General features: G+C 39.6%; 3 protein-coding genes across 3 annotated transcripts; 1 reads left to right on the top strand and 2 right to left on the bottom strand.

Moving 5' to 3' along the window:
- Window positions 1-59,458: 59,458 nt before the first annotated feature.
- MAP3K21 (mitogen-activated protein kinase kinase kinase 21) lies at window positions 59,459-101,693 on the bottom strand. The gene is made up of 10 exons (XM_069852328.1): window positions 100,874-101,693; window positions 82,597-82,777; window positions 77,813-77,961; window positions 76,924-77,099; window positions 72,200-72,440; window positions 70,240-70,362; window positions 66,423-66,573; window positions 65,527-65,621; window positions 63,503-64,288; window positions 59,459-62,459 (listed from the first exon to the last, which is right to left on the bottom strand). The coding sequence occupies exons 1-10, from the start codon at window positions 101,613-101,615 to the stop codon at window positions 62,035-62,037; spliced, it is 3,069 nt and encodes a 1,022-aa protein (XP_069708429.1). The 5' UTR covers window positions 101,616-101,693; the 3' UTR covers window positions 59,459-62,034.
- A 3,942-nt stretch (window positions 101,694-105,635) lies between these two features.
- PCNX2 (pecanex 2) lies at window positions 105,636-260,865 on the top strand. Its single transcript, XM_069852327.1, has 34 exons — window positions 105,636-105,821; window positions 112,917-113,122; window positions 113,601-113,718; window positions 116,578-116,614; window positions 117,474-118,763; window positions 126,830-126,977; window positions 127,146-127,291; window positions 128,635-128,728; window positions 143,354-143,489; window positions 146,594-146,736; window positions 148,062-148,215; window positions 148,313-148,345; window positions 153,960-154,131; window positions 160,004-160,114; window positions 161,075-161,166; window positions 171,243-171,352; window positions 173,527-173,623; window positions 180,044-180,136; window positions 180,579-180,729; window positions 184,784-184,925; window positions 189,625-189,802; window positions 200,518-200,628; window positions 205,330-205,457; window positions 219,764-219,822; window positions 222,203-222,418; window positions 233,429-233,682; window positions 239,026-239,259; window positions 242,134-242,237; window positions 249,160-249,304; window positions 250,493-250,723; window positions 251,074-251,348; window positions 252,372-252,556; window positions 256,960-257,405; window positions 259,485-260,865. The coding sequence occupies exons 1-34, from the start codon at window positions 105,669-105,671 to the stop codon at window positions 259,656-259,658; spliced, it is 6,366 nt and encodes a 2,121-aa protein (XP_069708428.1). The 5' UTR covers window positions 105,636-105,668; the 3' UTR covers window positions 259,659-260,865.
- Window positions 260,866-266,116: 5,251 nt separating this feature from the next.
- Window positions 266,117-279,306, bottom strand: NTPCR (nucleoside-triphosphatase, cancer-related). Its single transcript, XM_069852326.1, has 5 exons — window positions 279,236-279,306; window positions 276,055-276,217; window positions 275,073-275,169; window positions 272,160-272,369; window positions 266,117-267,444 (listed from the first exon to the last, which is right to left on the bottom strand). The coding sequence occupies exons 1-5, from the start codon at window positions 279,267-279,269 to the stop codon at window positions 267,376-267,378; spliced, it is 573 nt and encodes a 190-aa protein (XP_069708427.1). The 5' UTR covers window positions 279,270-279,306; the 3' UTR covers window positions 266,117-267,375.
- Between the last annotated feature and the right edge of the window lie 9,052 nt (window positions 279,307-288,358).

The raw sequence follows: 288,358 nt of genomic DNA, 5'->3' as shown, positions 1-288,358 counted from the left end.
TCTGGAATCATCACTATCGTGACACATCTCTGGAATTTTCTCTATTGTGATAATTCTGTATTGTGACGCATCTCTCTTCTGAAGCGTCTCTGGAATAGCGTCTATTATGATGAATCCCTATTGTGACGTTTCCCTAGGATAATCTTTGTTGTGATACATTTCTGTTGTGATACATTTCTGTTGTGATACATTTCTGTTGTGACGCGTCTCTGGAACAGGCTATTGTGATAAGTCTTTTTTTTATTAATGTCTCTAGAATCGTCTCTATTGTGATGCCCTGGCCACATCAGCACAATTTAGTGCTTTCTGGCCAAGCACTTTGAAAACTTACTTCAGTTAACACCAGGAGTTTTTTGATAACTTGTAAGCTTATCAAGACCTTGAAAAAACAGGAGGCATAAAAAGAAAGGAGAGAAACAAAGGAAAAGAAGACTTTTCATAAGCAAAATTTTTTACTGGGGCCATGGACACATTTCAAATTGTAACTCTAATTCTCAGTGCTCACGTTTTAGAAAAGAAGTTCCTTACATGAGCACATGCTGTATTCTACAGTACCATTTCTTTACAACTGCAGATAAACACATAGAAACTTCTGGCACTTTTGGGCAAAGCATGTAGCCCAGTGGTGCTTATGCAGCCTAAAATAGTAGTCCCTTTGCCAATACAGGAACATCGTATTTACATTTATGAGGGTAGCTTCATCAGTAACTGCCACACATTAGTTGGAGTCCTCTTGAGGACTGTGACTGATGACTTCATTCTTACAGCAGAAAAGTTGGTAGGGCCAAATGATTGGAATGATTGATAATGCTTGGGTTTGGGGTAAATTATTAAATACCCCAAGTCTGGAGGAAGAAATAACAGAAAATCACAGAATCACAGAATAACCAGGTTGGAAGAGACCCACCAGATCATTGAGTCCAACCATTCCTATCAACCACTAAACCATGCCCCTTAGCACCTTGTCCACCCGTGCCTTAAACACCTCCAGGGAAGGTGACTCAACCACCTCCCTGAGAGGTGTTAAAAATGTTAATTATGTACACTTAAGTTGGTAGAAATAACTCAAAAAACATACCATACAACTTGAGAAACAGCATTTAATGGAGGGTGATTTCCATTGATATTCAAAGATATTTTCTTAGTCAATGCTAAGTATTATAATCTAATCTTTCCCACTATTTGTAGCACTTTATAATATTTTGCCATTTTTGCCTTCAGATTAAACCAAAAGTAGATCTGATATGTTCTGTACAGTAGAGCTTACAGCAACTTCAACATCTGCTTTCACTTCTATTTTTTATACAGAAATAATCAAATCCATTGAAAGATAAAAACAATTCAGGTATGTCAGAGAACTAGAGAAAATGTGTTATTCACACCCCTTCTTGTTTCAGAAAACATCAGACTGAATCTAGAACAATTATCAGTCAGCATAAAATAATGTGTAATTCTATACCTAACTGTTATAAACTATAATTTTGATAGGCTATGAAATTGCTTCAATTACCATTGCCCACATGGGACTAATTCAAAAAAATTACAGTAGATGATGTAAAAAACATGGCCAAGAAATTCACACTAACCAGCTTGTGTATTTTCATAGCTGTAGTGTTACATCTGATACAACAGGTGGGAAAACATGCTATGCATCTGAGTTGGAGTATTCATGATGCAGAGATACCACTTAAAGGAAAAATATGATGTAGAAATGTTACTCTTTTTACTCTTTTTCCATTAAGGAACTTCGCATGATCAATATTGAAACTCTGATCCATGATAATACCACATTTGCTATTCAAGGCTTAGGCATGTTTCAAGATTTCAAAGAACAGATCAGTGTAGAAAGTGCTTCTCTTCCTCCTCCCCTGAAAAATTTGGCATAGAGTTAGATTAAAATTATAATATTTGAAACATTAATGAAGGAGGAAAGAAAGGAAACACGGTTGTGTTACATTAAACCTCAGACATTCCAGTGTGGTACCATTAGCTTCAATGAGTTCATCACTCTGAAAAGATAGTTCAAAACCAGTTTCAGATGCTGAAAGGAAGCCTCCCACAACATAATAGAATGTAATAAAAATGACAGATGATGACAGCAGTGGAAGTAAAATATAAATGGTCAAAAGAACAGCTGTTTAATTTTTAAATATAACCAGACAATTTAAGTCTCCAAATAATTGTAAAAATAAAGAGGCTGATCCATGTTTTATAAAGGACAGCTAAAAATAGGACTAGTTAAACTAAACTAAAAATAGAGCAAGGAATAAGAAAGATTTTATTAAACAAACAAGACAGGAACCAAGGAGATCTCCAAATGAACAGGAACAAGAAAACATTTCTAATTTCTTGAAGAGGTACAAAAATGTTGTAACAAAAGCTAAGGGAAATAATTTATCTACAGTCTGCTTTGAAGAATGTTTGCAAAGATAACTTTTCACATTTCCAAAAGTGCAGCTCTCACAATATGCAGTGAAATGGTGGAACACTTCTAAGGAGAAGTTTAATGATAGCATGAACAGAACAGAACAAGCTGTGATGACTACCAAAATTCTCTCCCGCTCGCTTGTGATAAAGGAGAATATTGGCTGCTTCTGTGATCTGAACTGCAGGGTTCTGTTCTTAATGCTGACCAGGGAAATTTACCACTGACTTTGTAAAAAGATTAAACCATTGCAAAACAAACACTGAAAAGATACTGCAAAATTAGTTTCTGAATTTCAAATGCTGGTCACCAGCAGTGGGAATCTTTCTTGGGAGAACAGAAGGTCCTCTGGTATGTTGATAGAAATGAAAAATACTGCCAGGTTCTATAAAGTCCCTGCTTTTTATGGGATAATAAATCTTAGCCATACAGCAACCCAGATTTAAGAGGCAAAATACAGTTATCTGCAAGGATGTTTGAATGCAGAGCACAACTGCAAGCAAGCTGAGGTCTGTCATGGAGCTACCATCATTTTGGAGTCCCTTCTCTGCATTGAAAATGTGATTCCACAGTCATCTCTGTATCTCATTCTGTCACATACAACAGAAGCAAGCGTTGACATCAGGAAGGATTGCCTTGTTCCTGCCATCAAGCTTCCTGTTAATATTTTCCATGCTAAACGTCTGGTTCAACCTGAATTATTTGTACATGGCAGCTCTTAGTATTTTCTTAAGCTAGGAATAGCTGCACCATACACTGAACAGTTTGTAGCTTAGGGGTGAGTCCTCAGACTCTGTCTAGAGGTGTAAGTATTATGGAGTTCAGCCTAGAAATTACTAAATTTTGGATCTGGAAGTGGATCCACCCTTGCCAGTGACACTTGTCATTGGCAAAAAAATGACATGGAAGATTTCATACATCCATAAGCTCTAAGATTGTCAGACTGGTGCCTTTCATCAGCACAATGTGTATTTTTTAGGGGTTTGAGGGGGGAAGTGTTGGGAAGTGTTTTGCAGCATTGAAGCAATTTGCAATAGTTTTAGACCCAAGTAAGATTGAAATCAGTCCCTAAGACTGGTCTTGATACTTAGCGCTAAGTCTTCCACTCTTTTATGGTGATGATGCAATTTTCATGTCACAAGTGTGAAATTAGATCCGGAAAAAGGTGAGACATTTTTATAGCTAAATAATGATTAAAACAGAAACGAGCCTCAGCAGACAGAAACAAAATTAAATGAAGAGAAAATGAGAAAAGTGCCAGAAGTCTCTGTTAGTGACACTGATTTGGGAACTTGCTCATCCTGGACTGAAATAGGACAGAAGAGCTGGCTCAAAGAACTCTCCAGCTTTACGATCTTTGATGGCAACCTGGGGCAAGAACGTGCCCCAGTCACTCCAGAATTTCTTAACAAATTCCCAGTGGGCAACAGGATTAAGAGTTTTTTAAGTGCAAAGCTTATGCCACACAGACTTAAGAAGAAATGGTGTGCGGGAGGAAGAAATACCTGTGCTTTCTTCATACTTCAAAAAGTTCTCTGAATGTGGAGTAGCTATTAGAAGCATCCTGAGACACAGAGACTGTGCATGCTTTCAGGCTCACCCAAGTCAATTCTTCTCTTTAGAAACATGAAAGGCTGCCTCTCATTTACACTAGCATGGCAAAAAAGAAATAAAAGTCATCTTCTATTGTCCATGCCTTGATTTATACAACCTTGTTATTTCTGAAATAATATAAAATTAGAGCACACTGAGAATCCCAGGTCATTGGTGATTTGACAATGTGACAGTGGTTTTTAAATTACTCATATGACAGTGAAAGGAGTGTGACTGAGACAGGAAGATGACCATAAATGTGTTGGGATGGAATAAGCATTGTCAAAGCAGTAATGGGACCTGGAATGGGAAAAGAAGATTGAGTTAGTTGTGTTATTGAGGATAAATAGGCTCATTTCTCCCCAAAATTTCAGGGAGCAGTTTTTGTTAGGTTAGTAAGAACCTGCTTGTTGTCCTGTCTGTTGAAGATCTCCCTTATGCTTTGTATATTGCACTGTCCTCCCTGAGTTGGGAAGCAAGGAGCACGGTTTCTTCTGCTTAAAGGACCTTCTATAAAGATCTCTAGGGACCTGTAAATATAGTTATTTTAAATAAGGGAAGACAGATATATCTGATTTTATTTCTCTCTCAGAAAATACAAATGCTATGTTTAAGTTCCTAAGCACTTAATTGGTCAGAACAAATGCTCCTATTCAGCATCAAAGAACTTTGAGAAAGTAATAAGCATTTTCTATAGCCTGAGAGTTTTGAGCTACAGGTATTTTATTTGATTATAGAGATTAGCACGAACTAATCAAATTTATACAGAAAAGAAATTACTAATACTCTGAACGTTAGAAGACACAGATATAAGTCAATAAAATTAAGATGGTTAGCTAAATAAATAAGCGCCTGGTGAATATTATCTAAATGTTTTTCCCCTTAGGAATGTTGCGAGGCTTGATTCGATTTACTAATTTAGTTTAGTAGATGGGATTTCAATTATGAAAAGATAGTAATACTATGAAGAAAGCAAGAAAGGTCTTTTTCTAGATGATGACTCACTCATTTTGTTAGATATTATGTTTACAAAAATGTGTTGCCATGCCTGTCTATGCAGGAAACATAATTCAGCGTACTGGACTTTCTACCACCACTATGCCAGGGACTTGACCAAATCACCTTAACAGGATTATTTCCATTGGTTTCAAGTACTGAAACATATTCTTTAGTGCATTTTATACCTTATTCAGAACACATTGAACACATTAAAACCTAATTAGTCAGCAGTGTAAGATCAAGAAATACAAGAAAATCTGTTGCAGGCTTGACACAGTAGTTTTCAACAATACTGCATCACTATCCTTGATTTAAGGCTAATATAGAGACCTTCTCTGTATGTTTTCCTCTTAGCTCTGCACATTTCCTTCTGTTCTCTGTGCCTGAATATCCATGCAACATTTCAAAATTCCTGGGTGAAAGATACTCAGCAAAGGCAGGGACCGTATCTCACATTGCCCAGTAAAACAGTCAGTGACCCACAGCAATTCAATTCCTTCTCCACAAATTCAAAATTAACACAGTTGTCATTATAACCTTGCCAATTTTCTGAATTATCCAGTTTTCTCCTTCCGTAAATACTGCTTAAAAACTTCAGCAGCCTGCCCTTCTAACAAGTGTGCTGAGGCACATTTTAAAGATTTCATTAGAATTCTCTACAGGCTGGAATAGATTAAAATAAGATTACTGTCACTAGCAGAGGGAAAACTGCAAAGGTAGATAAGAAATACTAAAGCTTGCTGGAGGTATAAGGGATGCTAGAAAAATAGGATTCATTCAAAATAAACAAACTAATCAAATCCCCTGAGGGAACTGTTAGCAGTAAAGTTAGCAGTTAAGTTGCAGAAATGGTCGAAGAACTGTGTGGTAGAAACCTTTCATGTGCTCTAGAAATGCCAGTGGAAAAGAACTTGCAGATCTACATGAATTTGTAAAGAAAGACTTTGAGGTTAATCACTTAAAGCAAGCTTCTTCTAACTCTCAGAAGAAAACTATAATAGTCTCCAAACATTCATAACACCATGATTTACTTTTAAAAAACATCTGGCTAGCATGCTGTCTAGAGCTGATGACTTCATCCTGTAGGTTGATCCAAAATTATTCCCAGGCAAAGGAGCAGAGGTGCTGGATAGCATGAACTAAGAGACTGCGAGAAAAGGCTAAAAGGGAGCATCATTTCTAGCTCAGTTACACACAGATTTATTGATTAACAGTGCCAAAAAAATGCTGATTTCCACACCAGGTCAACTCATAACATCATCATGCCCTTGAAGCATTTTCAGGGAGCCACATTCTGAAAGCCCCTTGTTTGCACCTCTGTGCTTGGAGGGAACAAATTCAAAACTCAGGCAACATCAATTGATTGCCACCTTGAAATCCCTTCTTTGCTATTTTTCTAGTTTAACAGCAGCAACTAAGAAATTTAACAGCAATTAAGATGAAGGTCTGCTGGGAATTGCTGGCTGTCACAGCAGCCAATTACTGTTCCATTTTAGCTCCTCATCTGACTGTATCCACATTCTGTCTTTTGTCTGCCTTTATGAGTGAGAGGCAAATAGGAATCACTTTTTCTGTCTTTCCCCTTCTAGAATGTGGTGAAAACTCTGCCTGAGTTGCCACCACACCACAACAACAGCAAAGCATTTCCAAGAGCTGAGATTATGTAAAAATAGAAGATCAGGAAAACTTTGTTCCATCTATCCTTCCCCTTTGAGATGGGAGGCTCTTCAGGAGCACAATCCCCCTTTACGCTCTTTTTGCTGATGAGGCAACAATATCAGGTTGTGATTTTAGTTCCAACATGCAGTTTATTATAAATAATGTTTTTATTCAAGATTTCTATCCCCCGAAAATGAGTTCACCCCTCTCTCATCCCTCCCCATCTCCCCTTTCCATAAATGAGTGAAATTTGTCAAATCTAACAAAATAAGGAGCTCTCTACTCAAGGGAAGGCCTTACCCTGAGTGGTAAAGAGAAGTGGCAAAGACCAGGCAAAACAACAGAAACGTGTTTAGTGTAGTCTCTCTTGCAGGGTACCACTGTAAAGTTCATTTCCATAACAAAACATCCTCTCTTGTTAAGAGTTATAAATATTATAAACGTTACAATTAGCAGTTCCCTTCCTTGTATTTTTCAAATATGAGAATTACAGCACATCCTGTATATTTATAGTACTTTCCAGTGATTGTATTCCTGGGACCAAAAGTATGGCAAAGTCAGAAGTGTGATCCTGCAGCATCCAGTCTCGGTAGTTGCAATGAATTTCCTAACATTTAGTGATATTCTAGCATATCTCCACTGTAAGCATTTTAATAAAAAATAAACCCTATCAAGAAAACAGTGCATACAATTCTGACCTACCTTCACAATACCTTCTCCCTGTTCATCACCACAACACGGCTTTAGTGCAAAACTAACCAATATGAAAATCATTAAGAAAATCCTGCTTCTGGATACATAAGTTCTGTATCAAGACTAACATATTTCATCCATTCAAACACTCATTAACACCCCTCTAATCTTAACAAATATGACTCAAGCACATTTCAAATCTGATGAAACAGAATGCACGCCTTATATTTCTTTCTAATATAAAAGGAAATTCTTTGTCTTATTCCCTTGTTTTAACTGCAGCCCAAATATATTGACCTCCCAAAATCATGTATTATTTCCTAGAAATATGGTAATGTAAAAAAGTCTGAGTTATGCTGCTATGTCAATACTTAGACCTATAGATGACTTTTTGATTTTTAAGTGAAGGTGTAGGACAGAAACATTGCTGAACAATGCACAGGTTTTGTCATAAATGTCTCTCTACTGTAATGCCATCTTTTTCTTTTGTGCAGGGTACAAATTTCACTTTTATATTTATCAAAGTGCTTTTCAATCTTTATTCATCCAGTGAATGTACTGAAGCAAACTTTTGTACCTGTGGTGAATGTCAACAGTTTCAAGAACATACTTCATTAATTACAGGATTAGGACTTTGGACTACAATTTGCACTTCTCCTTTCCTCCAGAATCATTGTTGATAACTTGCATAACATTACAGTTGCAGTAGATTCATTTTAATCACAATGTTAGTTTAAGAAAAAGAGTTGTTAGGGGCATGAGCATTTAGGTAGACCTTGTGGGAAGCTACAGCGCAATTACAAATTCTCTTCATCCAATTTCTGCAGAATACCATATGCTGGAATCTCTGGTAACAAAAGAGTGCAGCTGCATCAGATGCATCCATAAGTAAATTGCAGCATGTAATTCAGTCTACATGGCCATTCAGTCGATGGTCTCTCTCTTTGGACTGCCAAAGGAACTAATTACTGCCAGGGTTATTTAGCGATCTGTGTGCTTGTTCAGTAGGAATGCATATAACATCATTGCCTATATTCACAGAGACAAAAAAAAAAAAAAAAAAAGACTAACTCTTTCTAAAGGCAGGATTTGATGCAGTAATTTGAATAATGATGTTCCATATTGCTTTACCAGTCTTTTCACTCAGTCACTAATATGCAGAGCCAGGATATTTCATCATTCATTGAAGACTATTAGCTTTATAAATAAGATCAAAGACACAATACTTTTCAAAGCAATAATATGGTGATGGTCACAGTTTTCTAACCCTCAAAAATTATGTTTCATCAGTGACTAGACCCTTCTTCAAAGGAGCTTCATTACAAAACATTTTTTTTGGTGTATCAACCACTGCTAAATATGCAAATGAAGCTTTCTCCACTCTTAAAACAGTCAACTTGACAAACATTATCAGGCCTACAGGGCTTGGTTTACAAGTACTCAACTTACGTATTTACATCTATAGTGCTGGACTGGCCTGCTGATTCCTGATGGTTGAGTCATGGCTCTCAAGAAGACCTTATAAGAGATTCAATGTTCTTGTTTTTCCATTACAGACTCAGGGGAAATAGAGCCAAAAGGCGAAATCACTTTGTCTATCACCTTACTGCAAGGTCAGATCAGCTGTGCATAGACGTTCCTGACAGATTGGCATTTAATTTGAAATTTCCAGTGATGGAGAGCCCCCACTGAAACTGAAGTTCAGTTTCACAGTCTTTACTATTAGAAACCTTCTCCCCGGTGATCAACACACTCCTCTCATGCTTGCCTGCTATGCCCATAGTGAACCTACAGAAAACTCTGTTCCTCTCTGCAGCTGTTTGACAACCATTTCCATGCACCTCATGTACCTCTTACTGATGCAAGACACGTTCTGACTGCTGCGCTGTTGCAGGATAGAGAAAGAGATTTCTATCCCCATCTCTCTCTTTAGCACATCAATCATAATTTGGTCCTGTCCTTATCTTAGTGCTTTCAATTATCTAACTCCTTTTTGTTTGTCTGTTTGTTTTTTCCGCTCATCCTCCTGAGCTTTGTGTTTAATGAACTGAATCATTGTAGGGACAATGGGATCTCCATCCTTGGAGATAGTCCGAATTTGACTGGAGAAGACCCTGAGCAACCTGTTCTTAGGACAAAGCCCTGCTTTGAGCAGGCAGTTGGACCAGATGACCTCCAGATATGCCTTTCAGACTAAGTTGTTCCATGATTAATATTTGTTACATATAGAATGGCTGTCCAGATTAGCCTTTACAAAAATGTTAGCTGCTCCACGCTAATTGCCAAACAGTAGATATGTGTAACATCCTTTTCCTCTCCCTATGAGAGATGAATCATTACCTCATTCTGAGAGAAAGTTATGACACTTCACAAAATCCAAAGCAGTGTCACTGTTTTTGAGTAAGTATGTCCCAAGGTTTTACTGGGGGACAGAACTACACCTCCTTTTTTATCATTTGGACCTGGTCACAAAATCTCTGCTTCTGATTACCTATTGTGATTAATTGCCACTGGGTTTTTCCATTTCAGATTTAAAATAGATTTTCTTTCACAGAATCACAAGGTTGGAAAAGACACACAGGATCATCAAGTCCAGCTATTCCTGTCAATCACTAAACCATGCCCCTCAGCACCACATCCACCTGTCTTTTAAACACCTCCAGGGATGGTGACCCAACCAACTCCCTGGGTAGCCTCTGCCAGTGCCAAACGCCCCTTTCTGTGAAAATTTTTTTTCTGATGTCCAGCCTGAACCTCCCCTGGGGCAGCTTGAGGCCATTCCCTCTTGTCCTGTCCCCTGTCACTTGGAAGAAGAGGCCAGCACCCTCCTCTCCACAACCTCCTTTCAGGTAGTTGTAGAGAGCAATAAAGTCTCCCTTCAGCCTCCTGTTCTCTAGCCTAAACAACTCCAGCTCTCTCAGCTGTTCCTCATAAGATTTGTTGTCCAGCCCCCTCACCAACTTCATTGCTCTTCTCTGGACTTGCTCCAGAGCCTCAACATCCTTCTTGTGGTGAGGGGCCCAGAACTGAACACAGTATTCAAGGAGTGGTCTCTCCAGTGCTAAGTACAGAGGGAGAATAACCTCCCTGGACCTGCTGGTCACGCTGTTTCTGGTACAAGCCAAGATGCCACTGGCCTTCTTGGCCACCTGGGCACACTGCTGGCTCATGTTCAGATGGCTGTCAATCAAACACCCCAGTTCCTTCTCCTCCACGGAGCTTTCTAGCTACTCTTCCGACACTCTTCATCCACATAGAGGCTGCACTGCACACAAATATTCATATATTTAAGCATTATCTTCCACGGTGCTGAACTGGCCTCAACATTAGCCAGCATGAGTTTCCTCCTCTCAGCTTTGTGCTTTCCAGAGGCTGAAAACACAGCAGGAATGATGGTTCTCACTCTCCTGGGTGACTGAGTCATTGGTTCAACTAAATGAAACTCCATTAATTATGAAAGAGTCAGCAATGAATAAATAACTTTCATCTGTGAAGATTTGCTTTATTCAGGTTTAACTGCAACCAATTACTTCTTCAATAACTGTTTGAATAAATGAACAAAATTTTATGCTGCAACAACTGTACTGGAATGCCCTGTTAAGAAACAGCTTTTTATTGCTGATTACATTTTAGTGGGTGAATATACATATAAGAAGACTCCTTCCTATCTAAGACCTTATATCCCTTGCTCCCCAAATAATGTTATTTTAGTTAAAACTCTTCCTTTTTTTCCCCAGTAAAGAACATCACTCAGGATTTTAATGCACAATCTTCTATCTTCTCTCACATCATGGGCATTATAAAGCAACAGAGGTGAGTGTTCTGCCAAAAAAAATCTGCATTACTTTTCCATATTCACCCATCTGGGGCCAACCACTAGTCAGAAAATTAGATTGGGAGTCTTAAAGAATATGCTTCACATTTCCAAATAACGAGAACAGGAATTGCATGAGTACAGGGACAAATGCATCAAGACAGCATCTTTCTGCCAGTCTTGCCTCTACAAAAGTCACTTTTCCTAAATGGATGGCTCAGCCACCTTATGGATGGCTGGGGAAAAAAGTACAGGTCCAAGGTATTTTCTATAGTATGGATTGGCATGAATTATTTAGTGCACCAAGGGAAAGTAACAATGACAGCAATATTGTGAAAGTTATGTACTAGATATTCCTTACACTTTTAAGCCAATAACCTCATCATGTAGGCATTTTATTGCTGAAGGAAGCACTTCAATCATAGGACAAACATGAAGTACCTCTCCCTTCTTTGCTCTATAGCAAAGCTATAAAGCTGAGCTTAGCAAAGGACTGTCCTTGACTGCTAGCTTTCTGTGATTCCTGTATGCTATTCACTAATCTTTAGTTATAAGAGCTAATTAATCATAAAGAACCACAACTCCTGCTGCTAAATCAGGATTAAAAAAACATTAAACATCTCAACAGACAATTATCCTGTTCACTGTCCTGCTCTCCCTGTATATATCAGCAGATCAAAATATTTAAATCTTCTTGTTAGTGATTTCTTTTAGGCAAGAAATACTTTTAAGTCATCAATTTTCCATTGTAGTGAAGTCCCAAGAGTGAGACGATGAAAATAATCCTATACTGCTAAGTAGAAGATAGAGTTATTTTGAAAATATCTGCACTAGAAATTCACTTATACCCACATTTTCACTCTGCACCCTGTTGGGGCATTTATGCAACCACAAAATATTTGAAAACATTTCCAGCAAAAAAATCTCCCAAACCGTCGTTTTTTAAGCTAATAAGGGTTTGGAAATATTTGAACAATCAGCCACTTAGCAGACTGAAACTGAAAAATGGCAAAGTTGTCAACACTTTTTAAACTTATGCATCATCCAGCCATATATCTTCCTTTTTTTTCCTTGGTGGGCAGAGACTGTCAAGAATAAGCTATGACTTAGAGAGGAGGGAAGGAAAGTGCTGAAAGATGCTAGTCAAATCCCCAGTATTGTTTGATTATTTTTGGAGAGGCAGATGAGGAATACAGCTTTCTGGGGCACAGGGAAGATTGTTTTCCTCACCTGTCTTGCACATTGGCTACCTGACTGTAGAATCTGCATTTTCTGCTTTAGCCGCTAGGGAGGATATGCACAGGGATGGAAAATGGTGACTGGTTCTTGTCATGGAAGGATTTGCTTGTGAATGGGTGGTGGTTCTGGAGCACAGCACAGAACTTCAACACTCTCAAACTCAGCAGCAGTAGCCCATCACCAGCCCTAGTATTCACATGAGAATAAAATCCTGGTCTTAAGCCTGAATTGGAATAATTAACATTTGTTATTAAAATGGTAATTCTTAGAGCTGCTAGGTGCATCCTACAGCAGGAACCTCTGAGAAGGTCATTTATTAGTGATGTATTTTTGCTAGAACAACTGTCCATGAGGAAATTGATCATGGGGGCTAATAATCAGAATATGATATAGTTTAATTAATAATTGTATAAGCACCAGCTAGCCGTTTGAAAAAAGATAATTTCCCTGGCCTTTAAAGAACATCTAATCCATTTAGAAACTACCTATGTTAGAAACTGGATAAAGGAAAAACAAGTTCCGGGGCTCAGAAAACTTTTAATGAGAACCCATTTGGATACAAACTAAAAAATCATTGCAGAATCATTATATGCAATCCATCATTATTTCTGTGTTCAGCCACAGTCTGTGAAACAGTAAGATCTCAACCTCTGCACACAATGAATATGTATTGGCAAATGGGAAAATTACCTGTGTGGCCTTTGTTTACGAAGTTCTCTGTTCTGTTGCCTGTCTTATTTTGGGGCTTTAAATAAACTGTTTGCCTGTTCCCCTGAATGGGCAAAAGAATAAGTACATGTCACACCGATACTGAGTCAAGCAAAAGAGCAAAACCAGGATAAAAGGACAATGCCAATAATAATATTAAAAAAGACCTGCTGGTCTCAACTTAAAAGGACCTCACTGGAACAAGCATGGCTCAGAGATGATCTCATACATTTATCAATTGTGTAGTTAGCTGGTGAGAAGAGTTAATTGAGTGATGTTTCCTTTAAGCATAACAGTAAAAAATTGAAGAATGGAAAATGAAAATGTTTCAAATATACGTAGAAAAGTGAGGCAACATGTCAAGGACAATGAGGAAGAGCAGGAGAAACCAGAGATGATATCTCTGAAGAATGTCGAATTTTAAGGTCCAGTAGAATAAAAAGCAACACAAGGATACAGCAATGGAGTAAAGGAAATGTTACTTCACAGAAGCAGCAGAAATACTGTAATCCAAAAATAATTGCAGGCAATGATAAACAATCGAGAGAGAACAAATACCACCCCACCAACATCACATGGAACAACATAAGAACACAATGGATTTATCTGTAGGTGTCTGCTCTAAATTATAATGGTCCATTATGTAGCCTTGGTTTATTATCTGTCATACTTTCCCAACTACCTTTTTTCCATATTCATGTTGTACTTTGAGTTCCAATAGCATATTTTGAGAGTCAGCTGGAAAGACTACACCAGGAGAACCAGCAGAGTCTACCTGAGAACGTAACACCACTTCCACACTGTCACTGCTGAGACTGCCCCATGGGCAGCTCTAGAATGAACTTCGTATCTGAGAGTGGCTGAACCTCCTCATTTCTTCTCCCTGCAAGGCACCTTTACCCGATTGCTATAAGCAGCTTCCCCTCACCCACCCACCAGAACCAAACCTATGGCTTGATCCTACGGTGAAAGGAGACCTAGAGCCAGAACAAAACCAAAGGGGAACACTGGAAGGAAAAGATGCTGGTTGCTTCCCTATATGGCATCATGACAACTGTCTTTTGCAGTCCATGTGGAGCCATCAGATCATGCACATCTGCCCTGGCAGAGCCTACGGAGCTTGGGACAGCTCCTTGGCATCTCTTCCCCTCAGGCTCAAAGATGCAAGTTGACATCCCTTCCACGCTGCCACCCAAAGCAGCTGCCTAGGCAAAGAGACAGGTTTCTTATAAAGTGGACCTTAAAAGCACTAGATTGTAGGTTCCTTTCACATCACTGCACTTCATACACTTGAAAGCAACTATAAAGAGAGGTGGCGAGAACGTGCACATCATGGGAGAATTATTTTGATATCCTGCTTCCCCACTCCACCTGAAAAGAGCGTCCCTGTTTGTAGGTAATGAAGACCAGATGTAGGGCTGGATGCCTCTTCCTGTGAGCATAAGTCCTATAAATCTCAGCAGGAAGAGAGAGCAAGAAAGAAGTCATCTTACAATTCAGATCAGTAAAAAGAGAAAATGCTAAAGAAATTACTACAGGCTGTAGGTAACATAGCAAAACACAAGTAGAAAAGTAGAAATCACAGTAGAGGGTCCTCCAAACACAACCTCCTCCTTCAGTCTGCTATGGGAAAATATTTCATTTATTTAAGTTTATTACAAAGAGAGAAAAAGAAAAGGAAATGAATGAGGCACCTACCCTGACAGGTCTTGCCTTTAATCACAGATTTGAAGCATATCTGCTGCTTCCTGCTCTCAGTTTTCTAGACAGCAGCTCTCCCTTTGTTTTTCACCAATGCCTTCCACTGAAGCGTCAACCAGCACTGCCTTACACCTCATATGATCTTTAATTGCACTCCCTGTCTGCAATATCATACTTGTCCTTGTGGCTTTGTTTCTTCAGCAAAAAAAGCAAAATGTGAAGGGCTCTGCTGTGGTGAGCTTAACTCTCTTGAAAAAGCAAGATTTTGACCTCTTTTCCTATCCATTCTTTAAAGAATTGCATCAAGGTAAGATTTCTATTGCCTACAGGTACAGTGCTGAAAACCTGGACTGCTCACAATCCTGCCCCTGTGCAACTCAGTTCTGGCAAGAGGACAAAAATAAAAAATAAAGCCACATGGAGACATCACAACCACTGTTCTATCTTTCTGTCTCTTAATATCACCTATTTGACTGGGAGAAAGGAGAGTTGTGCAGAGAAGACCCAGAGCAGGAAGCCTTGGGGAAACATTTGCAAGCTGACTCCAGTTCTGACAACTCAAGGATGTTCTGACTGGAGCAGATGGTGCTGTGCTTGCCTTTGGTATATTTTAGCCCATCCTCAGAGGGTAATCACCCTTCAAAATTATTTCCACAATATGGTCTGGACAGATATTTTCTCCCATTTTCCAGCCAAGAGGCCCTGAGAGGCTAATGAAGAAGGAAAACTAACTTCTTACAAGGTTTTTTTTTAATCACATACTTAGGGCAAAATGAGCTAGGAGTGCGAAAAAGAGGGATCTAAATGAGCGCAACAGTGACACCCAGAGGGCAGAGACAAGCAAGCAGGACTTCGCCAAATAGCAACCAGAAAATGAGACGAAAAACACACTTGAGGAGGGTTTCAAGCCCACTTGATGACAGGCTTCTGACCTCCCACAGGTGTCTGGCTCCCCAGAGAAAGCAAGACACCTGGGACACTTCTTAGGTGCAAAGGACTAACACGGTGGTCCTTTTGTAGGGCAAATGGAGGTGCGTCTTTCAACAACAAACAGAGCAGGAACACACACAAAACACAGCACTACACAAACCAGGTTTTCTGGAGTAGTCTTATCTTTCTGAGACAAGTCAAGAGAGCTGGAGCAGACTTGCAGACTTGCTGCCACTGCCCTAGGTGAACACACCCTGCCCTTTTGTCTGTAGTGCTGCATGTACTGTGAGATGTTTCTGCAGCTTTGGCTGCTTGAAATGGCTTTTTGGGTTCTTCCCATTGCACAACTGTCCTCTCTTCTGAATCTGTAATTCTACATACTTAAAAAAAAAATAAAACTTGAAGTTGTAAAGAAGCAGGTTGCTGTTTTCTGGAGTTTTCACCTGGAGTAACTGAACTTGTCTGTGCCAAGGGAACCTCAAGAACTCAGGATCCCTATTATCATGCATATAACATGTTGTGTTCCTGCTACTCTAGTAGCAGGAGTAGGGAATTCAGACTCCTCCTACCTAAGAGCCAGACGGTACCTGGTACGTGTGCTGTGTAGATTTGACACATACAGATCAAACTGGGATGGTATTAGATTGGGTTAGAGGGACCTGGACAAGCTGGAGAAATGAACCCATGTGAATCTCATGAGGTTTAACAAGGCCAAGTACAAGGTCCTACATCTGGGTTGGGGAACAGGCTGCCCAGGGAGGTGGTTGATTCACCTTCCCTGGAGGTGTTTAAGGCATGGGTGGACGAGGTGCTAAGGGGCATGGTTTAGTGTTTGATAGGAATGGTTGGACTCGATGAAACAGTGGGTCTCTTCCAACCTGGTGATTCTATGATTCTATGATAACCACCGTTTCAATACAGGATAGGGGACAACATGATTGAGAGTAGCCCTGCGGAGAAGGACTTGGGGTGCCGATTGATGAGAAACTTGGCGTGAGCTGCCAATGCATGCTTGCAGCCCAGAAGGCCAACCATATCCTGGGCTGCATCAAAAGAAGTGTGGCCAGCAGGTTCAGGGAGCTGATTCTGCCCTTCTATTCCTCTCTTGTGAGACCTCATCTGGAGTATTGTGTTCAGTTCTGGAATCCTCAACATAACAAGGATATGGAACTGTTGGAATGGGCCCAGAAGAGGGCTACAAAGATGATCAGAGGGCTTGAGCACCTTCCGTACGAGGACAGGCTGAGAAAGTTGGGGTTGTTCAGCCTGGAGAAGAAAAGACTCCGAGGAGACTATATAGCAACTTTCCAATGCCTGAAGGGGGCCTACAAGAAAGCTGAGGAGGGACTTTTTACAAGGGCATGTAGTGAAAGAATGAGGCACAATGGCTACAAGTTGGAGAGGGGAAGATTTAGACTAGACATTATGAGGAAATTCTTCATAATGAGGGTGGTGAGGCACTGGCACAGGTTGCCCAGGGAAGCTGTGGCTGCCCCATCCCTGGAAGTATTCGAGGCCATGTTGGATGGGGCCTTGGGCAGCCTGATCTAGTGGGACGTGTCCCTGCCCGTGGCAGGGGGATTGGAACTAGATGATCTTTAAGGTCCCTTCCAACTCAAACCATTCTATTATTCTATGATTCTACTGTACATGGCAACATGTGAATAGGTTTGGATACAGCCCTCCTGCAGGGCAGGCTTGAGCAGGCTGGGTTTCACTTGTCTGCAGGCTTAGCAGGGCTTCTATTTGCTCAGGCAAGAGCAGAAATCCCAGATGGGGAGACCATTATCCTATTTACTGAGTCACTATATTTCACTTAGTATTCAGCTTCCATCAGATAGAGCAGCTCCTGGAGTTTAAACTAAATCGGTTTCCATCCCGCTGTGATTTCAGTTTCTCTTTAGCTTATCCAACTTGCAAGAAACTTGCAGTTTATGAGGTAAGAAAACAAGTCTGGATGTTTATTTACTGTAGATTCATTTGGAGATACCTACAGATACATTTGAGAAAGCTAGTTTTAAGTGTACTGCACAAGAAGGCGAGGGGGAGGGTGGGAAAAGCACACTGTGGGGTTAAAATCTGTAAGAACTACTTGTCTTCCCTAGAAAAGAGCCCTCACATCTCAACCTCCCATGAAAAAAACTTCAATGAAAGATATCTTGAAAATGCCCTTTTTAAGAAACACATCTGACCTATAGGTCATACCAAGTTATAGGCAGGGATCTTCCTGACAAGGGGAACAAGCAGACAATTGTAACCTGGAGTTAGTAAAGGGCAGAGTTACAGTTACATCACGGGTGCCAGAGGAAGCGGAGATGCATAGCAGCTGCCACCCTGACCAAGTCTGTGACAGTGATTGAACAGCTGGGAGAAAAGACTGTGAAGATTGACACTGAAGTGACAGAGTCAAATCTCCCTCTGACTGACCTGGATCAAGAAATCGTGCCAAGAACAGGCTCCTGCTTTGTCCATATCCCACTGTTAGAAAGAAAACCCCAAACCGTAGTGTGGCCAGGATCAGATAGAGCCTGCAGTAGAACCACGGCTCTTTCCTTCCACCCTGTAGGTAGGTCACCTCATCCTCCAGAAATTTTCAGTGAGCATCTCCCTGCTGCTCAGCATCTCAGATGGACACAGGCATATTCAGAGCACATTAATTGCAAGAATTTAGGAGGACCTCTACCTTCAGCTACATACCAAAGCCTCCTCCCCCTTCTGAGGTCAATGAAAATTCCCATAGGTTTCAATGAGATTTGGATTTCAATCTGTAAATCCATCTCTCCCCAGTTCAACTCAGAAAGCATGATGTGCTGGTTTGAGCTAAAGCAGAAACAATTTTCTAACTTTTCAGCTAATCCTCATCTAAGTAACTTCATTTTCTGAAAGTTAGCTAGATGTTTTCAGACAGTGTGCCTTCAGAAGTGCTAATGCTTAAAATTTACAGTTATCACCAAACTAACAGGGCTGTAGTATACAGAAAGGACATTGTTTATATTTGCTTCCATGGAAGCAAAGGTCATCCTCAAGTTGGTGGAGTGCCTGTAAGTCAAAGCAGTGAAAAGGGATCTCACCAGCAGGGAGGGGCAGCCAGGACAGGTGACCTAAAAGTGACCAGAGTATTTAATTCCAGATATTACATAATCAGTACAAAAATGAGTGATTATGAGGGTCAAGCCCTCTTCTTCAAAGGCTGATATCTAATACAGACAATATCTTCCCTTTTGCCGCTTGTCCCCGATCCATGTATTCCCGAGTCCAACTCCTGTCTACCCCTGAGTCCAGTCCTGGGCCTTTTCATGTGTGCTTGCTCTGCAGCATCAGTGATGACATGTAGTCATGGGGGAGATCGATTTCATATATAGGTATACACATATTATTATTTTTTTATTAATGGTACTTTCCTTATTACTATTATTATCGTTTCATTAAAGCTGTTTTAATTTTATTTTCCAAAACCCAAATATCTCTCTCTTTTCCTTTTAGCTGGGTAGGGGAAGTGGGATTGGGATCACAACTGCTTGCATTTAGCTGCCAGTCAAACCAAGGGGCTAAACCATGGTACTTGGTATGAGCTTGAAGACAAACGATGAATCATGATTTCTGCTGTGCAAGAAAGGCATAGCAGTTTAAAAGGATTAAAATGCCACATTCCTTGATATAGATAGCATTGTCCCACTTTGATATATACTTTCAGTTTCTCCTTGCTGTCTCTGAAGAAAGAGGTTTCCCAGGAGTCCTTTAAAGAGTATCAAACATCGCAAGCCACAAGACTATGTTTTCTGAAAATACTCTGTAGTGAGTAGAAGAATTAATTCCAGGAGGAGGCAGGTTAGCACTGATAACATATTTCCAAAACACATTTTGACAGCTCAAGTGGCTTGATCTATTTTTCATGGCAAAGCAGCAGCTTTAAAATGTGGCTTTGACCTCTGCTTGTACAGCTGGTGCTTCAATCCTCCTCAAAGGCTATGGATCCTGTGGGTTCCTGTATTTCAGACCTGGGACAGACTCACTAGCAGGGATTCAATATGTCTGGGTCCCAGCATGGAAACATCATATTTGTGAATATTTCAGGAGCAGTACAAGTGTAACAGCTCCCAGGCTTCATGAGGAAGAGTTAGAACCAGAAAAGTCATAAGGTTATCAACAGATTCAGCTGTCAGCCCTTCCACACTGGGTCCAGCTCCAGCCTGGTGAAGCACAGAAGATCTGAAGTCTTTTCTGATGCTTTCAAGCATCCCTTTGTGATTGATGAGAGACAGAAGCCATACACCTCAATGAACCTGGCATTTTCTTGTGCTGCCATATCTGTCCATTCTAAAGGGCTCTTGTCTGCAGGAAGCACCTGGCGTGAATTGAGAGGGTTTTTTGGCTTGTGGCATACCAGAACAGATTCATTTCTTCAGTCAGCTTTAGACCCATATATTCCTCCTTCTAGTGTTTACCATTTTGTTTTGTTTAATTCAGAAAAGAATATTTAGGTAATGTAACATCACTGGGTTTTGCTAAAGTGGGAGAGATGTTGGCATCTGTTCCTATGGCAAGATTTCCTGTAAATGGCTACTACCATGGCTAGTAAGTGGAAGGAGGAAGCAGAGAGAGAAGGTTGTTTAACAGTTTGCAGACTTACAAGTCCTTTCCAAACCTCAGAATCTGTCTGGTGCAAGTGTCAGCAAGTGCCCTGAATGACAACCCTTCCTGATTTGACTGTGACAAGTAGGAAAGATCTGTGGCACACAGGACTGGAAGAGCCACTTAAGTGAAAGAAATGCCAAACTTGCAAACTTCAGAGGCTGGTTATTCTGCTCTTATTGATCCCCAGGACAGCCAACAAGACAACTTAACTGATAAAGAGGGAAGTATGACACTGCACTCCATATAACTACATAAGGAACTCTTTAAGTGAGATTTTAAAAGTTAAACAGAATTAAGTAGAAATATATAATAAAGGACATATTAATGGCAGCTCTAAAACATTCACGTAGACACAAGTATGAGGGAGCAAATCATTAAGAGTAAGTCACAAGAGGAGCTGACACTATTTGGGAGCAAAAGACAGCTGAAATAAAACTCAAAAACATTGTAAGTTTGAGAAAGAGAGGAATTAATGCCCAGAAAAGACTGAATTTATTATACCCTCATTGCTACAGTCTTTAGAAGAAAGCAGAATAGTGGCCAAATACCCATGTATTGTTTAACATCTTTCACCATCTGGCCTGCATTCCCTCCTCTGATTACCTGGAGTGCTGGATGGCACCCAGGAGTTACCATGAAGAAAGCTAGTAAGCACTGTGAACTACCTTGAAATCTGGAGGATGGGAGAGGTCCCACAGCAATGGCTGCTCTCACCATGAAGTTATAGTAAATAAATCCAAAACAAGAAGGTCCTGTAAAATTATGCATAAGTCACCTTAACTGTGACAGGAGAAAGGCAAATTCCAGATCTATTAAAACTACTAATATGCACTGACTTGAGTGATGGAGTAGTAAATAAGCATCCAAAGAGCACAGACCAAAGCTTAATCCTGCTTAAGGGCAGGATTAAAATTCAGAGTGCTTCTCCTAGTTACCAAGCTCTATCTCAAGTCAACAAACTGGAACTGATTTTGAGAAGTGCAGCGTATCACACCACAGAGGGGAGGAAAGGGGATGAACTGTAGACAAATAGAAGGGGAGGGCTCCTCCGGGCTTCAGTGTCACAGTGAGTGGGCACGGGAGCTATACCAGATCAAACTGATCAATAGGCATCAACAAAAATGACATTGGAAGAAAAGGATAGATTCCATTTTAGGTATATGTGATAAAAAAAATAATTTAGAAGATAAGGGAGGTGATTATTCCTCTACTTAGGACTGGGTGGACATAGACAATAATGTGTCCAGTCCTGGGCAAAGCGCACACAATAAGGTGTGGGGAGAATCAGAAGAGTCTGTAGTGGAGTCACAGAAAAGATCAGAGGTTTGGAAAGATGATTTGTAAGGAAAGGATGAAAGAGCTGGATTTGTTAATTGTCCAGAGGAAAATCAAGAGGGTGACAGAACAGTCTCCAAACATTAAAAGGAATTTTATCAAGAGAGACAGCAATCAATAAATTATAGTCTCTGTCCATCTGGGAAAGGAAAGCATTTAGTTTAATTTGTTCTTAAAAACCATTAATACTGCTGTAAAAGTGATGGACATCTATCAGGGATGATACAGGTGAAGCTAATGGCATCTCAAAGAAGGGCAGCAGGCCTTTTGATATCTCTTTTGGAGACTAATTTCTGTGATTTCAGTAATTTTGATTACATCATTTTATCCGCCCTTAAAAAGTTACTACTAAGTGCCTGCATGACAACTGCTAATAACAAAAGCAGACCTCACTTCCCTTTGGAACAGCTTTTCTCCATTGTATTTCTGTGCATAACGACCATACCATTAATTGTCAGCAGGACTAAAGTTTTTCTGTATATTAGTTCCCAAGCATTGGAGCAATCAAGTTACAGTTGATAAATGAAGCACAGTTGGTGCTTCTGCTAATGACAGGGAAGAAAAAGGTCAGCATCAATAAAGGGAAAATGCTCCATATGAACCATAAGGATAAAAACAAATGTTAAAGGCAGAAATGTAGATAACCAAAGTTCCTTAGCAACCCAGAGTGACAACCACTACAGAGACATACAGTAGCTCACCAGGAAAGATGTTTCTGTTTCACTGAAATTCATGGCACTGTCTATCCAGGCTTAACAGTTATTTTGGCTTCTTCACATATTATACACATTCACATTCTCTTTTGATTCTTATATTAAGGTATCTATGGACCCATGTTAAAATTCTTAAAACTATTTAATCTGATGAAGAAATTATGGTGAATATAACACAGAGCAGTCCATCACTGTTTCGTACAGCACAGAGAATCTTGTGCAATTTTTGCTTTCATGCTTCTCAAACTTCTCTTAACTTCCTCTACTTTCTCTCAGTAACTGAGTACGCTCTAAACACAACATTTTTCCCTCAGATCTGAAAATTTTTGAGTTCTCTCCGTTGAAAGGAAGATGGGAAGTATTCAGCTCTGGAGGACTATTTGAACAACATTTTCTCCTCAAAACATGACTACTGCATGAAAACTAGTACAGACTGTCTTTCCTCTCAGGAAACAGTTCAGTAAGATGTAAGAAAAGAAGGGTTATCTGGGATGCTCCATTCCAGGGAACACCTCATGAGAGCAAAAGGCTGCAAAGCAACCCATGAAAGTCTCCAGTTCTGGTCTTTCAAGGGGTCCATGGAACAACTAAGAGACAGATCTCCTTTCTGAGCTAAATCTACCCACACCCACCATTGGATTGTTAAGTCCTAGGTATTTGTTTAAGGGGCATGACACATATTTCTGAGAGGCAGCAGAACAAGTAATTACTGAGCTTCAGCAATCAATAAAAGAACAAATCAGCCCCTACTGTCTCAGCTTCCTACCCTCAAGGGAGGACCTAGGGTAATGCTCTAACCTTGCTCAGCAAAGGGAGAGCTGGGCAAGGCTCTTATCTTTTCCCAAGGTGAAGGCTCTTCCTAACGCCCATAAGGCAAGTGATTAGGAAAAGTCAGGAGAGAGGCATATAGGCCTATTTTCTGCATGGTTTGTGTCCCATCTAAATGCTTCCCAAAAGAAAATTTTCTGCTTCTCCAAAAGAATATTCCCCTCTCAGTTTGTCCCTGCACAAAGTTTCAGTTGGGCTCACTCGTTACTCAAGAGCTGAAAACAACTTTGGGCTGGTTTCAACCATATCCTTTCCTGTAGCTCCAACACCCTATTCACAAGGGGTAAGCATGACCTCTGGTCTCTGTCTTTGTCCTTTTTTAGCCTCTCACACTCTATCTCTTTCCTCCAAGGTCATCAGCCCTTCAACCAAAAGGCTATTTTGTCTCAGTACGTAAGGAACAAGTAGGAGCACAAACTATATAAAGTATGACCAGTACCTAAAACATAAATGATGATATGGGAGGAAACAACTTCTGGTAGGATGCCACACAGCCAAATAGACCCTAATGGTGATCCAAATGTTCTTAAACCAATGTTTGTTAATTGATAGAAGTTTAGCAGAAATCTATACTGGAGCTTACTAGTTTCTTTCATGAACCACAAGCTCTTTCATGAAGCACTAGCTCTTTGGCACTCGAGAGCTTTGCATGATCACAGAGTCTGATTTCCTGTGATCAGAGAATTGAATTTGGGTTTGTAGAGCATGTCATCTTCCACAGTTATGTACCAGTGATACAGCATCTTATGCACAAGGAAAGACAGGCAGAGAAGAACCCAAAGGAGGCATTTCTCATGTGCTTGGGAATGAAGAGGGAATTGCCAAAACTGGGTCTGTTCCAAGCTTCAGAGCAGAGGCAGCAGGAACAGAACATCAAATAAGCAAGCTCTGAGAAAGAACAAGCTCAGTAATATTTTCACGTTGAAGCAATAAAAGATTCAGGATATTGTTGGGCCCCAAATGAGTTGCAGAAGGTTCTGAAAGAACTCATGTAAGAAGAGTTTCTGAAAAGAGAAAGCTAGATTGGAAAGAGGAAGGGAGCTGCTAGGAGGATGCCGAGCCAAATAAGGACAGCATAGGTCAGCAGGACTGAGTGACTCTCTGCCGTATATACGGGTATCAGAGAGCAAAGGCATTACAGATGGGTTGCAGGCTGTTTCAGTTCATTCCCCTACAAGCGTTCTGCTTTTCCTGATGTACAGAGTGAGATTAGTGTTGGAAAGAGAGCTGGCTTTGCCCCTCACTGACCTCCTCAGACACCTCCCATTAAGGGTAAATAACAGTGGGGTTACTATGAAGCCTGCATGGACAGACAGTCCAGATTTGTTCTGCCAGCTGTAGGCTACAGAGAAATAAGCACTGACCTTTAGTCTGATCACAATGTCATCCCAAATCTGACCCAGATGATTAAAGCCAAGAGACACAATTATTTGTGAGCTGAAGGTCAGAATACAAAGGCATTCTGTCAGAGGCCAGAAATCACTGCTCTAACAAGCATCTTGTGATGCTGTTCTCTTTCAAGAGTTCCCAATATAGCCCTGCACTGCCTGCTGATACTGTCCACTACCAGGGGAATTTCAACATCCTTGACTTTGGAGGCAGATGTGACTTCTTGGAGCATGAAAAAGAGCACTGTCATCTCTCAGTTGAGATTGCATCTTCCCCTTGGAATCTCATAAGTGATTACAATGCAGAACAGTGGCTTAAAGTGCACCATGTGGATTTGGCAGGTTACCAAATCCCAGGACTGTAGAATTAATAGGTGTTTTTTCAGCTTGGTGCTGAAATAGATAGAGTGATTGACCTAACCCAAACACCTCTTTTCATATTTGTCTCATGTGCCTCTTCTGCAAGGCAGGTAAGGGTGAATTGGAGGTGGGGAAACTAGCAAGAGCTGCTCTGAAATGTTGAATGTCAAACATCCAAACTTACACATGCCAAATCCTGCAATGGACCATTCATAATTTTGGCTTCTACATTTACTTTAGAACTTTTTTTCACCTCTTGCAATTATTTTGTCATAGAATACTCCAAAACACCATGTTGGGAGCAGTGGAGGGTCATGGAATTTGTATAAAGGGAAACAGTAAGAGACAGCTATTTTTCATTTCTCTACATTAAAGGAAAACATCCTACCATCAAATATGATTAAGTAAAAAGAGTATTCCTCCACCCTGATTCAAAATGTTATTTGATAGAGCAGGTGTAAAAATCAATAAAGCTGACTAGAAGGGGATAGTTTTGTTTGGGATTCTAATGATCCAGTGGAACTAAATTCATCTCTGGCCCTTGAGCCAAACCTTCCTATGGCAAGAGCAGCCCAGCCAACTCCCCATTCCCAGCCTACCACGTTTAGGGCGGCCAGCTCTCACACTGCTTTTGTCCTTTGTACAGCCAACACTTCCCAGGCTTTTCCTGACGTACAGAGTGAGATTAGTGTTGGAAAGAGAGCTGGCTTTGCCCCTCACTGACCTCCTCAGACACCTCCCATTAAGGGTAAATAACAGTGGGGTTACTATGAAGCCTGCATGGACAGACAGTCCAGATTTGTTCTGCCAGCTGTAGGCTACAGAGAAATAAGCACTGACCTTTAGTCTGATCACAATGTCATCCCAAATCTGACCCAGATGATTAAAGCCAAGAGATACAATTATTTGTGAGCTGAAGGTCAGAATACAAAGGCATTCTCACACTGCTTTTGTCCTTTGTACAGCCAACACTTCCCAGGCCACAGGGGATTTCAGCATCTTTTCAGAAACATCTACAGTAAAAGTTGTCATGTTCCATAATAAAACTGCACCAAGCAACACTTCTCTTTGAACAGGGACATGTTAAAGAACCTTGAAGGTGTCCTACATGATGGTCAAGGAGAATTCAGAAGTGCAAATAGTTCTAGAACCAGTGCCCTTTTTAATCAAATGTAATGCAAACTGGTTACAGTAAACAAAGAGGAGTTGTGTGTGGTGACCTGCCTGTGTAGTTGTCTTCTGCTAGAAGATGGTCAGTTCCACTTGTGCTATTTCTAACAATGAAATTATACCATGCAGCAAAGCACTGAATTGTCATCTGGTTGTGTTCCTGAAAACTTTACGTTCTGAATCTACTATATTGTTTCAGGAGGAGACAGCATTTTCAATGTTACCCCGTCATTCACGGGGAACTATTCAGACAGTAAGACTGAAAACAAATTCACAGCTACAACAACAGAATATTTATAAACAAATGGGGGGGGGGAAGTGTAGTTGTTTTTCAGATAAAAAGGTAGCAAAAGGCACATTTAGATTCCTGCCTCCTCAACTGAGTCATGAGCAGAGGAGATAAACCTCATCCTTGAAACATTACCTTCACCACAGAAAAAAAAAAAAAAAAAAAAAAGGGAGACAGAAGAGAGACAAACATCACCCATACACCTTCCTGGTAGGAATAAAGCTATCAAGCTGCAGATCAAAGACGTACAATAAGGAGGACTAGAGGGGACATTAAATGGAAAGCTCAGCCACCACAACTAGATAAGAAAGAGTAGCAGGAGACTGCCACATGAGGTTACCTCCTCCCAGAAGAAAGAGGCCAGTTGTTCTTGTGAACACCAGAAGACAGAGGTCTCAGAAGAACATGGAAGGGAGTGTGCCAGAGCAAAAGCTCAGTTATTGCTCAGCAAGGTGCCCTGAGGTGGCACAAGTAAACAAACATTAAATACGTGCCATTTCTGCTGGCTTGGTAAAACTTAAACACAGGAGCCAGGGTTAGAGTGTGTCACCCATCCTCTCCCACCATTGGCCACTAAAGACAATGTCCTTCATGACTTGTCATGTACCACTCCAGGTCCACTACCTGATGCCTCCAAAATCCCCACCTGACAAGACACGCACTCTCCCCACAATTTCTTATCTTACTGCCAAAGAGCAATCTCATTGCTATATTAGACACTTTTGAAGATGGACAAAAACTTCAAGGCAGCTAGATAGGCACTAGGCCTACAGTCTAACCAAGACAAGACAAAAATGGGCACTTATTACTCTTCCATATTTCAACAGATGTGCTAGTCAAGTCATGGCTTGCAATCAGTGCCTATAATAGGCAAAAAAGGTTGTTTTCAAGAGCAAAGTATCTGGTTGTACAAGCAGGAGTAAGGCTTTTTTTGGTTTTTTTTCATTCAAAAGCAGTAACATAATTCTTCTAGGGTAGACTTCCCTTTCACTGAAAAAAAGGTCTTGAACTTCAGAAAATGGAAACTAACAGGTATATACCTACACTATATACTTCGATATACCTTGCCTATGTGTCTAAAACCTTGTAACGCCAGGACAAAAAGTTTTCAAAATCATCAGTAAGGCTGGATTAGGCCAGCATCCATAATTTAAGTTCTCATCTAATAATGTGCCTCTAGAGTTAAAAACTCCAAATGCCTAACCTAATCCCTGAGCTAAAATCATAGAATCACCAGGTTGGAAAAGACCCACTGGATCATCATGTCCAAACATTCCTATCAATCACTAAACCATGCCCCTCAGCACCTCGTCTACCTGTTAAAGGATGAGGAAGGCCACAGAACAGAAGGATACTCCAGGAAAGCAGAGAACCTCAGTTCCTCAGTTGCTTGGGACAGAGTATCTGGACTGAGGATATCCCCCAGAACACAGAGTAAATCGCAAGATACCCACTGGTTGGCAAAAACGGGAAAAAAGTTTTCAGGATCTCGTTGGACTGGAGGTCTATCATCGAAGGTCAGTCAAGGGGGCAGATCTGCTTCTGGTGACAAATTGCCCAAGTCAGCAGAGCTTGAGTGTGTGCAATGCACAACACCTACCAAGAAAGCTGCTTCACCTTTGCTTCAGCTGTTGTCTTTTGTATACCCCTAAACAGACACTTGCACACATTGGTTAAAACAAGAAGTTATCCCACAAAGCACATAAACACACCAATATTGGTTCAAAGCATCCAGGTTTGTGTCACAGGAACATTAACAACTCTCAATGAGCCAATGATATAAGGCTTTGAATGAAGATCAGGTTGCAGGATCCAAGTTTATATTATCTTAAGCCCAGATGGAAGTGACTGACCAAATACCAAGAAAGAAAAAAAAGAAGGATCAGTCTGGGAAAAGGTGCTTTCAACGTGTTCTTTAATGTCTTACGGGCCCACTAGGACAGGCTAAGGAACTCCTGTTCTGGAGCTTCCTTCTTAGCCTGTCTGCTTGCTGTGAAAGTATCTTGTTAGGGTTTTGCATATCACTCCACCAAGAATCAAGGAAAAGCTTTCCAAAGGAAATAACAAACGTATGAAACATAAGTATCTTACACCAGTACATGGATCTGCAAGTGTCATGAGAATTTGTACTTTCCCAACTTCTTGCTGTGTGCTATCATGAGACGATGTTGTCTGTTATGCGATGCTTGGTCCTGTATCTCAGACTCCGCTCCTCCTTCTTCATGCCAGCAATAGCTACAAAGAAAACAATACTAACCTTGTAGCTCAGGAATCAAGAATGGGAGGGGAGAGACACAGAGGTGATTATAGAACATGTTCTAACTTGTCACAATGAGACGTGACTCAGTGCAATCACTTCACTCAGTATGAGTGGACACATGTTCAAATACTGGCATTTTCTTATCCTCAGTCAGAAAATGCCAGGTGTGTGCCAGCTTGCAACACTTTGTCTGTGAAGTATTTTTTAGCTAATAACAGCATCACTGTGCTTGAGCAACCACCACTCTCACCAGCCCGGGCTCCCTGCCATGTCTGCCTTTTCCCATCAACCAGTCTGGTGCTCACAGGAACACATTTTTTCTCAGTAGAAGATGTGAAAGCAAAACCAATGGAAATCCTCAACAGCCTTTCAGAAAGTGATCTGCAAAATTGCTTTGAACATTGGTAACATTATCTGCAGCTGTGCATCAACTAAGAAAGGAGCTATTTTGAAGTGATCGTAGTTGATTTTCTTAATTTGTTAAATAAAAAGAGTTACAGGCACATTCTCCTTTTTTTTGTGTCAGACCTCTTATAACCAGTACTAGGGGAGCCAAATGCCGTACAAAAGTGATTTCTGTTTTTTACATGAGCATCTTGATAAGGAAAAGAATTAATCTGGTTAAAACAACACTTGGAGAGCTTTATGTCTTTCCATTGTGTTCTTAGTTGATATACAAAAGGTCGCATTTGTCTGTAATGCCTGATAAACAAAATAATTGCAGCATAGTAATATCAAAACTAAGCTTCTAACAATAATATGACACTAGCAGAAACTTAACTCTTCTTTATAGAAGTTCATACTAGAAGCCAATCTTTTTCATAAATCCAGAATGCTCTCTGTCAGAATGCCAGATACTGACATCCTTGCAGCACATAATAGCATTTAGGAGATAGCTACATATGTGCGTACCTATTAGACAGAACGTTGCTTGTAAGTGGACTAAAAAGCAATTTACATATTATTTAAGACAAAAAGATGCCATGCCCACATTTCTGGCAGCCGCATGCTCACAATCCAAGTGAGACAATGAACTTTACTGACAAGGTGTTTTACAAATGCAAGCACACCAACTTGCCTTTGTGCATGCAACCATAGCAATTTGAATACAATAACTGTCAAGCTTTGCAATGACAAATACTGATATCCATAATAAAAATTGATCTCTATCGTGTACTGCACTTGAAGTTAATTATAAAAACTAGTGGCTGCAATTACTCAGTCATAGCTTTCAAAACTTGGTAGCAACTTTTGTCACAGGTAAAAGCAAATTGTTAGTCTGAAAGCTGGTATTAATTGCAAATCTGAGGAAATCTGCATCCCTGGGATCTGAAAATCAGAGGATCTTTTCTGATGGAAACTCACAGGACATTTGCCATCAGAAACCAGCGGCTGCAGATCTTTGGAGGTCTGTAACCAAACATGGCCCAGGGTGGGTGCCCCATGAAGATGCAGCAGTATCACCTCCTTGCTACAGGCATTGAGAAGGTACTTATATCTGGTTCTGAGGGAAAATAACTCTGACTGAGTATGGCGATAATGCCTTTTATGAAGCCACATCTTCCATCAATCACTTATGTTGTTTGGCTGTCTCCTGCCCCACCTCATCTCTTGCAGCTTCTAGGAAATAGATTTTGATGTGATGCGTAGGCAGACAGGAATTCACTATCCACTGACAGAATTATCTCCAAATATTTGAATTCCGTTACATCAAATGTTATAAGTTTTCCCCTACTGCTTTTCGAGAATGAAATTACATGCAAACACAGAATCCTATGGTACAGCTTAAAAACAGCAGTGTCTGACTTTTATAGCACTGGATCCCTGTCAGGCCTGTCTTTTCAAGACAGGTTTACGTACTGCAGTTGATTATGTTTAATCATATGTGCTGGCTGCTCTGCTATATGCTGTAGCACAAGAATTTAATGAGTTGATATATTTTGAATGGCATTGCACCTTCCCCATTTCACAGTGAGAGGAGATATCTGTGTGGGGTCAGCACAAGTATTGGAGAGTAGGTTAAGAGCCTAAAGACCACACCTGTATTCTGCAAGCAGCTCCTGCTCACAAACACAGGAAAGAAGGGAAAACAGGGTGTCCTTAAGGAGATCTCTACAATGCCTGGAAAAAACTAGGAAGAAAAATGTCATATGTAAAATATTACCAACTCTGTGTGACATTTCTGGTGAATCTCACAGGCAAACAGGAAATAATACTGCTACCCAAAACATAATTTTTAAATTGAAGTTTCCAGTTATCGCAGCATTTATCTGGGCCCCACCTATAGCCCTCAAAAGACTGTTTGCACCAGCTCCTTGACATTATCAACTTGTGTTATTTGTTGCCTCCTGAAATGTCAGATGCCTAACCTTTCCAGGCTGTTCTTACACACAGTCTGCTTTTCCAAAACTCATTAAGTACAGCAAAGACCTGCAGTCCTGTGTAAATCTTGCACTCAAGCCAAGCTGCAAAAGGAATACTAAGAGGTTTGAACCACCTCAGACCTTGTGTACTTCCAGTTCCTTGCTGCAAAGGTCCATCCTCATCAATGAGCAGTGAGAAAAGGATTTTTTTTTGTTAACTAGCCAATTTTTTACAAGGCTATTGCAATCATAAATACACTCTGGCTACACAGGGAGACAATCCACAGCAAAAGTAAGCTCAAGGCTTATGACTTGGGTTTCCCCAATTCCCTCTAAGCTGTGTCTATTGTTTAGATTGATCTCCAGTACAGACTGTCTGACACAAGTCACTGGGCACTCCGCAACTGTCTCAGAAGTTGCAAGACTACTGCTACATTATCAAACAGGTTGACATAAACAGCAGATGCTAAATTCCAGATACTATGGAGTATTAAATTTCTGAAAGGAAAATACCACAATTAAATAAGATCCATCCAGTCCAATATGACGTTTGATTACATATAAACATCCTTCTTATTATTATTCTTATTCTGGACAAGGTGCTAAGGGGCATGGTTTAGTGTTTGATAGGAATGGTTGGACTCGATGATCCGGTGGGTCTCTTCCAACCTGGTGATTCTATGATTCTATAAACAGAACTCCAACAGAAAATATAACTACCAGCCAGTGAGTTTATTTGCAAAACACTCCTATGTACTATAATTGGGGATTATTCCATCATAACCCATCCAATAAACCTCCCAAGAGAAGCTGGGGGTCTGGCTGACCATCTTGTGTTTTCATTTTCTCTGGAAGCACCAGTGTGATGATTTGGGGGCTGTTGAGGGGGTGGTTTTAAAACCCCATCTGAGGTCTTGAGAGACTGCTTATGCTAAGACTGCTGATAACCACAGTGTAGGTGGTCTGTCAGTGCTCAGCAGCAGCAGATTATGTGGCAGGTGGGTAGCTGATTGATGGAGAACAAATGCTCAATAAGGCAGTTAAAACATCTCAGAGGAGCTTTGCTTATGTTTAACCTAACCCAGCTGATTTTGCATGATGGAGGTTCACATTATCAGCCATTCCAAGAGAGCAAAGGGGACGGTAACCCCCAGCAATAGATTAGAGGCAGAGACATGGAGAGTCGTCAGCATTCAGAGTAAGGTACAGATATAGGTAACTCCAGAGGACACCTCTCCACAGCCTCAGTCCAGACCTGCTAGATCTTTGACAATCTCAAACTGGAGTCATTAGAGAGATTGCTTGAGCATTTTCACCAGCAGAGCTGGCCTGTGGTGAACTGGGATACTGTCATCAACAAAGCAAAGAAATTTGTTTCTCAGACATCTTCAGGCCAAATCTCAATAGGTCTTTTAGCCCACAGACCTTCAGAAGAGGTGAAAGTCAGTACCCATATTGAGCTGAGGGTCTGCATACTCAGCACAACAGCACTGTGGTTTTACCTCCCATTCACAGAATCACAAGGTTGGAAAAGACACACAGGATCATCGAGTCCAACCATTCCCATCAATCACTAAACCATGCCTCTCAGCACCTCATCCACCGGTCTTTTAGACACCTCCAGGGAGGTTGACTCAACCACCTCCCTGGGCAGCCCGTTCTAGTGCCCAATGACCCTTTCTGTGAAAAATTTTTTCCTGATGTCAAGCCTGAACCTCCCCTGGCGGAGCTTGAGGCCATTCCCTCTCGTCCTGTCCCCTGTCACTTAAAAGAAGAGGCCAGCTCCCTCCTCTCCACAACCTCCTTTCAAGTAGCTGTAGCGAGCAATGAGGTCTCCCCTCAGCCTCCTCTTCTCCAGGCTAAACAACCTCAGCTCTCTCAGCTGCTCCTGATAAGACTCCCTCTCAGAGGGAATAGGCTGTAGCTTAATGAGAATTTCTCAGTAGCTGATAAGGTCTATTAGAAAGTTATTTTTCAGTATGGCTGCCCCCCATGTAACTTGTCCATGTTTGACTGAGTCAGTCCTGAAGGAGTTTGCTCCATAAGAAAGGTTTATTCTGCATGAAAAAGCAGGCTTAAATCTGTTCCCTTAATGCACACTATACACAACAAAGACATTATACACAACATTAAACCAGCTCAATGTTAGAATTGCATAGATACCAAGGCTGCACTTCAGCTCTTCCCAGTAAGCTGGGATAACTGGAAACACATACATCACTCTTTATGAAATAATAATAAAAATTAATTAGAAGAATCACTTTCACCTTCAGGTTTCAATTCTATTCAAATCACATCTAGAGGATTTAAAAATCCACCTTGAATAAAAACAATTTCCACACACAAGCTGTGAATCTTACAACCTTTGCCTTCCTTCTTGAGGCCAAGAGAAAGCTTATTTTAAGACCCCATGCAGCTGTGGCTAGCTTTTTAAATGTCACAGCTTATACCTGCCATTTTTCTAGTATTTACTCTACAGGAAAACCATGAGGTTAGTAAGCTCTGGGTCACCTCATGGTGTTTAGATCCATAGGAGGAAAGATTCATGTTAAGGTTTCAAACAAGACAAAACAATGAAAAAAGTGAACTTGAACAGATTTTATACCTGCAGTACTCAGTGATGTTATCCAAGCTAGCTGCCCTACATCTAAGCCCAAAAACTTATAATCTGTACTGAATATACCCTTCCTGCAAGAAGGCATTTCAGAGTGCCTTCCAATTGCTGGAATTGTGATCCTGGGGAGAAATTTAGCAATTTTGCAGCCTGCAATCATTCAAAGATTTTTATAAGGAATAAGTATTCTAATTAAAAGAGTTAAGAGGGTGCAAAAGTGCTTGCAGAAGAATGTGGCCCAAGATACAACGGATCCCCTCAGACAGCCTAAGCAAATTTATTAGATTTCTAAATGCTGCAGAAAGCTCAAAGACCTGCAGTAAGGCAAGTGTGCTGACCATACATGGCATCTCTAGAGCCGGAGTGAGGAGGACGTGTTAAGAGATGAAGAGGTCCAGCCTGTTCCTGGTCTTGTACAAGAAGCAAGGGCTAGACTTGCCACCACATTCCTTGCTGACACTTACAGCCACACATGATATCACTCCCTTACCAGGACTGAGACCTTTGTTAGAGACAAGCAAATGCTGTAAGGATTGCAGCGTGATCACAGAGCCATAGCAAATAAGCAAGTTACTTATTTCTTCCTTTAGTTTCTTTTATTTTGTAGGACTTATGAATTACTTTTATTTGATTTTAGGGTCCACTGTAACGCAGCCAAAGGCTCTGCCAAGGTGAGGAAAGCAAACTTGTATTTTATTTCCTAAGGCTGATCAGCACAGCACAGATGGTTGGGTAAGAATTACTATGCCAGCTAAAAGGGATTAGGCAGTGGTCAACAGAAAAAATAACCACAGAGACGTGCCCAACTCTTTGTTGCAATTTATACTGGCAGCCAGAAGATCATATTCAGACTAAAGTTCAGCAACAACACTTTAAAGATAACACCAGCCACCTCACAAACCACAGGAAAAAGATATTTTTCTCTGCTAATAAAAATTTCAAAAGCATCACTAGAAGTAACCAACATATGGATCATGCCAGAAAATATTAGCATTTCAATATAATTACAATTTATGTTTTGAAACATAATTTTCAGGAATGCACTTTAACCATTATTATTTCTGAAGAAAAATATCTTTGGAGAAAAGGAAGACCCTCGTAGAACATAAGGTAGCTCAAACTCAACACAGGCACAGTTCAAAAAAAAGCCATAAGGAAAAGCATGATGTGTCTAGGATACTCTTGAAGCAGCAGCGTTTAAGTATTTTTTTTTCCTCTCTCACTATTTATTTTTAAAAGAGAAGACAAAAATCTGTTTGTTACATTAGATCGCAGATGCTGTAAGCTAAGGCTTATTAGGGAAATATTGTTGTGCCAGAAAAGCAATGTAGGCTACCCAGTGCAACAACAACATGTGTGCAACAACAACATGTGTGCAACAACAATGGCACACATGTCTTCTTTTCCTCATCTGCACACAAGTTTGTTGCGTGACCAGAAGTAACTTCTTTGTTTCTTGTGTCATTTTGACAGAATTACAGAAAAATATATGCTGATCCTTTGGACTTCTTTTATTTCACTCTCCTATTCAAAGCAAGTATGTCTTCAAAGTCAGACCATGTCGGGCAGAGCTTGGTTTAGTTGAGTTTTGAAAGTTCCCGGGGACTGAGGGCCCTCAAAGCACTTATGAAGCTTGTCACAACGGAAGTGGCTACCTCCAATCAGAATTTTCCCTTCTGCAGTTTACGACTATTTCTTCTTGTTCTTTTGCTCTGCACCCCTGAAGAAGAGCTGGGCTGCATCTCTTCTGCAATACTGAATCAGGTAGCAGAAGATGGCATTTAGCCTCTTCCTTAACTTCTCTTCTCCAGGCCAAACCAGTCCCTGTCCCTCAGCCTGTCCCAGTACATCCCATGCTATTGCCCCCTGACCATTTCAACCACACTCTGCTTGGCTTTTGACAGTTTGTTTGTCTCCCCCTTGAGCTGGCATGGGGGAAATGGTATAAAACTGCACTTGGCGATCGATCGGTTCTACTGGGCTATGGAAGAGAATTTTAATTAGATAAACCTAGCAAAGGCCCAGAAATTCTGAAGTCCTTGTAGGCAAAGTGCTCATTAAACAAGCTCAATCGCAACATTCATTTGCCCTAAGTAACATCCTCTAACGCTCACGTAATTTAGCGAGTGTGATGAAAATCAGTCCGTTCTCCAAACCTGAAGCTAGAGGGACACATTGTTTGCTGGTCAGCTCAGTAATAGATCTGAACCTGCACTGGAAATGGCAGTCTTATACATGATGCATTGAATTCAGAACCTGTTTAACAGCGTCTGTTTATGATACAATGGGTACACTTGTCTCTGTGGCCACATCAACTATTTTTTTGTCCTTGAATAATTTATTCAAGAGACCCTTCACCAACAGAAGGCAAGCACTGTGTTTGGAAATTTTCTTTAATATCACTGCTAACAAGCCCAGCTAAAGAACAGATGTAGTTATACTATTTTTGAACAGCAAACTTGTTTAGAGCTAATAAAATGGCAGTGGTTGATACAGGGCTGAAACAGATTTCTATCACTTGCATAATTAGCCACACTCTGGAGTTCATGCAAAATGCAGATATTTAAGCAGTAGTTTCTATGACTACCATCATTCTGCTCATTATCTCTGAAACGTTAGCTCCAGGATTCTCTATAACAGGTGCTAAGAAAGGAAAGTCGTGATGGCACACTACTACTTGGGATAAGATGGGTGTTAGAAGTATAATGAATCATTTTTCAAGAGCACTACTTTCAAGACCTTCTGTGTGTTGGCCAAGTATGTTTGTGCATTTGGCTCACAGCCTATCATTTAAGAACCTGCAAAGAGCTTTCCACAGCTGCAGCCTAAAAATGGTTCAGTACGTGTGTGTTCCTTGACCTGCGCCAGCCCTGTGCTCCAGCCAGAGCACAGAGAGGAGAGATCAGCAAACCGAAGACTTAATATCATTAAGACACAGTCACAAAGAGCTTTATTTTTGATAAGTTTTGGGAAGTGGCTGGAGGGGATAGAGATTTTAAGAGTAAGAGAACCATGAAATGAAGAATTTATCTCTACCAGTTTTGCTTTTAATGTGTCCATCCTCTTTCAAGAGGATCATTCTCTGCAGAGCCAATTGAAAAAGATTCTCCTCTCCCGCCTGAGGAAAACCCTGAACTTCAAAGTGTGGTTTCATTCCAAAAACAGACTGAAAAGGAAATACCTTGGAAACTTTCACAAAAAGAAGGAACAAGTTTGTTCTAATGTTACTAAAAAGACTATTTAAGCACTTATATAGTTTTGGTATGGAATTTTAGGAACCAGAGCATTGTCCAAACATCCTGGGAAATTCAACAAATTTACATGAGAACCCTCCTAAGTGCAGTTTTTTCTTGAGTCCTGGGTTTGTGGCCAAAAGAGCAGACAGACCTCGAAAGTACGTATGACCCTGAATTTTGGGTCAAAACCTGTGCAAATCTTCAGTTCTCTGCATAGCTGAACTTGAGACCTCAGAAGCCTTTCTCTCTTGCACCAAGGAGAGAATCTTGGCAAATGAATAGTAAGTACCAAATGCAACATAGTTCAGTACCTTCCTAGATGCTGCTTACCATATACTCAAACTGAGGCTTATGTGACTTTTACTACCAGCATTGTACAACTGCTGGTAGAACGCCCATAGGCTTTTAAACAGCTCCTGAATGAAAGAGAAACTAATGGCATTGCAAAGTGCTCATAAGAAATGCTGAATTCCTTCTTTTCTGTAATATGAGTAGACACTCACAAGAGACTAGCTCCCATTAAACTAGCTGCAGCCATTCTATAGCTGGTTAAGAAAAAACACCTAAACAAACCCAAACAAACAAAAAATCACAAACAATAAAAATCACCAATCAAAAAAACACCATACCACACAACTCAGAAATCCCAGAATAATAGTTCTTTGAAGTTCTAAGAACAGTTGTGTATTTTGGCGAGTTTAGAAGCCCTGCAGGAGCTTCATATAATGGCTGGAAGTGTTTAGTTATACCTTACATATTGGGCATTAAATACATCTTTGTAGCAGCTACTTTAGTACAGTCACAGTGGTACCGTACTCTAATGACATTTAAATCCCATCAGAATGCAGCCCTATTGTGCTGAAAAATGTTTTCCCTTGTTCTGTGTAAGTCAAATAAGCAAATAACTTTTAGGAAAAGTCTCTTTCTCTCAGGCCCTTACCAAGCAGAGAATGATGGAATTTTCATGTGTGAGGGAACACACTCTCCACGGACCCCAAACACTGAAAGATACCAGTTTCCCAAAAGAATATGCAAAACAAAGACCTGGTCTCAAATCTTTAGTAGCCTAGATATGTATGTTAGTTGAAAGTTAAGTAATCTTTTATATTTCTCTGTACTTAGATATGAAATTGATGGCAACAAGAATTAGCTCTGGAGGCCAAGAGGTAGTCCTTGCTGCTGCGTACCTCAGATATAGCACATGTAGTCTTCCTGGAAACCACAGGCAGGAGAGCAGCAACACAGCAGCCGCAGCTGCAAGAACATGTAATCGATGGAAAAGTGACTGCAAACACACGTACCTAGCTTAAACTTCAGTCTTATACTTCTTCATTTATACATGGAGATAGTTGCCTTCATGCCTAATTCCCAGTGGCAGCTCCTGTTATTATTTTTCCTTTTATCTAAATATTCCTTTAAGAAACTTTGCTCAATATAGGGCCTCCAGTGTGGGCAACAGAACATAAAACAACCCCTCAAACAAATTTAAGACAATTGAGGGATAGCAGATGAACACAGAGGCAAAAGAACCCATTATCCTGGGATTCTTTTGTGTCACTGTTAAATAGATTTGAAGAGGCATTGCATTCCTCTGGTGGCAGGCTGCATCTCTAACAGGATAAACTTCAGCATGCTAATTGGCACAGAGTACAAATTAGCTGCTGGTGCATGCCTGGAGGTCCTGGACTATAAACTGAATAAAGCAAATTTCTGAGTAATTCCCCAAGAAGATTTGGACTGAAATCTTTAATCACAGTTTTAACAACAGAACTAGAATTCTGCTTTCTACCCTTATCAGTTCACTAGCTCTATGCTGGTTTTTACCCACAAGTATTTTACCCACAAGTATTACTCACTTTTGGTTTGATTTCTGTGGTGCAGGCCATACTTACATTTGAATGGGCCTTGTCATTATGGGGGTGGGGGGGATGAAGGTGGAGAAGTCAGAAACACAGAGAAGAGCAGGAAACTCCACAGTGCTTTTGTGATAATTCAGAAAAACATTCTTTCCAGTGGAATTGGCAGGAGGAAAGTCACAGGACAAGCAGGGGCAAATCTTTCAGTCTCCTGCTTCCAGGGAGCAAGAGATACATACAGGCTCTGCCAAATTCCGAAGCAGAAGTGTCCTTTCAGTGCCTGAGTGGATGGATGATTGCAGCTAAAGGACAACGAGGCACTTTTGGCTAAATTACCTTAGTACTCTGTCCCTACCTGCTGTGTCTGCATGCTCAGCAGATGGATGGACACTAGCTACCTGTTAAAGGGTTTCAGCTGGATGCTGTAGAAAGGGATGTTTTAGGAAGAGAAACTTCTTCATTAAAGTCTACATTTGTCTTTCCAAAGACAAATAGATTTAAAAAATTATTTTTTTAAAGTTCCTCCTACCCTGGAGAGGAGGATTGATTGTCATTTCTTGATTTCTCTGCTTTTTAAAAATTTACATTTCAAAGAATAAGCCAGAAAGAGCAGTCCACAGTAGCATCAGCTTGACTGAAACAATTGTTGAATATTCATTTTCCCTTTTCTCTCCACAGAAAGACTGGAACTGCTATAGTGGTTGCGTGATGTGCATGCTGAAGACAGGAGCTCTGTTGCGTTCTGATTTCAAGTGAAAGAGCATCTATTGCATTTTTGTGCTTGTTAGCATAATTATAATTCAATATTTGCATTGCAATAACGCCTAAGCAATTCCACTGAGATTCATTCCCCTACACAACACAAAAACATGTTGACATGACCCCAAAAAGTGTTGCCAGTACCACCTTGTAGAAGCACACATGATTTAAAGGCTTAGCCTACAACAACATTTTTGTCAAGACTTGTACATCTGTCACTAGCCCAAGGTCCTGAACTAGGAAAGGCGAAATGAACAGAAACAAAAGCTTTAATGTTTTTTTCTACTGTGCTCATACACAGGCTCTGCAATTAAGTCCTTGCAGCAATCAGCTGAAGCCAGCATGGTTCAATATAGAGCACATGTGGATCCAGGCATCAGCCTGAAGCCCACTTAAGCAGGTACAAGCACTATCATTTCAACCTAAGTACTCCATCTTCCTCTACTCTTACAAGCAAGCCAGCAATTGCTACTGCTTCTGTCACTCTTATATCCTCTATCCTACCTTCCTCTCTCTCTAGGGATCTTTTCTTAAAGTTTGAGTTTATAGCATTTCTAAAGAGACAAAACACCAAACCATAAACATTAACTTTTTCTGTCACAGGAAATAATTTACTCTTAGGAAGAGGAGAAAAATTAAATAAGTTATCTTATCCTTTGACAAGATGCCTGGCTCAGAAGATATTACTTGATACTTTACAGACAAATGTAGCATTCTTCATTCATTACAGTGTTGTAGCAGATGACCTTTCAGAACCTGAGAGATTAAGAAAGCTGTGGCACAATGTGTATTTACATATACTGAGACACAGCTTCATGTGTATAAAAACACAGCTGTGTGTATGTAAAAAAAACCTACATATCCTCTTGAGGACTTTTATAACCATAGGATTGAATTCAGGTTTTGAGAGCCTAAAACTAGCTAGAGAAAAACGAAGTCACAAGAAAACTTAGCACGGGAACAATGGTAGAGTTGCCCAGCTGCCCTCATACCTTCCCTTAGGATATGTGGGAGACTGAAACTCCTCAGTAAACCTCACTACCTTCAGTGAAGCACAGAAAACTCCGAGACACCTCAATGTCCGCAGTTCCAAGAACTTAGAGGGCTCTCAAGACAAGCACGCCAAAGCCATAACTTGTCAAGTCAGGCAAGCATAACTTATCTTGTCTCTCAAGCTGAACAAAGCATACACTGAACAACATAATCATCAGCTGTGTCAACTCTACCCATTATCAAAAGATTCACAGGACATTAAGCCCAACTTCATTTCAATTAGACTAATTGATTGCTACTTTGCAGCACCTCCCCCTCAGGTGGACCCTGCTGTTGCTAGATTACTTCACACTGACTAGAAAGAAACTTTGACTAGAAAAAATCTGCTTGAAAGCGATAGTAAAACAAAAAAAAATTACCTTTCCAGCAGCTGAAGAATTGCACAGTGTTATACAAGAGGACTCTCTCACAGTTGGCTCAGCTGGAAACACAGGAAAAAAGCACCAGTCCATTTTAGAGACCACAAACTTACTCCTCAGTTAATGCTCATATTAGTTCCTATATTCAGCAAGGTGTGTCAAGCGTTAGCCAGTGATGAAACCCATGTCCTGCAAAACTCACCTTTATTAGCTGTGTGGCAATGGAGACAGTGGTTTTGCAAGCCACGGGCTGTCTTTGGCATAAAGTGGATGAGATGGCTCTCAAGTCTGCACAGGGCCAAGACTGCTGTGGCCATCCCAGGGCTCCCTGGCTGGTTTTGTCATGCAAGAAGTAATGCGGACAGGCAGGAGTTCAGAGCTCACCACTCAGCAGGAGGCATCTGGACATCCAAGCACCCAAACCTCTTCTCCCTTCTCTGCAAACTGCCAGGGAGAAGTTAGGGGCAGCTGGGAGCAGTTGAGCTCCCTACTCACTATCTGAAATGACAACCGCGTGGTCAGTCCCACTTTCCATTTCCCTGTCCCTTGGTCTATCTATGATGGGTTCAGCACAGAGGTCAGTTTGGCAGAAAGGCCATAGGTGGCTGCAGACACAGTGTGACATAAACCTATGAGTCCAGAAGTTTGTTTTATCCAAAGGCTGAAGGAGAGGAAGAAGTCAGACTCTTCTCCTCAAGATTGACTGTGACACTTCTAATAATACCTCTCACCTCTGGCTAATTAAGCATCTTAGAATCACTTTTCTTAAAACAAATGTGTGTCCTTTAAGGCTTTTCTGCTTCATCACATTGAAATAAAAATGTGCCCAAATTTGGGGGTGGGAGGTTTGCAATAGGAAAATACCCACAGGTGAAACTACATTGGCCTTTCTCATGGAAGCCAGTCATTGGCCTTTGTCATGGAAGCCAGTGAAATATTTAATGCTTCTTAGCACCCTTTTTAGGATCAGAATTTCACCTTGAGCAGGGAAAATTCTAATTTTGTTTCTTGACCTCATTTCAATCAACTTTGATTGCTGAAGGCACATGTTATATCATTAGGCAACGAGATTCCCATTTGAACAAAATAAAGCCATCAACATGTTAAAGCACAAATATTTGCATCAGTTGGTCAGCCTGTTCCATTTAATAACATTCCTCTTTTCCCTACAGAGTACTAGCTTGTCTCTAGCAGAGAGAAGGAACTTTTCTCAGTTTGTTTAGTGCGAGGCCTTTTATCATAGGGACAGTATAGGGGTCTGCTCTGGACTGCTGGCCTAAGGTGGCTTGGGAATCTTTACCTTTAAAATGGTGATTCTTTAAGCTGTTGGGCAGTCAGTCAAAAAGCATGATGTCTGGAATCATGCTACAGGAAAAGGAGAGTGTTTTAGAAGGGAGCGATAAATACATTGTAAAATCAGGCGGAAGAGAATCCAAATCTCATTTAAATGATTCCCCTCATGCTGACAGCCAAAGAGATAAAGGGAGGCAGAAAAAGGTGCTACAGGTCTCTATAATGTTCCTGTCAGCTGTGGGGTTTAACTTGTTCTTTTTATTTATTTGCATCTGAAGAAAATCCAATTCTATATTTTTCCCCCTCCTCTGAGATGAATAAGTTGCATTTTTCCCAAAGAGATGACAAACAAATGCCAATCACAGTGACAGTTGCCTGCCCTAGCAGTCCCTAAACAAATTAAATCCATTAATATCTAATGATTCACTGTTGTGAAAATGCACCACCACAATTCAGATTCTGACACAAGACACAGGTTTCTGAAGCAGTAATGAATACTATTGCAAAGCAGCAAGTAGGAGTACCAGTTTCATCTAAAGAAAGGTTCTTGTTAAAAACAAACTTAATAAAAACCCCACAGTGCTGCTTTTGTTCACTTTGTCAAGCAAATGGCATTTCTCACGTTTCAGCACTTTGTTATTGTTCCTCCTTCATGTCATTTTTTTTCTCCTGTGACATCTGTGAAGACAACTGTTTCTTCCACATCTCATGTTAGGTGTCAGCAGACCTCCAAAGGTTCCTGTTAAAAGCACTTCAGCCTCGTGCTGCTCATTGACTGGTCACACTACATTTTTCCCCAGTGTTATGTCCTTCTGCAACAGATGCAGGAGAAGACAGCTGTGCAGCTGCTGCATGGTGTGGGCATCTCCCCTGCAGATCCTACCACAGGGCTACTCCTGCCACACTGCCCACTGCTGGAAGCCAGAGGCAGCTTTTTCAGCTTTCAGTGGCCACCAGAAAGAGCTGTGCTTTTTCTGTTATCCAGCTACATTTGACTCTGCACCCTCTAGACTCTGCAGCATGGTTTTACCTGATATAAAACTCTTCATTTTGGAAAATGAGTGGTGGAGGTGGACTGTGAAGCTGTCTGAACTTCTTAATGGCCAGGAAAAGCGAGGAAGGACAGCTTTGTTATAACCAGCATACAAAATTACAGAAAACCTAGTGATAGTATCAGTCTTCAGGTTTAAGACTAACAGAAAGGGATACACATTTATATAACTTAAGATTCAATTTTAAATCTATCTCTGCTGGGATATTGTAGAGATCAAAAACACGGCTGGGCTCAGAAAAAGAGACTGGCAAGTAGATACAAGTCTAGCCGCTGGTGATTTTAAACATCATGGTTGAGAAGTAGTGTCGGCTACAAAAAGGGCAGTTCCCCTTCTAGAAGTTATCTTGCCCATCCTGTTGTTCTTGTTAACTGTATAACTCCATATCTTCCACATACAAGCCTGCTCTCCTTGGGAAATATTTTATCAGGAACAGAGAGAGCCAGACAATTCTGCAAATCCCCAGAAAGTGCTCCATCAAACCTTCAACTTTGCTGCAGCTAATTATCTCACTCCAGCACTGACTTCTTATCAGGGGCTGTGGATTCCTTTGCTATTCCTCTGCATGTCTTCAACATCTACCAGCTCTTTGCAACTTGCTGTATTCACAGAGGATCTCAGTAGCGTTTGTAGTAGAGACGGTAATTCTGCCATTTAGGAAAACCACTATCTCCTTCGTGAGATATTGGTGTTACACCACCAGGGGCTTTATGGCAGAAGGGAGGTAAAAGATAACACCCCATCATTTAGCACTGGCCAAAGGCATCTGTGAGGACTGGGGCAATTCCAGCCTTGGGCATCTCTGTTGTGTCCCACCCAGCAGCCTGCACAGGCACAGCTGCTGCCATTTATTTGTTACCACTTCTTACAGCCATTCTTATGCATTCTGGGAAGAAAGATGTCCTCTGAGACTATCAGGCTAAAGATGAACCTATTCTTGCATTCTGTATCCATTCTTCTGTAAGGATATTTTGTCAAGAAATCATGAATTTGCTGCATACTTAGGTTGCATGTGTTAAATCAAATGCTGAATACATGCATATATTAAGAGAAGCGGGAGAAGGTAGCATGGGACAGCAAATAGAAGAAGAAAAATAGATGAAATACAAACCACTTAATTTTCAGCAGGTCTGAAACCTTGTTAGAAGCTTTTCAACAGTTCAAGTAAAAAACAGAAGAGATACATCACCACAAGCATGTAAGAGTTACACAAAAAATATTTTCTATTTAATAACTGTGGAAAGGTGCATTTTAATATCTCCTAAGACTCTGCTGTGGTGCCATCCAAACCTATTACAGGGTTATCAGGAAAACTAGACCGCAGATTTCCAACATTTGCAAAAAAAGAAGTCTTTTCCTTAAAATAATGTGATTTTCATCTTCCAGCACATCTTCAATAATCCTAGCACTCAAACATATCCCAAAAAAGTATTGCTACAGATAAATTTTTAATTAGCTCTCTAAAAAGACTTCTCTCTTGCAACACAGAAAGTGCTGCAACTTACAAAGAAGCTTTGTAGGCAAGCTGTATTTCTTTTTGTGGTCTTCATCTTAAGCAGTTAATCACATGCTGTTCAATTCTTCTCCTCATTGTACAGCTCTGTAACCTATTAAGCCATTTTCCTCTGGTGCACACATGCTGCACTCAACTATTTTGTACACTACTGCCCTTAACTAAACAATACAAGAATTGTGTTTACACTCATCAGTGAACCACTTCACAAATCTAGTAATTCTCGGGTCAGATAAGGTTGACAACACCTGCACACTGCAAGAGCGGAGAGGCCATGGGTAATTTCTAACTTTACTTCGCACAACAGTACCTGCAGTCCCTAAGCGAGCTGAAGGTCTTGGGGGCTGCAGGGAGGGGGGACAGGGTGGACTTGCCTTGTCAGCAGCAGCGACTGCTCACCAGCCGAGCAGCAGGAGGAGCAGGATTCACAGAGGAGATGGAGTGACTCATTCCCATTACAGGCTCAGTCACCAGCCAGCTTAGGGAGTCAGTGTCAGGAGCACAATGACACTGGCATAAGCAAGTTTTAGAAACAGCGTCTTCCAAAAGAAAGGAAACTGTTGGAATTTTAGTTACTGAAAAGCCCTTTTAATATTTTACAGCAATGTATTTGTGACTAAATTAATTCAGATGTGACAGACTCCTTAATCATGTATCAGAGATTCACAGTGAGACCAGATGGCTAAAGGTAGAGGCTTTTCCACGGGAAAGGCTGTCAAGCTGTTGGATCCTTCAGCAGAGAATGAAAAACACCTATGAGAAAGGAAACTGAAAAACAGAGTTAACACAGAGCAAACAGCTTGAGAATACTCACAAAGCCAGGTGCTAGGAACTGACATAGGTAAAATTGCACGGAAAACCTGGGAGCGTGAATATCTCCAGCATTTGGAAAACACTGGAAAATAAATAATAATTTTTCACATTTGGAACTGTGTGTGGTAAGCTCCCCTTGGCAAATGCTGTCTAGCAGGAGGCAGCACAGGTAGGAGGGCAGACTTCTATGTGGGAAACTGTCTGCAGGAGCTGAAATGCCCAGATTAACTATTTCATGAGAAGTGAATGACATCCGGATGAACCCAGAGTTTAGAGAAAGTAGAATTTAGAGGAAAAAAAAGTAGAAAACCTGAGTGTGGACATGAAGGACCCAAATCCTACTATAGGAATGATTTGATTTTGTATTGAAAAACTCAACATCAAAGCTCAAAGAAGAGTCTGCTGCATTGGCAAAACAAAGAGCTAATGTCAGATCAATGTGTTTATTTTTGGAAGTGTGCTTAGTTCTGGGTTTGATTTAAAGAATGCATGCAATAAAGGAATGAGAAAAAATGTACACAAAATGAATTCTTAGGTATCTTTAAAGGGACAGGTAGGCTGGGCATGGAAAATTAAATTTTTGGCACTCCACTGCCCAGTAATTCAGGCTACCACAAATATCCTTTCTCATTAACTCTATAAATGTTTTGGTTTTTTTTAAAGTTTACTAACTGCATTTAATAACTAACTGAATCTATCAGTCATAGCAGAGAGAAATAGTAAGTTACTGAAGTAAGAATTTAGGGCTTGAAATGTTTGACAAATACAATTGCATCCGAATAGCAGGACATTATTATTGTTATGATTGTAGTTCAATATTGTTAAACATTTTTGACGGTTCTGGCACATTCCCCTAGGTAAGGAGAATCTGATATGCCATATGTGAGCAAATACTGTTACAGACTACTCTGTGGCTTAAAATCTGTTCCTGGTACATTTTTCCCCCTAGAAGAAACTATCACATCTTTCTGGAGGAACACAGGGCAAGGTGTCTATTGCCAGGGTTCTAAAAGGACAAGAACAGAATTAAAGGCTGCCTAAAGCATTTGACAGGGCTCAAGAAGCAGAACTGAAATTTGAGAGATAACTTCACGGTCATAGAAATAATATTGCTAGGAGAAAGACTGAAGATAAGATACAACCAATGCAGAGGCACGCAGGCATAGGGAATTCTGGAGGAACGTTCATATCAATCTTGTCAGCCCGTGCTCATCTTCATGTCCTTGTACAGAGAAAAGAGGCTGGAATGTCCTCCCAAGAAGGGACTTCTCTGCTTTAAAAGGCTTAAAATGAAGCTATCATCCTTGCATGATTTTACATCAAAAGACAGAGCAAGTTTTCTACAACTGCTTGAAAAGGTGACATAAGGCACAGTATATGTGCAAAAATATGATGAACTTAGGGTGTGAGTGACATATGTCTCAAGAACACTTACTGAAATAGATTCTTACTTCACACAAGCAATGGAGACCAGTTCTGGCAAGAGTTGGCAATGATGATACTGCATACATAGAGAAAACTGGCCTTTTCCAACTGTTTTTGTATGGCTCGTAAGCACTGTATAAACTACAACATCGGCTGTTGATGGCCCATGCATGCCTAAAAGCACCTGATAAATCTGTTTGAGAGCCATATGAAAATTGATACAAGGCATGCAATTTTCATATATAAGAATTAACTGATCACAGAAACAATGTAAAATACATTTACAGAAGTGAAAGTAAAAGATAAGATAGTTGCAGAAAGTCATTAAATCTTGCTCTTTTGCGTGGCTGTGGAGTTATGTGCCAAGCCTATATTACCTATTCAAATTACCATGGCTTTCTGTAGTTACTGGCTTGCTATTTACTGGTGAGAGAAAAGTGCTGCCAGAGGCACTACAGCCTGACCTGCTTCTAAGGAGACATGAGGGACACAGTGGTATAAAAAAATACAAAAGAAAAATGATGTGGTCTACTGTATGGTAGTGGCCAGTACTCAGTTTTCTCTGTCAATCCCCATGAAACTTCAGCATAGGAAAAAATATAAGACAAGCTAGAATCATGGTGTAGCAGAAGTACTTGCATCTTCTTTCATCTAGAAATAAGGATATGGAAGAAGAATCCTTTTTCTTTGATATCTCCCCAAAACACAGCAAATCTGAAAGCCTTGCAGGAACCCTAAAAGGAGCGTAAAGCAACAACAGGCAAGAGACTAAAAAATGCCTCTTTGAGTAAAGCCAGGATAAACAGTGTACTTGCAAGGCATAACAAGCACTAATAAGCAGCCTCAATAGTTGAGTAAGTTTTTCAACACAGTAGTAACACTAGATAGTTTTCTGTTGGTAGAATGGAAAAGATGTAAAGAATAGCTGGGTTGCTTCAAGAGAACCCAAAAATGAGAAGGCAAACCTGATCTGAACTAGTTAGACCACAAGATGAAGGCATTGAGAGAAAAAAATTGCTCTGAGCACTCAGTTTCCTCAAACAGACCCTTGCTAAGTTTCTTTACTCCTATTAACAGTATTTAAGGTGTCCTCCCTGAGCTTCGCTCCCAAAATAATACAAAAGAAGTTGAAGTAAACCCACGTCTCCTGTGTTCCAGACAAGGGCTTCAGCAAGATCGCATCTTTCTCTTTCACTAAAGAAAAAGCAAGAGAAATTCTTCACCAGAAGAGACTTATCTTAAAGAGGGCAATTCTGCTATCCTCTTTTGTTTTGGTCCTTCAAGTAAAAATACTCATGATTTAATATTCCCGTCCACAAAAAAAAAATCCCTTTACTAACCTTAAGACTAATCCTGGTTCTATTTAAATCTAAAGGAAACTAATTAGAAAACTGAGATAATTATATCTCACAGCATTTCCTCAAGCCATTCTTAATCTCTGGAGGATGCAGTCAAAGCTAAAGGAACTTGCCCAAGACTAGAGCTTTGCTTTTTAGAGACCCAGTCTGTACTGCATACTTCTCTGCTTAACCTTCAAAGCTTGTTCTTTGTCATTCCCCAGGGGTCGGTGTTTGGTCCAGTTCTGTTCAATATCTTTATCAATGACCTGGATGAGGGGATCAAATGCACCCTTAGCAAGTTTGTGGATGACACTAAATTGGGAGGAAATGTCAATCTGCTGGAGGGTGGGGAGGGTGTACAGAGGGATCTGAACAGGCTGCATTGATGGGCTCAGGTTTAACAGGGCCAAGTGAAGTCCCTGCACTTAGGACACAACAAGCCCGTGCAGTGCTACAGACTAGAGGAAGAGTGGCTAGAAAGCTGCCCAGCAGAGAAGAACCTGGGAGTGTTGGTCAACAGCCTGAACATGAGCCAGCAGTGTGCCCAGGTGACCAAGAGGGCCAATAGCATCTTGGCTTGTATAAGAAACGGCGTGGCCAGCAGGACCAGAGAGGTGATTCTGTTCCTGCACTTGGCATTGTTGAGGCTGCACCTCGAATACTGCGTTCAGTTTTGGGCCCCTCACTATAAGAAAAACATTGAGGTCCTGGAGCATTTCCAGAGAAGAGCGACGAAGCTGGTGAAGGGGCTAGAGAACAAGTCTTACGAGGAGCGGCTGAGGGAGCTGGGGTTGTTTAGCCTGGAGAAAAGGAGGCTGAGGGGAGACCTTATTGCTCTCTACAGCTACTTGAAAGGAGGTTGTAGAGAGGTGGGTGTTGGTCTCTTCACCCAAGTGACAGGTCATAGGACGAGACGGAATGTCCTCAAGCTGCACCAGGTGAAGTTTAGATTGGACATTAGGAAAAAATTTTTCACAGAAAGGGTCATTGGGCACTGGCAGAGGCTGCCCAGGGAGGTGGTTGAGTCACCATCCTTGGAGGTGTTTAAAAGGTGGTTAGATGAGGTGCCTGGGGACATGATTTAGTAGTGGACAGGTACAGTTGCAGTCGGTGATCTCTAAGGCCTTTTCCAAGCTAATGATTCTTTGATTCTATCAGTCAACCCCAGCCTTTTAATGAAGAAGTTCTTTTAGTTGAACAGCATACATTGGTGACACCTAGTGGACATAAGAAACTCAACAACAGTCAACCAGCTTGAATAATTCAGCAGGTGAAAAAAATTTTTGACCTACACCATACCTATAAAATTTTGCCTTCAGTCTCTTGAAATGAATTTCTGCATTAGGTGAGATCATATATCACAAATTTGAACCCAGCCAATTTTACTGGAATACAGTTCCACTCTGTACCATACCAGGAAAGAGACCCTGAACTAATGCTGCAGAATTTTTCTTTCACAGTCATCCTATAGCCTTCCCTCAAACCACAAATGCACTGCTTCAGCCAGCTGTGATTGCAGTGAATGAAGCATTAAGGTAGCTCAGATAAAATTATTCCTAGGTAAGCTTATGGTACCATACTGCAGGAGGAGGAATACATCCCTGCAAGCCCTGGATAACAAATGAAAAAAACATTTTTGAGTCAATTGGTTCTACTATGTAATGCAAACCTAGTTCTCTTAATTATCTCACTTGCAAAGTTGGGTTAATTAATAATCCTTCTGCATTGTTGCATATACTTCATCATGCTGTGTAAAGGAACTCCGGTTTTCTTTATCTGCTTTTGGTTTTGCTACATCAATGTATACAATCCTTAATAGACTACTTTCTTGTCAGGATTCTTACCTTACAGCTAAATGCTTAAATAATTAATTACCCAGAGGATAAGGCTCAAAGTTCTACACTGAAGCTAATCTGAAAGATGATCCTTACTTTTCAAGATAAAAGACTACCTGTTTCCTCAGCTGATGTTGCTGCTTTCAACTTCATCACTGTGAGCAGCAGAGGAATTTGGCATTGTGTACTTTCCCATGATGACTGGAGAAATAAAAAGTGTAACTAGGTTAGGTAATTGAGTGCGTTAAAGCTCAATTTTCACCCTAATCAACAAGGACAAGCAGGTGTTTAATATTTATCTCTGAACAGAAAACAGCTGTACTCTGTTGCTATACCCACTATCAGTATGGGGTAGGGGAAGAGGAGCCAGTGTTTACCTCCATCTGCTGCATTGGGTACCAGGAGATGAGTGTTTCAAATAGCCATGTAAAAAGCTGTTGAAGGTTTAGTGTTTGATAGAAATGGTTGGACTCGATGATCCAGCTGGTCTTTTCCAACCTGGTGATTCTATGATTCAACTCTCAGTTAAGGAAAGCAGATGCGTATATTAACTTTGCAGGAGCAGTGCACATACACTTCTTACAGCTTTAAGTTGTTCAAAAGACCTATTGCTTGCAATTAGTCTTATTCAATGGGTACGGCTGGTTAGCACAGTAAAAATGTGATTAAGACTTCTGAGACACTGATTTTGGCCCCTGTTCTAACAGAGGTTCCAGTGGTGCTGGGCAAGTTACATCTTCCAGTTTTCCCCACAGGGAGTTTGTAAGCACACTTAGGCTGTTTGGCGATATTTCTCCTGTGCACTCTGCAGTCAATGTTATACTTGTTAGCAAGTTACTTACTTCAGATAGAGTGTGTCTGCCCTCGTTCATTATTCTCCATTGAAATGCAGACACCTTCTGTTCAACTTTGTGTATAGGTCTACAAGATAAAAAGTATACTGAAGGGAGAGTGGGGGAGGGTGAGTTTTGCCTACAGCAAAACTCCAGCATTTCCACATCCCAGCAACTGCAGTTGTCATAATTTGGACAGTCTCCAAGGTTCACCAAGGAGAGCAGACTAATTTTAATTTCCTCTTTAGTCTCCTAGTAAGCTCACCTACTGCATAAAGTGCTACTGGGTCAACTTCATCTCTGGTAGCCAGTTTTAAGTCCATTAGTTTATCAGATATCACTTTTCATTCACCATTTCTGATCCAGCTATCACAGGATGATTCAAATTACATCTGAAAGTTGATTACAGAAGGTCTTCTGAAAACTATCACACTTGTCTGTCAAAATCAGCACATCTAGCACACCAAGGAATGACCAACTGAAGCATCATTAAATCCAGAAAATGCTACGTTCCCATGACACATTCCAAAATACATTTATAACATTGTTTAAAATCCTAAGACAAATGTACAAGGCTGAGGGCACAGAGGAACAACAAAAATCATTGCTGAAATACAATGAGGTGCACCTAGCAATATAATGGTTCAGCTATCACCTCTCTACAGTAGTTCAGGGAATTAAAAGTATGCTGAAATCTGCCCATTATTTGAGTGCTACATTTCTACCCTTAAATAAAAGAGGTTAAGAAATTGAGTTTTTCAGCATCTTATCCAAAATACATTCTCTTGAAGTAGAAGATTGCTCTTATGAATTATTCTGCCTTGTATGAAAAGGCTCAGGGTTTTTAACATCTATCCATTTCAAGATCTTTTGTGATGAACTTTACTTGAAAGTATCCTATTAATAGGAAAATAACTTGCAATGTAAGACAACAAAGGGGATACACAAAGCTCAATTAAGTATAAGGTGTTCCTTTAGAATACCTCTAGCTTAAAAAATAGACTTATAAACTAAAAGAAAACTTTGAGAATCCAGAGGTAAAACAAGGATAGACCTGTTATCAAAAACACGCAAAAAGTTTTAGTTTTGACAGTTTTGCTTTTCTTTTGCAACAAAAAGGTATTACTGAAAAGTCCCAATCAGCTCTGCTTCTCAAAGTAACTAAAAGCAATATACCATTGTAACAAAAGGGACAGGCTGTGGTTTCCTACAGAGCCCAGGTTGCCTACACACATCCCACTGTTTATGTATAAACACAGCAGGCATGTTACAGCCACAGTAATACTGAAGGCTACATGCTCAAATGTAAAGATCACAAAAAGGTGACTATTAATCAGCAAAGACTTAGTAGAAAATATCTCCTCAAGTTGTCTAGGTGGTTAGCTTTAAAAGCAGAGAACTGCATTTTGGCTTGTTTAAAGAACTGACTCTTGGCATCATGTGGTGCTCCTGCGCAGTTCTTCCATAAATTCTTCCCTTGAAATTTGAAGCTGGAGGCTTTAAACCACACATTCTTTCAACTTTATTTACTTCTCATATCTCATATTCATGCCCTTAAAGAATGTAGATATTGTGGTGGTGAATGCTGGAAGTAATGAACCATTTCTCCCACTAGCTCTGCAATGCACTGCTGCACAATTTATATTACACAGAGATATGATTTACACTATAGCTTTAGGCATTTGATTCCTGTAGCTAAGTTGAGCCAAGGCTTTCTATACCACCAACTGAAAAGCCAGAGACCCATTCAGAGGTCGTTCTTCTTCCAATTCACAGCAAGTACTTACTTCCGTATAGTCAGATGCCTGAACGTAGATGATGGGAGTAACTTCTCTCTCATCCTTATGTTTACGATAAATGTATTAAATCTTATCCCTGCGGTAAAGATGAAGCAGTACCAAGAGCGAATGCTATTGTGAAGAATAATATGAGGAACTTATCCTGACATTTGGGCCAATAATCTGTAACATCATTCTTCTTTTAGGAATATTTAAATATTCACTGTCTCCTTATATATAGGGAACAATCAGGTAATGCAGCTTTACGAAAGTAGTATTAAGCAGTGGTCCTTGTCTTCAGACAAAAGAAAATACCTAGTATGCTGACCAGTTTAGGGTAGGCGAGAAAACGTAGTAGCATTTACTGTATGAAACAGGAAATCAATGCTAAGTTTTAATAACTTTGAACAATCATTAGAATCTTTAAAACATAACCCACTGAACTCTGTGTAATGTGGCAATTACTGGTTAAATCATTGCAGCCAGTTGTTGTTGGAATTATTCCCTACCAAAGTTAAAGTTTAACTTGCAAGGAACCAGTGCTTTGAAACAAAAGTATGTATAGCTGCCATGTATTCCTTTCTCAGGCTAAGAATTAGAGCTCCTCTTTGTGTGTGAAGTTAACGCATTAACTCTGCTCTAGCTGTTGTTTACCACTGAAATACAGCTTTGATCACAGCTCTCTAAGTGCTTTATAGAAAAGAAAGAAATTGTGCTCATCTTTTAGACCAGAGCTAGAGTGTAAGCTACAAATAAGTGACTCGCCCAAGATCTAATACCAAGGTTGTCCTGGAACTAATGTCTTATCTCCAGTCTGTACTGCATGTACTTGCATCTTCACTGCTGAACTCATTGTGCTGAAACTGCAGAAAAGTAAAGCTATTTTAGAAGATGCTGTTCAATGTTACATTTCCAAGACAAAATATGAAACAAAGTAAAAAGACAGTATTTATTTTAATCAAGATTCTGAAAAGTTTTACATACTGACCTTCTAAAAAATCTGTAGAGCTCCTAAAGTATGTGAATTTTATAACCCCAAATGTGAACTAAATTGGCTGAATCGATCCAATGCAATTACATAGGCACATTTTTTAAATCTTCCTTGTAACAACACTGTTAATCATTGTTGAAAGTGGCATGGGAGAGGTCACTGAACTGATAACATTTAGGTACAGTGTTTTTAACTCTTTGATATCGGATACCTGTGGGGACAAGTCTACGTAGACAAGGTATTAGACAAGGACTCCAGCTAGCATGTTAATTCCTTAACCTAGTGAGGAAGATTTTAAATAATGGGGCAGTTCACAAAGGTACATGGGAAAATATTAATAAGGGAACCTGGACATGGACCTAAAAATAAGAGACACATTTACTTATAAATAATGGTCACAGTAAAGCATGGAGACAGAAGAGTGAATTAAACTAGCCTTAGATAGCTATATAACACCACAGTAAGGATAGGGAAAAGCTTAAAGTCTTACTCCTATGAACCAGATTGAGTCAATCAGCATGAAAGGTATCATGAACATAAAAAAAATCATAAAAGATAAAGCTAATTAAAAAAGGGAAAACAGATGGAAATGTTGTTTTACTTATCAAAGATTCATATGCTTGCTCAGTAGGGCAAAATACAGCAAAAATTGGAGAAAAAAACGGTCCACAGAGAAAAAAAAAATCTCTGTGGGCTTAAGTCAAAAGGGGGTACCATTCAGTACCTCTCTCTCTAACTGACAAAATTAGATTTGAGTAGCTAATAGATCTCATTATAGGCTGAAAAGTAAGGAGAAATTAATTTTGAAACTTTGGATCAAGGGCATGGCACCAAACTACCTCAGTGTGAGAGAAATTAAATTATAGAAGACCACTAACTTGAGTAAATCGCGAATTCTTTACTAATATTGAATACAACGCAAAAGCCTATAGAAAAAAGGGTATTTTAAAATGGCAGGAGTACATTCAAGGTGAAATTGGAAGGAAGAAAACCTCAAGCAATTTTATACAAATACTAAACACAAACAAAAACTTACAAAAAAGTGGTGATACACTTCCTAGCTGTCAGGCAAAGCCATCACATCATTACTTGATGCCAAGAAACTGTACTATCTCATTTGCATCAATGTTTTGCTACAGGGTCCAATGTTAAGAATTCACTAGCACAATTAAGACCAACAAGTATAGGTAAGACTTTAACCATACCAGGTAGAAAGCAGGCTAGAGAAAGCTTAGAAAGTGGAAAAAAAAAATAAAAAAAAGCCATTACTAATTAGCTGGGTTTGATGAACTTTGTTGAACATCAGAAGAAATCTGCAGGGCATCTTTTGACATTGTCCTCAACATGAAATCAAGGTTCAACCCTATTGTAACTGCAAATGGAAAAGGGCAATGGATAACTGTTCTCTAAACTATAAGACAATTGGTTTCCTGTATACCTATTGTTGTCTGTTACACCAATACTTTCCAGTTTTGATCCTCTGAGTTCCTTTCAAGGGAAAAGTGCCAACTGGCTTGCATCACAAGATTTAGAAATTGATAGATTTCCACATAGAGTACATAGATCTCATTAATCTCATTGCTTCTCATGCTCAATCCTGACCTGCTCTTTTTGCTATATTTTATTTAACAATAAAGGCTTTAGTGGACCACGGGATCTCTTGGCTTTTTCACTGTTAGTAGCAGAATAAAGTTAAATTGGACAGCATGAAAAATGAGAAAGTGGAGACAAAATTTCCCAGCTTAGGCTTTTTTCAACTGTAACCAAGCCTCATCTTATACTGACTTCCACATGTATTTAAAAAAATTCATCAGGTATCAAAAGAAAATTCAAAACAAGTACTACAATCATTGAAAACATTTTTTTTAAAAGCATTAAATTATATCTATTCATACTATATAGACATTTACACAGGGCTTTTTATCAGAGAACTACCTTCAGCAATACCTGTTGGGCCACGTATAAGCCTCTATTTGTCTCACATGCAGCTAGAAGACGGGAACATTGCCCATTCCTCTTCCTTCAAAATCCCTGACTTTCTGTAAGGGATTTAGCGTCCCCATTTTAAAAAAAAAAAAAAGTGGTCCTTGGGCACACTTTTCTTCTAAATATGCTGGGCACGTGCAATGCTTAGTACAGGTCCAAGAGAATGTGGAATGTGTTCTGCAGAATTCCCCAAACTTGCTAAGGTGATCATAGGTGATGACCCCATTCTACAACACTCCTAATACGCCTTACATAGCTACCCAGTATGATGCCACCACAGACAATAACTGTTCTTTACTTCTTCTAGCTATAGATAATCATAGTAAAGATGTTGTTCTTAGCAGTCTGGTTCTATAAACCTGCTTAACCAGAGATGAGTGACCATGGTAAAAAACCCCAACCCAAGGAAGTACCTGAAAGATATTCTGTTAGTGGGTCTAAACTGGCTAATATGCAATAAAAAATAGGGCTATTCCCTTGCCCGCAAACATCTGTCTAACAAATATTTCCTGTGAGTGAACTGGGGTGTTTCTATTCTAGCCCCTAAACCAGCCATTAAGTAGCTGCATCACAAAGAAGGAATCAGGGCCTTGGCGATGAAAATTTCAGCTATCAAGAGCAGAGCCAGCAACGTGAATAATTTCAGAGGTTCCACAACAAAGGTATTTTGATGAGAACTACAGTGGCTGATAAAATAGCCATTACTACTTCTTCCTTAAACATTTCAGGTGGCACATGCATTGAATGAGATGTATATAATTTCCCTAGCAAAAGAGTCAAGAAGGCATCTGAAAACATTCAGGCCACTCCAGAAGTGGATTCCCTTTGGGTGAATACCCTGCCACCGGAAATAGCCTGTAAGAAACTATACAGCAGTCTCAGGAATCATGCACTCGAAATAGCTTAAATCACTGGACAATTTTTATCTAATATAAATCTGTGACTTACCTAGACTACTGGCAGATACACCTGATATTTGATCTATCTGCTAGCACAACTGCCTCTTTTCCATCAGGCATGGAAAGAAATTCTTGCATCTCTTCAACGGTTGATAACATTTATCAGGCAGAATAAGTGGCATCTAAAACAAGGAACAAACATCACTTTCACTCTGGCAAGTAGTAGAGTAAGAAGCCTTTGTAAAATATTATTGCCTATTCCTGTCCGCCATAAAAACAGAGTTCAGAAGTTCAAGTCATTTGCAAAACAGTGAGAGGAATGAATTGCCTTTTTCTTTCTGCTTTGTCCTGGGCCCCAAATATGCAGACTATCACCTGCTTTCGTAACAATTGCAAGCCTCCACGTAACTAGACTATTCATAGTGACTACATCAAAGATCTTAGCTAGGTATATCTAAACTGTTGGCAGAGCTTATATAAATTCTCTGGTATGCAAAGAACTCATCCACTACAGTTGGAATGGTGTTGGGCACCTTTCTTTGGAGAAACATTAACAGTTTTCTGCCAAGGAGTTCATTATGCCCTCTCCATCACCCCTTTGGAAACCAGAGTGTTCACAAATTTCTTCAGCAGCCACAAGAGACTCAAGTTGTCAGACCCTGTAAGTGCACACTTGGATGTGGTGGAAGGGAAGACTTAAGTTTGCATATAATGCAAATGGTTTTTTTGAAGTCTATTTGGTAGTGTTGCAGAGATTAACTATTACTAAAGGAGTGACACCAATTTTGACATTTGACTGCAGTTTGACTAGTTCACTTGCCCAGGCTGAACTGGTAACACTGCTTTTAAAGCACACTGTAAAGATTTTGAACAGATAATTGCTTCTTAATGTAACAGCTTGTAACTTGGCCATTCTGATGCCAGATCTTAACTCGTGGAATCCCCCACTAAAGCCTTTAATTTTGAAATGGGAAAAAAAAAAAGTGCCTCTGAAAGCAATTGAAGAATAGCAATTACCTAAATCACTCAGGAAAAGTATTTAATATCACATGAATAAAATATGATCTGGTTATTAACTACAACTTGCTTAAATATCACCAAGTCACCACTGGAGCACCCCAGGGGTGGATAGTAGGGCCAATACTGTTTAACATCTTCATTAAAAACCTGGACAGGATATAACCTCAGCAAGTTTGCAGATGATATAAAAACTGTGAAGAGTGACTGATGCACCAGATAGCTGTGCTACCAATTCAGAGAGACCCGTTATTGTCATTTAAACCAAAACAACAACTAGGACCAGGCAGCTGCTTTCTCACAGCCCACCCGCCCTAGTCCTTGGATGGGTAGGATAATCAGGAAAAAAAGGAAAACTTGGGGGTCAAGAGAAAGACAGTTTAATAGGACAGCAAAAAGAAAAGAGAATAACGATAACAAAACATACAAAATAAGTAATGCACAACACTATTGCTTACCAACCTCAGAGAACAATATCCAGCATATTCCTGAGCAGCAATCCCTGTCCCCAGCCAACTTCCCATTTATATACTGAGCATGATGCTATATGGTATCAAACACCTCTTTGGTCAGCTTGGGTAAGCTGTTCTGGCTATGCTCCCCTCCCAGTTTCTTATACACCTGCTCATCAGGAAAGCATGTGAAACTTCAGTCCTTGATCTTCTTAGCAACAACTAACAACATCAGTGTACTATCAACATTTTTCTCATACTAACTCTAAAACACAGCAACTACCGGGAAGAAAATTAACTCAATCCCAGCCATAAGGGGGATAGCTGGACAAGCTGGTAAATTGGGCTTAGAGGGATCTCATGAAGTGGAAATCCACCATACACACTGGGTGCCAACTATCTGGGAAGCAGCTTTGCAGAAAAAGACCTGAGGATTCCTGGTGGACAAAAAGTTGAATATGAGGCAGCAATGTGTCCTTACAGCAAAGGTGGCCCATGGTGTTTTCTGTACTAAGAGTGTTACCAGCAGGTAGTCTTTCTCAACTACTCAGCACTGATGAGGCCACACCTGGAGTGCTGTACCCAGTTTTGTGCTCCCCAGTACAATAACGATAGACATATGTTGTAGTTTGAGCTGTATTAGAGTCAGTTTTCTGTCTCTGTTTTCCTTTTCCTGGGGATGAGAAGGAAGAGATTTGGGAGCCCACTGCTCTACCTCCTCTAAGATACCCAGCCAACATTGTAAAAGTATCAAAAGACATATTATGGTTACACAAAAGAAAGAACAAGCTTATACCTTATGTTTCTGCCCACGTCAATTCCAAGTAATTAGAGGAACATTCATATTACTGTAATGGATAATTAATCTTAAAGTAACAATTACATTCTAATGTTCCAAGAACAGGTTGGTCATAGTCTATAGTTCCTGGTTATTCACCAGAAAACTCCTTTGTATGTGGTAAGGAAGAATTAAAATATATTTTTCAAGAAAATTCAGGTCACTTTGCAATACAGTAGCTACAAAACATTTATTTTTTAAATAAAAACATTTAAATCATCAGGTTTCATAAAACAGCATGTCAAGTGTTTATCTTAATTTTTGTAGTGTAAGCACCTTCAGTTTTAGGCTAAAACAATCAAGATAATTTATTATTTGGTCAGGTTATTAACCTATATTGAAATAAATATACTTTTAACTAAGACAGATCACTTGATGCACACAAGTTCACTCTACCTTTATGGAAGATTTCTCTAGTGAGAAAAGTGAAATGCAGACTGTGAAACCATGACTGCAATAACTTTTTTCTTTTTCTCTTTTTAATTTCAGTGAAGACTGGCCTATAATTTTAAACTATAAAAAACAATTATAAAGCACTACAGACTATAGCTTAAAAAAAACCCAAAACTGTGTCACATAACAGAAATGCTTGGGATGGCTTACCTAAACTGTCTCAGAATAAGTGTGATACAAACTTCTAAATTAGTTACAATACAGTGGGCTGGTGATATCGTAAGTCCCAAATATGGGAAATTATGCACTGAACAGGAATAGAAATCTTTGTTTAATTACAAGAGAGATAAGTGAAAACAACATAGCTCACAAAGGGCTTTTTTTGCTGATACTACTGATTACAAAACATAGGGTGCAAAATTCAACACGCAAAATTATATAAACCTTAAAAGTACAGAACAGAACAAGTTTACAAGTCAAAATACTTCAGCACCTGAGATTTTCCTGTAGAAAGCCAGAGATACTTTCTTCAGAAACACAAAATACAATCAACTCATTTTCTCTCAGTAATACACAGGAATAATAGATCAAGAAAGAACTGAAATATACATACTGGTCCAAAATTCTAATAAAGGCTTGGAGACAAACCTGATATCAAGCAATACTTAAAATGTGATTCATGTGTATTACTCTACTGATTTTTATTTTATGAAAACATTTTATACTAAAACTGGAATAGACATCTATTAAAGCGTTCTGATTAAATTGAAGTTTGAAGACAAAGAACAGCATGCAACTTGAATCATCTTGACAAAGAACTAAGAATACTGAAACAGAAACAGGTTTGAACAAAATGTAATAACTTAATCTGCTATGCAGGCATTTAGTTTTACAGACAACTAGTGGTTATGCCTTTATTTTTGGTAAACTAATACTTTAAGGAAATCCTTTTCTATTTTCACTTTGAGAACTGGGAAGTTTAATTTTCTGAGTTCTTCTCTGTGTGATGAATACTTCATGATTTTATATGTCTAATCATCTGTCACCCTCAAGGTAGCCACTGTATTGCATACCAGTCTCAGAACAGAAACTTTCTTTGATAATCTCTTGGTTTTGAAGCTTTAAGCAATTGTGTATTCTACTTAACAAGTGAACTCCCAGATCCCAGAGCAAAGGAGAAGAAAGCATTTAAAATAGAGGCCTCAACAAAATAGTGTTCTAATAAGAACATAGTAGTTTTATTCTAACATTATGTAATTTTATTTATGAAGACTATTTAAATGTCATATGATATGCAAAATTAAGACTTCAAATACTAGAATATGAGGGGTGTTCCTTTAATTCTAGAAACACTTTCATAGGGCAAGCATATTGTACATTTGGTTTTATTTAATCTTAGTGATACTGTAAAAAATTAAACTATCAGTGTTATCAAGGTTAAATGTTCCTCCCCCCACAATGAACTGCTTGGAATTATCTGGAACCTTTCTATCACCTGTCAAGCATATCTGTTTCTGCTCTGTAATTCCTAAATATGAATAACTGGGCACTCAGTAGTAACTTCAGGAAGAAAAACTTCTGAGATTATATTGAAAGATGTAATATTAAATTATCGCAGTTTTAAAATTCGAGGGCAGTAAAACACACCGTTGGTTCACTTAACACCAAAAGCGATAATCCTTAAAACCCATCATCTTTCCTCGATACAAGGTGCAGCAGAGTTTAAAAAGCAAGAAGGGGCACAAACCCCTCTGCCACAAACAAAAAAATCCCAAACGAAAAGTACTGTTCTCAGTGCAAACACTGTAGTCTTCAAAAGATGAAGATTACAAATATTTACTTTCCAGTGTATCCTTACCTCCAAGGAATGTTTCTTCACATTAGAAAGTATGTCAAATACTTTTAATCCAATCACAATACTAAAGTTTACCCACTCAAATTGATACGGTGGCTGAAACCTAAGTGTTTATATAAGCAGTGTAACTTTCTGGAGGAACTAATGCACATAGTTGAAAATTCTCACAAAACCCAAGGGCAAAGACTGCAAATTCAGCTGCTGGTCCTTAAACAATTCCAGTACCAAAAGCCAAAAGAGTAACCAGCTCTGTAATGAGGAAGGGATAGAGCCGCCTGCACCAGCACCTCAAATACCCTCCCTCCCTCCCTAATTCTACAGGCCACTACAAGCTGCAGACAACCGCTTCTTAGGTGAAACTTGATGGAATATAACCTTACTGTATGTAATTAATTTTTCCCATGTAAAAGTTAAATTCCTAGGCAAACTCCTCAAATCTAAAGCAAACTTCTGTGACACTGCAGAGGGAGGCCAGCATGTTATTTTAGTCATCCAAAATACACTTATAAAGGCTACCTGGAATACTACTCTGCAGCATTGTCCTTTTAGAGTTACTAGCTGGGATTCCAAGGAACATTTGAAAAAGGCACCTAACCACACTTTGTTAATTAGCTGCCCATTTTAATAATTTTGGTACTTTTTGTCACAGTACATCAGAAAACAGCAGCACAAAGCATTAAATGGACAAAAATTTTCTATTTGTTCCCCTTTATAAAGCAAACATTTTAAAAACGAAAGGCACTCATGACAAAAACTCTCTCTCCAGTTCATATATAGATGGCCGACAAGTTTTGCTCTTCATTCTACATAAAGGCACAGTACAGTCTCTGTTTTGACCTTCTGCATCGATATCAAGTAAGGAGGGCATGTGGCAGTTAGTTCTTTCCTCTGTACCTGGAAAGAGGGTAACACCTGGATCTGTATTGCCCTCCAAATATTCAGAGTCTTTAGAGTTTGGTTTAACAATACGAGGAATAATCTGCCAGGAATCAATTTTACTTCTTACAGAAGAAGGTCGAGGCCTTGATATAACATTGACAGCACTTTGCTTTTCAGTTGAAACACCACTGTGATTGTGTCTTTGTTGAACAGATGGTGAGCGCAGAGTTCCAGTAACTGACAGAACAGGTAACGTGGAGACCCCATTGGCTGAAGCAAATCCATTAGCTAGGGGAAAGGAAAAGCCAGACAAAAAAAGAAGACAATTTAAGCTATGTGACTTCTTGATTTCTTTGCCATTTGTAAACCCACAAATTTACTAGGGCTCCCCTCAAAAAAACTAAGAGGGTTGTACATTTGTGGAGAATCTCCTAAGAAAGGAGCAGCAGTGCCCAAAAATCAACTTTTGCATGTATACGCTCTGCTAGAGGCCATAAGATTTTTTTTTTATTATTGCTAAAATATAAATATAGAGAGGAAGCATTAACCATCCAGTAACTGGATGAACATTACTACTGGAATAAAGCCCCACAAAACTGTCCACTTCAGTTATTTTAAATAATTACATATGCACAGAGAGCTATAAAGAATATAACATTTAAGTCACCATAGAACACCAGTATTCCAATCTAGAACTTCTTTTTGAAAACTCATTAATCATGAAATTATCCATTCACATGGAAATCAGCTTAAATGTTTAGCAACAGCTTAACTTAAGGATTTGTGGAACATGTAACATAACTTTTAGGTCAAACAAGCAAACCAAAACATAACCACACTTGCTTTTCTTGAAGTTAATGTGTAATACTAAAATGATGCTTAGTCACTCCTATGCGGACTGTGAAACTATAGTAAACAAGTGTACTCTCAGTCTCAGGAAGTCCACACTTACATAATACATGCACCTGACACTGCCTCAGTTTATTTCAGCCATAATGCTAATACTGTACATTTCACAAAAAGCAGGTTTTCACTGACATGAAAAGACAGAGGAAACCTATTTTTGTAATATCTGCAATAGATGACACCTTAAAGTGAACATCTCTTCCTCTTAAATCTCCATACCCACACTCCAAACAGTATATTATTCCAAGTGCAGGTAGTTTATTCAGGGTTTAGACACAGAAGACTTACCCATGTACAACTATGGTGGTTCAGCTAACACAACAGTGTAACACAAATCCTAGGAACTCATTAGTGAATGGTTAGTTCCCCTGCATTTTCTGTTTCTATACTTTAAAATCCCCTGCATTTTTAAGTTAATTACCCACCTGTGGTTTGAAAATTGTTCCCATCTGATAAGGTTCGCCTGTGACCCAACACACTCAGCTTTGACAAGGAATCATTTGGCACATTCCAAGATTCTTGTTTCAGACAAAGATTAAAAGGTTGACTTTTTAATCTTGCAGAAACTGCATTAGGAGCCAGCTGTGTCCTCTGTTCTCTCTTACTTTCACAAGTTTCAGATGAGAAGTCATCAGTGGAACTACAGGGACCCCAATCACCAAACACAGTGCTTACAAATGCATCTTCACCGTCAGGCTGAAGTAGGCATTTTGTGGAAACGGAGGGCATAGAAAGAAGATTCACAGTATTTGCAGCTGGATTTAGAGGTGGAATACTTGTTTCCTCTTTCCTGGATTGCAGTCTTGTAGGGCTGGCACTCCTGCGAAATTTGGAAGCACGCTGAAATATTCCATCACGCTTCTTCTTTTCATCTTTAGGCAAGAGTTCGTCTGGACCCTGTGATTTGTTCAGCTCTCTGATATCCAAGCCCAGGGCAACAGACGCAAGGAGGACAGCACACCCATATAGCACTGAATCAGTCTTCTTTTTCTGCAGCGTCCTGCTCAGACTGTTTGTGGGTGTCATTTGAGGAGTACTATTTGTAGAACTAGCAGAGGTTCCTTCTTCAAAGCTCTCATTTTCTACTGCATTCTCTCCCTGATCATCTTTCCAAAGAGGTAGATTAATATAGGCCTGATTTGGCAGCTTAATTGGCTTTGGTCTTTTACTATCCAAACCTTCAGGGAGATGTTTCTTATCAGTACTGACACCTATAAAACATTACAGTATACTTTAAGATCACAATTCAGCTACTTCGCTATTGCACGACTGCGTAGGTACACCAGTTCCAAAATCCAGTGAATTACAAGACATTTTTCCAATTAATTAATTAGGTCACAGGGGTCTAGAGTGACAAGGAAATTTCACTAAAAAAAGAAAGTAATTTTCACTAAAATAGTAAATTTCACTAAAAAAATAATGACAAATAAAAAGGAAGGTATAATTTGACTTACATGTGTTATTCTACTATAAATTACTGAATGCTACAGAATAAACACAGAAATATTTGAAATTCAAATATGTAAACTTGTATAATCTTTCTGTATAGAGAGTAAGTAGTAAGCTAATAAATCTATAAAATTACTACTCGTGAAACCTTGACTTATACCCCTATCAGTATATAAGAGAATGAAAATGCCTTCTTCCTGGGAAACAGAAAAAAAAGCAGTATCCAAAGAACTTACCATTTCCTCTTCCAGCTAGCATAAATCTAGCCACTAAGATACATCCCAGTTTTTCCCTGATACTGGTAACTATTTTCTCAGATCCTTAGTGCATATTTGAAAATTATTACGAATGTATAGCCACAGCATATTAATGGACATAATTCACAACACACAGCTATTATGTTCCTGATCCTGAGAGGATTAAGTATGTTTTTCCTTGCAATTTCTCTGTAACTCTTAAATGATGGAAAAACAACTTTAAGATTTGAAATCTACATTTTTTTCTTCTGGAAAACTTAGAAAGATAGTCTCATTTAAATAACAGGGAACTAATATCTGAGAACACATAAGGGCTTACAGGTTTTTAAAGAACTATGCGTTTTTTTAAAAACAATTATGCAAGGCCCACTAACAATAAGTCATTAATGACACTTAAATGTCAAGATAATTACTTATTTAGGTATTTCTTTTTAAAAGAAGCTAAAACATGGTGACTACACAACTCTCAGACTAACTTGCAGCTCAAAAATGTTGAAAAAAAAATCTGTGGTATTGCCAACACCATGTGTATTTCTTAGCTGGTAATGCTGGAAACATGAAGAAATTAACATTGCATTTTTTTATCAATACATTTTTTCACAGAAAAACTATTTGTCACATGACTGGTCTTCTAAGAATCTGAATAATCCTTGAGGAATTCAAGCAATACAATTTATAACAGTAGAGGTATATTTAATGCCATTATATGGCAAATTTCACATTTTAAGAATATCAGCTCTTACCTTGGTCCACAAATAGTGACGCTAAGGGAACACCCTTCTGATTTTTCATTAGAAGGGTCGACCAAGGGTTGCTGCCATCTGAAAGGGGTCTTACTCTGAAATAAGAATAGTTATTTTGATATTACGGGGGATACCATATACATTTCCACAGAAAATTACTAAAATATATTTCTTTTGAAACTATTAACATGCAGTATGAAAATTGAAAACAAAAAAAGCTTTCCAAAGGCAAGAAAATGGAATATAACAGCACAGCATATGATTAAAAATTGACACATGCCTTATATATCAGATATTCCCTATAAGATGAAAATTTCAGGCCTTAAAAGAAAGTGTGTTATAAATAATTTTCTATACTAGAAAAGGCAAGGAAAAGGATCTCTCACTTTAGAAAAACTGCTGATCGCCAGTTTTAATTAATCAAAACATAATCTGAAAGTGAAGGTGTCCAAGGGGCTTGCCAGTATAAATGACGTTAGTTCTGCGAATTGTTCTTCACATATGCAAAGTCAGTCAGCCTTATTTAATTGTACTGCAAGTGCCCACTGGGAGCCATGGCTTGCAATTACTCAAGTCAATCGGACGAAGAGCAAGAAATACAGACAGGTCATAAATGCCTGGTATGCATTAGTAACTCAGCATCCCAGTATGTTCCAAGTCTCAAAAACCAGAGATAAAGAGCAATAGATAAGAGACACTAAAGCCTCAAGATAAGTAAGTTCAATACTGAAGTCTATGTTGGGGAGCTGCTCATTATTAATGTAATTACTAAATCAGTTAAAAGGCAGGACTAATTTATAGCTGTAACTGCAGAACCTCTTATTCATTCGCTATGTTAGTGATTCAGTTACCAAGAACACTTGTATTATCAAACAAACAGAATATAGTAGACATACTTGTCCTTACAATCTGCACGATCCTTTGTTTGAACTGAACTTGGTCCCCATGTACACCCTCTCTTTTTAAAACATCTCTTCACATCTTCAAACTCTTCCTGGTGGTAAGTTGTACTCCTTCCCCAAGTTCTGTTGCTTTCATCTGATGTTACTATAGATTGGATTTAAAAACACAAACAAAAAACCCAGTTGTAAATAGTATATCTAAACCCAAGATATTTTGAACAGAGCATTTTGAAACAGTAATACAAGAAGTAGACAAAATTTGATAATCTTTTTTCCTTTTCCAAAAACCACCATGCAAGCTGCACTGATCCAAAAAGATGAGCAAGCAAGAAAAATAATTCATTAGCTGACAAGAGACACAAATTGAAGATTAAGTGGCAAATGAATCATATTTTCCATGCTTCCTTTAACTGAGAACATTATATCTAGGTAATTCAGACAAGTGAGTTAGACTGAGCACTTAAATTCCAATGAAGAAAATATAGGCTGTGGAACTATTGATATAAAATGAAACAGAATATTCCAATTGTGACAATGATTAACATTTTCTTTCTCACTACACCAAAACAAATTGTACTTTTAAAGTCTCTAACCTTCATTAAATGCTTAGTCTGTCACTGTCTCAACTGTTGAATTAAGCAGAACCAACACCTTTCAAACATAATGAAATCTTGCCTTTTTTCACAACCCCACTGGGAAGTTCACATTCACTTGTGATATCTACATCTTGCTGGTATACATATACACTGTTTCTTCGGCCATTAGTTGTGTGTGTATCTGTTTTGGGAATCACTGAGAAAAAATTAAGAGAATGTAGTAGGCATCTTAGTCAAGTTGATTTCAGAAATAAAACTGTTTCCTTTATTTTTATCTTTGGGTCATGAAACCCATATCTATGAAGAATTGATCATATTTTGATAAAGGGGTTTTACTGCAGAGTTTAGAGATCCTCTTTCCAGGGCCAGACCCAGGCAAGTGGATTTTCATATATGACTGAATAACTGGAAAAGTAACTTGCTCTCAGTGGGGCAGGCTTACAGCCGTGACAAAAAGACTTAAGAGAAAAACAAGTTAGCCAGTTCTAACAGCATCATAAATTAGGTGGCATTTACATGCCCATGGTTCTGCCACTCCTGCACCACACAGCACTCCATCTGCCTCACCATACACCTTACTGCCAGCATAACCTCCTTTGTAGTACTCTTTATACTCTCTTTTTCAATCACATTTCCAGGACCTATGGAACATATATCTTACTGGTTCTCCTCCTACCCCATTTAAAACACCTTTCAGAATCAGCTGTATTTGTTTAAATAACAAGATTAACAATTAACTAGAGTTTTATTTTAACTTAAAAATTTTTGGATTTGGAAGCTAGTCTTGCTCAGGACCAAGTGAAGCAATCAAGTAACCAATTGTTAGATACGCCTGTTCAAATCACCTGTATTTGAACAAGTCTCCTTGAAACAAAGACACTTTGAAGTTAAATCAAGATAAAACATTATTATGGGAAAGGGCATTTATTTTGCACAGGTGCGGATGGGTGTGGAAGCTAAATTGTTTTCAGTTAGATACTCATGAGAGATCTGATAAGCTTTTAGGTAAAGCCTGCTGATCCAAACCCAGAAACGTAAGTATACTTCTTCTAAAGGAGAGCCTTTATGTTGTCCTATATGTCCTACAAATACAAATGTCTGCTCAAACATAGAAAATGAAAAAAAAAGAAAAAAGAAAAATCCCCAGTGGCACTTAGCATATATGCAAAGAGTGGCTCTCCTATGGCTTACATAAGGCTATGTATTTAAAAAAAGACACTCCACTTCTCAGAAACATGACAACACCCAATACTTGCCTCATTTCCATGCATTTCCATACAGAGCAAGAAGAATCAAAGAAAATGAGACAGTCTTGTTTATACGAAATTATGACATTCTACTAAGAAAAAACTTTCTTAACTTTCTGCAGCTAAAAGACAACCAAAAAACCCATCAAATGTTTGATGCTGGGATACCATTATCTACATAGATACCATGTCAGCTAACTTCTGAAAAAGACTACATAGCTTTCCTTCTATCTCAAGTTCTTATTAAAAGAAAAGCAATACAGAGTTTTTGCCCACCTCTACTCTATCCACAATGTATGGGTAGTAATGGTCTACACCCAGGGAACTGTATCAGTTATCAGTTGCAGTTCAAACAAATAACAGATACTGCTGCAAAAGACAGCGTTTCGCCTTTAGACATTAATAATTAAAAGGATTTTGTAAGGCAGAGGTATTAGAAAAGGAGAGGAGATCTAGTTTCTATACAAACTTTAAACAAAGTTTCAAGCTGTTGGGTTTTTTTTTAAAAAAAATTCTTCAAGCTAGCTACCTGTATTTTGATTTTCCCTCCTCTGTATTTACACCTGACAAAGCCAGATTCTGAAGTAATTTTTCTCAGAGATGACTACCCTTGCAAGAGAAGATAGTCACCATCCATAAGTAATCCCATGGAACAGGTTCCGCTCATTTCATAGAGAGAAATTTAAGACATTCCAGGCTGAACATGGATAATCATAGAATCATAGAATAACCAGGTTGGACGAGACCCACCGGATCATTGAGTCCAACTATTCCTATCAAACACTAAACCATGCCCCTCAGCACCTCGTCCATCCGTGCCTTAAACACCTCCAGGGAAGGTGACTCAACCACGTCCCTGGGCAGCCTGTTCCAGTGCCCAATCACCCTTTCTGTGAAAAATTCTTTCCTAATGTCCAGCCTAAATCTCCCCTGGTGGAGCTTGAGGCCATTCCCTCTTGTCCTGTCCCCTGTCACTTGGGAGAAGAGGCCATCACCCTCCTCTCCACAACCTCCTTTCAGGTAGTTGTAGAGAGCAATGAGGTCTCCCCTCAGCCTCCTCTTCTCCAGGCTAAACAACCCCAGCTCTCTCAGCCGTTCCTCATAAGACCTGTTCTCCAGCCCCATCACCAGCTTCGTTGCTCATCAGACAATCTGTTTTGCACAACAAATAAGACAGAACAGGAATTGTTTTCTATCACTACATATGCCACTCCCAAATATAAAGGTGGGTTTCACTGTAATAATATGATGAGTTTTCTTCCATATTCATCGTTCCTCCACTACATGACCATGAGCACACATTCCCTTCTGTCATGAGCATACATGAAATAAAGTAGACGTACAAGTATATCCATGTACCCACAATTTTATTTTTGTTTCTTTCTCTTGTTTTCAAAAAACTAAAGCAAGCTTTATTTTTTATTTTCTTCTGGGTCTGCATTTGCTTAAAGCTTGCTTCTCTTTTGACATAAGCAAGCTGGGTTGCTGGCTAACTCTTTGGCCTTTCCAACTTACAAGACTTCCTTATTCTCTGGATCTTTCTTTTTTTTCTCCCCCTTTTACTTTCAGCAGTCCATAATTGATTTCCTTTACCAACTCCCATACCTAATAAAAACTTGTTTTCCACCTTACATGTGTTCTAAACGTGACACTTTGCCTTTATAAATTTTGATTTTTCATTGTTTTATCCAAGACAGTTCACAAAAGCGTTCCTGAAGTTAAGGTAAGGTATGATATACAGTATTCACAATAATTTTGAATTACTTAAAATCAATTAGCATTTTAGCAAGATTATCCCTCCCATCAAAGAACAAGTTGAAAATGTTAAGGGAAGAGGAAGTCAGACAGAAATCTGTCTGGAATCTGATACTACTAACAATGTTTCAGTGACTATATGGTCACTGAAATACAAAACAAAAATATATTCTCTATTAACCAAATGAACAAACAGAAATGGTGGAAACTTACATTGTATAGCTCGAAGACGAGGAATTATTGTAGGGCTACTTGATGGACTTGAGCTGTTACTGTTTAAACTCCTCCTCTTATCTAGATTAGGGGATGCCTGCACTGTTATTTTATGCTGGAAATCTGTGAGGGAGCAAAACACATCAGTTTTAACGTTCTAAAAAAAAAAAAAAAAGCTTCAGCAGATTATACTGCTGTACTTCTTAAAACACTTAAACCTATATAATGAATTAGACTTCATACTGTAATAGATGTTCATATTAAAAGCACTGACAAACTAACACTCAATTTAAAATTTCAATATTGCATCAAACTGGCTTTGCAGCTTCACAGACACTGTATGATAGCTTTGCGGTAACGTCAACAAAAGCAGGTAGGTCCAAAGTGGACCAAAACTGAGAAGCATTCAAATTACAAACTGTTGTTGGTTTGCACAAAGGGAAAGAAAACCATCAATATTTCATCTCAAATCAACCAATATTCCTGACAATCAGATTTGCCTTATTTCTTTTAAAATGTAATTCATAGACAACATAAAAAGTAGCATTAACAAAGATGTCACATCTGCTAGTGTGTCAGAAAAACAAGACACCAGACTACAGAATTACAAATATTTATAGCAATGTAGTAATAAAAGAACAAAAACAAAAGGCAAGAAGGAAAAGTTTTACAAAATAAAGTTTTACCATATGCCCGTCTCTAATCCCTATCATCAGTGCTATTAGATTGTGTGTTATTCTTAACAACAGACTTGTATCAAAGATAAGCTTATTTGGATGATTCCTGACAACAAAGAGCTAAGTGATATTCTGAATAAAACCGTTTCTTCTTATCACTTTTTGAAGTTAAATATGAGCAGAACTGGAAACAAAGGACCAAATATTTAGTTTAAGCCTGTGATCCACCATGAATCAATCTAACATGCTTGTCTGGGAGGCTAGAGCATGATTTTTATTTTATTTACTGCTATTATTATTTTTAAGACAAGGAAAAATAAACTTATTTCACTAGGGCTGAAACAGTACTTTAAATATCACTGCCCTCTTTGTCTCTTTCAGCTACCAGACAACTATGATATGGTCAGACCTGTGTTAGTATGACAGTAAGTTCTTACTGCATTAGTAATAAACTGACAGACTTGACCCGGTAGCCACTAAAAGGAAACCCATCAACACCAGGATGCTGGTAGCACTTTTGAAGGCTTTCCAATCTTTGGCGTTACCATGAGTCTCCATAGTGACACCTCGTGGCAACATTAAAAAGCTACCACTGAACCAGTCCCTAACACTGAAAGAATCCAACTCTCTACAAACACATCTCTTTAGCAAAGGGGGGCATTTTAACGCATTCATGGGGGGAATTAAATGCTCTATCGTTCATTTGTATTCTGAAATTATATCTTCAGCTGCTGTTACAGTGTTTTCTTGCAATCAGCAAGGCACTGAAGACTAACTGCTGCTTTATTTGCAACTGCAAGAAGCATGCCAATTTGGACCTACCACACCTGTACCTCCCACCTTTAGGAAGAGCTGCTTTTCTACTACGTATTCGCAAGTTTAGGGCAAACAGCACTAAAATTTGATTATGTTAGAAAGTTGTGGGATGTGATAAAAATGTACCTTCTATCTGCATAAAAAGAATTACAGCAAAAATCTGAACTTCAAACCATTCTTAAATCATTTGGTTCCCATGCTATTAATATTTCCCTCCAAACTTCTAGCTGAATCAGCCACCACATTCTTCCAGTTGAAATGAAGACTACTCCACAAGAATGTGTGATAGCTGTTTTATCTAGGACAGGGGATGAATGAAAGGGCTACACAATTCTTACCATATCCTTTTGCACTATTAGGGTAGAAGGACCTGGCAATGAATTAAAAGAGTAGTCAGTACTGAAAATATTAACCATGGAACTGAAGCCTGTATATTTAGTTGTAACATATATTCTGAAATTGCAAACCTGAAGGCAAACTAATCCTGTGCCCATCTTTCAGTTTTAATCGGCTTCTTTTAAATTTGCCTTTCCTCTTCTTTACATTGGGCTTCTCTTGATTTAACTGGAATATCATGATATTCAGCTCACGCTCTAGTACATCGATTTCACGTTCCGCTAACTGTTGCTCACGGCGTTTAAGTAACTCTTCTTGAGATTTTTGCTGAAGAGCTGCTCTTGTCAACTCCTCTTCTCGTGATCGAAGTTCCTGAAGGTAAGATTCACACAACTAAGTAATAATCTGAAAGTTGTATTAAAGGATACATAAAGTGCACAGTATTCCTTTTCTGTCTTCATAATGCACTACATACATGTAGCATGCATGTACGACCTACTGAGAGGACTCCCTCCTGCATAAACCAATATTCTGAATCCAGACACAATAAAGCATTTAACAGATTTCCTTTTAATTTGAGTCACTTTACTTAGGTAGGTTAGCACTGGCAATGGGGATAACACATCCAATCAAAGACTGTCAGCTTACAGCCTAGCAGAAAATGCGCTCGAAGTACTTCATATCAGAGACATTCGCAGCATGAGGGCTGCTCTTAGATAGCTCCCATGCGCTAACAAAGCCAGTGATCTGACAAATATGCTAATGAATGCTTTCATCTTAAATTTTCTAGCCTCTCCTGTTTTTCAGCCATGTATTAAGTAGCAGTTTTCTATCTAGAAAAGCAATCAGTATTACACTGAATGAGGGTTAGTGTAATAGGATAAATCAAGTCATAAGACAGAAGACAGCTGTTTCTTAATTAAAATCCAGCAGCTATCTGTGTAACATCAAACAGATACTAACCACTGAATTACACCACATAGACTCACCATCCATCAATCTCACAGAATAGTTGTTCATTTCCCTTTATTCTTTTCTATTTCGGAGAAGGAAAAGCATTATTGAGGAAGCTAGTTAATTTTTCAGGGTAAATGAATTCCTAAGGCTAAACAGCTGTAAATCTACTGTCTTAAAACTGTCTGGGTCTTGAGCTTCCAAAATCTGTTAAAATGTAGCTGAAATTTAAATATACTTCCCTACGCAGTATGGGGCATATTATAGATGAGACAGGCTTCCCCTAACCTGTTGCAATCAGCACTGCTAATGAAAGAGACTACAGGAAAAGGAGAAGCTAAGATGACTGATATAGTATGTTTCTCATTATGTAATCTTTTTCATTTTTACACATCACTATGTAACTACTACCTGGATACAAACTGAAATTAAATTCAAAATAGACAACGAGAATTTGAAATAAAGTATGCAAAAAGTTCTGGATATGTAAGAATCTTATTCCTATTTAAAATTCCTTCATTTTGTCACTGTGGACTCTTATAATTGTGGTGTCATTTGTTTTGGTCTTTTTCAAAGCATACTGCCTACTTTTGCACATCAGTATCCACTAATGTTTTACGTCAGCACAATTCCTTATTGCATACAGTGGAAGCAAACAACCCACATTTTCTGCTCTTTATAACTCCTGCTTTCTCTTGAATGAAATAGTTCTTGAACTATATTACTTTGGTGTTTTCAAATGAGGGGAAAAAAACCTCTCTCTGTTCTTGCCAAAACGACTATGGATATCAAAAGACAGGTTAGCACTGAATCTAGTTCAGTGACAAGTACCTGTTTCTCGGAAAGGTATTTGCTTATCCTTTACAACTACAGCGTATACACACTGCTTATCTTATTTTCAAATTTAATTGAAACTATTGACAAAATTCATATGGTTTGCTAAGTGTAAGTGAACTTGTTTCAACACTATTTTAAGAAAAATTATTTTTTTCTAAAATCCACTCTGCTTAACATGCATAGTTTCACAAAAAGCAATTCTGCCTCCTGAGAATTCAAAGGAGTGTCTTCATTACAGCAAGTAAGGTTTTGGGGTTGTTTTTGTTTTATTTTGTTTTGTAAAGGTATTTAATCACTTAATTTAGAGATTGCTGCCAATTCTAATTTTCCTCCTCCTCCTGTCCAGTCAAAACTGGACAACCTAAAACGAGGGCTGCAAGCAGAAGCTGCATGAATTCAAATTTAGAATAAAGATACTTTAGAGGTTAAATACAAAAGATACTTGTTACTGTATTGATACAGTTGATTATCAATCAATACTGTTGATTATCTGTATCTTGTCCTCAAATCCAGGTTCCATAAAACTCAGTAAACTAGACAAAAATTGAGGGTGCATATTGAAAAGGCAGTCTAGAAAATATAATACTCTCTCAGTGAGGAAACAAGTATTTACTCTTTTCCAAATAAACTAATTAAAACCAGACTTAACGCAATTAGTTATGCAATGTTTCTACACCAGTCTACAATTAAAACACCCACTATAAGGAAGCTAGGAAAGAATTCTATATATAAGTTGCTCAAGAATGTTTGTCAAAAGATTGTGATCTTCCCTTGGAGTGGGCGTCACCATCGCCCATTTACAGCAAGCCCTTGAGGAAATTCCTCCAGCTATAAAAGTTCTTTTACAGGGCATGAGGCTCCATGAAGGGTGTTTTGTTGGGTTTTTTTTCTTTATTCTTAATATTATTATGTAAGTACTTCATAGATTTTATTTCTCCCTAGTACCTGTCAGAAATATTGGTAATTTGCCAAATTAAATAAGCCTGCACATATGAAAACATTCTTAAACAAGTTTAGCTAATTAGGGCAGATGCCTTCAGAGATGCATTTATTTTGGCATATGAGAAGTAAATTTAATTTTATCTTTTCCCCCCTCCCTAATTAAGCTTAATTCACTTTTACACCAAAACCATGACTCTTCTCCCAAAGCTTTGCTCTGACTTATTTAATTGTAACTTGATTTAGTAGGAAATCTTATACTGGACTAATGCCTCCAGAAAAAAAAAAAATAAACAAAAAGCTGAATGGAGGTGCTTTCAGAGTGAAAAAGGGAAAATGGTTGGTTGAAAAGTTGCTGGAGGGGCAGAAAAGAGTCATGCCCTATGGCAGGTTGTGGCAAGTAAAAAAAAAGGCTGGTGACCCCATGGCAAGTCAAAAGGGAAGCGTCTATTCTCTGTAGAGTCTATGATACATCTAGAAAGGAAAAGATCTGACAGCTACAGAGTCATACAGCCCAGCTCTTGCAAATTGTATGACCACTGCAGACAGGGCAGAGACTACCCTGGCAACACTTAGTGGAAGAGGGAAAAGTAGAGGGTGGAGAAAAAGACAGATAAGAAGTATGTAAAATTATTACTGATGGTACTACAGTCCTATTGGTGATCAATAAATTCTGATACAACATATGTTGATATCACAGTAGATCTGTACTTTCACACCCATCACAAGCCAATAGCCCACAAACAGCCATTTGTGATACTTGATGAGAAATAGCAAGGGACAACAGCTACTGACAGTGACTTGCAAGTCAAAAGTTTAAGTTTCTGCTTTTGTAAAAGCTAAGTGACTACGTCTTATATAAAGACTTCATCACAAGTCACTGCATCTCAATTTTCTTCCTCCTCATATATTACCACTTAAGCAACAAATATATACAGGGCAACAATTATACTGCAAGAAAGACTGGCAAAGAGGGAACCTGTTTCTACTAGAAGCACTTCTAGCAGAGACTCGAGGACATCTGGCCTACTCCAACTGCTATCTTTATTAAGTCGTCTAAAGGAACATCTAACCCCTCAGAGTGATCAAAAACTAGTTGAACTAACTAAAAGAGAGGGCAGAGAACTAACACTGAGTGCTCATCTAGCACAAATGTGTCATTATATAAGAATATGGAAGGAAGATCAGTGACAGGAATCTGGATAATAAACAGGAGAAACAGATTCATGAGTATAAATTTGACCCAATCAATCTTATTAATATTTGTCAAGATAACTTCCTAAACTGCAGCACTGAAAGAGATTGGTATTATCAGTCTTTTCATGAAGAAGAGGGATGAAAACACTATCCCATTTTTGGAAAAGAAGGCACAAGATACAGCCACATAACAGGATGAAAAGCTTTCCCTTGCCACAACTGAGGAGAATGTTCAGTAGCAGGTGAAAATTTGCAATGGTTATAAAGATTATCTAAGCGGTAAATAAACTCTGGCTTGTTTGTTGTGATGCATTCAAATATTCAAAAAAAAAAAAATGACACATTTTAAGAGACTACATGGTAAATTTACAGATCTACAATCAGTTTTCCTTGGGGACACCAGTGTGGATATGATTCTTTTTCAACTGCTTTTATTTCTTCAAGGATCCATTCACATGATAACCCTCACTTACTACAAAAACATTCATATCAAACTTAACATTTCACTTCCACTGTAGTAACTCAGGTTATAGTTTCAGCACACAGAACTGTTTATTGTTTTTGTTAAGAAAGAAAGTGAAAAAGCAACATCGTCTAAAATTTGAGAAAAAAAGAGTATTTAAGCCCTTTCTGTCAAGTAAGCTTGTTGCTAGATAGTTTGAGTTATCTTAAACTTACTGCCCAGAAACACGCTAATGGAAATTAAGAATAGCACATCCCCAAGTATAGGCAACTTAATTTAACAATATCATAATGAGAGAATAAGTCCTCCCTTCCAAGTAGTTTATCCTCTCAAGTACATCTCCACTACCAAATCAGGTTTCTAGTATTACATTGTCAAGTTACAATTCAAAAGTTCTGAACTGCTGCATCACATAAACGCCCACACATACCCGTCCTTCAATGCCATGCAAAAAAATCAACTTACTTTTTCCTTGGTCCTCAGTTCATTGAATATCTGCTGAATTTCCAATTTCCAATCATCTTGCATGGAATGGAAAGATTCTTGAGGCATTTCAGTCATTACTGCCCCTTCAATGGCAGTAAGCTGTTCAAGAATTAAGGCAAACGATGGTCGGATATGAGGGTCCTGCTCCCAGCATTCTAGAATTTATCAAAATCCCATCAGTTACTAATAATACACAGAATTTATTGAAAAATACTGTACTTCAATTTCTAAGGTATTCCCTTTACCCACAAGGCTTCCCTAGTTCCTTTTCTATTTACAGAAGTGATATCTACCTACTTGTATGCGTAGGACTGTTTTGTACTAATAGTCTTAATTTTTTTCATCTCTATCTTTATGATTTGAAGTAGCAAACCTAGCATACTGCACAGAAGGGATACATAGTAGAGGTAAAGAAATTCAATAAACAAGGAAATGGCCATTAGCAAGCAATGTTTATTTCTCTCCAAGGTACTTACAAAACATTTTTGATGTGTGGGAAGAAGCAAAGAGGAAAAAAATGACATTTGTCATTCTTCCTCTAAGGATTTTAATCTTGATCTTGTACTGATTTTGTACATCCAGTAGTTTATGAAAATTAATGCAGTCTGAATTTAAAAAAAAATCAGTAAAACCTGATGTACTGTGTCACCACTGAAAAACTTGTGGTAAACCGTAATACCACAGGACTTCTTCAGAAACACACTCAACTGTCTGTACCAGATTGCTGTGTAAAGAAAAATAAAATACTTCGTACACAGCACGTCATGAAATGAGATGCTTATTTTGCCACCCCATGACTATTACAGGCAGGGATATGCACCTCCAAAATATAACTATTTAAATATATAGGAAGAAATAACATAGATACCTTTCATTAGTTTTGCAAATGGTTCAGGGCAGGTGGATGGAATGGGCAAAGTCAGCTTATTGACAGCAACTCCATAAGCCACAGCAAGGCCATCAATGCCACGGTAAGGAACTTCTCCTGTAAGCAGTTCCCACAGCAATACTCCATAACTACAAAAGGTAAATTTTTTAAAGTTATTTTCTGAATATTGACACGTTGTTTACACAAGAACAAGTTTCTGTTCAACTATGCACTGAAAATTCACAAGGATTTCCAATGTCAAGGGTGAATGTCTTTAAGAGTCAGCTCTACTTCAGTTATCCTGCACCTTTCCACTAATAGTGAGTAACAAAACCAGATGCCACTGTAAGACTGGCTCACACCCCAATTCAAAATGTAGCATGAAGTAACTTTAATAGAAATATCAGCATCATGTTAATCTCACAATCAGAAATTTGAGGGACAGGAAATCAACTTTCTCTCCACCAAAACCCAGACAAACAAAATGAAGAAAAAAAGATTTCCCAATAAGTTACCTAGATGTACATACCAGTTTTTTAAAAACATAATAGTAATAAAAACCATGAGAAAAGCCCCAGCTTTGTTTGGACTTTTGCATTTCTAATCTCTTGTGTGTTACATAAAGGCCTGTTAATTTTTAATTTCCCACAGAAGATGCAACAAACTTGAAAAACTATTACACACACACACAACTAATTTCTCCAAACTAGAAAAAACAAACCCCAAACAAAACAACCAGTTTTGCCTCCAATTAAAGGTGGTGACATGAAGAGATCTCTTCTCAGCATCAGGTGCAGAAATCAAGAATCATGGGAATTCCTATGGCAGCAACATGAATCATAAGAATTTCTGCTATGCTCTCCATTCTAGATGAGCTGAGCGTTGCTGTTACCTTCTTTGGGTCTGTATTCCCAACACCTAGATCGCTCAAATGATCCAAGCACGTACAGAAAGGGCTGGGACAACACACACTGCTGTTGCTTTAGAGCTCCTATTACACCCACCAATGAAATGGATAGCTTTCACAGTCATTTCTGTGGACCCAGGAATTACTCCTTTTAGATTCTACGCCTAAGTATACTTTATGACTGGGTTCAGTCCTGTTCCTCCCCTTCACTTCTGGATAGAGAACCCCTATCTGTAGAACAAGGATACAAAGGATAACATATTGCTGCTTTTGAATAGCGAAGTGAACAGTCAAAAGAAAAAAAAGCAGATCACAAAGCATTGCTCTGTGCCGTTCTCTCCAAGTGTGTGAAGAAACTACATGCAAGTCTTGCAGGACTAAATTGAACTCATCTACTTGAAGAGAAACACATTCAGTATTGGGGAGGTAAGGGCTATGTAACCCCTAGTACTAGAAATACCACTTCAACTACAGCAGTGACAAGAAAAGAACCACACTAGTTAAGTATTCTTATTAAGGAGAGGGTGAGAAAAAGTCATTCAGCATTATACAAGACCTTAGAACATCACTTTAAAAAATATTAAAACAGCAAACCATGCAATATCAACACAAATATAAGCAGTGTTTTGTTCATGTACATTCCGTTTACCTGCAAAGTTCTACCTACCATAAAACCCTAGAAAACTAATGAATTAGTGTTAAAAGTTAATCAAAAGCTGAGGAATGCAGTCAATTTCTAAAAACAGAGAAAAAAAAAAAAGTCTGGCTTTTTAATAATTTCATCCAAATTCTTCCCATCTAAAGTCTGCATTTGCTTGTATACTCAAATGAGAATAAAATAATGAACTCTGATTTTGTTTAAACTCGGTGGTACTTTTGACAATGAGTACAAGTCTTGCTATACATTCTGTGCATGATGGAGGACTATCTATCTATCTCATCTGTGTGCTTTGAGAAAGCATAAAAATAATGTCATGCTCTCTCAGCAAGCATAGATTGTTCTTAATTCTATGAACTCCCTTGTTCAGTTCACTTTAGCACGAACTCTGAAGTTAAGCAGAAAAATAAATTTAACTAAAAATAATCTTTTATTATTAGCTTTAGTTATATTTACAATTCAAGCCTTTAAACCTAAGTTTTCAACAGTGCCAAGAGGATGGCTATAAAACTTTAAACAGACCAACACAACAACAACCTGAAAATGTCTCTTTTAATGAAACCAGTCTTAATATCAAGTACCAAGAGCCAGCGCTGAGGACAGAAAACTGTGAGGAGGAACCTTAAAGACATTTTAGTCCTGCCACGCTGGCGGTTTTGGGATGTACTAATCTATCATTATCTAGAAAAACTAATCAACTCCCTCAACTACAGCAGTATCACCAGCCCATGTACAGTTGTCCTATGTATAGAGTCAGAGCTTTTAAGAAACAGCATTTTTCACAAGAGCAAGAGACATCGCCTTTCCCGTCTTCAGGAAAAGGCCAAAATTGCAAGCATAATATGCTTGAATTATACAAAAACTAATACGCTTTCAAAAATATTCTCCAGCTGCCAAATGTGGTTTAAGACGTTATATATCTCACTCCAGCAATAACTTCCTTTTTACATATTTTAAAAGCTGATCAAAATGAAGGTAATTAAAGTTCTCAAAGTTTGTTTTACTCTACAATCCATCTTATAAAGCAAAGGTTATTAAGAGCTGCTACATCAGTAATTTCAGAATTATCTGAATGTGTCAGGCAAAAGTAGCTGATAATTCTGCTGTACAGTAAGTGCTTCTTAGATTTGCTAAGAGTTTGTGCAACGGAGCTACATGTTACAGTGAAGACCACTGCTGAATCCCACCAATCAACACTTGGAAATCTGCAGCCATATTTGCACTTTCAGGCTCCAGGCACAAATATAAGACTGACCTACCACTAAGAAACGTGTGATGATTGATGGAAGGGTAGGGCTGAAACAGTAGAATTCTTGTTTTGAGAATTTGGAAGCATATGTCAAAGACAAATACATGTGATAGTTATAATACTGCTTTGGGAAATAACAGGACACACATGCAGGGCCTGGAAAGCACCAGTTCTGCTATCTAGGATGACACCCGAGAACCCGCAGCCTGGATGCCACTGCACAAAAATACTCCCATGTTTCCGTACACAGTTTACAACTTTACTGACCTGCTGTGTTGTAGTCTTAGAGACTCATAAATTTGTAACCTGAATGCTATTTAAAACAAAAAAACCCACTCCTATAACCAGGGTATTCTTTATTTGCTTTTCTTTTAAAGAAAGAGTAAAGATAAGCAACAGAAGAGATCCAAGTGCAGTAAGCAGAAAATCTTTAGAAGCCAAGAAGTTCTAAACTATACTGTACAACACAGCCTTTCTATAAAAACCTCTCCTGTTAGATGTCCATCATTGAGCTAAATACTTACATTTTTACAAGAGAGGCGTGCAGGAGAGAAGGCGAAGAAGAGAAATACTGTAGGTTCCAAAAATGTAAACTAATGTTGCAGCAGAATATAAAATAATTGCATCAAAGCATAACCCCTCAGATACCTAAAATCACAGCAACAAGACTGGACAGGACCTGTAATTAAGCATGGAATACAGCTGATTAGGGAAACGCCTACACCCAACCTCCACCCCGCAAAAGAAAAAAATTTATAGAATAAAGGAAGAAAGAATGGAAAAAAAGAATGAAGCCAAAGATGTTTCTCAGTTGGGCATCAACTCAGACTGATGTAAACAAAACGCTGAAAATCAGTTCCAGACACAAGATAAATGAGTGTCACAAAACAGTAATGCAGATACAAAATCATTCTGAGAACACCAAAAGTATTACTTCATGCTATAGAATATCAAGCATCTAAGCAAAATAGGACCATATTTAACAATCATACAACACAAAACATGCATAAGACGGCATGAAAGAACAGATTAAAGTCCTTCCCTCCTTCCCCAAATAGCTACCTTGGATCCTTCGGAAAGAAAACTTTTAAAAAGAAAGGAAAAGTAGACTTTTCAGGGTGAGGCACAGCAGCTTTTAGAGCCTATTGTGCAATCACTGCTTTTCCTCACTCCCAAAGCAGAACTAAATTAAAACTAGAGTTTAAATTACCTTTCTACAATACATGTATCCTGCGCTATACCACTCAAAAATATCATCAGTGTTAAGAGTCATATTATTTATATGATGCAATATGTCTTTAACAAGAAATTCACAAATTTAACATAGGGAGTTCCTCGTTTTTAAAATTAGAGAGAAAGTTAAAACAATGCTGTGCTGAACAAACTCTCCTCAGTCCAGCTACTGGACGTGAAATCTCTATAAATATAAAAGCTTAAACCCAATGTTCACTTCTACAAGTGATGACATTCTAGATTCCTAAAAAACAGCACTGATTTAACATTTGACAAACTTCTGATTTGCAGCTTACTTTTATCTATCAGATATAAAACGTAATAACTGTCTGATTCCATTTCTTTATGCAGAATATGACTTTTTAGATACCTGATATAAAGTAAACATACCAACAAAAGATCAATCATACATCAATATAATCAAGAACATACGGCTATTTATGTTTAGGCTCCAGATATTTTAAAGGCTTCTCTTAATGAGATCTCATTTTCTTAAAAAAAAATAAATAATAATTTGTTATTGTCCTTCTCCCTCACCCAATTTGAACATCATAAATAACTAAATGTAGATCAAATGAACTAGATGCTGAGAAATAAATATGTTTCTTAGAACAGCTACACTTGCCATATGCTGAGACAATAACCTAAGAAACAACAACAAAAAAACAAATAAAATTTCATTCCAAAACCTCAACATGGTTCTACTGAATGCAGCCTTCAGCAGACAAACTTCTTACCTCCAAATATCACTTCCTTTAGAAAACATGGAGGACTTGATAACTTCTGGAGCCATCCACGCGTAAGTCCCTGCTGCACTCATTTTGGTTGTTCTGTGCCACTCTCTAGCCAGACCAAAGTCAGTAATCTTCAGAGTTTTATTACAAATGTCATCATGTTCCATCTTCTCTAGCAATAAAACTGCAAAAGATTGATTGAGTTTGTAATTTAATGAAATGAGAATAAAACCAAAATATCCAGTCCTGTTATTAATATCACATACAACTTGTACTGCATAGATACCTGAATATTTTAAATGTTGTGAAAGTATTATTACTATTTTTATAAACATGAAAAAGCGTTTTGATCATTCTAAGCTGTTCTAAGCAATAAAAATGAGAAATACCTACAGTGTCAATAGTTCTTTATGTAACTATGTGAGCAAATATTAAACTAGCACAAGAAATCCACTGTAGAGAGATGTAAAGTAAAGCACCTAAACTTAAGTAAGCCCAGAATCCTAATATCCCACAGATTATTACAGGCTGTGGAAAAGGTAGTCCCTTAGGAATGAGATTCTGAAGTAATAAGAATAGTAGTAAAACAAACCCGAATGTTAAGAATTCTTACAGAAAACTTAGAAAACGAACTGGGACGTGTTATATCGCTGTTGAAAATCCATCCTTAATACTTCACCCAATTCTGGCTCCTACTTATCTCCAAGTATATGACAGAACTGAAAGAGGCATGAAGAAAGAAACCAAGAGGGTGCTCAAAACGGCATATCCTCAACTACAAGGGAAGGTTAATAGACAAGCAGTCTTCCCTCAGGCAAAGAAATATCTGAGAACAAAACCTACACCACCACCTATGGAATGAAGAAAGCTACAGGTAACAACTGTTCGCTGTTTCTTAACATAGGAAACGGACATCATTGATCAAAATTAGCAGATAAGAATCAAACACGTGCCAGTCATTCACAAAACACACAGGTAGCGTAACTTTGGCATTCTCAGCATACGATGTGAATACTACTATTTTACATAGATTTAAAATCACCTATACCAATTCACAGAAACAAATCATAAAGAGGATATAGAAAAAAGTGGGTTTAACTTCGAGAAATCCCTGGGCCGCAAAATCAGTACAAGCAGGGAGACTAAATACCAGGGAAGTTACCTTGCCTGGGAAGTCCCCAGCTGGCAATATAACTCTGGACTTGGATCAAATCCATGTCACATTATATCCCCTGCACCTTCATGGATATTTAAGAGTAAATTATCTTTTACTACTGTTGCATTCAACAGTGTATATTTACCGTCTGGCTTGCTGCTTACCCAGCAGAACTTGCAGAATTGTAATGCACCTTCACAAAATAGTGTTAAAAGAAAAGAGAACTGGGCTATCGTGTTAGAGATCACAAGGAGAAAGATAACAGATGCAAAGGAATCATTATTAACATATCATAATTTTAATTCCATATTCAGTTCCTCTGACACTTGTAGTAACTTAACTTTAACTTTCTGTTCAAATGACCTCCTGGGAGAAAGATCAAAGGTTAAATGACAAACTACATGTTTCAAACACACTACAGGGAACCCATTAATAAAAAAAAAAACAAAACAGATGAAGAATTACCTTCCCTTACAGATGAAAAACTGATGACCATGCATTTGCAATTGTAAGAAATAATTTTTACTGGAACAGTTTAATTACTCTTACAAATACTACAAAAATGACATCAAACTCAGATGAAAAAAAGAGAACTCACATTCTATTTTCAGTAAGCTTCTTGACACAGAGGAGAAGAAATGAAGGCCAAAACAGTACAAACAAACCAAGAGCTCAGTCAGCACCACCAGAACATGTTAAATTCATGCAAGTGTTTTCTACTTGAATCAAAGACCTATTGTTTGCTCTTCCATTTCAAACATGTTCAGTAGAATTCCTGACATTCCTTGTCAGTCAATGTGACCGAAACCAAAAACAGTCAGTCTTGCAAAAGGTAATAACTGGCATATGGCCAAGTTTCATCCTGCAAAGGGACAATGTTTCTCAGCAGTTCAAACTTCCCTTTCCAGTCAGTAGGCAGGAAAACAGCAATACTATACACAGATTACTTAGCAGCTGGGTAGTAAAAATGCTCGGCATAGCTGAGTACTGTTCCGTAAGTGCTTCCCTTGCAGTAGCCTAGCAACCTTCACTACAGCATCCTTCTGCCACTTCCACAGCTTCCCCGCCTTGGCTGCCTACTAACCTGTGAGAAGTCACTTGTACAATCTTGTGCTTACTTTGTTCATTCAGCCCTAACTCGTTTCTTTTTCAAACCCTTTAATTTGCCTTTTCAGACTCCAACACACCTACAATACTAAATTGGGTAAGAGCCAGTTTAGCCCTTTCTGGTTTACTTAAACATTTTTCAGACTTTTTATTTTCCACGCTTCATTTTCCACAAAGAATAAAAGTTCATACTTACATTAACACTATTGTTCTGACAAACACAGCCCAAAATATTTAAAAGTACAAAGCCCATTTGAAAATAAATTCAAACTTACCATAAAAATAAAAAAAAAGAATTAGATTGGGAATGCAGAAGTTCAGAAAAACGATATGTCCATCTCATTTATTTTGACATAAGCAAAACCAGAGACCATAACTATTTCTGAAAGATTCAAAACCTAAAAGAAGGAGACTAAGTTGGATGCAAGAAGACTTTGTGCAATTATAATAAAATTTCATCTCGGAACTGTTATCTAGCATTCCACATGCTACAGCCAGAAATAAACATTTCACTAAATTCTTTAGGGCTGCATATTTCCTACTGGTTATGCCATTTTCAACTCAATTCTGAGTTTAATACACCTCCCTTTGTGACTCTACCTTTCTGCAATGAGATGAAGTGAAAATATAAACTTATTAACATCACAGCAACAGAGGCTACAGTGCCATACACCAGATAATTTCAATATAAGAGACAGCACATGACCAGAACTATTTATGGCTGAGGAACAAAGAGCAGTTATTGCATGTTATTTTCAATAATCCACTGAAATATAAATCAACAGGTTGAAGATAAAAGCCAAAAAATCCTTAAGTCAGAGAGAAAAATGGAAAAATACAGAAGCTATGTGGTAAAATGGCATTGAAATTAATGGACGTGATTTTGCATATGCCGTAAAAATTAAAGAAACTTTTGACAATACAGCAAGCACATCTGAGGATTCTATCAGCATTCCTAACAAAGATACTGCTATTTAACCAAACAGATTAAAGAAATCTTACGCTCAAGTTATTTAGTGTAACTGAGAAAGAACGTGGAAATGCAAGTATTACTCAGCCTAACTCACTGAAGGAAGTAGCTCATAGAATTATGATGTAATTTTGGTTGGAACAGGCCTAAAGGTTGGGTGACAACTCCCCCACTTATAGCAGGACTAACGTTGTAAAAAGTGCAAATCTACTATCAAACATTTTTATGAACCTGTAAAGTTATGGCACTATGACAGAATAAAAGTAAACATCTCTATTCAAAACAACTATTGTTTTCACTCAGCTACAAAGATTAATTTAACTTAAATGTAATCTAGGGACATCAAGACATACAAAAAGTAGTAAAATTACGGCAGAATTCCAGTAATCCCATTTTTTCCTGATGGATGGTTTCTAAGAAAAGGGATAAGGTAGCACAATTGAGTAGACATAAGTATCTTTTAGGAAGTTTAATCACACACACAGAATAAAGATTAATCAGAGTTCAGCACAGCATTTGTATGAGGGAAAATCTTAAGAGACAAGGATAAAAAGGAATCATCAATAAGAGGCATGTTTGCTTCACATAAAGATTTGCAATCAGAGTAAAAATACAAGGTGCATTTCAAGAACTGACAGTGAAGTCAGAACATACTGCCCACTCTGAAGATCAGATCATCATACTAGAAATCATGCAAAGTTAGAAGGACTCAATCATAAAACATACAGCTATAAAATAGTGGTGAAGGAAAAACGATGGCTATTCTCGCTAGTAGAAGGAAAACCAGACCAGCAGCTACACACAGTTGTGCAACTAGCTCATGCAATTCTAAAAGGCACTAAAAAAGTTCATCTAATAGAAAGATGGAAGTATTAATAGAATTGTGCAAAGAATAAGACCTCATACAAAATACTGGATGACTAGAACTGCACATGTATTCAACCACAGGAACTTGAACTGGAGCAGATACAGAAAATAAAGGAATAGTTAGGAAACTAATGCTTGTCCTTTTTGCTGGCTAAACAAATTCAACACTTATGAGAAGTTAGCCATATATAGAACAGGATGCAGACCTACAGCACTGGTGCTCTTATTGATAAAATATTTTCCAAAGTGCCCTTCCTGATCTATCTTACTGGCATGTTCGTAATGAAACTTGGGTCTAGATCTGGAGCTACCATATCAGATTTCAAGATACTGCCTCTTTTCTCCCACCCTCTCCTTGGCCCTCTGCTGCAGTGTAAAAGCACAGTTTACCCCTCAAAAAAAGTCACAAGATCCAACCTACATTCCTGTTAAACCTAATGGTTCCTAAAATAGCAATGCCACTAATCTTTCCTGCTTTCCTTCTATATTATCATAGCTACAGCTTTTTCTACTAATCTTATGGCCTACCGCAAGTATTTTATGGTATAACAGTATGCAGATAAGATGTTCTGCATACTTTTAAAAACTAAAATCTACGACATAGTTGCCCAAGACTGCAACAGAACTGGACCTGCTGAGTCAGCTGGTACTTCACAAGTCCGTGTTCCTCTAATTAAAACAGAACAAGGAACATCTCTCTGCTGAACCACACAAGCTGTTCTCAGTCAGGACAGGCACAGAACTTAGGCTTGAAAAAGAGGCCAAAGTCCTAGTAAAATCCCCTTCAAACACTCCCAAATTCCCTGTCCTTTTCCTATGCCATTCCCTTTCCAACACTCCATCTGCAGACTCTTCCCTCTGCAGTAACACTTGCTTTGAGCTGCTGAGACCAGAAGGTAAGATATCAAGTGCACCAGCTCAGGTCTGAGAGGCGCAAATTTCATAAAGTCCAGATCTGGCCAGATTTGGAGAAGAGCTGCCTTCTCTGATCCTTTCTCTCTTCTTGTGGGCTTGGGATGAAATTTTACTGGGGCAAACAAAAAAAAAATAGTTAATTGAGAGGCAGGAAATGGGCAGACAGGCTCTAACTGTTCAAGAAACAACACAAAGGAGCACATTTGGGCAAATCAGATTCCTGGGGTGCATGCCTCTACCAAATTCAGACAAGTTCAGAACTATACTTGCAGTATAGTTTCAGGACTATCTGAAAGTCTAGAGAGGAACTGAGAGAACTCATTTAAATTGCAAACAATTTGTTTAAAGTATATTTTTAAATAAAAGGCTCATGTTCTTGCCTTAGCTTCTCTCCCTTCGTAAAATTCATGTAGCTTAAGAAACATTATTTATAGCAAGCCTGAGTGAAGCCTGGACAGACTTTGCAGTTGGCTGCTTACCCAGGAAACCTCCAGCTAGTACTGAGCTCTTCAATGCCTTGCTTTTAACACAGGTTTTTCCCTACAGCCTTACTTTTTTTTTTTTTGTTACTAAAAATTATGGCTTGTCTTCTCCAACCTTACTTATCTCAAAGTCTCCATTTAATACTATATTTCATTTGACAAGTTTCTTGAAATCCAAAGACTTTATGTGGTTAAAATCAGTTTTACTTCATAATCATAGAATCATAGAATAACCAGGTTGGAAGAGACCCACCGGATCATCAAGTCCAACCATAATGCATTCTAACAATTTCAGGTGACCATTTTCAATTGTTTGCCGTTCAAACCAATTAAGTAAACAGGGCATTCTAAGAGAAACCAAGTCAAAAGACTGACTTGGATACCTTTTTAGCAGTTTAAATGTACTGAATTCAAACAATGTTTCAATGCTTTTTTTTTCTTTTAAGAAATATCCTGAAATACTCAAATCCTTTTGAACCCTCCTATCCTCTTTATACCTTCTACTGTATTTTCTTTATATTTCCTACTTCCCTGCTATTAAAATGTTAAGCAATTCTATTTTCCTAAATTATTTATTTGCCACCAACTGCTTCTTGCTACCTTATCTAGTTTGCTAAATAGCTGACTCTCATGGTTTTCACAAAAACAAGCTGTTTAATAGCACAGCTATTTAAGTTACTATGATTATACGTAAGACTACCCCTGCACTCACTACATTTACCACCACTGATAAAGTCATTCTTACAGAATACCAGAAAGAAAAGAAAGATACTATATACCTCTACTTGCAAACAGATACTGTCCAGACAATGCTGCTACTGTGGTCTCTGCCGCACCCAGCCAGTTCTCTCTTCAACTGCTTGCAAGTGAATCTGGTTCCTGTTAATTCCCGAAATCAGCACCCAGCAAAACCAGCAGGGCAACCTTGTATCTTTACTTAGGAACTAGAAGGCAGAAAAAACCCTTATATGCTGCATATTCAAGTTTATGAAACACAACACTTTGTCAATATTAAGAGACCTAACTCCATTATTTGGAGCTGTTGCATGGTTCCAATTGTAATTAGAAATTAAAATTTCAACACTGCTTTTAGAAGCCATGCCCAGTTTGCAGACCAAAAATTAGCTATCACAGTGACAACATTAACTGACCAGGACATCTTCAATACACAGAGAAGATAACACATTGGCCTACAGAACACTGCTTCTTAAACACCTTGATCTTCTCCTAAGGGTTCTCAGAATAACAACTGTTATCCTTACCCCTGTAGCTTGTATCTGTGAGACTGCAATTATTTCACTAGATCAAGTTTAGAACCCACCATCGGAAGAGAATTTCATCCTTTAAATACTGATTACACACACAGGAAGCACTTCTCTACTTGTTACCGTAGGAGTACTGTGCTCCTCTACCATCTACATCTCTTTACAGAAGGCAGAAAACCACTTCTTAATATTCACACTAAATTGAAAGCAACTCAACAACAGTTTGTTCCAGAAAGAAAGACAGAAAGACAGAAAGACAGAAAGACAGAAAGACAGAAAGACAGAAAGACAGAAAGACAGAAAGACAGAAAGACAGAAAGACAGACAATAAATCTTTACTCATAGGAGCCAACATACATTAAAAAAATCCTGAACAGAATGTTTCTAACTGAAGAGCCAAAACAAGACAAGACTTGACACAAAAAGTCCTTGACAGCATAAATTGACAAATGCACACCAACACCTTAAGGAAAAGGGAAAAAAACCCAACCTACCACAGTGAGACACATGACAAGAAAAACACTGTAGCATTAGAATGACAAGGAGTCACCTGGCTACCTGGAGGAAATGAAGTGAAAAGAAGAGAGAGAAAGAGGGATGAGAGATTTCAACACCTTCAACACAGCTTGCATCACCATATTTTGCTTCTCCTTCAATTCTTTAATAACCATTATTAAGGCAACTTTGGGCAAATGGAAACTTGAGAGAAAACAGCAGTTTTAACGAGTCATTGGCACAGGCTGCAGACGCCGTGAGTTACTTTACTGCCTGCTACTTGTGCTTCACTTGCTGTTCAGATAGTTCTGTAATGAAAAACAAATTCCTGTTGTGCCATAAAGTAAAGTACTGGGGTAACACACATTTATAATGAGACATTTTAATAATCACCACTTAAAAAGTAAATTCTGAAAAAGAAGGATTTCATTATTGCATCAGCAAAATAATCAAAAGCAGAACATACACTAAATGTCCTCATGTTCTTTGTTTAATAAAATATTAAGCTTAGTTCTCCTATCTAAATGCTACATTTAAGGATAATTACCTCATTACGGCAATTCCTCCGTAATTTTACAATTATATGGATAACAGTCAACACTGAAACTTAACTGAATGCTTTGAGTTTTAAAGCATATGGCACTTACCAGGAAATTCCATACTTATTTGAAATATCAATTACCTTGTTTAAAGCTCTTTCTTCTTTGTTTACTGTTATTTTTTAAAAGGCAGCTGTGCAATAAAAACAGTGACCAAAATGCCATTAGATTAGAAAGAAATACTAAGAACAATTAGTAATAATACCTAGGTGGTAAATAAGTAATTTCTGACTAAGATATTCTCTCGTTTCAAAATCTACAGAACAGAGTGGTTGTGTATCCATTACTTAAAATAACACCACCTTTGTTATAAAATAGTTAGTTTGGTTTTTTTAAGGACCTGCTTACTATTCCTAAAAGAAACCCCAACAAATTGCAGGGCAAAATAAAGCTATTGTATTCAAACTGCAAAAAGAGTCTTAGCCAATGTACATCAGGCACAGTTTCCTCCAGGAGAAACTTTGGAAAACAAATGCTTCCCTTAACTGAACTTCCCTGGCTGCTGCCTTCAAAACAAAGGAAACCAATACATGTCATGCAACATACAGAATTCACGAGGGAAATGCAGTTTATAATCTCAAAAGTGGCATCCAGCAAGATCTGGCAGAACTAAAAGTTTTTTTCAGAACTAACAAGTTAACTTACCTATCACCAATCAAATCCCTTTTTCAAGTTTTAATTGAAAAATACCCAAGAATATTTCATTCAAATTTATTTTGGATCTTTATATATATAAGTAAACAGAACAATACTTGATGCAATTTGATATTTTAAGCTAATCAGGAGAATACAAAGCTTCTAAGTACATGCAAGCTACTTAGATTACTGGTATTCTTTTCCCAATTGTAACATATTACACTCAGCAATTACATACTTCCTTGTTGCTTTATTTTTTGTGATCTACACCAAGGTGCCTCTGATGTGTTGAAATTAGAATATTTAATACACAAAAATATCACTTCAAAATTAAAGAAAGTTTAGAAAAATGTAATATAGATACATAAAATCAAAAACACATTCTACCTTTAAAGGTGACTTACTAACTAAATTAAGTGTAAGGATATAAGCTGATGTCACAACCAATTCCATAAAAGCTTTGCTGTCACTAAAACACTTCTAAGCTCCTTGCCAGTTATAGCCCCTCATCCTCACAGATTTTTCCCTACACTTAGCCTAGCAACTGGGTAGTCCTGGGAGATGCAACTAGCCAGATAGCTGAGCAGAAAATTAAGACTGGAAATGAAACAGAACAGTTTTCTGCTGGATTCCTCGGCTGATTTAAACCAGACCTACTGACCATATAGACAGAGATGCGCAGATTCCACTCACACATGGGAGCAAGGAGAACCTGTGCCTGGAGATGGGTGGGGAAGCCTCCTTATGCAGCTAGCTGCTAAATGAAGCCACGCATCATCTGCTGTAGTTAGTGAGAACTCAAGCAACACTGCAGAATATATCTAACCATCAGAGATGTAAAGATAGAATCCAGCTTTGCTAGTTTTTTCCCTTATAAAACCATCTTTAATGAAATTTACTACTGAAAAGAACCCATTGAATAAACTGAAGACAAAAAAATATTCTCTGTCCATTTGAAGATTCCTACTGCTACGAGTCCAAACAAAGTCTGGTTGTAGAGGCTTAGTCAAGTTTAGTCATTGAGTTCCCTTAGAACCTCATCAGTTAACATGAAATTCCTTCATTATCACTTCTGTGAGGAATTTTAATAGGTTACACTCTGTAAAGAATTCCAACTTAATAGGTTACACTCTGTAAAGAATTCCATCTTCTTCTGGCAGTTTCTTTTATACAAAATATTTCAGAGTCTTATTGTGTTAAAACAATTTTTGCCAAACATACTGTTTCAAAAAAAAAGCAGAAAAAAAGACAGTTTCCACAGTAGCTGAGGAATAGCCCGTAAGGACTGTATGTTTTCAAGAACTCTGATCTTCTTTAGTAGCAAAGGCAAACCACTTATTTTGAAGCAAGAACTCTACAAACTCAGCAGTGTCCTCTTTCTCTTGGGAGGAGAAAATGGAAAGGTGGAAGGGAAAAACTGCTCTTTTTCCTCAGGAATTAGCATAACATTCAGTAATGAGTTAAAAAGAACATTTTTTTCCATCCATTTTTCATAGTATATGAGGAAATAAAGATAATTTGTTTCAGGCAGAACAGTGGCATATAATCCTAATCAAAAAGAAAACCACAAACCTGCCCAAACTTTTAGAACTAAAATATAAACAGTTCCATGGGTCAATTTCTCCCATAATAAGCCACAGCAATGAAGTAGTTACTCCTGCATTTTTGAGAGGGAAGGCAGGCTTATCAGCTCCAAGGTTAATAGCACACCTGCCACAACACAGATTTGAGTCACTATGAAGAGAACAAAGCATGATTATATAGTCAGCACTGGCATATCTTGGACTGATTTAATGGGAGGTATGCCCCCCCCCCCCCCCCCCCCCCCCAAAAGGTTAAACTTGGCAGGAAGTTCCAAGAAGGAAGAATACTTCTGTGGTGACATTATACAAACAAAAAACTTTTCCATCCTACCATATATAATCCATGACTTTAAAATACAGTAAGTGGATCAAAATTCAAACATCCACTTCCAGTTATTGATCTGAGGCAAATTCTCAATAACTTGGTTAAGCAAGGTAAAAAAGGTGAAATTAGTTTTAAACTGTCAATCAAGAAATGTACGTTTATGACATCAGTTGTTATTTTGGTATTGCTACTACAGACAGATAAGTAATTTAATATTTAATATACTTTATCTATTCTTATCTATATAGATTATCTGTGGTTTTTTTACTTCAATGCTATAATTTTACCTCTAACATAAAAAATGCCCAAACCTCAAAAATAAAAAAAAATAACAGCACTTTTTAAAAGCATTCTTACTGAAGGTCATTGAGATTAATTTTAATTCTTTAAATTTTAAGAAATCATAAGAAGCAAAAATTGAAGAACAGAAATCACCCATGCTGCAAACATTCCTGGCAGAGGAATTCATTATACAAGGCCATCATGTTTCCTAACTTGAAACATTGAAGCATGTTTAGAGAAGTTTATACTTAGTGATAGGAAAACTTACAGACTGCAAGCAAAACGCCATTCTCTTAAGCCACAAAACAACATTCAACATCCGAATACAGTTCAATGATGTGTTACTACTTTATTCTTTTGAGGTTGCAGAACATAGCTTTGTAATCAAATTTAATATTTTCTAAGAGGGTCCAAAGGCACACACTGCACTTGCAGTCCCAAGGCAAGGGGGAGTAATCTAACTGAAAACTCAGTTACACCTCAAAATTTTTTTAATGCTAGGCTAACACTATCAATGCCCAAACCCCAACCCCATTTCACATTCTGTTTATTCAAGTTCAGTACCTCATTTCACTAGTGTTATAGTCAGCAGTTAAACCTATTTGTCACTGTAAACAGTGAATGAATAAAATAATATTTCAACACCTAATAGGAAGTGTTTAGCTGCCAGTTTTTCCACTGACTTCTATGGAAAGAGGTTCTCGCTCAGTGCAATTTTCAGAGGCTGGTAGGTATGTGACCATATCCTTAGGGTGCCAACTTTCGGGAAAATAAACAAATAAACAAACAAACCACCTAAAAACCCCAACTGAGCCAAGTAATGCTTGAAGTCTTCTTTAATACACAAATACGACAAACACTGTAATCCAAAGTTCTACATTTCAAGTTATAATGCTACCCCAAAACAGAACTTTTCTTCAGAAAAGACAGCGAATGTGACATACAGACTAGAATGTGACTCCCCATGCTGGACATGAAGAGGTCACCAGAAACCAGAGGCCAATGAGCCTCTTGCAGACACTTGTTAGGAAAGTGCCTAACACAGAGCAGGGAAAAAGAAAAAAAGACTTCCAACAACTGTAAGCCAGATCACTTGGTGTCTTACCATGAGAGTACAAAGACAGGGAGAGGAGAAAGACATGAAGAACTAAGATCCAAAAAAAAGATCAAAGTAACTTTATTCTTGAATTATTAATCCTACTTGTTAAAGATGCAAAGAGTCTCAACATCAAATACAGAACAACTCCACAGTTGTCAGATGGACATAATTGGGGAAACATTAAAATGAAAGTGTATTAAAAATAAGTTATAAACAGGGCATTAAAAGTTCATGTGTTTTTAATTAATTATATTACATTTAGCTAGTTTTTCAGCCTAGAACATTGTTTTCTGTGTTAACGACTATATGTAATTATACTTAAGCTGTGTTAAATTTAAGGGAACTTGTTCTAAATTAAAGAGGTTTTTTTTTTCACCTTTTAATGTCCATCCAGACTTGAGACACAGAAAAACATCAAACAGTAGCAAATTTAGAAGACAGCAGATCAGGGTCAAATAAATGGCTATTGCAGTTAAATCTTCATCTACATATAAAATAACGGCTGGATGTTACTACTCTTCTGGAAGCTTTCAGACTGTATAAACAAATATTGTGCTACAGAGAAGTAGTTTACAAAATTTCACTTGACAAATATTGTATAAAAACCACTAAGTTCCTGAATATTAATTTTAAATGCTGAAACACATCGTTCAGCTGGAAATTAGCCTTTACAACATTTCAGCACTAGTTATTTCTACTGAAGATCAAGATAACTGTAACAATATGTTACTCCAAATTGTTCCCCAATTCCAGCATCCCTTTCTGAACACAAAATATACAACATCTTTCTATGCAGCAAGCAAATATACCAAGTGAATATAAAACAGGCATAAAAGAAAACCTTTCCTTTGATGAACCTGAAAAAGATACGCTGTAGCTCAAGGCTGCTAAGCATTTGCTGCTCCCACAGAATCCAACAGGCCTTCAAGGCCTCTAAAAAAATAAACTCACTATCTGCATAGTCTGGGCACACATCAAATACTGAAACAAATTACTGGGAGCAATGTTTTATGAAACAAAGTAGAACATGTTCAAGTGACATAACTCAATTCAAACAAAGAACTTACAACAAGAATGGCATTGAATTTATCTAACTTTTAATAGACCATAACGCTCACAAGAGATGCTCTTTCCTAAACTGGCAAAATTCTGCAATCCTACTACAGTTTGAATGAGTGGTTTGCTTTTGGTTTTTGGTGTTTAGTTGTTTTGGTTCTTTTAAGAACACTAAGTGAACAAGGTTATTAAAACTAGAGGTCCTTCCTGCTACATATTTCCAGATGCTTCAGGATGTGTAACCAGTTTTTATGTTGTAATGCTGCAGCATTATCTTTACAGCAAAGCACAAGGTAGGGCTACTGCGACTCAGAGATGGGATAGGAACTGGTGTACCTGGAACTGTTTCTAACATTATGCAATTTAAGTAATTAAGAATAGTGCAAAGCATTTAAGTGTCATGACTTCCTATAAGAACACTACATGGAAAACTACAGCATAAGAATCTTAAGCTGACAAATAACTTCTAGCCTAACTATTTTATCTGACTAACATTAGTCAAAGCCATACCATATTCTCAGATATGGTTCCTATGGGTTTCATGAAGGTCAGCTGCCTCATGGAAGAGAAACTTCTGCTAATTCTGCCAGAAAAAGTGTTCATTCCTCTCCAGACCTCAGAGAGCACAGCCAGCAGGTGCTTAGCAGCCAGCCAGGCAACACAAGCAGCTTCAAACCCGTTAGAGCATATGCAGCCTGCTGTAAGAGGTGGCAGAAGTGCCCCAGTACCAGAGGTGGGCACTCTGGAACAGAGAGGCTTAGCTCAGCAGGGACACTGGGGATGTGGAAGGGAACGGAAGATCAGAAGTTCCATAAATGACAGTGCAACGAGAAGAGGGAGATGTAGAATACACAGGGGTAGAAAATCAGGTTATTTTAGTTTTGTTACAATGTGACAGGTGAATAGTAACTGGCACAGTGCTACTGACAGGAAGAACTCCAAGTTACACTACCATTAGAGGATGTCTTGGAACTTTATTTCCAGACAAAGAAAGTTAAGTTGAAGCTCAAATCTGCTGAAAAGCCAACACTCCTTTCTCTCAAAATTATCAAAGACAATAATAATATAATTTCATTTTTACTTTTCTTGGTTACTGTACATTAGAAGATACTAAATCTTCAAGAATTTAGTAGCAGCTAGGCAATCCTTACAGGCCTACTTGTGATGTGAGCAAATGTTCTGTCTTCAAAACAGAGCCAAGAGACAAATTATGCACCCCAGTGATTACAGAATAAATCAAATCAGTTTAGACGGCAGCAGATAGGTTCAAATCTAGTTTTTCTCTTACTCTCCCTGAACAGCTATCCTAAAGTTGCTAGGTGAAGTTAAAAAGAAAGGTTTTCGCGAACTCCTAAAACCTACTATCCATCTTATTGTAAAGGCATTTAACAGCATAACTTGAGCAACTCTGCTGCAAATAACCTGTATGAGGAAAGAACCAGAGATAATTTTTTCTTGCTTTTCTCAAACTCCAGGATACCTTCCCTCATCAAAAGCAACTGATCCAACAGTTCCGTCAAACCACATCAGACTTCCTTCTAAGGCTTTAAAACAACATTATTTCTATTTTCGGACTGTTTTTCATGACAGTACTTTAAAGAATTTCACAATGAAGTAGACTGTCCAATTGGGAGTTTTGCTGTTTTCTTGTATGTTTGATTCCTTTGGATTTCAAGTATCACTGTCCTTGACAATTTCAAAAAGTAATATAAACTCAACACACTTCAGAGAGCTGAAGGCTGCAGAGGATCCTGGGATATCAGAGGAGCTGGTGAAAGCCATAGCAAACTGAAATCTACTTGCATATCCATCTACAACAAATGAGCACAAAGTACTTTATCAGTACTGTTAGTACACATAATCTGCACATAACCAACTTCATGCTCTACTTCGCATTCGTGGATGGGTCTATGCTGTAAGCAAGATATTCAGAACTTTTTGCAATGTTTCCTACAACTACATAGAGCTGCTGCACTAGAGATAAAGGCAGAAGTACCACACAGTCTGAAAAGAATCCCAGAAAACAAACTTCTGCTTTCTCTACGCTAGACTTCAGAAAGCAAAACCCTTGCATACCCTAACCGAACATATTACTAACTTTCTTCAGAATACTAAAAAAAGAAACAGGAAAGGCTGCACCAGGCCCCAAAACAATCACAGGTCTCATAACTAATGGGGTGTCCTCGTCCAGAAGGAAGCCATTTAATTCCCCCAGAGAAAAAAAGTTGCTCTCTCAAAAGAGCCAGCAAAGCAGTTGAAATGTGCTAAAAAAGACACATGACTATTACTGTCCAGACTTGTAGGTGAATTTGTGTTTTTTTAAATTTTCAGTAAAACTTAACTTTTTCATAATCAGCTGGCATGATTAACCAAGTTGTACCTAGAAGATACAGTTAAGAATGTTCAAGTATTTTCACAATTTTTATATCTGCTTTTCAGTCAAGGTATCACTTAATATACCATATAAAAGTTTGAAAAATGTCAAATTTTCTTTCAATTTTTTCTCCAGATATTAGATAAAGTTCGCCTCTTAACTCTGGATTTTAGATTATCTCCTTAATCTATAAAGTATATCCAAGAACAAAAGAACTGCTTATGAGGAAGACTTTCTCAAAACAGACTATGCGGGTTTTTTTCAGAGAAATTTCTCACCATGTTACTAGCACAAGGTTTTACAAAGCATGCATGATTTGCAAGGCCATGGTTACCAGGTTTAATTTTATCACACATACCTGAGGCTAAAACTGCTCTTTCCATCTTTGTCTATTTCTGAATAACAATTGAGTTCATTTTACATGGAGTCCAGAAACTCTGCCACCAACAAAACTTGAGTTACCCCTCACTTCCTTGTTCTGCCCTCAAAATCAAGTTATTCTTCCCAATATCAAGTTTTTCTTCCCAATACAGAAAACATTTGGATACCTATTTATTTCCCCTCTTCTGACTTCAGAAGAAGTAGGAACCTTTTCCCACCTCCCAGAAGGAGCCTAAGGAAACTTGTGCACACAGACTTAGATAATAAAAACCCCACTGTTCTCATGGCTCATCTGTTTGTGGCACCTTCTCTTCAGCCATGTCAGTTTTGCACCAGCAAAACCCCACCGCATGTGCTGTCTTATAGACCCCAACTCCATAGAATTGCTTGGAAAGAAATAACACGTTTGCCTGTGAGATGCTTGCTTAGCTTATCACCTGCCAGCCACAAGCCCAGACACACATGGTTTCTTGATCAAATATACTAGTAGAAGGGTCTCCCTTCCACTGGCTGGAAAAATTAGTTCCTGCCTGTTTGCTAGGCATAGTTTGGTGAGCATTCCCTACCACACTATGTTCAGGGCAGTTATTTTTCCAATTTGTTGTCCAAGGAAGTAAAATTCCTTCCTAATAAAAACAACAAAGCTAGCACAAAACTCCAACACTGCTATACTACCTAGAGCTGCTCAGTGGAGAGCACTGAACCACCACTGCTAGCAGCCCATGGAAGGCAGCAATGAGCAGCTGAGGAATGGGTGCTGGCTAGATCCCTGCCTGCAGCTATAGCCACTGCTTGACTATTGCTATCCATCAGTCAACCCTGACAGCTTTCCACTCCCACTGTGTAAGAGCGGAGAAAAAATACAGTAAAATAACTAAGTAAAATCTTTGACAAACAGATGAGTTAACAGAAATGTGGATACTGTCACGATTTGCAGTCATTGTAAATTCATGTTGCATAGCTTAATTACTACAGTATATTGTACCACTGGCACACCACTATCATCCAGTTTAGTTGGATGATCAAGAAACATAAATTTATTTAGCATACTCAATACTGTCTTCAAGGTTCACTAAGAAACACAAGTGAGAAAACTACGCAGCTCAAGTTAGGCGCATGTACAACAGGAGTTAGTATAACAAAAGCACAGAATAGGCACATATGCTAAGATTATTAAAAAAAAGCATATTTTTAAAATGCTCCACCATTATTCACATACACAGAGAAGAATGACAACGGTAATCAGTTCACCACAGCCATCAATTCAGCTCTAGGTGCCACACTAAACCACAGGGTTATGAATTAATTTCAGATATGGACTTTACCACTATTACCTTAGGATACTAGCACCAAGCAAGCCACTTTGTCTAAGGAAAGCCGCTAAACACCTAAAATACAGCAGCTCACTGAGCAGAGCGGCAAACTAGAAGGGGTACAAGCCGCCTACAGACAGCTTTCTAGAAATTAAGGTGCTAGCCATAACCCTAAAGGTACGTTCCAAGGGTTCATTGGCTTGTGTTACTAACAGAACCCCTAATGTAGCAGAGCTAGGTCCTTTCTTTATCAAACAAATAGTGAAAGTACTCTCAGGAACAGTCCCATGACTGAGCCTTGTCTTAACAACTCATGCATGATGGCCTTCAAGACACACTGCAAAGGCCTTTCAAACAAATTGCTTCAAACTTGAATGAAGCTTTTTAACTTCTACTGGACTACTTAAGGACCTGGAAAAAAAAGTGGGACAGTATTGCTGCACGTTTGGTACACGCAGAACAAAAAGGAAAGAGTCGAGAAGGCTTCAGACATTTACATAAACATACAGATTCATACTTTAATGTCACCTATTCAAAACACGGCAAGTTATAAACACCTCTATTCTAGTACGGCAGCGTTCCAACACCACAACTGCCAAAATCTTAAGATGCTACAGATGACCGAGGATCTATTAAGCACGAATTGAGCAACTCCCTCACAATTTCAGGTGCTTTTGTCCATGCCAACGTCTGAAAGCAAAGCTGGCAACTGCACAAGAGTTTCTACTGGTTTTAAGCTACTGTCTTTTGTGTTTCAAATGTTTGCTAAGTCGCTGAGTTTTAGTAAGGCTAAATGCACGCAACAAAACCCAGAAACACATCTGACTGTATGGCAGCGAAACAGAAGTGATATCCTCGTTAAACTTTCCTTCACAAGGCACTTGGTTTTCTGTGACTTTTAAAGCCAGGACTTCCCAACGCATCAGAATAAAAGAAGTCTGGTGGATTCTCAGTTGCGTTCGTGCCCCGGATTTTATCCCCGCTTCGCTTTTCAGCGAGTTCCCGCCCGAGAGGCCAGGACTTCGCTCTGTATGCGTTGCAGGTAAACCTCCTTCCTCCCTACCTTTACCCTTCTACGAGTCCGTGACCAGCTCACGGCCACAGCAACCGGCTGGCCGCCAGCCCAGGCTCCTGGCAGAGGGTGCCCATCTCCCGGTGAAACAGGACTCCCGGGCCTCGGCTGCAGTTTCCCCGAGCCGGTACCGGCACGACGAACACCTCTTCGCTTCTGGGACAGAAGCTCACACCCAGCGTCCTCCCGTAGACACGAAGTTTGCAACTGGCTACCACGGCGCTGCTGTTCCAGCCTAACGACGGCAATTCACCGCCACCCCCCCCCATCCGCCACCTCCTCCCATCCCCCGCCGGGACTCACTGTTGCTCGACTTGAGGTCCCGGTGCAGGATGGGGACGATGGCCTGGTCGTGCAGGTAGAGCATGCCGCGGGCGATCTGCACCGCCCAGTTCACCAGGATGTGCGGGGGGATGCGGCGGCCCCCGCGGGCGGCCCCGGGGGCGGCGGCGGCGGCGGCCAGGGCCCTGTTGAGGGAGCCGCCGCGGGCGAACTCCATGACGAGGCAGAGGTTGGGCTCCCGCAGGCAGACCCCGTGCAGGGCGATGATGTTGGGGTGCCTCAGCATGGAGAACAGCTTGGCCTCCTGCCGCACGCTCTCCGCCGTCGCCGTGATGTCCTCGTCCGGGTCCTGCCGCGCCGCCTTCACGGCCACCTCGCGGCCCCGCCAGGTCGCCCGGTACACCTTCCCGAAGCCCCCGACGCCGATGATCTCCTGCAGCTCCAGGTGCTGGAAGTCGATCTCCGTCAGGCTCCCCGCGGGGTCTCCTCGCCCGCCGCCGCCGCCGCCCGCCGCCGCCGCCGCCCCGCCGCGGGGCTGCCGGGTCACGTAGTTGGCGGGGAAGATGCCGAGGCGGTGGCGGATCTTCCCCGCCCACCAGCCGTCGTCGCCGGACACGGCGGCGTCCTGCGACAGCACCTCCACCACGTCCCCCCGCCGCAGGCTCAGCTCGTCCTCGCCGCTCGCCTCGTAGTCGTACAGCGCCGTCCACAGCGGGCACGAGCCCCCGCCGGCGCCCGCCGCCCCGGCGCCCGGCTCCGCCATCGCGGCGACCTCAGCCCCCGCGGCCGCCGGCGCGGGGGCGCCCGCCCAGCCACATCCTCACCTGCCGCCGCCGAGCGGGAGCGGGAGGGGCGGGGCGAGAGCGGGCAGGTTTGGGGGCGGGGCTTGTCCTGTGGGGGCGTGGCCTGCGGGGCCCGGCCGCCAACGCCGCCGAGCGCGAGGGGCGGGGCTCGGTAAGGGGGCGGGGCCCGGCGAAGGGGAGGGGCCTGCATAGCCTGGTTGTAGACGCGGCCGAGCGGAGGGGCGGGGAGAAGTAGGCGGGGTTTGGCGAAGGGGGCGTGGCTCGATGAAGGGGGCGGGGCCGGCGGGGCCCGGTCGCCAACGCAACCGATCGGGAGGCGCGCGGGGCGAGGGGGAGGAGCTTGGACAGGGGGCGGGGCCTGTCCGGCGCGGTCGCCGACGCCGCCGAGCGGGATCCGCGGACGGAGATAAGGGGGCGGGGTTTGCGGAGGGGCGGGGGCCCTTGCAACGGCCTCGTCGCCGGCGCCGCCGAGCGGCAGTGGGCGGGGCCAACGCAACGGCGCGCGCGGGGAGGCGCGGGGCGGGAGTGACGGTTCCCCGCGCGCGCGCTCCGGTCACGTGGGGGGCGGCGGGAGGAGCGGGCGTGTGGGCAGGTGGGTCCCTCCGGTCGTCGTCCCTCCCTCCCACGCGCACAGGCCGGCAGGTTCCCGGTCCGGCCGGCAGGGCCGCCCTCAAGCCCCGGACCCGGCCTGCGGGGCAGGTCGAGGGTTCGTGCCTTCCCTCTCCGTCGTTGTGCGGCCTTGAGGTTTGACCGGAGTGAAAACATAAAAGAGTTTCTCAAGAAACCAAGCTCCCTCGGTTCGTGAATTCCTCGGCCGGGCTCCCTGCCCTGCCCGCCTTCGTTAGCTCGGTGCCTCGAAATGGCAAACGCTGGGCACGTGCTGTTTCTGGAGAAGGGTTTTCCTGGGTTATAGGTGGAAAACCGCATCGCTTGTGGCTCTGGATGCAGCCGCTGCCGGCAGGAGCGCTGAGGGGGATAGAGGAAAGGTGTCAAACCGCACATCGCAGGCATGATGAATGCCTCTCCGCTTCTCCTACAGAAACCCACAACCAGTGCGCTGTACGTGCCTCCGTGAACACAGAATTTGCAACTGACTGTTGCAAGAGTGATGTTCCAACACAAAGACAGCAATTAGCAGTATCCGAAAGTCATAAATTCTTGTTTATCCCACTGTCTAAACTGTGTTATTGTTGTAAACACAGAAGGCAAAAATCAAATTATGCAGAAAATGACTTGCTGAACCACGTTAACCAAAAAGGAAGAACGCAGAACCAGCATGTCTGTTGAGTCTTTTCCCATTTCTTTAATACAAGAGAATGCCTTGCAGCCATTCAGAGAGACAATTACAAGCCTTTTCCTTATCTGCATATTTGCCTTATTATAAGAGCCATAAAGTATGTTGTAATACAAGCATTCTACCACACAAATTCCACCTTGAACTTCATCTGTTATCTAAAAGAATCTGCAGGAACTAATTAAGTGTGGAATGTTTTCGGTCAGACAAGGTATTTGTTGCAGTACACTGAGGCATTTAAATATTTATTTGTAGCTATTATTCCAAAATTTGCCCTCTGAAGTACCATTATCCACTGGCAGTTGCTACATGCGGGTTATTCTTGGTTCAGTGTTTCTGCAGCACCTAGCACTCTAGTGTCTTGGTAAATAGTTGTTCCTAGGAGTCCTAATAATGGAAATAATTTTGTGGAGAACACTACAAAGTGCCTGTGACTTTTCTGATGGCACCACCTGGTGGAGTTACCGCTGAGAAGAGCAGTATACAGGAGGCAATGCTTTCAGCTCAGTCTGTCATCAGCATCTCTCGAAAGAGAAGCGGTCACATTTTTTACCTTTGGCACTCATGCAACCGTAGATATAGTCCTGGGCATGTATGTTGTGTGTGGTATACATATCCTGAGCTGGACCTTACAGGAACCCTTCATTCCTTCGAGTACCAGAAAGTGTTATACCAAAAAATTATACCAAAAAATGTTTAGTGTTGACGTTATCCAAAGATGCAAAAGAGTTGAAAGATTTCAGTGATGAGCAGACAAGTCACTTTAATAAGACCCAATGTTGTATCAACTCCGATGAAGCCTTCACTTCCCGAGGGCTTCCAAATAATGACCTACCTGAGTAGGTCTCAAAAAACAGAAGAGAGGAGGTTTTGAAGTAGCTTTCCATTTCTACCTTTGTTTAATCATCTTCCTATTTTTGAGATTTGCATGTAAATGTTCTTATTTGCAGATATGCATATGGAAAACAATTTCAGCAGCTCCTGAAAAATTAGAATTTTTATTTAGCACACATCAAAAATATTATTAGTAGCTGACTATTGCACTTAATTCAATCATTATGTTTGTGTTAACAAGCTTTGCCATCTTCGAAAACAATCTGCAAAGGGTAAAAATAAATTTCTACTCAACAGGGGTAGGATTTTACCATCTAGGCAAGATGGATACACAGGATTAGCAGATGAGGCGTTGCTGGGACTATGCCTCCTTCATACAGATCAAGAGATTTCAGTACTTCCCAAGGGCACACCAAGCAGATATTCAAGCTCTGTGGCTATAGATCCACAGTTGTCTCAAGGTGCTGACGCTGCTGAAGGCAGCAGTGTCATTCCTAATCTGCTCCTAGTGGCTTGTTCAGACTGCTGTATCATCCATCCAGTCAACACAAACATCCAGCGTGGCCACATTGCCTGCAACATTAGGAAGTGAGCTGAGATGTGGTGCATTAGCTCATAAATGCAGTTGCTTAATAGTGATATTGGTCTCTTACCATTGTCTAAAAAATCCATACAAACCACACTGGAGCAGTGTTTTTGTCCGTGAAACTGTAGCCACAGTTTGGAACAAGGCAAGTAGGGTAAAGATGGTCAAGAAATGTGCAAGCTTCTTGGTGTTCAAAAACACGTAGATGTGGTGCTTCATGACGTGGTTTAGAAGGCACAGTGATGCTGGGCTGGTGGTTGGACTGGGTGATCATGCAGGCCTTTTCCAACCTTAATGATTCGACCTCAATGAGAGTTGGGATTGTTCAGCCTGGAGAAGTCTCCAAGAGGATCTTATAGTGACCTTCCAGTACCTGAAGGGGGCCTACTAGAAAGCTGGGGAGGGAGAGTTTACAAAGGCTTGTAGTGATAGGACTAGGGGCAATGGGTATAAACTGGAGAGGCAAATTTAGACTAGACATAAGGAGGAATTTCTTCACTATGAGAGTGGTGAGGCACTAGCACATGTTGCCCAGGGAAACTGTGGATGCACCATCCCTGAAGGTGTTCAAGGCCATGTTGGATGGGGCTTTGGGCAGCCTGGGCTGGTGGGAGGTGTCCCTGCCCATGGCAGGGGGCTGGAACTAGATGATCTTTAAGGTCCCTTCCAACCCTAACTATTCTAGGATTCTGTGACTCTATGAAGTTTTTTGTGCAGGGCAGGCTATGTTTTACCCTAAACTCGCTCTTGAATGAAACCGAATGTTTTTTTTTCATGGATTTCCCCCACCTGCCTGCCCAAAATACAGCTCAAAACAACACTTAAAGGTCAGCACCAAGGCTGGGCAGAGCTCAAAGCTCAGAAACTCGCGATGCATCAGGCAAAACGAATATCGAGGCGGAGGGGAGGTGTGCCCGACGAGGGGAGCAGCCCTTTGCAGCTCATTCTTCGTACCTGCGAATCAACCTGGCGGCCGCCCGAGGCGCGACGCCGCGGTGACGGACGCCGCCGCGGTGACGGACGCCTCCGCGCCGCGGTTCGGCTCGGCTCGGCCCGGCCCCTCTCCGCCCGGCGCTTTCCGTCGCGCTGCCGCTCGCTCGGCGGCGGGGGCAGAGCTTTCCCCCACCCCTCCCCCCCCGCATCGCCCCGCACGGCCGGGCAGGACGCGGTGCCCGGGGTGGGGCGGTCGGGATGCTCGGCGTCGCGGGGCATCATGGGAGAATCCGCGGGCGCCCGGCATGGCGGCGGCGGCGGGCGGCTGAGGGGCGGCGGCGGTGGCGGCGGGGGCGGGGGGTGGCCATGGTGTCGCCGGCGGCGCGGCTGGTGGGTCAGGGCGTGTGGGCGGCGCTGACCGGGGGTTGGTACCACGACCCGGAGCAGGGAGCCTTCACCAACAGCTGCCACCTCTATCTGTGGCTGTTCCTGCTGATGCTGCCCATGGCCCTGCACCTGGTGAGACCCGCGGCGCGGGGGGGAGGGGGCGTGGGATGCAGCGCATCCCAGCCTGGAGGCGGTGGGAGATGAAGTGACCTCTGGAGGGGGTGAAAAAGACAGCTGTGTTGGGTTTTACGTGAAGGTTTTGTGCCTAAAGGGTTAGGGGTTGGGTGCGTCGGGCGCCTGAGTCTGGAGCTTGTGAGAAACACTGATTCACTGGTAAAATGTTGAAAAGAACAAAGTCTTCCAAGCGAAGGCAATAATTTTTTTTTTATTTTACAATTCAGCGCTGAATTGGATGCCCTTCTATAAAAGGCATCCCATCTTACAACAGCAGTAGGGATATATACGAGTTTTAGACAAAGAACCATGTAAGTCCCCAAAGAATGTTTATTCTTTAGGTTATCCAACCATGTCTGGAGGCTTCCTTCAGATTATCTCCTGACCTAAGGCAACTGCATCTTACAAGACAATTAAGCATATTGATAAATTCTTGTAAGGCTAAGAGAGTGTTTATCCTTTCAGGTTATTTATCCACATCTGGAGATTGTCTGCATATTATTTCTTGATACAAGACAGATTTATATTACAAGATAATTAATCATACAAACCAGCTGAAGTAAAACCTATCAATTAATTCTCACAAGCTGGACCTCCTATTCCTGCTGGAGATGTTGGGATGCAGCTTGGGAAGGGGTGCAGAGTTGGCCTCTGCAAATACCAGATGGCCCTGGGGACGTTTGTTCAAAAAAGCCTACTTTTCTAGACCTTTCTTTTCTTTTTTAATTTCCAATTCTGTTCTAGCTATACCTGCTGAGAAGGGTAAATAGATGGAAAAATCCAACTATCACATAATTAATATGTCTCTCTGAGGCATTAATATGTCACTGGTGAGTCACATGGCTTTTTGTGACATGCCGCTTCCTTTGCACTGGAGTTTAAACCTGGCACATAAATAATTTTAATAACTAGAATAGGTTTGCCAGACTTTAGATAGTTTTCCTTGAGAACCTGAAACTTTTTCTCTATTTTTGTGCATATACCTACTTTGTGAGAAAAACTTAAAAGTATAGTTTGCTGGATCTTTGCATTTGCTCATTGGTGTGTTCTTCAGTGATTGTAGCTTCGTATTGATTCCACTGGAAACAATTTCTATCCCTTTGGTTCTCACAGTGACTCAACTAAATTTTTAAAGAAGTCCCATATGATATTTTTTTGTCGTTGTTACTTCTAAATAGGTCTCTTCATCCTACACAGTGAGATATTAGCCTGATTTTCAGGAGCAAAGAGCATTCAGGAATCCCTCTGCAATCCCAGTGAAAAGCAAATGTTGTATTTTTAAAAAACAGTGGGTATACTGTATTTTGTGGCATGTATTGCAGTGAATTCCTGTAAGCATAGCTCACGGACTTAATGAACCAAGATAACAATACACTTTCTTCTGACTGATAGGGTCTATTTCTTACACAGAGCAGCAGGAGTCCTGCAATGTAGGGTTGATTGTCAAAGTGGTATGTGTGATTCAAACGAAAAAAAAAACTAAGTAAAGGTTAACCTTTTTCCAGTGGATGTAAGTATGTGTCTGAAAGAAGGTGTATTTCCTTGTGGGAAACTTTTGAACTAGTAGCATGGAAGAAAACATGGATAGTTGTACAAAAGAACACTGCATACAAAGACCATGGATCAGAGTTAATGTGATAAAAGGACATTATTTAAAGGGAAGGGGAGAAAACCTAACTTATCTCTCAGGCTTCATCTTTCCCTGTCTAGATGGACTTGCTTTTCCTGCAGACTGTCTGACTTTCTGATGAATCATCTGGTTAAATGCAGGACTTGTGTTCTTGAGATAATATATTGCTGTGGGAATTCTTTATACTTGATAAGAATAATGCATTTATTATGCTGGTTGCTTGAGTGTAATGATGTCCTCAAGTATTTGTTTTCTTGCTTTTCAGTGTTTGAACTTTGTAAACTTTGTGCAGGACACGTAATCTTGCCACTTAGAAACCAGAACCTGCTTTTTAACTGAAGATTTTGTTTGGATAATTTTATTTATAATATTATATTCAGTAATGTTTGAGATGATATTTATGTTACACGCTTAACATGAATAGTTTTGGATTCAGCCAAAACAGTCACTGACATTTCTGGAAACGGCAAAGTCAAAATGAATCACACCACTAATTTTGAAAATCTTTGTTTGCTTGGGATAGTCTTAATCACATTTTTTGTCAGAGTCAGAAAGTCTATCTGAAACAGTTTGATTTCAATGAAATGGCAAACCTCATCCAGCTGTTTTTAGATTTTTTCACACTGGCTCAGCAGAGATGTGCTGACAGTAGTGTTGGGAAGCTTATAGTATCAAGTTGTTTCTGTTGTGCGGATTGAGAATTTCACCCTTTAGCTTTGTCAGCATAGCTTGCTTTGATACTAACGCGTCCACTGTTAGTTTCCCTACCTCTGAAAATGCAGACTTGTGTTTCCAATTCTTCTTCTTCTTTCTCCTTTATCCTTTGTGGTAGTAAGTATACAATTAAAGATGTATATTAGATATTATTTGGAGCATCATTGCTGTTAAAATCAACTTTCAAGATTGTAATGAGATGTCTCCAACTTTGCCATGTCAGTTCTCATAATAGATAAAGAACTAAAATTATCTTATTTGGCCAAATAATCCCAGCTTGTATCAGAAACGGCGTGACCAGCAGGTCCAGGGAGGTTATTCTGCCTCTGTACTCGGCACTGGTGAGACCACTCCTTGAATCCTGTGTTCAGTTCTGGGCCCCTCACCACAAGAATGATGTTGAGGCCGTGGAGAGAGTCCAGAGAAAAGCAACGAAGCTGGTGAAGGGGCTGGAGAACAGGCCTTATGAGGAACGGCTGAGAGAGCTGGGGTTGTTTAGCCTGGAGAAGAGGAGGCTGAGGGGAGACCTCATTGCTTATAACTACCTGAAAGGAGGTTGTGGAGAGGAGGGTGATGGCCTCTTCTCCCAAGTGACAGGGGACAGGACAAGAGGGAATGGCCTAAAGCTGTGCCAGGGGAGATTTAGGCTGGACATTAGGAAAAAAATTTTCACAGAAAGGGTGATTGGGCACTGGCAGAGGCTGCCCAGGGAGGTGGTTGGTTCACCTTCCCTGGAGGTGTTTAAGGGGTGGGGGGACGAGGTGCTGAGGGGCATGGTTTAGTGTTTGATAGGAATGGTTGGACTCTGATCTGGTGGGTCTCTTCCAACCTGGTTATTCTATGATTCTATGATTCTACGTGTGTGAAAATAGTGGTAGTTCTCATACAAAATCACTGGGCAGGGTTCAACTCCAGTGAAACACCAATGACATGGAGATGCAGCATTGGAGTGCTTGTACTACAGCTTATTTTAAAAGCCATAAGAGAATGAGCATCCACATTTCAGTGAGACCCAAGAATGGCTGAGTGTTTCTTCTGCCTTGTGTTGGACAGGAAGCCCTTGAACTTACAGGGTTGTTACTTCTTACATATTGGCTCTTCAAATTGTGCTGTGATAGAAGTACAACATGGCAGTATAAGGGTGTGGGCACATAAATTAGTCAGAAGTAAACTGTAATAAAATTTGCAGTGTGTCAACTGCTTGCAGTCCCATTTGGCCACACTTTGCCCCACTGTATCTCTCTGTAAAAGTAAAGATACATATACCATCACAAAAGAGATATAAGCTACAATGTACTTATTGTATTTGTTGCGTGATAGAATGCACACTTGCATCTGAGTGTACACCCCTGGAATTTTATTTGCTATCTGTTTTCCCATGTTTTATACTGTGTGATGGACATATCTTAATTATTAATTCACATAACTGAACATAAAAATATTTATCTTTGACTCCAATATTGTATCTCCCACCCATACCTCTGCAAGGCTGATGGCCGACTGCACATTTATGTGGTAGTTCCCTCATTGGGTTATGTAGCACACCAAGACAATGAGACTCAGGTACAGCACCGTCTTGCTCTACATGCCTCAGGTGCTCAAGGATCAACTGGGATACATCTAGGTCTAGTGAAGAGTAATCATTCAGTCTGATTTACGAGGTGTGGTGTTTTGTTCAAAGGTTATGTACTTTTGTATCATATTATCTACCTTAGTCACCTCTGCCTTTTTGCCACTAAAATAACACTAGTAGACATTGAGAAGAATTTGACCATTCCTCTAAGAGCAATCTCTGCATGGGCAGAAGCCCAAAGCAAAGGCCCTCCCTGCGTGGGCTGGTCAGCTTTGCTGTGTTTGCAGTAGTAACTCAGGCAACATTTGGAACGGGCCAGCCTGTGACCCCATGCTGTTCTGGTGTGGGGTATAACAACAGAAGTTACTAGGAAACAAAAAAGTACATTATGGTAGAGTTCTTAATTGGGCAAGAGCAAAGGAAGCGAGAGTTACAGCTTCCACAGAAACGGTGGGATTCATGAAGCCTGCTTTCTAATGAATTTGTATTTGTGGATGGGTTTTTCTGTAGCTTCTAATAAGCTGTCAGCTCAATTGAGGCTTTTCCTCTCACTGAGGCAGCATTCAAAAGGCCAGAGAGCTGTGTGGGTTCCTGTCATTAACGCAGGAGGTGTGCTGCTGTGACCTTGTCCCAGCAGGATGCATTCTCTCAAATTTAGTTGAAAGTAGTCAAGGAATTAAAAAGTTATTCAGCAGAGGGGAAGGAAAAGGGATGATGAATGCAGACACATGGTGTGATTATAAAACCTTGTTTCTGTAAGAAGCCTGGCTAATTTTAACTACGCATCAAAAGTGAACCTATCGTATAATTCTTCAATAAGTTAAGTCCTCCTTGGGTCAAGCAGATTTGATAGCTTTCACCTCTCTGTACCTGGGAGCACTAGCTGCAGTCATATGACACTTGGACCCTTATCCAAGAAGCCTGATTCAGAAAATCGAGGCCTTTTAATTCTCAGCTTCATCTTTCCCCAAATTCCTTACGGGGACAGGGAGTAAGCTGCCACCTTGTACTACTTAGCTTGCTCCAAGGTCCAGAATATTAAGGATGCACTGGCTTTATTATGCATAGGCAGGCCTGGGGCTGGGACCATGCATGGCACATATGTGGGGAAGTGCTGTATGTCTTTGTCAGATGGGCAGGGAGACCACAGGCAAGCCCAGGGCACATCTCCAGTAGTTCTGGTCACAAGGCAGGGATGAGGTTGTGCAGCATTCAGTGTTTGCTATAACTGGTCCCCCTTTTCACTTATAAATCTAGGAGCTTCCTCTGATTCTCTCTTGTAGGGTGCTTTATCATAGAATCATAGAATCATAGAATAACCAGGTTGGAAGAGACCCACCGGATCATCAAGTCCAACCATTCCTATCTATGTATCCATAGACTGCATTGTTGGAAGTCTGTTTTTGTTGTGTCCTTTTGACATTATTCATGTGATATTTATTAAGGTTTATGAACATCACCTATAGAGCATTTCCTTTCTAGTGGCACATTCTGAGCTGTTACTTAATGATGAGCTACTGGCCTGTTTTTTCTAGTGTATAGTTGAAAGTGAATCTCTGTTTTTAAACAAATTATCACAGATACTTGGCTATCATTCTTTGTGAAACCAACCAATGTTAAATGAGTATTTTGCGAATACATTAATTATAAAACACAAACCTTATACTCTGAGAGTATGGCCTTGCAAAGGTATCCTCTTTCTGGCCCAGATTCACTAACTAACTGAAGGGCATGCTTAGTTTTGGTATATACAAAGTAACATGAAGTACTTTTAACTGTACTTTTAACAGACTAAGCCTCAACTTGTAGAGATTAATGTCTTTCTCATTAGGGATTATTAGTAGTACCTACATGCTACCAATACGTCTCCGCTTTTGTGCAGTAGTTTCTTTGTATAAGAGTCAGAATAGTCATAAGAAAGGATTTGCCTGAACATTTTCATGTGTACGTCTTGAAGGTGTGTAGTCTCACTAAGTCAAAAGTAGCAGCAGGCTTGGAATAACACAGAAATGATTCAATGTATTCATTTCAACATCAAGATAAATGCAGTGACTTGTTTTAGAGATGAAGTAAGCATTCCTTTCCCTTCTTAACCTATGTGGTCAATGTGGTTTATTTATGAATCTGAAAAGACTTCTGATCTTCTACATCCAGATGCTCCTTGACCTGAAAAGCTGATGCTTAAAATGATAGATTTAGGTCTCAAAGTAAAAACTGCTCTTAAAAACTAACTTCAGTAGGCTTTTAGCAAGTCACGAGCATTTGAAATCTTCCTTTGTCTATTCTCTGCTACAAATTGTGCAGGGATATAGTGATGCTTTGTTTAAATACCTGAGAATAGGTTAAAATCAATGAGAGACTGCAACTGTGTGACAACAATACATAAAGGTGTTCCATGACTATCCTGATAAAGGCTTTGGCCCTTCCATTGTAATGACAAGTGTCCATTGCTATGACTTGCCCTTTACTGTTAAGTAGTGTTTACATATGAAAATATTGTTAGTATGTCATGTCTGCGAAAGAACTTTACAGGCTATATTTGAATTTTAATTAATTTTAATGATGAAGAAATATGGTGCTTATCACAGATCAGAAAACAGATCAGAGGCAGCTGCAAATTAACTATTACAAACCTTAGAAAAAGAATCCAAAGAGACTGCCTCTCCAAATACATTTTATTCATTTGTTTTGACTAGTTTTGATTAATTATTTAAAATTCTTCAGCGGTAAAGATATGTGGAAGCATGTTGTGAATTGTTAGAAAAAGGAGACCGAACTATGGTGTTTTACTGTATTTTTATAAGTTAATAGCTTAGGAAGGGCTGCAGCTGCATTATCCTAAGAGGTTCTACAATGTTTGTTGACTGTGAAATTTTACTGATTTTGTTAATAAATCAATATTAATCACAGCTAATGAAAAGAATAATAAATCTTGTAAAATGGTTTGAAATTTGAGAACATGCTTAGACCTTTGTTGTGTGCAGAACTCAAACATACTGTTTGAAGATGGACTTCTTGTGCATCTTGTTACAACACTCAGCAGAGGTACAAAGAGTATGGAAATTACTTAAAATTTTTAGCAGCATCTTCTCAAGATAAACTGTTATGATTATGTCTTTATTATTTCTTTCTGTAGGCTTTTCCAGCGAATTCAGTCACAGTTTTTGTGTACTGCAGCTCGGTGACAGTTTTCTTCACAGTAATAAAGGTGATCAGTTACCGTCTGCACCTTATGTTTGATAAAGGTGAAGTAATTCAACAAAAGATCGCAAGAAAAAATGGAAGGGAGTGTAAGGATACAGAGGTCCCAAAAGGAAACACAGTTCAGCCCTCAAATTGTAGGTAAGGTTTTCATTGCAAATTGCTGGTACATTCTGAAGAACTAGGTGAGTTTGCACCATAGTCCTGCATAGCAAACCCACCTGTTGACTGTAAGTAAACTCCTTACAGTTGCATGAGGAATGGCACTTTAAAATCTGCTTATTGCTTTTGTTTATATACAGTTGTAGTGTTTTAAAAATAAGTGCTCTGAGGAAAAAAGCAGCCTCACAAAGAAAAAAGCCCAAACCCACACTTTTTGACATTTCACTGTAGGGTTGATTTTTTATTTTTTCCAACTCAATTTTTGTAGTATTACACCCAAGAAAGAGAACATGTGTTAGTTCTCATTAGTAAGCCTTGTCTGAAAATACATACTGTCACTTTGTTGTGCTGTGCTACTTCATCTGTTCTGTTGTTATTCCTCAACTTGTTCCCAAAACTCACTGTAAACCTTTGTGGTAAGAAGCATTGCTTTATCTTCCATTTCTTTCCTTTTCAGCAATAACACTGAGGATAATGATGCCATTGGTGAGACCAACCAAAATGACTCTACCCAAACAATTCATGACAGTTCAAGGGTAGAGGCTTTACACTCGCGGAACTCACCTGGAGTAATGGTTAGTATGTGATTTTCTATAGTACTGCCTTCACTTCATGCGGTCCACAGCTTACCACACAGAGTTTTGCACTGCCAGGTACTGATCACTTGAATTGTAAGGCCTGTCCTGAGAAGGAAGGGTTGTTCTGTGGATCTGCTAAGTATCCCTTGCTGCCTGTCAGCCTTGTCCAAAAGCTGATATACATAATTTTGGACATCTTAGGAGAGGTCTGTATGCTCTGTAGGTCCCAAATGGCCTTTTAAGTGTTTCCAAGAGCAGCTAGTACTCATGAGTACTTTGAGAGAAGGGAGGGGTTACTGTCATTGCCTCAGAAGGGATCTGCTCCTGGAGCATTAATAATTTGGTTTTGTATAATTAGGCTTATGTTTATAAAATGAACTGAACACATCTCTTGAGTATTTAAACAAAGCATAAAAACCATTTAAATCTAGAAAATGTCTACATGAGGTTAAAAATACATGTATGTGTATTCCATGCCATTGGCCACACTTTCTAAATCAATAGTATATGAATTAATGAAGGGAATGTGTGTAGATGTTATTTAATAAAAAATAGGAAACACCAATGAGAAGGCTGAAGAGTTAAGTATCCAAAAATTAAGAAACAAATGCACACTGTCTGTGTAATCTTAAGCTACTCCCCATGTATACCATGATACAATCTTTAATTGTGTGATCCCGTGCTATTTTTTCTACAGGACTCCTTCATCAGTCAGTGCAGAGGATGGTTAGTGATCTCTGAATAAGTAGCTATTTGATACTTCATTCTGTCTTCATATCTCTCCAACCCCACCCCATGTCCCTATTTACTGCAAACTATTCAAATCCTGATTTGAAACAGAACTGTTTCCTGGAATGTTTTTACCTTTTTGTAGCATCTGTATGATTCACAGACATTAGTAGTTTTCTTTTATGAGGTAAAATATTTTTACCTTGAAAATATTTTATTTTGTTTCTGTCCTAGTCCCCAGAATTCTGGTATTTGTCCATTCTGCCAACCTATTTCTTTGGATCTTGTCCAAGTCTCCCACTTTCAAATATGTAGGTTGAGTCTTGTCAGACCTAGTCTCCCATTCTTGCTGCCAAGATGCCACCATGAAATTTTAGGAGATAATACTTATTTCCTCTTGGCTTTGGTGCCTGTCAGCCAGAAGAATGCCACATTAATTTTTCCCAATAATTTTTTTTCTACTTATGCACTTAGGCTGTTGAATTAAGCTGCTTGGAGTATTGTGTTTAGTTTTGACCTCCCTAGTGAGTTCCCACTGACATTGACCTGCTGATGAGAATTCAGCAGAGGCCCCCAAGGGGGTTAAGGAATGAGGTACATGATGTGTGAAGACAGGCAGGTGGGGTGTTTTAGCCTTTGCAAAGCTAAAATGTTTTGTAAGACTAGAAGAGCTTAATGCTGTCTCTAGCTTTCTAGGTTGGAACAGGTTGCACAGGGAAGCTGTGGCTGCCCCATCCGTGGAGGTGTTCAAGGCCAGGCTGGATGGGACCTTGGGCAGCCTGGTCTGGTGGGAGGTTGTAGAGGATTGGTTAAGAAGGAAAGGGCATCAGGGCGCTGGCTCTTTAAGGCTTGACATTGTGGCAGCGCCTCAACCCCGGAACAACCTTGACATTTAGAGGAGGTTGGCTTGTAGCAAGGCGAAGTGGGTAATGTAGTAAGCAGCACAGCTAACCACAAGGCAGGAACAACAACAGAGCAAGCTTAGCAACTGCTAGCCAATTAGCAAGTGAATAGTGGACATAGACCAGTAGGCACCTAGCCTGTAGTAACTGATAACCAATTAGTGCGTGAATACTGGACACAGACCAATAGGCACCTTACACGTGGACTGTAACACAGTGTATAAAAGTGGTCAAGTAGATGCAATAAACGAGCAAGATTCTGCAACTCATATTGGGTGTGGTCTTGACTCCAGCCGCTTCTCTCGCTACAGGAGGTGTCCCTGCCCATGACAGGGGGGTTGGAACTAGGTGATCTTTAAGGTCCCTTCTAACCCAAAACATTCTATGGTTCCTATGGAAAACTATAGAGAAAATTAAGCATGCTCTTCTTGAAGATGCCCCTTGGTAGGATAAGAGACAAAAACAGTGCTTGTAACTTGCAGCCATGGAAAACTACAATTAGAGCAATTAGATTTAAAGTTCTTCTGTGTGGTTGTTTTTTTTTTGTTTTATTTTGGTTTTTTTTTTGGTGTTTCCCCACTCCACCCTCCCCAAGAGGGTGGTCAAATACTGGAAGAGGTTGTCTGAAGAGGCTGTGAAATCTCCGTCTTTGGAGATATTCAAAGCTCTGCTAGAGATGTCCCTGAGCAAGATGCTCTAATTGTACCTGCTTTGAGTGTGTGTGTATGGTGGGGACCTCCAAAGTATCCTTCAAATCTAAATGAGTCTATGATAACTTAATGGCTTTGTCCTCTAGTTTTCCACTGAGAAATTTTTACCAAGTATTGGAGTCCAAACTTTTAAGTTTTGTACTTTGGAAATGCATAATGCTGGAAAAGTGGAACATTTAAACACATTTTGTTCATAATGATTAAAAAAAACCCCACAACTGGGTTAAACACTGCAAGATGTTCTTTTTAAAAAGAAAACAGATTTTTTTTTTCCTTCCCAAACACCACACACAATTGCAATGAGGTAATTTGGAGCATGACTGTTCTATAACCATCTCCCTCACCCACCCCCTGCATTTTGTACAAGGTACATGTCCAAATTTCAGTGACGTTAAACAACTTACCAATGCTGTAATTAATGTTTAATTAGATAGCTATTGCATTGATAGGTATTTTCTTCCAACGGAATTTAATAAATGCCTGTGCTATTTCTGTGTCTTCATTTTTATTTTCAGGAGCTGTCAACACGGGAGACAATTGAAGATCTCAGAGGTATCTTAAAGGCTTTATAAATCTCTTTAAATCTTTGCTTAATCATTGTTTGCCACAAAAAAAAAAATGGCACAGAGGACCGCATAGCAGGTACTTGTGCCTCATGTCATGAGCTGAATAGAAAAGGTCTCAAGAACAAAATTTCAAGGGAATTCAAACAGACTAAGTTTTCTCATCTGACAGCTAAGCTGTTTGGAATGCAGCCTGTTGGTGAGGATGCAAGCAGCGCTCCCCATTCGTACTCTACATTCTTGGGAGGCTCTGTGCCCCTTAAAAGCATTAACCAGGAAGCCAATGCTTAGATTGCATCTTAAGCCCCTTAAACATCTTCTGACTGTAGACTCTTGTTGCGATTGTTGACCTGCAGATTGATAATGTGTACTCCAGCACTCCTTGCTTTGCCTACAATTCCAGTGCTGTAAATGTCTCAGTACATTTCAGTTTATCTCCTTTTTGTTGATTCTCATATCCTATGGCACCATTTAAGAATTACACAAAGTGGTGTAACAAACTTGTACTGCATTGGCTTGTTCTTTCTTTCATCTTTCCCTAAGTGGCGATAATTCTGTAAAACATTTTAGTTTTGATATTAGGTATCTCTTGAACTATTTTGATTATTTAAATTAAATAGACTTGCTGCTACAGTTGTCTTGATGTGGAAGGATTCCAGGTTGCTTTTATAGTATTTCTCATATAACTAACAAAAAAGATCCATGCTTAGGAAGTATTTTAGTCAGCTATGTCGTCTGTGCTTCCTTTGTTCTGCTCTGAATCACATTTTACTTGCTAAAATTCATACTTCAGTAATGCACAGTGTTCATATTTGTGAGACTTAACTCCCATGTGATTATTTCATTAGGTGTTATGGTGTTAGAAGACCAGGCTGCACCACCAGTTTCATCTACCTCACCCCGTATCAAAGCAGATATATTACCTGTTTCTACAGCCTGTGCTTCAGGTGCCACCACATCAGCAATAGTGACAAAACCAGCTGCTATGGAAACACTTTCTGGTAATGGAATAAATGAAAAAGGAGGGAACACACAGCCATATGGACAGCATTGGTCCCAAGATATTCTTGTGGACAGAGATGTAGCTAAGAACTTCTCCAATATTTCTTCATCACAAGGTGATATTTTAAAGACTGGAGTTTCTTCAGAGCCATGGGACAGTGAAAATTCAGTTATTTCGGACCATTTGAGTAATCCTAAAAGCTGCAAAAGAGAGAAATTTCCAGATGGATCACCGCAGACGGGCTTTAGCAGTAACTGCCCACAGTGCAATGCCATTGCAACCAAAGAGCCTGAGTACATGGAAAGTTCTTGCAATGCTGGTAGTACTTATGAGGACCTTGACTGTTCAGACAGTGAGACTGCTGTTGCAGTTGTGGACAATTCTCTTCCTGGAGACCAGCTACATGAGCCCATTAAAATTGTCATCACAATGAGTACTACACCAAACACCACGCTCAGTGACCTAGCGGGTTCTGTCCAACTAAAGGCTCTGGGAACTGAGAGAATGAGCTCAACCCTTGAGTCTGGTATAGTTACATCAGGTTGGCCTAGTCAGCAGACTCATGAACAGCTCAGAATCCCCGTTATCACTTTTGACTTGTCTGATGACAGTAAAGGTAAGGCTTGCCCAGAAATTAGTGAAGGTGAAAGAACTCCAGACATGTTAAAGGCAGAGCTGTCATCCAACCAGTGCTCTGGCTATGAATCAGGTGATGCAGTAAAGGAGCTCAGCAACCCAGCAAATACTCCTTTAGAAACTAACACTTGTTCAGATCCAAATCAGGAGAATGCTTCTGAAAACGTCCAGACTGTGGATTTAACTTCTAAGGAAGACCTGCAGAACCTAGACCCACAGTCCTGTAGAACTGCTCATGAAAAGAGGCACATGCGGGTGCTAAGCGTAGACAGTGGGACAGATGTGCTTTTAAGTAAGAATTTCATGGAGGTATCTGACAAAGAAAAGACCTTACCAACTTCTAAATCGGATCTAGAAGCTAAAGAAGGACAGGTGCCCAATGAGTCTAACTTTCTAGAATTTGTCTCCCTCCTGGAATCCATTAATACCTCAAAGATGAAGGCATCTAATCAATCCATTGTGAAAATGGAGACGACAAAGGAAAATGGGCTTGTTGGAGGTATGACACATGGTTTACAACTCCTTTGGAAAAGAAGTTGTGACTAGTTACATTATTTATAGCAGCTAAGCCTGAGATCTGCAGAAGGGCAAATTCCCAGAGAACTGGTTTTTCTAATAGAGCCAGGGAAGGGCTGGGTGTGGTGGGACAAGGTCATTTAGTGGAAGTGTCAGCTGCTGTTCTTTGAATATTTCTATTTTATTAAACACCTTCCTTTGGAAAACCTGATGTTAACCTATGTATCCAGTATTCTGTACTAGAATAGCCTGCATGTGGCAGGCCTGGATTGTTGGAATAGCAGAAATATCTTAGAAAAATGTGTATAGCTAAACCATTACACCTGCCCTTGCCCAGCTTACCAGGTGCTTGTTGAAGAGTTGCCTGTGTGTACCTGTAAGTATCTAGAAAGCTGGAATTGTCACTGTTGATGGTTCAATTTTAGTTAACCCATGCCTGTGCACACACATTCCTAAACTTCCTGCGCAGTTGTGTTTTGGTTAGTATTTTTTTTAAAAATGAAAAGTCATATATTTGTTCTCAATAGATAAGAGTTTTGATTTTTTAGTTGCTTAAAACTAAAGAATTTTGCTTTTAAGGAGGAAAGTTTGGTGGTTGTTTTCAGTGAAAGCCCCTAGTATTTTAATTAAAAATGGTGACTTCCTATTTGAGTAAGGGCTTTTATTCAAAACAAAAATACAAAAAATATCTATCAGCTAATTTTAAAACGTATATGTAATCCAATTTATAGCTCTTGAATAGGAATATCTGGTTTTAAGCAGCACTCATTATTGACACCTAACTCTGTGACCCTTTCTGTTAGGAAGAATGTTGTTCATAGTGGTTTTAGTACCTCTATAGCCAAAACTAGCAGGACTGTTTTGTGAGGATGAGAGGTACAGTGAAGTGAAGTCAGGTGCAGTCTTGGGGTACTTGCCAAGTGATCAGAGTGGTCGGCTTAGAAGACCTGGGCCAAAGTAAAATAAGAGGACCTGTATCTTCCTTTTCTCCCAAAATGTTTGGTTTACCTTAGATTCTATAATAAGCTGTTCTAGAACAACCTAAGAGAATGCAATCTCAATACCTATTTTGTATGAAAGGAATTTAATGGTGCTCAATAGAACAACTTGGTCCTCCTTTGTTTTCAATGGTATCCCTGTCCATATGCAAGCTCTAAGGAGTCTCAGCTCCCCCTAGCTCGTTCCTGCAAGAACCTTCTATTATGTGAAAAATGCACAGCTAATTTCAAAGTTTCTCAGCTTTTTTTTAAAAGCAAATGTGAAATCCAAGATTTAATTTTTTTTAAAAAAAAATCAAGTAGTTTTATTTTCTCAATGTGTTGTCTACCTGTAGATTCTGTTTTCCTTTCACTCTGCTTTTCCTAACTTGCTTTCTGTTATCTTGCCCTGTCAATTACACTCCAGTCATATCTCATTCCATCTTTCACTTGTGACTTCTTTAACTCCTGCTTTACATTTCTAATTCTGTGCCTTCTCTTCCCCGTTCATCCCTTCTCTGTTTAGCCAATCTACATCCCTCCTGTATGATCTGTGCATTTAGCTTCCTCTTAATACTGCTTCTCACCTTGTCTTTCCCTCTGTTCTTCCTAGCAGTCCACACTGTTGCTGTTCTAGCCTTTCCCACTCTTGTGAGCCCTCCTGAAGCTGTTGCCTCCCCACAGCTTGCATTCGCTTCTTCTGAACTTACCCTTCTTCCTGTTCCCCAGTCAAATATTGCTCCTCCTAGGCCTGATGCCTCTCTTCTCGTTTATCTTACCCATCTCTCCTGCCTTCTCAGTTTGTTCTGCAGAGCAGTTTCTGCTCTGTCAAGTTTATCAGCCTGCTTGTCTGGTTCTAGTCCATACTCCTTGGTTTCCCAAGACTTGTGCTGAGCAAGTCCTGCTTTTCTCTGGCACCTTTGCAGCTGATGCCTTGTTGAGCCAGAGAAGCCCCCTCGTACCCGGAGTTCAGGGGATTTGCTACATGGTCACCTCCCAGCACAGCATCACACAACAAAGCGAGGGGTCACATCAAGCAGATTGCAGTCTTTCCTACTCCTCAACCATCAAAAGGAGTATTTGCACCACAATTTAGCTTTTGTGTGATATTATTTAGCTGGAAAAGAGAAATGATAAAAATTTCCAAGGTAAGTTTAAATTAAAAAAAAAAAAATCTATAAAGAGCTTTCAGACAAGTGCCCTCAGATATGGAGAAGACTGCTTGCATAAAGGTAAGCAATGTGTGATTCCACAGTGACAAAGAAACGAAGTGGCCCTGCTTGTTGCTAGTGTGGGCCCAGCAAGTGTCACTCTAGGGAAGGAGAGGTGTGCCCTGTGGAAGCAGGGTTAGTGGCTGTGGTTCCTGTCACTGCCAGGTGTCTCCTTCACCTTGGACTGGCTCTGTGGGAAAAAGGAGATTCAATCTGAACTCTTTAAGCTAGGGAGAGGTAGTTCAAAGGCAGTTATTTTTAAGAGCAAGTAGGCTTTGTTTTGTAGCCTAGTCAGAATGTACTGTTTGCTAAAATAAATCACTGTCATTACTGGCAGCTTCCCCAAAGTAAGACTGGATTCTAGGAATGAGAAAACCTCTAATTTGTTTACAGCCTTGCAATTACAAATATGCTTTAACAAAATAGCATCTTAGAACAGATCTGAGTAAACATTATTCCCACATTAAAGTGGTTGTTCAAAAAAAAATCAAATGTGTATGTGTATGGAATACAGAGCAAGTCAAGCGATGCACCAGTTGTTTTGAGGGAGGAGGTTGGTTGTGTTTGGTTTTTTGTTCTTCTAACCTTGCAAACCGTCTAATTGGCAAAAGTAATAATAGATACCTAGCCCAAATGAGCATGAAACACACCTCACAAAGATGTTTATTAGGCTATGTGAGAAACTTCACGGGTTCCTGGAAAGCTGGATAGTCAGAGCTGGGTGTAAGAAAGCTAATTTTTTGCTTAATTTGGAGAAGGCAGGGAAATGTGCTCATCAGAACAGTCTTGCAAGTGAGTGAATGTCATGGATCAGTCTTTGTTACTGGTGCTTCCTGACAGAACCTGCGAGTTCTGTGGAAACAGAATGAAGACGTAAGCCTTTGCCAGCAGACACCTCAGTAAAACACAGTATGAGAAAATTAAAGCCTTGCTTTACTCTACCATGGATGCCAGATTTATGTGTTAAAATACAGGACTTTAAAAAAGCTATCTTAAGAGCTGTTCTGTTGCCACCCCACCTCTTCTAGATTGTGAGAAAGTACCACTGACATTGTTGCTAAAAATGACTTTCAGCCCAGTGTCCTTTTGGTTTCGAATCAAACTTGCACCACCCACGTAATGAAAGTCTCTTGAAGGGCAACTGCAAATTTTCTTCAGTCTTTGAGCAGCATAAGGAAAGCTGAGTTTATTGGCTGCTTTGGGTCCCCCTGACCTATCTGGAGCTGAGTTAAGAGCAGGTATGCATCAGACTTCTGCAGGGCAAAAACTCATGTGTGTGCCCTCTGGCACAACTGGCTTGTAGTCAAGGACAGGCAATGTTATCACCCAGGGAGTAAAGCCTGCCATGGGAGTGGTGGGGACTGGCGTTTGAGAACCTAAACCAGGACTGCATGGCTTGAATTAGATGTTTTGCAGGCTCTTTTTAGACAAGGTACTCATCATTCTGGGCAGTGCACAAACCACAACCTCGAGTGAGTTCTTCTGGATCCAAAGCAATTACCCTTCTCCTATAAAAAGCTAAAACATACTCAGTCTTGTGGATATTTTTAAACCCCTCGACTTTTTTTCTCCCTGCATGTGAGAAAGAGGGCGATCGCCTGGCAAACAATCATGGAGGAGAAGGATCTTGTGCATTGAGTCAGCAGCCCAAATAAATCCTTGGATGAATTGAAATTTAAAATTTCAGTCTTTAAATTGAAGAGGTGGTGGCATGTTTGATGACAAGGCTGATGCCTGTAAAGGAACTATGAGGTTATTTCAGAGGTCTGTATTCTGACATAATCGCTAGTGATTAGGCTTTTTACTTGAGACCTCCAAAACCTTGATGTTATTCCCAGCACTGTTGCTGGCCTAGGAGATGGGTTTGAGCAAGTAATTTCTGTGCTTAAGTCTCCCTGTCCTGTAAGTGGTACAGTATCACTTCAGGAGTAATGTGGTAATCCTAATTCATGGACACTTCCTTGTGCTGCTTCAGTGCCCAGATTGAACTTTTGTACCTGGATTGTATCAGGATCCTTGGGTGCTTGTGGTTGGTGAGTGGCCAGTTTTGATGCCCGATTTTTGTTTTAATGTATTTGTGGCATAATAGGCAAATTTGGGTCAACAATAGTGTACATAAATTACATGTTTCTGTTAATGCAGTCAGTGAAGAAAAAGCAAGGAATGTCAATTAAAATGCTCTGTCAGATCCTTAAAATATGTTCTCCAGAGATACGAATAGGACAGTTCATAACTCATAAGCTTTTGTTTTGTGCCAGGTACTAACAAGAGTATAGAGTGATATGAAATTAGTTATCTCTGTGGCTGAATGGGCAAGAAATAAATTTGCAAGTAAAACTTTTTATTTTGGAGCAAAGTGTTATGGAAAGAGGCAGATTCTGCAACAGAGCAATTAATTTCCAGGAGAAACTCAGGTTTAATTAGCTTAGTTCTGCTTGACCAGATTTCAAACCAGATGGCATTTGAAATTATGACAATAATGACATTTTAACTTACAGGAATGAGTTACAGAGATTGGGCTAGGGATATGGAAGTAAAAGACAGGGAAAGACATCTGGGAGACTCTGGAGAGTCTCAAAATAGTAAAAATATTATTGAGAAAAGTTACAGAGCAATAAAATTGCATTCTAATTACCTAACAATAAGGCAACTTTAATGTTGAGATAACCAATTCTTAGTGTCTGATATTTACTATATGTACAAAAGCTGCTCCATTTCTTCTTTAAAATTATTTTCACATCTACCCAGTGTGGACCAAAGGCTTGTCTACAAAGATGATTTGAGGTGCCTAAAATCTGTTCCGCAAATGGAAAAGTTACATGGCAGAGGAAACTTTTAATAGTATAACTGCATTTAAATTAGGAGCTTATTTGTCAGCGTTGGTGTGCTTTATTCTTTAGTACTGTTGCTATGCTTTTACAACTCTTTAGTGCAGATAGAACTTAAAAATGTTTGCAGGAAGTGTCTTATTTGTATATGGGACATATGTGATATATTTACCTTGGTAAGGATTTCACCAGGATAATTAAGGGATATATCTTATGCTCAACTGAGATATGAATATGTTGTACAGACTGAAACTTGGTGGTTTGTACAGAACTCTTCCGAACCACCCTTCCCCAAGCCTGACTTTGCCGTGAATCTTGATAGCTACGCCTCACATGTTTGAGTCATATAGTGTATAATTTCCAGATAAATTGTGAAGTTACTTGCAAAGCCTGGGTCTGGGCTTAGGGCTTCTGCGAGCCAAGCCATGTGTACACTAGAGATGTGTGGAGCAGCGGCTCAGGGTACATGGTGCTGGTGGGAGGCCACAGGGAAGGTGCAGGTACACTACTGTGTTGCTCTTACTCTTGAGAGGGTTTTTCCTAGTAACTTGAGCTTTGCAAGCAGTTTCCATGCAAGGAGCATTTGATGACATAAAGCCAATTACATACCATGGCAGAACACTCCTAGTCTAGACACCTCTATCTCCGTTTAAGTACTGAAGGTGTAAGTCACTCTGAAGAAAATAAGTAATAATAATGAAAACAAGTCACAAACCCATCATAGCCCAACTTTGCAGTGCTGGAAGTGCTCATTACTATGGTGTTGTCTGATTGGCATATAAAGCCTGTAAGAAACAAAACTGTTTATGTTTTTATTATTATGACTCTGCCACTGCAGGGAAAAGAAGTCTGAAAGAATTGTGGTTTGGAATGGAAGGGAATAAGGCATTTTCTAAAACCACTAGATAATAAAATATAAAAAATATTTCTTAATTGTTCCAGCCTTACAGCCAGTTTTGGACAGCATGGGACCAATTAGATTATTTATCTCACAATTTCTGATCTCTATCATCTGTTCTTACAACTTGAACAGAATAAGCATTTAGGAAGGTGATTTCAGTTAGGGGTCTATAGCTTTGTCACCTCCCTTAGATACAGATATGTTCTAAAGGGTGTGCTTCAGCAATGCCACAGTTAAATAAGGCACAGTTTCTGCTTAAGATGGAGTTTAAATATTTAATTAGGAAAGGAAATGAGTGTTGTCTTCTCCACTCCCCCGCTTCCCCCCCCTTTTTTTTTCCTAAAGAGAAGGAAGTGTGTCGGGAAGACCTATTTAATTTTATCCCCATGCACGAATACAAAAGATTTACCTAAGTCAAACTTAGTCTTATTGCACAAGAAGTAAGAGCCCTTGGTCTCTGAGTGCTACAGAAAGAGAGCAGGAGGCTGGTAACATTGTCAGTGCTGTAGTGAGATCCTGGAATTTCAAGCAAGAGTCTTTACTGCCCATTCCCTTTTGCTTCTGTTAAATGGGCTGGTGTGTGTCTGGGGCCCCAGTGAAATTCTTCAGTCCTCGTGCTGTTTGTTATGCTTCACTTTAGGGGCTGAGACCTGCTGGGACAAGATGGGGTGATACAATTAAAGTTATTCTTATGCCTCTGGGTTCCCCCCTCCACCAAAACTTAAGTGTGCAGTGTCTGCAGTGAAAAGTGGTTATGTGCAGGTGTCTGAGGCTTTAGGACATTAAAGGGGTGTGTCCTGTGAATTGAAACTGGTGTAGAGATGTCTTAACTCCTGGAGGTAGATATATTTGTAGAAGTGATGTGTTATTAGATCAGCTGTTATGGCTGGAGGAGAACAAAACAGATGATCTGAAAGGTCTACGTTTTCAAAAGCTTGTCTGCTTATTCCAATCATATCAGTTGGCCTAACAGAAGTTATTACATCTCTCTGCAAGCTTTGAATCTTTTATAGTTAGACTATCTTAGCTCTGACACCATTGTTTCTTGACTGGTGACTCCTGTGACTTAGGATGTTAATTGTATTGGCAGGAAATGTAGAATGTGGGGGCAATTCCTGTGGTTTTTTTCTTGATGATTACATTTCTAAGGTGCTTAAACAGCAGGTATTGCAAGAAGTCTGGGTAAGTACTTTTCAATACTCCTTGTTTAGTGTAAGAAGCTCCAGGATTTGCTGCAGTATTTCCAACAATCACAACAAACACCTTTTTTTTCTTTTTTTCTTTTTTTCTTTTTTTTTAATTTAAAGCATTTAATTGCAACTGCATGGTGGCAGTGATGAAGTCACTGTCTGGATTTCACTTTAAATCCTAACAGATAATTTTTTGAGTTTACAATCAAAGCACAGTTGCAGAATATTTCACTATATGACATGAATGTTAACTGAAAGAGACTGTCATGTGAAAATTGTACACATATGTAAGTAAATGATATACATGTGTAGAGAGGTAATATAAATATAATTGTTATTCAAAAGAGTAGAAACTGGACAAGTCTATTATGTATATTTTAAGATCTATAGTTCTGTGTTTTCCAAGCATAGGAAAGTCTACTGTGGAATTGTTTAGTCAGTTTGTCCCTTGTCCTGCAGCAGGTGTGTGGCAAATGGGAAGGATGAATTAGGCAGCGACTGCTTTCCCCGTCCAAGAGCTTTGTTTCCTTTGATGGTGCTGCTTTCCTAGTGCATCTGCTTTTCTGCTGCAAGTACACACAGATTTGGAACAAATTACAGCCCCCAGGGAAGGAGCCTCTTACCATTCTAGGTTAGGGACTCATGGCTTCTCTCTGAAACAATAGGAGAAGCAAAGCAGAAATTCTCTCTCATTTGTCCTTTGCTTCACACAGCCTGTTCTTGAAACAACCCATTCATGCAGCCTGCTCAAGTAAGAGTACCTCCTCATCCAGATTTCTGTAATTGTATTGTTTGAAGTAATTTTAATGTTTTCCATAAAATTAGTAACTGCTGCAGTGTTTTAGCTTTTCTCTTTTAGATGCTCCTATTCAGTAGTTAATGAACAAAACTCTTGACAGTCATCTGCGGAAAGCGGCTCCACTTCACTGCCCTGTTTTCCAGATAGCCAGACGATGGAGAGAAAAGAAGAAGTGGTGGGAACAGAAAAGCACTGTGAGCAACTTCCTAAACAGGAAAGATCAGATGTACAAAGCCAAGATCGTGCTAGTACTAGTCCGGTGCTACCAGAGTCTGCCAAATTTGCAGCACTGTAAGGCCAGTTTACTTTACAATTTTGTACTTCAAAGATATGATGTAAGCTGTTTTGTTTCACTAACTAGAAATGACATAAACTTTTAATTAACCTCTCTTTCTTTTTGTTTTATTGAGAACAAGAAAAAAGTTCCTCATAGTAGTTTTGAAACATTTTTGTGTCAAGTTACCAGGGCAACAGGCAAAGGCAGATAATCTACCGGGTAACTTCTCAGCAAGACAGTTCTGTCTTGCAAGTAATAAGTGGACCTGAGGCGTCTGTGCAAGATGAGCTATCTGTGGATGCAATGCATGTGTTCATAGATGAAAATGGTAAGTTTCTGTAGCTGCAATAATTACAATGTGTGAGGAAATTTCTAAAGAAACTGTAGATGCCCTGAAAGTATATTTCCCTTGTCTGCCACCAATTGCATGTGTTTCTGTGTGCAAGAAAGAAAAGGGCTTAGTAATTTAAAGTCAGATCAGCAGTAGCTAGAGTTGTCAAGTCCAGCAGTGACCTTCACAGACCTGAGGCTTACATAGTGCGTGAAGTTTACCTTCCAAACATCACCCTCAAAAAATACTGACTAGGACAGAAGACTGCTTCTGTCTTTGCAGAATGCCTGATGCTTTCTGCCTGATGAAGAGACCAGACACTGGTCTGGCTAGGAAAAATATTCCTCCATTTTATTGTTTTGCTCTTCAGCTGGCTCATGCTGGACTCCCTCTTATAACATGGTTGTTGCTTGTGTTAAGAGTTGTGGTCTGGTACCCCTTTCAAAAGAATTAATGAGTAACCTAGTCTTACCCCATGCCTGTGCTTGGTACGCTGCTGCTCTGCAGCTATGCCTGTAATATACTGGATGGTGGTTTGTTTGAACTCCTTATAATGCCCTGTTAGGTACTGGCTCACACCTCTGAGTGGCAGTTGTCCCCCAGAGCCATGTATCTCTTTTAAGCTGCTTTCAAAACCTGTGTGGAATGAGCACTGGTTGTAGCTGTGTTCATGATGCTGGAGGTGTGTTGTTGTTCTGCCAATTCCTTCTGGCCCTCCTTGCAGCCCCTGGTGTGCTGTGGGGCTAAGAGCAACTGCTAGTCAGACAGATGGCACAATCTCTGGGTCAGTGATCAGCAACCTTTTACTTTACACATGAAAAATGGAAAGGGGATGGGGGGAGTAGCAATGGCTACGCTTTTAGCAGAATTTCTGATTGCTTTGAATTTCCTGACCTCACCTTTGTGAACTGAAAGAAAATAATTGATAATTTCACATTTTACAGTGAAGTTATATTGATAGATGGGCTTAGTGTTTACTTTACATACCTTTAAATGTCTGTGTAGCACATAAGCGTCTACCTTGTCTGTCTCTTTGGAACCTGCTTTGATTTAGGTTATCTTTTTTAGTTCTCGTAGATTCTCATGGTTTATGCCGGAGAAGGGGATCAAATTTTCACTGTGATTGCTGTGTTTTGATTTGTCTCAGGTTTTCAGTTCTTCAGATGTTAATTTGCTTTCTAAAGTCTAAAATAAGCATAGTGCTTAAGCACTAAAATAAGCCTAGTACTCAAAGCTACATTTAAAAATGTGCCTGATCTAAAATGTATTTTTTATAAGTGCTGTGTGTAAAACAAATGACCGTATCACCAAACTGATTTTTTTCCTCTGTATTTCTGAAGGGGAAATTAGATCCTGTTATGTAAAGGCTGGCTGTCAGAAGGAAGGAAATTTTCGACATCAGCTATCGAACTGTGATTGTATTTCAAATGCTCAGTAAGTAAGCCCTTATTTTTAGACATGTTAAAACTTTTCATTGTTAGAAGCTATGAAACTGATGGTAGCTGTAAAAGGTGCATGTAAAGAGGAGCACTGGAAAATAAATCATAGAATCATAGAGTTGTTTGGGTTAGAAAGGACTACTTATCCTATTACAACAGGCCTTGCAAAAAAGTTCTTTTCCCGTCTTTCTTATAAGCTCCTTTAAGTCTCATCAGAGTCTTCTCCAAGCTGAACAACCCCAACTCTCTCTCAGACTCTCTTCATGGGGTAGATGTTTCAGGCCTTTGACCATTATTGTGGTTCTCCTCTGGACCCACTCCAACAGGTCCACGTCTTTCCTCTGCTGGGAGCTCCAGAGCTGGATGCAGTACTCCAGGTGTCATTTCACCAGAGCACAAGAGAGGGGAAGAATCACTCTAGACTTCTGAAAAGCTTGGGAACATGTTAAGAACAGTGTTAGCATTTTCGATAGAATGCTATTAAATGACACATGAGAATAATGCTTTTAATAATTAGTGAATGAAGGTTTTTTTAAAAAAATAATTTGAGTACATCCACAATAGAAATGTTTTGTCTTTCTCTAGCAAAATAAAAACCCAGCCCCCAAAACCAAACAAACAAAACCCCAAAACAAAACAAAAAAGCCCAACAAAAACCAAACCGGCCTGGTAGAGTTCAGTTTTGATCTGAAATCAAACCTTTCACTTTGGGGCTATTTAACTCTTGCAACTCTTTCTGTTTCATCTTGCACGGAATATTCTCCTCCTCCTTCATCATATAACAATGAAACAATGACCTGAATTCAGAAATAGTCTTATGTCCCCTGACATTTGTGAGTTAATTTGGTTTGGATTTTTTTTAGGAAGATAAGAACAACCTTCATTCTCATATCAGAAGTCCTTCTGAATCTGTCTTTGGCAGATGCTTGTGTGACCTTGTGCTGGTTTTGGCTGGAATAGAGAGATTCTTCATAGCAGCTACTATGGAGCTATGTTTTGGATTTGTGCTGAAAACAGTGTTGATAAAACAGGGATGTTTTAGTTATTGTTCAGCAGTGCTTACTCAGATTCAAGGCCCTTTCTACTCATTATGCTGACCTACCAGTGAGCAGGCTGGGAGTACACAAGAAGTTGGGAGGGGACACAGCTGGGACAACTGACCAAACAGATTTTCTGTACCATAGGGTGGCATGCTCAGCAAAACAAAAAACAAATGGAGGGGTGGTGGAGGATCTGTTGCTCAGGGACTGGCTGTGTATTGGTCAGTTGGTTGTGAACAATTGTTTACATTTGCACCACTTGTCATTCCTGAGTTTTATTTCTCTTTTGTTTTCCTTTTCGTTACAATTTTTATTATTATATTTCAATTATAAAACTGTTCTTATCTCAACACATGAGTTTCTCACTTTTACCCTTCCAATTCTCTTCCATCCTGCTGGAGGAGAGTGAGTGAGCAGCTATGTAGTGGTTAGTTGCTGATTGAGGTTAAATCATGACAGACATCTCCATCTTCCCGTATTATGTTAAATGCTGGTTTTTAGGTTTTGGTTTGTAGACCTCTAGGGGTGTAAATTATTTTTAAGGAGTGTTTTAAATGTTGTTGACAAAAGCAAGTTCAAATATTCTCTGCAGCCATTTACATGTATTTAATTTCTAAAGATCAATACCTTTGCTGGAAAACTCAGAGTACAGTGGCCGTTCAGACTGTGGAACAGAAGAAGGCAGCAAAGATGAGAGGGTTACCAGGACTGTTTCTGTGTGAGAGTCAATGGGAAGACAGAACACAAGAGCTTTTCCAAGAAAAAAGCAGTGTGAAGGAAAATACAAAGCAGAAGTTCACATGATAAAAAAGAAAGAGGACAAGGAAGTCCAAGCGTGCCCATTTGGTTTTTGCAAGGGCATATGGTAATATGATTAGGCCAGAGAGATGAGTGAGAACTATTTGTTCAATGGACAGTTCCATTGTGTAGATTGAAGGATGGCACAGGAAGGAAAGGAACACTTCTTCGGGTGTTCACCATGAAATGATTTTGTATTTAGACAATATGGAATATTTACAGCCTTTTAAAAAAAAGAGAAATACCTTTAAAGACAGTTCAGGAATGAGGCATCTTTCCTCCCCGCTTTCCCCTATCCCCACCTGCATGCATGCACCTCACTTTTATGTCAGGTGAGTTTCTTATCCATGGTTAAATATAAGATAAATAATCACAGTTTTTAACAAATGATCTTTTTATTGTTGAAGAAAAAGGCAAATACAATAAAATAAAGCACAATGCATAATCAATGATTGCTTCACTTACAATCGCTTCTGTGTGTCTGTCTGCAGTGAGCTCTTGAATGCAAATTATTCCCTTGAGGGCAGGTCCTCCTCTGATGGAGGTGCTCGTTGTGTGAGTAGACCATACCAACAGGAGATGCTGCTGTTATGAAAGGATATTAGAAGAGAGACATGAGTTCAAAGGAAGTGGGAGAAAATGAGTGACTGGGTTTATGAGGTGGCATACCCTTGAATAGGAGGGATAGGGTTTTGATCTCTGGAGCCCAGATTTCAGAATCTGGAATAAGCTTAAGGAGAACGATAGACATGTCTGCAAGTAGATGTATGTAAGCTCTTAAAACACTTACCAATCATAGTTGCTTTACAGTATTAAGGTTAAGCTTCTACTAAATGGAAAATATCAGACTGAGTTGAGCCAGTGGAGTAAGTATGTGGATGTGCATGGTCTGTGCCCTGATGTGCTCCTCTATGAGAAGGAGAATTGGCCCAGGCCAGGTGATGGCAAGAGATGTCCTCCTTTGAGGGTGGTGTTGTGAGAAGCAGCAGATCAGAGGCGCTGGTGTGCTTGGAGCTGTGGCACTTCTGGGTAACGGTGCAACTTGTGAATGGGGAAGGAATTTTGTCTGGAGAGGGTATTAACACCGGCTAATTTCTCAAGAATAATGTAATTGCCTTATGAATTGGCCATAGGTAAATACATTTTAACTAAGTTATGCAAAACTGGAGACAGTATTTAAATATTACTCAAAAGAAGCCATTAAAGAAGGACTTGAGGCACACTAATTAATGTTTAATGATCTTAAATTCAAATTGTAACTTGTTATTCCTATCTGTTGAGTCCTACTATTGTCTGCTCCAGTAGTAAAAACTTAAACAGTCTGGCATTTCACAATGGATTATTAGGAATTGAAATTAAAGGCGTATTTCTATGGCCTGAAAAACAATTTATCTTACCTTCTTGGTATAGGTTCTGAAATCCATTTCTCACAAATCATGCAAAGTCTTGCCGCTCTGTCACAGAAGTGATGCTGTGGCACGGGTATGGATTACAGCGTGACAGAGAAAGCAGATGTCCAAATTGGAAGGAGTTAGTATATTCTTCCTTAAGAGGCTCCTTAACATTGGAAGCAGTATTGTTTGAGGGAATTGACTGGCTTAAAATATCAGCAGTCATCACCTCTTTTTGGCTCTGCAGTGTCATGGGATGATCATTGGAATATTCTTCAGTTTATCAATGTTAATTTGATATTGTACTGCACAAGATTCTAATTTTTCTCCTTTTTTTGTTCTATTGCTTGTAATTTCTAAAATTATCCCTTAACTCTGCCAAAGGCTACTGAGAATTAAAATTGTTTCAAATTGTCTCCATATTTGTGTTTCACCAAATTGTCTTTCTCTGGTCCAGCAGTCCAGCTCTCAAAATAATTAAAAACTGATGTTAGCCAAAGTAAATTTAAAAGAGCGTTTTTTTTGTTGCAATGATCACCAAAAAGATAGTTTCTTTCCCATCTTAACCCTCACTTTGGCAGGTGATACTTGTTACTGAGTTTGGTAAGTTATTTAGACATTGGCAGGTAGCTAATCAGTTCCCCAATTATTTTTCGTGTAATTACCCTCACCCCACTTCTGTCTGTTATCTTGCCAGCAACACCTCTTGCCAGCAGTCCCTGTGGAATGGGTTCCCTGCTGAGCTAATTGCCTCTAAATTTGATGCTCTCATTACCTTGCCAAGTTCACCTCTAGTCATAAATTGCTTGGTGACAGGCTTTGACAAGACAAAGTATAAACTGTATTCTTAACTCATTCATTACATTAGAAACTAGTTACAGAAAGACCACTTGAGTCTGTTTTGGTGTGAAAAATTCGAAATAGCTTTCTCATTTTGGAAACCATTCTTCTGCCCCATTGCATTAGCCTCTTTACCAGCCTTTGTCTCTTACAGTGCATCCTTAATGTTTCTATGCTGTGTGTTTTGACTATGTGCTCGGCATCTGGCAAGGCAGATAAGGATGAGAAAGTTAACATTTATGTTAAAAGGCCACTTAACATAAGCATGAAATGCCTTTTTGCATGGTTAGTTTGACTTTTCACCAAATGGCCACTAGGTGTATATCTTACCTGTATGTAATAGTTACAACCTTAAGTTAAAAATCTTCCCATTAGATTAGTGCTACAAAGTGAACTCCACAATAATTAACAGTAACACATTATTAAAAATTTGAGGTAAAAGAATGTACAAATTAAAGCATCATTAGAGGTATATATCTGTTTTCTGGGGTAAAGAGAAACAAGTTTAAACTAATAAATGTTGTACAGATAAGGAGGTGTCACTCTCACACACCTGTCTGCCACTCTGTGACAGAAAGCAGACCTTTCCTAGGTGTTTCTTTAATTATCTTGACTGTCCCTTGTAATTAAGTAACTGAGTTTTGATAAGCAGTCAAAAAGATAAATGTGAGCTGTTGGATTATCTAGGCATTACATGTAAAGTGGCTCATAAATATAATTGAAAATGTAGAACCTTACAGTAATTGTAGTAACAGCATTAATCATTTTTGTGTGATTTGCATGATCTATCCCAAATAGAGAGGCTAATAGGGCTGTAAGGCACCAATGCCAATATATAAATTTAACAGCAATCACATATTCTGTGCATACTTGCTGTACCAAGCTAAAGTGTATTTAAACATGTTTAACTGCTGTTCTAAATGCACTTTCTTTGCGTAGTGGCGTTATTGTTTAGAAGGTGAAGCAACCTCTCTCTCTGTGTGTGTACATGCATACTGAAGAAAAATATGTCAGTATTTGATACTTATCAGTAATGTAGCTTTAACCAATGTGTATTTGAAATACTGTCCTGTCTTTCTAGATTCCTTGAATATAAGAGACTGATATGTAGGTATATTATTCCTGGTTTCACATCTATAAAAAATATTCTTCAACTAATGTGAACTGTTGTAGTTTCTTTTCCGAAGTATCAAGTACTAAAATAATATACTGCCTGAATGTATAGCCTACAAAATTTGATCATTCTTTTCAATGATGAATAAGTGAAATGGTCATTTTATAATTCAGTGATGGATCTCAGAACCCTCTCCATATCAGTTTCTTTCACTTACGTTGCATTATTGGCTTTCTCTTGAGAAAGGAAGAGACCTATTAGATAGAAAGATGAAACAGAGACTTTTTTCTTCAATAAAATAATTGTATTGAGGCTACATGAGGCATTTCTTTTAAGAAAGAAATTCTAGAAGAATAGTTTCACAGTTTCATGAAAATCTCACAGTTGTAAGTGAAAGCACCTTCTTTGCTTAAAATCTAGAATAGCTGCAGATTGCTAGTATTTATGGCCCTGGGCAAAAGAGAGAACTTCAAATCAATGAGTTAACGTATTTGACTTACATTTACACCCCTGAATAAGCTGCTTGAGTGCATTATACTATATGAAAGTATCTATCTGAATGCCTTAGCAATACTGTACATCTCCTGTGTAAATCCCTTAATACTTTACTATGTTCACCACTGGAAAATTCCCTGAACCTAGGAGGTTTATTCCTTATTGAAGAAAGTAGACTTATAAGCAGATTTTTAAAAAAATTATAATTATTTTTAATGTTTCAAAATGCCATTTTAGAATGACAAAATACTGTATCACCAAAGTATCTTTATATTTCTCAGCAAAGTGGCAAAAATGACAAAGATCACCCACTGCTCTAGTAATAGGCTGCTGACTCTTCAAGATTTCTTAAAGCTGCTTGATAGTTCGTGAAATTTTGCAGCTGAGCACACTTTGCAGTGGATGTGACAAATATCATATATTTCCTTTTGGGAATCAGTGATTTCAGATGAGCTGGTTGCCTGAGCGGAGTGCTGCTTGAACACATAAATGAGCTTGGTGTGTGTGTGCATGTGCATGCTGAAAATGGTAATGTTTAAATTATAATAAAGCCATTGACTTTTCTGAAAAGTGCTCTACAAAACTCAGTAGCAGTTTTCTGCTGGTTTGCTAAGAATAGGAGAGAGCGCTTTGTTAGCTTGGCCAATTAAAATCCTTTCCTGTATTTGTAGTTTTTAGTTCCCATTTTACTCAGTGAACAAAGAGCAGGGAAGTCCGTGTTGCAGGAGAATGAGACTCAAGAGATTAGAGTGGGGCATCCTGCCACACGATGGCAGCACAATCCTGCTCAGGAGCAAGGATTAGTCTTTGGCTTTTGGGCCTGGCTCCTCTTCCCTACCCCCACCCTTTCACAAGGAGAGCTAAAATGAATGTTTCAAAAGACGCTGGAGATAATGGAACTGTGGGTGCTGTTATTGCATTAATTCCAGTAAGGCTTCATCTTCTCAAAATGCATCCTCTAGTTTATTAGCTAGTAAATGCTGTTTGTTTTTAATGTTGTTAGTATGTTTATCTTTGCTCTGAAATATAATAAGCTTATAAGTTCTGGACTTTTATGCTTGCTATCAAAATAAAAACAAATCCCAAATACAGAGAAATAAAGGTACACTGAGTGCATTCTGTTCTTACACCACCTAAGTAAGAAGGTGTGTATAACTTTATGCCTTCAACACCACTGATAAACATGCTCAGCAAGGGTTTTCTGTCCATATGTAGTATCTAGATTAATGGTTTTAATAGGTACTAGTGCTTATTTTGTAATCTATTTCAAAACATTAACAGTGATCTTGTATCCTTTTCTGTCTGTAGCGTCAGTTACTCACTGCATGCTGCTTTTCTGTTCTGTAAACTATACTGTTCTACCTTATTATTGATAGGGGTGCTGTTATTGTTAGCTAAAACACATGCCAAATATCCTCCCCAAATCCTGTTACACAAGTACAAAATCTGAACAAGATTTAGGAGAGATTTCATCTTTACCTTGAGCTTCTCTCAGCAATAACCGCTAAGGAAAGTTAAAATATGTATTCTGAATTAATAATTTTTAAAAATTATAATTGATTTTCTACCACAAAAAGTGAGGATTGCCTCCTCTTCTTCACAGATTTTACATGTTTGCTATGATAGGGTTTGTCACATCATTGTCCAATCTTAACAGTGCTCGCACTTTTGCATATTTCATTTTTTTATATGCTTTAAATTGCTTTTTAGTTTTTAAGTCTTGTTATTTATTGGTACAATTGTGAACTGTAAATCATCTGCTGCTTAAAAAGGAAAGATCCGCAACTAGTGGATTTAATCTTGGTCTGGATTTGTGCAATAGTGCGGTCAAATTAATGCTGGCAGCTTTGCAGTGGAGACCTGATGAGCAATGGGTACAGATGTAGCAAGAGGCCTTTGTGGTGAGGTGACATGAAACAGCATAGGGGCCATTTTAGGTGAGAAGGAGCAAAGCTGCTGAAGTGGTGGTAGGAAGACATCGGCATTGAGTAACAGAGGCACCCTTCAGTAAGCTGAGGGCTGCTGTTGATCAAATACTTCCAATGCCAGTTCAAACTCCTACATTTGTACCACAGCCTGTTTTGAAAGGACACAGAAGTAAGGGCATTTGGAGTTCCTGCTCTGTCATTAGCTCTAGCTGGCTCTGGTACAACCAGATTGCTCAGGTCTCAGTTCGGCAAACTCAAATCAGTAACTCAGCAGTGATAACTCACTGGATGTGCAGAAGAGGAGATTCCCGACTGTGAACATCACTCTGGCTCTTCTTGAAATACCACAGCAATAGCTGCTTTGACTTGAGTGGTGTTTTAGTGAGTATTACAAATAGCTTTCAGCTATATTATCATCGCTGTGGATATTTATGTTACAAACTGTTAAGCTTTCTAGTGACCCAGGCACCTGCCTGAAGCAATCTAGTAGGATCTTTCTGGTTTTAGGCACATGAGGACCAAGAGGAAGGTGCTTTGTTAGTGTGACTGTTGTGAAGTTGGTTACAAGGTTCCTCGTCTTTTTTCTCTGATGTGCAAGTTAAAATGAAATTTAATCATGCCCTGCAACACTACACTTCATTGACTGGGAATTCTTACTAATTGTGTGGCATGCCTGTATAGTGAGCTTGCCTTGAGAGATGTTCAGACTCAAGGCTAGCTAATCCTTAACAACAGGGATGACTTAGGCTGGGATGTAATTGAATGACTTGGGCCAAATTGTCAGCGGTATAAGCAACTGTCACAAAATTTTCAGAGAGGGAGAAAGAAATTTTTTTTCCAGTGCTGTATGGTTATACTAAAACATGACTGGTGTTGGATGATTGCTCAACTAGCTTGTGTTTACTCAGCGTTCTTACAAAGCTGAATTGTGAGCCAGAAAAGTTCCTGATTTTATAATGAGTTATCGCTAGAGGGAGCTGTGTACCTTTTGCATTTGATGTGCACAGGTTGTATATTTATCAAAGATATTTTTAGTTGATAATTTATTATTCAAAATTTAGTTCAATTATACCTTTGCTTACATTAGCAGTGCAGTTTACTGTAGTAGATCTTGATAACATTAATTTGATTCTGCAAATGAACAGATTTTCTGTTTAGCAAGATTCCATGTTATACTGTGATCAGCTCTGTTATAATGATTTTATGATTAGACTGTTTGCTACTATTTATATATGGTAACAAATTTATGGAACCTAGTTTATTGGCTTACAAAAACACAAACACCACCATCGCATTTCTTACTGATATTTGCTGTCAGTGTGGTAACAATGTGATCAGACAAGATGTACAGCTTCTAAGTGGCTGTGCAAGCGATTCAGCTTTGGGGGTAGGAAGTGAATGCCAGAAGGAGATTGTGTGGAAAATAGGGAAAAGGAGTAGGAAAAATAGTAAATGTGGTCTGGGGGGAATAGAAGATGAGAAAAGAATAAGAAGAGATACAGACAGATGAGTCTGAATAAAAGGCAGAGGAGGCAGATGAAGGTCAGATAACAGCTTCTGATTTTGGAATTTGTTGCTTTGCTACCTCTGCCTTCCCAGTCTCTCAGCCCTAATTGCCTTTTCAGGCCTATGAACTTTTAGAATTTCCCACTGTCAGTTGCTGATAGGTGGAGCTATGATTTTTTTTCTGTAAACATAAAACAGATTATGAGCTTCTTGGCTTTTCAGTTATCTTCAAATCTGGTGGGAGATGTTTTGATCTCTAAAGTTTATTCTTGGAAGAAGTTTTATGCGTAAAAGAATTTTGATTTCTGAGAACTGATAGAGCAGAGTACCAGGGGGATATATTGGCCTATCAATCTGTCCTTCTGCCATTTCCATTCTTGGTAAGTATGGGATAAAACATATGGTCCAGTCTAGCAATATTCTTGACTCTACTTGGCTTTTGTAGAAGGACAGCTAAAGGTGCAGAAAGATTTTGGAGATCAACTGTTCATTTAGGAGGGCATGAGCAGCCACTGTTCTATTCCCCTGCTGTTTTGCTGAGTTGCCTTTTGGGCAGGAATTCCCAGAGCAATGTTCCTTCATAGCCTGGGCTTTTTCCTGCTGTGAACATGGAATCCCAGGATTGCACCCACAATAACAAGTAACAGGACAACTCATCCTGAGGAAACAAAATGAAACAAAAAATCCATTGCCTCCCTTCAAGCTGGACAAGGTCTTTTTCTCCTGGGAGGCATGCCTTCAGCCTTCCTCTCTTTCTGCCTGCCTAAATTTGTTGATTGAATCATAGAATCATAGAATCATAGAATAACCAGGTTGGAAGAGACCCACCAGATCATCGAGTCCAGCCATTCCTATCAAACACTAAACCATGCCCCTTAGCACCTTGTCCACCCGTGCCTTAAACACCTCCAGGGAAGGGGACTCAACCATCTCCCTGGGTAGCCTGTTCCAGTGCCCAATCACCCTTTCTGTGAAAGATTTTTTCCTAATGTCCAGCCTAAATCTCCCCTGGCGGAGCTTGAGGCCATTCCCTCTTGTCCTGTCCCCTGTCACTTGGGAGAAGAGGCCAGCTCCCTCCTCTCCACAACCTCCTTTCAGGGAGTTATAAAGAGCAATGAGGCCTCCCCTCAGCCTCCTCTTCTCCAGGCTAAACAACCCCAGCTCTCTCAGCCGCTCCTCATAAGACCTGCTCTCCAGCCCCCTCACCAGCTTCGTTGCCCTTCTCTGGACTCGCTCCAGAGCCTCAACATCCTTCTTGTGGTGAGGGGCCCAGAACTGAACACAGGATTCAAGGAGCGGTCTCACCAGTGCCGAGTACAGAGGGAGAATAACCTCCCTGAACCTGCTGGTCACACTGTTTCTGATCCAAGCCAAGATGCCATTGGCCTTCTTGGCCACCTGGGCACACTGCTGGCTCATATTCAGTCTGTTGTCAACCAACACCCCCAGGTCCCTCTCCTCCAGGCAGCTTTCTAGACAGACTTCTCTGAGTCTGTAGCACTGCATAGGGTTGTTGTGCCCCAAGTGCAGGACCCGGCATTTGGCCTTGTTAAACCTCATGCTGTTGGACTCAGCCCAGCGGTCCATCCTGTTCAGATCCCTTTGCAGAGCCTCCCTACCCTCCAGCAGATCGACACTTCCACCCAGCTTAGTGTCGTCCGCAAACTTGGTAAGGGTGCACTCAATGCCTTCATCCAGGTCATTGATAAAGACATTGAATAGGGCTGGACCCAGCACTGAGCCCTGGGGAACCCCACTTGTCACTGGCCTCCAGCTGGATTTCACACCATTTCCCACCACTCTCTGGGCCCGGCCAGCCAACCAGTTTTCCACCCAGGAGAGTGTGCGCCTGTCCAGGCCAGAGGCTGACAGTTTCTCAAGCAGAATGCTGTGAGAAACTGTGTCAAAGGCTTTACTGAAGTCCAGGAAGACCACATCCACAGCCTTTCCCTCATCCAGCAGCCGAGTTACTTTGTCATAGAAGGCGATCAGGTTAGTTTGGCAAGACCTGCCTTTTGTGAACCCGTGTTGACTGGGCCTGATCACCCGGTTCTCTTGCATGTGCTTCATGACAGCACTCAAGATCACCTGCTCCATGACTCTCCCTGGCACTGAGGTCAGACTGACAGGCCTGTAGTTCCCTGGATCCTCCCTGCGACCCTTCTTGTAGATGGGCACAACATCAGCCAGCCTCCAGTCCAGTGGGACTTTCCCAGTCTTCCAGGACTGTTGGAAGGTGATGGAAAGGGGTTTGGCCAGCACATCCGCCAGCTCCTTCAATACCCTAGGGTGAATCCCGTCCGGTCCCATAGACCTGTGGGTGTTGAGTCGGGCTAGCAAGGCTCTGACCACCTCCTCTTGGATCACGGGAGCCTCATTATGCTCCTCTAGCTCCTGGGTTTGTACACAGATGGAACAACTTTCTTTACAATTAAAGACTGAAGCAAAGAAGGCATTAAGTACCTCAGCCTTTTCCTCATCCCCTGTCACTGTTGTTCCTTCTGCGTCCAATAGGGACTGTATGGTCTCCCTAGTCCTCCTTTTATTATTTATATATTTATAGAAGGATTTTTTTGTTATCTTTCACAGACTTTGCCAATCTGATTTCTAGCTGAGCCTTAGCCCTTCTGATTTTTTCTCTACACAATCTCACTTCCCTCCTGTAGTCCACCCAAGAGGCCTGTCCCCTCTTCCAGAGCCCATAACGTTTCTCTTCTTCTTGATATCACTCAAGATCTCTCTGTTCAACCAAGCTGGTTTTCTCCCCTGCTGTCTTTTTTTCCGGAACACGGAGATGGCTTTCTCCTGAGCTTCTAGGATTTCCTTTTTGAAGAGCTCCCAGCCCTCATGGGCTCCCTTGCCCTTGAGTACTGTCTCCCATGAGACTTTGCCAACCAGCCTTCTGAAGAGTTCAAAGTCTGCCCTCTGGAAATTTAATGCTACCATCCTACTAACCACCCTCTTCACTTCACCTAGAACAGAAAACCCTATCATCTCATGGTCACTTAGTCCTAGGCGTCCACCTACTGCCACATCCCCTACAAGGCCTTCTCTGTTCACAAACAGCAGGTCCAGGAGGGCACCTTCCCTTGTTGGTTCATTCACCAGCTGTGCAAGGAAGTTGTCTTCCATGCACTCCAGGAACCTCCTAGACTGCTTCCTTTCTGCTGTGTTGTACTCCCAGCAGATATCAGGCAGATTGAAGTCTCCCACAAGAACGAGAGGCATTGATCTAGAGATTAACCCCAGCTGTTTATAGAAGAGCTCATCAGCTGCTTCTCCTTGGCTGGGTGGTCTGTAACAGACTCCCATCACAAAATCTACCTTCTGGTGGGCTCCTCTGATTTTAACCCACAGGCACTCAATCTCCTCACCACCACAATCCATCTCAACGGTGTCCAAGTCCTCCCTTACAAAGAGGGCTACCCTGCCTCCTCTCCTACCCTTCCTATCTCGCCTGAAGAGTTTGTACCCCACCATAGCTGTACTCCAGTTATATGAGTCATCCCACCACGTTTCCATGATGGCAATGACATCATAGGCTCCTTGCCCTACAACAGTTTCCAGCTCTTCCTTCTTATTCCCCATGCTGCGTGCATTGGTGTAAATGCACTTCAGCTGAGCTGCCGAGCCTTCCCTCTTAGAGGGAACAGAGTTCATTCCCAATTGCCTGATAACTGCAGTAGCTAGCACCAGAGTGCCCGTATCTCCCTTAGCACCCCCAGGTGTGTTGTCCCCCACTTTTTGTGTGGTGATGTACTGGTGGTCCTCACCAGCACACTCTCTCCGAATCCCCATTGCCCCAGGAGACTGATTGATCCAGGATCTTGGATTTTTCCCCATCCCTTCTGTATTCTTTTGTTATTGACTGCTGTCAAGGTGCTAAACAAGACTCACAAAAAAAGAGACATTCTTAAGGAGCGCTGCCTTGCGGCTGGGACATAAGTGGTTTGGACCAAGTCCTCAATTCCTAGTACTGTCCAAAGGGAACTTGACAGCTGTCCTCACTCTGTGGAGCAGATCATACTTCTGCTTGTACCATGAGGAGTGGGGAGTAAAGGGGAGACCATTAGGGTCAGGAACATGGGGTGCTCTCATTTCTACTCAGCTGATACCTCTGCTGGAGTGGCAGATGGTTGATATCAGATGTGGGATCCAAGCCTGATAGCCATCAAGGCCTTGAAAAAAACTAAACTACCTGGCTTGGAGACCAGAGGCAGGATGGCTCCTCTGGTGACATCCTGGGGCTGCTGGTGTTCCTTTTGGTCCAGACAGAGCTATCAGGTCCTGGAGGGGAGAAGGAAAAGGAGAGTGTATGTTTCAAGCTGTTGGTATCACTCTTCAGCCCTGCTAGAACCTTATACCAGCACAGCACTAGACGCTGCACCTTATGTTAACAGAGTGTTTTTGTGCAGGACAGGTACAAGGCTGTAACAAGGGGTACATGACAGGTTTTGGGAATTGGTGCCCAAAAGCATGGAAGGTTGAGTTCAATAAAATTAATAGGATGGCCTGGGGGCAAGCATAGGGTGTGGAATATGAAAGCTTTGTTCTCTGCTCTACCGCAGGCTTCCTGCCTGACTATAGGCAGATTGCTCTAGTTTCTTCATGCTTGTCTTTCCTTTATGAAAAATAGGAACAATAGGTATTGACTACCTTGCATGAGCACTGAGGTGCTTTTACCTCATGCAGATATGAAAGTAATAAGAGCTCAGTGCAGGCATCCAGAAGCAGGGGAGTAATGAGCTTAAAGCAGGGCACCTGAAGTAAAGACTCTATTTGGAAGAGAATAAACAAAAAATATTCAAAATATATCTTTTCCCCAGGTAACAGTTATTTCATTTCAATGAAATGACTGCTGAGACTCAGTCAGTTGTGTTATGGTAACACATGAACAGGTGTTGCTGCTGTAAGTGCAGAATGTTACTTCAAGTAAACTGTTTAAGTGCTTTATCTATAACATAAACAGGAAAAAAACCTAGTATCTTGCTCAAGGCAGGTTCGGGGTGAGTTTATGCTCAGTACAGAACTTACGTGAATTAGCTCATGTAACGTTGTCACCTTGCTAGGGCAGAAGGATGTTCTTGTCGTCTCAGTGGGGGAAATCAGTACTCACCACATTCAGTGCAGGTGAGGCCAGACTAGCTTGCTACTCAGTGAGCTGCTTGAAAGCTAATCCAGGATCTTTGCAGTAGCTACGCTGCTGACCTGAATTATAGTCAGTGGGCAGAGGGTGACACTTCTGAAGTGCGATTCATTGTAGGCGTTCATCCCAGGATGAGAGAAATGATGATACAGAAGTACCTGTTTCTCTGCAGTGAATATAGCAGACCATGCATGTTAACTGCTTTGTGATCCTGGGCTAGATTTCAGGTACAGGAGTGGAAGGCTTTGTGTGCAGTGAGCCAACCAACAACATAATTACAGGCTTCCTCCTGTAGTGTTTCAGAAATACTAGGAAAATCCTGCTTAAAACAGTGTCTCTCCTTTGTTCCCCTCTGTGCTCAGTGAAATACAGTTCAGCTCCTCCAGTACCACTACTTCAGAGAGCCAAGAACCGTCTTCCGGGGATCAAGCAGCAAGTGCTCTTCAGCAGCAGCTCCTACTAATGGTGGCACGAAGGACCCTTTCAGAAAGCCCACGGGTACATTGTAATATCTCACTTTCTAGCATTTTGATAAATTGCTTTATAAACAAATGCTGCAGGCTTGTTCCTGAGACAGTTTTGTTGATTTTCTATACTACTTTGCCTGGTATTGCTCGTGTGGGAGAAAATATATTTTATGTTGATGGACCTAATTCAGCTGCTTTCTGCTTGACACTGAGTAGTGTCCTAGGGGAGTACTTAAAGACTCCATCACCTAAAAAGTTCATCTTCTGTCTTTGGTTTTATTTCATTTGAAATGAAGAGGACACAGCTGTTAGGATTTTAGACACGCTACCAGATTTTAATAGTATGACGATTCGTTATTATCCTAAAATTTGTGTCTGGCTTCACTTTTCTGAATTAGGCAATCAGACTTCTGGATGTCTGTTGTGGAATGTCAGAACCACCTCCTCAATGCAGCTGGTAAATGAAAAAGGCCCTCAGAATTCAATTTGTGTAGTAATATGTGGACATACTTGAACTTTACAGTGCTTGGGATCTGTGACCAATGGCTTAAGGCTGTAATCTGTTTTTACAATTCCTTTCATAATAGCTTTAACCTTCTCTTTTCTTCCATGGAAGATTCTAGTTTATGAATAACCTTAAAATGCTAGCTAATTATCTTTCATTGTGGATTTTGCACAAGAACTTGAAGCTAGAAGCAACTTGTACAAAGGAACTATTTTAAATTAGAAATCAGAATATTGTCCTATGTATTTTAGGCTTGGACAGAGACTTCTACCAGATGTTTTCCAGATATTTATAATCTTTAAACTGCCTGTAAATTAGAGAACAGTTATCATGCCTATTTTTTTCTTAACTCTTCCAGGAAAACTGCACTATCAAGAAGTAAGGCTATCACTCAAGATCACATAGCAAGTTTGTAACAAGGCCGGGCAGTAATTTCAGAACTTCCTAGTTTCTAATTTTTTTTTTTTATTGAACATGAAATTCTGAGTCTGTATAACTCGGGAAAAGTTGTGTCACTGATTTCAACAAAGCTAGGGTTTCAGGCTGTCTCTGCCACCATATAAATTTATGAAGTGTATTTTTATAAGCACTTTTTTGATAGGAGATGCAATTAGATTTAGTGACTTGCTCGGGGCTTGTTAGAGACTTTCCAAACGCAGCTCCAAAATCTGACTCTGTCCCAAGTACTGCAAGCTTCATTTAATGGACTTCATCCAAACATTACAGTTTCTGAAGAGCCAAAATGTTAACTTATGCATTCAGTTAAATACGTTAAGCTGTTCTGAGGACAAAACAATCAGATCCTCAGGTGTTTTTAATGGACTCTGCCACCATTTTGATTGTTTTATTTAGTTATAGTAAGCAATACATATGTTATATGAAGCTAATTATTACAATTGATTGAGTTTCACATTACTTTTTGTTGGGAAGTAGGACCCAATAGAAACAATATTAGCAACTGTAATATTTTAAAATATATTTTTTCTTTAAAAATGCCCCAACTCTGCAATTTAGTGACTTTTAAAAGCGGTAGTAGGAATACTACGATTTTAAGTACATAACTAATTTTAGATTTTAAAAGCAGCATGGTAGAAGGATTGCCATCAGTTTCACAGCTTTTAACTTACTTGAAATTGTTAATAAATGAAAGAATGCCGAACAGCTTGGCATCCCCTTGCATGTCTGAATGCTCAGAAACTTGAGTGACCTACTGTCCTGTGCTGGTAGAAGCTGAGCTACCTGGTAATGCACATTTGTACACTTCTAGTCAACTGGAAGCATGAGATATGAGCATAAACGTGAACTTATTTCTCCTAATCTTAAGCTAGCCTGCTTTACCTCACATTTGCCAGCAGCCTAAGGATATCTATGAGTTGGTTCCCAGTTAACACGCAGCAATACATTAAGTCATGTGTAAATTATGTGTAAAATTCCTTTTCCTGGAAAGTTAAGATTAGAAATTATTCCAGTAATCAGAGAGAAAATTTAACAAGTTCTTCGTGCAAATGGACAGGTTGTTTAAAAATCCATGTTTTTCTGACTGTTACAATTCAAGGTGGTGATCAACTGTTTCACACAGAAATCCCCTTCTCTGCCTAGGAAAGTTAATCTAACACAAATAATTCTAATGTAAACATTGCCTTGAGTTTCATATTATATATATTTATTATCTAATGTTCATTAATTGTCTTGAACAATAGGGAGTCTGAAGGAGGTTGAAAACCACTAGGCTTTAACACTGATTATAAATCTCAGACAAATTGTTCTTGAAAGAAAATTAAGTGGGGTTTTTTGTCTTTTTTTTTTTTTCCTGAAGTCAATTATTGGTGTACTTTGTGAAGAAATTCCTACTTTGCAGAGGTTTTTTTTCTGTCATCTAGCTTTTCAGACTTGGCTGATGGTCTGTAGATAAGCCTCCCTCCCACAAGTGTGGTTGAAGGAGTGCAGATGTAAAGGTGAGGGAAATCTGAAATGCTGTTGTTCAAACACAGGCAAGAAGAAATGGCCTTAGAATATGATAAAATCAATATTCAAAGGGAAAGATTTATGATTGTGATGGTAAGATTAGAGACTCTTAAACTAATGATGGTTATGTTGTTTGTGCTTGTTTGCAATTTTTGTTCCTCCTATTGCTGTTCTTGAGGATGCACACCTGATGTGGTATTCAAAGCATCTCAGCATAGATAAACAAAGCTGTGTTCTGGAAGGAGAGTTAAGTTGCACCTCTAGGCCTGAAAGCGTACTTGATGTTTTGATTAAAGACAAGGATTTATCCTATTACATGTGGTTTAGTGTTGTGCTGAAATTACCCTGATGTAAGGAAAAAATTCTTATAAAAGAACTCTAGACAAACATTGGATTGTGACTAAAAAGTGAATGTTAGTGTTTATGTTTAAAGCATACTATCACTATTGAGCTCCACAATTGATAAAGCTTCTGTCCATCTGCAGTTGTTAAGCTGGTATGATATTTTTGTTTCTCACTTAAAATGAAGAAAATAAATATGCTGTCACCATCCTTTTAGAAAAAAAAATATGAAACGCCATGTAGGTTTGGCCTTTTAAACACGTGTTTTGGTATGTCAGTGTTAAAATGTGTTTTGTGTGTTTCTGATTTGTTTGTTTTTAAAGCAACCCAGCCAGGACCCTGAGGATTCTTCATGTTCTTCAGCACAGCGGAAACTGAACAGGCAGTTTTACAAGTTTATTATATTTCCTGGCAAATGGATTAAAGTCTGGTACGATCGTCTTACCTTGTTGGCATTGTTGGACAGGTAAGCTTTTTTTTTCGTTTTCATGCAACTCTGTGTAGTTTTACAGTGGATGGATCCACATGTCCATAGAGCAATGCAGACCACTAGAGGAGGATAAGTTCAGTATTGTCTTAGTCTTATATTCAAGTTGAGTAGATAGATGCTTGTTTGCTTTAAGTTGAAGAAAATGTTTTTCTTCAGAGTTGATTTTTGTGATTCTTGCTACCCTTCTTCTTCAAGCAGATTCATGTGAGCACCAGGCCTGTAGAATAGCATTTAATTTGACTCCCAGCTGTTGGGTCCCACAGTTCTGAGCTTTCTGATGAGAAAATTGGGGTTTTGTGCAAAAATACAGAAGTGGAATGGTCCCAGAGTATTGTAAGTCAAATGCTCAAATATTGTTTTTTTTTAAAATAAAATAATAGAGTGATATTCCAGAGGAGATCTTTCAGCTGCTGCCTCTGTTCCAGTTCAGGTATATCTGTTTAGAGAAAAAAATCTTAGCATCTCTCCTTTTCCTAGTGCCTCAGCTTCATTTGGCATCAACACTTTCGGCAGTGCCCTTTGCTATTAGACCTCAGGTGGTAATCTGCCAGACTACTAGGAGCTTCAAACGTGGTAGCCTACGTACCTAATGGCTACTGGCTCTTCTGTCTCTGCTTTTGGATGGGTGCTGTGCTGTGTATGTTAATAAGGGCTCTACAGCAGAAATTTCAGATGAGCATTTTACATGCTGTGGAAAGCAGGCTATATAGTCAGGGAGCTTAGGTCCAGAGCAGTTACTTACTTAGCTGTGTTGTCTTATCTCTGTGTTCCAACTGCATGGAAATCATCTGCTGATAAACTCTTTTGTTATAGCTTGAATATGAACATCGTTTTAAACTCAGTTTCCATGTTCTATTAGAACAGATAAAACAAATAAACCATCAGATGACAAATTCTGCCTTTCATCTAATTCTTTGTGGTCAGATATGTATTTTTTATTAAGTGAATGACTTATTTCCTCATTTTAAAGTGTTTGTTTGGGTTTTTTTAATAAACATATACTTGCCTACATTCAAATCAGCTCCATTGTGGTGTTCTATTTGGGAAAAGAATCTGGAGAGTGCTAGACTTGTATACAAAAACCAGATATGTGTTTATTTTAGCTATCACAGTGGTTAGGTCTCTGTCATGGGACTGAAGTACTTGTTGAACATGGAAATGTACTCTCAGGAGCAAAACCTCAGATCATGTAATTTCTGATAGCTCCAACACTCTTAATTTATGCCAGCTGCAAATGGACCTGCTTTGTTCTAGTGAACATACAAATATTTGTGTTTCTTTTTACACTTTTCTTCACATAGGACAGAAGACATAAAGGAGAATGTATTTGCTGTCCTTCTAGTAGTTCTTGTTTCCCTTCTTGGATTCCTGACTCTGAATCAAGGCTTCTGTAAAGATATTTGGGTTTTGTTGTTCTGTCTTGTGATGGCCAGCTGCCAGTATTCTCTCCTAAAGGTAGGACACAAGTTCATATCCAGTTGCTGAATTCTCTTCTAGCTTCTGTGAAGGCAAAATACTGTAAGTAAACTTTATTTTTCTGTTTTGTTTTTAGAGTGTTCAGCCTGATCCTGCTTCACCAATACATGTAAGTCTCTTCTGATAGAACAAGTCTTTCTCCTTTATTATCACTTATGTACTGTGAAACAGTTGGCTGTTCAGTGAAACACAAGTGTAAGTAGCTTGCTGTTCTAGGTGATATGTGAAAGTGAGCAAGATGCCCGATTTTGAGACTTTGTACTACATTTAATACATTTTAATTTAACTTGAATTTATCACTACTATTAGAAAATTGCTTTTTCTTTAAGCTAAAATATGCAGTAAACCCAAATTCATCTGGGCTAGTTTTTTTTAATTCAATCCTTTGGCATCAGACAAGCTTTCTATTTGCTTTCCTTTAGAAACAGTGACTCAAAACCATGGAAGTTTCAGATCAGCAGCTCAGTCACTGGTCAGTTGGGGTTTAAATTCTTTTCTTTTTTTTGAGATGGAGGACTTTTTTTTTAATCTGGTAATGCAGATATAAATCTCAATAGTATTATTAGCTCATCAAATACACAGGTGTTTTCCTTCGTTATAATATGGTCACAGTTTCTGTGCTTGTATCCTGAAGAAATGGCCAAATCTGTGGGTGAATGCAGGCTGTAAGGGTCTTTGCTGGTGGCTATTTGTCAATTGAGTGTATCTGAGAAACTGAACAGTGACAATGACAACAGTCTTGCTTGGAACCAGTACCTTACCCAAGTCTGTCCTCATTATAGAACTGATGTAGGAATATCATCCTGCAGCTGCAATCTGACCCCTCTATCTGTCACAATGTCCCAGCAGTTTTGATTTGTGGATCTTGGAAGACATTTCAGTAGTCATAAGGCCTCTTGCTTTCTTTTGCACTGGCTGCTTAGTTGGTCACATTTCTTATTTAGCTCTTTGAATGCTTTTGAGGACCCCTTTTCTTCCCTCAGGATTCAAAACCAGCATGTTGAAAACTACAGGCCTGCTGGATTATTTCCCTTTGGCAAGGAACAATTATTTCACTGAGATGGATTTCAAAAGATTCTTAGGTTTTATTCCCATGCCAGTTATGGGGTGAACTTATGGTGTTGTTGGTTATAATGCATTCACAGGAAATAGCTGACTGCATGAAAAGTATAGAAGGCTCAGAAACAACAGCTTACACATCAATAGGGTAATATTTTCAATACATTAAAGGAATATTTCAACCTCAGTAAAAAGTTTGGGTTTGGAGGGACTAAAATAAGATTGTTTGTCCATTCAACTAGCATGCATCTAGACTCAGTAATGTGAACTGTAATCAAATAGTTTGCACTTATTCAGACATTAGCAATATGTACATTTGTTTTAAGTGGCAAACATCTTAATCAGAGCTTCCTTATAAACTCATCGAGCCCACATTTTTTCATAGTATTGGAGACAAAGTATCAGATTAAATTTAAACGGAACATCTTTTATGTGGAAGCAAGGTTTGCATTTCAGATTCCCACAATGCTGTTACAAGTATTATTCAGCATATTGTATTGTGTGTCACACGATAGGTGTATTCCCATCTTCCATATACTTTCCTGAAACTTTGTTTATTAGGGACATTTTCTTGCAAACATTTTGGTGCACCATACGAGCTCCAATGGAAATAAAATTTAGAGGATTTTTCCACAGAGGGTTTTAAAGGTGGGAGGCATTACAGAACAAGTTAGACTAGTTTAGCTCTTTCTATAGTACACCTTTTTAACACAACTGGTATTTGTAAGGTTTGTTTGAGCCAGTAAGCACCACGAAAAATAAGGCAAAAAGAAGGTGAGAGAAGACACTCAGTGTGCTAGTTTGTAATTCATGTGACTACATTAAAATCAAAGAGAATAACATCTCTTGATGCTAATGTAAGGATGCAGAAGAGCAGAAGGATTAAAGAATGATCAGTGCCATATCCGTGAGTGAAAATGCAGATGAGATTTTTCAGTGTGAAACAAACCATTGCAAGCCACATATTTGTACACTGAATTAATTTCTGTTCTTGGATCCATGAGTACCCGCTAATGCCTTATGTTATCAACATCTGCCAAGGAGGTTCTAGACATCTTCCCTATGCCTGAGATACAGACTATGTTACTGTTTGAAGTAACTTTGTCATCTCTAGCCTACAGCATTTTGAACGACTCTGCTTTAAACTACCATCCAGTGAATTCAGAAAGTAGAGTGCCCAAGGATGTAAAGCTTTTGCTCCGAACTCCTTCCGAGTGCCAATGTATTCATTTCCTGGTGTTGATGAAGAGCTGGCTGATAGTCTGGTGCAGTTTTCTTGGAGATAAGATTATTTCTTGCCCCATACCATGCTGTGAGAGCTAGAGACCCTGATTTGGATACTATGTGTTGTCTGTATACTGTCACTGTATACAATGATGAGTTTCAGTAGACAGAGAACATATCTAACTCAGCTAATGTTTTGAATTTTATGTTAAATTTATACTCAATTTGTAGAACATGGTAATAGTTCTGTTTTGGTCAGCCTTGGTGTTTTAAGTTGGAACTTCCCAGCTTCTATAGCTAGTGCTGGCTGCTGGCATTCATCGTAGCTGCAGGTTTAGTTCTGTTGCCTGATAAAAGATGAGAGCCTAATTTTCTTGTCAGTCTGTGCTTTAAACTTTCCAGTTCTGTTCTGTTTGGAGCTAGTGGCCTTTAGTTGCTGTTCATGTGAGGGTACATGCTTCTGGAATGTTAAAATTTGGGAGCAGCCTTTCACTGGAGTGGTGGAGAGAAGAAAACGAAGTCCACCCCAAGTGCAAGATGTATCAGTTTATTAACAGCAGAATATAGGGGAGGTGCCAATGACTACAGGGTATTACATTCAGAGATCCAAGAGATCCTCACTGCATGCTTTTCAAGGTTTCAGACAAGTGGCTTTGACTGCAGTTTCTTGATTTTGGTTAGAGGCAGTAGCAGATTGGACAATAAGGGCTGTGACTGTAATACATGGCTATATAGAACAATCATATGAGCGTGTCTCTAAGTCCGTCATAAGGCATCTGTATAGCTCAGGATCTTGCTCAGATTTACAAAGGCATTCGAGCTCTGAAAGACTGCAGTCTTGCTCTTAATAAGATTCATAGAATCACTTACGTTCATTGCCTTGGTCCCATTAGCTGCAAAAGCAGATAGCTAACTGTTCGGTAGCTACCATAGGCAGTTTCATAAATCCCATAAGGCACTTAAAAAGTAATTTTAATTTGTCCCTGTTAGCTTTTCTGTAGAATTGAGCACACACACTTTTTCTTTTATATAAAGCCTCTGTCTTTTTCCTCTTGCATGTGTGCACACGTAAGAAAAGTCATCTTCTGAAGAAGGATGCAGAGCAGAGTAGTTTTGCCAAGATGGAATTGGGTTTGGTTTTTTAATGTCAAAATGTGATGGGTTTGTCTGGCAGAACAAAATGAGTCTTTAACACCTCAAATGTCTTGCTGATCAGTTGCACTGCCACATGCCCATTTTGGTGAAAGACTGCCCAGCTTGGCTTGTCAGTGGCAGGCACAAGAGGTTTTCTCACTTTTCTTGTTTCTGAAACCTTGAAAACAGGAAATGCAATGTGCATCCCCCAGTTGTGGTTTTCAGGAGGTCATGCACCTTCTCAGGGATCTTGTCTTCTAGAAGGTGTCCGCTCTTGGCCTCAAACCAGTTCTGTCCCAAATAAGCCCCCTCACACAAAGGACGTAAATTACAGTGAAATACAGCAGCAACACTCGCAGCAGTTCCTCCTTCTTCTGTTGCCCATTCCCCAGATAGATGGGGACTGGAGTCTCTGGGAAGTTGTGCTCTGGGAAGCTCATTCAGCTCAAACACATCCCAAGCACTGCAACAGCTGTGCAGCCAGTGTCTTCCCAAGTGCATCGCTACTCTTGCTTTGCTTTTGTTAATCTGATAGTAGGCAAGACAGATTCCTTTTCATGAATTTGTCTCATTCCATACCACCACCTGAAAGATAGGGAAGGTAGGATTTCCTCGCATATTACAGGCTGTTCAGTCAGCCTTTGAAAGCTGCTTCCTCAATCCTAACTATCATTATTGTTATTAACATGGTAAGAGTGATTTATTTTAGAAGTAAGACTTAAAAATACACTGTAAACCCTAACTGAGTATGTCAGTGGTCTGCTTGGAACCAAGAGGTGTATGCAGCCAAACCTCTGGACTTCCGGTCAACAACTTTGTCTTGTACAACTGCCTTCAAATAATTTCCATGCGAGGATCAAACCTGGATTCCATAATTCAAGAGATAAAATAACAATGTAACATCATAATAAAATAGACTTTGGACTGCAGTGCACATGAGGATATAAATCATTAAGCTATTATTTAGATGCAATATTTACTGGTTTCTTTTCCTAAGGCACAGCTCGTATTTAAGGTAAATAAAATGAAGTTTAAAAACAGCCACAAAGTTGTATTTTAAGTCAGATTTTTATCTTTCTAACTCTCCTTTGATTTTTTAAATGGACGTGTGTATTATTAAAATTGAAATTCTGATTAAAACACCAGCTAGGATTTGTCAGCCTGAGTTGATTCATATTCCATGAATGTGAGGTGTAGTATAAGCCCACTAGTTCCCTGCAATCTGCTACCTTGTTAACTGATTGATCCCCAAAGAGAGTACAGATCAGTTAATAGCGATGCTAACATATGAGCTTGGCTGGCAGCCAAACAAATGCGGCTGCTGTTCCAAATCAGTAAGAAGACTCAAAAAAAGAAATTATCTCTTGATATACTCACTTAAATTACATTTTACAAATAAGAACAGTTTCACAGAGCTTAATGAAGGCAAACTTAATTCCTTGTCACTTTGCTTCTGGCTCTTCACACTCAAGGAATCTTTTGACTCACCAGCATGCCTTATTTACCCTTAAGCTTGCTTCCAGGAGAGCTATTTAGATTTTTCTTGAGCATGTGTTGTTCTCTCTGGCCCACAGCCCCACAGCAGTGTTTTGTAGGTTTAGGGCAAATCAATCATGTGAGAGATGTGTATGAAAAATGTAAGATAAAGATCCTTCCACATATTAATTCCTTTGGAACATCATGTCAAAGTGCTGGATGAAAGAGGGAGACCAGAAACTGCTGACGAGTGTCATCCCCTCCAGGAGGGATGCTGCTTTACTGTTGAGTGGTTCAAATCAACAAAAAATTGGAAATGTCTCGGTGCAAAAAATTAATCTCCGTGCCTCACACTGCACTGAGGAGGTGCTCTACCATTTTTTTACTTCCCAGGATGCAGTTAAAAATTAATTATATATTTCATAAACTAAAAATAAATGAGATAAGCTACCTGAGCACAGATTCGTTAAAATAAAATAATATAGAGAAAATTCTCTTTCTATAGAAAAGAAATGTTCAGACAGATTTACTTATTTTTTCTCCACAGAAAATGACAACTTCTGCAATTACCGTATTTGGAAAGGTCCAGAAGGTTAGATTTTCAAAAGCATAAATGATTGCTCAAGTTAGTCTTAACTGCTTTTTGTGCCTTTTGAAGGTCTCCTCTGGAGAAGATAAAATACCTTGTAACATTTTGATTATTAATTAGTATGTACAAGTCAGTAAAATATTTTGTCTGACTCTGACCCTCTCTCCAGCTTAACGCAATGCGCACGATAGGAGAGTGAATACAAAATCAAAACACTGAAACATGTTTGTTATTTTTTCAGGGGCACAATAAAATCATAACCTACAGCAGACCTGTATATTTTTGTATATTGTGTGGCCTTATTTTGCTGCTAGATGCTGGATCTAAAGACACAAATCCTCCAGTTTATACAATGTATGGCTTGAAGCTCTTTTCGCCTAGATCTCTTCAGTCAGCCAGAGACCATGTAATAGGTGAGTCAATATTTTTCCTAGGACTGTAAAAATGAATTAAGCATTAGCCAGGGAAGCCTGTGTTTTCCCTTGTTGGCAATCAAATGCATGTTATGGAGGCACAACTCTTAAGTCAAATTGATGGGAACATTTGGAATGACTTAAGACGGATGCAGGGGGAGGGGAGGCAGCTGGCAACCTTCCTTCACATAGAAGGAGTTCTTAATGAAATGAAGCTCACAGAAAAGTCTCTATAGAAAAGTAACAGTCACTGATGTTATTAGCAAAAGACATCATCTGTGAAATGCAGTTAATCTTTGTAAGGTCTTGTCTGTGTAGAGCAGTTACTGCAGAATAAGCTGAGTTTTAAATGTAATGCCTGGAAGCGAATCCATGCCAGGTCCTCAGGTGGGCATTCTTCTGTTCATGAAGAACACTTTCTTGCATTAGTTTAATCTTGCTGTCCGTGTGATGAGTTATCATGGAATAGCCACTCTGCAATAGCTCTTCCAACTTGTTCCCTTCTGGAATCGAGTCCTGAGGTGGCTGAAGACAGACATTCAGGTATTGCCCCAAAATAGGACTGGTGATCCTTTGGCACTAATTTGGAATGGCCGCTGCTGGAAACACCCCGTTCTATCAGGACATTTCTTCCTGTTTACACACTTGCAGTCTGTCACTGTGGTGCTGTCCTACTTGTGTCACAGATACAAATGCTGAACTGGGCTCAGGTCAAGTACTGCAACACTGTCAGGTATGAAGTAGAAAAGTTAAAATTTACTTTAGTTGTAAAGTTGTAAAAACTTCCCAAGAGCTGTGTTGTGACATACCAAAGATGACCCATGGTTTGTGAATTCAGAGCCAAGAAAACCTAGAACAGTAGAGGGAAAAAACTTCATTATGTAGAGCATATGACCTTTGAGATCTTTGTTCACCTGTAACTGTTATACTTGCTTTTTGCTGTACTCAAGTCAGGCTATTACTGCCTGAAAAGCATACTATTTTTAGGAAAGCATTCTGGTCCTTTATATAGGTTCATTGACTCCCAATCCTTCTCACTAGAAACAGGGGAATAATGAAGACCTGCATCTCACTTATTTTCATTAGCTTCTTTCATTACTTTCCTATGGTCTCATTAAAGTTTATTCTTACATCTTATTTTCTTTGCCTGTCAAAGGTGAACAGTAAAAATGCTGATAAATAATTCAACAAGAATCTTAAATGACTCTTGGGATAGAGATAAATGAAAAACTATAGCAACCAGTATAAGAAAAAGAAGTGTGGTTATAAATGTGCTAATTTTGGCTGGCCTCAAAAGAGATGGTGGAACAGGCTCTTGAAACAGCCTGGAGGGGATGGGGGAGGAAGGAAATACAGGCTTATCTCTGCAGCTGGCATCTGTTTAATGAGAGAGAGAGAAGAAACCTTTTCCCTTCACTTGTCCCCTGTTCTTATTTTACCAGCTATGGGAGCTGGCACATCTGTGGGTGTATTTGCTCAAGTGAGTTTTGGTACTGTGCTCTGGTAATTCCTTATTTAACCTTTACAGGAGTCCCAGCTTCTGGCCACCAACCCTAACAAATGTTCACAGTGCAGCTGCTCCTTAAGCCATGGTAGTTGGGATCCTCCAACATCTTGCTGCACTTTGAGTACAGATTCCCTTAGGCATGGAAGATACAGAGTTTTTTTGGGGCAGTATTTGTTTTGGGAGTGAAGTTGGTCTCACCGAATACCACTGAAGTGTTGCTATTGTTTTCTGGGTTTTGCCCATTTGTTAGGTATTTTTGATAACTTTTTATTGGTTTGTCATCACGTGGTGACTTTTTAATTATCATTTACTCATAATTTACCACAGTATTCAGCGGTGAAATGTTGGGAAATCAAGGGATTTTTGACTATACGCAACAAATACCTAGGAAAGGAAAAGTTTTCTATTTCAGGTGTTTACTATGGTAAGAAGCTAAAGTGATGGAAATCATAGAAAGGACATGCCGAGGAACTAGTGTGATGCTGCATAACATACTACGATAAAAGTCTTGAAACAAAGTTATAAATGAAAATCAGTGGAAATTTGTTAGATGTGTAACATAAGAAATGTGGCTTTTCACACATCCATTTATTTGCAAGAAATCCATTTAGTATCTGATTCTGTTTTATTTTAAATTGATGGTGAGTATACTATTTATTTATATTAGTTGAGGAATCATGGCTTAAATTCATTCTAACTATGGGTTTCATCTTGAATTCTTTATTTCAGTTGACCTTTTTGCTAGATTAACATAGCACAAGTAAACGCACACAGCCAGCCTTAGTCACTAGCTGCTATCAGTGCAGCGAGTTGATGGAAGTAGTTACGCACTTCATGTATGGTTAGTTTTTGTGATGAAGCATTTAAGCATTAGACAAGTGAGTGAAATTATTTAGCAGACATCTCCGAAGAGTAAGTATCAAGTGGCAGCAAAATTTTGTGATAGCAAGTCCTCTGCTTGTCACTTTCAGCAATTATTGAACTTCTGTCAGAGGAAGAAAGCCTCTGTGAATGATCCTCTGCTATATTCAAGATGGGGAGAACAAAAAGACTATTACTCACTGAAATAATGTATACATTTTTTATGCCCTTTGAAAAAGTATCTATTATTACACAGCAAATGGACTAGTACTCAGATATATCATTTAAAAAAAAAAATTTCTGAACTTCTGAAATGTTTGCAGTGACATTGCTACTGGGTTACCATTCTTCATTTCTAAAAAGACCCAGAGTTTTCAAAGTAAAAATTTTTGTTTCCCTTCTACACTTATCTGGTAGCTACTCATTTAGAAGAAGCCTTCACACTGCAGTGTTACATGCCAACAGCTCACATAAGCATGTCTTGGTCATCCGGCTCATAAAGGAGGTGTTTTGTATGGAAATGTGTGATCATAGAATCGTAGAATGGTTTGGGTTGGAAAGGACCCTAAAAATCATCTAGTTCCAAACCCCTGCCATGGGCAGGGATACCTTCCAGTAGATCAGGTTGCTCAAAGCCTCATCCAACCTGGCCTTGAACACCTCCAGGGATGGGGCAGCCACAACTTCCCTGGGCAACCTGTGCCAGTGCGCCACCACCCTCACAGTAAAAAATTTCTTCCTAATTTCTAATCATAATCTCCTTTCTTTCAGCTTAAAACCATTACCCCTTGTCCCATCTCTTCACTTCCCAATAAAGAGCCCTTTCCCAGTTTTCCTGTAGCCGCCTTTAAATCCTGGAAGGTTGCTGTAAGATCTCCCCGGAGTCTTCCTTCTCTAGACTAAAGAACCCCAACTCTCTCAGCCTGTCCTTGCATGTGAGTTGCTTCAGCCCTCTGATCAAATTTGTGGCCCTCCTCTGGACTTGCTCTAACAGATCCATGTCCTTCCTGTGCTGTGGACTCCAGAACTGAACTCAGAACTCTAAGTGAGGTGTCATGAGAGCAGAGTAGAGAGGGAGAATCACCTGCCTTGAACTGCTGCTCACACTTCTTCAGATGCAGCCCAGGATATGGTTGGCTTTCCAGGCAACAAGAACGTGCTGCCAGGTCATGTTAAGCTTCTCATCCACCAACATCAAGTCCTTCTGTTCAGGTCTCCTTCCAATGCATTCTCTGCCCAAGCCTGTATTTATGCTTCAGATTGCCCTGACCCAGGTGCAGGGCGTTACACTTGGCCTTGTTGAACTTCATGAGGTCGCACAAGCCCACTGTGTGTTCCAAATTTTCTCTGGAATTCATAATTCAATTCCAACTGATGAATCAGTTACTCTCATTGTCTGCCTGCCACAAGGGAAACTACTGCTCCTAAATTCAATCCCTTTGTAAGTGACTACTGTTTGTTTTCCTCTCTAGTATACTCCTTTCATAGAATCATAGAATCATAGAATAACCAGGTTGGAAGAGACCCACCGGATCATTGAGTCCAACCATGTGCAGGATAAGATAAACAAAGCTACCTTAGCTAAAGAAGTTGTTACAATTATTCAAGGTATTAATAGAGAGAGGGTGAAGTAGGACATTGCCATAGTCAACTAACTTTTCCTTTCCTGTTTACGTTCAGCCCTATATATTTTGGTATACTGACAGTATAATGTCTCTGGTCTTTTCCTTCTTTTCCCTGCTCTTATTCAGATTTTTCTGAGGTTGCTACAGCAAAGACAGTCATTTGGACTGTAAGTCAATAGTCTGAGTTCTGGCAGTTCTGCAAGTCCTTTGCCAGAGGAACAAGATCTCCTGTGAATTTCGGCAGTGAATTTTTGGGATAGTTGGTCCCAGGGGGAGACCATATGGCCTGCTGGGCAGTTTGCTGTCATACCCTTGTCAATCTTTGAGCGGTCCTTGCTTGGCCTGGTATGGCTTAATGGAATATCTAAATGAAAAGCAGAGTAGTGAAGGAAAAGGAGATTGATAATGGCATTTGCCCGTAAAAGACTGAGAAGACAGGGTTTCCTCATGTTCTTACATATGTGTAATGTGTCCCAAAGGAAGGAAGTCGTGTGACGAAGGGTGTATTGTGACTGCACGTATACTAAAGTGAGCCCTGTCTGTTTAACACTTGAGCATGTAATTTTTTCTCCTGTGCTTGACTTCCTCAGCAAGATTTACAATCTTAGATAGCAGTAGTGTATAATACAATGAAGATAAAAGCTGTCAGATCAAACTCAATATATTGTTCTATTTTAGCACAAAAATGCATTAGTAAGAGGAGCTGGAAGTAAAATGTGAAATTAGCATTCAACAAAGAACACAAATGCTATTGTTACCTTCTTAGAATTTGACTGGGGTGGGAAAAGGAATAAGTTGTACTAGCGAATTGTTTAATTTGGTTTTTATATAAACGAATAGGAGGAAACTGCACTCTTCCTAGCATGTAAACAAAAAACTACATACTTGTTTATGAGCAATAGTGACTGACACACATCTGTGTCCTTCACCGTGCAGAATATTCTGGTACTGCTACAATTAAGCAGTAAGAGTATGATTAAACCTGTGCATGTATCTTCAGAAGTTGACGTTATTGGAGATTTGGATCAAGTATGTTTTTAAATGCTTTGCTAGACCACCATGCTTAGCATTTTCTGGGATAGAGCTTAAGAGTGTATGACTGGGAAGGAGGAGCTGCTGGAAATGGACAGAACGTAAGACTAAAAGCAGCACAATTACCTGAATTATGATCTCTGCTTTCACTTGACTGTAAGACAGCCATTTAAATTAGCATTTCTGTATAGAAAGAGACTATATGAAGATGTCAGACTAGTTTTTTCCCCCAAGTTTCTTTACTGTTTTTAATGTTCTTTCACTACTGCAAAAGCAAGGTCCATCCTACTGGAAGGTGGCGTAATATTCTGAGGCAGTTTCACTATAGGGTTGTCTCATTTTTATGTGCTGCTTTAAGTATCTTCTGTTGATTGCTGGCACAGGCAGGATACTGTGATAGCAAAGGTACTTAGGATCCTAGCCATGAAAATATTTTTGTTTGTATTGAATTGTTGCTGCTATGCTTGAACCCTCTTAGATTCAAGGAGAAGTTCTGAAGTCTGTAAATTAAAATTTCTCTACTTTGAATAGAATATACACAACTTCAAAAATATTTGAGAAGCAGTAAGGAGGCTACATAATGCAATTTTGTCTGCCTCTGCTTTAATCCAAAATAAAGCTTAAGTTAATCTCTGAGCTTTAGTTTCTTATATGTAAAATAGCACAATTTATTATGAATATATGAGAAGGAAAGTGTAATTGTTGCTGCTAAGGTAAAGGTATGCTCATTTGAATAATCTTCAGTATTTATTGCAACAATTTCTTACTCTCATATGATGCATGTTTCTCTGTTTTCCATATGTTGTGATGTATGACTGTGTTCTAACATACTTTTTTTTTTCTTTAGTGTTTTTATATTGCTTTCCAGCAATTTCTCTTCTTGGCCTTTTTCCTCAAATCAACACCTTCTGTATATATCTTTTGGAGCAGATAGACATGTTGCTTTTTGGCGGTTCTGGTAAGTAGCAGTTGCAGCCTGAGCTATCCCTTTCTGGGTTTATAACCTTAGACTATATTACTGCATGTGTTAAAGCTGAAACAGCGAATAGTATTCATATAACAGTGGGGTGAATACTAGTAAGACCCCCTTGATTAGATTTCTTTTTCTTTTAAAAAGTTGCATTCAAGTTGTACTAAAGGACAAAGAAAATGGTTGATAACAAAGAGCTTTCCTTCTTAAAACTAGTACAGGTATGATATGGGTGTTCTATGCTTTTTGTCTCATAAATACTGTAGCAGACTTGGAGGAAATAATGTGTTGGGTGAAGTCCTCATCCTATCAATAATGGTGATTCCAGTGTACCTTGAAACCTAATTAAGGCATGGTTTTGCAGCCCCTGAGTCTCCATTCTGTCTGACAACTTTTCTTACCTTGCTTCTGAGAGGTCTCAGAGGAGGTTAAAGCAAGAGATCAGCTGGCATCCTTTTATGTCCCTTAAAATTCATTCATGTATCTTAATATGGTGCAAATCATGGCTGAACGAGCAAGTTGGGATGCTTTTGGATGATACCAGAGCCTGTGTCTCAGCAGCATAGGGAAGGAGGAAAATTCTACATGGAGTTTGACTATAAAATTGAGTTTGGTAGATCACTTCATTCCTCCATGGTAGCAACGTGAAGAGGCATACTGATATTTTGGCAAAACACTGTTCAGTATAAAAAGCAGTGGTGCGGGTCCTCAGGTCAATTGGAAATACATTGATTACAGTGGCAGTGGGCTTTCAGTCTTAGCTGTAAACAGTTTTGTGAACTTATTTGAGGCATTGAAAGTGTTCTTTGAACAACCAGCTTTGTGATACCTGATTTTAATCTCTGAATCTTTTGTGATGTTTCATCTTGCGATGTTTTCATTTTTTTCTTTTGATTGAATATTCTTATTTAGAAAGAAATTAACTAACATGCAATGTCTGTATTTCAGCTGCTGCTGGGTTTGTATCTGCACTATACAGCATTTCCCGAAGCTTTGTGGTTCTGATTGTCCTATACGCTTTCTGCTTCAGTGCAGTGAAGGTAAGTCAGAAAAACAACAGTGAAAAAATTCAACATTTCAGGCTCAGAATTCATATAATACAGGGAGACCAGCATTGATTGGTGCTATGTTGTCATTGTTTATCACGAAAAGCTTTATAAGCTGTGCTTCAGGTTCTGCCTATTAGCTGCATTCCAATGGATTGAAACTGTAGTAGTAATACTGGAGTGAATGTGTGTCTGGTACCTGTGACTGTTTGCCTCTTACATATATTGGTCTGAAGTGATCCGTTCAATTTCCCCTTCAAAGACTAACAGCAGGAAAAGCTTAAAAAGCTACAACTCCTGTTGACCTGTCTAAGCCACACTGAATTTGGTCAAAATTCCTAGTAAGGTCCATATTTCCAAAGAAAAAAAAATAAAGAATTTTTTTTGTTGCTTCGTAACAATATGCCTTCGATGTCCAGCTTGGGCAGACTAGCGGACCATTTAACCCAGTAATGTGTCTGCATCCACAGGGAAATGCAGTTTAGGAATTTAATACAAGCCAGATGAATGCTTGCCACTCTTTCCCCTAATATTCCACCAATATCCACAGTTGTTGGCTTAGGGATGTTAGATAGTACGTCCCTGCTGTGGACTTGTCTATGAATTTGCTGAGTCCATTCCTGAATGTGCTGATTCTGTCTGTCTCTAAAACTTTGTGCCAATAAATTCCAGAAGTTCCCTGTTCTCTGTGCAAAACAGTGCTGTGCTTCATTGTTTTTAAACTGATCTGCTAATTTCACCAAGTTCTTCCTATGCCTAGTATTGCAGGATTTGTGGGAAAACTGTTCTGCATTCACCATAACCCCTGCCTTCACAGTTTTGTAGGTGTCAGTCATATCCCCCACCCGAGTCATCTTTTCTTTAAACTGAAGAGTCCCAGCATTTCTTGTGTTTCCTCATAAATGCTGCTCTCTCAGGACCAGCTAAGTTAGTCATTCTATTCTGTGCTGCCTTTTACTCTGTTGTGACCTTCAGATGTGGAAAGTAAGCGCATGGTGCTCGGGATGTGGGTATGCCACAGCTCTATATGCTGGCAAAATGACTGGCTTGTTATCAATACCCCTCCCAGTGTTACCCAATGTTTGGGGTTTTGGCAGATGCTGCATTTTGAGCCATATTCAATCTAATTTTTTTTTTTTTTTTGCAGTTAATATACGTCCTCTGCATTTTTTGTTTTATTTAAAAAATAGCCATGAAATTTTGGCTGCCTTCAAGTCTGCTGTAAAATTCCCAATGACCACAGCAAGACCAAAATTTCATCTTAGACTCGTGCTCAAATTTATCCTTTAAGGGACAGTTTTTTTGGCAGTGATTCATCACAGGCTAGATGCTGTCAGTGCCTATGCAGGGGTGCACCAGGATGTGCAGTGATTTAGAATCTGCTCTTGACATCTTGTGGGCATATGTGACAGGATGCTTTGTGGTGCTACACATGCACAGCACACACTGAGATCCCAATAGGAGGTTCTACAACAGCCAAGGATATATCATGTCAACGCCCAGTCTGGTGGTTTACACAGATGAGAGGGTCGACTGGATGTTTCTTTAAGGGAATTCTTTAAGGAGCATAATCATTTCTGTAATGGCTTTTAACAATTTTCCACTTAAAATTTTTAATAAGAGCCTTAAATAAAAAAATGTCAATTATAATATCTTAATGATCTCGTGCAGATCATCAGAGTTGGCTGTGCATGTGTTTTTAACCACTCCCAACAGTAAGGTAAAATGTGTTATCTTGCCCGTGGGTAGCTTGAGTCCATACACAATAAATGATGGCATCTTAGCCACTGAGCAATGCTGTGTTAAGACACTTTTAAATTAAATGTCTTAGAACACGTGGTGGACTCCCAGGGGATCTCCTGTCGCCAGGCTCACCCAGTGTATCACTTATACTAGTTTGGCCTGCCCCAGCTATGTGATGCTACAATGCTTATAGTGCTGCTTATGCAGTTTCCAAAAGCATTCCTGCTACCGTTTTCCATCTATTTCCAGCCATGTTTGTGATTCAGAAACTGGCAGCTGAGTTGGAGAAGGTGGCTCTCTAGAAGGATGAACACAGTGAGAAAAATCTGTAATGAGAGGGTGGGGGAGAGAAACAATGAGAAAATGAGCTATATGGAATGACAAAAAGAGCTGTATGGAAGGAAGGGATCAAGTTAAACCACTGTTCAACAGGCCAATACCTGGTAAATGATCATTTTTTCCCCTAAAGTTAGTGGAGGGTGATTCACCATTTGAGGGTAGGGATGTTGTGAGATGGATACTTTAAAAAACAGATTTGTAACTAGTGTTAAAGAAAAGCCTCTTAAAATACTCTACATACTTCTTTCTCAGCATAGTACTTCAAATTACAGTATGCAGGTGTCTGTAGATATGCAATCTCCTCATGGATTAGACTTCAAACTACTTAGAAATATGCTTTTAATGCTACCCTGAAGTTGTAGAGTGCTGTGAAAGATTTACAAGATATCTGTTGTAAATTACCAATATTAAGTGCAGACTTTCTGTTCTCACAGAAATTACAGTTAATTTGAATTTTTATGGCACTGTTCTTGTGAAGGCACTTCTGAGGAGATCAATTCAAAGCATGTAAAGATGATTCCACTTGCTTCAGCTCATAATCTCAGTCTACCGAGGTGCTGGAAATGTCATACATTTTTTCTTTTATAAGTTACGAAATAAACACTTATGTTAATCGCCTTGTCTTTCAGTCAGGTCCAGCAAATTTTTTTTTTTTGGTCTGTTGTCTGTAACACTGCAAGAGAGTGATTCTTTGGCCAGCAGAGTAGGAGTAGGAATTGCCTTAAATGCAAGAGAAGAATCTGATCCTGAACAGGAACCATTGTGAAAGATGGTCTAATATCCCTGTAAAAAACTAGGGCTGTTGAGGACAATTTCTGATGCTAATCAAATGAAGGTTTGTATTTTTAGTGCACTAGAAATTGCAGTGTTCAGCTCCAAACTGAACAAATACTATAGTCTGTTTCATTGAGGTGTTTACACAATGGTGGTAAGTATATGGTTTTCTTTAAGGTAGAAATGACATCTTTTCCACACTTTAGGTTTACAGCTATTCTTTATTTTTTATTCTTACTTTGCTCTTTTCACTTCCAATAAGTTTGGCAAAACCAACAGAGTAACATTTTCAGTATTTATGGGGGTCAAAAATCATCACAATGAAAAAGATTCAGGATGGGTAAACATGATAAACTCTCTCTGGTGCAGGATTTCTTTGGTTGCAAAGCTTATTTCTGGGCTGAATTGTAGCATCCTCAAATGTAAACTCTGTTTATTGGTAGAACATTTTATAGCTCAGCAGGTGTAACTAGCAGAGTTCTATTTCCTGAAATAAATTGCAGAGGAGAATGGATCTGTAAGTGTCTGTGTGCTGAACAATTGCTCACATCAAAAGCCCAGGCTGAAGATCCATTCCAGCGGTATCAGGCTTAAGCCTCTCCTTCCTTAAGTGGTTCTTGTGTTCTAATTATTTGTTATCTTGCAGGGTGAAATAGTCCAGCCTCATTTTTCTGTGTACATTAATAATTCCAAAATCAAATATACTATTGCTGAAGAAGTTCATTGCCAAATTAATTGATTTACGACATTATTTTATTTATTTTAATAAAAAAGAAAGTGTTCATTTTACAATAGATCTATGTGAGTTTTTCTGTTAGTTTTTAGAACAGAAATGATATATAACTGTGTACAATAGTTCCAGTTGCAGTGGAATTTTGACATTATTTTAGAATAGCAAATTCACAGCAATTAATTCTTTTCTCTAGAACCCCAGTTTCAGAAAAAATAACAAGTAAGAATTGAACAATTATTTTGGGATATGTCCACAAAAGAGTGTTAAGTACTCAGGTTTCAGCATGTGAATATAAGCTCTGAGAACTGAGACAAACAGGTCTGTGCTGAAATCCTGTGCCTTGTCCAGACTGATTTTGCTGTTTAATTTTGTTGTACAGAACCAACTGAGAGTCTCTATTGAAATGCAACTGGAGTATAGATGTATCATTAGTTTAACTTAATAATTGTTATAGATTTTGTTCAGATAAGTTACCTGAGAAAAATTATCATACAGTATTCTTGATTGAGAGTTCATTCTGTGATCTGCAGGTGAAATCTGGTGTGCTCAGTGAGTTCATTTGGCCCTGCCACTTTTTCTGAATGACCTTGCAGCATCTTTGCCATCACATTACCGGAAATGTTTCTCTCTCATGGCTAAATGCGTGTATCATCTAAAAGAGGATGGACAGATCTCTAGTCTTGTGCTAGCCATGAATGTGCAGATCGGATCACATGGCAGGCTGCTTACACGTCCCGTTCAGGACTTGATCAGAAGCTTATGATGTGTTTTGGGGAGTGGCTGCGCACAGTGTTATGTGACCAAATATGCACTTTCCAGATAACTAAAATAAGGGACACTGTTACAAGGCCAAGTGCAAACTCATCATGTGATGAGGGGGACCTGTGTTTGAGTTGTGTGACTCAGACACTTGGAGGGGGAAAAGGGATGTGTTGTTCGGAAGTGACTGAGAAGCAAAGGGGTCCCACCTGCTGTGGCCAGGCAATCGACTCTCCTCCTCAAGGTTCTCCTTAGCAGCTTTGCCCTTGCTTGATGGAGGAACTGTGGGTCTGCAGTTTGGTGCCTCCTCCAGTGATGCTACTGCTGGACTTACCAGTTTTCTTTTTGTTTAAAGCTGTCAGATTAAAAAAAATAAAGAAGAAAACCCCAAATTGTTCACAGATTATTGCGTCTAAAACAGATAATTTCTCCAGAAAACTCCAAAACACAAAATAGCTGGAATACCAGGTCTCCATCTGTGTGTTTGGGGCCTTGAGGACTGATGGACTGGACACTAGTCATCACTGTTGCCAGTCAAAAGAGTGTATTGAGTGGAGCAGGTTTTCAAGTCACTGTCATAGCTGATGAACAGAAGTTGTTCCCTCTGGTGATGATGAAAAGTCACCTGGATAGATTTTTGTTTTACAGTCATGTTATCCCAGTGATGCGAAGGTGGTTTGGCTACAGCTTTCAGGTGCTTTAGAGCGTCTCTCCATACATGTTTTCCCATGACACATCCCTGTCGTGAATGATATAACACTAGCTGCTTATCCAACCTTACAAATGACAAGACTGTGAACTTGATTTCAGACAAGAGAGAAGATGAATGTCTTAGCTTCTGAAGTGCAAAGACTTGATTTTCTCCTCTTTGCTTTGATTTTCTGTATCTCCCAGGCCTCTGTTTAATGGTATCATCACTCCTTATTCCTATTCTTTCCAGATCCTCTATGAACTTTCATTTACTTTTGCTTAATAAAAAGCTTTAAATCCTAAGCATGGTTTTATCACCTCTTTTGGTCATTTGTTGGATTATTACATCTAATAGCAGCAATTTTTCAGCTCGCTACTTTTTTGAAGCTATCAGATAACTGAGTTTAGTTTAAAATTATCTGCGTTCACTTCAACTTGGCTTTATTTCTGATCTCAGCTTCAGTCCTGTAATCTTGAACAGAAATTGGCAGCTCTAATAGCTACCTTAGCTTTGATATATGGAAGAGTTCTTTCATACCTGGAGGAGGTGCTTTTATTTTCAGATATTACATCCATCAGATTGGAGACACAGGAACTTCTGTGCCATCTTTTTCACTTGGCTAGAATTGCCTGATGTGCTGGTATTTGTTTCCTACTCCATCTGTTTTGTGGTGTGTGCCCAAATATTTTAAAAAAAGGTCAGGTAAGCCCTCCTACTTTTTCCACAAATATTTAGTCTGAAATTTATCCATCTTGAAGTCAGTCTTCAGCATTCCAGCACATCAGTGTTTTGCTGTGGGCAGAAGCACATCTGCAAAGGTCTCTGGAACCACTCAGTCCTCCTCTTCTGCCTTCTGTTCCACTTAGCTGGTTTGGATTTGACACTTATCCAGAACCAGTTAATTATCTGTCATCCAGCTTTTTTTTGTTTCTGTTTGGGTTTTTTTGTGGTTTTTTTTGTTTGTTTGTTTTTTTGCTTTTTTTTTAACTACTTAAGGAACTTGTGGTTTACCTTAATCAGCCCGGAAAATTTTCAGATTTTAGATTTGGTTCAGAAAAATTAAAAAATTCAACTGATGTGAATGTATTCATATGTGGCACAGCTGCCTCCTCCAACTCTGTGTAATTGCATATTTTTTAAATGAAAATTATATCTTTTCCATTACCTTTTACTTGAAGAAAGTATTTCCTGATAACTTAATTATTACTTCAATGGACAGTTACTAAAAATCCTGTCTGTATTTTAAACGACTCTCAGCTTACATTGTTTGGTAATTGTATAATGAGTTTTAAAGTCATTAATCAGAATAACAATGCTTCTGGAGTCCTGTTTTCAACAATGCTATACTAATATTTCAAAACTATTGTTTTTCAAAACTATTGTCTGCTGAGACTGGCCAAATAAATTTCTAAAGAACACACAGAATGGGTCCATGTTATAGACAGAATTCCTGGATGTGTAAGTGACCAAAAATAGAAGTATAGGATTATCAGACATCTTTGTTTCTACCACATGAAACACTTCAGCCCTGTTGGGAGTTTTGAAGACAAGGCTCATGAATTTTATGTACTTTCCAATTTAGAAACCCCTGAGGTTCAAGCAAGAGCTGCTAGGAGTGTTAATTTTGGAGAAAATTGTCAGATACCATGCGCTTCAGTGAACGAAGTTTGCAGCCATAGTCAGGCTGGCAGTTTAGCCGTAACTTCAATAGTTTTGCTCTTAGTTTTCTGTGTGTATAATAAGAACTCATTGTCTAGGTAGAACAGGTAAAAGTAAGTTATGTCTGCAGAATCTGATAAGGCCCAGGGTTACTCTTACAGAAGTATATCACTGTATAGGAATGTATTAATCTGCCCTTCTTGTTTAGGATAAACCCATCATTATGTGAAACATGAGTGTTCATGCCCCCTTCCTGAAGCTGTTGCTGATCTTCCTCTATAACTGTGGAATCTTAGTTAGAGACTGGGACCCTGTTGTGAAGATGGTATGCACACAACATACAAACTCCTTCATCAGCCTCATCCTTGTGGATTTTAAATCGCAGTCATGAAAAAATGGTCACAGAGCAGCTGGGAGTGCTGAGAAACAGAGACCGCATTGCTCAGAATGAGTAGGAATATCTGTATTCTCATAGTTTATCACTTGTCAGCATTTTGGAGCTCTTCTGGGGAAGTAGTGTTTTGTTTTCTACAGATGATGAGAAGATAAGGCTGTTCAACATCTCTCCCTAGAATTTATCTCTAACCAGGATAATGCAAAGTGCATGAATAATTCTCATTTCCTGGCTGTTAGTATTCATTGAAAACTAGTATCAAAGGTAGTATAGTTAAGCTTATATTATAGTTAACCTTGTAGAGAATAATTTTTTGTTACCGTTTTCTCATACTGTTGGGGGGGGTAGGTTCCCTTTTACAGTCTTATTCAGAAGGTTTTCAAATGTTCAGAAATAGGGGGATAGTATTTATTTCAATTTACTGTCAGACATGGGAAATAGCAGACTATCAACAGCTGTTCTGCGTATTGTTTGATATGAGCAATAACACAAATCCATGATGAAGCTGGGGAGTAAAAGTAAGGAGAAAGACCCTCTAAAAAAAGTTGGTTGAATATGGTGAAATTGTGAGAGAGCAGAAATATAGATGATGTCTGTTCTTTGTAAAGAACAGGAGTTTGTCTCCATATTTAAAAAAGCCAGCCAGTATGTAGAAACCTTCAGTTATACTAATGCTGCAGCAATGTGTGAAGTTGTTGAGTTGAGAGAAATATTCTGTGAAAAAAAAAGTAATAATTTCTACTTACCACATTCGTTCTGCTGTGTTCAGAGCACATTTTGTCTCTGGAGTAGGACATACGATTTATTTTAGCATATCTTTGAAAGATAGGAGTTTGCTATGTGCTTTTTTTAAAAAAAAAGGAAGAAAGAAGGAAAAAGGACAAATAATGCAGGACAGAAAACTACTATCACCACTTTTTAAAAATACATTTGCTTCCCCGCCTTTACCAGCGGTAAAAGGCTTGTAAGTTCAAAGACACCTTTATCTTCCTCTTTAGTGGGTTGGTTTGGGATTAGTCAATTTTGTGGTTGAAATGGAACACCACCACATTGACCACTGGGTCTGTTGTAACTCATCACTTTCATGCTTAACCCTGTAAGTCCATTTCACTTGTTTTGAAAATGACGATGTGAATGTCTGCATCAAAGTCAAAATTGTGTATGAGAGCACTACGTGTCACCTCAGCTAAATGAGGTAAAGTAGGAAGTCGAACTCCCTATCTAGTATGACAGATTATACCAGCTTCCAAGACTAAAACCCGTCATTCCTGTTTTCCCACTGAGAAGAATCATTGCTCAATTACCAGCTATATTGGGCTTTTTTCAGCTTTTTAATTTAAAGGTCTACCAGGCATCATTAGTGGGGGAGGAAAATGACATTAATGCCGGAGAAATTACTTTGTTCATTCTCATCTTTTGTACAATATTGTGTAGCATTGTTTTGGGAAGTCCTTCTCTCTAGGCATGTAGCAAATATCGATGCCTGTGCTACCTGCCTTCCTGGTTCCCTGACAGCTGAGTTTTGAGGGACAATGACACTTTGGAACTGGAGCATTAGCCAGCAAATTCCAGAAGCTGTGTGTAATATCTAGAAAATATGGGAGTAAAGAGTTCCTGAGACATTAGTATGAGGAATCAGCCATGTAAAGTTTTACAGTAGAAATAAGGCAGAATTTCTCAAACTGGCTCCTGATACTTTTTAATACCCTGGTATATTGCTAGACTCTTCATGGTATTTTGCTTTCAAAATAAATTACTGGGCGATGGGGCAGTCATACACTAGAAGCTGCTGAGTGGATCTGTACACAGTTGTATCGCCCTGGAAATGCAATGGATGTTTGGACAGGGTTGTGATTCAGCTGTTTGCAGAACATTTTGACTCCAGTTAGTGTTCTTCAGTGTTAAAGAATATGATTTTCATACCTGAGATAAAGCATGGGAAAACCACTTTATTCTGTGAAAATGTTGGTCCTGTAAAAGTTGTTAAGTTTTTCAAGCCAAAGACAGACTACAGAAGATGCTTTGTTTGTATCAGCTGAACAAGGCTTAAAGTTTCACAGGTCTAATGAGCATTATTTCTTAAAACCTACCCAGAAAATGCTCTGATGTAGGATGTGGTAACCTTACATTCACATGATCAGGTAAATGTTCTGTGGAGACATTGAACAAGCCTAATAAATGAAATGGCTATGGATCTGATCAACTGAATTTCTTTGTCCTTCACGACCAAAATTTGTGACTTTTTACAGCCAAGATTAGCAAGTATATCTTAGGATCCCTAGTTTGTACCTGAGGACTCCACAGATTAAGCTGTTATTGATATTTGTTCCTTAAGCTTCATATTCTTTCACTTATCATTTCTAGCCAATTTTATCTGTTTAAGTCATCTAGAGACAGTTTCTCCCCTTGGTTACACCCTGAGTGTGCTGGCAAGTGTGTAAATTTTCTCTTCTTTCTTTGCTCGAGGGTGTCACATACAGTGACAAGTACTCTTCCTCTCCACTGTGTTATCTCCCAGGCAGGGCCTGGATGTGATGTACAAAGCAGCAGAAGGATTTCAGAGTGAGGTGCCAGAACTGTACCCCTCTGCCATTTGTTTCGTGCAATCTGGCCACACGTCAAGTAACTACAAATCAGCGCAGTTCGTTTCACTGGCATGTCATTTTAATGAGATTTGCCTCTAGTGTTTCATTGAAGAGGAGAGAAAACCTGCCTTTCATGTGGTTTCCTAGCTAATTGCTGATTATAGAGGAATTACATAATATTATCACATAACGTACCTCTAATAGCAGTCTTTTTTCACAATAATAGACTTTGATATAAAAAAAATTCTCAGTCTTTGGTAGGGGGTGTACAACTTTAGATGCTGTGTGTTTAACCTGGCATGTATGGCTTAGCCTACTTTAAAAGGGGGAAAAAAAAAAAGAAGTTCTGCATTCCTGACTTACAAATACTTTGCTCTCTGTCCTTCTGTTCAGGAACCCTGGGATGCACAGCACATTCCAGCACTGTTTTCTGCTTTCTGTGGTCTGCTAGTTGCACTTTCTTATCACCTCAGCAGACAAAGCAGTGACCCATCTGTTCTGATGTAAGTTGCCTGCAATTGTTATTAATTGATTACTCGGTACAATACACAACCAAAATGATACCTGAGTCTCAGAACTGGAGGGATAGTCTCCCCAAAGTACTGTGGTGAGGCAGAAATTCCTTGCATTGTCTGCTTGGTTGGTATCAGCCCTGTAAATAAATGAAGTGCTGCAGTCACATTTCTGGTAAGGCTGGTGCTCTTTAAACAGCACTATCCAAATTCTCTGAAGCAGATTCCATTCTCTGGGAAAGTATGTTTGCCATGCTGGAAGATAGCAATTTAGTTGAGGGGCTCTCAGACACTGCAGTTACAGAATGTGTATTAGGTAGCACTGTGGCAAGGAGAAAAGACACTTGATGTGCTGGGAAGATGGCTCAATTCTAGCTCTTGCTGAGGGTCAGTGACAGTAAGTTACCCCTCTCTGAAATCAACTCCTTCCTTTTCTGCTTTGACATAGTCTACTGAGGTAGCTGAGGACAGGTGCTGTGTATTGAGATCTGACATTGTGAACAAGGGAGATCCAAGAAAGAAATCCCAATGTTGCAGTCGGCAGACTGAAGTGACGTTAAAGAGGCTTGTAGATCCATAGCTCAGAGGTGGCAGATGTGAGTCTTCCTGTGGTGGGAACTGGGCTGTATGGCTGTTGCAGGAGCTGTGGTGGTCCAGAAGTGGCTGGACATTTATGTATACAGCTGTGGGATTGAGCAAATAAGTAGATTTTGTGCAGCCCATATCACCATGCTAGCTGAAATTCTACTTTGCAGACAGCTCAGTCTTATCCCAGAACAGTACAGAGGGCCTGTGAAGAAAGCCATAGATTCATGAGCTGTGTTGTGTGTATCTTGAGGTGAAGCCTTTTAGTGTATGATATAGTAGTAGGCATATGGTAAGTCATGGTGTTTCGGATGCACAAGTCTGTAATGCAGGAGAGAAAAGGGGCAAGTGGAGGGCTTACCGTTCAAGATTATAATTGAGGAGAGAAACTTGGGAAGAGAATTCTAGTAAGGAAGGAAAGGATATAGGGCACTTATAGAAAATTGGCATCCCAGTAAATCTTACTGAAGAGTTGAGAAATTCCTAGAAGATTCAGGGGATCTGATATTTATGCATTACTAGATTCTGATGTGGCAAAGTAACAAGAACAGCTTATATCTGTTGCCATTTGTCTAAAACCTACTGTGTTTGGCACTGATGTCTACTAGACCTGGATCAAGCTTTATGTAGATGGTGTGTAGTTCATCAGCCATTACAGTATGGAACTCAGGCATGGAAGGAAGTGAAGCTGTGTGCTATCTTAGAGAGATTTTTTTTTAGCCTTAGATTAAAATATACACAGGTAAATTGCAAATCAGCATGGAAGTGCAAGCTCTTCCAATTTTGAAGTAATTTAAATGTATTCATCTCTCCCACTCCCCAGGAAGGACGCAGTAGTTCATTAACTTCTTTAATAAAACAGAAACTTGTCTTTCCTTAAGACTACTGTTTTAAGGAAGTAATCTTAAATGATGAAATCAATTTTCAATTTTAAATCTAGCTATCAATTTCATAACATTCTTAATCAAACCTTCAGCAGCTGAAACGGTTGTTAAATATCTTAAGATTAAGAATATTTGTGTAACAACATCAAATGTGCAATCATGATAAAAATGCAAAATCTTGAAAAAGAGAGGTTTGTGATTTTTTTTTAAATGGCTTTGAACTTAATTAAAGGAAGTTAAGGAGATTTAAAACAATATTTCAAGGATGGCCTGTGGCATAAACTTCAAGACGGAGGAGGAGGTAACATAAATCTTGAATTGAGGATTAATATTCAATTTATATAGAAGAAGCTTCTTTGGCCTTTCTAATGTGGGTCTAAACAGCTTTCATATTGGTTTCAGCTTAGCTGAAACATTAATAAAGGATGTGAGTGCAACAATACCCTGTCTGCTTGTTGCTCTAAAAGACTGATTCACATTGATTGGGCTGCTGAGACTCCTTAAAATTTTGATGAGAAACTTCTATCCTGATCACAGGTGGAATTTGTGTCAAAATCCTGCTGCGCAGTGATAAGATTGCTACTGCATACGTGAGGAGGGAAATCTGAGGCTGTTCCTCCTCCTCTGCCCCTCAGGAGTATTTGTATCTGTTAAACATGTTCAAAAGTATCCTAACTAGGTGGGTTTTTTTAACAGGTCCCTTATTCAATGCAAATATGTCCCTCACTTTCTACGTCAACAGTTCGACGATTCTTCAGCAGATCCACTCCCAGAAAAGATGAGGGAATCCGTGGTAAGACCTTTTCTTTCATTACTTTCTGTTCAAAGCTCTCTCACATCCATTTTCCTTACTAAGGACCCTTTAAAATGGTCTCATTTAGTAATTTCAATATTTAAATTACTAAAAGCAGAGAAAATGAGAAGATATATATCCTGGTTTTTTAAATCCACAGATGAAACTGAGAGAATTTTTTCTAGATCTTTCCATTGAGGCCAGCGGGGAGAAGGGTTATATTGCAATTTTCCATTCTGATGGGTTCCTTTGAAGGACTTAGCAACATTGATTCCTTGGTATAGTTGGTAGGAAATGAGCTTTTAGAGCTTGGGGGATGGGGTGTTCTCATGCAGGTACTCAGAGCTAAGGCAGAATCTGTACGTAGAGTGACAGCCTGGCAACTTGGTGTATACAAGGCATGCTGGATTATTCAGCAAGTGTTCAAAAAGATGAGCAGTCCTGCCAAAACCCCTGTCTACATTGCCAAGCATTGCCATCTCACTGTTTTTTCTTTGCTTGGCAGGCTGTTTATTTCCTGCTCTCTGGCATATAGGTCTAAGTTTGTGTCAGCTTACTTCCCACTTCAGCTTAAACAAAGTGACCCATCTTCCTTTTTATGTCTTTTTACCTAAAAAATCCTCACTATCTGTTACCCAGAGGAGGCTGATTTTATAAAGAGTGGGAAGATCATCCATTTTCCAGAAATATTAAGGGGTGTTTGAAGTTTCTTCTGCTTCCCTGCTGTCAGACAGCATTTCCTCCTGACCACATCCCTATTGCCTGCATCTGAGCATTTGCAATCTAGGCAAGTATTCCTAATACCTGTAGGAGCAAGGAGCCTTCAGAGAGTGCCTGATAGACAGACTGCCTTTTTTGACCCTTAGACATGATGAGAGCCCACAGTGCCTAGTGGTATAGCTTGCTAGTGCAGTGTCTGGCCTTGGCCTCCTGATGCCCTTTCAAAGGGATGCATCTCTCCTATACATATTACATTGTATTTGTTAAATGTTTTATAAGGTGTTACACAGCCTCCATTCAGCACAAGCTGATCCCACACTACCCGTGTTTTCTACTTTTCCTTGCTAAGCTGCTGCTTAGACTATTATTTTCTACCATATATAATGTTATTTTAAACTGCTTACTCTAATAACGTCCACTTAATCTTGAGTGACATGTCTTATTTTTTGTTGCTTGTATTGAGCTACAATTTCTTGCAAACTAAACTGTTTGCGTCAGGATCACGCTGCAATATGAATGTCCAGCTAGTAACAAAGCAAAAACTAAAGTATTTATGTTAAAGTTCTGCTATATTCTGCAGTATTTCTGGTGTGTAGGTTATTGCCTCAGCTCATTGTCAGTCCGTTCTTGTACATGGGTACTGTATGGCAGATGTAATGGAAAGCTTCTCGTTCCCCTATATTTATATTCCACTTGTATCTTTTGCTGATAGTACCCTTCTTAAAGCAGTACAGAGTCTGATCTCATCTCTTCTACAGATGGAGCCTTGCCAGAGAACTGAAGCAATTATACAGCTGTCCACTTAACTGGTTTCATTTCACAATGCAGAGGGAAACTTTGAGCATAACTTCAATACATTGAACCAAGACCCAAATGAATGAACAAATTCACATCTAGGATCCTGGCTCTGTTTTCAAAACAGAGTCATGCTGCAGAATCCCAACCTATTTTTGTGTCAGTAATTTGGACAGGGATCTGATGTCTTACATGAACACAGTTGTCATATGGTTCAGCTGAACCTGGACCCTTGAGTCACTAGGGCAGAAGATGCAGAAGATGCAAGGAGCACTCTGGTAGGACTGACCAGACATAGGATTTCGGTTCTTCTCTTCACCGTGTCTCATTCCTGTCATATTTTGCCAGGTTTTTTTGCACATAATTAAGTGGGATTCCTGGCACCTTTTGCTTTCCAGGATATTTTCCAGGATATATCTTAGGGATTGGCACTTCTCTGCTCTGTACATTTGATACTCCATGCTGCTTCTGCTCCTTTTAGACAGAGGCTGCATTCCTCCAGTGCTGCTGGAGCTTGCTAGTTCTTTGCCTTCATTTTTTTTTTCCTCTGTCTAGGCTTCCCTAAATCTGTATAAAAACTGTAAGAAAATGTGCTTGCTTACAGTGTCAATTAGCAGTGCTAATTCTTCCACACTGGGAGATGTCTTGAAGAAAGACAGGGCAATTTCTTATTAATTCAAACTCTTTGTCTAACCACTGTGTTATCTGGTACCTCTCTCAATTAAACACTAACCAGTTTGCCAGGAGAATCCCACTACTGTCTCACAGTGCAGTGCTAATAGAGGAAGTACTGAAGAGTTGAGGCAGAAGAAAATGTATGTGCCTCAAGTTTGAGGAGCACAATCAAGCCACAGTCTCTACTGACTTGCTTCAGCCACAGGAATCATGTTTAGGATGTAGGACTCAACTGACTCCTGAAAGCCAATTTTAAATAGCTTCCAGAAGTTCTGCAAGGGGATCCTCAAACTCTTCAGAAACATGTAGGTGAAACAATAAGCCACTATTTGAAGACTTCGTAGTGTTAATTTGGTTTTTTCCTCTTGGAATGCTCCTCTGCAAGGCAAGTATTCCTTAACCACCTGTCAGCGGCAAGAGATAGCAGGATGCAACACAACAGCCAGCCTTGCCCTGGCCTATGTATAGACATATTGTCTACATAACATGCCATTTAAATAAGACCTGTTTTAATCAGAACTCCTGAGGTGTACAGAACCAAATCACCTCCTCAAGGAGCTGAAAGCAAACAAGGTTAATACTGAAAATTAGTGTGTTGTATTCTGTAGCAGCTCTGCATTGATGTTGGGAATAATAAATACAGCATCTCTAATGTTTAGTTACATGACCTTTACTATTTTGCTTTGCTTGAATAGCTGTGTAAGAATTGCCAGCTTTGGAAGCCTGAATTATAAAGCAGCTGTGATGGATAATTGACCATTCAACTTTGAGAATGGAGCTTCCTACCATTATAATTAATTTCTATAGGCATCCACATGGCTGATTACTAGATTAACAACTGGCCCGAGGGTGCTAATGTGTTAAATTCAAACTCAGCTTCCTTCCTGGTCTTTAATGCAAACATTTAGATAGCTAGTAAAAGGATTTCTACAAAGCTATAAAAGCACAATTGAAAATAGTAATTAAAAAAAAAGCTCCACTATAGTATATTCTGCTTGTTAAATCTCTTAGGCATCAATGGCAGCAATGTTAGTTTGGGTTTTCTTCTTTTCCTCGAGTGTCAAATGGAGAAAAAAAGAACACCTGCTTTTAGCCCACACTATAACGTTGATTATCTGTCACTGCAGAGATTTTAACTGTAATCAGCACTTAACTTTTCTACGTTGGACCGGTTGCAATGAAAAATTCAAGCATTATATTATAGGGCTGTTCAACATTCAGTTCCAAAGTGGCCTTGGGAATGAAAGCCCAAACCCCTGGCCTTGGGAATGAAAGCCCAAATCCTGCTTTTACACAGTAGGGTCTAGATGCAGTGTGGAGAACAGTTGTGTCCAAGCTAGGTACGTGCTTTGCAGGAGTTAGCTGTCTTCAACACTAAGGGTGGAAGCTGCAGATCCACCTGCAGCAGCCTGTAGATGGTTGCCCAAAGTTTTCTTTTGGAAGGTAGCTCTGAAGCCCTCTCAGTCAGAGAGAAAACTGCCCAGGGTCAGGTATTTCCTGGGGAGCCCTGACCACTGTGCCAAGGTGTGAAGGAAAAGCAGCTACTGCTCAGCTTTGTTTTAGAAGTAAATAAGTTTGAATTTTGTGAGGAGTTTGAAAGCATCTGCCACATCAAAAAGGAGCTCCTGGAGAGGCCACTGTGCGACTCAGCAGGTGAACAGTACGTTTACATTTCAAAGCAGTTCTGTGCAAGAGCAAAAGGGCAAGCCTGGGCACATATGATACTTAAAACACTTTGGATGTTGCCAGAGTTGGAATGTAGTTGTCAGATTTGTGTTCAAATACCCAAATAATAATAATCATCACTTTACAAACATAGGCCTGCTTCTGTATTGAGTAGTTAATATGTCAAAAGCATTGAGAGCACCCTAAAAAAGAACATTTCCAAACTCAAAGATGGGAAAGATGGGAAATACCAGTATTGTGCAATGTAATCTGTGTAATACATTCTCCTTTGAATGCAGTATTTTGAAATGATTCTATTTGGTGACCTGGCACAGAACAGAAAGTTAGGATACTGCTTGTCCCCAGAATGGCCGTTATTATCACCTCTACTGAATTTGCAGCTAAATTCTTAATATTTTACGTAGTTCTTGAAACACCAGCTTCTTCAGTCACCTGATTGTGAGAAAAAAAAATCATTTTAGTAGTTACCCTTTCTGTTTGTGTGGAAGAGCTTGAAAATATGATTGGAGTGTGTTTGTTTTTCTTATAAGCTTGTTTTAGATTATTGAGTAGCTGGATTCAGCTGCGCATAAAATGATACTTTATCAAGACTTTTCATAATATGTACTCACAAAAAGGCTGAAATTGTGTTATATAAATCTAGCACTGTTTTGCTGTCTCAGATGCTGAATTTTACAATCTAAATACTGCTGCTTTACGTAGATTTTATGTACAACATTTTAAAAAGAATTTGGAAAGGGCAAAAAATATATATATATTTCCATTACAAGCAAGGGTAATTATTCCCTTATCCATCTTTATTGGGGTTTTGACCACAATTTTTCAGTAATTCTCCACATACTAAACCTACTTGAGTCTGAGATTGATACACAATGTGCTAGTGAGAGAAGGTCTGAACCGAATGGAGAAGACCTGTGGGGACAGGCAGGGATCAAAGATTTGTTCAGGGAAGAGAAGGCCTTTTTCCTGTGAGGTTCTTGTGGTTCTTCTGTTGCGTGTGATGACCAAGAAGTAAGGAAAAAGGCGAGCAGCATTATCTTTTTAAAAAGATGGCTGAGAAGAGTTAGGAAGACCTAATTCTGCTCCTAGACCTTCCCTCTTACAGTCTGTGCAGTGTACGGGGCTGTATGGAGAGGGCACAGCTTTCCGAAGGGAGGTAGCAATGTTCTTTTTTAAGTACTTGTTCCTGAGCAGCCTAAAAAAGAGAAGGACAGTGGAGATCGCCTGAGAATTCTGCTAAGCTGAATTGGAGTTTCCTGGGACAAAGCAAAAGTACTTCTTGAGCCTGAAGGCTTTTTAGTCCTGCTGAATTTCAAAGGCCTGCTGCAGTAATGGAAGTGCTGATGCTTGTGACCTTTTACTGAGAAGCATCTTTCATAACAGGGAGTGATAGGCAGCCTAAATATAGTGGTTGCTACCAGCTTCCCCTGTAATTTGCAAACCTTCTGTTGTTCAGCTTGCTTTCGTTTTATCTCCCTTATTCGTAGGTTTACTATCCCATCTTTATTTTAGTTTTCTTTCTTTTTCTGTGATGAGATACATGAAGACTACCTAGACTGCAACACCAGGGAATCAGATCAGCTTCTAATTCTAAGAAGTGATGCATTTCACACGTTGTTTCTAGATATCTTTGAACAGAAGCATAAGTCAGTTTCTAAACCACAAGCTACAAATAGTTACTCATTTGATAACTTAGCAGTAGTATTGAGTGCTGAACTTAAACGCCCCTCTCATAAATCTAAGATAAAATTTTCATTTACTCACAAAGATGTTTGGGTGACCTCTGAAGTACAATTCAGAAGATTGTACAGCTCGCAAGGCGTCTTGTTTATTTGTTTACTGGGAAGGACATTTTAATCACAAGAAAAATGAGCTGGAAAGACAGTGATATTTTCCAATCTTTAGAAACAAAATTACTCCTACCCTAGTTATAGATCTTTATGTAAAGGCAGACATGTCCTTTCATTATCATTCAGTGACACTAGAAAAAGGCTTTGTCTGAAACCCATAAAATCTTGCTGAAATTTGGCTTCCTATACAGAAAATCAGAGAATGGACGTGTCACTCAAGAGCATAATAAATGCATTAACTTTTAGTCTCTGAAGACATTACAGAAAGGCATGAATCATTACAGTAATGCAAGAGAAAGTTAATTTGAAGAAATCTCGTTGCTTGCAAATAGGAAATGGAACCAGAATTTTGATTCCCAAAAATAAGAAAGTCAGAGAATGAGAGAGTTATATTCCTTAAAAATAATCAGATTTGGTGTGAAAATGTATTACTTTCATTTCTTCAATCTTAAAGCTATGTTATTTAAAAATATAATTTTAAATAAGCTGTGATGAATTTAAATGTGATTACTTTGAGAAACCTAGTGTGTGAAGAAATAATTTCCCAAAGCAGAGTGGAGAAAACACTTCCGTATCAGGGAGCATTGATTAGGCGTATTACAATGCAGCCTACAAGTAATTGAGAACAGAGTCATTTACTTTGGTTAAAATAGTATTGGCTTGCTAATTTTATATAAAATAATTATTTTTACAGAAAGAAATCTTGAAATCGGATCTCATTGTCTGCACAGTGGCTGCTGTTCTGTCATTTGCTGTCAGTGCCAGTACTGTGTTTCTATCACTAAGGGTGTGTATTTGTCCTTTTTAATTTTTTTTTTCTTCACCCCTAAGCTATTACCTCTTTTATTCAAAATCACTGGGTGCTTTACAAGGCAATTAGTTTATGGATATCTGTGTTAGTTTTATTCTTACTTATTTGGCCTCTCTTTCCTTAAACCTCTGCATATCTACAGCTCTTTTATGATGTGGAACCTGGGAGACAGAATGAATAAGCCTGATCATTTGCCTTACTTTCCTCCAATTAGGGAGGAAAAAATTGGTTAATTGTGTGTGCAAAATACATATTTCAGAATCCATATCCACCTGTGGAGTCAGAGAGGTGAACATAGGAATACAAATTAACTGCACAAAAATACAATTATAGGAACTACTAAAAAACTGTTGAAGCTTTATGTAAAAATTCTGTTTGCAAATTATAACCGTATTTCATTTTTTCTCTTTTGGCCCAGCCATTTCTCAGCATTGTCCTGTTTGCTTTAGCATGGACTGTGGGATTTGTAACACATTACATACTTCCTCAGCTTCGCAAGCATCACCCCTGGCTGTGGATCTCCCACCCCATACTTAAAAGCAAAGAGCACCAACAACGGGAAGTGAGAGGTTAGTAATAAAATCTTTTCTAAACAATGGATGCAATGTCTCGCAGCTTGTCTTGGTTTAAAAAAAAATCTAGAAGGAGTCTAGCAGGGAGAATGAATTATGCTTTAACTTTTCCCTCTTTTGAATGGCATGCTTAGCCCATTCTTTCCATTCCCTCCTCGCCTCCCAGTCACCAGCAGATCTGTTAGCCTGTAGAAGTTGTCTCCTGAAACCACTGCACAGAGGGCTGAGGCTGGGCAGCCACCTCTGGAGTTGTCTAGTCCAACAGCCCTGCTCAGAGCAGCGTCAGGTAGAGTAGGGTGCTCAGGGCTGTGTCCAGTTTTGAGTATCTTTGGGTATAGAGACTCCACAATCTTTCTAGATAACCTGTTCAAGTATTCAATCATCCTTACAGTAAGAAAGGTTGGCTATGTTTTTTTATTTTTTTTCTTCAGTTGAAATGGAATTTCAGTTTGTGCCATTTCCTTTTGCCCTGTCACTGGGCACTACTGAGAACAGTCTGGTCCCTCCAATTTACTTTCCCCATCAGTTATTTACACCCCCAAAAGGGGCATTAATAAGATACCTCCTGAGTCTTATTGTTTCAAGGCTAAGCAATGCCAGCTCTCTCAGCCTCTCCCCCTATGCCAAATGCTCCTGTCCCTTAATCACTTTGCTGGCCCAAAGTGACCTTTCATGAACCATTGTCTGATCTGCCTTTTGCTTTTATATTACAGTATTCCAAGTTATTGTGTTGCTTGTTATGTTATAGTTCATACTTAATACATTGGCATTTTGTATAATTTAAAAACTTAAATGATTGATGAAATTGAGGCAGATTTTTTTTCTACTTTCTGACAAATAACTGTATAATTTGAACAGCATGGGTAGTGCAAGCTAGAGTTCTGATTTCCATTAAAAACACTTTTAGAGAAACATTAAATTTGAAAGGAACTGTGAAATGTTCTTGAAGATTTGTTCTTGCTAATGTCTGCTGGCTTTGGCAGGTAGTGCCCTGATACATGCAAGCATCGGTAAATATTTTAGTATGTCAAGGTCTGATTTCCTGTTCTTATACAGATATTTCTGCAAGCAGACAGTGTACTTTGAGAAGCACAGCTCTTTTTTTTGTTCCTGCAGCTCTCATCTTGCCTTTGCTATAAGCCAAAAGCTTGCTTGTCATTTCTTGATGGATCCTGTGCCTTAATCATTCTCAATGCATGTTCCTGAGGTGTTTGAAGACAACATTGTCAGAACGCAGCCTGCTGAGGGACTTTAGTCTGTTCTCCAACTAGACAACAAAAGAGTTCAGATCACTCGGCAAAATCATGCATTAAGGATCTAAATAATCTTTTTTTTTAAAAAAAAAAAAAAAATCATGTCTTTCAAAATGATTATTTTCCAAATAAGGCTTGGGTGTGGAAAAAAATGTACCCAAGAGACTTGATTGAAGGTTGCCTTTTAACTTTTACTGCAATATGCCAAGGAAAGTGTAGTAGAAATACAAATCTTATTAAGGATCATGAAAACATTGTCCAGGGCTTCCTCTCCCTGCTAATCATTAATTCTGATGAATACCCAAGTTTTATTGTTTGTTACATCACTTAATCATAAAAGTCTACTGGAGGATTTCTTTATCTTGTCCTGATTAAGTCTGTCTTCATTTGTCAGAAAACATTGCTTTCCTAAATGCAATGACTCAGCTTTTGAAAAGGTTGAGGGTAGAGATCTGCAACACTGATCTCTAGAGATGTATTTCCTTCTGCTTTGAAATCAGCTACATTTCCTATGCTACCTGCTGCGAGCATCAGGCTTCTTTCCTTCTTTTGCAGTCCTCATTTTATATGTGGTCCATTCCCACACTTAGGGACTTAAGTATTATTGCAGTGCATCTGGTGTTGTGTGTTAGAAAACAAGAATTAAAAAAAAAAATGTATTTCAATCCCTTAGGCTGTTGCAGAGGCTTTCTGTCATGATCTGAGATGAGGTGGGCTGAGGAAGAGGTTGTGTAATCCCTTTGATAAATACGTCTGACAGGCTGTCTTCTCTCTTTTACCCTGTAAGAAAAATGTAGGCACTGAACTTAAAGGTTCCCTGTTTGTGTAGAAAAGAAGCTTGAAAAAGGATGGTATTCTGTAGTTGTCAGACATGGACAATGAAAGGACAAGCACACAAAACAAGATGCCTGTGAGGAGCCTTTACTGCATAGAATTTGATTATCAGCTTCCTAATTTTTTATAAGTGTAATGCTATGGGGAGATGAATGATTGCTTGCAATTACACAAACGGCTGGTAATAACAATTCCACAAGCTTATTCCTGGCTTTGTTTCATAGACTCTGGATGAACTACTCAAACTTTCAGGCTTTCCACAGACTAGCAATTATCAGACCAGTTCTCATGATGCCTGTTTGAGATAACTAATTTCTTACTTGTCATTGTTTTGCCTCACTGCAGGAAGAAAGGCTGAGGTCAAGACATATGAGCTTATGGTAGAATAGACGTGTAGAAAGTAGTGCAGGACTGAGTGAGAAAGAAACCCCAAAACACTAGAGAATAGCCTTTATTTTCTTCCTTCACACCACAGCTTTTATATTCCACAGATTCATGTAAGCCGTTTTCAAACCATCCACATCTTTCCCTGGGTCGCCTCTGAATGTGAGCTTTCTTTTTCTTTTTTTTTTTCTTTTCTGTCTGCATTGTCGTCACACATCTCTCTGCTCCTGCGGCTACCTTCTTTTCAGTCTACTTGATATGCACATCTCTTTATTCAAGTTCTTACACAGAGAGAGCTCAGCTTTGGGCAGCTGGATGAAGTTTTTGAGTGGAACTTTGAGAGCAATTTGTAGTTCAGGAGGAGGGGAGAAGAAGAGAGAATAAAAGCTAGGAGGTTCCAAAATGAATGCTTTGCTGCATGTATGAACTTTTAGGAGATGGCTTTTAGGCAGTGGTAGTTAGAAATATTTTATGTTATAATTAGAAACAGAAGTTGGTCGTATTTTCTGGACTCAGCCTTAGCTTAAAATACCTGCAAAGCATGACTTTAAACTAATTTGGAAGGATTTCTTTCAGAGGTTTCTCTTTGAGCCTATACAATATACAACTGTGCCTGTAGAACATACAAATCTATTGATTCAGCATGTTTTCTTTGCCTGTCGTTGAAAAGGTGTGTGTGGGAGGGTGGGATGTGTATGCATGATTATTTTCATTTCTGCAGGGAAGAGTATTGGATATACAGTAGCTGACATTGTTATTTCTGAATCAATACCAAGTTCTGCCTTTTTTGCATTCACTGCTTTTCCAATAACCTTCTCTAGTTGAGTTCAGTTGAGAATGCAGACTTTTTTTTTGTCTGTACATAAGTGTTTCTGCAGTCAGTTCACCCAAGTTCTCATAGCAGTTGAATTGCACAGAGCCTTCAGTTCTTGTTTGATACTGATATTAAGCACTGTGATGTTGTTAGGAAAGTCTACTGCAAAAAAAAAATATTCTTTACTGGTGAATGATGTGATACTGGCAGATTCTTTTCACGATGGCTGTTTAAGTGTTTTAAGAAACATCTATGACCATTTCTAGGTCCTGTGAATTCTTCAGTCTCTAAAGATATTTAGTTTGTCAATGTGGTCAATGACACTTTGCAGTCCAGTGAAGTGTTTTGCCACTATAAGATGGGGAAGGAGAGGCACAGAGTTCAAATGAGGTTCACAAGATCATCCACCAGGTCAGTGCCAGAGCTGGAGAGAGTCTCCCTAGAGTCAATACATCACTAAAAGTGCTATTTAATATAGTGACTAGTAGTTAGATTATGTAGAAACTACCATCTAGAATGTTCCATCTCTTATAGTTTCTGAGCATTTCTCATGAATGCAGTTATAAGCAGCAAAACAGATACTCTGTAAATTCAGAGAACAAAAATATTTCTCTGTTGCAAAAGAAATATGAATTCCATTGTTTCATAAATTAGTTGTTTAATTATATTTATTAATACAAGCTAGCTCATTTCTTCTATGATATTGTTGTGCAAAAAAATGCTGATAATTGGCTGCAATAATCTGTTATCTGAATTTCTATTTCAGATGCTGCTCATTTGATGTGGTTTGAAAGGCTCTATGTGTGGCTTCAGTGCTTTGAGAAATATGTTTTATATCCAGCTATAATACTGAATGCCCTCACCATTGATGCTTTCTCAATTAGTAAATACAAGAAGCTTGGTACACAGTAAGTAGATTATAACTCAAAGCACGTGATAAGTAGAATATTTGGTTTTAGACTGAAGATGGATAAATGAAATTTGTTTGTTAAATCTGCTTGTCACAGTTTGCTTTTGTGCATTATTAGTTCAGTGTACAATAATCATTGGCTTTGCTGAAACAAAAAAAAAGAAACTACCTTAGCACATGCTGAGATATGATTCCAGTGAGAGAGAGAGAAATTAAAAGATTAAAGAGCTATATATAGATATATATGGAATGTCTAAATGTCAGTTAAAAGCAAGACACACTATACCAAGCTGCAGGTGTTTGATGGGCATAAACACAGTGGGGTAACTAGAATTAATCAGATGAAAATGAGAAATCTAAGCTGGATATCAGGAAACATTTCCAAACCGAGAATTTTAAGACTACCACATAGTCTCCCAAAGGAATTATCAGAAGCTTCACCACAGAAGTCTTTTAAGGCAAGACTGAATAAAATATTCAGCAGTGTAGAATGGTGGGTAGTCCTGCATTAAGTGTGGTTTGAGAAAGGTGGGGATACAAGTTTTTCCAGAGTATGTTGTCTCTGATCTTAAGCAGAACTGGTGATGCTGATCCATGGTCTCACAGTATGATCCTTGCAGACATCCTTTTATGGTAAACATTTTGGTCAGTGACTTGCTTACTGCAGATATTCAGCAGGGTTAGTGACTGCAGTATCCCCAGAGAGCAGTTTCTGCAGTCTTTTTATCAGAATGACAGTGATGCAGATGATAAAAACAAAGAAACAGTCTGTGTTCATGAAGGAAGGTTCCAGCAACAGGGAAAAGTGCTGGAAGGGGACTTCCTCAGTATTAATAATAATTTAGGTTCTTAATGTTAAATATTAGATAAAAGAACTTGGATGTAAAAATTGCATGTTATTTTAATTATTCTTCTTTCTTAAAAAGCAACACAGCTTTAGGGACTACACAACTATAAGGAAGAGATGATACCTGCTTTTAGGGCTGAAACTAGGACTAGGGCATTAATCAAATTTTCTGCATATTTCTGCCTGACAACTACTTGTCCGGAGAGGTTCTCACCAGTCACTCAGAGGTAGCCTGTGTAGTTCCTCATTAACCTTTCTACCCCCAGGGACTTGGGAGATGCCAAGGCCAAGACACTTCAGAAGTTTAGATGCATTGTCCAGGGTGAAACTGAGTTCACACTCATCCCTCTATTTGGTTCTGCGGGGCTGGAAGATCTAAAATGTAATCAAAATGTCATTTGTCACTACTGAACAGACGTGATTGAATACATGCACAGAGCAAATATATAGGTTTAGGAAGGTGCTATTTTTACATAGTCATTCCTCAAAGCTATATTGCACTTTAAAGTACCACCTCCCTCAAGTGTTCAGAAGCAGTGAGTCAGTCCCCCAGAAATCTTGAGATTAAAGAAAGTAATTACATTTGTCTGTCTCTGATTGTTTGGCCTGTAGGGGAATACTGTGACAGTCCTTGCCTCACCCATCCCCCTTGTGTCTGTGTGATCACCTTGGATATAAAGCCTATGTTTTCTCCTTTTTCTTGTAACTAAGGTCTATCCACAACACTCCCAGTATTCCTTCTTCTGTGGCACTCCTTTTTAATACACTTCCCCTCCAGCTACTATGTAAATGTCATGCGGAAAATATTTGTCCTCAGATCTTACCTCTTTCTCATCCACTTTATAAGCCCATGAGGTATCCTAAATTCTCCTTGCCCCTTCAATATACAGTGTTTCTGAGGGTTGTACTTTCTCTACTTTAATACATAAATATCTGTTTTCTGTTATTGGAACATTCCTTAGTTATTTACCGCCCAGGGATCAGACCATATCATACCTTAGAGAAGGGAAAATAGTACTTTCCCGGTCTGTATCTGCAAGAGTGGTAGATCTTGCATGATTTAATTTTGGAGTTTTTCTCATTTTGATTGTATTTTTTTAAAGAAGCTTCTTCTTGCTTTGTGATTTGAAGGATTGAAGCAGTTTGCTTCCTGAGAAAGCAGAAGAGCTCCTTCACAGTCAGGAGTTTGCTTGAGCTTTCCAGAACCCGATGTGCTGGTTATTAATGGGACCCATGCTGACAAGCTGAAAAGCTTGACCGTGTTACCTGCCACACAGGCTCCTCTTTCCCCTCCCCATACCTCTACCCCCTCTTGCTTTCTCTCTGCTGTGAACTAAGACCCCAGGAAAAGCGTCTTCTGTGGCAATATCTTTAAAGAAGAGGGATAATTAGCAAATTATTTTCTGTTACCCCTGAGAGAATTGTTTTATAAAATGTCATTTTTTTGAGAATTTTTCCACATATTAATGGATCCAGTGACGAAAAAGTCTTCCTTTTCCTTTGTACATAGTTTTCCACATCAAAATTCCTCTATGTTGCAAGAATTTTTTTCTTCCTGAAGAATGTCAGTTCCAACCTGTTTACACAGGATAGACTGGGATGGCTTGGTTGCTAGGGTTTCCATTCAGAAATCTGGGGTAAATTGAAAAGAACAGCTTTGACAAGGTGAGAAATAAGGTTAGCTTGCCATTTCATTCCAACAGTGATGTCCTGGTGATTCTTGAGAATGACCTGCATTCCAATAAAGTTGCATTTGTATTATGAAGATACACAAAAATAAATAAATGCAGCATTAAATATAATCAGCCTGGAAATGTACAGACTTGTATGAGCCTTGCTAGAATGATGAAAACATGTTTAGGGTTTTCCGGCCTGCCGAGTGTCAGTCATGGCAGCAGGTATTCTCCTGGTTCACAGCAGGGTGGAGGAGAACCTTCCATGCATTTTGCATATCTGGCCTACTTTGAGTCACTCATCATGCATTAAAGTCTTGACCTATTTTCATCAGCACCAAAAAAAATATATCTCCCAGAAAGTTAATGTGCTTAATTTACCTAAGAGAAGTCACCTGGTTCTCAGTTCACAAGGATTTACTTATATATGTCTATTAGATTTGAGTTGTCTTTTCAGGAATAGGTCCAGTATGGTTCTTGGACAGCAATATGCAAAACTGCAATCCAAACATTCTTGTTCAACTGCCAGAAAACCCTGAGGCTACTTAATATCACTAAATACTCTCGCATTTGACTTGGTGGTTCATTAAGAGGCTTGAGATGCACTTCTGAACACACTTAGAGCTTTCTAAATAAATAACTTGCCTCGTATCTTATCCTAATAGAACCCGGAAGCCTTATATTTTTGAACAGAAAGCTGTTTTTCTGTAGTGTCTCCACTATGTGGTCAGGATTGAGTTCACACAATACTACTTTGTTTTCCTTCCTTTAAAAATCTTGATGGAGATGGTAGTGGTTTCCATTTCATTTAACAAGCATCCAGCTGTTAAGCATTTACCAGGAAAGCAGAGGCTATAGGAAGTTTGCTCTTGATTGTTCCTGCTTTAGTGGTAAGGAAATACTTATAGGAGTGGGGAATCATGTTCCAATTCCTGCTTCTGACCCTTTTTCCTGTGGTTTTTAGTGGCTGTTGGATAAAATACATACCCATTCAAGTGTTCATGGTCTGAAGCCCAGTACTGTATCACATCTCAGTGAAGTACCCATCTACCTAGCCGCTCTAAAAATTAATGTGTTTGGGACATTGCTAGGATTTAGCTCCCAGAATAGGCTGTATTACCAAGAGATCAAAACTGCTGTCCAAGCAAGACCATCTTTCTAATTCTGTAAAGTATCTTCAGTACAAAACTTGGAAGTGTGAACAACCTCAAGTCTTCAAGTTCATATATATATATATATGTATGTATATCTGTGTGTGTGTGTGTATAGATATACACATAGAGACTGGACTGTTTTTTTAAATTTAAGGGTTGCCAACATGTTACCTCTGTCTTACCTTCTCACATAATTATATTATCTTTCCTTACACAGAAAACTGTGTAGTTTTCTGGAGAGTTAAAAGAGGAAAGTTGTCTTCTTGGGGATAGAGCAGCAAGCTCTTTAATTTTTAAAGACTAGACTTCTTGATTTTCTGTGTGGTCACTTAGAGTTTAGAGTTCTCAGCTTAATTTCACTCTCTGGAATGTAAAAAGGGAGAGTAAAATGCAGACAGCATGCATTAGCTGCAACACATCATTTCTTTTCATCTGATGAAGTAATTACTATGTAGAACAGACAACCTTCTGAACAAGGAAAATGCTAAGAATTTCAAGCAATTCACATCTATAGGTGTTTCTAGCCAGAATTTTTGCATTGTGTGTAATGAAACTATAAACTGTCATCAAGTCAAATTTCTAGTTTTAAAAAAACTGGAATGGATTCAAGAATTGTTTTGGTTGGTTGGTTGTTCTTTTTCCCCAGATTACAGTAATGTTACTGGAAGTGCCAAGATATTTCTGAAACTGAAATTTTATTTTAAGAGCTGTATAAAATCATCCTTTCTAGATTCCTGGTATTTAATACTCGGTACTACTGGCTTTAGTATGGATGTCTGTCTTTATTATAGATTACAAGTGTGTAATAATGATAGGGGAAAAATATGAAGTTGCACATGGGTTCAATAAATGTGATTGTCAAAACAACATAGGATTCATATAATAAATCAATAATATGTGTAGAATTAAGGATACATAGCAATCTTAAATACATCTGGTACAGCTATTTGTATTTAAGAGCTTCCTGATTTAATGCTTTATAACTTTCACTTGATTAGGTTTTTCTTTCTGTCTTTCTTACAGCTGTGATATTATACTGATAACAGTTGCTGGGATGAAACTCCTCCGCTCCTCATTCTGTAATCCTATTAATCAATTTGTTACTTTGAGCTTTACTGTAATCTTCTTCCAGTTTGACTACAAAGACATTTCAGAAAATTTCTTGCTGGATTTCTTCATGATGTCCATCATTTTTCATAAGGCAAGTTTCATAGCTCATGTAATTTCTTTGGAAAATATATTTCATAGTTTTATTTATCTTTTCAGTGTTACTGTGCTGGTCAGTATGTGGTAGGATTTTCTAGAATTTAATGGATACATATATAGACACAGATTATTCATACCATGGAGGAAAAAAAATCTGTAAGCTGAAAACGAGGTTCCAGTTAAATGCCTTCTCTGTGCAATGTTTTGCATTTACTTTTTGTTCACATGTTGCTATGGAAAGTTCAGAATTCTTGTTTTCAAGAGGCAAATCCTCAATGAGTTGGAAAGAGCCTCATGGGTCATTAGTGCAGAGCTGCCCTCCAGATCAATCGCCTGGTGTTTTTATCTAGGTTTCCTTTGAATGCCTCTAGTGTTTGACTCAACAACTTCCTTTGGGAAATTATTCCATTATCTAATCATCCTCATGATAATAAATGTTTTCGTAATGTCAGCCTTAACATTTTCCTTTTCTTATTTTCAGTCTGTTATCCTTGTGATGCTGCCCTTAACCTTAACCTCTGAGCTCCTTCCTCTCTTTTACGTTGTTAACTCTTGGAGTGTGCTCTAGCTGAATTTACTTTATAAAAACCCTTTCTGCATCAGTTAGATTGCATCTTGCCTTTATTTGCTATCTGTGCTGTTTCGTTGAAAGAAGTGGGTTTAACCAATGCCCTGATAAAATATGTGGAAGAATTGAAGTCTTGCTTAAAGCTTTTACCAATTTGTTTTTATTTTATTTTGGTTTTAAACTTGGTCCCTGATTGTCATAACATATAGTACAGTTTGTCCAAAGGTAACTCTGGTGAGTTTTGTTGGTTTTTGGTTTTGTCAGGCCTAGTTTCTTTATCTAAAATATTCCTACCACATATGTGAGTACAACCTAGCTAGCACCACTTAATTTCTGAGAGGAGAAAGAAATGAAAGTTTCAGGCTTCCTAAGGAAAGGCCTAGTTCATTGGTTATTCGTTATTCAGTTGTTGGGAGTTCGCAGTCATTCAGGGAAAGAGTGAAGCAGTAATTAAATACTTTTCCTGGTTTATTTCTGTGCTGCTGTAAGGGAGAAGAAGGGGAGGAATAACAAGTCAGTGGGAGAACTTGCTCTCTTTCTTTTCTTTGAAGTCTTGGACCATACTGCAGTAGGAGCTTCACTTGCTTGAAGCCTTTAGCTCTAAGACCTGTTGTTCTGCTTCCTCTTCTGCTGGAGTGAAGAGGCAAGGGTTGGGGAGGGAGGGTAGAAGAAAAGTAGTAGAGATGATACAAAGTCCTGCTTTACAAAGAACCCAGCCCCGTGCTCTGTGATCCTAAAATAAGGTTAGAGTAATTTTTTAAGCTTCTTACCTTGGAGTACAAGATAAGCAGTGGAAGTGATGCAGAGTTTGGTAGCATTTGTTGCATTACCATGTTCCCTAGAGTAAGAAGTGAGTTTCTGTGTCCAGAGAAGATTGTCAGCAATGTGCATCAGTGGACATCCCTTGTCTGGATAATAGCTTATTTAGTCCTAAAATTCATTCTCCCAAAAGCTCTTTACAGGATCAAAAACTTAGTACCCCAGAATTGAAAGTCTCACTGTTTATTAATTCTTTTGAAAATGTTGTCCTCATGCACGTATCACAAAATACCGATGTGGATCATTGCATGCTTTTAGAAAAGACAGATCTAAAGGCTTTTCATTGTTGGTTTTTGGTAGTTGCTTGGGTAGGTTGAAGCTTCTGTTCACAGTAGAAAGAGTAATGATAGCAATAGAAATGAGGTAATGAAGGATGCACAGCAAATTAAGCAGAGATGTTTGCTAGAATAGCTACTACTCTACTAGGCTGAAAGCTTGTACTATGGGCATGTCTAGACAATGTAGTTTTAGTGTTGATCTGCCATCTTCTTAATATCTGATAATATCTGAAATTTTGCAGGTCATTAGTTCATCAAGTGGACTTGTCCTTGTTCCATTTCTAAAAATTGAAATTATATGCTTGAATTATTTATATTACAAAAGCACATGCACCATTACACAGTGATCATTAAAGCCAATCTGAAAAATAGCATTGCAGATGATAGCAATTAAAGTCCTATTAATTTCAGATCATAAAGGGCATAAGTTTTATTTATTCCAATTAAGGTTTGAGCTTTTATTAGCTCAGTATTGTGGAACTTCAGTAAAGGATGTGGTCACTTGAGGATAAAGATGTTTTGTGTTTATTCCATACAATAGGCCCTTAGCAAGCTGCATCCACCTCTGTTCTGAAAAGCTTTGTGGGTCTTCACAGATTCTGTCCATCTGTAGTTCAGTCATTTTTACATTTGCAGCTATTTTTAAAAATAAAAACAAAAACTGAAATAGTTTCTATTAGCATCATCTTTGGCTATGCAGAACATATTACACAATCATGGCTGATTTCTGCTTAATCATTGAAAGTGTCAATTTGCAACCATCTGAATTAGGGAACACTAGGAGTGCTGTACCTTAGTCATAGTGATGGTAATTTTCAAGCGTGGTTACCCCACAGAAAAATATTTGCATGCTTTCAAAGCACTGTGCTAGTAAGCATTTATTTTCTTCTGCCAGGCACTGAGGAAGAGAGTATCTAAATTCAACAGACATTCACCGCACTAGTGACTTTTGCAGCAGATTATGTTAAATAAGAGTTTTCTAATAACGTTGGGTGGAATATTTCTGAATATATCACTAATTGAGCTTCCCTCATTTTCCCATTGTGCTGTTGGTTTAATGTAATTTAGTCAAATCAGAACCTCCAAATGAGCATGTTGCTCCCTGAACAAGTTGAGGCGTGGAAGTCCAAATAGCTGCTCACAGATTTTTATCTCTGTTTGCAGATAGCCAAGCCAACCCACACAGGCGTAACACAGAGAACAAGAGTCTATTCAGTTCTATTCCTGAGAATTTTTAAAATCAACCTGTATTTTTTTTTTTGTCTTTTTAACTGCATGGGATTTACTAATGTGACATGGTTAATTTCCTTCATTTTTAAAAAATCATTAACTGTCTACATTTTGACAAGTTGTCGAATGTGAGATGTTGATGCTAAAAGTTGATTAGGCATATGCAGAGTGCACTGTTTTGTCTTTCAAATTGCCTTGGGAAGGGAGAAAGGTAAACATTCAGGAAAGACTTTCTTATTTTCTTTTAAGGGTGATTGCAGCTTTCAGTTCAAGTAGAAAAGGATTTCTCCATCTTTCTTATGCTAAGACTTTCCATGTAGCTAGCCCATTTGTCTCCCTGGCTATGGCCTGGGCTTCTTCTGTCCAAAATTTCCATTGTTTTTATTCTTTAAATCAGACCTGGATGGCCTTTTAAAAATATATGACTGCTCATTCAAAAATTGTGGGTGTAATGCTTCACAGGAAGTCAAACGGGATAATCAAGACAATCATCTTGGTCTACATGACATGTAAACTTTCCAGTTGCTCTCCCTGGACTTTTTAGGAGATAGTGTCAGTGCAAAGGTTAATAAGAATGTTCATTTTCACTGAAAGTGAAAACCCACCAGTAACTGAGAATATATTCTTCATAGGCACAGCAAAGATGGAATATATAACAGGACTTTGGAGACTTCTCCCTAGCCTTCTAACAGTAGAAAAAAAGTCTTAAGACTTTTTCTGTAATAGGATAAAAAAATGTGGGTGGATTAATCATTCTGAGGGCATGGAAAGAGTAAGCTGTTTGGGAATGATGAAAAGATGGACCTTTCTTCTATGCTTCTGATGTCTACTGACTTAACTGAGGAAAAGCTAACATCCACAATACAAATATGAGGGAGAGCATATGATATGGATGGCTAGGTGCACATCATAGCTCATCTAGTCTGTCTTCCTTTGGTGTGATTAAAAAAGAAAGAATAAATCACTGCCCTCTTGGCAGTTGTGTGAGTTGCTTTGAAAGGATGTCTGGAATAACAGCAGTGCAAGTCAGAAAAGAGCAGGTATTGTTAAGTGTGAAGTAGAAACTGATTCTAATCATTCAAACAGTCAGGATGTCTGTGTGGAACTGCTTGAGTGTTGACAAAGTTGCTCAGGGCAAGGCCTGTCCACAGCTGTTTCCCTGTGTTCTTTTAAAGATACAATTTGGCATTTTGTCCAGTGCCATGGACAACATCCTCTAAATCTTGGTGGTGTGGAGGGGTCATAATGTCTCCTTGAACTGGTTTTGGAACCTCAAGTGGTGCTGGTGTTGAGCTGAAGGAGCAAAGACATCAAAAAATTCTTGGTAGTGCTGGTATGGATGTTTCTAGCTGTAGTATGGTCTTGGCTAGTACAAAAAACTGGTGGGTGTGTTTTGTCAGTCTGTTCACTGCTGAGAGCAGCCAGCAGCATGTTGGAGATCCCTGTAAGCCAAACCATGGTAAACTGGTTCTTTTACCAGCAAGTTCAACTGAGAAGTGATACCTAGCTTTGGAATATGTGTTTTTGCAAAATCTGTGTAGCTTCCTTTAAGCCCTAAAGAAAGAGCCACCCTTAGCTTATGCACTCATCTATTATGAAGATTCTGATGGGAATAATAAGACCCAGTGTCATTAACTCTCCAGTGTATAGGACTGCAACTTCTCAATTCTTTGTGTATGTGTGTGTCTTGTATGTTACTGGTAGGCAGTTTAATAGCCTCTTAATTTGTGTGTGTAGATGAACTAATTAGCAATACAAAAATATGAAATCACCTTATATTTTCTTATAGTTAAGTCCTCTGAGGGTTCTGAATTTGTCTTCATGCATAAGGCAAAATAATCAAAGAACCAGATCTTGTTAAATTTGCCTTCATTAACACTGAATTCATTTGCCTAAGTACTCTTACCCCTGCTGAGCTCACTTAAGAATACAATTTCCCTCTGTGATATTTTTCTTCTTTCCCAGAATACATTTTCCAGCTAAAAAGGAATCTGCTTTTTTTTTTTTTGTAATATTTTTTCTCTTTCTATATACTACTTTCTGCCATAGCATCCAATGTCACACATTTATGAAAGATTATCTTTATGACAAAGTAACTCCAACTAAGACACCCAGTTTGTAACAACCTGCCAGGCCTGTGTTGATCAGGCTTAACCTTCAACATCCACAGCACAATCCCTTGGATAGGAAAGAAATGCGTGTCATCTTATTTTCCTTCATTTTATGAGAAAGTGCTACCAAGTGCATTGACCTTGGTGCTTTGTTGAAGTCAAGTAATTAACCTATTGGATCTTTTTATTGCCTTTGTGGCAATAAAACTCTTGGTTAGTTGGCATGTCCCATTGATTGATTTACATGCTACTTAAAAGTCAAAAGCCTCACTCTTTTTCCTGTCCCCTTCTGATTTTTCATCCATCTCTAAATCTGATGTTTCACTTCAAAGCTTCTGGCACTAAGTTGATAATTCATGTTTTAATCCATTTCTTGCTGTTCGTGCGTACTGAAATCCAATGTCTTAATCAGCTGCACCCTCTTGGCTCACTGCTGTTTCCTCAACTTTTGATATCTGGCATATGAACCCTGTTAAGACCCTTTCTGCTGAGTAGAATACCCAAGGCTACATCTGATATTTGACAGAATAATCCCGATGGTATTTTCCACAAACTCCTTACCTCTCTTGAGCACTGTACAGTTCGTGTTTCCTTTTGACATCGGAGAACTGATTTAATTGATTTTTCATTCAGCCTTCTATCACTGACCTCTTTGTCAGATTTAATTCCTGGCATTATTCCCAAATTGCATATTCTGTCTCTTTTTGTGTTTATTTTGGGGGTGGTTTTTTTTCTTTTTATTTTTTCTTTAGAATGAGACAAATGCACTCAGGGGTGAAGGAAGATGGGTACCTGCTCCCTTGGTTCAGTCTGGCTCCCTGTGCACTGAAGTCTACGTTCATGTACTTTCATGCTGATAGAAACATGTTGTGTGTCTGTTGATGCAGACAATGAAAGAGAAATTGAGTATCTGGTGCGTCAGCACACAACTTACTCCGTGCATATTTTTTGTGTCCACTTTTAGTAAAGGAAATTTCTGGGAAGATACAATCTTGGCAGGAGCCATGCCTATGAAGGCTTCACTGAAGAGGCTGGATCAGTGCAGCTCCTAGCTCATTTACTTTGCTTGTCTGACCCTCTTCAAATTAAGCTGATTAGCTCTGATCTTGTCCTTTTTGCCCACTTTGTAAGATACGGGACATGGTTTCTTACAGTCCCACAGCCTCCTTCCCCCAGCTCTTGCTGTCAGCTAACAGTGTTGAAAGAAGCAGCCTGTGCCATGAGGCAGATCTTATTATCATAGTTCTCATATACTTACTTCTGGCTGATGATTAACTTATAACTTCAAATGCAAGGCTTTCAAATCTTGTTAATCAAGCTGTTTAAAACATGCTGTATGCTGTCGATGTTAGGTGCTGAACACTGTGCTTCAGGAATATATTCCTCCGAGGTTTGATACCAGAGCCTTGGACTGATTGTTTTTTGATCTTCTTATATATATGTTGCATTAGACAATGATCTTAAAATCCTGTAATTTAAAGGCTTCAAATGTCTGTAAGCAAATGCAAATAAAGACAGCTTGGAAACTATTTGATGTAGGTTCAAACACACTGCTGTTCAAGTACAGCAATAGAATCTCGCAATGACTTCAGACATAAGCACTGAAAAGATTTCTATTTCCAGTAAATCTTGATTTGTAGGATTTCATAGGTGAAGTTAGTTTAAAATGGCATTAAACAAAACCAGAAGGTAAGTCAATGATTTCCAAAGCAAAGCAATGAACTGGAATAAAATTATTCTACTGAAGTTTAATTTCATATTCACAAACATATACATATGCACAACTTTTCCCTCTTACTGTATCTTAAATTTTATACATACAGAAAAAAGATAAATTACTAGTAGGTATTAGAATTACTTCCAAGACATGGAATTACCAATTGACTAGAATTAGCTTACCATGAAAAACCAAATACCTACCTAGCATCTGAGAGTCTGAGTTCAAATCTGTCACGAGTTCTTAGGATCTAAGCAGAAACATAAAGAAATATGTTCAAAGCAGGAAATAATTGCTTTCTGCATTTCACTTCTTTAATCTCAATTTTCTGTTGCACATAGAGCATATAGCCATATGTATATGACAGTTATTTTTTTGTTTAAAACCAATTTGTACGTATACTTCTTAAAAAACCAACAAAATTCAAACTTAGCAAGAAAATGTTAATGTTTATGCATTGTTTAATCCCAGTATTGCCAAGGAATCTGCCCACACAAAATCCCAACAGATGCTAAACAGATAGAAAGGCTGCCAAAAGCTGAAAGTGTTGCGTAGTCTCCATCTCACATTCAGTGTAGTTTAAATTCAGGTGTTAATCTCTGCCTAGTTTATTGAAATCTACCAAACTGAGAAAAGGAGATCACATTTTAGTGATGTTTCAGACTCCCAAATGTTTGGTTTTTTTTTTTTTTTCTATATGCATGTTAACTAATTTCCATTAACTTCTAGTTTGTAATGTTACTTAAGTTTGGTTAAATAAAAATCACCACATTTAAAAGACATCCTGAAAAAATAAGTCTTTGCCTTATGTGCCAGAGGTCTGTAGAGGCTTGAGAATTTATAGAGGACTTGGGGATGATTAAGATGATAAAATGTGTGTCCGAATGGACTCTTGATTAATTCTTCACTGCTTAGGGTGTCTTCATTTCTCTGTGCTTTCCCACAGATCTGAGAGGCTTAAGATTCCTGAATTCTTACTAGTAAAGACCAAGGCAAATGAAGCATTGAGTAGCTTGACCTTCTCCATGTAATTTGTCAGCTGCACCCCTGCCCTGTTTTAGCATTTTCTCCAGTCTGTCTTTTACTGCTGATGCACCTGTAGAAGTCCTTTCTGTTGCCTTTCACTTTCCTCACCAGATTCATCTCCAGATGGCTTTGTCTTTCCTAACCCTTTCTAATCCTAACCATTTCTGACAATTCAGAAAAAAAAGGATGCTGAAGGGTTTCCTCTCAAGCTAGTATTACGATTATTGGAGACAGAAATGCAATCAGTTTTAGTCAGAATCAGAGAATGTCTGTTTCTGAGGATCAGCTTCCTCCTATTCATGAAGGCAATTTTTAGTAGCTTCATTTGTTTCTGAGAGAAAAGCAATAGCTCTCTGTGAATCCTTTGAGTTTCTATATCAGATATAAGAGAAAGTATATAGTAAATTGTGTAAAACTGGTAAGGAGAGCAGTTTTTTTAGATATTTCTAGTAAGATAAAAAAGAGAAAATGTAAAGCCAAGTCCCTCCTTCATAAATTTCTGTATTGCAGTTGCTAGGTGACATCACCTTTAACAAGTAAATTTAGATATGTAAAACCCTAATGGTGCATTACCCATAAGGATTCTGCAGAATGTGCCCCGGAAGAGGAATTTAAGAGCCAATAGAGGCACTTGACAGCTCTTAATGAAAACAGTAGCTTGAAAGTCACGCATTTCGAGGCCTTTAGATGCATAAGGCTCTCAAAAACCAAGAGATGTTCACTAGAGCACTCTTCTTGCATTCATATTCTTGCAAATGAGCTCCTCACCTGTCTTGTAGAAACATTAGCCAAAGAGGCAAGTGTTGAAAGAAATAACGGCAGGTTCAACCAGTAGTGAATGTAGAAGAAGTAGGACTTGTTAGAAGCAACAGGGACATTGGACTCCATTGCCTCTTTTGCAAGAATGTGTAAATATTAAAGAATGATTAAAATGATGTAATGGAACAAGAAGCCAGAAGAGTCTCCTCCTGGATTTGGTTTCCTAGTGAATGCAAAACTTGAATTTTATTTGAGGTTTGAAAACCTTTTGATGAACCCTCAGCTTTGAGCACAGCTGGAGTGATTTATGGCTGTGTGATTTCAATCTGTTACAGACAGAACTTTGCTGGGTTATGCTGCAGTTTTGAATTTTTGAGGTTTCAGATGTGAGTCATTAGCTTTTTCAGCCCTTCACTTAAATCTTTTAGCAGATACAATTTTTTCTCGCAGCTGTTCATTCAGATATTTCAGATAAACAAAAATTAAGAAAAACATAGCAACCCCACAGCTTGCTAAACAGAGTTCAAACAAATAGAAGTCAGTTCTAGTTTCGGTTCAGTTTTACTTGTGTGTAGTTTTCAACTCGCGTGTAGTATTTTTGAGAGGAAAAAAAGCTGACAAGATCTGAATTTCTCATACTTAAACTAAATAGGAGTAACCAGGCTGTGCCTCAAAGAGATCATAACATCTTTTTTTTTATCAGGGGTTTGCTGGTTTTAAGTGTTATGCCTATCCAAAGTTAACATAATCTATATTTTGTATACTGCTCCTGACTTGAGTCATGTCAAAGCACAGAAAGGTGTGAAGCACTGCCTGCATCTCACCTGGAAGGTTCATCACTCATAAATGGAGTTAGCATGACTCAGCAGCTTCTTCTGCCATTGTTTGGAAGCACAAAGACCAAAACCCAGTAGTGCGAGTAGTCATTCTTATGTCCCTTACAGTTCATTTGCAGTTATTTACAACAATTCATAGAGAAGCTCAGCGGAGCATCTTGTAAGTGCATTGCTGATGTGGATACAGATGGCCAAGTGTTTGTCTGGGGTTGGCTACTTAAGGACAGATGGAGTGAGTTAGCCAGTGAAGGTGCATCCTCTCTTGACTGTAAACATAGTAAATAAAGAGCGCCTAGAACTATTCTCTGTCCTTGAAGCCAGCTGTCATGGGGAAGCTTGTGCCCATGCTAACAAACTCTCCTAGTCTGTATGCAGGGTAGAGGTATGGAACTGCCACCTGTAAATGGACCGTGGAGGGTTTTCATCCAAAAGGATGCCTAGGGATTGCTTGGAAGAGTGCTAACTGGGTCAGACCAAAACCTTCCCAGGGATCATTCCAACAACGTAACAACATACATAATAGCAATGCCTGGGAATGTTCCCTGGAAGCACTTCATATGCAAATATTGATATATCCTCAACGTGTTTCAGGATATTGGCAATGTCTTGTTTTTTGTTAACTCTATTTTGGCCTGATGCCAAGAGAACTGACAGAAAACAAATGTATTCTAGGGAGTAAGTGCACATAATTCTTGAATCAGAAACTGCTAGCTGCAGCACCATGCGTATTTTACAGGAAGCCAAAGTATATTCAGTGTGCTTTTCAATTTGTACTGCACAACAACAAAAATTCATATTAATGCAACTTTTTATGGTAGGATGGTTTGATCTTGAAAATGCAGCTACAATTGATGGTTAATGCCAAGCACGTGCTTACTTAACGATGGCTTCTCCCATTGATTCTTCAAATGAAAATCTGTGTACTTGAAAAACAAGTCTGATTTTCATGTGCAGAGCCACACATTTCACACATTGAGCTTCCTCTGTCTGCTATATCCACTTTATCCTGGAGTCTCTTCTCCTGTAACCACCTGACTGGTGATGTGTTATATGCAGCTAATATCAGAACCTGTTTTCCCACTTTCTAATTAAAGCAGACATACTTTTGAAGGAAGGTAATCTGGGAGCTACCTCAGCATGGTGGTTAGAAACCTACATCATTGCAAGTTTAAAGTTCAAATGAAGAATATACTCTTCTGACTAAAGTTAAGGCTTTTATGCCGAGGTAAGCTAATAATGCAATATAATTTACCTCATATTCATTGCAGCGAACCATTCTATAAAGTGTCACTTTCAGGTATTAGTATTGAAACTATCTCAGAACCTAAAAATCACCATGTTTTTCTTTTTCTTTTTTTATTTTCAGCTGTGGGACCTCCTGCAGAAGTTGCAGTTCATCATGACATACATTGCTCCCTGGCAGATTGCCTGGGGATCATCGTTCCATGTTTTTGCTCAACTCTTTGCAATACCTCATATCCTTTACAAATTTATTTATCTTTATTCTTAAATTCCTCTTCTTGTATGTAATTTATTTACAGTGTTTGAACAAAGTGCAAAATTACTAGGTAGCTTGTTTAAAATGTGAAAATGCTTGCAAGCATTTCTTGAGAAATAGTTTTCTCTCTTTCTTGGTTGCATGGGATCTAAAACTGGGAAACTGAACTCTCCGTCTAACTGATCTATTTATGTCTGCTCACTTCCCACCAAGCCACATTCTGCAGATCATTTAATTCCATAGTCCTCAGTACTGACTTTTCATGCATCCAGAAAGAAACGTTGTGAAGGATATATTGACTCCAACTTGGGTGAACTTTAATGTATGTAGAAGCTAGTTCTGTAAAGTGCTGGTTATATGGCTGACTGAGCTCTAAAATATTAGTGATTTTCTCACTTGCTTCTAGTTGGTATCTTGGATGCTAATTCATTTCAGTGAGCCAATTTCTGTTGGAACTGTCCTAAGGGTTTGGGGTTTTTCCCATTTCAGATTTTAACAGTTTAATGTATATTTTTCATTTTGGTGCTGAGAAGCATTCTCCTTTTTAACATTTCCACTCTGTTTTATGAGTAACTATCTATACTCATCAACACCACAGCAGTCCTTTGGAAACTGTCTTATTTCAGTACCTGTTCTGGGGCTGTGAACGTTGGTTTTGTGGATTTTGAGAGTAAAACACAAAGTAAAATGACCTCCAAATGTCTGTAGGGTTAAAAATACATAATGGATCTTTGGAACAAAAATTTTTCATCTTAATGTCTAATTCAGTTAGAAACTTGATTTAATACAAGAAAAAAAATAAAAATTGAAATAAAACACTTTAACTGAACAAATATAATTTTATTGATCTCTAAAGCATATTCAGAGACTAACTTTTCATTTCTTCCTTCCCTCTCATTTGAAGTTGTGGAAGAAGAGTTGACAAAGTGGTTTTAGTTCAGGCCTACTGAAAAATTTCCTTTGTTCCATTTGTTAGGTAAATACACTTAAGTCTTTGTCCCTTTCAGCCCACGGTGCTTTTCCCCTCCTTGAGTGATTTCTTCCCTCTGCTCTTTGCTGTGATGTATTGAATCATATGCAGTGTTGATTAACTATGCTTATGTTTCTTGATAGGAAGTATAAATGAGAGCCTTGGACAGAGGGAATTGCAGATAGAATAACTCCCTGAGGGAAAGGTTTAGATTGTCTATTTATGAAAGGAAAGCATTATAGAAATAGAGATCTGTCTGAGCACTTTGAGTGATTTGTAGCAAATTATTACAGAATTCCACAACAAAAAATTATTTTCATTTCTGTTGTAGGTATGAATTGCAGGAGAAGAGTATATAAGATTATTTAGTAAAACATTTAAGAACTGAGATTATATTTCAATGAGTTTCCCTTTCCTCAAGAATATTTTGTGCAGTGATAACTTTACTCTTGGTAAAAATACCAATTAAGCTTTGCAAAATGGAAAGTAGTTAACTAAGCAGGATTTGCTTTATATTCACAGTTATTACTAAAGTGACCTAGACTGTTTTCTTTTATTTATATTTATTATATTCTTTGTAAATGCAATTCTGTCTTTTAAGGCAATGTTGCAATTAAATACTGGTTAAATGGCCAAGTTACTATTCCCACAGCAACAGTAACTTTGCCTTTTTCCAGGGTATTTTTATTTGCTGTTATCATAACAGTACTGGTGAATGCATGTTGCACTTTGCAGAGGCACTAAGCCTGCCATTTCTTTGCAGAGTTTAATTATTTGTGGTTCTTAATTGCCTAAATCACTTCTGCAAACAGAACATTAATTTTTAATTTTTGAAGTGCCTCTATTAGCTTTTGATATAGTGCTCAGTGATATGAGAAGTTCTGCATGCTTTAATACATTTAATTCTGGTGCACAGAGCACAAAGGGCAACATGTGGAGATTTGAGATGAACTTCTGTCTGGAGTAAAATATGTTTTAGCTGATCCTTCCTTATTGCTGCTAGGTAGACTAGGTGAACATTTAAAGTCTCTCCTAATTCCGAAAGATGAAGGATGGGAATACAATTCTGACTTGAGAGATCTGCAGCTTCACTTCCCAGTGCATAAATGAGGAAGAAAAGGTTTTGCGTTTATAATTATCAGTACACTGAGAAAATTAGCATGGTTTGTAGTCAAGGGAGGGCTTTACATAATAAACCAACAGTGACATTTGGAAAGAAAGGGTTTGCAGTTCAGGTTATCCTTTTTATGAGAGTTTCTGCTTTGGCTCTTTCAGGGTTACAATTCAAACATGAGAAAAGAAAGTCCAGTGGTGCTCACGTCTCCCGTCTTCTAAGTGATTGTGTGCTTGGAAGTGACAAAAGTTTTTTTGGCCCATAGAAATTGCAATTGGAAATGTGAGTTTTGGGAAACAGAGGGTTTGCACTGGCCTTAAAGCATAGTTTTGTGTTAAAAGAAAGAGGTGAAAGACTTTGAAAATGTCAGTCTTTCAGTTGCATGTTTTGAAACTGATTTGAATTTAAATAGATTTTTTAATTGCAAAATTAATCCTCAAAACAGGATATTTTCATGTTGAAGAGTTTTTAGTTATTTCCCCTTCTCAAGAATTGATTATGCTCATATTAAAAAGAAAATCCCTTATTCACAAAGAAGCAAGTTCTGCATCTACACTGTGTAACCTAACAAAGATGGCATACAGAAAAGTGGCTTGGAACATAAGAAAAGTGCATACAGAACAGTGGCTTGGAATAAGAAAGCATGCCTGTAAGTTTTTGGCACTTCATTTTTAATTTTCTACTTAAACATGATTAAAGAATTGGTATTAAAATAAATTACCTAATAAAAAGAAATCAGGTAACATCAAATTGAAAAACCCTGATGTCAGATAATTGCACAGCGTAGACATCAACTGTGTATGTAAGGGAGTTGGGTGCTATTACTTGCTCTCATGACATGCTTACATATATGAAACACTTTATTAAAATGTTTCTTCACAAGTCAAATGGGAAATATCTCCCAGTGTACATATAGTAAAGCATTATGTCTTTTAGCAAACTGAAATTGTTACTAATGTTTGGTTTAGACACAAACAGTTCACATTGGATTCCTAAACGGCTTAACTCATGGTGATGGCAATTTTAAAACCAATCATTCCATTAGAACTGTTAGAAAACTTGATTTGCTGTCCTTATCTGTCCTCCTTGTTCTCTTTTTGTCTCTTCAACTCCCAAGTCACCTTCCCTTATCTGACACTTGTAAATACTTGTTCATCTTTCACAGCCAGTACTAGTTATGACTACAGTGTAATGTGACAGTTTAACTTTTTTGATGTGCTTACTTCCCGGTCTCTCCTCTGCGTTGCTTTTTGAACTTGAGACTCTTGAGGGCAGTTCATTTTGCAAGCTCACTAATGCACAAAGACACTGTTCCAGACCACTCTCTTTTAATAAGTTTGCAGGATTTGAGAGATATCTTTTGGCAAATGGTTGATTTTAGATTTCGCAGATAGCTTTGAAAGCCTGTCTAGCTAGCCTTTTTGTGGAAATACAGTATTGTGAATGATGCTACATCTGTTGAAATAGGGGTTTTTTTTGGTGAAGTCTTAAAGTCTATGGGACACATACAGGATATTATTACAAGAGAGTAAGCTAGAACACTTTGTTGGGTGGTTTGACCTGAATTTATTTTGAGATGCACTTGAATGTTGTAGTCTGATAGTTGCTTTTTAGTCCATGGCTTCTTTTTTATCACCTTCCTTTTAAGAGTGCTGTAAGGAAGAACAATTATTCTCTTATGCCAACTTAGAAACTTCTTTGTTGAGATTTCATGAACGTGGTATGAATTAATTGAAGTATTAAAGCGTAACATTTAATTTCCTTGAGTTTTTAACCTTATTCCTTTCAGCTCAAATGTTTTTCAGTGTCCTTGTCCATCTCCTAACTTGCTTTCCAACAATCTGGAATATGAATTTACATTTAAAGTAAGCTATGAATTCAGGTATTTATTATGATGTTTATGTGTGAGATTTACTGTTCCCCTGCCCTCCCCTTCTCACTCTGTATATATTTCAAAAGGTATGAAATGCTAAACATTTTTTAACCATTCAGTCAGCACAGAATATTAAACTGTTAGTAAAAAAATTAACATTAAAGCATGATTTTAAGCCAGCAGGTTGGATTAATTAGAAGCATAGCTGTTTCTACACATACTAGGTCATTCCAATATAAGCAGAACTGACAGAATGGAATATTGGACTCACTGGAAACAAGACTCCAGTGCAGAGAACGGAGAATTTCCAAGAAAAAGAGGGGGGTTTATTTTTGCATTTTAAACTCTGTGTCAGACTCTGGAAAAGCACTTTGTGTTATAGAAGATACACTAAGTTAGCTGGAAAGCTGCACTTGCTGCTGTGCCTACACTCAGGATCTGTCCTTGGGCAGAGATTAGACAGGGTCACCCTGCTAATGACATACGCTCTTCAGACATGTCGCCTCCATTACAGCTGTGTAGCGTTGAAGAGCCACTGATTACATGCTGATAACTGGTAATTTGGCACTGATTGCCTTCTTCTCCTTTCCTTGCCACTTCTTTGGTAAAATAAATAGAAGAAAAAAAAAAAAAGCAGAAATAAATAGTTCAAAAAGCTGCCTCAACAATGGTTTAAAAGTATGGCAAAATCGTTAGTGTTACCTTAACTTGCAGTTTCCAGACTCTGCTATGCTTTTTTTTCAAACTCTGGCCACTTCAGTCTTTTCTACGCCACTGAGTCCATTTCTTGGTAGTGTCATCTTTGTTGCATCGTATGCAAGACCGATCAAGTTCTGGGAGAAAAACTACAAGTAAGACTATTAAAACATTTTTCTACACTTTTTATTTGTAAAAGTTTTGCTCTAATTAGTTTCATTTCTAAAGGTATTTTTCTTTCTGAAGGTAATCCTTAAGTTGTTGTAGGGCATCTTGAATATTTGAATGTTGATTCTGATGTCTTACTACTTCCTGTTTATTTGGTTATTTTTGAAAATTTATTTAAACAATTATCGTTACATTACAGATGAGGTGTTATGCTGCATTTTCTGTAGAGACATACAATTACAAAACTGTGAAAAAGAAAATCAGTTGAACTCCCACTTGTCAGCCTTTTTTGTCTTGCTAGTTCGTGTTAGCAACTATATCTGTGCCTTTGGCACTAGAAATCAGGCTGCATTAATGTATTTTTTACTAGCTTGTTTAAATGTTACCATTGGGGATGTGACAGGTAACTCTCATAGTGAAGAGGTGATGAGTGTGCATTGTCATTACTTGCAACATCTGATCTTGGAGTTTGACTTAAGAATTGCTTGGTTTTGTCAGATTTTAGCGCTCGCTCATTCAGTTTGACAAAGATATAAATGTAGAGTATTGAAAGGACTGAATAAAGAGCTTTTTCTTCTTCTGCCTAGTAGGATTTGAAATGGGGTCTCATGGGCTCCCAACAAGAGTACTGGAGACAGGGAAACTCTTCCCTCTCCAGATAATATCTATTTTTTGCAAGGGATGAATGGAACATTAGGGGCTGTCACAATGGGGGATCCTTTGAGTCCTGCACTCTGGGCAGCGTGTAAACTGTTCACCGCCTACTAACATGTAGCCAAGCTTGGATTAAATAACTGCAGCTCCAGAACAGAAGTCTGAGCTACAATATGAAAGTTGTATTGGCCAAATCAGGACTTGGCTAGACCAGTGAGAAGCACTATACACTCACCACACTTCTTGTATCAGTATCGCTGATCTATCTGAGCACCTTAAGAGAATTCAAAACTAGGAATTACAGTGATTTCTTTTTCCATCTTTAAGGGGAAAGGGATTGATTAGTTTGAAGAGGTTTGGTTTTGTATGATTTTAACTTGTGTCAATGAGTGAATATGTACTTATCTATACAGAAACTACTCAGATAGTCATAATAAAGGGGCTTTGCATTTGCTTCTGAATGTGATGGGATTTGTGTAAACCTTTTGAGGGGAGCTGAGTTTTGCATAGTGGATCCAGATCTTAAAAAAATTCTCTCACACATCTTTTTTTGGGTTAACGGGTTCATGTTTTCATAGGAATAAAGTTGAGGGGAGTCAACCACTATTTCCACAGACACCTTCACATATTTGGGCAGAAACTTTGAAAAATATTAAGTAGGAAGAGGAGATTTTAGCATCTGCTACATTTTCTTGAACCAGAGGATTTTGAAGGCATGTGGCTTCTTTTCTAGATACGAGTTAGAGAGTCAAACTCTGTTGTAGGTACATCATTTTCATATAGAATTTGTACTTTAGAATCTGTAGGTTATTGTAGGTGGAAATAGAGGGCACCGTTTCTTTTGATTTGACACAGGCTTTTGGCGCAAGATGAAAAGAAGATATTCAAACAAAATGTCAAAAGATAGTGCTTGATTGGTGACACTTATATGAGGGTCTTGTTTTCATCAGTACTGACTTCCAGTAAGGGAAGTAAAGGGAAGAAGTTGGTGCTAATAATTTATTTTAATTATTTTACCCATAAACTGTAAAACCCCGAATGCAAAAAACCTAACCCTTCTAATACTTTAAACCACTGCTACTTGTTCTTTCAAAATAAGCAGTAACTAGAACTTTATCTTCAACATAAATGCTAAATTAGACTCCTAGTGAAAAATCTGTGCTTTGTTGCTTGTATTTAGAAATTTTAGTGTGTCTTTTCTTATCTTCTCACTTAAAACATAAATACAACAACCTTGCCCCACAAAAACCTTTCAGAAGTAGGAATCAGCCTTGTAGAAGATTCATATAGTCATCAAAGTGAAAGAAATGTTTGCCTCAACTCCTCTTAAATTTGTATTAATTTTGTGTCTGGCACTTCTGAATCTCCTTTGCCTTGCTTCCATTTCAGTATTTCATGGCTCACATGAAGGACTGAGCAGAGTGAGCAAGCATTGGACTGAAAAATTCTTGGTTCATTAAAGGGACACAGTGAAAAGACAGAAAAAGGCAAGAGAATGGAGTAACTTTGTATTGAGAACGAGGAAACTTTCTACAAAGTACTTAAAATAATTGAATGAAATAAGGCAGACCTTGCCTTACTGCTTTAAATCTTGACCTTTCAACATCTAAAAATTCAAAGGGATGGCATGAATGCTCTTTCAGAGCTGTGGAATTAAATAGGATTGGGAACTTCAGCGGCAATGGGAAGTTGTTCTGGCTCTTGCACTGACCTGTGTTGGGGTTGCAGTGCCCTTGCGGCCAGATGTATCCTGAGTTTTCAGATGGGGAAATCAGCATATAGATTTCTTTCTTGGAGTGCATTGACGGTTACTTCTGCCAAGTTCAGCTCATGGTATTCCTGGAAAGTCACAGGTTCACTGCAGTGTAGTCTGAGATATGTTCATACAGAGCAGAAGCTCTGGCAGATTTTCTTGCTATATCTGTACTCATTGCCTGTTGACAGGAATGTTTCCCTAGGGGAAAGCTACCTTCAATGTGTTTTTTATAGCTTTTTTGTTTTGCCTGCTTTGCATTCTCATTTTCAAACATTTCTTGCTATAGTGATGACTACATTAAATTATCACATTTGTATCAGCTACACAAAACCTCATTTATGTTTATATGAAGTTAGGGGCAGTAAATTCCATGGTTATATATTTTACAATTTAACCTTTTAATTGGACTAACTGAAACCAGTTTTGACAGGCAGTCCAGATATCAAAATATCATGATTTTGTTTTTCTTCCAAGTAAAAAATTTAGCTGCTTTCTTAGAGCATCATATCTGTTCATCACCACATATGTACTTCACTGCTGTCAAACAAACTATATTTTTTCTTTGTTTCACTTATTGAAAACTTATTTTTGCATCTCACTTGAGCCAAAAGTGTGAAATTAGATGAGGAAAAGCCATCCGGATAATTTTCTGTGAAGTTAATCCAAAGATGAAGCTTTGGACATAAGCAAGTAGATAGTACTGTGTTTAATAATAAATCTGGGCTATTTGGCCAGTAGCCTGATTGGTGAGCAAGTGCTCCATCTCTTCCTTAAAATTTTCATTTTCTTGTCTCTGCCTGGTGTTTTCTGAATGCATAAATACACATCTGGCATTTCTAGTGTTTCTTTTAGTCCCACTTTTCATGCTGGCTAAAGAGGAGTTTGATTCCTCAGATTTCTGACCAGGCATCTGCCACTCTAGATGATGTGAGTTGGAGCTGAAAGTCTCAGAGAATTAAGATGATGGCTTGTTTGTTTTTTCAAGGAGATGGAGGAATTCAAGTGGGTAAAAAAAAAAAAAAAAGAATAAAAGAGAAGGGTTCATTTTGACAGTGGGCAAACTGTGAAATTCCTAGCAATCTCTTCAAAATTCAGGAACCATACTGTGCCTGTTTGTGCTCTTGCAGTGTGTGCAGAGAGCATGGGTGTTCTTCCCTGCAATCAACAGATGCTGTTTGTTTACAGTATGCACTTTGCTACTCGCTGTGTGCAGAGTCTAGTACACCAATACATCACTGAGGTCAGGGGCATTTATGGAGAAATTATTATGGGGAAAGGGAAGGGTGCCTTTAAGAAGAATTGAAAATAAGGCAATAAGGAAGGTGATTAAGAAAGAACAACTTTTCATGCAACCACTTTTTTACAGCTTTTGCTGCTGTGGTTGAAAAGAGAGGGGTGTAAATTCAGAAAGCTGGGTTGCTGCTCATGAGCTGATTGCCTTGTGGGAGTCCAACTACAAGAAATTTTATCTTTTTTTTAAATTAAACTAAAAATTGATGCGACACTGAGTTCATCCTGCCTTTAGCCTGGATCCTGCCTTCCCAGGTTGAAGAGTGCTATTTTGGTCTTTATTTTCACAGCTGTTTGAATTATTAGGCTGTAGATGTCAGAGAGAGAGAAAAAAGGAAATAGCAGTAAATCTTGTTTAATATTATAGGCACTTTAAAGCATAAAGTGTTTGTTCAAGTGCTGTTGTTTCATTCCCTGGGTTTGCCTTTTTTTCTTAAATACTTTGTCATGCTGCAGCCTGACTCCCTCCTCCTCCTCCCTTCCTCTTATCTTGTTTTGTATCTTGAATATGGCAATGAATGGAATAGAGTAGGAAGTTTACTTTCATTCCCCAGTGGGTCTAACCGCTGGATCATGTCGAGCAGCCTGTTTGCTGCTGCAGCTGTAACTTGTCCCTGCAAACAGCAAACTGCCACCAAGAACCTGGAGATTTCACTGCTGCTTTTCTCTCTCCTTCTTCTTGTTTCTGTTGTTCCTTGATCATCTGTTTCAGTATGTGCTTTGAAGGCTCTCAAATGATTTACCATGTGGTGTAACTGAGTTAGGCTTTCTAAAGAGGCTGTGATTAAATCGCCAGTTATCTCAGAATGAAATTACTAGATGCCTCTCTATGTTTGAGAATATGTTAGCAAGCCTTCCTTTTCTCCATCTTTTTTAAAATCTATCACTGTGTTATTATTCCAGCCACAGTGTTCTGGAAAATAGCCACCTGTAAGGTTAATGCAGCTGGGAATGAATGGTGAGAAAAACCTGCCCTGCCTCAGATCTTGTGCAGCTGGCATTTTTTTTTTCCCTACCGGTTCACTTAATCTGCCCATCATGGACAGCCTGCAGGTGGAATGAGAAGAGTTTCCCTGATGTAGACATAATTATGTTTGACCCCACATTATTCACATATGTGGGAAAAAGATTGTGAGATCTACCTGCTTGCTCCCTCCATTCTCCTCATAAAATAACCACCCTTCCACTTCCAAATGCTCATTTTTAACACACCCTAGTGCATCTGGTTTGTGTGTGAGCCTGCTTGTCTGTTACAACTGCTAAAACCCCTGATCTGAACACAAAACATCATTCAACCATAACCGTTCATGGGCCTTGTTTGGGAACTGCATATTCAGACATTTCAAGTTCTCCTTTTTTGGGCTGGATTTCTTTTTTCAGTCTTTTCTTGCTATGTTGTTTGATTTTTCACATATTTGTAGACCTCCATAGTGGTAATGTTTACAGAGGAAAAACTGCAGCAGATGTTTATAGTGAGTGCAGTAGTGCCTTGGACATTGATTTATAGTGAATACTTTAAAGGAAAGTCCATTAACGTCTGAAATCAACAACTATAGCATAACCTAAGCATAGGAGAAACTTTTTTTTGCCTGATCAACAGGAATTAGTGTTTGCCTTATTTCCTCAAGTGTAATTTCAGAAATGTTATGTTCTGACTATTGTCACTGCGTTTTCTCCTTACTCAGGTTTCAAACTTTTCAGAATACTTCCAGCAATCTGGCATGAAAGCCACATTGCAGCCATGAGTTCTACTGCTTATGCAATAATTTTAGTTTCTTCTGAACTGTTTCTCTGCTCATTTTTTTATTTCTCTCTGGCTGCTTCTATTTCTATACTGTTTTTTATGAACTGACCAGAAAGAAGCACTATATTCCAGTTGTACGACTTTACTCCAGATTGTTCTGAGGTTCTAGTTCCTTTGTTTTCTGCCATTACTCAGTTTTATGAATGCCCTTTGATGACCATGGCTCTTTTAAGAGGGGTCTTCACTGAGTTGGCCTCAGGGCTCCTCCAGGCTTTTATTGAATGATAAGTTAATTTATAACTCAGCAAAATAGTATAAATAAGTATTACCATGTAGATAAAATCAAAATGGGCACTTTTTAGTGCCTGGGACTTAGAAATCAAAACAAATAGGACCAGTGAATGAATGGTTTTTAGTATGAATTTTTGGTTGCTGCCTTCAAATCAGAAGGGCTGCCTGGTCCTTTTTGCAAAGCACATGGAATTTGTTGAGTTCTTTTCTGGAGATTTCAAATGGATTTAGATCCTTGAGCATCCAGCCTGGACTGGTACAGAGAGGTGCTTGGGTGCCCTAGGGTACAACATTATTGCTGACTGTAGTGGTACTCCCTAGCTGGCAGTGATGCAAAAGCTGAAATGTTAGCAAGTTGCTGCCATTTTCCCTCTATTCTTCCCTAATAACTGGTGGATTTCCCTATAAAGATGATTTTTTGGGGGGGGAAAATGCTACTCTGTTGAAACAATGAGTATATAACAGTCTGTGGGAAGTTGCACCCTGTTCTCCAGGTGCGTGTGCGGAATGGTGGCATTGAGGGTGGCAATAGAGAAAACCAAAATGTTTAAAGAACAAAGAACATCTTTGTCTGTACTTTAGCCTTTTTCTTCACAAGCCCTCCAAATTTACATGCTATTCCTTTGACTTACTCATCTGGCTGTCTTCCCAAGACCCCTTCCTTCTTCCTTCCTGCTGTAGTGCCTGTTTTCTATACATGTTCTCATTGCGCGCCACCAGTACTGTCCATGGACTTGTACCTGTAACACTTGACTGATGTAGGTGTCTCTAATCCCTTTCAGCAGGTGTGTAGGGCTTTGAGGAGTGACAAAGCCACAGTATTCAGGTGTGGGAGGTGTTGCTTCAGGTAAAGCCCCACGCCGCTAGAAATTGCATTCCCCTCAGCATCTTGAACTGTGATGTGCCCCAGAGCAAGTGACTCTGTGTGCACACACCCCTTGACCACCTGCTGTAGCGTGTAGCTCTCCTCTCCAGCCCAGCCCTCACCTCATCACTTGACTGGATGGGTGAGGAAACCCAGGTATCTTTAATCAAATAGATCTGGTATTAAAATAAGCGTTTTCTGAGTTGCCAGGAGTTTCACACTCAGGGGAGGCTATACAAAATTCAAAGTTGTATTTTAACTGTTTGGCAGTATCCCTTTAACTGGTAACATCTCTTCTTAAATTTTCCCCCTGGCAGTCAATAAAACAAATTGAGGCTAATTGAATAGGAGCCATATGTATGATAATTAATTGGGAGTGCATTCTGATTCAGTGCTCTGTAGTTCCCTGCCGAGTTAAAGATGCATTCACTACTCCAATTCACTGAATCATTCTAAGAGGGCAGAATAAAGACAGAAGGGAGGCATCAGAGGAGGAAGGCATGCTGAGGCCAGGCAGGAACACAAGCGGAGATCAAAACCATAAGTGGGATAAATGAAAAGGGAAGAGCAAAACCAAGAAAAGCCATGCATTGAAAAAATCTGAGAGGATAATGCCACAGACATTGATAAGCAGGAACTCAGGCCTATAGAGCAAAAGGAATCATGGGCATGATAGAAGAGGACTTTTAAAGATATTCGGCAGCAATAGGACATAAAAGAAAGATGACAATGGACTCATAAATCAGAAATAGGAAGCATGTAATGTTTTAAGGGCTTATGTGGCTATACAGCGGCACTAAAATTTTATGAGCTGTTTATCTAATGCTTAGCTTCCAAGTTATGTAAATCTAATGAGATCAAGTAAACTCATGAAATTCCTGTTATGTCGAGTATTGGAAACTTGTTGAAATGGATTGACTGAATTTCCATAAGAGTAAGGCTTCTCAGCAAGTGTTCATCCCATTCACTTAGATACTGTAGATCACCTCCTGATTTAGGCTTAACTGAATCAAACATTTAGGGGCAAGCTGAGGTTCAGGGCACTAAATTAAAAACTCTTAGTGAGAAAGATGCATACTCAAGCAACTTTTCTCAGGATGTGAATACAGGGGGAAAGCTGAGGTCAGAGAGATGTTCAGCAAGTGTAACTGTTCTAACTGAGGTGATATGCAAGTTGTGTACAGATAGCAGCAGGGAATAATTCATGCTACAGCCTGCTCAAGTACTGGTTGTCTCCTGATGTACAAGGGTATGTATGGGACCCAAATTGCCTCAAGGGTTGTAAAAACAAAATGTAGAGTATCTCTCTTGCTTCTCTCTGAGATAATGCAGAATTATGTCACCATTGCCACTGAGAATTGTCCCTGAAGCTTTGTGCTAGATTGGACTGGGTAAATACTGGACGAACGCTAAAGGACATTTTTTTTTTTAATCCTTTGACTGGCAGTGTTTGCTCTCAAAATAGCAGGCATTTTTTTCAGTCTTAAGAGTACTGTAAAGACTACCATGACTGCTCTCAACAGGCCTTGCAAAAAAAACAAAACCAAAAACCAAACCCAGAGGTATTATGTTACCCCTGTTTCAGATTGGATTTTCTATAATATTGCACGGTAGCAGTAAGATTTTTCTTGTTCTTCAATGCAGTATGGCTAATGCTGCTTTCACAGGTTTACGGCACTAGAAAGGCTTGGTTAGCTTCTGCTTTGCCTCCCTTTGTCTTTTGGTGAGAAATGTCTAAATGGAAAACCCTATAGTGAATTAAATTAGTATTTCTGATGTAGGCTTTTTTTGTAAGACATCATTCACCAGTCTTTGTCTTATTCTTATATTTCCTCATACTTTCTTGCCATCACTACCTACCAATTTTATGTTTAAGCAGTCTCCTTGAGTCTAAAAGTGACAATTAAAATATTTTAAGTGTGTGTTATTTTAATAATTCAGCATGTTATTTTAATGGTAAAGCATAGTAATGCTTTATCAGCAATAAGAATATTAAGAATGAATTCCGAAATGCCTTGCTGTCCTTTCCTTCTTTTACGATGTTTAAACAGTGTGCTGTGGGGACTAAAGGAGGTAAACATCTTGGCCTCATTTGCTGAAGCAGCTCCCAACGTTTGGTCTTTTTTTTTTTTTCTGTCTGATCTTGCTTTCTTTTTCTGGTGAAAATTTCACCAGGACATTGCTCATCACTTCCTTTCTACTCTCCAGTACCTTACGGTTTCTCAGGATTTGCCACTTCATCCAAGGGCCCATCAGCTGGTGCAGAGCCCAAGTGAATTAAGTAGTTCTGCAGAGCTCTGCCCAGAGTTGGGCACAGCATTGTACCTTACCTGTAATGTTTGTGTTAGCCCATTATGGGAAAACCAGAAAAAATAACACTCACTTCACTGTTTCAGATACATGGGTTTGTGTGTAATTAACACATTTACTTTAATTTAAAAGTACCTCTGTGAACTGCAGACAGAGGTATAGCTGTGATGCAGGGTCCTGTGCTAAGCCCCATCCTTCCAGAAGATATCAGGGACCCAGCCCTTTTTCACTGGCACAAGAGTGAACACAAGCATCTCTGTGCAGTGGGCATAATCCTTCCACTTGCAAGGCTTCTTTTATTGCTTAGTCACTATGTCTAGATATTTTATACTAATGGCCTTTTAAAAGAAAAAAGAGTGCTCAAACAGGGGGAAAGAAATTAATTAGCAAGGTAGACAAATAGGACAAAAGCGAGGATACTGATGACATTTTGATAAAGCATTATTGAATAATTTAATGTACACAGATGCATAAATGAGCTGGCTTACAAATAAGAGGTGAATTCCCCAGCTAAACCTTTGAATGTCAGAGCATTTAGGTAGGCTGTTTAAGCCATGTTTGGGCACTCAGGTTTCGATCTCAAAGTCACATCTCTCATTTGCATCCCTGTTGCTGTAGGAGCAGTAAAACCTCATCTTCAGTAAAAGCTTCAGAATATACCAAATAAACATGTTCTGCAGTATCTCAGCAAATGACCACAATTCTGATTCTTATGCCTACCTAAATTTAAAAAAAGGAAGAAAAAAACAACAGCAAAAAACACCTAACACCCCAGAACTTGCACAACCTGCCAAACAAACCACAAAAAAATCCCCACCATGAAATTTAAGAAGCTCTCAGAATAAATTACAGAAGCCTTTATAAGAAAGTAAAGAAACCCTTAGAACAGGGAACATTATTGATAATAAGATCTTCGTGTGTTCTGAAAGGACCCTTCAACAGCACTGTCTTTAAAACTGGAACTTTTTATGCCTTCGCCCTCCCCCAGTTTCCTAGTGTGCAATCAAAGCCACTTTTTACTATTGTTAGATGAAACATTGGAACTGTCAGGGAAGGAGGGAAGGAAGAAAGCATGAAAAATAAAAATCAGAGCATGTGATCAGGAAGGAGAAGTTGCTTTCATTTTTAAGGGATTTTTCTTTATTAACGTGAGTTAAACCTAAGGACTATCTTCTATGCAGCTGCCAAGAAATCCTGGGCATGGTTATGCATGAAGGTGCTGTCAGCCTTTGTTGTTAATTATCGCACTGAAATCATTCTGCCTTTTAGCTGAAATTGACTTAAAGCTATTTGGGCATCCTTACGCTTCAAGTTAGTACCATCTCTTTTGCCTCTGGTGTCCTTCAAATATTCATGGATGCCTGCCTATTCTGCCACCTCCTCATTCTCCCTCCTGCCTCATTGTCATAGCCTACTGCCACTACAACTGTGTTTTTAATACTAAGGCTTCCATTTATAGTGCCAGCAGTGTAAGACATTCACACAGAAATGTTGAGGGTTTTTTTTCCCAGACTCCTATGAATAATCATAGGGCTGCAGCATAGTAAAATTTCTCTTTGTTAGATTTGCCAGTTAGATGTCATGGAAAGATGGATGAAAATTCATTGGACACAGACAAAGAAAAACTTTGAATCTATCCTAGAAAGGCATCTCTTGCATCCCCAAGAGGGTAACTGCTTTTCTTTATTTTGTCCTCTTTCAAAGTAAAGATTTCCTTCAGAGTAGGAATCCTAGAAGTCTTGAATCTTTGCTTTAGGGCAGAACCCACCAGCAGCAAGGGAGGTAGAGCAGCTGCAATTTTACTTTCATCTTCTGGAAATAAGCACAGCAAGGATCTTTTTGGAGTTTTTTTTCCTTCCCCTCCTCAATTTGCCCAATTCTCACCATGTGCTGCTTGTTCCCCAGGCTGCCCAAACCCACCTTGGACTTTTTTGTACCTTTTTAAGGAAATCTGGAGGGTAAAGTGGTAGGAGAAAATCTTTCCTTCTTGAAAAATGAGGCAGTATTTTTGGACAAGGGAATTATTTGAAGTGCCTTCATCCCTTTTGCAAAGGGAAAGTAAATTTATAATGGCGTGAACTGTTCTATGCAAACCAGTGGGTTATCTTGTTGCCCATATAAATGCTGGATTAAAAGAGCATGAGACACATATTTCAGGAACTAAGTAGGATGCTGACTTTAAAATTGCTGAAGACTTAGCTGAAGACATTCAAACACCATCACTTGCTCTCTAGGGCAAATGCTGAAGGACTTGCACTGGTTTGCAATTCAGGAAGAAATTAAATTACTGAGCTAATTATCACCTTTGAGAGTGGTAACAACCAAATGCAAAGCAAAAGGCCACTAGAGGAAAGCCCAAATCACCTGCTGGTCCCAGTAGTTCACTTTGAGAGGTCCAACTTGACAGTGAAAAGCCCAGGAGTAAAGGCATCGCTGGCTCGGTTGTTAGGTACAGTGTATTATAGTTTGATGCTCTGCAAATTCCTATTGCCTTCAAGAAAGTACAAACATAGCTTTGGTACTAATAATTGTGGAAGACTTTTAAGGTCCAAGATGGGTTACCTGACTAAATTTATTCAACTGAACTAAATTTTAGGCATGAAGTTTGCTTCTGTCTGTATTACCTTTATTATTTACAAAAATGAAAACTTATGCTTCAAAATATCTTTATATAGATTTGAGTTTTTTTTTCTGGTAGTGTCTGAAAAGGTAAATTCTTTCTTGTCTCATGTCCTGATGCCCAGGTTTTAGCCGCTTCAGCAATCATTACTATGCTTGGAAAAGTTGCAAAGTAGTGAGGTTTTGTTATCTGAGAACACCATTCTGTTTCCTTCTCTTCTCCGCAGTCAGGCTGCATTATCTTTCTTGGAGCGTCCTGAAGGACTCCTCATTTTCCCTGATTGTTTCATGCATCTTTCTTTCAACGAAAAAAAAAAAAAGAGAAAGAAACGGGGCCAGAGCTGCATGCTGAGCAAAAGGATTTCTATTTATTATGGATTAGAATTTTTCTGAATTATTGCTTGATTTGTATGGATTTCAATATGTCTTAAGTTCAGAAATGCTTTATAGGGTGGTAAAAAATGTGGTAAAAAATTGGTGTAAAGAATAGTATTGACTTGTACCTTATACTGCCACACTGATTTCAGAGGGACTGAAATTTAATAAGGAGTCTCATAATCTTCAAACGTATGCATTTGGAAATCAGCAGCGTTTCTCTGCTGAGAATAGAAAATTGATTGAATTCCATAACGTAATCTATATGCTTAGTCTTGCATGTGTGGTAATTTCAAGTGGATGTATATCAGGGTAGAAGAATTCTAACAACCTTTTTGAAGTAAAATCATTCTTTATTTTCTGAACTGCTTAAAAAGCCCTCCGCCCCTCCTGCCCTGTTGCCAATTATATTGCATAGGAAATTAAAATTGCAGCTACAATAAGCTGAGCCAACCAGAGGCAGGAAGGTAAATAATACATCAAATAAAATGCTAATCTATGTAGATAATGTACTAATATTAATTACGAATAATTCTAATTAAGACTCATATTCTCTCCAACTGTATATCTTGCACAATAAAGAACATGCCTTTTTAAATGAAAGTTCACTTGTTGGTGCAGAGTGGAAGTAAAGCAATTCTGGTTTTCTATCTACTACGTGGAAGCCTATGTGCAATTTTTTCTGGGTTTTTTTGTGAGACAAAAAGGCTTTCTAACCTTAGGGACAGCTATAGCATCCTTCTCCCAGTTGGCTTCAGCATGACCTTACAGCTTCAGCTCAGAAATTTCCAGCCTGTTATATAACTTGTATATTAACACGCAAAATCCTGGAAGCCAATACTGCGATGAGGACATACAGACACCCAGAGAGTCTCTGCTGTGCTTCAAAGACAACATTAGCCTGGCTTTACACCATCCTTTTTTAGTGTTATTTAAGATGTTTGAAAGTCTCCCATCTAATTGAAATCCTCTTTGCTATGGTCTTCCTTGGGACGTGTCTCAGTTGTCATGTTTTCATAGTGAGTAGATAATTTGGGCTTTCCAAATTGACTGGCTAATCATCAGCCCATTCAAAATCTCCACTAAGCTCTGTGCTCCGTGCCTCGTTGGAGACAACCATGCCTCGTTGTCTCCCTTGGTTTCTGTACCAGGAGAGATGGTGCCTTGGCACATTTCCCTATGCTTGCAGGCTAGTGAAAAGGTGAGATTCTCACCATTGTCACATGTAACGTTATGCTGACTGTTTTTTTCTTTCCCTGTTTTTGATTTTAACCCCATTTTCCAAGGAATGATAGTATTTACATATATGATTGGTATGCCTTCTGCTAAGGCTAGTGGTTGAGGGCAAAACTTTTGAGACAGTATTCTTAATGAGGTGTCCTGGAATCCTAAAGCACCACTGCCAGAGCAGTATTTCAGGGAAATTTATATTTACTATAGCATTTCTGTTAGCCATGTTTTCACTTCTACCTTGAAGGCCAGGGAGATGGATGCTTGGGAGATACTTTGGACTTCTGATGCTGAATAGTCACCACAACAACCACTCTCTCCTGTTGGACGCATGCTTGCTCACAGTGTTACCCATCCCTTATTTTTAGCCTTTGTTAGTGTCTTTTGTTACAGGTAGAAATAAAAGCTCAATCCAATCTACCTTTTAGTTGCTTTCTGTTCTGTGACTATTTTCCCTGTGGTATTTATATTCCATGCTACAATGAAAATACTGAGTAGGGAATTTGTCATTCATAAGGGAGGCAGAGTTGCTGTCTGTATGGAATAAAATACTGTAATTTGCTCTTTTTCACATTATAGGAATGGCCAGAGACACTTCTGTTGCTGCTTAGCTAAATATGAAACTACATAAAGTGATTTCTTTGTTGTTTTTCCATAGATGTTATACATCCACAGAAATATTTTCATGCAAAGAAAATCCCTTGAGTCTGGCTGTTTCCCTTTAGGCTTAGAAAGGAAGAAAGACTGGTTTAATATTATTTCTATTCACTGATTTGGTGGCACGTGGCTGATTTGCTTCTGCAGCCAGTTCCATTATTTAAGGATATAGAGATGCATATTGTCACAGATGCTAAATTCTGAATGGACTCTGTCCACAGGAAAGAAAATGGGGAAAGAAGAGTTTGAGGAAAAGGAGAAGGAGATATAGACACTTTTGGTTTGTGTGCTAATAACCTACAATATCAATGCCAATACTGAACTGGAATAACTATATATGCCTACTTGGAATAAACTGATGAAGTGATGCAATTACAGTGTGAACTGCATAACGATATAAACACAGAACACAATGATACCTTAAAAAGAAAATAAAAATGTGTTTTGGGGAGAATCTTGTTTTTGAAAATGAATTGGCTGTACATCATGTCTTTCTTTCCAGCACTAAAAGATCGGACCATTCCAATACCAGACTGGCAATTCAGATCGAAAAGGATGCAGGTATGTCTTGGGAGTTTGGGTGTTTTGCTTGATTTGCAAAATGTGATGTGTTTACATGGTCAAGGCTCTGCCTGGGAAGCTAAAGAGAAGCAAAGGTTTTAAATGTTGTGTGAATAAATCGGAACGTTTTAAATATAGCAGAGCACCAGTTTAAGTCGGGTGACTTGGTAAGTAAATTCGCTCTCTGTCATGTGTAGCTGATCAGATTGTTGCTGGGCTGTGAATTGCGTGGTTAATCATAACATTGCTGTTTGTACTGAGTATGCAGCGAACACCCTGATCTAGGCTTGAAGGTCAGCGGTGGTGAGGAAAAGGCTTTGGAGGAAAGCAGCAGATTGACATTGCTCCTACTGCTGAGCAATTTGCTCAGACAGATATATCCATTTCCCTGGAGAGAAACCTTTTTGGAGAGGGAGTAAAGTGAAACTGGAAAATTTGCAGGAGGAGATAAAAGGACATAGGACAGATGATGGGCTTCTGCTCTGGATATTTATCTGTTAAATGAGCTCCAGTCCATGGCAATTTAAAGCGCCTGGCAAGTCAGTGGGTGTGTGTGGTACCTCAGCTGATGCTCTTCAGCACCTGGCAGGTCAGAGCCCTTCCCAGGGAAAATGGATACCACAATTTCATGCCAAATCCTGGTCCCATTGTGAAACTGAGGTTTCGTAGTTGGGTTCCTCTGCCTTAATATTCTGCAGCTGGTTCTATTTTAGCACTGAGGTGTTAGGGGCTTTTACTAAAGAGGTATAAATTTACATTGTATTTATTGTTATTACATCTTTATCCCTCCACCTTTTTATTGTTAGTAGCCTAAACTAGGCTACTTCAGTAGTTTAGGCTACTTCAGTAGCCTAAACATATCTTCAAGCAGAAATGCATGTAATCCAGAGTGTCCAAGAAAGCAAGTGAGGTATTAGCAGTTTGAGGCTTATATAGCACTCTTTCATTATTTATCATTTCAAGGCAGGGAGTTCAGATATTTCCTAAGGCCATCCTGTCATCTGATAGCAATAACCTTTTGCATTATTATAGATGCTAATAAGTTAGTTACGCTTTAAAACCCATAGCTCAAGCAAAACATTCCTTTTGTGTGTGTGCTTAAAAGATTAATATTGTGCTTCATTTAGATTTTGACCCAATATGCTCCAGAAGGTGCATAGTTGAGTCTATCTGTATGTGCATATGCAGTTGCATGTACCAGGGCTGAATATGTAATGGCCGTGGTGATGAAAAGCTGTGTAGTGACTCATCCATTCCTCCTCTTATATAGAGGAGCAATTTGTAGGGGAAGCTATAGCCTACCAACCTTGGCTTTTTTTCTCCATGTTAGATCTGCTCCCAAATATGCACATATATAAGCATGCATGTGTACCTGTACGTATGTATCCACATACATTCTCATATATACAAATACACCTGCAAGGTGTTGGTTTGTACATGTGTACCTATTCATGTACCAGCATTTAGAAAGGATTTAAAGATGCAACACTGGTAAAGTATAGAAAATAAAAGCCGTTCTCATGTCAAGCATATATATTATGCAAAAGACTGCAACCACAACACCGTGTTGGATTATGTGGCACTGTTAGCATCATTTATGAAATATTCACTCCCTTTCACCTTCACAAAATGCTTTACTTAAATCCAGTTATGCCATAGGCCTTTATGGGATGACACGTTTAGACTGTAGTGAGGTGTTATTTACCTGGGCAGTCGGTCCAACTGATGTGTGATTGGACAGCTGAGACTGTTTTTAAAGAACTGGCAGCGATTCTAGTGGTAAATGAACCTTGTTTAATTCTTTCTTAGTATACTAAGTGCATTCTTTTAACGTATCTATCCTCATATTATGGACTCACAAGTACTTCATGAACAAAGCCTTGAAAAATTCCTGGAGGACTAAAAGAAATAAATTTCAACAAAATTACTGGAAGCTGTATGACCAAATTCTTTAAAATCTCAGCAATAATGTTCAGATTTAAGTTTATGCAATGAAATAATCACAATTTCTGGTTTCTTATAATAATGAACAATACGTAGACGTTAACTTAGCATTGCAGAGACTTGCAATGGAGCCAAAAAAATCCTTACTGTCATAAAACACAACGGAGGTGATTTGGTTCAGTCTGAAGTAGATTTTTTCACTAATTTGATGTTCTATTTACAGTATTGTTCGTATTAAATAAAAGCATCAGACTTTGATTCTCTGAAGGTTTAAATCTACCTAGGAAATGCAGTTTGTGTAGAATATCAAGAAGTTACTATCCAGCTAAAGGAAGAGACTTTATGCAGAAATAAAAAAGAATGTAGGATTTTATGCAGAATGCCTTAGTGTATTATAAGTTTTATTTTTTACAAATATATGCTGCTCTGGTTGTAGGAAATGATGACAATAATCTCAACTCCATTTTTTATGAGCATTTGACAAGATCTCTGCAGGAGTCTCTTTGTGGTGATTTGATTCTGGGCCGCTGGGGAAACTACAACGCAGGAGACTGTTTTATTCTGGCATCAGATTATTTAAATGCCTTTGTGCACTTGATCGAAATTGGAAATGGCCTTGTCACCTTTCAGCTCAGAGGACTGGAATTTCGAGGTAAGAATCCCTGAAAATTTAAATAACAGCAAAACTAGCAACAAAATCTACCTGGCTTTCATAAACTATCACAACTCTGTAACAGGGTATGGAATTTAAGAACTTTTGTATTCTTCCTTTTTACAGGTATTTGTCTGTCTAAAGGCTCTGTGATTCTTTATATCATTATTTGAATGACAATGTTTGAAACATAAATGTTATGAAATTCAGAATCATGTCTGGGGATATCATAGGATTTTCAGAAAGAAGGCATATAGGGTTATTTTCTTGGTTCAGAGATCTTCTAGGTTATGCTTATTTCCGCTTTCAGATTATTTGTTCCCCTCTATAACCATGAAACCTAAAGTTGTTCTTAAAAATGTTCAGCCCCCATAACTGGTTTTTGAAGAAATGCCACATATCAAAAGACACACACCCCGTCCCGTGCCCCCGCCACTGGAAAATATGTTGTGTTGGATCATGAAAGATGCCAGTGCTTTGATGGTCTCTGTCACAGTGGAACAGGAGAGGGGAAATAAGTGGATCAGGGCTTCATATTTCAATTATTTATGAAATGCAGACCTCAGATGAGGAAGGGACCTCACTTTCCTCCTGTTCAGTATGTTCCTCTGTCATGGCATACCTCTTTCAGGAATGGCAATTGCATCCACTTCCTCCGTGGTGTGGCTTCTATGAGGCCAGTTGCTTGTAGTATTACACTTCTGTCCTTTTGTCTGGTGTTATCCCTAAAGTAGGAAGAAAAATGAAGGTAAAACCACAGATTTTTTTAAACAGCTCTTAAAGTTTGCTGATGCTGCATCTTGGCTGCCTATGTTTGCTTCTTGGGTTTGTAACCTTTTAAAGATACCACTTTGCAATCGCAGATGATAGGAGTTCTGAAATCCCAGAATAAAGAGCTTTCCAGGCACAAGGGCTGAGCATCTAATGGGCAACCTGTAGAGGAGTGTACATTCAAGACAACTTTTCATCCAGGTTGCGTATGAGAAAATACGAGACAAACTGGCTCTTTGAACACAGGTGTGGGAGGATTAGACCAGGAACTAACATGTGTGGGCTCAAGTCTTGACTCTGTGACAGATTCCCTGTAGGATGTTGAACAGGTTGTGGTAAATGCTTGATGTTCACTTTTTTCTTGTATGATGGGGATGAAGATAACACTCCTGTATCTTAAGAAAATTTATGTAGAAAACAGTAAATACTTGGAACAGCTTGGTGTTGTAGTACCTGAAGAGTTATCTATTCAGTACAAAGCCAAATCATAGGAAAAAGCAACTGCAAAGGAAGAGAAAGGATTTGTTAATCAGCCTTATGGTTTCTTGTTGTTTGCGATCTGTGGTTCTGTGGCTTTCTTCAACTTCAAAAACATCTGTGCAAGTATTACCTTCTTGTATGCCCACTAGCTAAGCAGTGGTACTGCTCTGTCAGAGGTAGGTACTGAGGTTAACTACCCCATAGAGTCTAGTGGTGAAAGGCTTTTTTTGGGTGGATTTGGAATTTACTGTTACTTTTTTTCAAATCCAGGCCAGACAAATGCAAATTTATGTTGTTCTGCAAGAAGGGTTAAATACTGTGGCAGTTCAAGTTTCTTCATTAGTTCAAATCTCTGGTTTCACAGGCTGGTAAATCTTTAGGATAATTGCCTTTCTACTAAGACAGTTTTAATCAGCCTGTCATTTTTGCTTCCTCTTAGGTTGCTCATAATTGTAACTCTTTATGGAAAATCTGTGAGGTCAAAAATAGTTCATTCATTTCTGCAGATCTGAAAAGTGACTTTCTGGAGGGTCATATGTGTGTTAGAGAAGAGACATATCTTGACATTTTGTTCAGATTTGTTGGAATTTTGAGTAAGCAGGACCATGTACATTTCTATTAACTTGCATTCTAGTTTCAGAAAACTATCCTTGCTGATGATCCTTTTGTGTTAAAATAATTCACTGTAGGATTTGAAACAAACAGGAGAAAGAAATCTCACTTTCATGCTTAAATTACATGAGTCTTGTGAGTGGATTTTTTCCTTTTATGCAGTTGCTGCCTAATGCTGAGTCCCTCACCATCATCACCATCCCTAGGCAGTTGAAGAAAAGTAAATCTCAGAAACAGAGATGAAAAAAATATGAGAGGATCCTCAAACCACATGCTAGCTAGATAAAAAGATCAAGGGCCTAGCAGAGGGGCTTAATGAACGGGAATTTCAATGGTGAGCAACTGGATAGTTTTGTTGCAAAATTTGGGAAGACTGCTTGACTTTGAGCCAGGATGGTTCATTACCAGGCGAGTGCCATTTTACATTTGTATCTGAGAGCAAAGCCCCACAATTGCAGTGTTCCACCTGTCAATACACATCTGTATTTCCTAAAATCACAGTTTAAGTAACTCAGTGGGTCTGAAAATTGACCATTCTTTGCAGATTGCCTAACACTGTTCAGTGTTAGTACAGTAGCTAGTTCTCTTTATGAATAGATTCAGGATGTCTGCTCTTTGCCACAGCTGGAGCTAGACCCACAGCCTCTTGTGTTTCATGAGTTGCCATTTAGAGCCAGCTGAGTTCTCGTCAGGAATATCACCTTTCTCAGTCTGTTTCGCATTCCCCAGGAGGAGGCTGGCAGCCTGAAAGCACCGAAGTGTTTAGAAGACCTGGACCAAGAGGGCGGAGCAAACCGTGAACTGGGGCAGCACATACAAGTTACTGGAAGAGGAAGAAAGGAGTGGGGAAATGGGAATCTCACCTAGATTATCTCATGTTCAGTACAAATCCAGTCCTCTATTCCTCCTCACCCTGAGTATCACTGTGGGGAGAGGCTCTCCAGTACTAGAAGGAGAGGAAGAGATTGGAGATGGGAGGGAAGTGGACTCCCCCTGTTTTCCTCTCTGAACCCACTGGATGATGCTATTCCAAAAATAAGAAAATATGTCTAGTTAGTTTGTGTCTTCACGGACATGCTGTAAAAGGTTTCTCCAGCTCTCAGAATCATTTCTCCACGTAGAGGAGATGTTATGGGAAGAGAAAGCAGGAGTGTGCAAGTATTGCTATTATGTTGTTTGGGCTGGAACAAATAAGACATGTCAAATTGAATAAAGGAACATACATGAGGAAAGAGCAGCTGAAACACATAGCATTTGACATGCCACGTGAAAGTTGAATCTCACTGGATCACACAGAATGAGTGCCAGAGAAACCACGTGAATTACAAGGCTGCTCAAGTATGCCAGTCACTGAGGCTCTGAGTCTGAGTAAAAGAAGCCAGAAGGACTGACATGAAGGTGGAAGGCAATGGAGCCAAGGGCTGTCCCAGGGAAGCTCTGTGAAACTGAGACTGAGCTGAAACTCTTCCTTGGAAAGTTTCCTTTGCTCCTTCTACTGAGCAGGATTACAGGCTGCCCCCAAGCAGCACCAAAAGCCATTTCCTGCATAGACTAGGCATGTTCTTCCTTATTTCAAATCTTGGAAGTGGCAGGAGTAGGGCATAACTGGGTACAGTAGGATTTTTTTCTGCATAAATGGGAAGAGTGTGTATGCAACTGCTGTGGAAGAGCCTGGTTGTTAACAAGGTCAACAAGGACTTGTTAAGCACTAAGTTCATTTCCTATGCTTTGGGCATTTTACATTCCTATTTTTAGTTGTCTGATCATGCACTGTTTTTCATACAGGACCTTGATTCTTTTCATTGTACAGAATGGTTTCCCACAAAGAGGAACAAAAAGGGCTAGAGGAGGAACTTGAAATCTGTAATTTCTGAGTCTTGGCTGCTTGACTTCAGTTTCAAGCAAGTAATTTTAATTAAGGGCCTTAAAAATCTGCTGTTCCTTAAATAGTAAGTCTATGTTTGCTTTGGAAGTGTGTGAATCTCAACAATGTTCTCTGTATCTGTGACTGTTTTCTGTTTATGAGTAAACCAAAAGCAATATTTGCATTTTGGAGCTCTCATTGTGGTAGCTGAAAAACTGTGCTGGCAATATTGCCACAGCAGTGCCCAAAGAAGACATCATAGACTTTTCTGAATTTAAGTGTACTGGGGGCAGGAGATACTGCCTTCCCATTTTGCAGTCCAACTTGTTTGAGAGCTGCCGTTATAAATGACTGATCCAGACACCTTTCTAATTGTATGTAACAGAAGAATTTGGCTCAGCTTTTAAATGAAAAGACACAACCAACCCTCTGCAGGCAGGGTGAGAAGGTACAGCCTGCGCAAACAGAAAGAAGAGAGTAAGCAAAGCTGGGATTAATCTCATCCATCTTTTTTGTTCTTTAAATCAAGAACCTTATATGAATTAGTTCTTCTCTCTCCCTTTCTTTGGATAGATAGGGGATGTGCTTCCATCGTATCACTCGTCCTGTGTGTAAGGCAGGGGGTAGCCTCAATACCTGTAGGGATTGAGAGGAGACACCCACCTCCTCCTTTACCTAAAACGAAGAGAGGGTAGTAATGAGCTCAGGCTAGGTGAAAACTTACAGAGAGCTGCAGGTTGGTGTAGGGGAATTAATCCCTTCAATAACTCTACTGTCTGTGTTAGACCACAGTGGTATGCTAAAAGTAGCCTACCAGAAGAAATGCATAATGTATCATTTAATTGGAAAGGGAGAAACAGGGAAAACCCACAATCAAGGAACATACAGAAAGAATGTCAAAATATCTAGCTCCCACGAGTTCCCTGTAGAGAAATGGAGACTTGAAATATTTTCCTGTTTAGTCTGTGCCTCTACATGATGTCTTTTGGAGAATATCCAGTTAGGTGTTACGTGTTCAGAAGTTACTTATGGATGGTGATGCTTGAATCTTGAGGAGCTGTGTTCTAACTTATGCCCGGCATTCTTCCACCATATAATTCTAAGTCTGCAGTGATTTTTTGTTACTGCATGTTGCATGTGCAATATTCATGCTTCACTTGGAACTTCGTTAGATGAATCAAGGAAAAAAAACACAGAGCAGACACATGTAGTTGTATGCAGCGGAAGGCAGCTGTGACTTCAGGATGGGATTGCCTGTGGGACTTTCTCTGTGCTAGTTGGCTTATTTCCTATGCAAAATGGTGTGTGGACACAGCCACTTTAGAGTATAAGCTTTAGGCACAGTAGTGATGTCAAAGAAATAAGGACAATTCCTTATTTCTGCAGTGTATGCTGTATATTTTTATTACAGTAGCAAGTACATTACCAGTGTCAGAAGCCTCTGTGGCACTAGCAAAAATCATTATTTGAAGAGTGGTTGCAACTTTCACATTTTGCTTCTACAAATCTCTTCTTACTGTTGGGCAATAAAAGTGCCCACCTTCATGTCTTTCATGAGACCATGCTTGAGGAATGCTCAGCGTATGCATCAGACCATCAAAAGAAGCTGATAAGTTACAAGCAGTTCAGAGAATAGCAGCCATTTTTTAACACATCTCTTTGGAAAGAAGGCTAAAAGCCAAAAGTATTTTTTTGAGGTAAAGAACAGAGACACCATGCTCAGAAATACTAGAGGCATGAACAGAAAGGATGCAAAGGGGTTTCTTTAATTGTGGTGATTTAATTAGGAAGAATGGCAAGAAACAGGGAAGAAGATACTTTATGTTGAATGCAGGAAATCTGTGATGTACAAGCCTTTCTAGGTATACAGTGATGCCCCAACAGTTGAAGCAATCCATGAATTACAAATAGGCTTAAAATAGTTTCTGAAACTCAGAGTAGAATAAATATTTGATTTCTTTTTTCTCATTCCTCCCTTCCATAATTTTATATGTATTTGTGGGTGCACTGGAGAGGACTTCTGGAAGGAAAGAGAATTTTAGAAGGAAAATGTTATTAGATTCACTGCAGCCTTTATATTGAGAAAATGCCTTTGCCAGAAGCAAAACGTTGCATCTTGCATTGCACTCCAAAAGAGGTGACATGAGATCTTTGGTAGCTGCAAGTTTAACAACCAACATCCCTAGAGAATGCTTTCTTCCACCTGGGCCCCATAATGTGTCTCTGTGGACCAAGAAAAGGAAAGGTTTCTGAGGAGAGGGGATGCATGTTATTAAAGCAACTGATCTGGTTTGAAAACCAGAATATTTTTTAGGTATGCAAGCACCTGAAGCAGCTGAAAACGAAACCACACTTTTATAACTAACAGCTTTGATGTCTGAGGAATTGATATTGGTTTTTCAGTCCTAAAATTTTTCTTTGAAACAACCTGACACTATCAGAGGCTATAAATTGCTGTTCTTAATCCAAATTCCACACGGAGAAGATCACGAAGGAGCCAAAACAGTTGCTGGTTTCCAGAATCTGTCTGGTTCTGGGTTTCATGAGTTTCCATTTGGGATCTCAGTTTACTCCTTTTTGAAGCAATTGTTTTTCTGTGTTTCTAGAACTGTACCTGATCCTTGGTTTTAAATGGCTGTAATTATGCGATTTCTGTTTTTTCTGGGTCATAACTTGCTGCTTATTGAGCTGCTAACCTGAGCAGAAATGAAATGTGCCAGGAAAGCTCCAGAAGGAGCCTTATCCATCAGAAATTGGGTATATTCAGATTTGAAGCAGAGCTGATATTTCCATTGTGATGCATTTATTTGTACAATATTCACATGTGTGATTTTGCCAAACAAATGGTGAGCAACCAGGCATTTTTGTGGAGTCATCAGTGAAGAGAGCTCTGTAAGTCATACAGAAGGAGTTACCCTGGGCATCAGTCCATCTTCATGGCTCCCATCTCCATATCCAGCTCCATCTCTCAGACTTAACACCTAGTTCAATCCCCTAGTCCAACACTAGTTGTTGGGGTCACAGAGTTTAAAGCTTGAAGTTCCTAGTGCAGGAGAGTGATCTATAATCTTAATATCTGTGGCGCGGAGATAGTGCATGAGCCCTGTGAGCCCTTTCTATGTACGTTTGCACCCTAGCTGCTTATTATATGTCAGCAATCCTTGGTGCCAAGCTATTGTTACCTTCAATAAGGTAATAATTACTCCCCATTCTGGATACATTTTTAAGTGGAAGTGTTCTATGGAAATTAAAACTGCTTCTGGAAGTATGTGGTTGTGTTACAGGATTTTCTTTCTGTTCCTTCAGGAACTGAAAAAGGCTTTTCTTTTCAAAATTAAATTCAAAAGCACACTTTGATTTCAGCCTTTAATTCTAGACGGGTGGGTGGTCATTAATTTAGGTGTATTTTAAGTATCCACTTGACGTGAGATTACAATCTTCAGTTTCAATTTTCATATTCCCATTAAGGTCAGATCACTCTTGGCAAAGCACAAGTCAGTCAGGAAAATAGAAAGAGCTCCAAGTTCTCCCTCTGGTTTTCTCCTGAGCTCACATAGATTGACCTTGCTTTGTTCAGCTGACACATGGTTTTGCATTGATGGACTTTTGGCAACCATCCAATGTTAGATATCTTAGAAATAAATCAGTCTCATCAGTACTAGCAAGGGTCACGGTGAATGACTAAGGCCGAGTGAAGGAGAGCTTACTTTCTACTGCAGAAAAAAATGTTAAAAAAAAAAGTTTTCCCTCCGATTTCAAAATTAATAATTACCAGCAAAAACATTTTCCTGTATTTCAATATTTAATGATACCACATTTAATACTGCAGAACTGAAGTGAATGCTCTGCTCTCTGTTCCTTGTTTTTGTGACTAATTCTCTGAGTTAGTTGCCTCAACTTGATAATTTTTTGAGAAGCAATATAAAAATTGTCATTTTAATCATCAGCATATAACATATACACAAGGGTCATCCTTCTGTAAAAATGCACATAAACGCTTAACTTCATTTACTGTGATTTGTCCCTTTTCGCTCGATGCGTAAAGCTGAGCCCATTGTCTTAGTCTTTGTAGTATAAGTGTTTAGAGTAATGAACCAAAAAGTATTGATGTAGACTCTGGTAAAGTGAAATTTCTCAGTAATGTGCAAACCTGTAGCATTGAAGCCAGCCAGTGCATTATGGATTAAAGTAAGGCTCAGTTAAAGATGAGAGAGAATTACTGGCAGTCTTTCTAGAAGTGATTGCAAGAATAGGGCAGGGGGGCATGAGGGGGACCGACATGTACTTGAGCATCAAGCCTGTACTTTGTCTTTGCAAACGTGAGACCTTTTACTAGATATCATTTTCAAATAATAATCAGCAGCATGATGATAGGAATGAGGATTTGGTGTTTTGTCAGAGCAATGGCCATGGCTCAGGTTACACCTTTAAACTTATCAGGGATATCCCAGAGGCTCTGCAAGCAGTCGAGACACCACATCCCCAGTGACATTGTACCCAAGTCCATCAAACAACTTTTGTTAAGCAAATGCATGTTTGCCAGATGTTGCCAGAGCACAACCCTGATTTCAGTCTTTGGAATAAATCTGAAAAATGACCACATGAACTCCTTTGGTTGCTTCCCAGAACTTTTGTAATAACACAGTATCAGTTAAAATGTCTTAGTCCCCAAATTAAATGTTGATTGCATCCACTGCAGTATAATTTTAACTTTAGTTGATTAAAATTACCTAGAAAAGATTACTTGGAGACATTTTTACCTGTCAGATTAGGTGAGAATTCAAATAATTGTTCTGGCATCTTCTTCTGTTTGTTATGCATGCAATGACAGCTTCCCTCAAACACTGAGGGTCTTTAATTCCCCTATAATTGGCCTTGCCTCTTTAGTCCCTATATTTTACAAAATACATGTCTACAGTAATAATATTTTGTATTTATTAATAGAGATAATACAGAAAGCACATAGAAACAGCCAGCATTCCATAGGAATGAAATGTGATATTTCCATACCAGAAGAAAAAATTATTTAAGAATAGAGTTGCACAGGCTAAGCAAAACAATCTTTAATTCCGTTACTTGTAAGAGGATCTGTGGCAGTTGGCTATTAGGCTTGTGTTTTTATTAAACATGATTACAAATATTTGGCAATAAGTTAACACCAGGGATGAAGATCTATCTTCTCGTAAATTCAGTTTAATACTGACAGACCTTTAAACTTTCAAAAATAAACATAACAACAATAGTAATGTCACCAGCATGGAGTAGTTATTTTACACTTTTCAAGCTGTGTACAAAGGAACATGCTTTTCTCTACTTCAGTTTGAGTACAATGTCCTTTGACTTGACTTCCCAAAAGCATCCACTGACCCAGAGCAGTTGCTGCTTTTTCCCTGTTCGGCATTAAGTGTTAATTCATCTGTGAAATATGAAGCAGAAGCAATCCAGTTCATGTCCAGTCCAACTGGAAATATTAGCTTGATAGGTCATGTTTTGTACTAAAGTACAGCAAAGATGTTTATATTTGGGTTACTTGAAGACATTAATCATTTGTCATACTGTATATCACTGAACTCCAAGGAGGAATACCTATCAGTGTGTGAACACTGCTGGGTACATAGTGTAGTTTTTCACTTATACAGAAATTAACAGAGAACATTGAAATATACAGGATCTTCCCCCTCCCCATCTCTTAGGGATACAATCCCATTTTTTTTCTCACACATTCCCTTTCTATTAATCTTTTTGCATATTTTTGTTTGCTGGTCACATTTTAGAAGGTGTATAGGCAAAAACCCACAAGATAATGACCAAGACTTTAACACATTTTGTTCTATTTTGAAAGGTTTTTCTTGATGTGGAGAGAAGAATATTCTGGGTGCTACTTCTTTTTGTACAAACTAAAGGTCCTCTGATCATTCACCAGACAGTTGTGATGGGGTCTGGATAGTCAGTCAAGGGCACAGTGACTGTCATGGTGCTCCACAGAAAGGCCTTTGGGAAGCTGCCTTGCTCCAGGCTGTCTTCTGGGGCACTAGAAACTGGGGGGGATTGGAACTGACACTATATTCTTTCCCAGTACAACATTCAGATGGTGAACATAGCAAACTTCTTCTCCCATTTACAGTGACACAATGGAACAGGTCTGTTCGTCCTGGCAGGGGGTGTTCATAGCTGTTGAACTGCAGCACAGTGTCTAGCACCTTCCTCTTCTATTGGGACTGCTTGGAAGGTGATGGAATCAGCTCTCTCAAGGGGTCATACAGAATCATTGGTGGAGGGCCCATATAAGACATAAGTGTAACTTGCATCACAGGAGATGGCCTTGAAAGATGGTTTATGTACAAATTTTATGGAGAGTAAGTTCAGTAACAGCCTACAGATAGTCAATTTTAAAAAGATCCATGCATCAGGAACTTAGATATTTTGAGAACAGTGCAGGGAACATATGGGTGTCCATCATGGGTTTGATTTGTAGTGCCCTAGATGGTATAGAAACCACATTTTGATAGATTCCAAACCCTAAAGAGCTCAGGTTGATGTTCTGCTGTTTACAGCACAGGCCAGAAATGGGGAATCTGCGGAACAGATATATTATTGTTTCTGCATCTGCCTCATGACTTCTTTTGGAGTTAACATCTCTTTTTTTCAGGAAGATTTACTCTATTTTGATCTAAAGTCTGTGTAATAGGCTAATTATAAAGCTATTCTGTCCTTGTGATATACTGCTACTAGTGTTATTCATTGAAGATGTTTGATCTAGAGTAGCTTTTACTCTGCAGGGAGGGAGAACAACCTGTTGGATGTTATTTTTGGAACCTACTTTCCAAGATGTCTTGCTAAAACCCAGATTTTATAAGAGCTCTGACACACTGTAAAATCTTGTTTGCATCCTTTATGTTATTTGAAGAAGCAGACAGAGACTTGGATCAATTTCCTTAATATGCTTGATGGAGCGAGACTCTTTAGTGTTGCTTCCTGGTGAGTTTTTATTAAGGCAGAAGCTGTGGTCTGTAGTTTAGCTCGGCTCAGAATCAAGTGCCTAGGATGTTAGATTGGGCCCTTTTGGCTTTTGTAGGTGATAGTAAATAAACAATCTACGGCTCTGTATTTGCTACTACGTATGGATCAATTAGCACATCTAATTAGCTGCCGTCGCTCTTTCTATTAGATGTTTGCTAAGTATGTAGAGCCTTCAATCATACTTTTTTTAGCTTGGAAGAAGTTCTTTGTGTTTCCTCCTCCCCCAATAACTGGCAGCATGCTCTCTTTTTCTCACTGCCAAGGAACATATTGCCAGCAGAGAGAAGTAGAAGCTATAACAGAAGGAGATGAAGACAATGAAGGCTGCTGCTGTTGTAAGCCCGGGCACTTGCCTCACTTGTTATCGTGTAATGCAGCCTTTAACCTCCGATGGCTGACCTGGGAAATAACACGAACCCAGTACATCCTGGAAGGATATAGCATCATTGATAACAACGCTGCAACAATGCTGCAAGTGTTTGATCTGCGGAGAATACTTATCAGATACTATATAAAGGTAAACTCTTTGCTAAAGTGGACTATGTTCTAAGGCAGGTTTGTCAAAAAAGAATGAATGCTAGCTGCGTGTTAGAAATAGTGTTTGAAGTTTCTGGCTTTGTATTTACTCATTTGGACTACTGCCAGTCAGACTGACTTGATGTTAGATAAGGATAATTAATCCATATTGCCCTTTGCTACATTTGATTCTGATCACTTACTACTTACCGTTAGTACAGAAAATTGCTGGTATACTTAAGCAGAAATTCAGAAGATGAGTTAACATCCTCGAGCGATCAAATCAGAGAAAGCATTCTTACAAAGCAGAACTTCATTGACAGTTTGTTATTTCTCCTTGACTTGGCCTTGCCACTGTTTTTTCTGGCAAAAAATATAAGATCGACAACCATAAAGTTCTTGGAAAATCTCTGAAGAGCCGTTTCTCAAAACATACAATTTAAGTACTGTAAACCTCCTTCTTACCTGCTGCTTTACATATATATTACAACACATTTGAGCTTCTTTTATTCCATTGATTAAAAAGTAATTCATTTACATCACTTCTATATCTGCACTGTTATTAAGATCACAAGGACCACAAAGATACTAATTTGCCAAAATAATTTAACTTCTTAGTCTAGCAGGACATAGTTACCCATTGCCAATGCCTTTCCTGTCCAGCAAATTAAGAAATTGCTGAGCTTTATTGTCTTCTGCTTCTACTTCTTCAACCATCCCTGACATCTCCTGACTACTTACATCTCTGCAATTGTAAAAATCCTGTCAACCTTAGAGAGACACCTATTGTAATAAAAATTAATCACATTTTTCTGCAAGTGAACCAATGCAGTAAAAACAAAATCATTGACTCACAAAGCTGCTTTGATCATGCGGTTGATTACTTTGTAAAATGCAGACTGGGATTTCATACATAATTTTACAGGCAGTAAGGCCTGGTAATCAACCTGCTTTGTTTAATTAACTAATTAGAAACAAAACTGCATATAAGCATGATTTTTTTTCGTTTCAGAAGTGGGTTTTGTGGCGATAAATTAAATTGGTTTTAAGCAACCCCTTCTTTAAGCTGAAATGAATATGTTGCTATGATTGCTTCACTTTACTTTAAAAGTTAACCTGAGTAACCTGAATATAAACTGATGCAAGCTGATATATGACTCAGCTTTTGTTGGCGAGCTAGGCTGAAAAAAATTCCCAGTCTAAGATGCAATCGAGTCAGCAGTTTATTAGTTTAAAACAGTGAAGAATTGTGCTTTGTAAACTGGAACATTTTGAGTACCATCAAGTCAGCTGTAGGTATGCAGAGGACTTGTGGAAAGTGTGAGGTTCATCACCTGGAGAACTGAAAGGTAGTTTAGGGCTTCTAGTTCTGGACAGCTGCTTCTCAGGTGTGGTCAAGCTTTTCATAGAATCATGGAGTGGTTTGGGTTGGAAGGGACCTTAAAATATCATCTAGTTCCAACCCCCCTGCCATGGGCAGGGACACCTCCCACCAGACCAGGCTGCCCAAGGCCCCATCCAACCTGGCCTTGAACACCTTCAGGGATGGGGCAGCCACAGCTTCCCTGGGAAACCGGTGCCAGTGCCTCACCACACCCTCACTGAGAAGATTTTCTTCTTAATGTCCAATCTACATCTTCCCCTTTCCAACTTAAAGCCATTTCCCGTTGTCCTGTCACTACATACCCTTGTAAAAAGTCCCTCCCCAGCCTTCCTGTAGGCCCCTTCAGGGACTGGAAGGTCGCTATAACATCTCCGTGGAGTCTTCTCCAGGCTGAACAGTCCCAACTCTCTCAGCCTGTCCTCGTACGGGAGGTGCTCCAGTCCTCTGATCATCTTTGTAGCCCTACTCTGGACCCATTCCAACAGCTCCATATCGTTATCTTGGAGATTCCAGAACTGGACACTGTACTCCAGATGGGGTCTCATGAGAACAGAGTAGGAGAGGACAATCACCTCCCACGACCTGCTGGCCATGCTTCTTTTGATGCAGTGCAGGACACAGTTGGCCTTCTGGGCTGCGGTTGCACCTTGCCACCATATGTCGAGCTTCTCATCAACCAGCACCCCCAAGTCCTTCTCCACAGGGCTGCTGTCAATCACGTCATCCCCCATCATGTACTGAAACCACAGATTGCCCCAACCCAGGTGTCAGACCTTGCACTTGGCCTTGTTGAACTGCATGAGGCTCCTGTAAGCACACTTTGCCAGCTTGTTCAAGTCCCTGTGGACGACATCCCGTTCTGGTGTGACAACTGCACCACTCAGCTTTTGTCCCATATGATACAGCTGTGGTTAACTGATCCCGTTTTGAGTAAAAGGGAGGTGGGTTAAATGATCTTCACGCTACTGGGGTATGCTGTGGCTCCATCTTCACTTTATGCAGCTTTTGTTATGTTCACTACTTATGGCTTTGAAGGTGTGATTATCAAATGTACTTCAGTTGGATTTAGTTCAGCCAGTACACTGCATTTACAGATCTTCATTTTTAGAAATGAGTCAGTCCTTTAATCTACTTCTCTTCATAGGGAAGGATGAAAAGAAGTTAATACTGATCTAGTGGCAGCTTCCATATTAGCCTGGGCTGGGGCTCCCTTTAGTGATGAGAGAGTGTGTTCAGGAGATCCCTTCTTTACCATGAAACTAACCCAAAAGAAGGCTGTGTGGAGTTTTTCTTCTATTCTTCAAGTTACTGGTTTCTTCCATAAACAGGAGCTTTGATAAGGTTTGGTAGTATCCTTAGTACAGCCTCAGAAGGTGAGAAGATTATATTATGTGTCATATCAGCTGTCATCCTGCTTATTTAGTACTTAACTCCAGATAAACAACATCAGAAACAGAGGTGAGAATTAATTCCTTTTCCAGCTCTTTCTGTTGAGGGAATCTTGAGCTGTAAAGACCCTGTGCAATTTCACTGTGAACATTTTAAAGCCTTACCACTTTCTTGTTAACAGCATAGGAAAGTAATTGTAAGAACTCTGGTTAATGCAGTATTCAGATCACATAAATGACAAACTTAGAAATTACTTAGACTGGAGTTTTGGCAGCAACTGCATTTCCATTGCACTAAGTATTTGGAGTGCTTCTAGTTTATTCTTTGTAGCTTACAGTACTGTAAATATTTACCATCTTATTTGTGAATTGCCATATAATTGAGGATGTACTTGTGCACAAAACGTATCTAGGATGAGCCACTAAGAGTGGAATTTAATTAGGTGGCAGAAGTTTTTGCTGGTTTTGTGTCCGATTGCGAATCTGATGTTTTTCCCCAGCTGAATCTGCTTCTTTGTAAACATAGGTGAGAATTATGAAAAAAGCAAACTGTATTTTGAAGACCAATGAAGAAAACATATGCTTTGTTTCAGTTCTCCTGTCCTTCAAGAAAAATTACCATATTGGTCTTCTAAACAATGAGCTGCATCGAGTGTCTTATGTATTTTTTTCATTTGCAGTTTCATTGGCAGCCTAGAAAGGCCCTTATTTCTTCTTATAAAAGGATTTTTATTCTCCACAAATAAAGTGGGTCAGCTCCTGTAGCCCTTCTACATGTATTTTGAAATTATTTCCTGCCCAACTACTGTGATATTTTTCCCTTGTGTCTCCTCCATTTCTTCTTAATATATTCTTATTTAAACATCTTTTAGTATTCAAGAAGTCAGCATTCGCTGAGTGCTGTGTTTTCAGCTCAATTGTTTCTGCATGTATCTTTTTTAAAGAGTGTATTGTTCTCCACATGCCAAGAAATTAAGAGTCCACCCTCATTCTGTGTCTGTCTGGCTTGTCTTTTTGCTCTGGAGCTTAATTTTCCTTTTACTTGGGTACTTTTATATAATTTGAAAGATAAATTGTGGAGGGCATCTGGGATTTTTCAAAAGGGCTGGTGGTGCTTCTGTCCTTTTAATCCATCATATTTTCATTTTACACGTCTGTTTGCTTAATAATATTTCCATTGCATAGGAAAAGTAGAGCTATAATATCTTCAGTCATGTTCATTTGCCCCTCATTTGATTTGGAATCTAATTCTAAATTAGTATCTTTCATTAAAACCAAAATTATAATCATAAAACTTTATAATGGGACTTTCCAGCTGGTGCCACTTTCCTTTGTAGCACTGGAACTTCTGAAGTTTCATATTCTTTTGAAACAATGCTTTAAATTTGGTTTGGATAGATTATTTTAATTTATTTTATTTTATATTTTTATGGCTCCAGACACATCAGTTAGAATAACTTCAACTTAGAAACCCAGGAGCAGGTATGAGGTTCAAGTCTTGCTGCTTTCTAATGTTTCTCCGTGTGATAAAAGCTCCTGCTGAACGCTGCTCCTCCTTCAGTGCTTTAAAAGGAAACTCAGTTACATCACTTACCAACCTCTAAACCTGACACATAAGAAATAATCTATTATTCTTTACTAAGCTGATCACCAAATAACAAAAATGTGGTGCTACTAAATGCAGAGAGAAAGCAGCAATTAAAACAGAGGTTTTCAGACTTGTGTTGTACACATCTATCAAATCTCACCTTTGTGGTTGTGTCGTGGTGGAACTGTATGTTAAAAAATGAGGAAAGCTTCATTCTCTAGCAAATGGGAAGTCTACAGAGGAAGGGGAGTCCTGCTTTGAGCATGCCATATACTACTATTTCTTCAAAGTATGCCTGAACTTTTATCAGTAACTCCCTTCTGATATCGCCTTTCACTACCTGAAAGGGGGTCGTAGGGAGGTGGGTGTTGGTCTCTTCTCCCAAGTGGTAGGTGATAGAACAAGAGGAAATGGCTTCAAGTTGCACCAGGGAAGGTTCAGATTAGACATCAGGAAAAATGTCTTCACTGAAAGGGTCATCAGGCACTGAGCAGGCTGCCCAGGGAGGTGGTTGAGTCACCATCCCTGGAGGGATTTAAAGGACAGGTAGATGAGGTGCTCAGGGATATGTTTTAGTAGCAGACAGGTATGGTTGAACTTGATCTCAAAGATCTCTTCCAACCAAACGATTCTATGATTCTTGGTGATAGACTCCAGAACCTCGCTAATGCTTGGTAATTAACATGTTTTAATGCTGGAACTTTTGCGTTTTTATCATAGTGTATTGTTTGTATTAATTTTTCTGTAAGACAGAAGGGTATTAAAAAGATGACTTATTTTCTGTTGTCTGCTACTTAGATATCAATTATTATCATCTTTCTAACCTGAACAGTTCTTGAAGCAATGATGCCAAGCAGTGAAAAATAGGAAAAATATGTACCATTATGTACCATTGTGGGTAGCTACTTGATTTACTTTCTTCTGTGTAAAATATATCTGCTTTAATCAGAGACAGTGACTAATGTTTGCACATTTTGTCGACAGAGTATAATATACTTTACAGCAAGTTCTCCCAAAATCCTTGACTGGATAAAAGATGAATCCATCCAAAAGATCCTGCAGCCTTATGCAAAGTGGCATTATATTGAACGTGACCTTGCAATGTTTAACATTAACATAGATGAAGATTATGTTCCCTGTCTCCAAGGAATAACAAGAGCTAGCTTCTGCAGTGTTTATTTGGACTGGATTCAGTTCTGTGCTAGAAAAAGGGTGGAGGTAAGCTTGTGTTTGTTTTTTTTTCAGTAACAGTTGTTTTAATTCTTGGGATAGGAGTTAAATGGTGCATGTTACTCTTTTGCTTGCTCAGGATTAATACAATAAAATTTATTTCATTTAAGATGTCAAATTTAACATAAAAGGAAAATAAATGTTTTGTGAAATGGACACCCCCCCCATATTTTGGAGGCTACCCTTGTGCAAAAACTGTGTTTTAAGGAGAGTTAGTCTTTGAATATAGAACCAATTCTTTATTGTGCACACACCCAACACCGATAATTTCATCATCTCTAGAAAGCATGGATATAATAAGTATTTACAGAAGTAATGCTGCAGCAGGCTCTCTTCATGGAATGTCATCATTCTGTCAGTGTTGCCAATGTTGGGTATGTTTGCCAAAAACTTGTGATGTTTTGTACCCTTTGCAAACACGTGCCTGTGTTTGGGTACAGATGGTAGGGAAGTACATAACAAACTCACTGCTAATATAGGTCGCTTCTGAGAGTTTATAATTCAAATGTGAACTTCCAGAAAACTGTGTGAAATTACCTCACAGCTCTTGAAGGTCAAGGGCAAGCTTACAGCTATGCGTTCACATTCTTTGAGCCACTAAGATTACTGATGATCAGCAGTCATTTATCAGAAATGCATTACTGTATTTCCATGGATTACTCAAAATAGCCCAGAGGGAGAATGCAGTTTCAAACAAGCATATTCCCTTGATTTAATTTTCTGATTATTGCTGGTAATGGCAAAAAATGAGAAGAGTATCTTTCCTGGCCATCATGCACTGTTATGTTATTTATGCATTTTTCATTCAAGATCACTGAGTGCACATCTCTTTTGCTACCAAAGATCTTAACTTCCATAACATCACTGAATCTTAATGTTTCTCCTCCAGTTCAGTTCTTTCTCATCTATCTAACCCTGAATATCTAACCCAAATGCCGGGTCCTGCACTTGGGGCACAACAACCCTATGCAGTGCTACAGACTGGGAGAAGTCTGTCTAGAAAGCTGCCTGGAGGAGAGGGACCTGGGGGTGTTGGTTGACAGCGACTGAACATGAGCCAGCAGTGTGGCCAGGTGGCCAAGAAGGCCAATGGTATCTTGGCTTGTATCAGAAACGGCGTGACCAGCAGGTCCAGGGAGGTTATCCTCCCTCTGTACTCGGCACTGGTGAGACCGCTCCTTGAATCCTGTGTTCAGTTCTGGGCCCCTCACCACAAGAAGGATGTTTAGGCTCTGGAGCGAGTCCAGAGAAGAGCAACAAAGCTGGTGAAAGGGCTGGAGAACAGGCCTTATGAGGAGCGGCTGAGAGAGCTGGGGTTGTTTAGCCTGGAGAAGAGGAGGCTGAGGGGAGACCTCATTGCTCTCTACAACTACCTGAAAGGACGTTGTAGAGAGGAGGGTGCTGGCCTCTTCTCCCAAGTGACAGGGGACAGGACAAGAGGGAATGGCCTCAAGCTCCGCCAGGGGAGGTTTAGGCTAGACGTTAGGAAAAAATTCTTTACAGAAAGGGTCATTGGGCACTGGCACAGGCTGCCCAGGGAGGTGGTTGAGTCACCTTCCCTGGAGGTGTTTAAGGCACGGGTGGACGAGGTGCTGAGGGATATGGTTTAGTGTTTGGTAGGAACGGTTGGACTCGGTGATCCGGTGGGTCTCTTCCAACCTGGTTATTCTGTGATTCTGTGATTCTGTGAATACCATTGCACCAGTTACTCTGCATATCATTACACTAATACTATTTTCATTGAATTGTCCTCCTACTGGGAATGCTTCATCTCTTTTCTTTTCCACCTCCATGTCTCAGGTCCCAAGTTCTGTCACGCATATAATTGAACAGTGCAGGTATAGTCCCTGTTAAATGATGCCGTTTCCCTTGTTATGAGGCTAAAACTTTCAGAGTAATAGATTTAGAGATGCCCAATAGACTTGAAACTTGCCAGAGCAAGATTTACAAGGGCAAACAAATGCCTGCATTAACGTGCATGTACACACATCTGTATATTTTCTACACATTTTCTTTTACCTCTGGTTTTATAATTCACTGAAGTTCATGTAGGAGATGTAAACCAAAGCTTTGCTGCACACATAGCCCTGAAAATCTGTGTGTTTTATAGAAGGAACTACATTCTCCATTATAATTTGCTTCAGTTTTAGAGTAAAAGCAAGTGTAAAAAATCACTTTTTGTGCAGACTGAAATAATACTCTGTATCCTCCTAAAGGTTCACATTCACAAGGGGTTGTTTCAGTTTTTCCACCTGCTGAATAGTAATGTTTTCTTTGCAAAAATGTTCTGTAAAGAAACTTTTCTGAGCTAGTAAATGTCAATGAAATGTTTTGACTGTTTGTTAAAATATAAGGGCAATGTTATCAATGGTGTACAATTCAGATATATATTGTTATCCACTAGAATTGTGTTATTTTCCAAAATTGATTGTTTTTCTGGAATCTGTGGGGGAGTTTCATATGCACTCTGTCCCATGCAAAGGTGTCTGACTGCCTCCAGTTGCAGTGTCTCTCAGCAGTAAGGAATCTGCTTTGGTTTAGAATGTCAGATCTGGAAAAACAAACAAACAAAACACAGGAAAAAAAAAACCCAAAACACCACCAAAACTCCCTTTCCTTGGGATCTCACCACCTGAGATTGAATTGTTCCATTTCTAGCCAGTGGACAATATAAGCTTGCACTTTGCAGAAAGCCTCTGATGGCAGTGGTCTTCCTTCTTGTTCTGTTTGATTTCAAAGAATGTTTTAGTGTGTAAGTCCAGCTACAAGCAAATTTTGTGAATATTAGGATTTCTAGTACTGCAGTGCTCTTGAGGGTGGTATTCGCATTTGGAATAACATGCTGTTCTTAAAACCTTGTAGCACCTGGACAGTGATGAGGACTCTCCTCTAGTGACACTTTCCTTTGCTTTGTGCATACTGGGTCGAAGAGCTTTGGGAACTGCAGCTCACAATATGGCCATCAGGTAATTTTTAGGAATCCTTTTTCCTCATTTTAAAGTGAAGACCATTTTCTCTATTTTCAGTTAATGTGGTATCTCAGCAGAAGATTAGGTCAAGTCGAAGTCTCTTTCCTCCATAAAATAATTTATTTTCTGCCATTCATGGACAGCTTTAACTTTGGTAGTTTGCTTAAAACCTTATATCAATCTTTATTTCACAGGGCAAAGCAGAATTTTGCATTGAAATAATAGGTACCAATGGTTATTGCTTGCTTTCATGGCCGGCCTCAGTACTATAATACTGGCTTCCTCCAGAAGTACTCTTACATCTAGTTAGTTAAACAGCAATAAATCTGTAAGGCTCTTTTGTTCCTCAAGGCTGTATTCTGTGTTCCTTGTGCCTCTTCATTCTGGTAATCGAGGAAGAGAGAACCTTGTGTCTTTTGAGACCGCAGCTTTGTCTGTTCTTAGTCTACCTTACTCATTCATTCATTCATTCATTCATTCATTCATTCAAATCACTCTTCCTAGTAAGTCTGGTTAATTAAATTGGTTGTTTATTTCTGGACATGCTTTTTGCCTTACATTTTCCTTAGGGATTCTTCCATTTTCACAAGGAAGTCTGAGTTGTTTGGGTTTTATAAAGTACCATTTATGCTGTTCTAAGTGTTCAGCCCCAGTAATTAATTATATAGATAAGGCATTTTATTAATAAAATAATTTTACATTATTGAAGTCTAACTTCTTTCCTGATTTTAGATTTTTATTAGATTTTTTTTTGGACTCCCTGTGTGCACAAGATTTTTGTAACAATAGAGAAGGTTAGTAAATACACAGTCTGTGAGTGACCTTGCCATATTGGCACAGAACTGTGACTAAAGCTACCCAGCCCTCTATCAACATGGTCCTTAGAGAGGATTTGTCTTACTAACAAGCAAACAAAGACAGAATGTGTGATTTTTTAGTGCATTCTGTTATAAGATAAAACAGCCCTTTAAATATTCATTCTATAAGAGCTTTTTTTTCTGTCGAGTTGTTTGTAACATCTGTTTTTATGTCTTCCTCTTTTAGTCAGTCACACAAAATGCTTATGGCTCTAATGCCTTCTTTCTTAGTGTCTTGCTTCTTTCTGCTTTCTAAAGTGGTTCTCTTCATCTCTTTTCTGCTAATCTTTGCACATTCCCTTCTCGTAGTAGTTGAGTTTCCTCTCCCTTCATCTCTATGCACTCAAATTAGCTCAATCTTTAGTAAGACATCGATATTTCTAAAATTACCTGATATTTTGATGATTCAAATTGTAGAAAGTTGATGTGCATTTGATTTTTTTTTTTTTTTTTTGAGGAAAGAGTAAAGTGAATTTGGTCTGGGGCCACAATAGCTATATCACAGCAATATTAGAAATGCGTCTAAAAATATCACAAAAGCTTCGTAAAATTGCATTACTTTCCACAGGATCTTAAAATCTTCATTACAATATTTTGGCACTAGAATAGCTACAATAACAATGTCACCTATTTTTATTGGCCTACATGGTCAGGAGCTAATGGAAAGAGATAATATTATCAGAGGCTTTCTATAGGAAGTACAAACGTTCGGAAGAATTATTTGCAAAGTCTTCTGTAAAGATTTGAATAATAAATGCAGGAGTCACCTTTACTATGTCATTTTAGAATCTGGAAAATTACCAATGAACAAAATCAGTTTCTTTTGGTGAGTGGATGCTCCATACTGAAAAACATTTTTCTCGGAGTGAAAAAGGTTTGTAGAAGGAAAAAGGAAGAAGGAAAAAAATGTAGTCATATGCACTGCACAGCTCTATCCTTGCTTTTCTGAATCCATTCTATATAATCCTGTATCCTTAACTTTTGGTTTTCCTTTTATTAAGAAATTGCTCCAGGGCAATATTGAATTATTGTATTTTTCAAGTGTATTTTGTGACATAAAAGGGATTTAGTGGAAGCTTCTCTCCATATCTTTTTCAGTGTTACTTCACAAAAGCTTTCCCTTGAAAAGTTTCACTGAAAAGCTGTGTCCCTTACCCACCTGGTTCAATTACCTTTAATACATTTCAACTCTCAGACTGATTTTTTGTGGTGAAAAAGGAATCTGAGTAGCACAATTCAAATTAATAAAACCAGCTACAAATAAAATTACTTTAGCTTGGTGAAATATAAGCTTATTCTTTTCTTAAAGGATTTATATGTTTATTTTAATTGACAAAAACGATTTAGTAGAAAGTATTAACTAAGGAGCAATGTGGGCATGCTACCCCCGATCAGGTCCTTAATCAACAAAAATCTCCCAGATACATTCACTTCAATGCAGAGGGCAGTCGTTATGGTACTTGGTGTGTTTACTGCTTCACACAGATCTTCACAACTTATCTAAACACAAAGAAGCAGTAAGTCAGTGAGACAGCATTCGGGATACAATTATATGGCATGCTAGGTGGAAGGAGACTTTGTCCAAAGCATGCAATGCTGCCAAGACCAGAAGGAGATGTTCTCGAGAATTAATTTTATCTGGTGAAGGCAGGTCTCACTCCCCTTTCTCTGTGTTTGATGGAGGGTGATATAGGGCATTATTGCCGGTCCTTGCCCGCAGTTCTCAGGCTGTTGCAGGTCTGTATTCAGTTAGATGAGGGAGAAGTACTTAAGGACTTTGGAAGCTGGAGGAGTTGTTCCTCATGTGATGCTTCACTGCCCTTTAGCTTGAAAAGTTGTCATGATATTTTGGTGGACCTTTGGAGCCTATTGTTGCTGAAAAAGGTTTGAGTTTTCTGCAGTGACAATGTCAGAACAGGCAGTCGCACACCCACCTTGTGCATGAGGGGGATGTACAGCCCTTGGGAGCCAGCTGACTTTGTTAGAAAGAGATCAGGACTCCTAATACATGCTCTGTCATACTCAGATACTGAACTACACAACCTTAGATTATGTAAATTACTCTGGTAGGCACTGAGAAATGACCTTGAACTTCATCTCAGGACTTTCTGTTAATTCTGGCTGGGAAGAATCTTTGCATAACATTGCTAGAGTTTGCGTAATGAGTTTGAGATGTAACACCTGGATAGGCGTTGTAGTCTTCCCCTCACACTTGTTTCTATGAATTGTTTCACATATGTCCAATGTCAGCAAATTAGCCATGAATCTGTGCTCTGTGGTCCATATTTTGTTCTTGGGGGTGACTGTGCAGGTAGCAGGAAACTTTCTCTGGACTAAGTCTGGCCTTTGCTCTGTCTCGAAGAGTGAGTCACCCAACTGCTGTGCAGAAGTAATGCAAAGGTGATGTTACACAGAGCTGTGCACTACCGATTGAGATTCAAGTTTACAGTGTGTATGTAAACTATCAATTTGCACTCATTTATACATGATTTTGTCTAATCTATTAATCAGTAAATGTCACTGTGTAAACCCAGATTTTAAATGCTCATATATAATGTATGTAAATAATTATTCAGTGTACCTGTTCATGTAAATGTCAGTTGAAACCCAACATTAGCACTAGATTATACAATAAATGCATTCGTTAAGAAGGTAGAACATTGCTATGCAAATCACTTGTTCTTTAAAACTGTCATTAGGAGGCATCCTGCACAAAATGCAATTTGAAGAATGACATGAATTACCATTCATTTATTCAAATGAGTGATGTGTTTGTAAAAAATTACTTAATAATCTTATTCAGTCACTAGACCAACTAGTAAATATATGTTTAATATACGTTTCGAATTTGGAAAAATATACAGATTCTCTTAATAAAGCATCTCTCATCAGATACTACCAATACTACCAAGCTTGGATGCTCAGGTCTCCTGAGCACCCTTTGTGCATTATCACTCAGTGCGGACAGAGGGTCACTCCATGGAACACCTCTGCCTGGAGGAACCACTGCTTGTTTCTTTATTCCTTAAATAAATCTACACTTAATATTGGGAAAGGTCTATAAATAGCATTCAGAGGATGAGTTTTGGCGTGCAGAACACACAGGTATATTCACCAGCTCATTAGTCTTAATCCATACTGTTTTCAGGCTTGCATCAAATGCTTTTAGTTGCAGCTATTGGAGCAACATAAGGGATGAAGTAGGAGGGAGTATTTGCTTTGGCTATGTGTACCCTCCTGCTATTTGTGGTGCTACTTAATCCCCTCCTTTCTGCACATGGGCTGATGGTTCCCACACACCTACAAGTCTTGTTCAAAAATAGCTCACAGTTGTGACAGCAGCTTTTCAGGTTCTTAGCTTGGAGGGTTAGAAATGTTGCCAGAAATAGTAGTTATATCTTTTCCTAATTAACGTTGTTTCTTTGGTGTGTGGATTTACCTTAACTAGTATTTAAAATATTTGGAATGAGCCTGTTACTAGAGCGGATTACTAATTGAGGTATGTTAGAACTGGGCCAAGAAAGTAGCAACAACCTTGAGTCAGGCCTGAGATCAAAGCTGTTGGCTTTACAGCTTCCTTATAATCTCATTAGAGTCTTCATGAGAGAGCATAATAATGGGAAGAATAACAACAGCTGTATCTTATGTGGATTAAGCGCTGTGTGTTAACAGAAGCAATGGCTTGAGATAGTGTCAGTTATAGGTAAAATGTACCCAAAAGCCTCATTACGATTGGCAGAAGAATAAAAGAAATCCATGGTTTTGTGAATACAGCAATCTCCTCTCTGGTGGAAAACACAGTATATAAAATAATTGACACTCAGCCTCTCACAACTACTGCCACCGCTGCTTTGCTCCTTGTAGCAATCACATTTGTTCTTAAAAATGCTTCTTAAAGGACTTGTTATGCAGAGACATGAGAAATGGATGAATCTTCCCTAACTAAGCACAGCGAGAGCTGTACGTGCTTCCCTCTGCTTCCTCTGCTGATGCTCAGCTGCAGTTTGCATAGCTGTCCTAGTCCTGGCCTGGCTTTCAGCATATACTGCTGTTCACAGCAAGTCTGTTCAGCGTGTGGTGATGACTGTAAGACACTTTGATGTGAATGCAAACCCTTTGTCTGCTCTGGTGTTCAGATTTGGCTCTGGGAGACTCTCATGATGTAAAAAACAGTTCTCTCTCCTACCTACTCCTCCCTCCATCTCAGCCAACTTTTCAGAGCAAATACAGGGGTGTGACTTGGGGAAAAACTGTATTAGGTGCAGTTTGGAGTATTTTTTTCATTTTCATCCTGGGAAGAATATGTAGATACACTTTTTTTTTTCCAGGCAAGGATTCAGCTGTGTGCTGGATGTTGTCTAGTGGGTGAACGAGTGACCGGAACCTTCCCAATTTCTAGCCTGTTCAAAGGAGACAATAGTCACATATTTCACCACATTGACCTCACTAACAGGTTTATTCTAGGACTTTCTTAGCTATTAACAGGATTTGAGTCTTATTATCGTTTTCCAGCCTCTGAAGCTGATTAATTAAAAGTCGGTGTGGATCAGGACCCCCTCCTTGGAGACACATGAAAACTCCCATTGAAATCAGTGCTTGAATGTTTTGAAGCTCGAAGTGCAAATGCCTGTCTCACATAAGCATATTTTAATACATAACTCTATACTAGTAAATGCAAATCAGTTAGGATTCACAAGAGCTTCCCTGTACTCTTCATGTTCCCAGCAGCAACAGCAGCCTCGCCTTCCTACTGGCCTCGGTCCTACTGATTAGTTCATTTGTATTATATGATGCTTTTGTGGAGAAAATAAGTATCCAGCTGTTCTTCTGGTAACAACATGTATGTCTTTCCATTTGAATTTCTAAAACATGCTATCCACCAAGGGCAAAATTAGAATGAGTTTGAGTTGAAGACAGGCCAAGGGGTCTCTCAAAGAAGAGAAAAAACTTTAAAGATTGTTTTTTTTCTTTTCCTAAAATAATTAAGAAAGCTCAATTATGTGGAAAGATCATGCATTCTCTGGAGAAAGCCTGGGCAGTAATGAAAACTGCTAACATCTTAATGCAGCTTCTCCTCAGAGCCCTTACTATCTAAAAACATCAACTGTTGTAAGAGTGAGTAAAATCTTGGCAGGTAGATGAAACCATGTCCTGTGGGTTTGCAAGAGGGGCCTGTTCTTAACAGATGATTCTGTTCTCATCAATTTTGAGATCGCTTCTCCCAGGCAGCAGTCCTGCCATAAGCACTATACAAGTGGCTATGGTGTCGTTGTGGGAAGCTTGTGATTCAGGGTGCAGATTGGAGCCAAGGCCTTGTTGTTTCCCCTCACAAAGCCCTCATACAACCATTTTCTAATGACTGCTCGGTTTTGTATCTTTTACCTCTTCCTTAAATCTCAGCTCCAGGTAAACTGTCATCCAAGGTCAAGCAGAAGTAGTACTTACATTTGGTTTCTTATACAAAAAAAGAAAGAAGAGATCTGGTGTGAATTTGCTGTAGAGCTATTTGTTCCAGTACGAAATGCCTGTTGTTTGATTCATGCTCTCACCCGCTTTGCTGAACAGCTCCTGAAACTTGGTATTCTTAGTACGTCTGGTTTAATGTTCACGTCTGGGTTTGGGTTTCATTACAGAAGTCTCAGATTTTCTGCAAACATTTTTTACAGATGTTGGTTTGTTGCGGTTTTTTTTTTACTTTTACCTTGCAAGAACTTCTAAGAGTTACAGGGCCGATCAATAAACTTTTAAATGAGATTGCAGAGCAGCTGGCACTCTTCACAGCTGCAGAAATGAAGCACCCTGAGGCACCTCATGACCAGCTACCCATCCTTAGGACACTTTGTTTTAGGTGCCACTCTCATTTCATGGCCAATCATTTAGAGTGCAAGCAGAAGGAAAACAAACTACCCTAAGGAATGGCTTTTTCCTTAGAAATATGTGGTGTGTCCCCTGCTTTATACCCACCGCAGGAGCTCACCCGTTGCCAGAGGTGGCTGAAAGGGGTCCAGCTTGGCAACTTGGGAATGACTTCTGGGAGTGACTGCTGCTTTTTTTTCTTACAGCTTGGACTCTTTTCTCTATGGGCTTCATGCACTGTTCAAAGGAGACTTTCGGATAGCAGCAAAAGATGAGTGGGTCTTTGCAGACATGGATCTATTGCATAAGGTTGTTGCCCCGGCAATCCGAATGTCTCTGAAACTACACCAGGTAGGGCCTTTTAAAAATTTTTATTTTTAGCTTTTACTATTATATCTGTTTTCTTAGGGAAACACAGAAAACCTTCAAAACTGTCCAAAGGAGAAAGAAAAAAAAAACAAACCAAAACCAAAACAAAAACCAGTAGTTCTTGCCTTATTCTGAGAAACTTCCATAACAATAAAGGAAAAGCTTGGCATTTATTTATTTTGCATCCACTTGATCTTCTTTTCTGTACCCCCTTGCTGCCTGTGTGAAACCATTCCTATTGCAGAGCTTGACCCCACATTTTTCATCAAAGCAAAGCTGACATTCATTTCATGATTTACTTATGTGGATGCTACAAAGATGATCTCTAGATTGAAAAGAAATACATTGATCAGACTAATTTCATTGCTAATTTAGCAATCCTTTCATGAATGGCAATACACGTGTTAAGACAGAGGTGAGAGGAGAGTGGTTTGAAGGGTTTGTGTCACAGCTGTTTGTTCCATCATGTCAGGCTGTTTCTGACCTCGCTCTGTTTTCAGCTGTAAACATCTGGCACACCTCCATTGAAGTTGCACCTATGTCTTCAGGTCAATCTTGTATATCTTGGAGTTGATTTTGTTCTTGTTCTGTTGTGTTAGGATTTAGTATCGTAAGCTTTTATCATGGATATTTATAATTGCTTTGAATGCAACTGAAGTGAAACTGCTGTGAATTTGTATCTGAGAATCTGACAACCATAATTTTATGAATGTTATTGCTGGCCGTGTTGCTGTGCAACAGCTAAAGTAGTAACACAATATTGTGCTATCTGCTGATGGATTGTCAGTCTGTGCCTTTGTTGATGGGGTTTTTTTATGGATAAAAATAAGGATTTCCACAAGAACTGTGGAACCCCCCAGGTGATTCCAGTCTCCCTCTGCCTCTCATGATTTCTCACTTTACAAAAAGCAAGTGGATAAGCTGGCATTCGCCAAATGCCTTTGTCCAGTGGAGACATGAGATCAGGTTACAATAAAACAAAAACTTTATCTTTCTATATTATTCTTAAATTAATGGTTCTGCCTCCCCAAAGTCATGCTGTATCAAATGATAAATTGCTTGGGGGGCAGCCGGCAACTGTTTGAAAAACAGGATTTTGTTTGTTGTTAATAGTTTTTATGTTTTCACCAACATACCTGACCATTTCCAATCTTCTTCCTGTTCTACCAGGACCAGTTCACCTGCCCAGATGAGTATGAGGACCCAGCAGTTTTGTATGAAGCGATCCAATCTTTTGAAGAAAAGGTTGTGATCTGTCACGAAGGGGACCCAGCTTGGCGCAGTGCTGTACTCTCCAACAGAGAGGAGCTTCTAACCCTGAGACATGTGGTAGATGAAGGAGCAGATGAATATAAGGTTATCATGCTCCACAAAAGCTACCTGAGCTTTAAAGTTATCAAGGTACATATACTGTCTTTCTAATATTGCAGTGATTTAGGGCCATAGTTAATAGCATTATGTCTGAGTAATCTGGCCAAAAGGAGAGGCTGATTATAGCTACTGGAGTACGGACTGGAGGCCCGAAGAGCTCTCTACAGTTCTTTTCCATTTGGCACCCATATGCTTGTCTATCAGAAATAACATCCCAGGCTTTGCTAGGGAGTAGCTGCAAAAGTTCATTAAAACTATTGGTGCAAAGACATGGAGGTGTCTGCACCCACAGCTACTGCCATTCTACCCACATCATGTAGTTCTGCAGCTTAAGTAGCAAATGTTTTCATGTGATCCACACTTATTTTACCTGCCTGTAGGTCAACAAGGAGTGCGTCAGAGGGCTTTGGGCTGGGCAGCAGCAGGAGTTGATTTTCTTACGCAATCGTAATCCAGAGAGAGGAAGCATCCAGAATAATAAACAGGTCTTACGGAACTTAATTAATTCTTCATGTGATCAGCCACTGGGATATCCAATGTATGTTTCCCCTTTAACCACGTCGTACCTTGGGACACACAGCCAGCTGAGGAACATCTGGGGGGGACCTGTCAGTTTGGACAACATTAAAAAGTGGTTCAGATCCAAATGGTTAAGGTAAGTGTTGCATTTTGTTCCTGCAGATAGAGACCCTGCAGCCTCAGTTCCACTGTATTTCCTGTTAAGCAAGAGTAATTCTGCACTATTATCTATGATTAAAAAATCAATCGTGAATAACTCGGTATATAAAAAAATAGCCCTACAGATATGGCAGAAAGCAAACTCATTAACTCATTCATGGCTTTTGTTGAACATGTAGAAAGCTTTGCTTAAGATTACTTATCAAATTACTCAACACTACAGACATTTCTCTTGTTCAAGGGAATTTTACTGTCCGTGTCTTGTAAATAAGGATATCTTTTCTGTAACTCACTGATATGTCAGAACGTGAAGGGATGTGTTGGTGGGTTATGCTTCAAAGCTTTGGCAGTATACATGTTTATCCCCAGGTAATTGTTCTGGACTAAACCACATCTAAAAAGGTACTTGCTCTCCACTAGAACTGCTTGATGTCTCCTGGGTTTGCATGATCATTATCTGACACCTGTCAGCTCTATTGTACCTGCACTTTTCACACAGCAACAGCTCAGTCTTGTATCGTTCCCCCAACCTGCCCTATTGCCAGTGTGGCTGAGGAGAGATGGGGGCCATGGTGACACTGTGGGAGCCAGCTTGTACACTAAGACCTATAATAAGATTGAATATGGTGGTTTAATATGTTAGTTTCCCAACATCCAGCTTGTTCTGAATAAAGTCCCGCCAGCTCATTCTCCTTCTTTGCTATTTGGCTGCCTCATGTAGAAGCTGTTCGAGAGACCAACGTAACATTAGATTAAGAGTCCTAAGGTCTTGCAGGGCTACAAAGCCACTTAGCACAGAGGAAAAAAGGTTTGGTTTGTGTCACGTGCAATTTTATTCCGAGTAAGCTTACTAGATCATCATCTTTGTCATCTCATAAAATGTCAAAAGACCTGCAGCAGTATGAGAAAGTACAGTTACCATTGTGAGGGCATCTGGTATCGGCAGCACAAATCCTTGTGTGTAAGAAATGGCTGACCATGTGTGTGTTCTTGCAAACAGAATGCGGAAGGACTGTCATGCAGCTCACCATGAAAGAGGTAACGTTGAAGAGGTGGATAGTGGAGGGGGATCTTCATCAGGCAGCCATTCCACAGGCAATTCAAGCCAGAGCAGTAGCTCACAGCCCACCAGAGACGGAACCCCTCAGCTGCAAGCTTCATCTCAAGAAGTCCATCAGCATGCAGGTATTAGCATGATGTACTTGGCTTTTTCTGTAGTCTTCTCCTGAGGGCCTGCTCAGATAGATGCTTTTGGGGCACTTTCATATCCAGTGGAAAACTAATTTTAGAAAGAGGGAGCTTTGTTCTTCCTAATGACCAAGCACATGTAGGAGATGGCTTCCTGATATAGGAGGTTGTAGTGAGGTGGGTATTGGCCTCTTCTCCCAAGTGACAGGATGAGAGGGAATGGCCTCAAGTTGCACCAGGGGAGGTTCAGATTGGACATCAGGAAAAATTCTTCACTGAAAGTGTTATTGGGCTCTGACAGAGGCTGCCCAGGGAGGAGGTTGAGGCCCCATCCCTGGAGGTATCTAAAAGATGGGTGGATGAAGTGCTTTGGGATATGACTTAGTATTGGACAGATATGGTAGGGCTTGATGATCTCAAAGGTCTTTTCCAACCTAGTGAATCACTTTCTATGATTTTATATTGTTCCAAGTATTTACCGGGAGGTTATAAGACAAATGTGATTCATCAAAGTTCCCCTGTCAAACAACTTTACGTATAACTTTTGGATAGGAGGTGCCACTAGCAATGGCAGAATGAGAAACGCAGATGGGAGGGAGCCTGTACCACAGGGAACCTGCGCTGATGTTGGCTGGGAAGAGCAGAAGTATGCAAAAATCTTAATTATCTTGGAGGGGCCATGACGATTTATTTGAGCAATTGGTTTGGCTGTTCATCAGTGCACGTGGAGAACAAAGAAATATCAAATAACTTCATGTGTCTCTGCAGCAGTTACCAAGAGAAAATTAAACGTTGCCAATCATTCTGTCAACTAACAGCTGAGCCCTTCTTATATTAAATTATTGATTCAAAACCATTTCAGACATATTTACAGGGTAGAACTACTGGCCTTCACATTGGAAATATACTTTAAATTTGACAGTGGGTCACCATGAGACCTATCAGTATGGATCACAACTTGTAACATAAAGCAAATTAACTCAGCCTTTCAACAAGCTGTGGTTTTACTGTATAAATTAAAGCAGAAAACGAGAAAGGTGTGACACTTATTTGCTACCTGCCAAATAATTTTGACCTTTCATTAAAAGTAATGGACAGGACTGGAGAGAATCTTGCCCTGAATATAAATGATGTTGTAAGAATAAAATAACTGCTGCTTTTAACCGAGTGTAGAATTAGAGGAATCCCCACGTGCATACTCATAACTTGACACAGTAATCAGAGTGGCAAACTTAATTGTAAAATAATGATCCTGAGCATGCCATACAAGAATGAAAGCTAATTGTGAGTTGTTTAAAAGAAAGTATTGGGTGCCCAGATAACCACAATCAAGACAGAAGGTCACACTTCATTAAGAAAAGCAACCTTGCCTTGAGGTAAAATGAAGAAGTGCACAACAAATGCAAGGAAGTGGAAAATAACAAATGCAAATCAGTATTCAGTCCTGAGAGACCGTTGATAAGAGAAAGAGAGTGAAACAAGAAGTTTCTGGCTGGCACCATTAGAGACAAAAAGATGAAAGTGAGTTTGTGGCTGTTCATTTTTAAGTGGTTTTGGAAGCAAAAGAAATCCTAAGAGTGGTCTTGGTCCATCACTATATCGAAAAGCAAAGCTGCCACTAATGTAGAAGTGAGAAAATAAATGTCCAGTTTGTACTGGGGAGAATGCAGGTGATCTATTTCTGTGATGTGATTGCAAAGTAGTTCCTTCCATCCTAACAGCTACAAAAGAACATGAAAGAGTAGTTATCAAAGTTATATGCTTAATTGAGCAGATGCAAATGATTCTCATTCAAGAAGATTTTTAAGAGAGCTGGTTATAAAGTGAGCTCTGTTTGATCATCAGTAAGTATAGGAATACCAAGACAATACCAGAGGACTGTGAAAGAACTTATGCTATGCCTGTTGTTAAAAAAAACCCAGAATGAATAGGGTGACATGGGAAATGCACATCTGTCAGTCTGACTTTGGCACACTGTTGGCCTACCACGCGCAATCCTAGTGCCCTAACTTAAAAAGGATATTTTTAATTTGTCAGGAGTTCAAAGAAAAGCCAAAAAATGATCAAAGATCTGGGAAATGCATCCTGTAGTGAGAGATTAAGAGCTTTCAAACAATTTATATTGTAAAGGATTCTTTGATCAGAGTCTGTAATTATTTACCTGGGCAACAAAATGTGACTAAAGGCAGTTGATTTCAGCAGACTTGGGTATAACAAACCTAAACAAATTCAGATTTGAAATCAAGTGCACATTTTTATCAGTGAGAATAAATAGACAGTGAAACAAGGCACTGAGAACTAAGATGGATTCTCTGTGATTGGAGATCTTTCATGCACTTCTTTAAAATAATTATAGTAATTAGTAATACCATACAATTCCAGGAAGTTGTATGGCCCATGCTCTATAGCACGCAGACGAGATGATCACAGCAATCCCTTCTAGACCCATAATCTCTGAATCAAGTGCATTTAATGTTTTCATATTTCATATTTAATTTTGCAGCTTGGTGCCACTGAGTCTGCAAAATGCAATGAAAGCCCTGTATAAAAGTGTGACCAAAATCGGGAGCACTGGAAACATGTGGGGTTCTCCCCCAAAGTGTCCAAATTTCATGATGCAGTTCATAGAACAGCCTTTGTTTCCTAAGTGCTTTCAAGGACAGAGTTATTTATGTGTAGACGCGGGTGGTCTCCTGTCCAATGCTCTAACCGCTGCATTTGGGATGAATATAGAATACTTTGGGACAGGGGTCAGCTTGGCAGTTTAAATCACAAACAGATGTTTGGCCACATTAGCCCCTGCACAAACTAACACACCACAGCCCCTCTGTTCTTAATTCCAGTCTGTTCTTTTTATTTTAAAAGGGTAACCTATTAAAGGAACCATCAGATGTAGAAACCAAAGCGCTTAAACAAAACCCCAGAGTCTGAAGAACCTGAATCCCTGCAGAGGCCAGACGTGCACACGGCTGCCAGTGCAGCAGCCAGGCCTGACCCCATCACAGTCCCTGCCCTCCCTGTTAATCACGTTTGCAGTGCAGGGGACACTGGTGACGTGGCTCACAGGAGCCATAGGCATCTGTCCCATTGCTCTCAAGCGGAGATCCCAGGGCTCCTCTTTCAGAGAAAGCTGCTTCGCATGCCATCTCAGGAAAATTATTTTTTTATTGTTTGGAATATAAAAGCAGAGCTAAGGATGCCTTGTAAGTGGGGTGCAAAAGTGTCAGTGCTTGCCAAACCAACTAGGTTTAGCCAAACCGACTAAAAAGCTCCAGTTAGGTTGTGGCTCTGCCATCTGACTCTGTGCCAGGTTACCTAAATTCTCTTTGCTTCAGCATCTGAAAAATAGGGCTAATGACACCAACCTCTGGAAATAGGGCTTGTGGAGGTGAAGTAGCGTCTTTCAGCTATATAATGTAAATAGTTTGGATATGAAATTCTGCACTACTGGAACCCTCGTGAAATTCATAGTCATGTTTCTAGAAGATAAGTGTGAGATTTATATTCTTTTATGCCTGCAAAATTTCAGTATCTGGAGGAGTTTCAGTGCTTCCCTTCCCTCCATAGTTTGCGTATTGGGAAAAACCAAAGCAAAAAAAAATTACCAATGACCTGGAAATGCCTGCCAGAAAAAATTGTTTCTGCATTTATGGCTCTCAACAGATTTTCTGGCATCAACTCTCTACAGCTAGGAAACCAAAATGCCAGCTTGTGTTAATGTTTGGAGTTTCCAGGAAAGCAAAAAGCTGAGCAGGCGCTCACGTGACTGAGTATTTGCTGCATAAGCCTGGGTTAGAGCCTGTCTGCTGAAGGAATAAACTCTTTTGAGGCCTGTAGCCCTTGCCAGCCCGCTGCATGCCACTTGCAGAGTGCCTGGGTGCAAGCACATATCTATCTGGTGGGTTCACTAGCCGATGCGTTGATTTGCCTACACCTATTTTAGTATGCAAGCGTAAGAAATACAGAAAGTATTTGCTTGAATGACTTAAGGTGTTGATATAAATGCATAGATGTACAGGAAGATAGAAGTTGCCTAGACACATCAAAACAGTTTATCCTACCCTCCATGTCCAACAGCGGCTGCATCAAGGTGCTTCACAGAAAAGGGCAAGAACCTTACACGGTTCTCATTCAGACCTCCAGCATGATTACCCTAACAGCAGGTGTTCATGTCTTTTCAGTCTGCGATATATTTTAAATATCACTCTTGGGACTCAGCTAAAAAAACCCAGAAAGGTTCACAGGTTTAGCAGTTGCTTATTTCTGTTATCCTTGGGATTCTTACGCTGATAAAACCGGTAGTAATATGCCAATAGTAGCATGTACACATGGGGTACTGTCCATAGCATGGAGTTCATCAGGATGCCACTTACCTAAATATATTAATCTCTCTTTTAAAGGCAGGAGAAAACCCAGGAGTCAGTCCGTCCAGGCACACGCTGCTTTAAACCAAAGGCCCCCTTCAAGTCACTCTGGACCAATTGTAGAAAGCCGCCAGCCTTTCATTCAAACATCTACATCTGCTCATGAAATTGCCCAAAGGCTTTCTAGTAGTCAGCTGTCATTCCACAACTCGGCAACTTCTGTGTTTTCCCAGTCCCCTGCTGTTCCAGTTGCAGACCAGCTGACTGTGCAGGACCGAGCTGCAGCAATGCTCAGGTCCAGTCTGGCCTCTTCCACCAGCTCAACTCTCAGCCTGCTCTTTGGCAAGAGAAGTTTTTCAAGTGCTTTGGTGATTTCTGGGCTCTCCGCTGCAGACGGAGGTAACACCAGTGACACTCAGTCATCCAGCAGTATGAATATTGCCATGGGCCCATCTGCTAGAGCAGCAAGTCAAGCAGCTCGGGTAAGACTGAAACCAAAACAGCAATACTATGAGTTACCGCACTGTTCTCCTAGCAGGTACTTGTACTGTTGTCCCATCATTTGGTTTCTTCCCTTCCACTGGTCTTTTCTTTCCCAAAACAACATCAGGATTTGAGCCTTTGGTTTGGATTTTGCATCACAATAAAATTAACTTTTTTTAGTATTAGTGTGAAAGAAGAACAATGTATTTTAAATAATTGACAGGTTGGCTGTTAAGCACACACATGAAACTAAACTGGGGCAAAGTCCTTCTTCCTTCCACTCCCACCAGGGACTTAGATCTCCATGTTCTACAGTCCAGGTGCTGAGTACCATCATAAGCAGACTACGCTATGCTAAACTAAGCTCCTTCCTTGCTTGCTCAGACAAGACTTAATTATTTGTACAAAGAGGAATGGTTCCCACTGAACTTGTGCACTTGTTCTGCCCTGCTCTCTGACCAGAAATTCAATCCAGGACCCGAAAACTTCGCTGCTGAAAGGGTTAGTCAAAGGACATCTGTAGGAAATATTTCCCAAAGGAAAACTGCATGCCCTGTGATTCAGCATTTTCTAAGAGCAGAACAGTACACACAAAGATCTTCTAGCCTTATTCCCAATAGACTCTCTCTTTTATTCCCATCTTCCATGAAAAATTCAATGCACATAGAATTGTAATTGTTTTATTGTCTCCCTAAGTGTATTTATTTAACTTTGGTTGCCATCAGTTGCTTTCCTGAATTTCAAAACTTTCACTTCAGCGCTACAGAGCAGTAATGTGTGAAGATGGACGCGAGATAAAGGGCAACTGCAACAAGAGGTTGAGTGACAACGTAATTAAGACAGACTCTTGCATTTGGCCTATCAAATTGGCAGCCAAACTGGCAATAGGGGAGGACTGTGAATATGGAAAGTCCAAACCACTTTCCTACTACTGTCATTCAGAACTGTGTACAGCTTCCCTAATTTTCAAAGAATTCTCCAAACCTCAGGTGAAAAAAGCTCTTCAGCCTGTGTGTATTTTGCTCTCAACCCAAAAATACCATGTATGGTATAGTTCCCTGAAGCTCTGCCATGAACTTCAACGAAGTTGGCTGAATGTTACTCATCTGGGTCCAATCCTGCTTTAGAACTTTAATGACTGTTAATAATATTTCTACATGTACAGCTGAACAGATCAGATGACAAGGCATAATTCCAGCTCTCAAGAGTTTATTGCTTAATTTGCAAGAAACTCAGCCAGTCTGCAATACTAACAAAACAGTAGGATTCACCTCATGTAACTTGAAGCTATCTAAAATTTGGGCATGAAATCTCTGTAGATTGTTGCTGTGGCCTCTGTATTCAGTGGAGAGGACAATCCACTTCATCCTTACAGCTGTCAGGAAGAAATCTTCCCCTGGGACACTTGTGTATCTTGCCAACCATTGACAGCCTAGGTGATACACTAACACTGCATGGTTAAATTTAGATGAGATGAGTCCTAGTCAAAGTTAACTGCTCAGAGGCCAGCTGCCTGCTTGATTGAAAGTGGTAAGGAGGAAGTGTTTTATTTAAACGTTAACACAGCACAGTTCTGGAAAGCTTTTATACTAATGGACTCCTTACCGTGGGGTGACACTGCACGTAACATTTTCAGACGGATAATTGCATTCCGGTTTTGATGAAGTTTGTAAATTGAGTTTAAAATTCGGTGTATAAAGCAAGCCCCAGAGCAACCTGATTGATCTTCTTAGAAGTCAGCCTGCTTGAGCAGAGGTTTGGACTGGATGACCTCCAGAAGTCCTTTTCAATCCATATTATTTTACAGCTCTCTGTACATGTGTACATCTATGGCACCAAACCTCTAGCTCCTGGTCTGCTTTTCTTTCCCAACGTATGCATTATGCAATGCGCAGCGAGTGCCTTTTCAGAAGGCCCTTGTGAATAGCGCATGTTGGGAATCCTGTGCAGTTTCACAGAATGACAGCCCTAAATCAATTTTTAACTTTTTTCAACTGTCACTTCAAAAAAAAATAGCCAAAATGTTACTTAGAAATTCCCTAAACTGGTTGACTTTTTCTTTCTTCTTTTCTTTCCAGCAGCCCGCTGAGACCTGCGAAGCAACAGATGCTACAGAACCCAGGCCCCAGCGAGAGGCAGGTCTGGCCTGTGCCATATTCATGAGTCAGAACCTGGAGTGCAGAAGGGCCAGCCAAGAAGATATGGCCCTGGAAGACACTGCTTCTCAGCAAAGCCTGTCTGAGGAGCAGTAAGGAGCATTCCCAGCACAAGGGCCACGTGCTGCTTAGAATTAAACAAATACAGAGTTAGGTCAGAGAGCTGCGCACAGGTTTAGCTTCTTTCAAAAGTAACAAGCAACCTCTAAATGTTTATTTTTGTAACTTCTACACAAGAATACTATGGGGTAGATGTTCTTCAGCTAAAGGCTTTGGCATTGATAGGGTTGGAAGATGTCCTAAAAAACACATAGTGCCACTTCATCTCAGGTTCTTGTAAGTCCTAGAACAATGAATACAATACTGTTTAACATTGCTGGAATCACGAATGAACACAGTAGAAAATATTAATACAACTCTGTGAAAAGCACACAAGGCATCTCTTTCCTGCCACAACTAAACAGCTAATTGCATGCAAAATAATTGGCATTTGATATATAACGAACAGCAAAAGGCAGCTTTGAACAGAAGCAATGAATACATGATGTGACAGTGCAACATGTACTGTAACATTAGAGCTAAATCTGATTTTTTGTTTTCCAACAGCAAATCTTTTTTTATTTTTCTTTAACATGTTATGCAGGTGGTAACTCTGAATAGCAACATAGCCTCACAGACTGATATACTGCATGCAGCCACATTGAAATAGTGTGTAAACCAGCCATGCTAAACAGACTAACAAAAGGCAAGTGTGAGAAAAGAAAGTATCCAGTGCATGGAAAGCCTTCAAAGCATATGGTGTGTATCTTACTTGCAAAGAAAGCAGCTTTGCATAAACAGCTGCTCTTAGGCATTACCTTGTGCTCCTGTTTGGTTTACACCAGTGTTTCTCAAAACTCTAGGCAACAGCCCCCTGGGGAGTTGCAAAAGGGCCCAGGGGAATCTTCCTCAAGGACAGCAAAGTGCAAAGCAGGCTGTAATTTATTGTCTGGAAGTGTTTGTATTAGGAAGGGAACAGCTAAATGCCTTTAATTGCTGGACACAGCTCAGTGTCCATAAACACTTGTAGCCAGTAATTACAGAGCCTTCTGATTTCTCTCCCCCCTGAGAAACTGAGCTGCTGCCAATTTAATAGTTGCATAAAGACAGATGAGGCAAAAAGGGAGGCCACGCTTTCACGAAGTTTGAGAAACACTGATTTACAGGAATGCATGACTACTTTGGAAGCCAAAAGGCTACAATAAATCCTCCCTCTACTATAGCATCTAAATACACACACGCGTGTTCTCATTTTTTTTTCTTTTTATTAAAAAAAAAAATGCAGCTATCAGTATTTTGCTGTTCCTCTTTACTGTAACTACCATAGATTGTTTCTAATTCTCAACACAATGATGTGCAGCCAGGCTGTCTTGTCCCAATTAACAAGAAAGATTTAACAAGAGATGCTGTAAGCAAAGTCTCATTACTGTTAGGCGATACACAGTTGCATTCTGAGCTTCCTACTGTGCCACACTTAAGATTATAAATAGTAGAACTAAATAACACCTAGTGAAAATAAAATGAACCAAGTATGTTTTGTTCAGCAGCAGTTTTGGGGGTTTTGTTTTTATTTTGGATTCTATTTACCTGCTTTCTGCCTTATGAAGTTGAGATATCTATTGTTTTCACTTCAGATCTTGATGAATTGATTATTTATAAAGCTCAGCACAACCTAGATAAAATTCTGCTCTCATGTTTGCAAGGGTAAAAGCAGACTATTTATGTACAGCCCCCTGAGATAGATGGCCATCAGCACAGTTTAGGGCCTCTCCTAGCACCCAGGTGTGATGTAAAAGAGGAAATTAAATTCAGCTGTTCCCTTGTGATCATTTCTGGCAGATCGTACTTCTCCTCCCACCACCCTGCTCGTCAAGTGCTTTGTTACAAATGAAGGATGGAGGTTACACAGGTAGGTGGAGGGCTCTTGCCAATAGTAATCAGCCCCATTTCTGCCTTGGGGTCTTTTGCATGGCACCCTACTAAGATAAACCGTCACTGCTTTGTTTTCCTAAACCCTGCCTTGCGTAGGGGTGAGGCAAACAGGCTGGGAAAAGCACTAAAAACTTTCTCATATCCACTTTGCCTCACTTGGGCCTCCAATTTTCACATCTTTAGCTTAAGTTTGAATTCATCTCCATCAAAAATAAGTAACTCCAGTAGTCCCAACCAACCTAAATTATTCTATGTATCCCACTCAAGCATAATAAATCAGAGTGGGAAACAGCAGCACAAATCCTTCCAGCGACAAGCCATTTATTTGTTCAGGACAGACTGAGGCCCAACACCACTGCCTTTCCCCACATCTCCTGTAAGAGACTCTACTGTCTCCATGCCCATGTACTGCACCCCAAGATAACGCAGCTGCCTCACAATTCCTGACTTAGCCCAAGCCACCCGCCCCTGGCAGGTAACTCCTTGGGGACAGCAGTATGCCACAAAGCCCAGCCTCCTGCTGCCCAGGGTGGCTTCCAGAGAAGGCATGTCCTAACTCCTTTGTTGAGGCACAGCAGACAAGCAGGGTCAGAGCAGGAGTCAAGGTAAGGTTCAGAAATGAGCTCCTTTTCATAGCTATTTCTTACACAGTTTTACTTTGCCTTTAAAGTTGTTAACTGTAGCATAGTGGGTTGGAAAAAACCCAAACGAGTGACCATTAACAAAGACAAAAACAATAAAGATGACAGATAAACCAAGTTACATTTCTCCACATTTGTGGATAGTCTGCTGTTATTAATAAAGCTACTGCCATATACACATTTTTTTAATATGGGCCAATCCTACAGAATAATCAGACACGATGGTTAGAAATAGAACCAGGAACTAGGTATGAGGCTGTATTGATTAAACACATCTTAGACCTCCCTCAATGTTTGCATGAGGCAGAGATAGACCCAGCTACTCTGTACATGACAGAAGATGCATTTAAGGCTCTGATGCACAGAAAGCTAACTCATAGATACCTAGCCTTACACAAGGCCTAATTTCAACCATAAGCTGCTTGGAACAGTTCTGCATAGCACTAAAAGGCACCCAGGTCTCTAGGAATGCTATTATCAGCACCACTGCCTACAGATACACAAAAGCTTTAACCCTTACTTTTATTCCTGAAAGACCTAAGCAGCTTGATAGTTAATTCACACAAGGTTCTTCAGAGTTGCAAGGTGGGCGGTACCTGTGGCACTTCAGGAATCCTGCTCATTGGGCAGTTTTGGGCTCTGAATGAAAAGCAAAGGCAGCTTTCACTGCTTTTAAGGCAGCTGCAGCACTGATTATAGGTTACACAATCCCTAATACTGTTGTTAAAACTTGGCCCTGAAGCTGCTCAGACAGAACAGTTGCCTACATGTCTGATCTCCTGCCACAGCTGTGATGCAGACGATGGCTGCCACCAACACATACACACCTTTTATATGCAGTTCCATTTTGTGCCAGTTTTGAAAATTCAGGTGCTATGCTTGAGCTTTTCCAGAGCTGCAGAGGCCATTTACTCAGCAGGGGCTGAAGGCAGAAGCTTGACTGATGCTTGTTTAGCCAGCCCAGAGCCTTCTTGTTTCTACAGCCTGAAAGCAGCGACACTCCCCATCTCACTAACAAGCTGAATGCACCCTTTGAGTAAATCAAGTACTCAGTCCACAGGAGTATTTGGTACATGCAGTTCTTTCACAGAAATGTCAGAAGCGATGAAAAGATGGAGGCCTCCACAGAGCTTAACCACAGATAACATCACCACTGCTGAAAAGAAACACGGGGACTGATTTTATCCACACTGGCTCAGTGGGGCCCCCACGACCAAAGGGCAGAGTGGAACGCATACAGTATAGCAGGAAGGAGGATAATGAGTATGTGGTAAAAAAAGCACACACAGTGTACTGCAGCCCTTGCATTAGATCTGGGATACCTACCCCCTTCTCCCATCTTGTTTACCTCAACTCTCCTTTCCGTAGCAGGTTCTTGTTTAGATCACGCAGTAAAACCCAGTTGCTATGCTCCTAAAGGTGAAACGTGGCCCAAAGATCTGGTACAAAGACTTTTAGTAATATTTTACCAAAGCCAACCTCAGGCTGTTGAACTGCTCATACCCACCAGGTACACAGGCAAACCCCCAGCCCGGCCTTCAGCCCAGCTGCCTCCCACCACAGCGAGCAAGCAGGAAACAGTGATGGGTGCAACGTATTCTGTTCATCCAAAAATACAAATGTTCCCTCCATTCTGAAGTCCCATTCATACAAACCTTTTCCATGTGAGGAACTGGACTTCTCGTTGAAAGGTCTCACCTCAATCCCACAGACAGAAAATCTTCACAATCATTGCATTTAAGTCAAACGCAAACAAAAAGGACTTATCAGTGCGTCTCTTTCCTTTGACAAGATGACCAGATTCCCTCAATATCTATGAAGGACATTCTGAAACTGTTAAGTTCTCAGGAATCTCTGTAATGTCATTCACAGTTTTTTTTAAGAGTTTTTTATTAGAATAAAGCAAGAAATGTCATCTGCATTTGGTTCCAACGCACCAACTGACTGCTTTTATCTTGCTGGGGAATTTAAGTTACAGATCAGCTGAATTTCATGCAGCTCATTTTAGAAGATTAGAATTACCAGTGAAATTCTCCAGCATGTAATAATCACCTTCTCATCAATGTGTATTTTTTAACTACCCAATTATTGCCATATTGAGATTACTCCCTGGATTGGAAGCTGGCATTTAATAACAGTGTTTCACTACAGTGCTTGTACATCCTTAAATCTACAAGGCAGGATATTACTAATAATTAACTTTGCAGTAGGTCCAGTGTTAAAAGATTCACCTCTCTCATTCAGCCTTCTCAGAATTTTACAAGTCAAAAACTGTCTAATCCATGATAAATAATGCAGGCGCTATTTATTCCATGCTGTGCGCAATTTAATGTTGGAATTACAAGCTGCCCTGCCAAAAACATCCTCAATTCTCAGGCTTCAAGAGAGTAATTGGTACCTCATATTCTTCTCTTTTTTGCACCAATTAAAACCTGCAGGTGCACTAATGTTGTCATCTGGACTCTTGTTGGTACATCAGAGGTTATTTTCACCAAATGTGTGCTATTAGTAAAATCAGCCCATCAGGGGAATTGTGAATTCTCTGTTGTTACAGTGCTCTCAAGGCCTTCCAAATATTTTATTAGTGCAAGACCAGACAATAAATTTTTACCTCTAAACTAAACAGAGAGTGTCATAAAAACTAGGTTCAGTTGGAAATATCACTCTCTCAATGGATATTTGAAACAGGTGAATCATTTCTTCAGGACTGTCTCAGATTTAAAGGCTGGTAAGGTCATCTAGGAGCTCCTGCTGAACTCAGATTGCAAAATCTCTATTTCTCTTGTAAAGCACTCTGTAGCTCAAAGAGAGGATGGGCTTAATAAAAGAACAACAACAAATTGAAGACTCTTACCTGTAGCAGAACGCACGAGCCCCCAATGTCAGTAGCAAAAATACCCTTTCACCTAAAAGGGCTGATATATGATTCACAGTTCCAGTGAAAAATCCACCTCCATTCTGGAAGTTTTTCCAGTAACAAAAGGTTTTCCCTGCATCATGAGAAAATGGCTTAAAAATGCTATAAGCACACTGCTCTAAAGGTCCCCAAACTCGTTATGATTCTTTTTTCCAGTCTAGAAATGATGGGACCACAGTAGACATCATGGCACTATATGCATGGCAGTGCCTTGTAAGACAACTCTTAGGAGGAACAAATACCACTTGAAGTGGTGAAACTCTCAACAATACTGGCTGAACTGGAGTTTGGAAAACCGTCACTCCTGAAGGAACTCTCCTCCCCAGCGTCTACAAAGAGGTGTCAAATATCCCCATTTTATTGAGCTTTAAAGGTCAGTCCTCATTTAAGACCCAGCTGCAAGCCCATTAAAACCTTGCTAAGCCTTGAGTAATTATTTAATAATTGAAAGAACTATTCTTTTTGTAGCATATTTTATAGCTTAAGAGACTGAACACTGAAACAGGAGGACATCCAACACTTCAGTGCAGAGAGGTTTCTGTTTGAAAGTCTATGGCACACTGAAAACATCTACTTTGGTTCCAAGTTCTTCAACACTAACAAGGTGTCTTGTCTGAGTCAGAGGCCTGAAGCAATTAAGAGATTAGTGATATCTTCAGGGCACAACCTTATTTTGCAAAAAGCAGCCAGGAGCTGTACTTTCTCAAAGAACAGGGACCCCGAGAGGAATTCTCTTTTTCCCCAAGTATGATGAAGACAATATTGTTGTCCAAATGGGTTTGGGCAGAACGGTAGCGTAATGGGGCAGTCAGAGAACAAGGTCATGGCGTCCTTTAACATGGCCCATACCTCCTGCCATTTGTGGAGGCAATGTTTGTACTAAACCCTCATTCCAAGATCAGAAAGAAAAAGGACACTGCCTCCATGCACCCAGCTATTTCCAGGGCATCCGTAAAAACGCCTCTCCCCATCCAACCTCCTACAACTTTTGGCGCCAGTTCTACAGAAATAAACAACTAAAACGATATTTGAAAATGCCTTTAAGTAATTTGCTCATTTTAACAGTTGAGCTGAACAGAAAAAGTTTAAGAAACAACTGAAGTCTTTTTACAGCCAGAGATGACTACAAATCATGCAAAGAACAAGTGTGCACCTGGGAAGGAATTCTGATCTCACAATGCAAAACTGATTTAGTGGCAGCACTTTGCCTGAACACATCGTCTAATACTCTCAAACACTTCTTATTTCACCATTAAGTTTGTACAGAATTGAATAAGGAAAAAAAACCCAAACAACCAAAAAGCTTCAGTAAACATAATGTATTATAAGACCCATACAGAAAAATGCAGTATTAAGTCAACCCTGACCTAATAAGTTCTGCATGAAAAAACATAAGTCAAGTTTTAACTGAACTTCATGGCCTTGAACACTTAGATAATTTTTTTCAAGGGGGTGTGATGCAAGATTGCCATCAGAAACTTGAAAATAAACCCCAAATGCAGCCTCCTTTTAAATATTGCCTGGGCCACTTAGAGAGGGCAGAGATGGTTATTTTTTCACCTGAAGTGGAATTCTGTAAGTGTCACTTGGGACTACAGGAAATTTCCTTGAAATTCTAGATAATCCTTCTTGTACAGTGATTGGAGGGAGGGGTGTCCGGGGGATAGGGAGAGAGCATTTGGTTATTCCTTCCACCTCATGAATTGTCAGCACCCATGCTGAAACACACTATGACACACCTGAACTGGGCCACCAGCAGCAAAGTTATTTATACATAAACCAGACAGAGCATGTGTACTTTTTAAGCAGGGTTCTGTTCTGTTACACCACAGCTAAGTTCCAGTTCCTCCCTGCACATTACTCTGTAGGATGTTACAGACACTGAATTGCTCTCTAGGCAGAACAGTCCACACCACACTCTGAAAGGCCATGGTCTCAAAACAGATTTGACAACGAATTCCTTATAGATGATGTAACTAGGATCAGAGTCAGACCACCTAACTTCCAAATATCCAGATTAGGATTGGATGTTAACTGCGGATTTGTTGGTTTTTGGTTTTGTTTTTTTTTTTTTTTTAATGGATCAGCCTGTGAACTGAATAAACAAGAATTCTGGTGTCACATTTTCAAATTTAGAGTATTACCAGCTTTACCTTGCTTACCCTAAAGACTCCAATACGGCCTTCAGGAACTAAAGCAGAAAAGACGGATTCTAAAGCATCCACAAAATGTCATAATGTTTTGTAAAAATAAAAGCTCCAATGTTTACAGGCAAGAAAAATCTTCATTTTCTGCAGGATTCCACAGCTGCCAAGATGTCTTGCAAAATGCAGTTTCTATTTTCCTTACTAACCTAGAGAAAAAAAAAATAACAATGATGTAATTTGATGAACAAGCTCTCTAACAGTGTTTACTTCAAGGACAAACAAAGCAGAAATTCAAATGCATTTCTTTCTCAATGGAGGAATGTTGAGTGTCAAACACTGGCCGCCTTAAGCTCCTGAGAACACAATAAGCTAAACCCATAAACCTGTACATGTAATTGAATATTCAGCGATCTTTTAAAATTAATTATCCGTGGTATTTTGCACTACTATTCAAGGCTTCAATAACTAACACGAATCACTCAAATAACCAGCATCTACTTTTGTCATTACTAGAAATCCTTTTCAATTACCAAATATAATTTTCCTGTGATACAGTGGAGTTCTTACACCTTCAGTACTTGAAAGGGTTGTATTTATTAGGATAACAGATCCAGTCAAAGCCATCTGCGATTGAAAACTTAAAACAGGCTTAGCAGCACAACTCTGTTTTCTGAGAAAACTTAGCACGGCAGGACAGAAACACCTTGAAAAAGAAACCAGACTACTTGAGAGACCTGGAGGACTTCTGTAGCACACTGAGGTACACCTTTGGTTGACCAGTCTATGGAAATGCTAAGCTTTAAGACCAGTACATGGGAAAACCCATGTAGCCCAGTATCCTGTCTTTTGCTAAGTCCATCTGCATTGCAGCACCTACAGATTACTGTGTACTTTCAAGCAAATGCTAGTATTTGCTTTTGAGCTCAGCTCCCAGGTACAGCAATGATAGACCACAGAGCTGGGGGGGCTTGTAAATTACCCCTTCTGTATAGACTGGGTCCTTGTACAGAGCCCGGCGACCCACAGTGCCAAGCATTACGTGTGTGATTACAGCATTACTAACATAACCAAAACCCCAGGAGATGGCTGTGGCTATGAAAGCGTTATCAAGCAATTGTGAAATGTCAGCAAAAGCCTCAGTTTAAAAAGACTACGAAATTTTCCTCTGCAAAGAGAGCAGGAAGAAATCAGACAAAGACAAATGAGCCAAAAAAAAAAAAAAAAAAAAAAGGCATTCATAATTTTAACAAAGTTTGAGAAACACAGTTTGACGAGGAAGGAAAGGCACTACACAATGCAGGACATGAAGCTTCCCACCAGCAAGGTTTTGCTGCATTCCCTGATTCCCTGTAGCTGCATTTCAGATCTGAGCACACAGGTTTGTATCTCTTCCAGTATTACAGCCAATACAGAACAGGAGAAAGTTGTTGTTGTTATTATTATTCACAAATTGGTGACAGCCTTATCTGAAAAATCTGACCCTAGGAACCTATTGTTTTTAACAGTTAAAAGATACCCTATCTGAATGCTGGAAACCAACACTGTATACCTAGAGATGGTGGTCTCGCCTACACCACTTGAATTAGAGAGAGCAGATCAGCATGGGACCAATGAGAAAGGGATGCTAAAAAAACCCAAAACAAAACAGGGAATGAAAGGGAAGATCTGCCTGAAAAATCAGGCAGTTTTTATTATCATTCCAAGCCTATTATAAGATAAACAGAAAACTCCGCAATAACAAAGAGAGCAATACAACAAAGAATGTAATTGCACTTCAGTAAGGCTGTTGAGAGACCCCAAGGTAAACAAGGCATAGAGCATAGATGAGCCAAACTCTAAATCTCACAGCAAGTGTCCCAATATCCTGACTTTCAAAGGACCTTCTGAACATTTAATAGCTCTTCCTACTGTCTCACAGCCAACAGAAACAATACTGCATTTTATCTACGCCTTTTCCATATCTACATGCCAGAAGTCCAGCGAGAGCAGCAAAGAGAAAGTGCCAAGTGCTGGGAAATTTTCACAAGCATTTTGCAAAGGCTGCTTGATAGATACAAGTCTCCTCTTAAGATCTGGAGACATTCCGTGCAGACAGCTTTCCCAGAAAGAACAAATCTCCCAGTATCTGTACTGAACGTACAAACAGATGGGTAGATTTTTAGAGAGGGAGTTGAAAATAACTGTAGATGCTGCTTATACTAAGCATTTAGATAATTTGGACTAAACAGCCACCTAGACTGCAAGCAAGCAACAGCAGAGGACAAAAGCCGTCGTCTCCTATCTGTTCAAGCATTGTTAAGGAAGGCCCTCTTGTACAAGTCTGTTCAAATGGAGCCTTTTCTTTGTCTGACCCATTTAAATATTTCTTTCTTTCTGAAAAGACATATGCAACCAAACTTCACTAATCAGTTTCATGGAAGCAAAATTAATGGATGGTAAAACAGGAGAAAATAAGTATGCGCCAGCCGCTAAGGATAATCTGATCCTATTTATGACACCATGTCTGCAAAACTACGCAGACCCAGGCAGTGCAAAATGAGCCTCTAGTTTCACTGGAAACTTTAGTTCTCAGCAAAATGGAATCGGGCAACAATGGAAAAAAATGTGTTCAATATCAGAGCTCCTATCGTTAAGTGCTAATAAATCAAACATTGGGACCAAATCTTCAACTGCTTTTAGGACATCTGGGCCCATTTACGCCAACTGAATACACATTCAAGACAGATGGGACTGTAAAATCCCAAACAGCTGTCTTTATGCACTTAGTGTCAAACATCAGAACTGTCCCTGTGACACTAAGAGAAGGATGAGAAAATTCTGCTGCATTACTTGAATGCAGCCTAACTCCACGTTAAATGACAAAGCAGGCAGAACTTTCCTGGAAGGCAGCCACCTACTTTTGCACACTTCCAGTCACCACAGAAGTTAGTAAGAAATTACTGATCAAAAGCTATTTGGAGACTCCTGCCACAGCCCTTGAAGAATATAGCTGGCGATCCAGTATTTACATCAGCCAGTAACACCTCTGGGTCCCCACGGGCAGGTTCTGTTCCTGCTCATGCACACATTTTAACTAGCTGGGAAAGAGCAGGCAGTGTGTCACTGGAGCAAGCAAGACAGATGCACTCCTGCACAAGACTTCAGCATAGCAGGTCTCTGCCACCTGGGAACTACTGCAGTCTTTCACACATTTCACACTGATGCTTTTGGCCAACAGATTCACCAGAGAATTTCAATAAAGAAACCTGCAAGCCCTAATTGCAGCAGTGTAAACAGGATGGCTCAACTTTTTAATAGTCTTTTTAGCTAGAAAAAAACATTGAAAATTCACAGTCAAACTTTTGCTGGCTGGTAGTTAAGCAAAGATCTATTAACAAACTGATACAGCTAACAACCCAGGGCTGAATGACACGTCCTCAGAACATCACCTGACAAAAAGAGATGGTGGAAGCCTCAAAAGCTTCCTTGAAAAGCCAAATGCTGTTTTCTAGCACTTTGTTTCCCCTCCTGACAGGACCAAACACACACTACTGCCTTGCCATGACTGCAGCCTAAGTACTAAATGACTGTTACTTCCAGTGAGGCTCTTCCACTCCCTCTTCCCCACTCCTACCACTATAAGGCAAGTCATAAAATCCACGTTCATGCGCATCCCTGTTCAGCAGCCTGAGAACTAACACACATCAGCTTGTTGGTGGGAAACCTGGAGTTTCATCTCTGAAAGGAACAGCAGGAGTTCAATGCTTAAGTGAGGAAAGGAATCTTCTCTCATCTTTGCTCCTAGGACTGCTTTAGCACTAAATTTAAAAGGCATTTAATCAAAAACAAAACCGAAAAAGACCCAACCAAAAAAAAACCCCAGAAACTGAAGACAATGATGGGACTGGCAACTAAGAGAAAGCTGAGGAACTTTTCTGAGCACTGCAGTTTTATTAATCTCACTTTGAAGAGGAATAAAGAAGATGGAGGCATTGCTTTCTCTGTAGTAATTAAGATCATTCAGTATAAAGTTGTTAAGAGTATTTTTTCCTTCATGATTCACTTAGATGAAAACAAAGCATTCTTGTGAGCATCTGATAAAAAACAGGCCGCAACAGCACATGTTGTACAGTACATTAGCCCTGTTAGTAAACCCGAATATGCAAGTCCCACTTACTGAATTTATAATTTAGAGAGATGCACAGTTCACTTTTGGATATACAGCTTTATTCTACTACAAATAGTACACACTGAGAAGACAAATAAATCGAAGAAGCGGGGGCTACGTTGGGCTTGTTTTCCTGAAGCATCCAGGACACTTAAGAGATGTATTCCTGCAAACAGGTTTTTCTGTGGGAAATTTTTAAGAACCTCTCTGCAATTGATCAGAAATGCACTTTGGGACCCTAATATTCTAAAAATTATGTCTGCAAAAAACCCACAAAGAACTCCAAAATTAGTTCCCTGACTCCAGAGCAAGTACACTCCATTTACAAATGTCTTCCTTCTAAAAATCGTTTCTGCAAACTCTACTGCTGCCTTTTTTTTTCTTGAATATGATTACTGGTCATATTTCTGCAAGCCAGTCTAGAGTAAAAAAAAAAATCTGAATGTACTTTAAAAGATTTAACTCTTGGGAATAATGAATACTTACACGGCAATAATACTACAGCAAGAAAACCTTTTAAAACAACTATATCATTCCTTCTGCAGCCCCTCACAAGCGAAGCCAGCTGTATGAGACTGCTGCAGCAAGTGCCAAATGTGATTCTTTTTTAATAAAGTGAACACCTGCCCATTAAGAATAAAATGGAAACTAAAAAACTTATTTCATACAAGCAACCAACAGCTAACAATTGGTAGTAACAATTAGTTTTTAGGGCCAAATACAAACCAGCAACCTAGAACAGAAGGCTCTTTGAGGATATTAAATACTACTCACATTGAACACTTTAACATCTTTTCTACTTCTTATTTCTTCAACAAGATCCAGTGGCTTTCCCTTAGGTACTGGAATAGTTCCAAGCACCACGGTTCCCGAGCCAGTCAGCGTTTGACGAACAGCTTGAATAAAAGCCTGGCTGAAGAGTTCCATTTTACCAATCTCATCTATGACAAAAATTTTTTTTTCTGCATCGCTGCCATGGTTTACCTGTGGAAAAGGGCATCAAAAGACTGTAAACAACAAAGAACTTAGAATAACCAACAGAAATAACTTCTACACTAATAAAAGAAATATCCTCAAAAGAAATCAATCCAATTGTAGTACTGGGTATAGTGGAAGAGGCAAGGCTCCTGGTGATAACTGACAGACTTATAAAACTATCATTTCTAGTTCAGCATGGATTTTTTGAAAGATGAAAATATACGTACAGGATAAATACCTACTACAATAGGAAATATCTATAATACCAGCTGCACTTTGCCTACTAGCAGCTCTCAATCACTGAGGGACAACTTTCAAACATTTTTCTAAACTTCACTCTTCACATCAAATTATGCATTTAGAACAAATCAATATCCACACAAAACAAAAATAAAAAAAAAAACAAAAATATTGCATTAGTCTTAGATTTGGAAGTTTCTCCTCTTGTAGCTGAGACAAAGGAGGGTCAAAGCTAGCATTTCACTCAGAACAATGAGTTTTCTCCAAAGCTATCTTGACAACAACCAAGCCATTTCCAAGCCCCTCTCACATCAGAACGGTCATCTTCAATTCCTTTGCTGAGATATAGCTTATTCTGTAGTTCTAGCCATCCCCCTGGACTGCAGGATAGGCATCACACTAACGATTCATCACATTTGTGGTTTGTTTGTTTGCATTTTTCATTAAGTGAATACTGCACCAAACAGCACTGTGCCGTAAACTGGTGTGAGCAGCAGGGAAGTCTAGGAGACAACATGGATGACTGCAACTGAGGGAAAGGCAACTCAGAAAACTGAAGAACTATTCAACAGCAAAAAATGCTCTGCCTACCCTCTCCTAGTGAAAGTAACTGAGTATTGTACTCCATTATTTATAGAAGTGAGGAGGAAATAATCTCAAGTCAAAACATCACTGTAGATCCATGAATATATACCAATACCAGCAATATTATACTGAACCTTAAAAAAAAAAAAAAAAAAAGAAAAGTTTTCCCTTGTGAAGGCAAAGTATTTGCTTCTGGGAAAGTGGAAGAGCTTGATAACATGCATCCTGAATTTTTTTGAGCCTAATTCCCTGCTGAGTAGCTGTTTTATGTAAAATCCTTCCACAGATCAGTGAGCTAAAAAGCCAATACTAGTCACTAGGTCATACATTGAGAAACAGAGCATTTTCCTTTGAAAAAAATTCTCAGTCCTGCCTGGTAGATGTTCCAGAGATTGTCCATCTTAGGATCTACCCCTGTTCTCAATGGAGTGAATGAGATTCAAGCTTTAAGAGCTGAAGCTGTCCCCAGGCCTACACAGGCACACGCCCGCTCCATGCTGCTTTCTGATCAAACAAAACCATGACTCTCCTGTCCTCATTTTTCATTTGTTTCTTCTTGTTTCAGTTCTATTAACTTCCTCACTCTGCTCCTCTCTCATTTTGTGCCACCTACATGCATGACCACATTCCCACAAAACTGATTAATGGTGCTTTCAGTGAGAATAGGGTCATGCACTGCCTGACCCTGCTGGCCCATTTTCCTCTTCTCTTCACTGTCTTGAACTGCAGAAAGCAATACAACCACCAGAAAAATTCAACAGTGCTAACATCCTTCAAGCAAGGTCTGTCCTGGACTTCATATTACTGCAGTGATAAAATTCTGAGTACAGTGCTGGCTTAATGCTGTCTTTTTCATTAAACTGTCCTATTTACTAACATAGTAAATCAAGTTACATAAATTAGGCATTTAAAAATTGTCCCATTTTACTCATATTTCCTTTCTCTCTTGCCCTCAATGTCTTTGCTTCCCTACTTTCAGATTTTAATGTTCCTTGACAAAAACAAGAATGAGATCCTCAGTCTCATTTTTGCTCCTTGCACCTCTTAGCTTTTTTCTTCTTTCGAAGTCCATTAAGAACTCACTTCTTCCTTGGCCCCTTAAGCTTTAGCGCTGTAGAAAAACCCCAACAGGATTCTTTTAGCAGTGCAACTCTAGAGCTGCTGCACACTGTTTGTGATATGTTATCACCAAAAATCAGATCTGTTCTTCACTAATTTTGGAGAGGGGAAAGGCTGGAGAGAAAGGAAGGGAAAAAACAGATAATCATACTATTGCTTGCACTGCTGTAACTGAACATCAGAAGGATGAGAAAAAGACTGCGTGGAAAGTCTTGTCGCAGTCAGAAGATTCCTCGTGCAGCACATACTTTTACAGTGGTAATCAAAATAACCACTGGATTTAAGAAACAAATGCTTCTACTGGATGGAGATGGAAACCAGAGAATGTAGGTTAAAAAAAAAAAAAAAAGACTGTAAAGACGAATAGTAGCAAAAATAGGCTTTTTCTTGGACCAAACGACTCCATCCAGTTCTGTGTGTCAAGCCACTCGTACATTTTGTTTACTTTTCAATATGCAAGACAGTGGCATATGAAGAAGCTTCTTATTGGCTATCCTTCAGGCCAAGGAATGGCTGCTTATAGGACCAGGTCAGATCAAGGATGAAAAGCAACTGCGATCTCTCAAACACCACAATAAGCAAAAGAGAACAAGACAGATTTGTCCTTCCAGTTTCTTGTTCTTTAAGTCAATCAGGATCAGCAAAACCAAATAAATAGGCCATTTACTGATATCAAACTAGTAATACATAAAACTAGAAGATCCTACCAATAACACTGATTATCACAAAGAATCCACTTTTCAGCAGCTTTCATAAAATACTCACATTTCTCAGCATAGGCAGAACAAACTGCTCAAATGAAACAAGGTCTACAACATACTGTCCAACCCGATAGTCACGTCTTGAAGTAGCAGAATCAGGACTGAATTCAAAAAAGAGATACACAATTTAAGTAATGAATTCAATAAGAATTTACTGCTGTCATTTCAAGTGGATTTATGAGATGTTATCCAACTAAGTCAAATCTTCTAAGAGGAGGAAACTGCGTAAACCATGCATTGTCATATTATAGATAGCATACTTTCAGACTACAAATATACCCATAAGCTACCCTAACAGCTATGTAAGCTCAAACTTGAACACTGTGTGGAGAGATAACGGCATCTAAAAGCCAGCAGGTATATTTACACTGAAATCAAAACACGTGCCTGCAGTTCAGACCTTTGAATTTGGTAACATGATGCTATAGACGGCATCGCAGCAGCAGTCCAAAATCTCAGCATGGGTTGCAAAACACTTAAAGTCTTACAAAAATACTCAGTTTGCATGCGCTGCAACATGCTGTCCTAGGTGAACTTCCTTTACTAGCAGCATGCAGATTATTTAGTCAGATGAACTATGTCTGAATAAGATGCTAACATCATGCCTGGACCCAGACTAAGTTTTCCAACTTTTGTTTTGGTGGGAACAAAAAGTCTTCCTACCTGTCCACAACCAGCCATTGACTGTATCCCCAAAAGATGTGGTTTTGAGTGCTTAACAGCACTTCCCTCTCTACTCTGGCGTAAAACAGGCAGTAAGAGAGAACACACTTCTCCAGCACCTTTTTAATATTTCACTACACAACAGAGGCAGTGTCTACATACACAATGCAGGTATCAACCAGGACATGAGAACGAACAGGCAAAGAACATGACAACACAAGTCATATGTGCACTAGAAATCACCTTCTGGAGGAGCATGTAACATGCTGAGAGAGTGGAAACATAAAACAATAAGCAACTTATGGTTATTAAAACCTCAGTACCTCACTCTAGATAAAGGTCCTCGCATTCCAGACAAAGTGACAACATCAAATCCTATTCTCCTGCCACCTTCTCTAACTTCCTCTGTGTAAAATCCATCGATGGGGATGCCCGAGGATTTTAGCGCTTGAGTAGCTTTCTGGATCAAAGTAGTCTTTCCAACCCCTAGAAATAAAGAGGAAACAAAAAGCACAAGGATTAATCACCTCCTCCACTAAAACTCCATTTTTAAGCTCCACAGTCATGATTCAGTTCAGCAGGAACAATGATTAAATTTACAAACTGTTTTTCTTTTTTTTTAAATGGTAGCAGAGGCAAGAACAGAAACACCTTCTAAAGTTCATCTTGTACTGACATTGTAACATTTTATTAGCCTTTAAGAATTATGTCTAAAGTGAAGTCATAACAGAATGTCAAAAATATCCCAGGCCACCACTAAACTTGTTAGCTCAGATAGTGCACATGCAGGCCACAAAGCTTGCCCCAAGACAGATAAATATGTGACAGCCATAATGTTACACAACTGATTGCCAAGCTAGCTAGAAGACTGACTGACGAATCTCCCTTTCTGCTATTCATTACTTTGTAAGAACAGAGCTGAGTTCACCCCCTCCTTTTCGAACATAAGGTCAAAATTGACTGCTATTTCCAGAATCCTAACTGGCACAATGACACACTGCTTCTATTGATGTCCTAGAAAGTGGAAGCACTCAAGTGTCCCTGAGATAGGAGGTCCTACGTGGCAAAAACCATTTCCAACAACAGAAACATGCTTCTTAGGGAAATTGAAGCATGAGAGCTTAGATACAGGGAAAGACTTTTTTATTACGAGGACAATCGAACCCTGGAACGGGTAGCCCAGAGAGACTGTATAGTCTTTGCATCCTTTGAAGTTTTCCATGCCTGACTTGATAACAAGCCTTGAGCAACCTGGCCTCATAGCTGACCCTCCCTAACACTTCCTAAAGTCCCTTCTCACATTAATTATCCTGTGGTCCAATAATCCATTTTCTTACCCTAAGCCAGATCCTTAAAATCTTTGCCACTTGATGCCTCCTAGCACAGTCTGATGTACTTTCCACAATGCGAACATCGGCCACGTTCCAGACATCCTCTCAGTTCCCACAAAGGAGCTGTTTCTTCTCCTTTGCCATTGTACAAGTATATCCCTTGACAGTCTCTTTTCAAACTCAACTCTACTACCTTTTCAAAAGATTTAGTGTTACCACTTCATTTTTAGTAATTGTTGGAAAAAAAATAATCACAAGATAGAAAATATCCTACAGAATAAATCTTTAAATTCCTGGAGACAAGTAATACAGAACAAATGTGACATGCCTAAAGATGCCAATAGAAATAATTAAACAACCCCAGGTTGGATGGGGCCTTGAGCAGCCTGGTCTGGTGGGACGTGTCCCTCCCCGTGGCAGGGAGGTTGGAACTACATGATCTTTAAGGTCTCTTCCAACCTAAACTATTCTATGATTCTAATTCAAGCATACACATATCAAATTCCTCCCTTAGATTTTAAGCACATTTAGGAACTACTTTCTTAAAAGTTGGTATCAACAGCAAAACATTCTGTGGCTTCAAGGGCACCAAGTCAAACTATTAAGCGAACTTTTCAAAATTGAAACCAAAGGGATTCCTGGCATTTGAACAATAAAATGACAAATGCGGCACCATCAATATCTACCATCTTTTCAGAGCCTTATCTCTATAAGCAAATTTATACTAATTTGGCTAAGTTAGATTTGCTGTCTCTAATTTGGTTACTTCTATTTAGTAAATTGCCAAATAAAACTAAAACGATTGAAACAAAGTTTAAGAAAGCTTCAAGTTATAGATTTAACTAATCAAAACTGTACTCAATTCGAGTTTAATGAACAGAGACAAGGTGTAAGCAGGACTAACCTCTGTGTCTCCTGCAGAGCTGCCTTTACTTAATGTGAATGAAATGAGTGAAATGTACTGCTATCTCGGCCTAGCAGTAAGCACTTTAAATTAAATTCCAGCAAAGAGGTATTCTGCAAAAGGAGCATCAGACCCACTGCTTTACTCCCAGACCACAAAAGAAAGTTTGGCAATCATAAAAACTGGTTTCTTTATCAACCTTATAGCTTAACCCCCATACTCTACCAGATTCCCCTACCATGACAAACTAACTACTCCACCACTTCAATCAAGGCCTGTCCATCTAGCACAGCAATTACTGGACATTACTTAGGCTGGAAGGGCTAAATCACTAAAATTAAGTTAAACATCCAGAAGTTACTAATGGCTGTGATACCAAAAATGCTGGCAAATAAACTCTGACCTGCTTTGGAGTTTTCAGAAAGCAAGTATTCTTTTAATGCAGGCCTGGGCAACACCATGGAGACCTCCACCAATCATGTGCAGGGAGACAGGCTGCATTTCCCACTTATGTGCATATGGATCAATTTTCCCAGAAGTCTTATGCATATTCTATTACTTTCCAAAGAGCAGTATTAATATTATGAACTTGACAACAGTTAAATCTCTTGCTAATTTGGATCTGGCTCCAGCGCTGTCTCACCTTGCATTTGAGATAGGGAAAGACTGCAAACACAGGCGATTATACAATAAACCACATCTGTTCTGCACAGATCATACTGAACATACGATGTAACAGTATCTGGAAAACCAGATTGAAATAAAACGTGCTATAAAAACCCATAGTAATAGAGGGACATTCTGTCTAACATTCAAAAAGCAGTTAGTTGGACGAATTTTACTTTAGCTTGAATCAAAATATTCCACTTTTAACAGTAACCACTTCTTGTACCAGCTGCAGTTAAATTGAAGCAGGGTTAGCTATCCATGAGGACCTTCCCCCCTCAACACTGAACTGCAGGGCAGCAGGCAGGGACAAAGCAGCAGCGTGAGGAAACATTCGTGCCACGGGACACGGCACGGAGCTAAAATGGACTTTAATTAAGCACAAATTAACTAATGCAGCAGCTCTGACCTCAACAAGCGACACCCAGGGAGGCGAGCAGCTCGGGGTTCCCTGACAGGCAGCTGCCGGGCCCTGCTGCAGCTCCCCCGGCCCGAGCGCGGCACAAACCCACCGGGACCGCGCAGAGGCCTCAAACCAGGCCGAGACAGACCGCGGGCGGCCTCCGCTCGCCCCACTCCCCGGGCTCCTCCTGCCCCCGTTACCTGGGGGGCCCGTAAGGAAAACGTGCCTCGCCATGGCGCCCACCACACTCCTCCCTCTGCCCACACTGCCCCGCGGCCCGGCTGGCGGGAAGAGCGCCCACCTCGCCACGCCCCCAGCCTAACCCCGTGCTTTGACCGCGCCCACCACTCTGACCACGCCCACCCGTCCGCATTGACCATCCCATTCTGACCTCGCCCCTTCATTCTGGCCGCGCCCCCTCACTCGCCAGTGGCCTCTGCGGTCCCGCCCCATAAGGCCCCGCCCCGCTCCTCTGGTCACGCCCCCGACATGTTGGTCACGCCCCCTCGGTGCCGGTGCCCCGTCTGGCCACGCCCCCTTGTCTGGCCACGCCCCGTCTGGCTCTCCATCAGTGTGGCCCCGCCCCTTCAGCCCCGTGCCCCTCCCTGGCCACGCCCACTCACCCCCGCCCTTCGGCCTCTCCTGCAGCCGAGGGGCAGCCGAGTGGGGGTTCTGCTGTCCCCCTCCTGGCCCCCCCCCCATCCCCATCCCGAGGTTCTATCCCAGCTGTACCTGAAAGAGCGGCTCCCGTGACCTCACATGGATGCAGCCCATGGGTGGGTTTAAGTTTTTGGCTTGAGAGAAGAGACCAACACCCACCTGAAATAAAATAAAATGACATAAAATGAAACAAAATGAAGCAACAGGATGTGACGTGACATGACAAAATACAGTGAAGTGAAGTGAGATGAAATGAAATGAAGTGAGATGAGATGAAATTAAATGAAATGAAATGAAATGAACCACCATCAACCAACCAACCAAACAAACCAAAACAAAATAAAATTCCCAAGTGATAGGACAAAAGGAGATGACCTCAAGTTGCACCGATTTCGTTTGTTGAAAGTGTGGTGAAGCATTGGCACAGGCTGCCCAGGGAAGTGGTGGAGTCGCCCTCTGTGGAGGTGTTCAAAGAACATGTAGATATGGAGCTTCAGGACTTGGCTTGGTAGGCACGGTGGTGCTGGGCTGATAGTTGGACTGGTCTGGCTCAACATCACATCTAACCTGAAGATCTCATCGCCTAGACAACTGCACGTGGACTGCAACACTGAACAGGATGACTTTGCAGGGTCCACCCTGATAATGGATACACCCTGATAATGGATACATGTACCAGACAAAACAACTGCGAGGAGCTGAACATGCCTGAGTAGGTGCACGTTTTTGGTGGGAAAATAAGAGTCGGAGTTAATGAAATGAGCCTATTAGCAAAGCATGACCCCTGAGCATATAAAGGAACGAAGCACAGGTGAGGTTTTGAGAACATTCTCCCACCGGAATGAGCATCAGACTGATGGGATGCTGCAGTGCCGTGGTGGTAGCTATCTTTATATCTCTCTCTCTCACTCTCTCATTTCCTTCCTTCCTTCCTTCCTTCCTTCCTTCCTTCCTTCCTTCCTTCCTTCCTTCCTTCCTTCCTTCCTTCCTTCCTTCCTCCCTCCCTCCCTCCCTCCCTCCCTCCCTCCCTCCCTCCCTCCCTTCCTTCCTTCCTTCCTTCCTTCCTTCCTTCCTTCTCTTTCGATGCATGCCAAATGAACAGTGGCACATGACCTTGCTTGAGTCTTAATTCTGTGTCCAAATATCTGAGCCAAACGTACCCACAGCTTTACAGCACATATCAACCTTAACAATTCTATAATCAGCTGGTGATGAAAGTCTGTCAGGTGGTAACAGCACTGAAGCCAGGGCTGTGCCCAAGACCCGGCAACTGCTGAGGGGAGGCCAGTCTCTCCCATAGCCACCTGCAAGTGGGGATTACTTCAGAGCCACTTCAGGCAGGCAGTGCCCACCGGCGGGCCAGCGTCTTCCAGTCTTGAAGATGGGAGCTGCTGTGAGCAGGGGATGGGGCAGCTGGTGCCGAGGGGCAGCAGGCCCTTCCTGGGCTGTGGCAGCCTTGGAGGTGCGGTTGGTGCCCCTGCAAGCTAGGGTTGGGCTCCTGCCATGGTATTTCCCAGATGGACATCGCTTAAGGTTAGGCAAGAGGGGAAAAAACCAATTAATTTCCTAAATGAGGGTCAGCATTTTCTTTATCCAGTCAGCTTGACCTATTTAGTAGCTGAATATGTTAGGAAAGCTCTCCCTAGAGGTTTTTACCCGTTTCAGTAAACAGTGTGTGCCAGGATGCAGGAAACCAGCCAAGAGACAAACAAGCTGTTGGATGCTGCACTCAGGGAGTATAGTGATGGAACGAGAGGTAGCAGTTTTAAGCTGGAAGGGGGTAGATTTAGATTAGATATTAGGAAGAAATTTTTTACTGTGAGGGTGATGAGGCACTGGAACAGGTTGCCCAGAGAAGTCGTAGATGCCCCATCCCTGGAGGTATTCAAGCCCAGGTTGGATGGGGCTTTGAGCAACCTGATCTAGTCACATGTGTCCTGGAACTGGATGATCTTTAAGGCTTCTTCCCATCAAAACCATTCTACGACTCTATGATTCTATGATTCTGTAACTCGATGCAGACTGCAGATGTAACTGGGGGATTAATGTACAACTAGGCGTCTATTACAAAGCTGAGCAACTTGCGTCACAAATTGAAAGGTTTGGCAGGTTTAACACTGACACTGACAAACTCCTGTCTGCATCCCAACAGGCCATATGCATGTGGTCTTCTCACTTGTTTAGATTCAGGTTATGAGATGCTGTCAAAGAACAGGGAAAAGGATTTTTATGTGGAAGGCTGCAGTGCACAAGCAGAAATCTGAGTGAGGCAATGCCCTGTCGCTGAGGCATGCTGATCCCTTCCTGTCTAAAGCACCAAAATGATTACCCAGAAACACTGAGCTATGAAGGGGATACATCCTTGTTGGTGCTTGCTTCAGCTAGAATGGTTCTCTTCAGGTTCAGCACATCTTTGTCTGGCTTTCAATTTCAGTAATTTCCTAAGGATTCAAAAGCTATTCATAATTTTCACAAAGATAATGTGTATTCTTTTCAGCCAGGTGAAATGTGTAAATCAGCAGGTAGAGCATACATCACAATAGACAGGTATTTCCATAAACTGAATGAAATGTTTTTGATGTGTTTGTACATCACGTATGGCTACTCTTCCTTGTATTGTTTGATATTCTTAGCAGGATGAAGAGCAACCCTCAGTTTAGTAATTCTGCATCTTTAAATACACAATACTTTCAGGTCGGTTAGCGACAGAGTCTGTGTAGCACAACGTGTAATCTGAAAGTGTGAGGGATGAAATGGGCTGTCTCATTGCATAATAGGAGTACCTTGCACCACTACACTTCTGGCTTCCAAGGAAAGCAAAAATCTCTTCCAGTCTCCAATTTTGCTCTAGGGTCAGCACTCTTGTGAGGTAGGGACAATCTTCACCACTTTCAGGAGAAATTGCAGCAAAGAGATGTTAAAATGTGGGGTTAATAATTTATGCATTTTGTCCCTCGAGTGGCATGCAGAACCAGAGTTAATACCTAGGATCCCAAGACAGTACGGAAGGAAAAGAACATGTCTTGCAAAGGTGATCAGAAGTAGTAGAGCTTGCGAGTAGGAAACATGGGGATGGTGCTTAGAAACACTCCCTACCCCTAAATCTGGTGCAATGTTTCAGAATAATAGAGGAGTATTTCTCTTTAGCTTGGGTTTATAAACTAGAAACTCTGACAGCTGCTCTATAATTGCAGGTGAAAGACTTCTGCTTTATATAATAGGCTACCATTTAGTCAGCTAGTAGGAAACGCATCCTCTTCAACTGCAGCCTCAGGTTAAGGAAGCTGAATTCCATATTGTCTGTTTGCCAGGAGAGAAGCCTTATAACCAAATTCAAAGGGAATATCTAGTTTCTGCCCTCAATAGCGTTGTACTGTCACTGGATGTATTCCATATAGTCAATTCGCTGGCTATATTACATATTATCAGTACAGTCTGTTTTACGTAAAATTGAGGAGTTATCAGTCATTATCTGTATCATAGTTTAGAAAATCTGTACCTTTCTTTAGCCTAACTACATGACTGTGTCTGGCCAGAGGTCATTGCTGAAGGGAGGGCATACTTCCAGATTATTTTTTGCCTATCTTTTGCTTTCACCAATGACCATATTTAGCTAACTTATTTTTCTCTTAAACATTATGACTTTCATTTCTCATTTCACATGAGTAGTGTGGAACATGTTTCTTGCTTAAATACTTAAAAATACTTGACAACTCTGGCATTCCTCTTAGGGGGTAGGTAGAGAGGTAACAAAGACAGTCTCCCATGTCATCTAGAATGAAACTGCATTTTCACAGATAACATTCCAGTATTTTGTTTTGTGGTTTGTTTTTTTTTCAGGAGCAATGAAATTGTGATGTTAATTTGCAGTTTCCTGCAGGTGTTTGTCAGGCATCTTTAATCTAAAGAAAGAACCGCAGAGAAGAACTGTGTGTTTACTAGACTATTAGCACAAGAACATTGCTTTATAACTGGCTACTTCACCCTTGCCCTGAACTTCCTGCACTGAGCTTACTGTGATTGATTTTACAGGTGGGTTCTCTATAATATTAAGCTTTTTCAGTCTATTGGCTTGTTGCCCAGGCAGGCCACATAAAGAGACCCAGACAATGCTGTTTTGTTCATCATAGTTTTACTAGGTTTTATAAGTCAACCTTTCATTTTCAGAAGTGGATATGAAGAATTCTAGGGCTATTGCTACTGTTTGACAGAGCTTTTGACTTCTGGTATCATAGTCTAAACTGTTTCATCCCATTTTCAGATACGGGAATCTGCCACTTATTTCACTGTGTGGCTAAGGCCTTGGTCTTGAGAACAAATGTATTAGTAAAGCAGTTGCAGCATCAGGGCTTCAATTATTTAGCATTCCACTTTGATTTCCATTGTAATTTTTACCATACAATGTTTTCTTCTACTAGAACATAGAACATGCAGGTTGTTCAAGAAGCACAAGCTGCAGCATGCAAGCTGTCTTCTCTGCAGCTATATGTTGTAACAAATAGTCTTTGAAATCAGCCTGTGTGCTCTGATTTTTGCATTCAGGGCTGGAGATGGTTAGCTGAAATATGTAGAAACAGTACATATCAGTGTAGTTAACAAAAGAGACAACATGGGCATTCTTCCTCTTAGGATGAAGAGAGTAAAACTCAGCTTTTGCACTTCCAGTATGGGTAGTTTAATTAGTAGTCATTTATTCAAAATATTTTCCTGTCCACCTGACTGGACTCTGGTTTTGTGAGGTAAAGGTCAATTAATTTCAACTCCTGCTGAATTGAACTATATGGTTGGGTGAGGCCATGAAAGAAGTATTTACAGAAATCTGGCACCTGGAAAAGACTGGTACCTGGAAAAGACCCCCTCTGGAGTACTAGGGGCAGGCTGTGATTCTGAGTGACCTGTGGAGACATTGGAAGGAGCTGCCAACCATTGTCACATACTGTTAACTAGGCCTGGGGAAGCCTGCATTTATTGCTGGATGTTCATTAAAAAAATCTTGGATAGAGTCGTAGACCTTTATGTTGAATGGGGTAAAATTAATTAACTGCACATTTCCAGACCAGTGGCTAAGAAAAGAGGTCATTTATGATATTTATGGTATTCCCTAGAGTAGAAGCTGAAAGGAATGCAAGTGTAATCTACAATCTCTAACCTGCACCCTCAGCTGAGCAGTAGTTTACATTTCAACACTCTGCCTCAAGGAAGGTTCAGCACATTGTTACAGTTTCAGCTCTGTGTCAGGTTTGGGGTTTTTTTCCCCCTTCACAAGACGGAGTATGGTTAGGTTGAAACCCTTTTCTTGCTCTCCAACAGAACTTGTCTTTTTTATTCATGGTGCCTTAAGTTTATACAGTATTTGCTTACATTAGGATAGGGAAGCACACTTTTTTTTTTTTTAAGAGATTTTATTTTCAGGAGTTTCTTATTTTGTCCTTGTCAGAAGGTGCAGAGGATGGTCCTGCTCACAGATAGTGGGCCTAACTGTATTCCACTGGGCATCTAATGATATTAGTGATGGCATTTCTGACTTGACTTTATTTTGCCTGTGGAGTAATTATGGCATCAGCAGGTATCTGGGAGTAAGCTTTGAGCATCTACAGCTTGCCAGTCTTTAAACTTCCCAGAGACATAAACCATCAGCAACCTGCAAGGCCTCCTTTAGATGAAAACTGTGGTGCCCCTGTATCAGTGATTTTTCTATGCATTTTTAGCTGTCTGGTCCATGCAGTAGACATCCTTCATTCTGTTCCCCAGAACAGAAGAAATTCCTGAAAGTATTTCCTGAAAATAGAGACATAAGAACTAAATGATTACAAATGTTTCAAATATTGTCTATAAGGAAGCTGGAGAATATCTGTGAAATTGAATTTACTATTGTAAACAGAGACCAATCAACCTTCAAAGAATGTAGTCCTCTGTCTCTACCAGCATAGCAAGTTGAACCTCCCAGGCAATTGCAGGCAGTTTGGTAGAAAGGAAAAAGTAAAAAATCTATTAATAAATTGCTATAAAATTTTTAAACACACATATCTGAATACAAGAGGAAGACTCTTTTAATGGTCTGAGGGTAATTATACAGCACAAACAGAATCCTTATTAGGCAGGAGAGAAGCCACATAGAGCTCAGGCCATAGCATAAATCCATGGGAAGCCAGGTTTCATTGTTTCCATTCTCAATTAAACAGCTTGCTTGTTTGCTCTTTTCTGTAATCTCCCACCTCCTACTTCTTCAAAAAGAAAATAGTGTCCTGGAAACTGCGTGACATTTTGTGTGGTATTCTTACATTTTTAGTAGAAACAGCAAGAAGAATTCACTGTGGAAAAAAACAAAAAAACAAACAAAACAAACCCACCAAGCTTGGTTTGTTATGGGATGATAAAAATAAATTTCTTATGTTAATCTATTATTTTGACAGAGGTGCATACCTGCAAATTTCAAATTTCAACTGAATTCTGCTGTGTGCTAGATTTCAATGGAATAACCTCCAACTGATGAAGAACTTAATTGCTGTAGAGAATAAATTTGATCATATTGCTACAGTTTTCTGTTGCTGTTTCATAAGATGTGATACTTTTGTCAAGAAAAAAGTAATTCTCATGATTGTTGGTTTACATAGACAGAACATAAGTGAATTTCTTTACTATTTTGAGTGACAGTTGGCAGAGGGCTTGGTACAAGCTGCTATACCAGAACAACAGCATCAAGCAGTAATTCCTGTAAGACAGTTCAGTTGGAGAAACCATAGGATGAAGTGAATACAAAAATTCCAGTAACGTGAAAGCAAATTATCTCCCACTGGGTCCTGATCTCCCTGAAGGCAGTAAAACCAAAACTATCCAAAGTTCACAAGCATGAATAGTAAAGAGAATACAAAGAAAAGTCAATCTAGCAAGTTGCATATATTTATGTTTACAAGAATGTAGTTTTCAGATTTATTTTCCCCAGAGATGCTCCTTTTTTGATTAACAGCTGCTGTGCAGAAAGGATGCAGTGGTAAGCCCTGCAGTATACTGGTGGACAACGGTAAAGATGTTCCAGGAGTGCCTTCATGTCTCTTTGGCATCTGCACAGAAGAAGGCAGGTATGGAGTGATCAGGTAGGCTGTTAGGAGTTCCTGAATCTGGTAGCTTGAGAGGGGAAAGGCTGCTGCTGCTGCTTTGTGTTCCTTCATTCAGCCAGTCGTGAGATTCAACACATACTCCCAACAGACACACACCCACATGCAGTGTGTGTATGTACATACAGAAATGGTTATCCATGCAGATCAACACCAACAGAAATTGCTACAGCATAAACTGTAGCAATGGATTCATCCTGTTCCCCTCTCTGGCTGATCAGGGCAAAAGCCCTTTAATAGGAAATATATAATACATACCTATATAGAGAGAGATGCTCCCCAGTTTCTGGCAGCTGGATGTACAAGCCCCTGAGGCTTGCAGCCCAACTCCAATTGCTGTTACTCAGCCCCCCTTGTGCGCACACACACACATACTCACATGCATAGACAGGCACACTTTGTAGGGATCCTCCAGATACTGGCCATCAACATTCAGACTATCCAGTAGCTTGGTCCCTAATCCTCTTGCTGTCTCCATCTGCCTTGTGCACAGACACATAAATGCAAACAACTCTCCCAGTTGACCCACAGATTTCACAGTCTCTCCAGGACCTGGCTTAGAATACCAGATTCCTCCAAAAGCCAATTTTCAGACCCTCTGGTCTGTTGAGTATCTGACCCAGACTTGTGGCTGCTTGAAACCCAGTTCCCAAGCATCTTTATTCTACAGGCATGGTAATCCAGCTTCAGTTAATGATCATACACTGACATGTGTACCCACAAAATATGCACACTTTGTGGTTGCTAGCACCCCAGATACACAGGTCACCATGACCTGTGGTCCTCACTTCACTTGCTCGCAATTAGACCTCTGTATGCTTCAATCTCTCTTATTGCTTGCACCCCAGACACAGTGGCCCTTACAACTCGTGCTACCTTCTCCAGTTGCTGGCACTCAAGAGTCCTCAATCCCTCCAGTCTGTACCGTACTCCTGTGACCTGTAGTCTGACTCCAATTGCTGGTGTTTAGACCTTGGACACCCAATGGCACATAGACTAGAGGGTGCCTTCACCTAGGAAAATACTTTAAAATGGAGTTTAGTGAGAAGATGGGAGAAACTGCACTGATCAGGTGTAGGGCATGGACAGGTGAGACTGATGAGCAGCAAACTGTTTACACTCGACTGGTCCCTTTTAATCCTTCTATTTTTCTGTGCTTGTTGCTCACCATATCACCCTGATCCCTCCTGTTCCTCACCTTTGGTGTATCCCCTGAACACCCTGTAAATCTGTACAATCCCAAAACACTCTTCCCTTATATCCCATAGTAAGCCCTGCACCTCTGTTGACAGTAACCTCCCTCAGGCTGTAAGGTGTTCTAGAGAGGTTTTCCATAGACTCATCCTGATGTGCTCCACCTGCTGGCTGTGGGCTGATTCCCCTCCTGTAATGACTCTGGAGAAGCTGAGGCAGGTGCTTCTGGTGCAGTTATTGGGGTTCCCCTGGCTGTCACTAGGCCACTATTCTCCTTTGTGCGTATGGAGTTGTCTTTAATCAGAACTGGATGGGTGGGGTGAGCAGACAAACTTATTTTTCTGCCCTAACAAA

Source organism: Phaenicophaeus curvirostris, chromosome 2 (assembly GCF_032191515.1).
Source record: "Phaenicophaeus curvirostris isolate KB17595 chromosome 2, BPBGC_Pcur_1.0, whole genome shotgun sequence".
Classification (NCBI taxonomy): domain Eukaryota; kingdom Metazoa; phylum Chordata; class Aves; order Cuculiformes; family Cuculidae; genus Phaenicophaeus; species Phaenicophaeus curvirostris.
Note: the sequence above shows the minus strand (reverse complement) of the source record. Positions and strands in the feature narration are given on the sequence as shown.

Excerpts from the sequence above, each read along its gene's own strand:
- MAP3K21 (XM_069852328.1), bottom strand. The coding sequence starts at position 101,615 with ATGGCGGAGCCGGGCGCCGGGGCGGCGGGCGCCGGCGGGGGCTCGTGC. Across the intron at positions 82,778-100,873 it reads GGACCTCAAGTCGAGCAACA|TTTTATTGCTAGAGAAGATG; the intron begins GTGAGTCCCGGC and ends AATCTTTTGCAG. Across the intron at positions 64,289-65,526 it reads GTCACTATTTGTGGACCAAG|GTGTCAGTACTGATAAGAAA; the intron begins GTAAGAGCTGAT and ends AATGTTTTATAG.
- PCNX2 (XM_069852327.1), top strand. The coding sequence starts at position 105,669 with ATGGTGTCGCCGGCGGCGCGGCTGGTGGGTCAGGGCGTGTGGGCGGCG. Across the intron at positions 161,167-171,242 it reads TCTGCTTCAGTGCAGTGAAG|GAACCCTGGGATGCACAGCA; the intron begins GTAAGTCAGAAA and ends CCTTCTGTTCAG. Across the intron at positions 222,419-233,428 it reads CAGAGGACTGGAATTTCGAG|GAACATATTGCCAGCAGAGA; the intron begins GTAAGAATCCCT and ends CTCACTGCCAAG.
- NTPCR (XM_069852326.1), bottom strand. The coding sequence starts at position 279,269 with ATGGCGAGGCACGTTTTCCTTACGGGCCCCCCAG. Across the intron at positions 275,170-276,054 it reads GGACCTTTATCTAGAGTGAG|TCCTGATTCTGCTACTTCAA; the intron begins GTACTGAGGTTT and ends TTTTGAATTCAG. Across the intron at positions 272,370-275,072 it reads TTCTGCCTATGCTGAGAAAT|GTAAACCATGGCAGCGATGC; the intron begins GTGAGTATTTTA and ends CCTTTTCCACAG.